Consider the following 272,167-nt stretch of genomic DNA (forward strand, 5'->3'; position numbering starts at 1 on the left):
GATTCAGAGTTACTGGGAGATAGGCCTTGGGTTGCACAGCCCCAGAGGGCAGAGCTCATGGCCAAGGCCTGGCATTTCCCAGCCAGAGTCGAGTCAGGATTCACCCTAAAGGGCAGTAGGGAGAAGTGATGGGAGACAGGCCACTTCGCTGGAGACTGTGCTTGACGTTGAATCCTTCCGTTGGGGGAGGGAGGATGGTCTATATGCACAGATCTCTCACTGGATACTTGTTCTTAAAGACAGCTTCTTAGCTGTGTGAGAACTGGGGGCAGAGTAGGTGGATGGGTAGCTATGCTGCTGCCTCGGTTGTCAAGTTTGACCTAGCTGGTTTATCAACCATCTCAAGGATTTGTCTTTTACGATGTCAAGTTCTGCCCACCTGGTTCCTGAAGGTGGGCTCCCATCCTCCAAATCACCACACCCATCCCAGAAGGTGCCAGGCCAGGCTCCGAGCACCACTCCCCTCCCCTGCATAGTAGCATCTTTAGTTCCCTGCTTGACTTCAGATTTAATGTTTGTCACTGTGAAGACCCACCACTCCCACATGACACACAATCTCCTTGGCTTCCAGCCAAGGGCCCTGAAGTCCTAGAAGAACCTTCTCTGCCATCCCTCAGTAGCCCAATAAGCAGTCTGAAGGAATGAATGCATCCATTTATTACACTTTCCCATGTGCAAGACCTTTGATGGAGTGTCACAGAGGCCCTTATGGGAGGGAGGACTGGGGCAAGGACCTGCCTAAGAGTTAGAAGCAGGTTTAAAGTCTAGGCTTTCAGGTTGCTGAAAGAGAGCCACTGAAGATTTCAGAAAAGATATTAACTGGCCTTAACCTTGCACCATCTTGGGGATGACATGGCAGATGGGGAATCAGCCTGGAGGTGATGCTAAGTGTTGAATATGGTGTGATGGTGGTGGTATTAAAGATTTAATGTTGAGTAGATGTAGGTTCTGAGCCAGGGAAGATGGTGGCACTTTATCAGTTAAGACTGAGTTGGAAGAAGAACAGAGCTCACACTTTGGGTATGGGGGGAGGGGAGGAGAAAATAAGTATGCGAGGGAGAAGGTGCTCAGCGGCTGCTTCTTTCTTGGGGCAGGTGACCAAAGAGAATGGCCATTATGCTCTATCCCTGATGCCTTGTTTGGGGAGGAGCCTCCACCACCCTACAGAGGTTTTAGCTTTGAGTCCAGGCTGAAGCCAAGAAAAACAAGGAGAAAGGAGGAGGAGCCAAAAAAACCCTTAAGTAAAATCCATGGGATGGGGAGCTAGAAGGCCCCCTTCAAGTAGCTCAGGCCTGGCAGCTTGTGCTGGGCTTGTGGAAGATTCCCTCTCACAGAGGCTAAATAACTCAGAAAGCAAGCCCGAGCACGCACAGGGCTCTTGTGGGTCTGCGGGGCTGGGTCATCAGGGTCAACCAACGGCCCCCACTCCAACCAGACGCAGGGGCGTGCTGTCTTCCTGAGTGGGTCTGCTCAGGTCAGGAGCACACACCCCAGCTGGTCCAGGTAATGAGTCTTCACCCTGAGCGCCACCTAGTGGGACCCGTGCAGGCACAGTCCCGCAGGCTGAGGCTGCCCCCTGGCGCCGCATCACTCTTCCCAAGGGCTCATGTCGGTGTCGATGGCCACGCAGTTGTATGCTGCATAGCGGAGCTTCTCCTCGCACAGCTTGGCACTGAGGGAGACAGGGACTGGGTCAGCGCCAGGCACGAAGGTCTTCCATCACTATGAGGCCAGGGCTCACTAGAGGCCAGGGCTCGCGGGGCGATGGGTGATGGGGCTCCAGTTTGTGCACTTCAGGACTGGAAATCTTCCTCCATTCTGGAAGGCCACTCCTTCCCCCACTCCTCACTCTCTAGGCTCGAGCCTAGGAAACCCACCTGGCATAATGCGGTAGGAAGAGTGTGCTGGAACAAGTGGAAGACTCAGGCAGCGCATCTGTGGTTTCGTAGCTGGGGGTGTGGGGGGGCCACAGATTAGGAAGAATTGTAGGGATGCAGGGTAGGGTCTGTAGGGTCTGACGAGTAAGCGTGTGGGTGAAGGCAAAGGCCAGTCACAGTCCTTTTGGCAACCAACCCGTACCCCGTTCCCTCCATACTCACCCCAGTTTGTCGGGATAGATGTAGATCCGTGCGGGCAGACGGCTGCGGCCAGTGACGAAGCGCAGGAAGCGGCTCCGATCCTCTGGATGAAGAAGGAAATCTGTGGCCACACTAATGGTGATGGGGGGGGGGGGGATTTCTACAGTTTCTACCCTGCCTCTGTACCCCACAAGTGGATATGAACCCAGGCATCACTCTCTCCTCTTCCACTGACCGTTGGTGAAGTTATTCAGTGCTTCCCAGAAGTACTGCACCCGAGTGTCAGATGGCTCGAAGTCCTCAAACCGGGCTGGGGACAAGGTCAGAATTTGTTCTCAGGTCCCAACCTACTAGTCCTCAAGCCCCCATCCCTGTGCTACTCTGCCCCACACTCACTGAGCTTGCGCAGAGCATCCACAGTGACCTCTGGGTCTCCGCACACTTTCTTCTCCAATTCCTGCCAGGTGAGCAAGTCCAGCACAGCCTGTGGCACCACCTTTAGCAGACCTGCCTGCATGGCTGCCACCTGGGGAGAGGGGAGAAGGCCTGGCTAGGGAAGACGGTACAACTCCCAAGTCAGTGTGTGGCGGGGGTACTTGGCCTCCGCTCGTAGAGATAATGTGGGACACAATCTGTGCTCAGCACTGGGGGCCAATCTCTGACCCTACAGATAAGCAGGAACGTAAGGCAGAGGTATGGTGGGACCAGAGTTCTTGGGGTTGGCTACTGGTGGCTTATCAGGCTGGGCTCTGCCTACTAGCAACTGTGCAAGGCTCTCTGTCCTCCTGGCCTTTGCGTAGTACCTGCTCCTTGCTCTCTTCTAGCCGTGTCTTCTGCACCAGTTGGATGAAACGAGAACGGTCCTCATATCCCACCACGATGCCTGCACCCCCAGGGATCAACTCTACTACTTGCTGGTCACTTAGTACGGTGGTGAATGTCAGCTCCTTCCCAAATTTGAACTCAAATGTCTCCTTGTCCATTCCTTCCATCACTTCCAAGAGCTTCACCTGGGGGTTGGAGAGAGGCAAGGAGGTCAGCCTTTCATTGTGGAGACAGTCCTTGTTATCTCTCAAGATGTTCACAGGGAAGGAGAGGCAGCTAAACAAGGCAGTTTCCATGCAGGCAAGGAAGGCAGAGAGGGTGTACAAGGGCTACAAAAGCATCAAGACAACACTTTGCCAGCCTAGGCTGCCAGGGAAGATGTCCTGAAAGAAACGGCATCTAAGCTGAGACCTAAATGACAGCTGGGAGTTTGCTGGGCCGCACCGAGAGATAGAACACCTTGAAAAAAGGTAAAAAGGGGGCAGCCCGGGTGGCTCAGCGGTTTAGCGTCACCTTCAGCCCAGGGTGTGATCCTGGAGACCTGGGATCGAGTCCCATGTCGGGCTCCCTGTATGGAGCCTGCTTCTCCTTCTGCCTGTGTCTCTGCCTCTCTCTCATTGTGTCTCTCATGAATAAATAAATTAAAAAATCTTAAAAAAAAAAGAGAGAAAAAAGGTAAAAAGCGCAAAAAGCCTGGAATCTGTTTGGCTGGAGCCTGAATGTGAACCCAGTGACCAGAGATACAGAGGTCATATAAGGCTTACCAGGTTCTGCATTTTACCCTAAGTCCAGGGCAGAGCCACTAAAGGGTTTAAACAAGGTGGGGAAGGGAATGAAGTGCTCTGGCTGCTGGCGATCAGATGGGTAAGAATGGTAAGAATGGAGATAGGAACACTAGCTTTGCAGTCAGTGGTTGTCTCAGAAAGGAAGGTGGCCTGCACCAGGAGGACAGTAGTCAGATGGAAGAAATGGACAGATTCCAGAGGGAGATGTGACAGGGAGTAGGAGGTGAGGACGGAGGAGGACTGGAGGATGACACTGAGGGCCTTGGCATGGGGCGGGTGGATAGTGGTGCCATTCTGAGACAGGAGCCCTGAGGGCAGTAGAATAGGTGGGTGATAAAGAGTGTGCTGAGCCTGAGGCTCATCTTGGGGCAGATGTCCAGCGGGCAAATGCATATATGGGTCCAGGCTTAGGAAAGAGGCTGGAGTTGGAGGTAAGGATTTGGGGAATAAAGATAGTAGTTGAAGCCGTGGGAATAGAAGGAATTGGCCAAGGAGCATGTGTGAGGTTAGAGAAGGTTCAGGATACCCTTGGGGAGCAGCAACCTTCAGGGGCTGTGCAGAGGAAACAGACCTACTTACCAGCACAGAGTCCACGGCCGGGAAGTCTTTGCTCCAGCTCACCTCCTCACCAGAGAGCTGCTTCCACACGAAACCAGGCAGAGCCAGCACCTATGGAACAAATACTATCATATTCTCATCTGGGGCTGCCCAGGTTTAGCTGGCCCTTTTTCTTTCCAGGGGCCAGGCTCGTGGGAGGGAGGTGCAGATTAGACTACTCACCAGGAATTCCTTACCCCGAAGGGCAGCCCCCATCAGCTGTCCGATCCACTCATATTTGGCAAAGTCTCGGCAGGAGGGGTTGGGCACATACATGTCCCGGGCCTCACCAGTGCCATTGCCCTGCCCCCAAGACAGAGCTGTCAGCATGGCGTGGAATGGACCCTACTTTTTGCCCCACACGCTCCAAAGGCTTTCCTGCACACCTTCCACTGGATGCCCTGAATGATCCCTCTGTCCAATCTGTACAATGGCTCCTCTTTCCTTGTCTGCCCAAAGGCTACCCCAGGCAACTTGGTCCCTCCTCTGCCTCCCCTCCCCCCGCCCAGTTCAGCACCTGAGAGGTTTGCAGAGACGAAAACAGAAACCACTTGAGAAGTAGGGATAGGAAGGTTACCTGGTTAGCTGTGCGCACAAAGAAGGGCAGAGGCACAGGGGTGTCCGCTGAGCTAGGACACAGCTCTTCTGACATGTCTGCCAGGCTATCCCGAAAACCACCCCCTGAAATGACAGATAGATGCTCTCAGCTGGGGTGTTCAAGAGCCCCAGCACCCTTAAAACGGTCCTCCACCTTGGTTAGCTGTGACCCAGGAAGCCTCTACCACTCTAAATAGGGCAGGACCCTCGTTATCCTTCCTCAGGGCTTTACCTTGGTCAATGATGCCTTCTGCAATGAATTTACACTCCCACCACTGGTCATAGCGCATTGGCCACCTGTAAGAAGTGTGGGTCTTTGTCACCAGGCTGGGTCAGGGGTTAGGACATTTCTCCAGCTCAGACACCAGCCAGGAGTAGGGGCTAGAGAAGGGTAATGGGGAGGGGTTACAGACGTGGTGTGCAGGCATATATATAGTTTATGCGGGCCCAGCTCAAGTCCCTCACCCGCATGTCATACCTATAGTCCAAGGGCTTTTCATACTTGTCAGAGGGCTTGAGGCCTTCATAAACCTGGGGGCAAGGCAAAGGGAAGGGAGTTGTAGGAAAGTTTGTGTCAAGATCTTGCTTCACTCTGGCCCAAAGACCTTACTTAGGTTCCTCATGGTCCAGCCCCTAGACCCTTTAGTGACCCTCCCTTAGTCTGACCCCAGGTGGTCCAGACCTGGGTGAAGACTGCATTCTTGCAGGCAGGGTCCCTTAAGGGGCATGCACGATGCTCCATAGCGAGGCGCCGGTTGATGTACAGGCGTGGCATGAAGCTGGGCTTGCTGCTTTCTGAGTCACGTAGGCACTGGGCCACCAGGCCTGGCCTTTGGCGTGACAGCAGCAGGAACTGCTTCACTTGCTGGTGAGGAAAGGTGGCCAGAGAAAGACTGGCAGGCAGTTAGTGTCTGTCCAGACTCTGGAAACTTCCTCTATGCCTGGACCCAATTCCATGATTCCAGTCCATCTTACTCCATCCCCCTACCACCCTCCCCCTTCCTTGTTTCCATCCCTCCCTTAGTCCAGCCACCAGGGGGAGCTTTCTAAAACAAAAAAATCACTGTCATTACCTACTTAAAAGCCTTCCAATGGCTCCTCTGACCTAGAACATAGTTCCTCCTTCACAGCCTGGCCCATAGTGCCCTCTGCTATCAGGGCCTATTATTTGCATACCACTCCCAGCCTCATCCCCAAGTCATACTCACATCTACCTGTGTGTTTCTCTCAAGGCACCTCTAGTGGCTCACAACTCCCAGTATGCAGCTTTCATGCAACCTCCCCTGTCTATGTTGTTACTTCTCACCCCCCAGGTCTTTGTATTTCACATACTGGCTGGGAGAATGGCATCCCAACACTAAGCTTTAGCTATTTGCGTCCAGCTTTCTTCCTACATTCCTAGAGCCCAGCAAAGGCCCAGGCCTAAGGTAGGTTTTAAGAACTTTGTAGAAGAGAGAACAGAGCAGAAAGGAGGAGCCTACTGCTGACACCAATACCAGGTGGGCCAGGCTTACCTTAATCGCACTGAAGGTGCCCAGTGTGTGGTCCCAGGCAGGTACCAGGTGGTACAGGACACTGTCTAGGATCTTTATGAATCTGGGATGAATGGGTAAAGATAACTAAAGAGGATGGTATGGATTTAAGATCCCTTTACTCCCCAACACACAAGGACAGGAGGAGGCAGGGCCCTGGGGATGCTCTGACCCTTAAAGTGGAACAGCTCACAGTATAGCGCCTTGGAGACCTCCTTCATAACAACAAATGAGATTCAGGATTGGGGGAAGAGAAGGGCCTGGCAGGCCCAGGACCACAGCCACCTCTGCAGGAGAACAGCTCTGCGGTACAGTACTTCAGGGTCAGTGCCTTCCAGACGGGGATATCGCACCAGACTGGTCGGCTGGAACAGGTCTGCATTTAACCCTAGTTCCCGCTGTCTGGATGACTTGATCTTGATCCCTCGAAGACGCACGTCAATCCCATCATCTGGGGATGTCAGGATGAGGTTACTTAGGACACCTGCTGCCTCCTTGACCCTCAGACCTGAGAATGGCTCCTTAATGCTCAGACCTTAGCCCCTAGAAACTCAGGACCTTTGAGATCCCCTGCTACTCATCTTACTCTGATTATCATATTCTTTGCTGGTTCCTCCATCCATCGCTATCATATTGGAAGGCTTGAGGATCCCAACTCAGTTCCTTTTCTAGATGAGCCCAACCACCTCTATGGCTTTAAGGAAGGCCTATACTTGGTGCCTCCCACTTGGCTCAGGCCCAAAGCTTCAACTCCCGGAGTTAGTTCAGCTGTCACCTTCATCCCAACTCCAAGCCCATTTCTTCTCCACACTCACTGCCAGCTAGCCAAAGTCTATACAGTGGGGCTCCACTCCCTCCTTATAGCCCGAAGCCCTACCTCGGCACTCGACAATGCGGATCTCGATGACTGGGAGGTGAACGGTCATGTCCTCCAGGACACAAACATCTCCGATCAGGGTCCTGAGGAGATGGATGTGAGGCACCTTGAATACCCTTTGCCTTCATGCATTGCTAGGCTCTCATCTGACCTTCCAAGTGGGGCTTCCAAGTGGGGCCAGGCCCCATTGCTAGGATCATGCCCCATCTCCCCTCCCAGACCAGCTTGCTCACTCACTCATCAATGCTCACGTCACTCAGCTTCTTCAGGTTGTCCCCTTCGCCCCCATAGATCACCACCCGCTTAGGCATAAAGTTGTCATCTGTGGTATCCACTGTGAGTAGCAGCTTCCTGGGTGGTCAGAGTATGCACATGGGCCTCAGTACACTTACAGGCATGAGGCCTGCCCACTCCGTCCTACCTCAGAGCCCACTCACTTGACAATGGTGCCCTTTTTCATGGTAAGCCGTACCCAGTGCTGGCACTGGGACCCATCACTTTCCCAGTAGGTGTCTGCGTTGCTGTCTGTCAGGCACGACACGTTGAACTCCTCCTAGGGAGGGTAAGAGAGGTGGAGTCAGTGTTTATCCCACTCCCTGCACTGCAGAGTGTGCTTTGGGCCAGGGAGCAAAAGAGAGAAAACACATGGAGCTGGGTTGAAAGTGCAGCTGGTACGAGTGGAAGTGTCTAGGGATTCCTATAGGACTTCCAGAATGGGGTGCTCGACTGAGTCTGGCGTGTGGGGTTTTGGCCCTGGCCTAAAGGTGAGGGTTCTGGATCTAGCAATAAGTGACATCTTGCTTGGGGTGGGAGGAGTCCCAGAACCCACCGTGTAGGAGGAAACGTCTATGCTCTCCACATACTGCTTCACGCTACCCAGGTTCTCATCCTCCTTGCCCAGGTGGTCGTACAAGAAGTGGATCAGGTCCTCGTCGCACTCGTAGGTCCACGTCGGGGGCACGTAGCTAAGCAACCCCAAGTCCCTAATTAGGTCAGGCCCGGACCCGGAGGTTCTTCCTCCCTATCCCACTCCGGCTCACTCACAGTAATCTTTGTACAGCTTCCGTGTAAGCCTCGGCTGGCCGGGGCCTTGATCCAAGGCGGTGAGAGTATGTCAGGTCCACCACCTGTTCCCATCTGCGGGCACAGAGTAGGGGATGGGACCGGGAGGCCTCGGCGGGCAACAGGACACCCCCGAGAGCGGTCCCCAGCGTTGACTCTCCCCGAACCGTGCCTCCAGAAGCTCCACCCCAGGCCCATTCAGGTCCCGCCCCTTCCTCTCCCAACCCTGCCCTCGCTCCTCATCCCAGCTCCCAGCCGGTGCCAGGCTAGTTTCCGACCCTTCCGGGCCGTGCTGCCGAGCAGCCAGCCTCGGCCTTTCCAGTGCAGGACCTGAGAACCGGTCGGTAGTCCACGCCGAAGAGCTGCTGCTGCCGCTGGAGGTGGTCTGGGGTGTCGATGGGTACGAGGCGGGCCCCGCCCTCCGCCGGGCGGCACACCAGCAGCCAGCCCTCGTTCAGCCCGCAGTCGCTCAGGTGTTCCGCCAGCTGCTCCTGCCGAGACGCGCACGCTGGGGACAGCCGTCGGGGCCCTGCCCAGCGGCCGGCCCGCCCTGCCCTGCCCAGCCCCAGGCAAAGGACGCGGAACCGCGCGAGCGCCGTGCGGGGGATGGGAGGGGAGCCGCGTGGGGCGCCCCGGGCGCGGGCAGTACCTTGGTCAGCTTCACCCACAGCCCGTGGCCGTTGCACAGCTCCTCGCCGGTAGTACGCACGCAGGCGCCGCGCCGGAGCTCAATGCTGTCGCGGGCGGCGCGGAGCGGCCCGGAGCCGGTTCCGGGGGCCGGGCCCGAGGCTCCCACACGCAGCCCCAGGCCCTCCGCCTCCCACACCGGCAGCAGCACGCGCGACGGCCCCGCCGGGTCCTTGTAGAGCTTGTAGAGCACCTCGCGTGGCACGAAGGCGAGCGCCGCCGGCAGCGGCCGTCCGGCGCGGAGGCTCTGCGCCGCCTCTGCCAGGAAGCGCACGCGGCCCAGCAGCTGCCGCGGGCACTCGAGAGCCGCGCCCGGGCCGGGACCAGCCATGGCGAAGCCGCAGACCAGAGCCCCGCGGCGGCCGTCCGGCTCCGGGAGCCGCTGCCGCCGAGACCGACCGAGCTTCCCACCGCCTGCCCCGCCTGCGCCGTAAGTCCTGGACTAAAGGCACCCCACTTGCTCGCCGTATTACCCTGTGTACTCGGATACGTCAATGTGTTACAAACCGATGTGCCTCGTACTCAGCCAACCAAACCCAAGTCCAGTAGTCTCTGGCTGATCGGTCTCTCCCTGTCTATCCTCATTGCTGCTGCCATTTTTTGCCCTCATCGAACCACCATCCTATCTAGCCTGGATCATTGCAACAGCCATTTTTCTGGCTCTCTGCCCTCTTGTTTTTTTTGCCTTCCCACCGCGAGTGCTAGACATCCTCTCAGGCTCCTCCTCATCCTAGGGATAGTGGTGCTAAAATGTTTGCGAGAATAATCCCCTCCTCGGGAGTCTTGAGTGGTTCGGGCTTCATCCCGGTGGCTACTCCTAATTCTAGGGCACTGGTGATCATGTTCCAATTTCTCTCAGTAATTCTGAACCAGATGAGAGGAAAGGTCTGATGTGGGAAGATAGGATGGAGGCAAAAACATGGACAGGAGCTGTTGATGAAGTATAATCATGGGGGAAAAGGAAACTTTGTCTCCCCTGCAAACAGTTTTAAAAATGTTTTATTGGGATATAATTCATACTCCGTATAAGTCACTCATTTGAAGTGTACAATTCAATGGTTTTTGATATATTAGTTTTTTTAAATTGTGATAAAATAAGTGTAACAAAATTTTTGCCATGTTAACCATTTTAAGAGTACAATTACCTATTTCCAAGACTTTTTCATCACTCCAAACAGAAAGGCTTTCTCTTTAAGCAATAAAGAAATGCAGTAAATAAAAAAATGGCTGCCATGGTAAACTCCAGTCTACTTTCTGCCTCTATGAATTAGCCTATTCTAGATATTTCATAAATGGACCCATATATTTGTCTTTTAGGGTCTGTCTTATTTCACTTACAATAGTATCACAACAATATGATAGCATGATTGAACTTAATTCCTTTTTATGGGTTGACTAATAATCCCTTTTACCTATACCCCATTCATCTGTTGATGGATACTTGGATGGAAACTTTGTTTTGATATAGTTTTCAAATAATCAAAGTTACCAAGAAAGAAGTAATATATGATTTCATATCATTTTGACAGTTTCCCCCTTTTTCTTTTCTTCCTAGTAAGTTGGGAACAGTGCCCCTCTTCTCTTCTGTCTGAGCTATTTGTATGCTACCATGCTACTACGGAATAAAGTGGACACATTACTCTAACGAGGGCCCCCAGGACCTGGACCCTGAAGACATCTAGAGCCTCTTTAATTCCACTAGGTTGATTTTTCTGGTTTCCATAATAGCCATTTGTTCTTTTGCATTTTCTCTTTGCACGTGCTATTCCCTCTGCTTGGAACACCTCCACCGCTTTCCCCAGTTAAGGGAGGAGCCCTTGCGGTCTCGCATTTTACTCTTAAAACGTTTACTATTATGATTGCTGATCCACCAGTCTGTAGCTCCTTAAAGGAAAGGGCTGTCTTGGTCATCATTGTAACTTCTGCACCAACTATAGTGCTAGCCTTAGTAGGTAATATAAATATACATTTTTAAAGATTTATTCTAAAGAGAGAGTTGCCTGGATTTCGGACACATGAGTGGGGGGAGGGCAGAGGGAGAGTCTCCCAATCAGACTTCAGGAGGAGTGTGGAGCCCCACTGAGGGGAAGGGGGGATTACACCACCCATTAGATCATGACCTAAGCAGAAATCACAAGTCCCACACTTAACTGACTGAGCCACCCAGGTACCCCAGTAATATAAGTATTTGATGATTTCATTTCCCTGTGCAGCTTGGTTCCTTAATCCACTGTGTGTCTGGTTGCTAGGCATAAGGTTATTAGAATCATGAGGCATGGGAGTAAAAGTTATTGTTAGGCCGAAATTTCGGGATTTCCAAGCCATCAAAGGAGAGGGAGGTACTGATGAGACCGAAAGGCGTAGCTATAGCGGAGTTCTTGGCCAGGGGTGGGGGTGTTGCTGCGACGCTACAGCGGTCTTTACGGTGCAGAGAGGTAGTGGGGGTCCTCCCGGCAGCAGCTCGGGCAGCCCAGGAGCGTTTGCCGGGATCTGATCATGTGACTTTCAATATGGCGGCGGCCTTGGCTCCTTGCAGGAAGGGGTGGAGCCTGATCTCAGACTCTGCTCCGGTTGAGGATACAGCGAGGACTGCGGTCGCAGTTACCGAAGGCTTATCATGGAGACGAACGGGTTGGGGTGAGTTCTCTGCACCACGCCGGATGGCCAGTCTTCCAACTCAGGAATATGTCCCTATACCCCTTTCCCAGCCTGGAGAGCTCCCAATCTGACTCCAGTCTCTGGAATCCTGAGTCCTCCACCCATGGATTCCCGAGACTTTTACTGAGGGTTTGTCGCTAGGCCTTTCTAATCCTCAGTTAGGATCCGTATTTTGAGACCGTCTATTCTGATTCCTCATTCACTGTCCCCAGCTTGGGGACTTAAACAGCTTCCGAGCTAGCCCATTGATACCCCCCGTTCCTGACATTTATGGCCCAAAGACCCCGATTAATTCTTACTGGACTTTCATTCTGCCCTTCCCCCAGTCTCTTTGAGCTTGGGGAAGTTGGGACTGTCTGGGAGATAGAGGCCCCAGCGCGGGCCCTTCTAGTCTTGTGCACTATCTGATAGGCAAGGAGGAGGCAGAATGGGTGGGGAGTCCCACTTAGGAGCTGGCCTGGATGAGGCAGATAGTGTGGTGCAATGAATCTGCCTTAAGAACCTGGGCCTTCCCCAACCCCTGGCCTAGCTTACTGACACCTACCACCTCCCCCCATTCTGATCTCCAGATCCCAGGGTTTTCCAGAGCTGAAGAATGACACGTTCCTGCGAGCAGCCTGGGGAGAAGACACAGACTACACTCCAGTTTGGTGCATGCGGCAGGCAGGCCGCTACTTACCAGGTCTGGAGGCTAAGTGAAACTCTGGAGGGTGAAAAGTTTTTGAGGGGAAGGGGAGGGATCCAGAGGTTACTCAGCCCTCGAGCCCTGCATTTCCTCTTCCATTTGCAGAGTTTAAGGAAACTCGGGCTGCCCAGGACTTTTTCAGCACCTGTCGCTCCCCAGAGGCCTGCTGTGAATTGACTTTGCAGGTGAGGCCTCCACAGAAAAGGGAGGGATATATGCCCTCAGCTTGCCTCCTAGTAACCTGTTTTCTATTCCCTACAGCCACTTCGTCGCTTCCCTCTGGATGCTGCCATCATCTTCTCCGACATCCTTGTTGTACCCCAGGTACCTGCTCAAACCTGATGGGTAAGAAAGGGTAAAGATAGTCAAGGCTCAAAATAAGCACTTAATCCTCACTGGACAGAGGGAAGACCTTGGGCTGAAAGATGGAGTGTGGCCAAGTTTCATTCTCCTTTTTTTCCTTCTTGGCATGGGCTGAACAGAGCCTTTCCTCCTAGAGTTACAGGTTGGGAATCCAGATATTTTCTTTCCCTCCAGGCACTAGGTATGGAGGTGACTATGGTGCCTGGCAAAGGGCCCAGCTTCCCAGAGCCATTAAGAGAAGAACGGGACTTAGAACGCCTCCGGGATCCAGCAGCAGTGGCCTCTGAACTAGGCTATGTGTTCCAGGCCATCACCCTCACCCGACAACGGCTGGCTGGGCGTGTGCCACTGATTGGCTTTGCTGGTGCCCCGGTAATGTGGAACAGGGCAGGGACTTGGGCATGGGGAAAACACTGGCAGGTCTGGTGTAGACAAGGGAAGGAAGTATCAGCCTGGCTTCTACACCTGTGATATTCTCTTTGTATTCTTTTGCAGTGGACTCTGATGACATACATGATTGAGGGTGGTAGCTCAAGCACCATGGCTCAGGCCAAGCGTTGGCTTTACCAGAAACCACAGGCTAGTCACCAGCTGCTTCGAATCCTCACTGATGCTCTGGTCCCATATCTGGTGGGACAAGTGGCTGCTGGTGCTCAGGTGGGTCCTGAGGGAGAGAAATAGGTTGGGCTCTAGAAGGATGAGAAGTAACAGAGTTCCCTACACTTGAGAGGGTAGGTGTGTTAATAATGCCAGGCAGGAAAGAAGCTTGGCTTGCAATGATCTGGCTGAAACAGCTAGGTCCACCTTGTCATTGACATTGGCAATGCTATCTGTGTTCAAAGACCAAAGCTAGCACTGGGATCTGGAGATGGCAAAACTTTTTGAATGGAATTGGATTTATAGGCTTAGGCAGTATGAGGATCCAAGATCACTAGGGGAAAATTGAGACACTTTGTGTGTGTGGGGCTTGAGATACTTCGTGTTTGTATGTTATGTATTTCTCTTTACTAACCCCCAACTGTAGGCGTTGCAGCTCTTTGAGTCCCATGCAGGGCACCTTGGCCCACAGCTCTTCAATAAGTTTGCCCTACCCTATGTCCGTGATGTGGCCAAGCGAGTGAAGGCCAGGCTGCAGGAGGCAGGCCTGGCACCAGTGCCTATGGTAAGGATGGAGGGTGAAGAAATGAAGGTGGGCCTGTGGAACTTTCAGGGTATGTCCTGCATGGGCTGAAGTGACCACTAGAGGGCAGCAGAGGTGCAGCCAAGATAAGTTAGTGGGCATAGCAAGGCCCTGTGTAGCTTCAGAAATCTGTCCTTTCCTTCAGATCATCTTTGCTAAAGATGGACATTTTGCCCTGGAGGAGCTGGCCCAAGCTGGCTACGAGGTGGTTGGGCTTGACTGGACAGTGGCCCCAGAGAAAGCCCGGTGAGTGATAGAGGGTGTGGTGGAGAGGGTACAGTTGCCCTATGTGCAGTCACCAGAACTTGGCACTGACTCTGCTTTCAGGGAGCGTGTGGGGAAGATGGTGACCTTACAGGGCAACCTGGACCCCTGTGCTCTGTATGCATCTGAGGTAACCAGAGTCCCTATGTGTGAGTTTGTGTACTCCCATGGTTTTGATGGTTGTGGATATGGTCATATTATTGTGTCTTTATTGTATGTTTGTTTCTCTACACATACACCATGTGAGCTCGAGGAAAGCAAAAGTTTCTTTTTATAGTTGTCTGGCCTGTACTAAGTATCAAGTAAACTGTTTTGAATTAATGACTGAATGAGTAACACTGAGTAGGAGCATGCCTATGAGTATGTGTCATGATTATGTATAGGGAGTACAGGGGCTTGCTGGCCCCCTGTAGTGAGTGCCTTGTTGGTCCTCCAGGAGGAGATCGGACGGCTGGTGCAGAAGATGCTGGACGACTTTGGGCCACAGCGTTATATTGCCAACCTGGGCCATGGACTCTACCCTGATATGGACCCAGAACACGTGGGGGCCTTTGTGGATGCCGTGCATAAATACTCCCGTCTGCTTCGACAGAACTGAGCGTACACATTCACCCTCAACTACCACTAACAAAGATGATGTTTCTAGAAGAATAAAAATTCTAGAGTTGGAGTTTAGCATATGGTTTCATGTGTGGAAGATCTTTGCCCTTACCCTCAGTTCCTTCTTAGCCTCTGCTGCTTCCATGGGGCCCCTTTCTGCATCTTCTCCAAGTTACAGGAGCTCAGGTATCAATGAGTATATATTGTAGGACTTACTGTCAGGACCTCAACACCATCCTGCTCTCAGCTCTCGGAGCCTGAGGGCTACGTGGGGTTAGGTAAAACTTCCTAGCAGCTAGAGCTATTACATTTGCAGAGAAATGGGGTCTCCATAGTATACAAGGCTGAACTGATAGGGATTTGTGTCTGGGGATGGTGGGGAGTATAGATCAGAGTGGCATAGAAATTGCCAGGATATTTTAGAGAGGCCTGTTCAGGAAAATAGTATCTAGGTGAGCTGGGAGAAGGTGAGAGGCCTTCAGCTTTGATACCAAAAGATGGGGGGAAGACATAAAGACTCCAAGCTAGGATGCTTAGGATTAAAGACTTATTTAGACTTGCATTTTTGAGGTGAGGAGGCCTCTGAGGCCAAAAAAGCCCTATGGCACACAGCGTTGCTCTGCATTCTTTTCTGAGCATACCATCTAATTTTCTTAGGACCTTGGTATTTCTGCCCAACATAGTGGTACCTACTTCCTGGGACAAGGTCTGAGGTGCCTGTGAGCTCTGGAGAGGGGTGTGGTGTGGCAGGAAATTCTTCATTTGTCATTTCACATCTCCTTAGACCATTAGGGACCCATTGCTCTATAGGCCCAATCAATTCCCTGTCCCAGCCTGGGGCAGAGCAAGAGAGAAAGAGAAGGACCCCATTTATTGAGAGAACACAATTCTAATTTTAGAAAAATGATATTTTCTGTGATCCATGATTTATTCATACAAAAGCACTGTGAGTTCACACACTTGCTATAAAACGGCAATTGTGATACAGAAATGGGAGTGGCTTTTTTTTTTTTTTTTAAAGCAGCCTGTTGGGCTGAGAGGTTGTGGAGGCCCACGGCTGGATAGTTAGACTTAAATAGCCACAAACAGCAAAAATGACTTACTGGTTAGTTTTGAGGAAAAGAAAAACTGACATAGTTTGTCAAAGAAAGGAACATAAAGCAGACAAAGAGGTCCTTAGTCCACACTCTAGCTATACCACCCCTTCCCTATTACACCCCACCCCTACTTGGGAACTAAAACATGAAACAGTAAACACCAAGACACTGGCATCCAAATGACTCTTCTGAAAGCCCCTGCTACCTCCTATAATAATTCCAGGCTGAGCACAGGAGCGAAGAAGGTAGAAGGAACATGATACACCAGAGGTCAGCTAGGGCTAAGACAGGCATTACCTGCTAGGGGTAGAAACTACTCAGAAAGGGAAAGGCCAAATGCATTCCAGCCCCAGCCTCCAGACCAGTGACTAGTGGGCAGGCAGAGGAAGCTTGAGGTAGAAAGGCAAGGGAAGAAAGCAAGTACCGGGCAAGAAGAACTGGAGCTGGAGGAGTCACTCTTAGGGTAAAGGGAGACTGGTACTTAGGAGCTTGCTGAGAAAAATGGTGAATAAGGGAGCCAAGGTGATGGGGAACGTGTTTAGCTGGTGAGAGATGAAGAATAGGAAAGAGATCTGGCAAAAAAGCGACACATTCATGCAGATTCTCAAATTTACAGACGTACATGTCAAAATATACACACACATATAAAGACAAACCAAAGAAGAACAAGCATACACACAAACATGTTTATGCACATGCATCCATGTGTGCCCCCCACTAAACATGCATTGACAAACATGAACACATAACACACGAGTATGTGTTCTTACGTGTTCACGAATGTGTATACCCTCACACAGAAACCCACAGTCCAGCACACAGACACGTACTCACACAGACACAGCCCTGACACAGACACACTTAAGTATATGTGCAAGACAGGTATGCACAGATACATCTATGCACACAGACACATATACTTAGTCATACAGATACACACACATACATAGAGATAAAACCAGATACTCTCAACAGAAGCTGACCACAGTAGATGAATATTATGAGCTCAGTGGCCTCCCAAACCATCACCCTCCCCCCGCACTTATTTCTCAGGAGCTCAACAGGCTCCTGTGTGTGGCAGGAGCAAGAGCTTCACTGTCCCTGTGGCTTTATGAGGCAAGAGTCTAAGTCCAGTCCTGGCTCTGCCCCTCTCCCACCACTGGGCTACAGATGCCCTATGTCTGCAGGCTGGGGTTTCTGCATAGACTAGACCTGGGATTTTTTCTAACTGGCCATTGTTCTCCCTGCCAATCCACTCTTCCACTGCAAACTGTATATATTCTGCAAGGGAAACCTGAGAAATGGTTGTGTCTCCTCAGAAAACAAGACTATCTTCCCACCCATAACTACTTCAAGTACCCATCAAATTAGAACCAGAATTATAAATAGTTACAATTTTACAATGTAATTGGCAACACATATACTATACTATTTACAGTACCATAAATGCTTCTGTTTCTCTGGTTAAGCAATCCCTGAGACGGAACAGTGTTCTGTGTTTGCCAAGGGAGAGGGGGCCAATGCCCAGGACACGCAGGATATAGGGGCGTGAGGTGGCCTGTTGTGGGATTTCTGATCGATCTGCAGGGCCCAGCTCCTTCAGGAACAGTGGGCTGTAGTGAGAACCTTGCCAAGGAAGGCATATTGGCTAGAGTTGGACTCTCCCATGCTTAGCCCTGTGGTGCTTTGGCTTTAGCCACAAGTGCTCAGAGTCCTCTCAGGGTGGACAAATGTTTCAGTGTCCTTGGCCTGACCTGGTACCTGGGAGCCCAGGCTGCCCTGGCAGTCAACTGTCTACTTTCTCAGCCAAAGCGCTCTCGCACCAGCAGCATCAGCTTCTTCTTGCCTTTGTAGATTTGTTTGAGGTTGTCGATGAATTGGGCAAACTGTAGGTGGCCATCCTGGGGCAGCAGGAAGGTCTCCCGAGCCTTGCTCAGAAACTCAATGAACTCTCCGTAGTGGCGAGGGCTTATGTGTGTCAGGCGTGAGTGTGTAGTGTTGATATAGGCATTGATGGTGGCATCCAGCAACTGGCGCAGTGGAGCTTTGTCGGTGGACATGAGCTTTCCTGAGCTGCGGCGGCCTGGGATGCCAGCCAGGCCAGGTGCAGTCACTGTACAGCGCCGCAAGATGTCTGAAAGCACTGTGGCACAGTGCACGCTCTTCACCACTAGGGGAATGAGGGCGGCCAGCTCATTTTTGCCCAGAGAGTGGCTGAGGGCACAGGCCCAGAGCACATCATTGATGGCTGGATGGGTATCCTGGTTGTAGGCCAGGTTGAGATGGCTCATGGCCAGTGAGGCCAACTTGAAGGCACGTAGCGGATAGCCACGGAGCTCCATGTAGCGGGCAATGGTGAACAGTTGTGAATGGGTCATGCCACCAGTGGCAGCATCAATGGCAATCTGGTAGGCTGCCTCAAAGGCGATGTGGTCTTTCTCACAGAGCGTGAGGGCTGACAGGGCACAGCTCTGGGGATCCTTCATGGCACACTGCAGGGCCAGTGTGCGAGCACAACTAGCCAGCTCCTCCCGCTGGGGATAGTCAAGACTGAGGCGCAGGATGGTGGTGTGGGATACAGCTGTGGCGGCCACAATGCTAGTAGCTTCAGTGGGGGTGAAGAGTGTGTACCAGCTCTGCAAAATGCTTACCAGGGCCCGCACACCTGTCAAGGAGAGCCGGAGCTCAGCCATGGCCATCTGGGTCCCAAACCAGGGCTGCCCAGATTACCACCTGGGGGCAGAACTTGGCCCACAGAGATGAGTTCTCCCTCCTCCTCAGCAGCCTTGAGATGATCTGAGGCAAACCAGAGAGCATCCCAGGTGGCCAGACCTTGTTTAGGGTCTCTTCCCATCCCTTCCTTCCCCAAGTCAGAGGGTTGAAGATTTCTGCAGGTGCTCTCAGCCCCTCCCATGGATGGAGCAGCAGAGCCTGTGGTCTACCTGCCCCCAGGCAGGGGTTGCAGATCTACCTGGGGGTTTAGCTGAAGTGGAGCCTTTCAGGGTAGAGTCTTATCTTGGGACTTTGGGTTCTAGGTGGTGCTGAGACTCCAAGTTGTTTGGGGTTTTTCAGAAGCATAGACAGACGGACCAAACCACTGGGCCAAGCACCTCCCAAGGGTGCACTTGTATACTGGTGATGAAAATTCAACCTCTCAAACATGTCTCTGATTGGAGGGCCAAAGTGCTGCTGACATCAGGGTATGGTCCAAGCAGTGAGGGCAGAGCCTGGGCTAGCTAAACAAAGGCTATCTTTCCTACCAGCAGCCCCATTTTTCCCCAGACCACCAGTAATAGGAATATGAGAACTCTGAGGATTCTGTCTTGTTCTATGAGTAGAGCCTAGGAACTCCTTTCCCCTGGGAGTTAGAGGGAGGTGGGAGACTCACCCACTTCTGTAGCACATGTCACCAACCACCGCACCATTTCCCGGCGCCTCCAGTTAAGAGTTGATAAGGTCATCCTCATCACCTGGGCAAAAAAGAGGCATTTCCACATAATTGTTAGGACTTCTTCATCCCCACTTCCCCCTGCCATTCATTTACACAAGTATTTACTGGTGCTTTAAGCAGCCATCTCTCTCCTGATAAGTACAGACAGGTTCGTTTAATTTCTGTCCACCCCTCCCACCAATCAGGTAGAACGCTTTTCTGATGACCTGTAACAAATAAAGTCCTTATTATCACACCTTGCTTGACTTGACTTGGAAGGATGGGGGGTGGGTGGGGAGAAAATGAGAGCCCTGTGGAGCCTAAAGCTACATTGCTTCTGTCCTTAACTTCAAAATGGAGCTGAAAAAAACAAACAAACAAACAAACAAACAAACAAAAAAAACAAAATGGAGCTGAATTTACAGAGTCCTTACCTAGAGGCCTAGCCGACAAGTTGTGTTCTGGGGACACAGAAAGAACCAGGCTTGGCTGGTTCAGGCCCAGGGCCTCTGGGATCTTATCTTCTACTAATGATAATTCCCTAGACCAGAAGCCTAAAGCAGGAATGACCCACTCCTCCTTCATACCTGTAACCCCAGCTCCAGGGCCACATTGAGCAGGGTGCTGTCAGTACTACTGTCAGTGGGAGTGGCAATCTTGAATGCATCTTGGGCCAGTTTGAAGATGAGAGAGGAAGAATGGATGTGCTTCTGTATTGCTTCCAGAATCGTTCGGAGCCTCAGAGTGTCCCCTATAGGTGCAGAGACAAAGGGCAGTGACAGGTCTTCTTTAAAGCCTCCCTGAACGGTCCACTGATCACATAGGTACTAGCTGAACTGGCTACTATCAATTCACTGAATGCTTCTGAATGCAACCATCCCTTCTGGGCAGACAAGCTCTGTCTCCACTAAACCCATTGGAGATTGCTTCCTTCACCAGGCACCCACATGAATTCACTTCTCTCCACCTTTTCATTTTCCTCTACCCTTCACCTTCTTCCCTCAGACTCCTTAAGTCCCAGAAATAATTTTTATGAACACTTGACTTTTGAGAGCTAATTACAGAGGACATAGGAAGCCACACTATTATCAAAAAAGTATGCTAATCCCATTGATTGCCTCCCACTGCAGCTTCCTAGAACAAAAAGGAGCTGGGCTACCACTTCCCATTCAGCAGGCAAGGATTCTATACAAAGTACTAGTGCACAGAGTTAAACATATCACTGGAAGGGCATGTATACTATATGAAGTGAAGGTCACTGTATGAAGGTAATATATGAAAGACTGGTGTATTTTATGAAGGGATAAAATGGAAAGATAGAACAAAAAGTAGGTCTTCTTTGACAAAGAGGTATAGTGATAAGAGTATATAGGCTTTGGAATGAAATGCATTGGGAATTGAACCTAGTTTAGCCATTTACTAATTCAGTTTCTTCATCTATAAAATAGAAACAAACTTTAGGGCTGTAAAAATTATAGATAACATATATAGTTAATATTCTATGATCCTACTTTTGTAAATAAAGATAAATAGCAACGTGTGTGTATGGTGTATGAGTGCATATACATGGTCAGAAAATCTCCAGGAATATTTATACCAATGTCTTAGCAGTAGTTATCTTTTGATGTCAGAATTATGGGAGAGATTACCTTTATTCTTCTATCATCTTTAAAAACAATTTTTAAAATTAATAGACTTCATGTTATTTATGTTTTTTTTTAAATTTTTTTTTATTTATTTATGATAGTCACAGAGAGAGAGAGAGAGAGGCAGAGACACAGGCAGAGGGAGAAGCAGGCTCCATGCACCAGGAGCCCGATGTGGGATTCGATCCCGGGTCTCCAGGATCGCGCCCTGGGCCAAAGGCAGGCGCCAAACCGCTGCGCCACTCAGGGATCCCTGTTATTTATGTTTTAAAAGATTTATTTGGGGGAGAGGGGCAAAGGCAGAGGGAGAGTCGCAAGCAGACTGCACTGAGTGCGGAGCCTGACATGGGGCCACATCCCACAACCCTGAGATCATGGTCTGAGCTGAAACCAAGAGCTGGACACTCAACTAACTGAACCACCCAGCTACCCCAGACTTCATATTTTTTAAGTAGTTGTAGGTTTACAGAAAGTTGAGCAGACAGTACAGAAAGTTCTTATATACCCTGTCCCCACTTCCAGTTTCCCCTATTATTATTATTATTATTTTTAATTTCACCATCTGCTGAGCAGCCCATGCAGAAGGAGGTATTTTTTAGGACTACAGAGAGAGGCTGAGACATAGCAGAGGGAGCCTGATGTGGGACTTGATCCCAGGACCCCGGATCATGACCTGAGCCAAAGGCAGATGCTCAACCACTGAGCCACTTGGACGCCCCATCCCCTATTATTAAGGTCTTACATTAACGTGGTACATTTGATTAACCAACACTGACATATTATTATTAACTGAAGACCACAGTTTACATTAGGGTCCACTGTGTTATGTAGTTCTATGGTTTTTTAAAAATTATTTATTTATTTATGATAGTCACACACACACACGCACACACACACACACAGAGAGGCAGAGACACAGGCAGAGGGAGAAGCAGGCTCCATGCACCGGGAGCCCGATGTGGGATTCGATCCCAGGTCTCCAGGATTGCGCCCTGGGCCAAAGGCAGGCGCTAAACCGCTGTGCCACTCAGGGATCCCAAGTTCTATGGGTTTTAATAAAGGCATGGCATGGTATTATGGACCCATCATTATTGTACAGCATAGATGGATTGCTTTCAATATCTCTTGTGCCTCCTTCTTCATGTCTCTCCTCATTCCCTCTAAGAATACTGATATTTTTATTGTCTCTATAATTTTGCCTTTTCCACAATGTCATACACTTGGAATCACAGTATGTAACCTTTCAGACTGGCTTCCTTCACCAAGCAATATACATTTAAGGTCGCTCCATGTTTTTTTAAAAATCTCGATAGCTAAAAAAAAAAAAAAAAAAAAAAAAAAAAAAAAATCTCGATAGCTCATTTCTTTTTATTGGGAAATAATATTGCATTGTATGAGATGTACCACAGTTTTTTAAAAATTAAATTTAATTAACATATACTGTATTACTAGTTTCAGAGGTAGAACTTAGCGATTCATCAGTTACGTACCACACCCAGTCCTCAAAAGTGCCCTCCACAGTTGTTTATCCAATAACCTTTGGAAGGACATCTTGGTTGCTTCTAGTTTTTGGCAGTTACAAATATAGCTGCTATAAACATTTGTGCGCGAGTTTTTGTGTGGACATGAGTTTTCAACTCATTTGGTAAAATACCTAGGAGCACGATGGTAAGCCTATGTTTAGCTTTGTAAAAAAACTGCCAAACTTTCTTCTTTGAAAGTGGCTGCACCTTTTGCATTCCTACAAGCAGTGAGAGTTCCTGTTGCTCCATATCCTTACCAGTATTTGATGTCAATATTTTGGATTTTAGCCATTCTAATAGGTATGTAATGGTATCTCCTTTCTGTTTTAATTTTCATTTTCCTAATGACATATTAAGTAACTTGTTGGGAATCTGGCTATGATTGTATTAAAGCTACAGAGCAAGCTAGGAAGAACTAATGTAATAATATTGAGTATTCCTATCTATGGACATGGAAATTCTGTTTATTTAGATCTTTGATTTCTTTCATCAAAGTTTTTTTTTAAAAGATTTATTTATTCACGAGAGACACAGACTGAGAGAGAGAGACGCAGAGACATAGGCAGAGGGAGAAGTACAGGGAGCCTCTTCACAGGGAGCCTAATGTGGGACTCAATCCTGGATCCCAGGATCATGACCTGAGCTGAAGGCAGGCGCCCAACTGCTGAGCCACCCAGGCGTCCCTCATCAAAGTTTTATAGTTTCCCTCATATAGATCTTATATATATTTTGTTAGATTTACTGAGTACTTTTTTAGAGGGTGCTAACGTAAATGTATTTTTTTTAAAGATTTTATTTATTCATGAGAGACACAGGGATAGGCAGAAGGAGAAGCAGGCTTCCTGCAGGGAGCCTAATATGGGACTTGATCCCAGGACCCTGGGATCACTACCTGAGCCAAAGGCAGATGCTCAACCACTGAGCTACCCAGGTGCCCCTAAATATATTGTTATTTTTATTTTATTTTTTAAAGATTTATTTATTCATGATAGACATACACACACACACACACACACACACACACACACACAGAGAGAGGCAGAGACGCAGGAGGAGGGAGAAGCAGGCTCCATGCCAGGAGCCAGACGCGGGACTCGATCCCGGGACTCCAGGAACGTGCCCTGGGCCAAAGGCAGGTGCTAAACTGCCGAGCCACCCAGGGATCCCCAATATATTGTTTTTAATTTCAAATTTCAATTGCTCATTGCTAGTATATAGGGAAGCAACTGACATACAATATCAATAAAAGTCAACTGCATTCCTATATTCATGTTTTTGCCTACATACATATCTATTTATTTAAAGATGTTTCTTTTCTAAAACTGCAGTATAGTTGACCCACAATGTTACATGTTACAGTTTCAGGTGTACAACATAGTGATACAACTCTGTAAATTATGCTATGCTCACAAGTGTAGTGACCATCTGTTACCAAACAATGCTATTAGAACATGAGCGACTATATTCCCTATGTTGTACCTTTCATCCCTGTGACATGTTCATTCCATAACTGGAAGCGTGTATCTCCCACTCCCCTTTACCCATCTCGCCCATTCCCTTGCTTCTCTCCCTGCTGGCAACCACCAGTTTCTTTTCTGTATTTAGGGGTCTGCTTCTGCTTTTTGTTTATTCATTTGTTTTTTAGATTCTACATATAAGTGAAATCATATGGTAGACTTTTGTTTATACAGATTTTAAATTTTGCATGAAATCTTTAATTCTTAAAGTCAATAATCTATAGGCTACAAACTAGGATGTTTTATGGGAACAGGTTCAAAGTATGCAATATGTGGAATACTTTTTAAAAAAAAGTTTTTAGAAAACAATAATTTTTTATGTATTGACCTTGTATCTTGCAACCTTGTTAGAGTCACTTATTCTAGTATTTTGTTGTTGTTGATTAAAACTTTCTTTATAGACAATCATCTCATTTGCATACAAAGGCAGTTTTATTTCTTCCTTCCTTATCTATACACCTCTTATTTCCTTTCTTGTCTTACTGCATTAGCCAGGACTTCCAATATGATACTGAATAGGAGTGAGTGGGAAGGAACATTCTTATCTTATTACTGATTTTCAGGGGAAAGTATCTAGTTTCTCTCCACTGAGTATGATGATAGCTATAGGTTCTTTGTAGATATTCTTTATAAAGTTGAGTTGGTTCTCTTCTATTCCTGGTTTGCTAAGTTGTTGTTGTTTTTTTTTTATTTTTTATTTATTTATTTATGATAGTCATACAGAGAGAGAGAGAGAGAGAGAGAGAGAGAGAGAGAGAGAGGCAGAGACACAGGCAGAGGGAGAAGCAGGCTCCACGCACCGGGAGCCCGACGTGGGATTCGATCCCGGGTCTCCAGGATCGTGCCCTGGGCCAAAGGCAGGCGCCAAACCGCTGCGCCACCCAGGGATCCCTAAGTTGTTGTTTTTAAATCATGAATAGATGTTGGATTTTGTCAAATATTTTTCTTGCATATATTGATATATAACCTTTCTTCTCTAATCTGTTGATGTGATGGGTTACATTAATTGATTTTCTTTTTTAAGATTTTATTTATTTATTCATGAGAGACACAGAGAAAGAGGCAGAGACATTGATAGAGGGAGAAGTGGGCTCCTCACAGGGAGCCCAAAGCAGGACTCGATCCCCGGACCGGGATCACCCCTGAGCTGAAGTCAGATGCTCAACCACTGAGCCACCCAGGTGTCCCCATTAATTGATTTTCAAGTGCTGAATCAGTCTGGCATATCCCATTTTGTCATGATATAGAATTCTTTTTTACTTTGTTGGATTCACTTTGCTAATATTTTGTTGAGGATTTTTGTACTTATATTCATGAGTGATACTGGTGTGCAGTTTTCCTTTCTTGTATTGTCTTTATCTGGTTTTGGTATTAGAGTAATGCTGGCCTCATAAGATGAGGTAGGTGTTCTCTCTGCTTCTATTTTCTAGAACAGATTTTAGACAGTTTGTATAGTTTATTCTTTAAATATTTGATGGAATTTGATTTATTTCTCCATATTTAAGTTTTGGTGGATTGTGTTTTTCAAGGAATTGGTTCATCATTGAAGATATCAAATTTGTGGAAATACAGCTGTTCATAATTTTCCATTTATGATATTAGTAATTTATGTCTTCTCTTTTCTTGGTTAGTCTGGCTAGGTGTTTATCAATTTTATTGATCTTTTCAAAGAAGTACCTTTTGCTTTCATTGAGTTTTCTGCATTTTTTTCCTATTTTCAATCTCATTGATTTTTTTCTTTAGTTTTTATTATTTCTTTTCTTCTGCTGGCTTTAAGCTTACATTGTTCTTCTTTAGTTTTCTAACATGGAAGCTTAGATTATTGATTTTATTTTATCCCCCTCCCAGCTTTACTGAGATATAAAACATTGTGTAAGTTTAAGGCATACAGTGTGATTTGATATACATATTACAAATGATTATCACAATAAGGTTAATTAACACATTCATCACCTCTCATCATTTTCTGTATGTGTGTGTGTGTCTATGGTGAGAACATTTATTTTCTTAAGGGAGACAAACCATAAGAGACTTAATAATAGGAAACAGAGTCGCTGGAGAGGAAGGGGGTAAGGGGATATGATAACTGGGTGATGGACATTAAAGAGGACACGTGATCTAATGAGCACTGGGTATTTTGTAAGACTGATGAGTCACTGACCTCTACCTCTGAAACCGACAGTAATTATATGTTAATTGAATTGCAATAAAATAAAAAAATAAAATTTATTCTCTTAGCAGATTTCAAGAATACAACACAGTACTGTTAACTACAATCATTGTGTCACACATTATATTCCAAGAACTATTTAATTGTAACAGAAAATCTGTACCTTTTAGCCAAAATCTTCCCATTTCTCCCAGCCCTCAGGCCCTGGCAACCACCAATCTACTCACTGTTTTTATGAGTTTGGCATTTTTAGATTCCACATATAATTGAGACCATCCCATATTTGTCTTTTTCTGATTTATATATATACAGTGAAAACTAAACACAATGCCCTCAGGAGCATGTGTCATAAATGGCTGTGTTTTCTTTCTTTTTATGGCTGAATAAACTCCTCTGTGTATGTGTGCACACTATACTTTATTTATCCATTGTTGGACACTTAGGTTGTTTCCAAATCTTGGCTATTGTGAATAATGCTGCAATGCAATCAATACAGGGGTGTAGATAACTCTTTTGAGATAGTGATTTCATTTCCTTTGGATATACATTTGGAAGGATTGCTGGACCATATATGATAGTTCTACTTTAAATTTTTGAGGATGCTCCATGCTGTCTTCAAAAGTAGCTATACCAATTTGCATTTCTACAAACACCGCATTAGGTTTCCTTTTTCTCCATATCCTTGCCAACACTAGCTCTCTCTCTCTTTTTTAATAATAACCATTCTAACAGGTGTGAGGTGATAGATTATTGATTTTAAATTTTCTTTCTTTTCTAACATATGCATTTAATGCTATAAATTTCTTTCCAAGCTGTTTTTGCTATATCCCATGTATTTTGATCACTTGTATTTTAACTTCCATTTAGTTCAAAATATTAAAAAATTTCTCGAGATTTCTTCGACCTACATGCAATTTATTTACTTATTTTTAAGATTTTATTTATTTATTCATGAGAGACACAGAAAGAGAGAGGCAGAGACTTAGGCAGAGGGAGAAGCAGGCTCCATGCAGGGAACCCAACGCGGGACTCAATCCCGGGTCTCCAAGGTCACGCCCCATGCTGAAGGCGGTGCTAAACCGCTGAGCCACCGGGGCTGCCCAACCTACATGCAATTTAGAAGTATGTTGTTTAACCTTCATGTTTTTGGGATTTTTCCAGTTATCCTTCTGTTATTGATTTCTAGTTTAATTCCACTGTGGTCTGAGAGCATACTTTGTATAATTTCTTTCAAATTACTTAGGTGTGTTTTATGGTCCAGAATGTGATCTGTCTTGGTGAATGTTCCACGCGAGCTTGAGAAGAATGTGCATGCTGTTGTTATTTGATGAAGTATTATATAAATGTAAATTGGATCCAGTTCATGGATATTGCTATTTAGTTCAAGTATATCCTTACTAATTTTCTGCCTCCTGGATTTGTCAATTACTGATAGAAGGATGTTGAATCCTCCAACTACAATAGATTTGTCTATTTCGCCTTGCTCAGTTTTTACCTCACACATTTTGGTGTTCTTTTGTTAAATACACATTAAGGATTATTATGTCTTCTGGAGAACTGACCCCTTTTATCACTAAGGAATAATCCTCTTTATCTCTGTAATTTTCCATGTTTTTTTTTTTTTTTTTATTTATGATAGTTACAGAGAGAGAGAGAGAGGCAGAAACACAGGCAGAGAGAGAAGCAGGCTCCATGCACCGGGAGCCCGACGTGGGATTCGATCCCGGGTCTCCAGGATCGCGCCCTGGGCCAAAGGCAGGCGCCAAACCGCTGCGCCACCCAGGGATCCCAATTTTCCATGTTTTGATGTTGTCTTGTCTTAAATTTATACAGGCACTCAAGCTTTCTTTTGATTTGTGTTAGCATGGTATACCTTTCTCCATGTTTTGTTGTTGTTGAACTCTGACTGTGTTTAAGAAATATTTTTAAAGATGAAAAAAACAGGGCAGCCCCGGTGGCACAGTGGTTTAGCGCCGCCTGCAACCTAGGGCGTGATCCTGGAGACCCTGGATCGAGTCCTACGTCAGGCTCTCTTGCATGGTGCCTCCTTCTCCCTCTGCCTGTGTCTCTGGTGATCTCTCTCTGTCTCTATGAATAAATAAATAAAAAACAATCTTAAAAAAAATAAAGATGAAAAAAACAGACTGGCTAAACTACCATGCATGCTTTCCTGGGACAGTATCTTTCCCAGACTCTTCCTGCTTTCAGTGCAGCTAGTCTGGCAGTAGGCTATAGGGTGTGGAAAGTGAGGGCCAGGGTGCTGACACTCTTTGTTTGTTTAAAGCCCTGGCCTCTGTTTTTTCTTTTAAGAGAGAGAGAGTGCACAAGTGAGGGGAGGATTAAAGAGAGAGAATCTCAAGCAGGCTCCGTGCCCAGCACAGAGCTTGATGCAGGGCTTGATCCCAAGACCCTGAGATCCTGACCTGAGCTGAAATCAAGAGTCAGATCCTTAACTGACTGAGCCACTCAGGTGCTCCGGGCCTCTGTTTGAAAGGCAAAGCATATAAGTTCAGTCACAGAGAAATTAAATATCTGCCTAAACGTACTGGGATAAAGATGAAGCCTAGTGATGTTCAGTGTTTGTCCATAGGGCCTATTTGCTTGTTCTAGCACTCTTTACCAGTTTATTAATTTATCTATCTATCTAATTTGAGGTAAATATATATAATAAAACTTGCTATTTTAACCATTTTAAGTGTACAACTGAATGGTTCTAGTCACATTCAAAATGTTGTGTAAATATTACCACTATTTGTAAAACTTTAATCACCCCGGACAGAAGCCCCAGGTAAAACTCTACTTTCTGTCTTTAGTAATTTATCTGTTGTAGCTATTTCATACAAATGTAATCATATAATATTTATCATTTTGTATCTGGATTATTTCACTTAGCATGTCTTCAAGGTTCCCTCAAGTTGTAGCATGTTATCATAATGCCATTTCTTTTTATGATTTAATATCCATTTGTGTGTGTGTGTGTGTATATATATATATATACACATATACATACATACATATATATATATATATATATATATATTTTTTTTTTACTTATCCATTCTTATGTTGAAAGATACTTCAGTTGTTTCCAACCTTTGGCTGTTATGAATAATGCGGCAATGAACGTTGATGTGTAAGTATCTTTTAAATCCCTCTTTTCAACTGTTTTGGATGTATACCTAGAAGTAGAATAATTGGGTGATATGGTAATTCTATTTAAAATTTTCAGGAGCGGGCCGCTTAGCTGGCTCAATCAGTGGAGCCTGTGACTCTTGCTCCTGGAGTCATGAATTCAGGCCCCACACTGGGTCTAGAGCTTACATTAAAAAAAAGAAAAAAGTAAAATTTTCAGGAACTGTTTTCCAACAGCAGCTGTTGGAATGTTTGACATCCCAATTTCTCCACATCTTTGCCAACACTTGTTTTATTATTTTTTATAATAGCCATCCTAGTGGATGTAAGTAGTATCCCATTGTGGTTTTGATTTGTATTTCCTTAATGACTAATGATGTTGAGTATGTTTTCATTTGCTTATTACTTATATATCATCTTTGAAAAAATGTTTAAGTCTTGCATATTTTTAAATTGGGTTGTCTATGAGAGACTCCTAACTCTGGGAAACGAACTAGGGGTGGTGGAAGGGGAGGTGGGCGGGGGGTGGGGGTGACTGGGTGACGGGCACTGAGGGGGGGCACTTGATGGGATGAGCACTGGGTGTTATTCTATATGTTGGCAAATTGAACACCAATAAAAAATAAATTTATAAAAAAATTGGGTTGTCTTTTTGTTGTTGGGTTGTAATTCTTTATATTATTTATTAAGCCTTTATCAGAAATAAAAAATTTACACATAGTTTCTTCCATCCTGCAGGTTGTCTTTTTTTACTTTCTTGACAACATTATTTAAGTTTTTAATTTCTTTATGGGCAGCCCCAGTGGCCCAGTGGTTCAGTGCCGCCTTCAGCCTAGGGCGTGATCCTGGAGACCCAGGATCGAGTCCCGTGTCGGGCTCCCTGCATGGAGCCTGCTTCTCCCTCTGCCTGTGTCTCTGCCTCTCTCTCTCTCTGTCTCTCATGAATAAATAAATAAAATCTTTTTTTTAAATAAAAGTTTTTAATTTTTTAAAACATTTTACTTTTAAGTCACCTCTACACACAATGTAGAGGCGCTTGAACTTACAACCCTGAGATCAAGAGTCACATGCTCCACCAATCAAGCCAGCCAGGCACCCCCAAAAGCTTTTAATTTTGATGAGGTCCAATTAATTTTTTTCCTTTGCTGTTCATAGTTTGATGTCATATCTCTTTTTTTAAAGATTTTATTTATTTATTCATGAGAGACACACAGAGAGAGGCAGAGACACAGGCAGAGGAAGAAGCAGGCTCCATGCAGGGAGCCCGATATGGGACTTGATCTCCAAGATCACGCTCTGGGCTGAAGGCGGCGCTAAACCGTTGAGCCACCTGGGCTGCCCTTGATGTCATATCTAAGATCCCACTGACAAGTCTGAGGTCATAAAGATTTATCCCTACATTTCCTTGTATGAAGTTTATGGCTTTAGCTCTTATATTTAGGTCATTGATCCCTCCCTTTACTTATTTATTTATTTATTTCCCCTCACAGTTACATTTATTCACACCACAGAGGACACAACACACCTATAAGTGTATGGCGGGGCTCCATGTTCCCGGGTAAGAGAGTGTGCTGAGATTTACAGCCAAACTGACGTTCCATCTGATATGTACTCTGAGCTGGCCATGAACAGGGGCAGGACTCGAAGCTTTCAAAGCTTTACTTCTTTTATCAGCACTCCTGATTTTATAAATGATGATGCTTATTAACCCCATTCCTAACTAAATCTCATGGTAAGCTTGGGTATAGTAGGGCTTCATGGGGATCCAAAGATTTTTAACAAGGTTTTGAAGCATCTCAGTGCAAGACCCCCAGCTCAGGCTGCTGTGACACCCACTACCAATGACTTGGAAGGGTCACCCTGTGTCTTTATATTTAAACTGGGTTTCTCGTAGACAGCGTATAATTAAGCCTTCAGTTTTTTGTTTTAAATTTGCTGTCAGTCTCTGTCTTTTAAAGATTTGTATTTTTATTAAAGATTTATGCATTTGAGAGAGAGAGAACATTCCAGTGTCAGGAGGGGCAGAGGGAGAGCAAAATAACTCTCAAGCAGGCTCCCCAACTGAGCACAGAGCCTGATGCAGGGCTTGATCCAAGACCCCAACATCATGACCCTAGCTGAAACCAAGAGTTGGATGCTCAACTGACTGAGTCACCCAGCACCCCAGTCTGTCTTTAATTGTCGTATTTAGACCATTATATAGTTGGATTAACATCTACCATATTTGTCATCTGTTTTCTATTCATTACACTTGTTCTTTTTTTAAATCTCTTCCCTTTTTGGCCATCTGGCTTACACTGAGCATTCTTTTTAATGATTTATTTTTTTCTTCTTATCAATTATACTTCTCTTAAAAATTATTTTAGTGTTTGCCCTAGTATACATTTACAATAAATCTAAGTTTATTTTCAAATAACTATACCATTTAATAAGGTACCTTATAATAGTATTCTCAATTTTTCCTTTCCTTCTGTAACATCATTGCTGTCATTCATTTCATTATCTTTTTTTTTTTTCATTTCATTATCTTAAGCTATAATCACCCAATATATTGTGTCTATACATTGCTATTATTAAATTTCTATTTTTATTTTTTTTAAGATTTTATTTATTTGAGGGAGAGAGAGAGAAAGAGAGCAAGCATGAATAGGGGTTGGAGTAGAGGGAGAAGGAGAAGCAAGCTCCCAGCTGCTTGAGCTGACTGAGCCTGATGCAGGGCTCAATCCTGGGATCCTGGGATCGTGACCTGAGCCGCAGGCAGATGCTTAACCAACTGAGCCACTCAAGCCCTAAATTTTTTAAACAGATTTTTAAGATATTTATTTATTTATTTATTTTTAGAGAGGGATGGAGGGAAGGAGGCAGAGAGAGTGAAAATAAGAATCTTAAGCAGGTTCATGTCCAGCTTGGAGCCAGATGTGTGGCTCCGATCTCACTACCCTGAGATCATGACCTGTGCCAAAATCAAGAGTTTGATGCTTAAGTGATTGAGTCACCTAGGCATCCCTAAGATTTTATTTTATTTTTAAAGATTTATTTATTTATTCATGAGACACACACACACACACACACACACACACACACAGAGACATAGGCAGAGGGAGAAGCAGGCTCCCCTCAGGGATCCTGATGTGGGACTTGATCCTGGATCCCAGGATCATGCCCTGAGCTGAAGGCAGATGCTCAACCGCTGAGGCTTCCAGGTGTCCCCTTAAGATTTTATTTTTAAGTAGTCTCTATACCCAACATGGGGCTCAAACTTACAGAACAGAGATCAAGAGTCACATGCTCTATCAGCTGAGCCAGCCAGGCACCCCTGCTATTATTATTTTAAACAAGCAGTTATCTATTAGCTCAACTAAGAATTTAAAATACCCAAAGGTTTTATTTTACCTTCATTTATTTCTTCTCTAATACTCTTCCCTTCTTTTGTAGATCTGAGTTTCACATCTGTATAATTTTCTTTTTTTTAAAAAAAGATTTTATTTATTTATTCATAGAGATGCAGAGAGAGAGAGAGAGAGGCAGAGACACAGGCAAAGGGAGAAGCAGGCTCCATGCAGGGAGCCCGATGTGGAACTTGATCCTGGGTCTCCAGGATCACGCCCTGGGCTGCAGGCGGCGCTAAACCGCTGCGCCACCAGGGCTGCCCAATTTTCCTTTTTTCTGAAGGACTTCTTGCAAAGCAAGTTACTCAGTTTTTGATTCCCTCAGTTTTTGTCTGAGAAAGTCTTTATTTCTCCTTTACTTTTGGAGGGTAATTTATTTGGATACTGAATTCTAGGTTGGTGGTTTTTTCTTTCCAATACCTTATATATATTTCACTTCACTCTCTCTTGCTTGCATGGTTTGTATAGTGGTGTAATTCTTATCCTTATTTCTCTATAGGTAAGGTGGTTTTGTTCTCTGGCTTCTTTCAGGATTTCTCTGTCTTTGGTTTCCTGCAGTTTGAATAGGATATGTTTAGAAGAAAATTTTTTGGTGTTCATACTTCTTGGTCTTCTTGGTCTTCCTGGATCTGTGTTCTGGTGTCTGTCACTAATTTTGGAAAATTCTCTGCCATTACTACTTCAAATATTTCTTCTGTTCCTTTCTTTCTTCTCCTTCTGGTAGTCCCATCATATATATGCTAGATATCTTTTTTAATTGTCCCGAAGTTCTCAGTATTCTATTCTAGGTACCCCCATCCCACCATTCTTTTTTTCTCTTTGCATTTCAATTTAAGGAGTTTCTATTGACAGTTATAATTTTAAAAATTGGAAATATTCATATGGTTCAATGTTGAAAAGATACAAAAGGTAAATAACCAAAAATTCTTTCTCCCCCCTCACCCCTGACCCTCATTCACCCACTTCTAACCCTATATGCAATCAATAGTATGGGTTTTTAAAAATTTCCTTCCAGGGGATCCCTGGGTGGCTGGGCGGTTTAGCGCCTGCCTTTGGCCCAGGGCGCGATCCTGGAGTCCCGGGATCAAGTCCCGCGTCGGGCTCCCGGCATGGAGCCTGCTTCTCCCTCCTCTTGTGTGTCTCTGCTTCTCTCTCTCTTTCTCTCTCTCATGAATAAATAAATAAATCTTTAAAAAAAAATAAAATTTCCTTCTAGGATATTTGATGGATATAAGAAAATAGATTATCTAGTTCCACTCCTTAAAAAAGCCCTCATAAACAGTAGCCTAGTATACAAAGATTCACATGTTATTTTTCCCCCCACATATCTTGGAGATTCTTCCACATTAGCACATAAAAAGCTCCTTTTCTTTTAAATGGCTGCACAGTATTCCATTTATGGATGTACAGATCCACAACTCCTTATTCAAAACCCTTGGTGTTTTGGAATTCAGCACTTTTTTAACAGAAAGATAATTTATGCACACATTATACATAATCCTTGCAGTAGGCTTGGGGCAAGACCCTATAATTAAATACACTGTGAATAAAAAAATATTCACACTAGTTGGGATGAAGAGCAAAATCAGTTTTGTTATTCATCACTACAGCTGTAAACTGAGAAATGAAATGGTGTGATACAGATCACAAATACTTCGTATTCTTTATTTTTAAGAAAATATTCAATAAAATATTTTGTAAAACCAAACTAAATATCTCTATATATACATGCAACAAATATTTGCTACATTTCATTTCTTGAGGATCTAGGTCAAAAGGTTTCATCAAGTTTATTATTATTGTTACCAAGGATCAGAATTAGATATTTAATGATGGGCCAGGAATGGAATTCTTTAATGATAAAGCAACACTACAATAGATGATCTTTAAAAATCTAGGGTAATGTATCTTATTAATATGGTTTTCTAGATAGTCAGTTTCTTTAATTAAGTAAGCAGCCACACCCTCAACACTGATAAATGCATATTATTCAAGCTCAATTAAATGCTCATGCATTTCCCCTGTACTACCTATGGAGATTTTTTCCCATCTGTTGTATCTCACCACTGTCATCACTACTAGTCTCATGCTTACTTAACATGAAACCAATGTTAACACTACTGTAGCAATTTTTCTATCTTGCAAGGAATGTACAATAAATACTTTTATTCAGAATTTTTTTGATATCAGATTGCTCTACCTCAGTGCTTCTACAACCGTAATGATCATAAAATCATCTTGAGAATTTGTTTAAATATATATTCTTGAGCTACACCCACGGAGATTCTTTCAGGGGGTCTGGAAATTTGCATTTCTAACAAGCCTCCAGGTGATGCTGATGCTGCTTGTCCACTGACCACACTTTGAGTAGCAAGATTCTGACTTATTTAGACTTCCAGTGAGTAAAGTTTTAGTGTAAGTAATAAAACTATATATATCGTCTCATTAATGTCACAAAATCCTTCCAAGTCTTTATCTATAGGTTTACTTTCAAACATTATTGTAAGCCAAAGTCTCTGCCAAATCAATCATTCTGAGCACCAGCAACTGTGTAAATGGCATCATTATGGCTTGATCAAGCTTCTGTAATAACTTTTTAAAGAAATCTTGGAAATTAACTGCTGCTAAGCATAGAGTATGAAAAACGTATTTATATTTGCTCCTCATTGGGAGTGAAATTTCTTGGTCATAAGTTCAGGAGGGGTATGTGTGGAATGGTGGCAGTCCAGGAATAGTATATGGTTTTCTTCCAGTCCAGGTTCTGTGCAACAAGTTCCTATCATTGGTACAAAGTATTGAGTCCGTTAGAAAAATCTCTTACTTATGCTTCTTTTTTTTTTGTTTACACCCTAACAAATAAATTGTGAACAACTTTTGAAACATCTTGGATATTGGCTGTTTCTCTAACTTTACCTGTCTGGTGCACTGACATATCCTGGGACTTTCAAGCTGTGCTTAAAACCTTTTGCTTATTAATCATTATTAGTTTTTTTTTAAAAAAAAGAATACAGGCTAGAACAGAACTGTTTCATCAGCATTGTATACATGTTTGGTACTAAGGTTTTTATTAAAAGTTATCTTAACAGGGGATCCCTGGGTGGCTCAGCAGTTTAGCGCTGCCTTCGGCCCAGGGCGTGATTCTGGAGACCCAGGGTTGAGTCCCATATCAGGCTCCCTTGCATGGAGCCTGCTTGTCCCTCTGCCTGTGTCTCTGCCTCTTTCTCCCTCTCTCTGTGTATCTCATAAATAAATAAAAATCTTTAATAAAAAATTATCTTAACAAATTTATCAAAATAATTTTTACTTCATGATAAATAGAAGCTTCTTCATCATAGATATTAAGATATTTTATACCATGATGCTTCCTAAATTTCTGCAGCCAGTCCTGATATTTTATACTCACCTTAAATATGTTCAGTCCTTCATGACATATTCTAGCTTTTTTCATGACCAAAAATCAGTCAGTGGCATAGTCACACTGCTTCATTGTTGAATCTATTCAAGCATGGTCATGTCAACATCTTCATTTTTTGCCCTCTGAAAAATATTCTGTTCTTCATTAGGCCTGGGTATTGTTGTCCTGGTAAAACTTCAACACTTTGTCTATTTTTTTCAAGTCACATGTGTTAATTCCCAAACCCTATTCTTTGGTAATATGCCTCACAGACATACCTAATCAAGCTTCTACACTAACTCTGTTTTCTGCGCTACTAAAATAGATGCTTTCATTTCATAGCTACTAAATAGATGCTTTCATTTCTTCTTATTCTTATCTTCAATTTTCTGGACATTTTACAGGACAATTGAACTCAAGTGGACAAAATGACAACACAAACAAAGAAGGCAATACAGTATCAGTGAACAGCAAAGATGTATGTGACTAAGAGTGTTGAACAACTAATGCCTAATGTCAGCAGAGGTCAGGTTTTGCTGTGTTGGTGTATTCATCATTTTCACATTGATTTATCTGTATCTTTTACCTTTTCCATAAAGAGCATATATTTTTGGGGCAATAAGATATAACATAAAATTAATTTTAATAAAAAATACCTTAAAATATCTAGTTTTCTGGTATCAGAAAAATGCTCATAACCCATGCTAGCTAGTATTTCATTATAGCTTCTTAGGGGCTTATTTTCATTCTTTTTGTGGTGAAAGCTATATAGCTAATAGGGAAGTATGTGAGTTTGAAAACCTGAGAGTCACTCTGGGTTGCCTCTTCTGGAAATATCACAAACTTTCATATCTGTAAAGAGATTTACAGCTCTAAGTCATGACTTCACTGGACTTCCAGTGGCCCTGGAGAGGCTGATAGGATCACTGACAATGAATCCCATTTTATAGATTTTAAACCTGAGGCTTGCAAAGATGAAGTGACTGTTTCATATGGAAGGTTAGATTTAGAAATTACCTTAAAGATGATTTCATTTTATGTACTAAGCATCCCACATTAGTGACAAAAGCAAAATTCTGCCTTGGGCCTGGGTGCTCATTTTAATGAGAGCAAAGTGAGGATCGCTATCACTCTAAGTAGTCAAGAATAGCTTTTCTTTTTCAGGAGACTGCAGACCAAGCCCCTAGCAGGCCATGACTGGGCCAGCATAGTGGGGGTACTGGAGCCTAAGGTCTATCTATGCTCACCTTTGGCAGCAGTCAGCATGGTGGAGGCCAGTTCACATTGCTGTGATTCCAAGTGTCCAAGCGTGAACCAGCGAGGGTAACGGCTGGGCACCATAGACACCATATGGTGAGGGTGAGAAGTGTCGCCTGTAGAAGTTGAGTTTTCTAGAACAGGTAACCTAGAAGACCCAGGGAGAGTCATCAGCCACCATCCAGACTCCTGACATTGAGCCACCTTAGAGAAGTTTGTTCTTTGCTGGGGAGGAACTGGGCAGGAAAGGATTAACTAAGAACTTTAAAGGCTGTTTTTTTATTTGTTTGTTTGTTTTAATGTAGGCTCCATACTCAGGATGGAGCCCAACACAGGGCTTGAATTGATGATCCTGAGATCAAGATCTGAGCTGAGATCAAGAGTTGGACACCTAACTGACTAAGCCACCCAGGCACTCTGAGCTTTAAGGGTTTTAAAACCTAGAGTACTATATTGTATGTAAGGTGAGTGCCTTGGCACTTGCAGAACTCAAGCTGAATACTCCTTACTGCAAATAGATTTGAAAGGCATTCAAAAGCCCTATGATTACTTTTTAAAGTATAAGAAATATATGCCAAGGAAGCCTCAGCAATCCCCTTCCGGTTGAAGTGAAGAACTCTCTTAGCCTTCTGATCTAACTAAAATTCTTCTGTATAGTCTGCTGCATCCTAGAGGTCTACCTGCCTGATCCAAAGACCCCATTCTAGTTTTTTGGAAACTGGATGCCTATAGCTCATTGTTCTCAAGTCCTGGTATAGAAATAATTATTTTTATTTCCTCCAGATGCATCTGGTGACCTATGCCTGGGAACCATGACTCATTTGAGCTACAGAAGGGCTCAAACCTATTCTCAAGCTGCCTATTGGGCCCCAGAACAAAGATACTCAGGTCTTGGGTGCTCCATATCTATTAAAAACTCAGGGGCTTCCTCAGATGACCCACCAAGAGTACAACCAGGGAGCCAAGTGAGTTACCAGCAAGGTATTCCAGATAGGAATCCTCGATCAATATGAATATGCCTGAGCATATTAGGGTAGGCTTGATCCAATATTGTCAGGTCTAATAGAACAGACAAAGACAGAAAGAGAAGAAAGTGAGATAAAGAAAAAGAGCAAGGGAGACTTTCTTTGATGGAGGCAACTGGCCTGGGAAAGGGCTACCTACCTCATGGCACGTAAGGCTAGCTTATAGGACAGGTCTGGATCATGAGGCAGCAGAGCTGAGAACAAATACTTGGCAAAGGTATGCATGGGAACACTCTCTCGGTGAATGACTTCTCCCAGACCACTGAAGGGGCCTCCTGCAGGAAGAACATAGGACAGCCAGTTATTTATCTACATGCTTCTATTTGTCAAGCTGGACTTAAACTGTAGAATCCTGCACATGTTTGCTAGCCAGGGGAACTTGAACTACACCTTAATGTAAAAAACAATTCTGTACAGTGCTCTGTTAGAGACGGGAACCCAGAGTTACAGGCCTAAGGTACTGTGACAAAAGCCCTTCTCTACTTACCTTCCAGTAGTAAGATGCACTGTTTCTGCAGTGTTTGTACTAGCTCATCATCCAGCTGCAGCTCCTGAAGTCGACTCAGGAGCTGCTCCTCATTACGGCACACCTTGTCCTGTGCGTAGAGGCCTTCAGGCATCACCCTCTGTTGACCCATCCCCATCAGAGCAACTTCCAGGGCCAATGACAGGAAGGACTCATGGCTGTTTGGGCAGCCTGTAGCCACAGGTACATGCTGGTACACAGGGGGTCTGCTTTCATTCATATCTGAGGGCAAGAGGGGACAAGATTCTTTAGGTCAGCTCTGTGGATTCTTGTACTCCTCTCTCCCTCCCACTTTGGAAATACAGTTAGGTCAGCAGATATCACAGGGAAGCTGAGTCAGAACCTCAGAGCAATAAGGAAAATATCCTGAAAAAGGATTATACAGAGCCACAAAGATTTCTAATTCTTTCCCAATATGTAAACTGGCTAGACCAGTTAGGGAAGAAGTAGATCTTATATTAATCTTTTGCTAACACATTATCTAATACCATACTTATCTGGTTTTATGTCTGCTTCCCTAAAGTATGAGCACCTTGCCGTATGCATCTCCAGGGCCTGGTATATGAAAGAAGCTAAGTGTACGTCATTGGTGAATAAATTCCAAGTGCAATCTCAGGTTTTCAAGATGTAAGTGTCATTGTGCAGATGAAACAGACCAAAGGTGATGACTTCCTTTCAGGGGATTAGAGGGACAATACGGGCAGCTCTAGCTTAGACTGGGGCCACCCCTTGTATCTCTACCCAGAGAAATCCAAATCCATCCAGTTAAGCTATTACTTCTGTAACATTTGCAACTTCTATGTTATTATTACGTTATACGTTCCACCTCTGGGCTCAGAGTTTCAGACAAAGAGCACAGGTTTTAAGTATTACAGGAATTTAAAGTCTTGGTTTCTTTTCTTTCCCCTCCACTCATCTGGTAATTATTTATGGAAGACTATTAAAGGAAAGGTATTGCACTTAAGTGCTGGGATCATAAAATAAGTAATAATTTCTACTTTCAAGGAGCTGAAGTCTAGTAAGATAATTACTTATAAATAAATTGTAATGCAGTGGGTTAAATACTCTAATAGATGTAGTTATATAATATAGTGATGGCAAAAGGAGAGAAGAGCCAATTCTGTCTCTAGTCCTTGCTACATTGAGACTACTAAGTCTCTTCCCTTCTAGTTCTCATTGGTAAAATTAGAATATAACCATCATGAGGAAGAAAGTTCAAAGGACACATGAGAGTCTTATGCAATTGCAAGGGTTACACACACTCTTCTTGTTGGAAGTTCTTTTCCACTTCAAGACTGCTCTGATACTTGGCCTCTGCCTCCTGAAATCCCTGTTGCTCCTCTTATTCCCTTTGGATCATACTCTTCAGGCATTCATAGTATGGAAGTAAGAGGAGCAAAGGAAGGCTGGCAAGGTAAAATGGGAGAACAGGACAGGGCCAGTTCACAGGGTGGCAAAGAGATGAAGCCTAAGGTAACCTCTAAGGTGAAGTTGGATAAGAGGAAAAAGGCTTCAGTAAATGTAGAACAGAGTCTGGCAGGGAAGGGAGGCCAGACTAGGCCAAGGCCAGTTCTAGTTCTCCTCAGGCTGACCCCTGTACCTGACACTTCCAGATAGCCATCATCATTTAGACGGCAGGCCTCAGTCAAAGTGAGAAACAGGCAGCCAATGGGATCCAGGGGGTGGCCCACCCAGCCTTCCAGGTTTGTGATGGTTGTGGTTCCTCTCTGTAACAGTTCTGGAAATAAACGGATCCAGATTTTAGAAAATGATAAAGTCACATTTCTCTCTGTCCCTGCCTGGGTCTCCTCACTAGTCTCTTTTAGGCATTGGCCTTGCAACTTAAAAATCTTCCCGGATTGTCTTGCCTTGGATTCATAGGACTGGTCACAAGCTTATTAGCCAGCTATAAGGTCTTGAGGTCTGCATTTAGGCTTCTTGCTGGCAACACATATATGTAAATATAGTTTTACAGTTTAAAGAGAGTTTTCTTATGTAAGAACTTAGTGGGCCTTCCAGCTGCCTGTGAGGGAGGCAGACCAGCATTATTATTCCCATTTTGCAGATTAAAAAAAACCCTTAGGCTCACTTTTCTATCACTCAGCAGGTAGAAAAGCCTGAAATTCCCTAGCCCCTGCCACTCCATGAAACTTAATGAAAATTAAATAGTATGCCATATAGCCCCTAAAGATTCCCATCAGATTCTCATCAGCCCCAGTCTAAAGAGTTAAGATGGCTCCTTATCACTAACCTTTCTTCTGATGCTTGTAGATTTCCAGCTGTCGTTGCTGCTGCAACCTCAGAGTATTGATAATGGCCACTGTGAGTCTGAGGGCCTCTTTTGGATAACCATGGGAACGCAGGGCATCAACCCGTGCACAGGCTGTAGGCACGTGTTCTAGCAGATGAGGAGAAAATATTTTGGTTGGGTTGGATTTTCCAATCAGGAAAATTCATGCTTGACAAAGGGAGTTTGTGTTTGGCTCAGTTCCTAAAATTCAACTGACATCTACTGTGAACCAAGACCTATGTTTTATCTTTAAAGAATATAGAGTTGAAGGACGCCTTGGTGGTTGAGCATCTGCCTTTGGCTCAGGTTGTGATCCTGGGGTCCTGGGATCAAGTCCTGCATCAGGTTCATTGCAGGGAACCTGCTTATCCTTCTGCCTCTCTCTTTGTGTCTCTCACAAATAAATAAATAAAATCTTAAAAAAAAAAGAATATAGAGTTGAATAAGTCACAGGCACTACCTTCAAAGAGCTACCATGTAGCCTTCATAGAATGGTATGATATAGAAAGAAAGACACAACTATGACAATAAAATGTAGTACCTCTTAAAAAAATAAAATAAAATAAAATAAAATAAAATAAAATAAAATAAAATAAAATAAAATAAAATGTAGTACCTCTTTGTGAACTTGTACTATGGGAACCCAGTAGAGGTAGCAACTAACTACCTAAAGAGAAAGGCCTCATTCATTTATTAATCCTATATTTCCTGAGAACCTATTATATGCCAGCTAGTTTGCCAGGCAAAGGAAGTACAAAGGTGAATAAGATGGTTACTTCCCTCAAAGACCTCAAAAATAATATATAAACAGATTATTATAAAACAGTTAAAAATGAATGACATGACAGTAATATATACAGAGAGAAAATAATATTTGAGCTACACTTTGTAGAACTAGCAAGATTTTATTTTATTTATTTTATTTTTTTTTAATTTTTATTTTTTTAATAATAAATTTATTTTTATTGTTCAATTTGCCCTAGCAAGATTTTAAATAGGTGGACAAACAGGGAAAGGCATTCCTAGAAAAAAGAACATAAGCAAAGATAACATATAAATAAAGGCATATAAATAAAAATATAAAAAATATTCTATACAGCATCTTCTGGGTATGGCAAATAGTTCTGTGTAGAGTAGGTTATGTGACTAGAGACAACCTGGAAATGTAGAGTCTGGGATGCCATTATAAGGAGATTGGATTTAACTTAGGATAATGGAGGACCTGGATGCCTGGGTGGCTCAGCAGTTGAGTGTCTGCCTTCAGCTCAGGGCGTGATCCTGTGGTCCGGGATCGAGTCCCGTGTTGGGCTCCTTGTGGGGAGCCTGCTTCTCCCTCTTTCTATGTCTCTGCCTCCCTCTGTCTCTCATGAATGAATAAATAAAAAAAAAATCTTAAAAAAAAGGATAATGGAGGAGCATCAAAGGCTTATAAATGGGCAAGTGATTATAATGAGATTATTGGTTCATTTTGTGATTTTTTTTTATTTTAAATTTAAATAGGCTCCATGCCTAGCACAGAGCCCAGTGCAGGGCTCAAACTTGTGACCCTGAGATCAAGAACTGAACTGAGATCAAGAGTTGAATGCTTAACTGACTGAGCCACGTAGGTGCCCCCATTGTGTGATTTATTTTAAAGATAACATTAATCATCATAGAAATAATTGCAGAAAATTTGAAAATACAGATAAGTAAAATATAAAATAAAAATCAGAGGTAACCATTATTTCCAGTTTTGTGTATATGTATGCATATGTATGTGTGTATATACATATATGTATAATATGTGTGTGTGTGTATATATATATGTTATATATATATGTATACACATGGGATGGTATGATTATTTTTTAAAGATTTATTTATTCGAGAGAGAGAGAGAGAAAACATGAACAAGGGTAGGGGTAGGCAGAAGGAGAGGGAGAGAGACAGAGAGAGAGGGAGAGAAATAGACTCCCCTCTGGGCATGAAGCCCAACTTGAGGCTTGATCTCACCACCCTGAGATCATGACCTGAGCCAAAAAATCAAGAGTCCAACTTAACCAACTGACCCACCCAGGAGCCCCCATGGGATGATATTATAATTATTGTTTTGTAACTGGATTTTTCCATTGAGTAACATATTGTAAAATTTTTCTGTATCATTAAATATACCTCTATAACATTAAAAATGACGATATATCATTCCTCTGAATATATGTATATTATCCATTGACTCAATTAATCCTCTATTGTTAGACATTTAGATTATGTCTAATTTTTCTCATCTGTACATTATTTACATCCATGCTCTAATAAACCCCCTAGCTTTACATATATTCTTAACTATAGCTCAGGATAAATTCCTAGATGTAGAATTCCTGGATCAAAGGGTATGAATATATTTTAATAGCTTTTGATAAGTATTATTGAAATATCCTTCAGATAGGCATTTACATTTCTACCAGTAGTAAATGAGGGTAAGTATCTCCATGTAACCTTTCCCACACCATGAACTAATTATTTTTACTTTAAAAATCTCTGACCAGGGATCCCTGGGTGGCGCAGCGGTTTGGCGCCTGCCTTTGGCCCAGGGCGCGATCCTGGAGACCCGGGATCGAATCCCACGTCGGGCTCCCGGTGCATGGAGCCTGCTTCTCCCTCTGCCTGTGTCTCTGCCTCTCTCTCTCTCTCTGTGACTATCATAAATAAATTTGAAAAAAAAAAAAAATCTCTGACCATCTGACAATCAAAAAAATCATAATTCAGTGTTGTTTTGATTTTCAGTTTTGTTTACTGATGAGATGTATATTTTCATACGCTTGTTAGATTTATGTTTTAGATGTGTTATATCAGAGAAGAAAAAAGGTGACCAAAGGAGACTTCAGCTAGTGGCTCACAGTGAGTGGGGCCAAGGCTATCAAGAGAGAGATAGGGCATATGCATATTCAGCAAGATCTTGAGAAAGACAGACAAATGGGGTGAAGGATGGAGGTAGGGAATTGGGAGAAGATATAAAAATGTATATGTCGCTGTTGTAAGACTCAGAAAATGAGTATTTTTTAAAAGTGTTTGTTTTGGAATGGGAATCCTGTGATAAAGTCAAGAAGAGACTAATAGCCAGCCAGGGGAAGGTTTAAACCTACAATGGTACAGCTCTGTTCCTTTATGATGAAGGAAGGAAGGAAAGGTGGAAGGGAAGAAAAGATGACAGCTTGGTGACAAATGCATTAATGCCCTAAGCTACTAGCACAGAGTAATTTAAGTTTCAAAACTAGTGCTTTTTAAGCAAAATATATTAATTTCAGAGTAGATTATACTGTTGCTCAGCAACTGCTGACTAAGGGACTATGAACTGATGTTTAATGGTTTTATTAGTACTCTTTGAGATTACTAACTCCTTACCCCTCCTAAAACTCAGGAAACAGAATACAAATTTCTCTGTTTGAGGCCATTATACCTCAGCTAAGTATACATGCAAATGGCTGAGGCCTCACATAAGTACTCTGAGTCCCTAGTTAAGGTCCTAAAAGATCTGTCCAAATTGTAGTTGTGTTGCCAGCATCTATGCAGTTCTGGCCTGGCATGAGGTAAGACTGGGCTCTGAGAGGTACACTTACCAAGCCACAGCGGCTGGCCTTGGGAATTAAACAGTAGTCTCTCGCTTTCCTGCTGACAGGCAGGAGCTGTATATATATCACTGCTTATTATTCGCTGTAAGTGGCTGTCCTGCCAATGTAATTCACGGCCCTCGATGGCTCTAGTGAACACTGTTCGTCTTGGTCGGGATAAGGAGTCTGGGAAAAGAAAGAAATGCAGCAGTTCAATGACAGGTAATCTGAAACTAACTCTTACGTCTTCTTCAGAGTAGGAGGATGGGAAGGATAGTATGTGGTCAGTGAGAGCAGACACTCTGTCATCTGTCTGGGTGTTTGTTGTGCTACCTCTTTATTGGATAGCCCTTAATGTGTCTGTGCCATCTGTGAGAAGAACCTTTCTACAGAGACCTATGGCTGCCTTTCTACTTCTACAGGAGACCAATTTCTCCTAGGGCTGAGAGCCACATAAAAGAGAAGAATGACAGTGGTGCTCAGCTCCTCAATTATGAGGATACAAACTGCTTCTACAGAAGTCAGAGGAAGAGAGAAGCAGCTAGGTAATTTCTCCGGCCAATCCATAACCTGTCTCATTTACAGCATGACCCTTATCAGACTAAGGACTTCCATGTAATTGATATTAAAAGCTGAAAAAAAGCAGAAGCCCTGTGTATTCTGGTCCCTTTATTACGCTGATAGCTATAGCTTACAGTCCTGTTCTCTAATATGCAAAATTGATGCTGACAAAAGACTAATTAACATGGACTCTTACCATGTCATTTCTCTTCAGGAAAAGGGCTGCAAGGAAACCAAAACAGTTTAGAGAAAGAATGCTCAATTCTTAAGGGTGGAATGCAGAAAGACCAAATGAAAGATACCTTATCATAAACTGTGGAGATAGAAGGACTCATAGAAATTACATTTAAGGAAAAATTTAAAAACCCATAAAGGATTATTTAACTGACTCTCTGCCAGATTAAGGGCAACTGGAACTATTTTGGGATCAAGGGATAAAGTACCCTTGATACCTTATCAGATGTTTTCAGAGATGCCCAAATGAGGTGTACATCCACTGAGCCTATGCAAAAAAACTGGGAGGGAAAGCTAGAGGATTCAGAATGAAGATGAAAGAAATGAACATATTCATTCATTAAGCAAAAGTCCTTAGAATATGGTCATCTCTTCAGAATGTGATACATTCCATAAAGTATGGGTTTAGATGATTAAATTAGAATAGCATGACAAGGCCTACTGAAATAGCTTGAAATAATATTGTTATTTCAGTAGATACTGTCATGCTATTCTCCTTCATACTGTCCCTCAGTAGCACAATGCGCCTTCTACTGGCTGCAGTCTAAACCCCTCTTTTGCTGAACTGAGACTCTACCTTGGGTCTGCTCAGCCCACAGTGGGGATTAGGTACTCTCTCTTCCTCTCTCTCAGTCTCTCTCTCTCTCTCTCTGTATGTACGTGTGTGTGTGTGTGTGTGTGTGTATTAAACATTTCATTCACCTATTCGTGAATAGAGAGAGGCAAAGACATAGGCAGAGGGAGAAGCAGGCTTCCCACTGGGAGCCCGATGTGGGACACAATCCCAAGACCCCAGAATCATGACCTGAGCCAAAGGCAAAGACTCAACCGCTAAGCCACCCAGGTGCCCCTAGGCTCCCAATATTCATCTAGTCTGCAAATAATGAGAGCCTACTACATGGCAGGTACTTGTATAGATGCTGAGGATATATAAAGTCTCTGCCTTCTTGGAACTTTAGATTTAAATGGGCAGAGATGGCTGAATAAGTATACAGTGTACCAGATATATTAGATGATCATGAGTTCTACAGAAAAGACTAACGCAGAATTAGGAAGAAATAAAGGCGGGCTGGTTTTGGGTTGGGGTTATTGTCTTATTCAGAATGGTCTCTAATAAGGCAACATTTGAACAGACTTAAAGTCTTAGAGATGTTAAGGGAAGAGCATTCCAGGCAAAAGGAACAGCAAATGCTAAAATCCTGACGTGGGTACATCTTTGGAGTGTTTGAGGGTAGTGAGGAGGCCAGTGTGCTTAGAATGGAATGAGCAAGCAGGAAAATCATAGGAGATGAGGTCAGAGGGATACTAGGAAGCTAGATCATCGAGGGCCTTCCAGGCCATGAGTGAAAGATAAGAAGCCACTGAGCTGTTGAAGGTGTATGATGCGACCTGCTTCTTAAGAGGATAACTGGCAACAGTACTGAGAAAAGACCATGAGGTGGAAAGGCAGAAGCAGGAAGAGCAATTAGGTCACTGCAATAATTTATGAAAGATGATGGCAACTTGGCTAGTTAATAAGCAGCAGAGGTAATAAGAATATATGGATTCCAGGGGATCCCTGGGTGGCTTAGTAGTTTAGTGCCTGCCTTCAGCCCAGGGTGTGATCCTGGAGTCCCGGGATTGAGTCCCGCCTTGGGGTCCCTGCATGGAACCTGCTTCTCCCTCTGCCTGTGTCTCTGCCTCTCTCTCTCTGTGTTTCCTATGAATAAATAAATAAAATCTTTTTTTTTAAAGAATATATGGATTCTGATGGACAGAAGACACGAATAGATGCCTTTCCAAAGAAGACATCCAGATGGCTAATAGATACATGAAAAAAATGTATCTCATCATCAGGGAAATACAAACCAAGACCACAGTGAGATACCATCTCGTACTTGTGAATGGCTAAAAGTAATAACACAAGAAATAATAGGTGTTGGTGAGGATGCAGAGAAAGGGGAACCCTCTTGTGCTGTTGGTGGGAATATAAACTGGTGCAGCCACTCTGTAGAACAGTTTGGAGGTTCCTCAAAAAGTTAAAAATAGAGATACAGCAACTATACTACTAGATATTTACCCAAAGGATATAAAAATACAGATAGGAAGGGGTACATGCACCCTGCCTGATGTTTATATACAGCAGTACTATCAACAATAGCCAAACTATGGAGAGAGCCCAAATGTCCATTAACTGTTGAACAAATAAAGATGTGGTATGTGTGTGTGTGTGTGTGTGTGTGTGTAATGGAATATTACTCAGCCATCAAAAAGAATGAGACCTTACCATTTGCAATGATGTAGATGGAGCTACAGTGTATTATACTAAGTGAAAAAAGTCAGAGAAAGATAAATTTCATTCATATGTGTAATTTAAGAAACAAAACATGAACATATGGGAGGGGGAAAAAAGTAAAAAGAGAGAGGGAAACAAACCATGAAGACTTAAAGACAGAGAACAAACCGAGGAGTAATTGAGGGGGGTGGGTGGGAGATGGGCTAGAAGGGTGATGAGTATTAAGGAAGGCTTTTGTTGAGATGAGCACTGGGTGCTGTATGTAAGTGATAAATCACTGATTTCTACTCCTGAAACCAGATATTGCACTGAATATTAACTAAACAGAATTTAAATAAAAATTAGGAAAAAATACGATGGATTCTGGCCATATTCTGAAGGTAAAGCCAATAGGATTTACTTACGGATTAGATCTCGAGGGAGAGAAAACAGAATCAAGAATGACTACTCCATGGTGTTTAAGGCAAAACTGTCATACATGGAGATAGGGAAGGCTATAGGAGGAGCAGGTTTGGGTAGGGCTTGGCAGGTAAGATATCCTACTGAAGTGCCTATTAATATCTAAGTGGAGATACTGAAAAGGTAGTTGAGCATACAAGTCTGGAGTTGGGAGGAAAAGGTCAAGGTGATATAAATTAGGGAGTAGTTAGTATACAGATGATTATCAAAACAATGCAATCACCAAAGTAGTGTATATATAGAGGGAAGTGGTTTGATGATGGAGCCTTAGGCACTCTAACATTTTAGATTAGGAAGTGGGGAGGAGACAGTAAAGGAGGCTGAGAAGGAGGAACCAATGAAGAGCAGAACTAAGAGAGTAGTGTCTTGGAAATAAGATTAAAAAAGGTTTCAAGGAGAAAGTAAACAATTGTAACAAATATTGCTAGTAGGTTAGGTAAGATTATTATTGAGAATTAGCCACCAGATTTGGCCATGTTTAGCATGAGTAACCCATACAAGAGCAGTTTCAGTAGTGGAAGATGAAAGCTGACTAGAGTGAGTTTAAGGGAGAATACGAGCAGAAGCAGAGATAATAAATATATACTATTTTTTAAATTACTTTTCTTGGGATCCCTGCGTGGCGCAGCGGTTTGGCGCCTGCCTTTGGCCCAGGGCGCGATCCTGGAGACACGGGATCGAATCCCACATCGGGCTCCCGGTGCATGGAGCCTGCTTCTCCCTCTGCCTGTGTCTTTGCCTCTCTCTCTCTCTCTCTCTCTGTGTGACTATCATAAATAAAGTAAAAAAAAATAAATAAATAAAGTTCATGGTTCTTTAAAAAAAAAAATTACTTTTCTTAATTCTACCACTTATTTCTACTACCTTAGAGAAACAGGGTGGTAGCTAAACAGGCATATGGGAACAACATGAGTGTGTTTTGTTTTGTGATGAGAGAGAAAGCAATGTACTTGTATACTCACAGGAATACTCCACAAAAATCTGTGAAGCAGGAGAGGGGGAAGATAATTTCTGGAGTGATAAAAGAGATAGAATCCTGGATAAAAGAGAAGGACTAGGATCTTGAGAATAGGTAGAGGGCTAGGGCTTAGAAGCACAAATAAAAACTGGGGAAAAGGAAGAGGCACAGACAGAGGCAGATATATTGAGAGAGTCATGGAAATTCTCTTGTGATTGCTTCTATATCTCAGTCAACAGAAAGCAAGGCCATCAGCGGAAAGTGAGGAAGGAGAAGAAATAAAGTTTTCAAGGAAAGACGTATGAAACAGTAATTTAAAAGAGTAAAAGGAGGCATAGATTAGGGAAATGGGGTGGATGTATGGATAATACTATGGACCCATTTGAAATCAGTGGTCATAAACTTGAAGTAAGACTAGTTACCACATGGTTTTGTTTCTCTTCACTATGTTCAGCTGTGTGGGTGTGAGTACTGAGGAGTTAGTGAGACTGAGCTACTAAGGTTAGTGGTTTTTGTTTTTTGTTTTTTAAGATTTTATTTATTTATTCATGAGAGGCAGAGAGAGAGAGAGAGGCAGAGACACAGGCAGGGACACAGGGAGAAGCAGTCTCCAGGCAAGGAGCCCGATGTGGGACTCGATCCTGAGACCCTGGGATCACCCCGTGAGCTGAAGGCAGATGCTCAACCGATGAGCCACCCAGGCATCCCCTAAGGTTACTATCTGCGTGAAATGAAGGGAAAGAGGAGGTTGAGTGTGTATGTGAGGGAATGATTATAATTATTCACCAAGGAATCTAACCAAGATAAGGAAGAAAATGAGGCTACCAGGAGAATGAAAAAGTGGTAGGATCAAAAGTCTCAATGGGTCAAAGAATTATTGGAATTGGGATATTAAAGAAAATAAGCTAGCAAAACTGATGATGGTATTTAGAGCTGCCTGAAATTGAGATTATGAAGAAGGCAGTTATTGGCAATGACAAGGTTTAGGGTGTGATCTTGGGATTATGTGGCTCAATTATGGTGGAAGGTAAGACATATTAAAAGAGAGGAGGTCAAAGAACTGAGGCTAGAATATTGGAAGGATCATCTGTGTGGCTATTGAAATTGCCAACAATTATAATAGAAGTAGTGACAGCAGTGTTACTGAGCCAATAGCCAAAAATCTTCAAGAAATGAAGGGGACTGCGATCCCTGGGTGGCTCAGTGGTTTGGCTCCTGCCTTTGGCCCAGGGTGTGATCCTAGAGTCCCAGGATCAAGTCCCATGTCAGGCTCCTTGCATGGAGCCTGCCTTCTGCCTGTGTCTCTCTCTGCCTCTCCCTCTCTCTCTCTGTATTTTTCATGAATAAATGAATAAAATCTTAAAAAAAAAAAAAAAAAGAAATGAGGGGGACTGACCCAGGTCTACAAATGACCAAAACCAGAAGGGTAGCAGACACTACATTTTGACAGCATAAACTTTAAAGCTGGGGGGGGGGGGTATTTTAAGAAGGAGATAAGGACAATGATATGAGAATGGCAATGAAGAATAAGTGAGATACCTATTGCTCCATTAGGTATAGAGACTCGAGAGCTAAATCAGCCACAATTTGAGAAGACTGCAGAAGAAGCAACATCCTCAAATGAGAACCAGTAACAGTAAGCAACCAGTATGATCAGGAAGAAATTGCCAGACTGGAGGCATATCTCTATATGCATTTGACTCTATGCCAATCCAAAACCAATACTAAAGGGATGGTGTGTTGTGGAGGTTACATGAGTGCCAGTAAAACGCAGCATAAAGAAGTGGCAAAACTGTAGCCTTTTCAAACTTGTTTACCTTAGTTGCCTTAAATATACTGACAATCAGTTATGGTACAGTAGATGCAGTCCTGGCCAGAACAATAATTTAAATTACTTTCTCCTTGAGATTAAAAATACTAGATTTATCTCTTAAAATAGAAGGGACATGTGAAATCAGTGTCTGAAAAAAAATCTCCTACCAATAAAGTTTCCCAATGGGCTAAGGAGCAATTAGTTGCCAATAGCAGACAGCATGCTGATGCTCAGAGATATCTGTAGGCCAGGGGCTCAAAAGGCAGAGGGTACAGTATCACTGTACTGGATTTGTCTTAAAATGGGACAAGAGTATTAGCAGTAATTTGGGAGGATAGTCCATCCTAGCTATTTGCTTTATTAAAAATGTGAGGGGATCCCTGGGTGGCTCAGCGGTTTAGTGCTTGCCTTTGGCCCAGGGTGTGATCCTGGAGTCCTGGGATCAAGTCCTACATCGGGCTCCCTGCATGCAGCCTGCTTCTCCCTCTGCCCATGTCTCTGCCTCTCTCTCTCTGTGTCTCTCATGAATAAATAAATAAAAATCTTTTAAAAAAATTTTAAAAATTCAAAAAAATAAAAATTTGAGGAAAATAGAGAAAGTAAGAAAAGCAATTGTCAGGGCATTTAAAAAAATGAATGAATGAATGAATGCACTCATGCATGCTGTTTTTCGCAGGCCTTCCATCCTTCCCTTGAGGTAGGCCTTCTAAGCTAAAACCAACCCCAACTGAGTCCCATTGGTCATGAGGAACTGAAAGGTAAAGAGGATTAATGCAGGAATTTATTGTGGGCACTGAAAGGTCACTCTAGATATGGGAAAAGACACAGCATCCCCAAACGTCAAAGGTAAAAAGCTTACCCTTATTTAAAGCGTGGAATTTCAAGAAAAACAAAAGGACAGGCTTTTCTTATTTAGGACGACAGTAGTGATAGCCAACTGTCTGGCCACCTTTGTTCTAGAGTTTTACCCTCCTACTTTTGGTGTTCCAGGCACAAAGAACCTAGAAGGATATATAGCTCACCTGGGCTGTGACTGGCGTTTTGGGGAAGCGCATTGGTGATGTTGGGTAGCTCATGCCCATAGTTCCCATCCTCCAGGGGACAGACATCCAGGTCACTCCACTTCTGCAGCTGCTGTAGCCAACAGGACTTCTCTTCCAGTTTGCAATGTGGATTTAAAATGATGCACACCCATAAGGCCCCTGGAAATAAAGGAACCAACATTCTGATATCTTTCCTTGGATGTATGTGTAAGTTTTAATTTTTCAGGCTACTCTTTCCTTCCATTTTTAGTTGGCAGGAAAAGTTCCCAAAACATCAGCTTTTCTTAATATAGAAAATCAAATCTACGGTGCCTGAGTGGCTCAGTCGGTTTAACATCTGCCTTCAGCTCAGGTCATGGGTCTTGGGATCCAGCCCCGCATCAGGATCCCTGCTCTGAAGGGACTCTACTTGTTCCTCTCCTTCTGCCTGTCACCCCCCCACACTTGTGCTCTCTCTCAAATAAATAAATAAATAAATAATCTTTAAAAAACAGAAAAAAACAAAACTTAAATCTGCTAAAGTTTTCAGAAATGGCTTATTTTTCCTCCCCAAAGCTTCCTTAAAGTATCGGTAATCTGGATATCTGGATGTGTGCCTGTAATAGATTTGGGCTTGAATTCTGAGCTCAGATTTATAGTCTAACATATTATTTATTGAGAGCTTTCTACATTTAAGGCCTATTCTCCTACTGGAGAATAAGACATTGTTCCAACCCTTGAGGAACTGTCTAATGGGAGAGATACATAAACATGACATTTGAATAAGATGAGTGTTAAGATAAATATATGTTCAGGGTGCAACAGCAGCATACAGGAAGAGCACTTAACGGGACAGAGGTCAGAGGGAGGTGCTCAGGAAAGATATCAATTTTTGATTAGTTTACCTTAGATTTTTTTGAACCTCAAATCCCTCAACTGTAAAACTGATAGCATAAAAGCAACTACTTTGTAGGGATATTATAAGAATTAAATGAAATAACATTTGTAAAAGGCCTAGCATATTACTTGGCAAATAGAATTTTAGTATTTCCATTTTTCCAAGAAAAATGGTTTATTTCAGCTTGGGTTTTGATACTGTTGATAACTATGATGCCTTAAAACTATTACATTCTTGGATCTTCTCTGTCACTGTAGCAGAATATTACATATTCCATATAACCAATGACTACTGTTTCTCTTACCACATCACCCTTTTTTCAAGCAAACCTGCTTCTTCTTTTCAGGGTTGGCTATGTGGCTGAGCCAGATGTAGGCTCAATCTCAAATCAGCAATAAACCTGGCTGTAGAGTATTTCAAATAAAAAATCCTTTGAGATAAAGCTACATCTTTGGACAGAGGTACTTTGAAATACTATTTCAAGGCTCCTTAAGCTCAAATAGGAATGTTTTAAAGGGGATTTTTAGCTTCAATTTCAGATACTACCTGAAGATGGTGAAAATTCATTTCTATTGACTCAGTTTTTTTAAATTTTTTTATTCTTTATTTATGATAGTCACAGACAGAGAGAGAGAGAGGCAGAGACATAGGCAGAGGGAGAAGCAGGCTCCATGCACCAGGAGCCCAACGTGGAATTCGATCTCGGGTCTCCAGGATCGCGCCCTGGGCCAAAGGCAGGCGCCAAACCGCTGTGCCACCCAGGGATCCCTATTGACTCAGTTTTAAAAAATCTACCAGGAGGGGTGCCTGGGTGGCTCAGTTGGTTAAATGTCTGCCTTCAGCTCAGGTCATGATCCCAGGGTCCTGGGATCAAGCTCCACGTTGTGCTCCCTGCTTAATGAGGAGTCTGCTTCTCCCTCTCCCTCTGCTTGCTAGTCCTCTTTGCTTGTGCTGTCAAATTAATAAATCTTTTTAAATAAGTATCTAATAAATTAAAATTTAACATGAAATATAAACTATACTATGTAATAAGGGCACCTGGGTGCCTCAGTGGTTGAGCATCTGCCTTTGGATCAGGTCGTGATCCCAGGGACCTGGGATCGAGCACCACATCAGGCTCCCTGTGGGGAGCCTGCCTCTCCCTCTGCCTATGTCTCTGCCTTTCTCTAGTCTCTCATGAATAAATAAAATATTAAAAAAAATAAACTATACTATGTAATAAAATATTATTATACTATGATAACTCTAAAGAGAATTACAGTTAGGATTCACTCAAATAAGAAAATGAAGTATGGCAAAGACATACATATCATAGACATACATAAAATCCCATGAGAATATACATGATGGAGCAATGAATTCTGCATGTGGACTCAAGAGAAGTTATAGAAAGGAAATGACATTTCAGTTGAAGAATAAACATGAATTAATTCTTGTTAAGGATAGCTAGCTAACCACTATTTCCTTCTTAAACCTCACTAAAATGAAAATAAACAGATAAAAACAGGCATAAACTCACATAGATACAGAGAATGGGAGAAATAAAGAGAACAGCCACAAAATTTTAGAATCTGGATAGCGTGTGGATGAGAAATAGCTAACAGCAGAACAAAGTTGAAACTTCCATCAACAGTTAGGAAACCCCAGAAGCAGAACTGATTCATGCTGCAGAACCCTGCTGAAAGTGAGGCTGAAATTCGTAAAATTGGTTAGAAGTTTGTCAAAGATCTCAGGCTCTCAGAGTTCTTCCTCTATTCAGGGTAGGTGAGTGCCTGCTCCTTCCCTCTCCTGGAAGAAGACCAGAGCTCTACTCCCTGGGAAGGTTGACTCAGAGAGGCTCTGGATTGGAAATATTATGTACAGCCATGAGTGAGGTGTCCATACTACAAACTGAGGGATCAGGGAAGATATACATATTGAACAAATGGATACTCCCCCAACCCCCCACCCGACCCAACCCTCTTCTCCCTACTTGGTTCTAAGAAGACTGTGACAGGTTTATAACTCAGAGACAAGAGACTACAGGATTCATCTTGAAACAAATAAACCCAAGGGGGAAAAACATGGCAGATACTGTAGTTGGGGCTCTCCACTGAAAAAGCCTTGCCGGATCATCCTTGATTAAACTAATTAAGAGACCACCCCACCCACCCTGAGCTTCCTTTTAGCTCTTAAGTGTTACTCTTCAATAGGAATGGACATCTAAGAAACTTTAGATATCTGAGGAAAGCATCTTACATAAAGGACAGAAAACAAAGCAAACAGAAAGAAGGAAAACTTAGAGGAAATACAAAAAAGACAGAGAGGAGAGAAAACTTAAAGAAAAAAACCTTTGTAAGAGATCCTCAAAGTGAGAAGATACCACATCTATGAAAAAAGTACAGGATGCAACAACAAAAAATGGGCTCTTGGAAATTAAAAATATGATGGAAAAAATTGATTACAAATTAATAAGATGGTTGATGGGGTGCTGGGTGGCTCAGTTGGTTAAGCATCTGCCTTCCGCTCAAGTTGTAATCCAGGGGTCCTGAGATCTAGCTCCATGTCAGGCTTCCTACTCAGGGGGAAGTCTGCTTCTCCTTTTCCCTCTGCCCTCCCCCCACAACTCATGCTCTATCCCTCTCACACTCTCAAATAAACAAATAAAGTCTTTAAGATGGCTGAAAGATAAAACTGAGGACACTTCCAGAAGATAAAAGACAAAAACAAAAATGCAACAAAACAATGAAAGAAAAAAAAATAAAATTCGAGAATCAATCTCTATTTAGTATGTTCAGTCACATGAAATAATCTAGCAATTTCACTACCTTCATTAGAAAAATCCCTCTGGAACCCTCTATTTTTTTTTTAATTAATTTTTATTGGTGTTCAATTTACCAACATACAGAAAAACACCCAGTGCTCATCCCGTCAAGTGTCCACCTCAGTGCCCGTCACCCGTTCCCCTCCAACACCCGCCCTCCTCCCCTTCCACCACCCCTAGTTCGTTTCCCTGAGTTAGGAGTCTTTATGTTCTGTCTCCCTTCCTGATATTTCCCAACATTTCTTTTCCCTTCCTTTATATTCCCTTTCACTATTATTCATATTCCCCAAATGAATGAGAACATACACTGTTTGTCCTTCTCCGATTGACTTATTTCACTCAGCATAATACCCTCCAGTTCCATCCACGTTGAAGCAAATGGTGGGTATTTGTCGTTTCTAATTGCTGAGTAATGTTCCATTGTATACATAAACCACATCTTCTTTATCCATTCATCTTTCGATGGACACCGAGGTTCCTTCCACAGTTTGGCTATTGTGGCCATTGCTGATAGAAACATCGGGGTGCAGGTGTCCCGACGTTTCATTGCATCTGAATCTTTGGGGTAAATCCCCAACAGTGCAATTGCTGGGTCGTAGGGCAGGTCTATTTTTAACTCTTTGAGGAACCTCCACACAGTTTTCCAGAGAGGCTGCACCAGTTCACATTCCCACCAACAGTGTAAGAGGTGGAACCCTCTATTTTCTTATTCTTGATCTAGACTGTTTGTACTCTAAGCCTGTTGCATAGTAACCTAAAGCTAATATTCAAATAACAGATATAGTTCCAGACAAAGAGAGAAAATAAGGGTGAGGAAATGAAAAAATTTTTCAAGAAAACATTTCAAATTAAAAGGTATAAGCTTCCCATTTGAGAAGACCTACTGAGTATTAAGCAAATTAGGTTTTTTAAAGCTTGTTTATTTATTTATTTTTAGTTATCTATATACCTAATGTGAGGTTGAAACACACAATCCTGGGACCAAGAGTCACATGCTCTACTGACTGAGCCAGCCAGGTGCTTAAGCAGATTAGCTGAGTAATATTCCATCATATATGTATATACCACATCTTCTTGATCTATTTATCAGCAGATGGATATCTGAGTTTTTTCCATAATTTGGCTATTGCTGACAGTGCTGCTATAAGTACTGGAGTGCATGTGCCCCTTCAAATAACTATTTTTGTATTCTTTGGATAAATACTTAGTAGTGCCAATTGCTAGGTCGTAGGGTACTATTTTTAACTTTTGGAGGAACCTCCATACTGTTTTCCAGAGTGGCTGCACCAGTTTGCATTCCCACCAACAGTGTAAAAAGGTTCCCCTTTCTCTGCATCCTCCCCAACACCTGTTGTTTCCTGTGTTAATTTTAGCCATTCTGACTGCTGTGAGGTGGTATCTCATTGTGCTTTTGATTTATATTTCCATGATGAGTGATGTTGAGCATTTCTTCATGTGGCCAAATGTATGTCTTCTTTGGAGAAATCTCTGTTCATGTCTTCTGCCCATTTCTTAACTGGATTATTTGTTTTTTGTTTTGTTTTGTTTTTAAAAGATTTTATTTATTTATTCATGAGAGACACAGGCAGAGGAAAAAGCAGGCTCCTCACAGGAAGCCTGATGTGGGACTTGATCCCCAGACCCCGGGATCACGATCCCAAGCCAAAGGCAGATACTCAACCACTGAGCCACCCAGGTGTCCCGGATTATTTGTTCTTTGGATGTTGAGTTTGATAATTTTTTAAAAATAAGTTCTTTATAGATTTTGGATACTAGCCCTTTATCTGATATGTCATTTGCAATTATCTTCTCCCATTCTGTCAGTTGTTGCCTTTTAGTTATGCTGATTGTTTCCTTTGCAAAAGCTTTTTATCTTGATGAAGTCCCATTATTCATTTTTGCTTTTGTTTCCCTTTGCCTCTGGAGACATGTCTAGTAAGAAGTTGCTGTGGCCAGGATCAAAGAGGCTGCTGCCTGTGTTCTCCTCTAGATTTTGATGGATTCCTGTCTCACGTTTAGGTCTTTCAACCATTTTGAGACTATTTTTCTGTATGGTGTGAGGAAACAGTCCAGTTTCATTCTTCTACATGTAGCTGTCCAGTGTTCCCAAAACCATTTGTTGAAGAGACCGTCTTTTTTCCATTGGATATTCTTTCCTGCTTTGTCAAAGATTAGTTGACTATAGAATTGAGGGCCCATTTCTGGGTTCTGTTCTACTGATCCATGTGTCTGTTTTTGTGCCAGTACCATACTGTCTTAATGATTACAGCTTTGTAATACAGCTTGAAGTCGAATTGTGATGCCTCCAGCTTTGGCTTTTTCAACCCTAGTTTGGTTATTTAGGATGTTTTGTGGTTCCATAAAAATTTTAGGATTGTTTGTTCTAGCTCTATGAAAAATGCTGGCAGTATTTTTTTTTATAGGGATTGCACTGAATGTGTAGATTGTTTTGGGTAGTATAGACATTTTAACAATATTTGTTCTTTCAAACCATGAGCACAGAATGTTTTTCCATTTCTTTGTGTCTTCTTCAACTGCCTTCCTAAGTGTTCCATATTTTTCAAAATACAGATCTTTTACAACTCTTTGGTTAGGTTTATTCCTAGGTATCTTATGGGTTTTCATGCAATTGTAAATGGGATTGATTCCTTGATTTCTCCTGCTGCTGCTTTGTTATGTGTATACAGGAATGCAACAGATTTCTGTATGTTGATTTTTATATCCTGCGACTTTGCTGAATTCATGTATTATTTCTAGCAATTTTTTTGTGGAGTCTTTCAGGTTTCCTACATGGAGTATCATGTCATTTGCAAATAGTGAAAGTTTAACTTCATCCTTGCTGATTTGGGCGCCTTTATTTCCTGTTGTTGTCTGACTGCTGAGGCTAGGATTTTCAGTACTATGTTGAACAACAGTGGTGAAAGTGAACATCCTTATCTTGTTCCCGATCTTAAGGGAAAAGCTCTCAGTTTTTCCCCATTGAGGATATTAGCTGTGGGTCTTTTGTATATAGCCTTTATGATGTTGAGGGTATGTTTCCTCTATCCCTAGTTTCTTGAGGGTTTGCATCAAGAAAGATGCTGGGCAGTCCGGGTCTCAGCGGTTTAGCGCCACCTTCAGCCTGCGGCGTGGTGTGATCCTGGAGACCCAGGCTTCCTGAATGGAGCCTGCTTCTCCCTCTACCTGTGCCTGTGCCTGTGCCTCTCTCTCTCTCTCTGTGTCTCTCACAAATAAATAAAATTTAAAAAAAAGATGCTGAATTTTGTCAAATGCTTTTTCTGCATTAAGAGGACCATATGGTTCTTACCCTTTCTTTTATTAATGTGGTGATCACATTGATTGATGTGTGTGTTTGTTGAGCCACCCACAGCCCAGGAATAAATCCCAGTTGATCATGGTGAATAATCCTTTTAATGTACTGTTGGATTTGATTAGCTAGTATCTTGATAATTTTTGCATCCATGTTCATCAAGGATATTGGTCTGTAATTCTCCCTTTTAGTGGGGTCTTTGTCTGCTTTTGGAATCAAGGTAATGCTGGCCTCATAGAATGAGTTTGGAAGTTTTCCTCCCATTTCTTTTTTCTTTTTAAGATTTTTATTTATTTATTCATGAGAGACACAGACAGGAAGGGACATAGGCAAAGGGAGAAGCAGGCTCCCTGTGGGGAGTCTGATTCAGTACTTGATCCCAGGACTTGATTACAACCTGAACCAAAGGCAGACACTCAACCACTGACCCACCCAGGTGCCCCCCTTTGATTTCTATTTTTGGGAACAGTTTCAGAAGAATAGGTATTCTTTAAATGTTTGGTAGAATTCCTCTGGGAAGCCATTCAGCCTTGGATCCTTTGTTGGGAGATTTTTGATTACTGATTCAATTTCTTTGCTGCTTATGAGTCTGTTCAGATTTTCTATTTCTTCCTGTTTCAGTTTTGGTAGTTTATACGTTTCTAGGAATTTATCCATTTCTTCCAGATTGCCTAATTTGTTGGCATACAATTGTTCATAATATTCTATAAATTGTTTGTATTTCTGCAGTGTTGGTTGTGATCTCTGCTCTTTCATTCATGATTTTATTTGGGTGCTTTTTCTTTTTGAAAAGTCTGGCTAGAGGTTTATCAATCTTGTTAATTCTTTCAAAGAACTAGCTCCTAGTTTTCTTGATCTGTTCTGTTTTTAAAAATATTCTGTATCATTTAATTATGCTCTAATCTTTTAAAAAAGATTTTATGTATTTGAGAGAGAGAGAGAGGGAGAGAGAGTGTGCACAAGCAGGGGAAGTATAGGCTCCCTGTCTGGTAGGGAGCCTGATGCGGGGGTCTATCCCAGGACCCTGGGATAATGACCTCAGCTGAAGACAGATGCTTAACCGACTGAACCACCCAGGCTCCCTGAATTCTGCTCTAATCTTAATTATTTCCCTTCTTCTGCTGGTTTTGGGCTTTATTTGGTTTTCTTTTTCCAGCTCCTTTAGGTGTAAGATTAGGTTGTATATTTGAGACTTTTCTTGCTTCTTGAGGAAGATTTGTACTGCTATATACACCCCCCCCCACCCCCCCCAGGATAGCCTTTGCTTCATCCCAAAGGTTTTGGACTGTTGTGTTTTCATTTTCAATTGTTTTCATGTATTTTTTTTTATGTCTTCTTCAATTTCCTGGTTAACCCATTCATTCCTAAGTAGGATGTTTTTTAGCCTCCACATATTTTGTGGTCTTTCCGATTTTTTTCTTTTTTCTTTTTTAAGATTTCATTTATTTATTCATCACAGACACACACACACACACACACATACACACACACACAGAGGCAGAGACACAGGCAGAGGGAGAAGCAGGCTCCATGCAGGGAGCCTGATGTGGGACTCGATCCTGGGATTCCAGGATTGCGCCCTGGGCCAAAGGCAGGTGCTAAACCACTGAGCCACCCAGGGATCCCCCGATTTTTTTCTTATGGTTGATTTCAAGTTTCACAGCATTGTGGTCTGAAAATATGCATAGTATTATCTCAATCTTTTAGTACCAGTTGAGGCCTGACTTGTGACCCAGTATGTGATCTATTCTGGAGAATGTTCTGTTGTGCACTTCAAAAGAATGTGCGTTCTGCTGTGAGTGGGGTATCAAGGTCCTACTAATTGAAAGTTCTTACTAATACATAATTGATAATTACGTATTATTATCAATGAGTTTCTTTAAGTTTGTTATTAACTGATGTATAATTTATCTGCTCCCAACTTGGGGGTGTAAATATTTAATTATTAGGTCTTCTTATTGTATAGATCCCTTTATTATGATATGGTGCCCTTTTCCATCTCTTATTACAGTCTTTGGTTTAAAATCTAATTTTTAATAAAAATAAAATCTAATTTGTCTGATATAAGGATGGCTACTCCAGATTTCTTTTGATCCAACAGCATGATAGATAGTTCTCCACCAGCTCACTTTCAATTTAGAGGTGTCTTTGGGTCTGAAATGAGACTCTTGTAAGTACCATATCAATGGGTGTTTTATTTTTTATCCATTCTGATACTGCATAATTGATTGAAGCATTTAGTCCATTTACATTCATAGTAATTACTGATAGATATGATTTAATGCCACTGTATTATCTGTAAAGTCACTGTTCCTGTAGGTTGTCCCTTTTTAGTCTTTGCTTTTAGTCTCTCTTTAGGATCCCCTTTAATATTTCTTGCAGAGCTGATTTAGTGTTCATGAACTCCTTTAGTTCTTGTTTGTCTTGGAAACTCTTTATCTCTCCTATTCTGAACGACAGCCTTGCTGGATAAAGTATTTTTGGCTGCATATTTTCCCCATTTAGCATGTTGAATATATCATGACACTCTCTTCTGACCTGCCACATTTCTGTGGCGAGGTCTGCTGCCAGTGTTATGCATTTACCCTTATAGGTTAAGGACCTTTTGTCCCTAGCTGCTTTCAGAATTCTCTTTATCTTTATAGTTTGTAAGTTTCACTCTGATATGTCTTGGTGTTACCCTATTTTGTTGATCTTGAGGGGAGTTCTCTGTGCCTCTTGGCCTTGAATGCCTGTTTCTTTTCCATATTGGGGAAATTCTCAGCTAAATTTGTTCAAATAAACTTTCTGACCCCTTTCCTGTTCTTCATCTTCTGGAATTCCTATGATATGGATGTTTTTGTGCTTGATGAACTGCTGAATTCCCTAAGTCTATATTTGTGATCTAATAGTTTTCTTTCCCTCTTCTTTTCAGCTTCATTATTTTCTATAATTTTGTCTTTTATCCAGGTTTTGCATCTTGATTATAACATTTTTTTATTTTGGCCTGACTAGTTTTTAAGTCTTTTATCTCTGCAGCAAAGGTTTCTCTGGTGTCTTCTATGCTTCTTTCAATCCCAGCCAGTGTTCTCATGACTGTTGTTTTAAGTTCTTTTTCAGATTTACTGCATATATTTGTTTTGAGCAAGTCTCTGGCTGTGATTTCTTGATCTTTCTTTTGGGGAGAATTCCTGTCTTGTCATTATGTCTAGGTGTCTGTCTTTTGCATGTTATGAAAGCTTGTTATGTTTCCTGCTCCTGAGAGAAATACTATATAAAAAGAGTAAGAGTATTGGGATCCCTGGGTGGCGCAGCGGTTTGGCGCCTGCCTTTGGCCCAGGGCGCGATCCTGGAGACCCAGGATCGAATCCCACGTCGGGCTCCCGGTGCATGGAGCCTGCTTCTCCCTCTGCCTCTCTCTCTCTCTCTCTCTCTCATTCTGTGACTATCATAAATAAATAAAAATTAAAAAAAAAAAGAGTAAGAGTATTAAGGAGTTATACACTGCCCAGGGCCTGGCACTTCACGAAGTATTTCTCGTGTATGCTATGTGCACTCTGCTATTGTGTTTTTGCTTGCGCTTTCCCGCAGGTCAGTCAGTCCTCTGCAGAGTTCCTCCTTGCTTGCAGTGGGGAGTGTCTGGACCTTTAACTAGGTATACTTGGATTTGTTTCCTTTTTTTTTTTTTAATTGGAGTTCAATTTGCCAACATATAGCATATCATCCAGTGCTCATCCCATCAAGTGCCCCCCTCAGTGCCTGTCACCCAGTCACCCCAACTCCCCGTCCACCTCCCTTTCCACTACCCCTTGTTCGTTCCCAGAATTAGTCTCTCATGTTCTGTCATTGGGTTCATTTCTTAAGATGAGCCTGAAAAAGAAATAGACTGATCCAAGAAAAAAGGGGAAAAAAATGAGAGAGACAAACTAAAAATTACAAGCCTGATACCAAAAAAAAGAAAGAAAGAAAGAAAGAAAGAAAGAAAGAAAGAAAGAAAGAAAGAAGGAAGGAAGGAAAGAAGGAAGGAAGGAAGGAAGGAAGGAAGGAAGGAAGGGGGGAGGGAGGGGCGCCCAGGTGGCTCAGTTGGTTAAATGTTGGATTCTTGATTTCAGCTCAAGTCATGATCCCAGGGTCATAAGATTAAGTCCAGCGTTGGGCTCTGTACTGTGCATGGAGCCTGCTTAGGATTACTCTCTCCTTTTCTCTCTGTCCTTCCTCCTCTGCATTTCTTTAAAAAAAGGCGGGGGGGGGGGAGAAAAGAAAAAAAAAGAAGCCTGATCCAAAAAATGAGAAAAAGAAAACCAACCAACTAACCAACAAATAGAAAACTATAAGCCTGATTCAAAAGGGGAAAAATAAATAAATAGCCTAGTCCTATTTCTACCAGAACTGAAGCTGATGCTTTGGGACACTCTATAATTAGTGGACTTGGTACATGCAGAGGGCTTGTGTTGGTCCCCACTACACTGGCTCACAGTCAGACCTGCCCTAGTAAAGATGCCCCTGGAGAGTGGTGGGGTTTGGTGTAAGTAATTCCAGCCCCCCCCTGGGGTTTCTGTGTTTCTGACATCTGACTGTGCTTGTGGGGGTGGGACCTGGAAGTGCGGGTGGAAGATAATGTCATCCCACCCTCTTGTCCTGAAGGGAGTGGAACTTGCGGCCACCACAGTTCAGAAGGCCCTCACAGAAAAGTGAACAATCTCCCCTTCTGTGTTCCAGGCTTTGGCAGATCCCTGCCCTAAACCTGTCAGTGCCTTGGGCCGCTGGCAGATCCAGCACCACAGTTCTCCTGTGTTTTATCTCTGGCTGGAGGCTGGGATTCAAAATTCCAAATCTTAAAGGACCTGGCAAGGTGTGGACCACTCGCTTCCTCTGGAGGAGATACAGCGCTGTGGCCATACTGTTCTGTCCCAGAAAAGCAGTCCCATGGCCATGCAGGTGTCTGGAATCTATGGTGAAGCACTGCCAAAAACTGCAACCAGGTTATCTGCCCTTTGCACCTGCCTCTGTACCCTGCTATTAAATGGATGCTCAGTGGTGCCCAGTGGGTCTTTTGTCCTTCGAGAGGCAATATACCCTCTTCCAAATGTATTCCTGGAAGGGGATCATTCTCTCCTAGTGCAACCCAGGGGATCCCCACATCACAGATTTTGGCATCTTGTGCAAACTTGACACACTAGTCTCTCTCCAGCTCCCTCCCGACCACAGCACTGTGGCTTTTCTCTCCTCCAATTCATATCTCCAAACCTTGCATCTGCCACATTCTCTCCCTCAAATTGTGCATATTATTTTCTTAATCCTCAGATCAATTTCCCATTGTTCAAAATGATTTGATGTTGATCTAGCTATGTCTGAAGGACAAGACAAGCCCAGGGTTTCCCTACCACTCCTCCGTCCTAACTCCTTCTCCAAGAAGGTTGATTTAAAAAAAGATTAGAAGACCAACAGTAAGTGATATCAGTGTGAAATTTCAGATTAATGATGACAAAGAGAAAACATATGGTTCCACAGAGAAAAGACATGATATTCTCCTGAACCAGAATGGCCTGGTACTTCACAACGGCAAGTGGAAGCTGGAGGGCAACGGAGAAATGTCTTCAAAGTTCTAAGAATGCTTGTAAGTCACCTAGTCTATGGTTCTTTTGTAGCAACCCAAACAGACTAAGACAAAAACTGTTACCAACAAGTGGAGTGCTATATAAGAAATACCTGAAAATCTGAAAGCAGTTTTGGAACTGGGTAAAGGGTAGAGGCTGGAAGAATTTTGAGTTGCCTGCTTGAAAAAGCCTTTGCTGCTGTGAAAAGACCTTTAAGGATGATTCTGGTGAGGTCCCAGAAGGGAAAGCAGAGGTTTGTAAAGTCTTAATCTCCTTAGTAAACCTGAATGGAGTGTTGGTAGCAATATGGATGGTAAAGGCCATCCTGATGAGGTCTTTGGATGGAAATGAGGAACATGTCAGTGGAAACTGTAGGAAAGGTTGGCTAAATTATGTCCATGCCCTGCTAAAAAGTCAAATAAGATAACAACAGAAAATTGACCACTGTGTCTAACAATACTGAAGTCACTGGTGATTTTGACAAGAGCAACTTGAATAAAGTGGCAGCAATGAAAACTCAATTATAGTGGGCTCAAGATAGAATGTATGTGGGACAAAGTGGAAAGGGTGACTGCAGACAAGTTTTTCAAGAAATATGCTTTGTAGAGAATCCAGAAGTGGACCCTCAACTTTATGGTCAACTAATATTCAACAAAGCAGGAAAGACTATCCACTGGAAAAAAGACAGTCTCTTCAATAAATGGTGCTGAGAGAATTGGACATCCACATGCAAAAGAATGAAATTAGACCATTCTCTTACATCATACATAAAGATAAACTCAAAATGGATGAAAGATCTAAATGTGAGACAAGATTCCATCAAAATCCTAGAGGAGAACACAGGCAACATCTTTTTTGAACTTGGCCACAGCCACTTCTTGCAAGATACATCCATGAAGGCAAGAGAAACAAAAGCAAAAATGAATTATTGGGACTTCATCAAGATAAGAAGCTTCTGCACAGCAAAAGAAACAGTCAAAAAAACTAAAAGACAACCTATAGAATGGGAGAAGATATTGGCAAATGACCTATCAGATAAAGGGCTAGTATCCAAGATCTATAAAGAACTTCTTAAACTCAACAGCAAAGAAGCAAACAATCCAATCATGAAATGGGCAAAAGACATGAACAGAAATTTCACAGAGGAAGATACAGACATGGCCAACACGCACATGAGAAAATGCTTCGCATCACTTGCCATCAGGGAAATACAAATCAAAACCACAATGAGATACCACCTCACACCAGTGAGAATGGGGAAAATTAACAAGACAGGAAACAACAAATGTTGGAGAGGATGTGGAGAAAGGGGAACCCTCTTGCACTGTTGGTGGGAATGTGAACTGGTGCAGCCACTCTGGAAAACTGTGTGGAGGTTCCTCAAAGAGTTAAAAATAGACCTGCCCTACGACCCAGCAATTGCATTGCTGGGGATTTACCCCAAAGATACAGATGCAGTGAAACGCCAGGACACCTGCACCCCGATGTTTCTAGCAGCAATGTCCACAATAGCCAAACTGTGGAAGGAGCCTCGGTGTCCATCAAAAGATGAATGGATAAAGAAGGTGTGGTATACGTATACAATGGAATATTACTCAGCCATTAGAAACAACAAATACCCACCATTTGCTTCCACGTGGATGGACCTGGAGGGTATTATGCTAAGTGAAATAAGTCAATCGGAAAAGGACAAACATTATATGGTCTCATTCATTTGGGGAATATAAAAGTTAGTGAAAGGGAATAAAGGGTAAGGAGAGAAAATGAGTGAAAATATCAGTGAGGGTGACAAAACATGAGAGACTCCTAACTCTGGGAAATGAACATGGGGTAGTGGAAGGGGATATGGGTGGGGGGTTGGGGTGATTGGGTGATGGGCACTGATGGGGGCACTTGGCGGAATGAGCAATGGGTATTATGCTATATGTTGGCAAATTGAACTCTAATAAAAAAAAAAAAAGAACTATGCTTTGACTTCTGCACAGGGAAGGAAACAATCAACAAAACTCAAAGGCAACCTAAAGAATGGGAAAAGATATTTGCAAATGAGGTATCTGATAAAGGATTATATCCAAAATATATAAAAGAACCAAATAATCCAGTTAAAAAATGGGTAGAAGAAATGAATAGACATTTTCTAAAGCAGACATCCAGAAGGCCAACAGACACCTGAAAAGATGCTCCACATCACTCATCATTAGAGAAATGCAAATCAAAACTATAATGAGGTATCACTTCACATGTCAGAATGACTTAAATCAAAAACACAAGACACAACAGATGTTGGTGAGGATGCAGAGAAAGGAGAACCCTCTTACAGTGTTGGTGGGAATGCAACCTGGAATAGCCACTGTGCAAAACAATATGGAGGTTCCTCAAAAAATTAAAAATAGGGATCCCTGGGTGGCGCAGCGGTTTAGCGCCTGCCTTTGGCCCGGAGTGTGATCCTGGAGACCCGGGATCGAATCCCACATCGGGCTCCCGGTGCATGGAGCCTGCTTCTCCCTCTGCCTATGTCTCTGCCTCTCTCTCTCTCTATGTGACTATCATAAATAAAAAAAAAAATTAAAAAAAAATTAAAAATAGAACTACCCTACAATCCAGCAATTGCACTACTAGATACTTAGCCAAAGAATACAAGAATACTAATTCAAGGGATACATGCACCTCTATGTTTACAGCAGCATCAACAATAGCCAAACTGGAGAGAGCCCAAATGTCCACTGACTGACAAATGGATAAAGAAGATGTGGCATATATACACAATGGAATATTACTCAGCCACAAAAAAGAGTGAAATCTTGCCATTTGCAATGACATGGATGGAGCTAGAGAGTATAATGCTTAGTGAAATAACTCAAGAAAGACAAATGCCATATAATTTCACTCAGATGTGGAATTTAAGAAACAAAACAAAGAAAGAAGCAAAGGGAAGAAAAAGGCAAATCAAGAAACAGACTCATAACTAGAGAGAACTGATAGTTATCAGAATGGAGGTGGGTAGAGGGATGGGTTAAATAGGTAATGGGGATTAAGGAATGCACTTGTGATGAGCACTGGGTGCTATAGAGAAGTGCTGAATCATTATATTGTACATCTGAAACTAATATTACACTGTATGTTAACCAACTGGAATTTAAATAAAATCCTAAAAAAATACTGCTTTGAGAGGAAGAAGGGAAATGGGGTAATAATTGGAGGGGGATGGGAACAACAGAGGCACTTTTTTTGAGATTGAAGATAGTAAAGTATTTTTGTATGCTGATGGGATTGGTCCAATAGAAAGGGAGAAACTAATAATGTCAGAGAAAGGAGATAATTGCAGAAGCAAAATTCTTGAGAAAAGGAGATGGCATAGGACCCAAAGAAAATATGTAAGAATTTCCCTTTTACAGGAGCAGAGGTACTTCATAGATTTTAACAGAATATAAAGCAAAGCATATAGGTACTGATATGGGGAGATGAGAAAACTTCATGTCTGACTGCTTCTATCTCCTCTGGTTCAGTATCTGAAAATAGTGAGTCCATTTATCTAAATTCCTACACACCCTGCCTAGGCCCTCCCAAGTGAGTAGGCCCTGTGAACAATAAGGAAACCTCGGAGTAATAAGAGGAAGCATGCATACAACATACTCTAGTGTATAACCCAATAAGGCTTCTCTTAGTGTAGTGGTTCCCAAATTGTGGTCTCTGGAACAGGAGTAACAGCATTCTTTAGGAATTTGTTAGAAATGCAAATTATCAGTCCCTACTCCAACCTACTAAATTAGAAACTCTGGGGATAGGACCCAGAAACCTGTTTAAATAAGTACTCTTGGGGGGATCCCTGGGTGGCTCAGGAGTTTGGCACCTGCCTTTGGCCTGGGACGCGATCCTGGAGTCCCGGGATCGAGTCCCGAGTCGGGCTCCTGGCATGGAGCCTGCTTCTCCCTCCTCCTTGTGTCTCTGCCTCTCTCTCTCTCTCTCTATGTCTATCATAAATAAATAAAAATAAATAAATCTTTAAAAAAATAAGTACTCTTGGTGATTTTAAGAAGTTTGAGAACCACTATCTTTGCAGAATGCTGAGGGTTTCTTGGAAGATCGATATAGCAATTTCTTAGTTACAAAAATGTCAGAAGGATGGGACGCCTGGGTGAGCAGTTGAGCGTCTGCCTTTGGCTCAGGGAGCGATCCCGGGGTCCTGGGATATGGTCCAGAATTCAGTTTCCTGCAGGGAGCTTGCTTTTCCTTCTGCTGCCTTTGTCTCTGCGTCTTGTGTCTCCCATGAATAAATAAATAAAATCTTTTTTTTTTTAAGATTTTATTTATTTATTCATGAGAGACACAAAGAGAGAGAGAGAGGCAGAGACACAGGCAGAGGGAGAAGCAGGCTCCATGCAGGGAGCCCAACGTGGGACTCAATCCCTGGTCTCCAGGATCAGGCCCGGGCTGAAGGCGCTAAACTGCAGAGCCACCTGGGCTGCCCAATAAATAAAATCTTAAAAAAAAAATGTCAGAAGGAAGAGCTTTTCATGATAAACCTAAATATATGACAAATGCTTTAAAAGTACCAGCTATGTTAACTTCTTCTCACCTATCTTTGGCCCAAAGGCCAAGCACAAGTCCACAACACAATCCCATGAATATGACAGAAATCACTCCATGAGATTCAGGCCTCAGATGAAACTGATTCACTGAAGAAGGCTGATTTTAAATTTACAAACATGCACTTTGGAGAAAAAAAAAGTACATAACAAGATAGAATTAAGGGAGATATCACAGAAGATGCTTGATTTGGATGGAGTCAAACAGACTGCAGTTCCATCAGTAGAATCACCACTCACTAGTGTGTGATCTTGAATAAAATACTTAACTTTCCTAAGCTCAATTTTCTCATTTAAAAATATGAAGATGCCAAAATCTTACAATGGAAGGGAGTCCATGACTATAATCCATTATGATTAAAGAGTCTAGAAGTAGTCCCCAAGTTGCCATGTGCTGTATCATGTGACTCTGGTCACAACAGGTTGGACCAGTAGCTTTAGATTAATAGTGCAACATTCCTATACTTCAGAAAGTGTGACTATGTCATGGTAGAGACAGTTTTCTATTTTATTCTGTACCCAAAAGTAACCAGAACCATCTCTGTTTCTTTGCAATAAATACATTATTACCTAATAGGGTGGTTACGAGAATTAAGTGAAAGAATGTGAGTGTAATCTTTAACACAAAGACTGGCACATAACGCTCAGAAATATAGCTATTTGTTAGTATTGAGAGCTCCAGAGCCATTAGTGCCATAGGTGAAATAAAAAAGCCTCAGCATTCAAAACGAAACCACACACTTACCAGCCCCAAAGTAAATGAATATAGTTGCAGAGTCATGAAGCCTCACTCTGCAGGGCTTTTAGCTTTGAGGCTATGAAACATATGTTCTAGAGGCTTCAGTCCAGAAGAACTCAATAAACTCCTAACCTGAGGTTTTCTCTTGTATTACTTTGTATGAGTAGAAAGTTTGTTGTTGCTTTCTGGCATGGAGATAGGAGGAGCTATATTAGAACTTTTAGAATATGTTGCACAGAAGTTTTCCAGCATAATGGAAAAGTGGGGCCATGACTGGATTTAGGGTATGGAAGATTCTGAAAACAGAGAGAGGCGCTGAATATTAGCAAAGAAAAACTGGCCTTGGAGCAGTAGAAGGATACAGAGAAACGATGACCAAAGAAGATGGCCTTGATGAGGAGAATCTAGAACAGAGAGTCCACATCTAACTTAATCTACAAGTTTCCAGGGCAGCGCGGGTGGCTCAGCGGTTTAGCGCCACCTTCAGCCCAGGGCTGGAGACCTGGGATGGAGTCCCACGTCAGGCTCCCTGCATGGAGCCTGCTTCTCCTGCCTGTGTCTCTGCCTCTCTCTCTCTCTCTCTCTTTCTGCATGTCTCTCATGAATAAATAAATAAAATCTTAAAAAAAAAGTTCCCAAAAGTGTAAATGGACACTGAATTGTATTTTGAAGGTCAAGGCATCACATCAAATGAGACTGGTGACTGAATGTTGGGAATGAAAAAAAAAATGAAGGCTTGCCAGTAAGTTCGGTAGAGTGAGGAATGGTGATGCCACTGCGAGAGTTAGTGGAACCTTTTTTGGTAGAAGGCCTGAATTCATTTTTTGATTTCTCAAGCTTGAGGTGATCAGGGGATTTTTTCAGTGGAAATGGTTATAGGGCAGCATCAATATGGGACTGGAACTCAGGTAAATGGAAAGAAGATGAAGCTGAGATCAACAGAGAGGTAAGCTCTGAAGCCATGACATCTTAAAATACAAGTTCTCAAGGGGGTATAGAGGAAGAAGAATAGAAGTCCAAGGCCCAAGTCTTGGAAACTGCCCTACATCTAAGGGGTGTGTCTAGTAGTGATAAAAAGAGCAGACCCAGGGAAAGCAAGAAAAGTAGTTGATAAGTATCTGGAGAGCCAGGCTAGTGCTAAGCAACAAATGCCAAGGGAAGACATTTTCCTTCAGCAATGGCTTCTACGTGGTAACATCTGGAACAGAAAGAATACTGATGTCAACAGCAAAGCACAATAATGTGGAAGCAACACAAGTGAGTTCAGAATACTCTGGGTGGCCTTTGTAGAGCCTTTATCTCCCACAGTTAGGCTAAAGTTCATTTGGCAAGACCCAGGTAATGACTGATGGCAAGTGTTCACTAACACTGATGCAGGGAGCAAACTGGTGGGACAGACGTAGCACTTCTCTGAGATCTGGGGACTTACCTAGCTCATCCCAGAGTTGCCTGCACTTATCTGTCATGCTTGTTCCTTGCTGCCTCCAGAGTGTGAGTCGTGGGTCAGCCATAAACTGCTCAGTTATCAGCGTCAGCATCCTGGCTCCATTGGAATCCCTCATCCGCAGCATCTCTCGAACCTGACACATAAGGAGGGGCCAGGGGTTGGTGACTGCACATCATAAAAAAGCAGGAGGAGAAGGAGGGGAGGAGAAGATGAAGTATCCAAGCATAACATACCCAAAGAGCCAAAAAGAAGGCTTCTTGTTCTATAAGCAAGTTCTCTGCATATATCAAGAAAGCCTGCTATGCACAATGAGATGCTACTTCATATCCACTAGGATGGTTAGAATCAAAAAGTCAGATAACCACAAGTGTTGATAAAGACATAGAGAAATTGACCCCTGAAACACTGTTGGTGGGACTGTAAAATGATGTAGCCACTTCAGAAATCAGTATAGTAGTGTCTCAAATGACTAAATGTAGAATTATATGACCTATCAATTCCAATTCTAGAGAGATATGAAAACACCATATAGAAACGTCCATATAGAAACTTGCATGAGAATGCTTAAAAAGGCATTACTTTTAATAGCCCAAAGGTGGAAATAATCCAAATATCCACTAACAGAGAATAGATAAACAAAAGTGGTATACTCCACAGTGGAATATTATTCAACCACAAAAAGGAATTAAGTACAGGTAATGTTACAACATGGATAATCCTTGAAAATATTATGTTAAGTTAAAGAAGCCAGTCACAAAAGACTATATTTCATTCCTAGGAAAGCCCAGAATAGGGAAATCTATAGAGACAGAAAGATTAGTGGTGGCTTAGGGCTGGGGGCAGGGGAGTGAGGGATAGAGAAGTGACAGGTAAGTGTGCAGGGTTTCTTTTTAGAGTGATAAAAATGTTCTAAAATTGGTTATGGTGACTGGTGCACATATCTTTGAATATATTAAAAAACACTGAATTGCACACTTGAAATGGGTGAATTATCTCACTAAAGGTGTTAGGAAAAAAAAAAAAAGAAAGTCTGCTGTGAGAGCCCACAGTTCCAAAATATCACATCTCTTCAAGGCCTCATCCAGCAGCTTTGGGTTCAAAGTACAGAGTTGGTGGCTTCCTTACTAAAACCCCCAGCAATGCTAACTTATTTAGAGTGGAGCAGAAGGAAGAGGACTACCAGGGTGAGGTAGTAGAGGCTGGGGGGTCCCTGGATGCCACCTGCTCTGGATTAGGTCTGCTCTGATTAGCCCTCCCATTAGTTTTCAAGCATTCAGTATAGATAGATCAAGTGAGCTAACTACAATGCAAGAAGCCAGGAGTGTGGTGAGCCCAGTTTACTTAAAGGAAAAAAAGTACCTTTCCTACCTTACCTTGGCAAACATTGAATTGAGCTGCTTTCCAGAGCCATAGTAACCACCCTGGGAGAGAAAGAGCTTCACTTGTTCTTTCACCTGTTCTTCATCCAAATGCCAACAGTTCTCATCATCAATGCTGGCCCCAGCTGTGGGGTCAGGGGCACCTGCAAGGAATGGGAATGGTGAAATGAATCCCCTGAATTCATATGCTACACACTTGGCAGGAGGGGTACTCTGTGAGTATATTAAAAAATGGATGGCTTATTCTGCCTTATTCTGGGCTTCGTCAACTGTGTGGTCCTAAATAAATATAAGAGGGCCAATGCTAGTTTCACATGCACTGATGTCTCCGTCATATCCCCTTCCAAGGTCTTCAAATACCATTCTAGGGGGAAAAATCCCAGAACGAAATGCCCAAACATGAAAATAGTGATGTATTTTTTTTTCCTAGGAGGGCGACACTTATTTTTTTCTTCCTTTTGCCCTTCTATGAAGTTCAAATAAACCTGAAAATACAGGTTAAAAAATTCTTTTTTTAAAGTTCATTACAAAATTGTAGCTTCTTGGCAGCCAACACTTCTAAATTTCTAGAAACTTGATACAAAGTGACAAAATTTTATAAATTTATACTCAAAAATATCTTTCATTTCTGGACTCACTGCAACACCTGAAAACAGTTTTAGTTATTTACCCATCCCTCTCCCTTAGTGCCCTGTTAACTGCTTGCTCACAGTTGAATCACCAATAGCACAGGGATGGTAATGTGACAGGCACCTAGGAAATATTTATGGAATGAAAACTCTATCTTCTCTTTTTCTTTTTTAAAGATTTTATTTATTTATTCATGAGAGACAGAGAGAGAGAGAGAGAGGCAGAGACACAGGCAGAGGGAGAAGCAGGCTCCATGCAGGAAACCTGACACAGGACTCGATCCCAGGTCTCCAGGATTACACCCTGGGCCGAAGGCGGCGCTAAACTGCCGAGCCACCCAGGGATCCCCTTCTCTCACTTTTTCAAAGACAGAATCCTGTGTTAAGTTTTTAGAAATCTGTCTTCAAGTGATACAAGGGTATAAAACACTCTACAGGTGTGGTCACATGCAATAGATTATAAATTCATGTCATGTTTCATCAGTCTACTTTTTCTTTTGTCTTCCTATATCAAAGTCCTGTTTAAATGAAATTCAAGTCTACACAGAAAATCTGCTCTTTTGCTGAGTTTTAGTGCATCTGATTCTCCACGAAATCAGGTGGGTTCACAGTTTAGTTATTTTACAAGTACTAATTAATACGTTTGACTGTCCAATTTATGGTTATCTACTTATATGCTACTTTTCTTCAAATGTATTTTTCTAGACACAGTTCTGATTATGTCACTTTCCCACTCAGAAATCTTCAATGAGATGCACCATTTTTATCATATTAAGTCCAAATGCCTTAAGCTTGGCATTCAAGGCTCTCCATGCTCTGGCCTTATCTTTCAATTCTAGCTTTGTCTACCCTATATTTATGCTGTTTCATCTAGAAACTTAGTGCTCCCAGAAGTCAATCACATTTCCTTATGACTTTACTTAGTCAATCACATTTCCTTAGGACTTTACTTCTGCTTTTTCCTTTATTTCTTTCCCCCTCCTACAACCTGTTCTTTGGCCAAACAAATAATACTTCTTACTGTCAGTATTCAGCTCTAGTCAGGGCTGCAATGAGCAATGGAAACCATAAAATAAGTATACAGAAAGGCCAACATGCTTTATGTGCTACTTAGTTCATTTAGCAGGAGAGGTTCTTTTTATCCTCTCATTGAATTAGCCATATAACCCGTTTCCACCTGTCAAAAGTATGTCCATTTTATGCTCAAATACATATAAAAGGAGCAATACTCTTAGCACTTTATTATTACTTTTCCTAAAGACCTGTTGCATTTTGTTCTATATCAGAATTGTGCATTTCTCATATATTCCCCAAATTGAAGTTTTTTAAGGGTAAGTGTTTAGTTTTGTACCTCACAGTGCCTGGCTCATTACAGCACTAAGTTAATATTCATAGAATGAACAAAAAGATGTCTCACTGGCCATCCAGATTTAAACTCCAGGTGGGCAAATAATATATCCTATACTTCATTTGTATCCCTAAACTGTCAAAGAAGAGCCATTTCTTTAGTGCTTCCTACATGCCAGAGTCTAAGCACTCTTTATACAGATCCTCACTAGAACATACTCTCCTTGAGAGCATAAATGATCTTGTTTGCTGGTATATTTGCAATGTGTAGAATAGTACCTGGCACACAGTAGGTGATCAGTGATTATTTGGTAAGTAAATTCCAATGAACTCATAACTCTATAAGGTAGTATTATTATCCTAACTTTAAAATGGAAAAACTAAAGCTTATACAGGTAAGTAATGTAACAAATGGAAAGTACATGAGCCATTATCTATATGTTGGTATCTCTTCAAAGTCTGTTTTTCACTACAACACTAGACTTGAACCTCTAGTCTCATAGGCCTGAGCATGAAGAGCCACCAGCTGGTTTCAGGGCCCTGAACTTAGTAAAGCTGGATGGTGTGTTTGAATAGTTAAATCCTTTTTTGGCCTATTCCACTACATAGAATATAAGATTAGTCAGAATAAGGCATTTTCTCCTTAGTGGGGATAATAGAGTTCTCACCAGTACAGTGATTCTTAAATGTTAATATACAGAATAATCACCTGGGGTTTGTGTTAAAAATGCAAATTATAGAGTTTCATCTCTAATGATTCTAGTTTTCAGTAGCTCTATAAAGACAGAACTGAGATAAAATGAGGTATACTAGGTATGAACCAAGCCTGGGCTTCTGAGTATCTTGTTACCAAGGATGGGGATGAGGGAGGATAGAAACGGTGTTCCAAAAACCAGAAATGGTCTGAATACCAATTCTGACCTTTGGGTGATTCAATTAGGATACAAAAAAGTAGGAACAGGACCCAGTCCTCTCCCAGGGGAGATGGCTTTAATTAACTGACTAGAAATGTGGAGTGATACCCCCTCTAAAATCTCAAAGGGGTATGGAGAAAACTGAAGAATCTTTTCGGCCCAGGTGATGCTAGTGGCAGCAGCTCTGGAAGAAATAAGGCACAGTTTATAAATATGCAGTGTACAGACTATAGAAAACTGCTGGGATAGGGCTAGGATAAGGCAAAGCCTTGAAGTTACTAACAGTAAAATTTCAACCAGAACTTCATAAGGATTTGTTTATTTGATAGGAAAGAAAGGAAGGTAAACTATGTAAATGTTTGCTGATCTACAATGAACCCAGGAGATGAGAAATGGAGCTGCCAAAATGGATGGTTGCAGAAAAAAAAGAAAAAGGAGTGAGTCAATATTTGAGGCATCCAGATAACATTATTATAAGGAGTTGGTATGACTGTTGAAAGAATTAAAGTCATCTGGGAGAGCATGAATTGGCAAGAGGCCTCAAGAGGGATTTTCTAAGACATATTCATTTACTCAACCAATATTAATTGAGAGCCTACTATGTGCAGGACCTGTGCCAAATACTGGATATATAGTGTCAACAAAGCAGATACAGTTCTTTTTTTTTTTTTTTTTAATTTTTTTTTTTTAATTTATTTATGATAGTCACAGAGAGAGAGAGAGAGAGAGAGGCAGAGACACAGGCGGAGGGAGAAGCAGGCTCCATGCACCGGGAGCCTGATGTGGGATTCGATCCCGGGTCTCCAGGATCGCGCCCTGGGCCAAAGGCACGCGCCAAACCGCTGCGCCACCCAGGGATCCCCGCAGATACAGTTCTTATCCTTGTGGAGCTGATAGATTAGTTGGGGAAAGGGGCATTAAACAAATAATTACACATAAACATATTTGTGTGAGAAGAAAGGTCAAAATTTTCCCTGAGAAAGTGGCATATAAGTGAACACCCTGAGGAATGAATTAGGAGTTGGCCTAGAAGAGTGGAGGAAATACTGTGTGTACTTTTTGCTCAAAAAAGCATAAAGTCACAAATTATTGTAGTAAGTACATTTATAATAAGGGGTAGAGAGGACAGGAAAAGTATTTCAGGAAGAGGGAAGAGTCATGTGAAAATGTAACAAAAGCCAGATCATGTAAGGTTTTGTAGGCCATGTGAAATTTGGACTTTATCCATGACAAAATCTGTAGATATAGAAAAGTTACTTTGGGGATCCCTGGGTGGCGCAGCGGTTTAGCGCCTGCCTTTGGCCCAGGGCGCGATCCTGGAGACCCGGGATCGAGTCCCACGTCGGGCTCCCGGTGCATGGAGCCTGCTTCTCCCTCTGCCTATGTCTCTGCCTCTCTCTCTCTCTCTGTGTGACTATCATAAGTAAATAAATAAGAAATAAAAAGTAAAAAAAAAAAAAAAAAAAAGAAAAGTTACTTTGGATCACTGTGTGGAGAATGGACTAGAAGGGAACAATAGTGGAAATGGAAAGATAAGTTAGAACTGTACAGTAGCAATCTAGGTGAGAGATTATAGTAGTTTGATTTAGGGTGATGGCTGTATCAAAAGTGAGAAGTGAAAAATGAAATATATTTTAGAGGTAAAATTAACAGGTCTTGTAATCAAATGCCTATGGGTTATAAATGAAAAAGTATTAGGGATGACTATAAGATTTCTATCATGATCCAGTGGGTAAATGGTGATGCTATTTATTGAACAAGTTTGGGGAGAAAGATAAATTCACATCTGGATATGCTGATCTGGGGATGTCTCTGTGATACGGAATAGTCAGCTGGATACAGGAGAAATAATCTGTGAGTCATAGTATATAGATGACATTTCAAGTCAAGGATGTAGCTGAGATTTCCTAAAGAGATCATGTAGAATATAAGAACAGGAGAAAAGATTAATCTGTAAGAAATGTCAAGATTAAAGGTCAGATTGTAGAGGAGGGTAGAGCATGTAGGAATGAATGAACAAGAACACAGATAATTTTAATTAGATAAACCAGGTCGGTAGTTCATAGTCTCTCCAGCTGTGGGCTGTCTCTCACTAACTCCCAGGCAAAATCCTTAAAAAAAGTCCTTTGGTTAAAAAAAGAGAGAAAAATGTTTCTATATATGTTCATGTTAGATTATTTTTATGAAAATAAAGAGATGAGTATGAAACTAATTATCTTCTGGTAAAGTGGACCCAGTCGGTGTAAATGACACATTAATGTTATAGTGTGAAATTTTCCACAGGATTGTATGAGAAATGGTAACAAGTGAAGATAAAAATAAAATATAAAGGATGTCTTTTATAAATAATTATGGAACAAATCATCATGTGGATTGAGGCTCTAAGTTAGTTAGCATTGAGGCTGTAAAAATGAGACCTGTCCTGAGGAAACTATTAAGCCTGTGGAACCAATTTTTCTTTCATTGTTAAACATCCTTTTTTAAATTATAAAAATAATACATGCTATTGTGTAAAATATAAAAGCACAAAGAAAATAAAATCCACCTATAATGCTACCAGTCATAGATCACTATTGTTCATATTATGGCTTATTTCCTTCCAGTCTTTGTGTACACATGTACATATACGCATTTACACACATTGCTTTTAAAATTACATTGAGGGATCACTGGGTGGCACAGCGGTTTAGCGCCTGCCTTTGGCCCAGGGCGCGATCCTGGAGACCCGGGATCGAATCCCACATCGGGCTCCCGGTGCATGGAGCCTGCTTCTCCCTCTGCCTGTGTCCCTGCCTCTCTCTCTCTCTCTCTCTCTCTGTGACTATCATAAATAAAATAAAATAAATAAATAAATAAAATTACATTGATATTTAAAACTGAAATATAAATTATAAAAAGTACACAAATCTTAAGTGTACAGGTTGATGAATTATCACATAGTGATTATAGCTGTGTAACTATCACCAAAGTTAAGAAATAAAATACTACCAGCATCCCATAAGCTCTTTCACAAACACTATCTCCTTTCCTCTTCCCCCAAATTAACCACTATCCTAACTTCTAACACCAAGGACTTGTTTTTGAACTTTACATAAATAGAATTATACAACAGTTATTCTTTTGTGTCTGGCTTCATTCACTCAACATCATGTTTGTAAGATTCACCCATATTTTGGGGCTTAGCAGTAGTACTTCATTTACTTTCACTGATGTATAAATTCCATTATATGAATGTATAAATTCCATTATATGAATGTATCAATTTATTTAGTCTCTCTACTGTTGATAGACATTGGATTGTTTCTATTTAAGCTGTTACAAATCATGCTGCTCATTTCCACTGAGTAGACATTTAGAAGAATTTCTGGGTCATACAGAGTATGCATACGCTCAACTTTAGTTAGATGATAGTAAACAATTTCCCAAAGTGACTGCCACAATTTATAGCTGCAATGTATTAATTCTCACATGCAATATATTATTAATTCCAGTTGCTCAATATCTTCACCAATCGTTGCTACTGAGTTTTAAAAATGTAGACATTCTGGTGGGTATGTATTGGTATCTCAGTGGTTTTAAGTCGCATTTCCCTAATTACTAATTAGTTAAAGCACTTTTTAGTATGCTTATTAACCATTTGGATATCCTTTTTGTCAAGTGCCTTTCTGTCTTTCTGCCTTGTCAATTTTACTATTTGTAGGGGTTCTTTATTGTATTTAGGATATAAACTCTTTAAAAAAAAAAAGGATATAAACTCTTTATTAGATATATATAGTGTAAATACCTTCTCCCACTACTTGCCTTTTTTAGTGTCTTAGGGGCCTTTTGATAAAAAGAAGTCTAAAATTTTAATGTAGTCCCATTTTCAAATCTTTTCCTACTTAAAATTTTTTCCTCACTCAAAGTCATGAAGTTATTTTCTGTTATTTTCTATATACTTAATTGTTTTATTTTTCACAGTTATATCTGCAATCCATCTATGATTGATTTTTCTGTAAGATATGAGAAAGGAATCGAGTTTTGTCCCCCCCCCCCCCTGAATATCTATTTGATCCAGCTCCATTTTTTGAAATGATTCTTCTTTTTCCACTGCTGAGCATTTAGTGGAGTCTTTTTACTTTGGGAACTAACATGCATTTATTCTAGAAAGTTTTCTTTTTCTTTTTTTTTTAAAGATTTTATTTATTTAGTCGTAAGAGACACACAAAGAGAGGCAGAGACACAGGCAGAGGGAGAAACAGGTTCCATGCAGGGAGCCCAATGCAGGACTCCATCCCAGAACTCCAGGATCACACCCCTGAGCCAAAGGCAGACGTTCAACTGCTGAGCCACCCAGGCGTCCCTAGAAAATTTTAATTATTTAATTGAAGGGTTTCATGGAATCCCAATTACTCAAACATTGGAATTCCTAGGACTTGTTCTCTTAATTTTTGATAAATTTCTTCTCTCTTGTTTGACATCTGTCTTTTTGCTTTGCTTTACTGGAACTTTCCTTACCCTTATTTTCCATCACTTAGTTTTATAAAATTTTGCCATTATATTTGTAATTTTCATTAGTTCTTTCTGTTGGGTGAATTTGTTTCTATAGCATCCAGTTCTCATTTCATGGTTGCAATATTTTCTTTTACTCTAATGATAATATTATTAATAGTTTCTCAAAGTTTTCTTCTCTCTGGATAGTTTCTATGTCCCTCAACTTCCCTTTCTACGTTCTTAACTCTGGTCTAAATCTTCTACAATATTCAATGTTCTTGACTATTCACTTCTTGAAACAACTCAGTTATTCACTCAGTTCTTTTTTTTTTTTTTTAATTTTTTTATTTATTTATGATAGTCATACAGAGAGAAAGAGAGAGAGGCAGAGACACAGGCAGAGGGAGAAGCAGGCTCCATGCACCGGGAGCCTGATGTGGGATTCGATCCCGGGTCTCCAGGATCGCGCCCTGGGCCAAAGGCAGGCGCCAAACCACTGCGCCACCCAGGGATCCCTATTCACTCAGTTCTATACTGACTTTGATAATTGCTAGCTATTTTTTTCTCATTTCTCATTTTACTTTGCTCATACCTATACTGACTCCTGTTTTCATCACCTGTATATGCATGGCTGTGTTCATTCAATAAGCCTTATTATTTTGCAGGTATCATGCTAGGTGACAGAGACTCAGAAGTTAGTAAAACATGGTTTCTGATGCTACTCTTCAAGTTACCTTACTTGTCTCAAGGTATCCAATCTCTCTTCATGGGTAAGCAACAACTGAATCCCTGAGTAGGATGCGGTATACCAGAGAATCTCAGGGTATGGAGTTACCAAATCAAATCACAGAGTATGGAGCAGTAGTAGATGTAGAAAGACAGTCTACCAAAGGGGACAAGGCAAAGTCTAGGTAAAACCACATGGGAAAAAAAGGGTTTCAAGGAAGTAAGGATCACAGCAATGCCTGGATCCATTCATGGGATTAAAAGCAGAGAGCTAGCAGTTTTAGAAATCTTATTCCTGCTCTTTAAGTCTATTTTGGTAAGGAAGAAGTTTGAGAAAGAGGAGAAGGAAGATGATCTAAGTGTTTAAAGATTTAGCAGGGAAAAGAAACATGACTTCAAGCATCTCTATGCTAATAACTCCAAAATTCTGACTTTTGACCTCAGTTGCAGATCCATATATCCAACTTTCCGAAAGAAACCTTTTCCTAAATGTTCTACAAGCATCTCCAATTTAAACTAAATTCATCTTCCTCCAAAGTTCATTCCTCCTCTTATGTTCCCTCAGTGAATGGCAACATTATCATCAAATTCATCAACGTTATCCTAGCTAGACATTCTAAGATTGTTTTCTCTCACCTTTCTCTTTTTTTTTATTCCCTACACATCCTATATACCTGGATGTTGAATCCAGTATCTCTAAGATATCTCCATTCTCTGTCCCTCTTTTCAGTAGCATTACTGATATCAACACTGGTTATTAGAAATAGATTAGGAAAGGCCTTGTGGGGATGGCTCCGTCGGTTGGGTGTCTACCTTTGGCTCAGGTCATGATCCCAGGGTCCTGGGACTGGGTCCCACATCAGGCCCTCTGCTTAGGAGAGCGTACTTCTCTCTCTCCCTCTGCTGCTATCCCTGCTTGTGCTTGTGCATGTGTGTGCCCACTCTCTCTGCCAAATAAAGAAATAAAATCTTAAAAAAAGAAAAAAGGAAAGGCCTTGTGGTGTAGAAAGCTAATATTAGTATGGAATAAACACAGGTATAGATGTTGTTCCTGGGGAAGGTTGAAAATCATATCAATGCGGCAATTTAAGCCTAGTTTCAGACAAATACATAATAGCATACTCAGATGGGAAGTTCAAGGAAAGACAAAAATTGCTTTAGCAAGTGGTAAGGAGAGAAGAGAGTTGTTTTGATGACAGCAGTGGTACAAACAAGACAGGTTTAACTCATCTCCTTAACTGAGGTGGTCACTACAAGAAAGGTAAGAGAGCTTGGAAATAGGCAAAACTTTTAAGAAAGAGCTAATGGGAATAAAGCATGAGAACAGATCAAAACCTAGTTACTAGGGTACAGAGCAGTATTTCTCTTTGATGCTACAGACGTTGGTATGAGGCAGAACTCAGGTCTCTAAGAGCTCTAGGCTGAAGGAGGCCAGAGTAGTAGCATAGCCTCCCTATGTGGGATAAGAGATACGTGAAGCTACTCTTTAAGAGTATCATTCAAATAGAGAGAGCTCAGTTATTATGTAAACACCACAACTTTCTGTATAAAGCAAGAGGAGATAATTTCTGCTAGTTAGCAAGAGTTCCTGGAAGCTCATCTGTCTGATCATGTTTGTTTCTGAGGAGTGGTGAGGTCGTGTGTAGGACTTGATTAGTTCTATTGGACAACTAGGAAAGGCAGACCCTTTGGAACACGGACCACGGTATTATACAGGCCATCCACCTGGTCTCTCTGCCTCTTGTACGCTGGAACCAAAATTATCTTCTAAAAATAAAGAGGCAGTATAGAGAAACACAAAAACATTGAGTTCTGAGGTCAGGTGAGCCTGGGTTATAAATAATTTCCTTATTTATAAAATGGGAATAGTTAAAACACTTACTTCACAGACTAGTTTTGAAAGCTAAATGAATTAACATATTCAGAGACCCTTCGGTGGTGCCTGGAACAGTATAGGATCTAACAAACAAAATGTCTTCTCAAAATTCTTTAGTTTCCTTTTTTTTTTTTTAAGATTTATTTATTTATTTATGATAGACTGAGAGAGAGAGAGAGAGAGAGAGAGAGAGAGGCAGAGACACAGGCAGAGGGAGAGGCAGGCTCCACACAGGGAGCCCGACGCGGGACTTGATCCCGGGACTCCAGGATTGCGCCCTAGGCCAAAGGCAGGCGCTAAACCGCTGAGCCACCCAGGAATCCCTTATTCTTTAGTTTCCTATGATAAATTTTCCTATGATTAGTTTCCTTTACAACCTGGCTTCATTAAAAAAAAAAAAAAGCATTTGTTTCAAACTTAGCTATCTTTTCTACTAGATTTTTAAGCCACTTGAAGGCAGGAAGCATGTCTGTTTTATGCATGCAACAATCAGCACTACTGCTTGCACAAAGCAGGTACTCAAATATATACTTGTTGAACAAATAAGTGAGCATAATATCTTTCTCCATCCATGTACTCTTCCATCACACATAGCACATAAGCACAATGTTAACAGATGCTATTTAAAATAACTCTCATGTTATGTGGGATTCTAAAATGTTAAGGGAATTGTCATATCCATCTAATTTCATCAAATGACATCAAATGAGAGAAAGCCTTATTTTAGGCTTTCTCTCACTCCTGAATATTCCAGGCTCCTGGGGACAGGATTATATGGACAAATAAAGTCCATAAACTAGATCAATATATAACTCTAACATTCTCTGTCCTTTTTTTTTGCCAAAACCTTTATAAGGCAGACAACTAGACTGCTTTAAGAAACTAAAAATTAGGGGATCCCTGGGTGGCTCAGCGGTTTGGCTCCTGCCTTTGGCCCAGGGCATGATCCTGGAGTCCCAGGATCAAATCCCGCATCAGGCTTCCTGCATGGAGCCTGCTTCTCCCTCTGCCTGTGTCTCTGCCTCTCTCTGTGTGTCTCTCATGAATAAATAAAATCTTAAAAAAGAAAGAAAGAAAGAAACTAAGAGTTAAATAGTTGTTTGGATAGAATTGATTCATTAAAAATAAATGATTGCAATTGCAAAATATCCCCCCTCCTGCAAATTTCAACCTCTAAATATGCAAAAAAGCAACAAAGTAGGTTTTTAGCAATAAAAATGTTGTATAATTACCATTCACTTGGTTGATTTCTGAGTTGGAGGAAAGAATCTCATCTGCCAGTTTCTGTGCAGTAGGAAGAACTTCAGTGTGGTGTGCCGTAATTAAATATTGAATAAACTTTTGTAACTGGTCCCTATTCATCTGGAAAAGGGTTTCTGAGATAGGAAGACGCAATTTGACTTGGTCTGGTTTACGGATCCTGTAGAGTGAGAGTGCTACCACATGAGCACAGTAGAATATGTCTTTGTTCCCACAGCCACATGTCACTGAAGTAATTTTGCATCTATCAAAACTGATTGCAACTTTGTAAGTCACTGCTGGTTCAGAAGTAGTAGCTGCCTCAGTTACTGTGCCACTGAGATGGAAGCCTAAGGAAACAAAAAAAAGTGTGATTAGAGATTCTGTAGTAGGAAACTTGAAGATTTTCATTTTGCATTTCAATTAATTCAGAAACATTTTTACTGAGTACCTTCTATCTATGTAGTAGGCTCTACCATAATAAAAGGTCAATGAAACGAAGATACAGCTCTTAAGGAATACAATATTGAGAAAAAGAGTCCTTACACTGGAGTCCAACCTCCTGAACTAATTATGAAAACTTTTTTTTTTTTTTTTAATTTATGATAGTCACACACAGAGAGAGAAAGGCAGAGACATAGGCAGAGGGAGAAGCAGGCTCCATGCACCGGAAGCCCGATGTGGGATTCGATCCCAGGTCTCCAGGATCGCGCCCCGGGCCAAAGGCAGGCGCCAAACCGCTGCGCCACCCAGGGATCCCGAAAACTCTTATATGTACATATGTACATACGTACATTTGCTCAGGGGAAGGGGTAATGGTTCAAAGCTTTCATTATAGTCTCAAAAGGTTAAAAACAAACCCCAAATAAGTTAGAACCTCTAAGGTAGATTTTAAGCTCTTTGGGGGCAAAGACAAGTCTACAAATAACATCAGTACAATCTAGATTAAGGTAAGTGCTATAAATGCAAGAGAAACCAAAAAAACGCCATGACAAAGACAAGAAAAGGCCATGGAGGATATGGACATTTCTTCCTCAAAACATACAATTTCAAAATGGTGGCCATGTGGAATACCTAAAAGGCAAGAAACCTCATAAAATACAGAAAGCACAGCTTAGTGCAATGACACTATGCAGTGTTACCCCTCTACTCACTAGCACATAGCACTGATAGTTTTGAAATGTAGGAATAATTCAGTCATTCAAATCAAAGTTTAATGAGACCTTAAGTATCAGAAGACCCTAGGCTTAGGGATATTAACAGAAAAAGGAAAAGAATATCAAATATTTGTAAAGCACCTATCATGTAGCAGAACTGTATTGAGTGGTTTTAATAATTTATCGTAATATGAAGTTGGTATTATGTTCCTTATTTTTAAAAATGTTTTTCTTTTCAAATGTTTATTTAAATTCTAGTTAATATACAGCGCAATATTGGTTTCAGGAATAGGATTTACAAAAAACACCCAGTGCTCATCATAACAAGTGCCCTCCTTAATTACCCATGACCCACCTAGCCCATTCCCTACCCACCTCCTTCCATCAATCCTCACTTTGTTCTCTATCATTAAGAGTGTCTTATCGTGTTTCTCTTTTTTTTAAATCTTCCCTTCTCATATCATCTGTTTTGTTTCTTAAATTCCACATATGAGTGAAATCATATGGTATTTGTCTTTCTCTGAGTGATGTATTTTAACTTAGCATAACACTCTCTAGTTCCATCCACATCATTGCAAATGGCAAGATTTCATTCTTTTTGAGGTTGAGTAAGTCCACTCTGTGTGTGTGTGTGTGTGTGTGTGTGTGTGTATCACATCTTCTTTATCCATTCATCTATTGATAGACATTTGGGCTCTTTCCATAGTTTGGCTATTGTGGACATTGTTGCTATTGGGGTGTATCCTTTGGATAAATACCTAGTAGTGCAATTGCTGGGTTGTAGGGCACTGCTATTTTTAACTCTTTAAGGAACCTCCATATTGTTTTTATTTATTTTTTTAAAAAAGATTTTATTTATTTATTAAGACACACAGAGAGAGAGAGAGAGAGAGAGAGAGAGAGAGAGAGAGAGAGAGAGAGGCGGAGACACAGGCAGAGGGAGAAGCAGACTCCCTGCAGGGAGCCCGATGTAGGACTCGATCCTGGGTCTCCAGGATCACACCCCAGGCTGCAGGCAGCACTAAACCGCTGCACCACCAGGGTTGCCCTCCATATTGTTTTTAGAATGGCTACACCAGTTTGCATTTCCACCAATAGTTCAAGAGGGTTCCTCTTTCTTTCTATCCTCACCAACACCTGTTGTTTCTTGTATTGTTTAGCCACTCTAATAGGTGTGAAGTGGTATCTCATTGTGGTTTTCATTTGTATTTTCCTGATGATGAGTAATGCTGAAAATTTTTTTATTTGTCGGGATCCCTGGGTGGCGCAGCGGTTTGGCGCCTGCCTTTGGCCCAGGGCGCGATCCTGGAGACCCAGGATCGAATCCCACATCAGGCTCCCGGTGCATGGAGCCTGCTTCTCCCTCTGCCTGTGTCTCTGCCTCTCTCTCTGTCTCTCTCTGTATGACTATCATAAATAAATAAAAATTTAAAAAAAATTTTTTTATTTGTCTGTTAGCCACGTGTATGATGTTTGGAAAAATGTCTATTCATATCTTCTGAAGATTTTTTAAACTGGATTCTTTTTTGGATGTTGAGCTTGGTAAGTTCCTTATAGATTTTAGATACTAATCCTTCTTCAGATACATCATTTGCAAATATCTTCTCCCATTCCATAGGCTGCCTTATAGTTTTGCTGATTGTTTCCTTTGCTGTGCAGCTTTTTATCTTGATGAAGTCCCAATAGTTCATTTTTGCTTTTGTTTCCCTTACCTCCAGAGACATGTCTAGTAAGAATTTGCTAAAAAAAAAAAAAAAAAAAAAAAAAAAAAAAAAAAAAAGAATTTGCTATGGCCATGGTCAAAGAGGTTGCTGCCTGTGTTCTCTAGGATGTTGACAGTTTCCTGATTCACATTTGGCCCTTTCATCCATTTTGAATTTATTTTTGTGTATAGTTAAAGAAAGTGGTCCAGTTTCATTCTTCTTCATATTGCTCTCCAGTTTTCCCAACACAATTTGTTGAGGAGACTGTATTTTTTTTTCCCCATTGGGTATTCTTTCCTGCTTTGTCAAAGATTAGTTACCATATAATTGAGGGCCCATTTCTGGGTTTTCTTTTTTGTTCCATTGATCTATGTGTCTGTTTTTGTGCCAGTACAATATTGTCTTGATGACTACAGTTTTGTAACATTGCTTGAAGTCCAGAATCATGATGCTTCCAGATTTTCTTTTCTTTTTCAGGACTGCTTAGCTATCAGGGTCTTATGTGGTTCTTTTTTTTTTTTTTTTTTAAGATTTATTTTTATTTATTTATGATAGTCACAGAGAGAGAGAGAGGCAGAGACACAGGCAGAGGAAGAAGCAGGCTCCATGCACCGGGAGCCCGACGTGGGATTCGATCCCGGGTCTCCAGGATCGCGCCCTGGGCCAAAGGCAGGCGCCAAACCGCTGCGCCACCCAGGGATTCCGTCTTATGTGGTTCTACACAAATTTTAGGATTGTCTGTTGTACCTCTGTGAAAAATACTGGTGGTATTTTGATAGGGTTTGCATTAAATGTGTAGATTCCTTTGGGGTAGTATAGACATCTTGACAATGTTTTTTTTTCCGATCCATGAGCATGGAATGTCTGTTCATTTTTGTGTGTGTCTTCAACTGCTTTCCTAAGTGTTTCATAGTTTTCAGAGTACAGATGTTTTACTTCTTTGGTTAAGGTTATTCCTAGATATCTTACGGTTTTTGATGCAGTTGTAAATGGGATCAATAACTTGATTTCTTTTCCTACTGCTTCATTATGTGTATATAGAAATGCAACAGATTTCTGCATATTGATTTTATATCCTGCAACTTTGCTGAATTCATGTATGAATTCTAGCAATTTTGTGGTGGAATCTTTTGGGTTTTCTATGGGGAATATCATGTTGTCTGCAAATAGTGAATATCTGACTTCTTCCTTGCTGATTTGGATGCCTTTTATTTCTTTTTGTTGTCTGACTGCTGAGGCTAAGACTTCCAGTACTATGTTAAATAGTAATGGTGAGAGTGAACATCCTTATCTTGTTCCTGATCTTAGGGGAAAGGCTCTCAGTTTTTCCCCACTGAGGATGATGTTAGCTATGGGTTATTCAAATGTTGAGGTATGTTCCCTCTAAACTTACTTTGTTGAGAGCTTTATCACAAATGGATGTTGTACTTTGTCAAATGTCTTTACTGCATCTGTTGAAATGGTCATATGCTTTTTATTCTTTCTCTTAATATAATGTATCACATTGATTGATTTGTGAATATTGAACCATCCTTGCAACCTAGGAGGAAATCCCACTGAATTGTGGTGAATGATTTCTTTAATGTATTGTTGGATGTAGTTTGCTAGTATTTTCTTGAGGATTTTTCCATCTATGTTCATCAGATACATTGCCCCGTAGTTCTCTTTTCTAGTGGTGTCTTAGTCAGGTTTTGGTATCAGGATAATGCTGGCCTCACAGAATAAATTTGGAAGTTTTCCTTCCTTATCTATTTTTTGGAATAGTTTGAGAATAGGCATTAGCTCTTCTTTAAATGCTTTTTACCTTTAAAAAAAGATTTTATTTATTTATTTTGAGAAAGAGATAACAAGGGGGAGGGGCAGAGGGAAAGGGAGAAGTAGACTCCCTGCTGATCGCGGCTACCAATGTGGGGCTAGATCCCAGGACCCTAGGATCATGACCTGAGCTGAAGCCAGATGCTTAACTGACTGAGCCACCCTGGTACTCCTTAAATGTTTCATAGAATTCACCTGTGAAGCCATCTAGTCCTGGACTTCGGTTTGCTGGCAGTATTCGGACTACCAATTCAATTTCTTTGCTTGTAATCAGCCTGCTCAAGTTTTTTATTTCTTCTGTTTCACTTTTGTTAGATTATATGGTTCTGGAATCTACCCATTTCTTATAGATTGTCCAATTTGTTGGCAGGTAGTTTTTCATAATATTCTCTTACAATTTTATTTCCATGGTGTTTGTTGTTATTTCTCTTCTCTCATTTGTGCTTTCATTTATTTGGGTTTTTCCCCTTTTTCTTGATAAGACTGACTAGAGGTTTGTCAATTTTATTGATTTTTTTTTCCCAAAGAAACAGCTCCTGGTTTCATTGCTGTGTTCTATGTTTTTTAGTTTCTAAATCATTTATTTCTGCTCTAATCTTTATTTTTTCTTTTCTTTGGCTGATTTTAGTTTCATTTGTTGTTGTTGTTGTTGTTATTTTAGTTCCTTTAGATGTAAGGTTAGGTTCTATATTAGAGGTTTTTCTTGCTTCCTGGGGTAGGCCTGTATTGCTATAAACTTCCCTCTTAGAACTGCTTTTGCTGTGTCCCAAAAGTTTTGAATTGTTGTTTTCATTTTCATTTGTTCCATGTACTTTGTAATTTCTTCTTTTATTTCCTGGTTGAACTATTCATTGTTCAGCAGCATGTTATTCAACCTCCATGTATTTGTTGCCTTTCCAAATTTTTTCTTGTGGTTGACTTCTAGTTTCATAGCATTGTGGTCAGAAAAGATACATGGTATGACTTGGATCCTTTTGAATTTACTGAAGCTTGTTTTGTGGCCTACTATGTGATCTATTCTGGAGAATGTTCCATATGCACTTGAAAAGAATGTGTATTCTGCTATTCTGGACTGAAATGTTCTGAATATATCTGTTAAATCCATCTGGTTCACTGTGTCATTCAAAGCCATTGTTTCCTTACTGAATTTCTGTTTAGATGATCCGTCCATTGCTGTTAAGTGTGGTGTTAAAGTCCTCTACTGCTATTGTATTATTATTGATTAGTTCCTTTATGTTTGTTCTTAACTATCTTGTGTATTTGGGGGCTCCTATGTTGTGTCCATAAATATTTAGAATTGTTGTATCTTCTTGTTGGATTGCCCTTTTTATTATGATATGGTATCCTTCTTTGACTCTTGTTACAGTCTTTGCTTTAAAGTCTTTTTCGTCTGATAGAAATACTGCCACTTTGGCTTCCTTTTGACATCCATTTGCATGATAGATATTTCTCTATCCCCTTTCAATCTGCAGGTGTCTTTAGGTCTAAAAGGAGTCTCTTGTAGGCAGTGTATAGATGGGTCTTGTTTTTTTAATCCATTCTATCACCCTCTATCTTTTGATTGGAGCATTTAGTTCATTTATAGTCAAAGTAATTACTGATTGGGATGCCTGGGGGTGGCTCAGTAGCTTAAGTCTGACTCTTAATATCAGCTCAGGTTTTGATCTTGGGGTCATGAATTAGGGTCCCCTGTTAGGCCCAGGATGGGAATGGAGCCTACTTAAAAAAATAATTATTGGTAGATATGTATTTATTGTTATTTTATTATTTGTTTTGCAGTTGTTCTAAAGATTTTCTCTGATGCTTTCTTGTCTTCCTCTGTTTCATGGTTTTCTGTTTTTCTTCAGTAACATATTTGAATTTCTTTCTCTTTATTCTTTGCATATTTATCGGTGGCTTTTGACACATGGTTACCAGTTTGCATATAACCTCTTCCATATATTGCAGTCTATACTAAATTGATGATCATTTAAGTTTGAACCCATTCTTTACTCTTCTCCTCCCCAGATTTTAGGTATACACATCGTTTTGTGAGTTCCTTGACTGATTTTTTACAGAATTATTAATTTTTACTGCTTTTGTGTTTCCTACCATCATACTGTCACTTGTAAATCTTTCCTTTCTACTCAGAGTTCCCTTTAATATTTCTTGCAGGGCTAGTTTAGAGGTCATGAACTCCTTTAGTTTTTGTCTGGGAAACTCTATCTCTCCTTCTAGTCTGAATGACAGCTTTGCTGGATAGAATATTCTTAGCTGTAAGTTCTTCCCATTCACCACTTTGATTACATCATGCTACCCTTTCTGGTTTGGAAAGTTTTTTTGTTGAAAAATCTGCTGAGATCTTTGTGGGGGTTTCCTTTGTATGTAACTGTCTTCTTTTATCTTGCTGTTTTTCATTATTATTATTTTTAAAATTTTATTGATTTGAGAGGAGAGAGAGAGAGAGAGAGAGAGAGAGAGAGGCAGAGAAGGGGGAGGAACAGAGGGAGAGAAACAAGTGGACTCCATGCTGAGCATGGACCCTGACACAGGGCTTGATTCCATGACCCTGAGATTATGACTTAGACGAAATCAAGAGTCAGACACTTAACTGATTGAGCTACCCAGGTGCCCTTATCTTACTGCTTTTTAGCATTTTCTTATCACTATATTTTGCTAATTTAATTATAATATGTCCTTCTCCTTCTTCTTCTCCTATAATACAAATGTGTTTATGTTTGATGGAGTCACCATCATATTCTCGTTTGTAAGTGTGGATAATTGTTCTCGTTTTGGATAATTGTTTTTTCTCTCCTTCATTCAGCTTGATTACTTTCCGTTACTCTGTCTTCTAGGTCATTAAGTCCTTCCCCTACTTCTTCCAGCCTGCTGTTCATTCCATCAAGCACATTTCTCTCTGCTATGTTATTCCTTATCTCTGTGTTAAGGTTTTACTGATGTCCTCCACTCTTTTCTCAAGTTTAGTGAGTATCTTTATGATTATTACCTTAAATTATTTATCAGGCATGTTACTTATGTTTTTTCCCCCTTAGATTCTTGTCCATGACCTTATCCTGTTCTTTCATTTGGGATAAATTTTTCTGTCTTTTCATTTTGTCTAAATCTCTGTGCCTTTTTCTGTGTGTTAGGAAAATCAGCTATGTCTCCTATTCTTTAGAGTAATGGCCTTATACAGAAGAGGTCCTGTACTGCCTTGCCAAGTAGTGTACCCTGTTCCCAGTGCCTGTTTTGAGAATATCTCCAAGACTGCTTTCATTTTAGAACTACAGAAAAGAACTGCAGAGTTGAAAAGCAGCTCTTTTTCCAGAACTATATTCATGGGACATGGTCAGTGGAGTTATATAGCAGAGAGCATATTATACTGGGATTAGGCAGTCAGCATTTGCTATTAACTATGTTGTCTTAGGAGACTTTACAACTCTGAGCTTTAGCTTCCTCCTGAGTAAAGTGGGGATAATAATACTTGCCATCTCTCAAAAGTGGTTTATAAAATTATAAAATGTCCTATAAGCTTATTATTCATGCTTTTATGTAATTTTTGTTAATGAGTCTCTGTGTGAAGAGCATCAGAGAGAACTTCCCCAATGGCCAAGTTTTCACAGTGATTGAAAACCAGCTGCTAAAAAAGTACACTCTTAATTTCACTTAGGCTACTCAGAAGAATTTAGTACATCTATGAGAAATGACAGGTCCAAATGAAAAAGTAACTTTAAAATTTCAAATATGATAGTGATGTCAATGTAGGAAGAACTTGGGTTCTAAGCTTCTGAATCTAAAAGGTGAGTATAAACATTTCTACTTCATCAGTTCAATGTTTTGGGGCACCTGGCCTACAGCACAGTCTCTGAACCCAAATCTCTAATTCCTTTCCTGCATAAAAATGAATAAGAATATTGATGAGATCTGGGACAGAAACAATGAGTATCTTATTAAGCTATAAGCCCCACTATGGCAGGGCTCTGTGTGTGTTCATCACTATCAAAATAAAAATCACTCTGGCTATATGAAAAAGAGGTTGGACCTCAGCATCCATGTTTTTAAAATGAAAGTCTGGCTTAAAAGACCTCCAAGATTCATTCTAATGAGAATACTAATTGATTTTATAGTGACTATCACCGAATTTATTATCTTTCCTAAACCAGGTTACTTTTGAGGTTTAAAGAGTATATAATAATAGCTAACTTTCATGAGTGGCTCCTATGTGTTAGTCCCTATTCTAAGTGCTTTAAATGCCATTAACTCATTAAATTTTCACAATTCTTATGAATCTGATAGTAGGTATGATCTAAGTTTTATGTGTCAATTTGATTAGGCTATAGGACTCCATCATTCAATCAAATACTAATCTAGGTGTTGCTGTAGAGGTATTTTGTAGATGTGGTTAACATATACAATCAGTTGACTTTAAATAAAGGAAATTATCCTCAATAATGTGGATAGACCTCATCCAATCAGTTAAAAGGCCTTATGAATAAAATTAAGGTTTTTCTGGGAAAGAAGAAATTCTGCCTCAAGACTGCAGAATCAGATCCTGCCCAAGAATTTTCAAACTTCTGGCCTGCCCTACAGATTTCAGACTTGCCAGCTCCCATAATTGTGTAGACACATTCCTTGAAATAAATCATACACACACACATATACATATATCCATGTGTGTGTGTATATACATCTATCCTGATTCTGTTATGGAAAACTCTGATTACTACGATTTTTTTAATTTTTATTTTATTTTATTTTTAAATTTTATTTATTATTTATTTTTAATTTAATTTTATTTATTTTTATTATATATTATATTTTTAGATTTTGTTTTATTTTTATTTATTTTTTATTTATTTATTTTATTTTTATTTTATTTATTTAGATTTTGTTTAGATACAGGGAGAGAGAGAGAGAGAGAGAGAGAGGCAGAGACACAGACAGAGGGAGTAGCAGGCTCCATGCAGGGAGCCTGATGTGGGACTCAATCCTGGTTCTCCAGTATCAGACCCTGGGCTGAAGGCGGCGCTAAACTGCTGAGCGATCCAGGCTGCCCTCAACATTCTCTTTAACTATTACACTGCACTGCCTCTGTATATAATATTGTGTTGCATGGCAATCAATACCACATTTACATAAATCACAGAACAACACAACTAGAAACATTATTAGAAAATAACTTTCAGGCTAATGAAATTCTAGAAATTCAGTTTTTATAGCATAGGTAATGGTTTGAACCCTCTTTGTTAATCTGGAATTAGAGACAAAATGTTAAGTATCAATTTAGATTCCAGTGGTCTCCACAGTAGGTCAAAGTTAAACAACTCAGAAACTTTCTACAAAATACTTTTTTTAAAAGATTTTATTTATTCATGAGAGACACAGAAAGAGAGAGAGAGAGGCAGAGACACAGGCAGAGGCAGAAGCAGGCTCCATGCAGGGAGCCTGACATGGGACTCAATCCCAGGACTCCAGGATCATGCCCTGGGCTGAAGGTGGCGCTAAACTGCCGAGCCACTAGGGCTGCCCTACAAAATATTTTTTAAAAGCAGTCAGACATGACTTCCTAGAGGCTTTGATTAAAGCCCATGATACTCTTGGGAACATGTTCATTTGAGTTTGGTAAATCTTTGGACTCCAGGCCCAAATCTTTGGTCATGCTCCAGGCCTAAGCCCATTTGAAAGGCAGAAGTTTGTGAGTGGCTCTGTGGAAGCTTCCTTGCTCTGAGTTCTTTTTTTCCTTCATATCTCTTAGAATGTAAACTGCTTAGAATGTAAACTGAAAGCCAGTTTCACATATTTGTACTTTGTGTCTTATTGTAACCTAGTAACTTTAAGTTTAATTACTCCTGAGATAGGTTCAGTGTAGTGTTTCTTTCCCCTTGCAAACCTAACTGCCATAAACGTGTCCATCAATAATCTGCTGATATAAGCAAACATGCAGAAGCCTCAAAATCTCTACTGAATCCAGCATGTATTTACTGAATAGCCACTGTATGCTCTGAGTTTTTACTTTTTAACTCTTTAATTTGAACATTTTCAAACAAATAAGTAGAGAGCGCTTAGTGTAATGAGACCCCATGTTTCTATTACTTAGCTTTAATAATTTTCAGAGACATACACTGGTTAATCTTTACCCTTTCCCAACTCCTTCTCTATCCTCTCCAATGGATTATATTAAAGTAAATCCCAGAAACATAATTTCATTGCTATATACCTCTGTATACATTTCTAAAAAATAAGAATTTAGAATGAATAGTAATTCCTTAAAATCAAATATCCAGTGTTCAGATTGCCACAAGTGACTTTTAAAAGCCTCTCAAACAACAAACAAAAACAGGAAGTTTGTTCAAGTCAGGATACAAAGTCTAGCCATTATATTTGGTTGATTTGTCTCTTAAGCTGTAAGTCCCTCTCCTCCTCTTCCTCCCTCCACCCAATTATTTACTGAAAAATAGGAAGTTAGCTCTAGAGTGACTTGACCAGATTCAGAGTTTTGGGTAAAATTACTTCATAGGTTGGGCTGCATACTTTCTAATATATCACATCAGGAGGTACATAATGCCTGATTATTTTTCTTTTTGTGCTCTTAGGATTGATCAGTGCATTCAGGTGTTGTGAGCCTGATCCATCCATTATAAAGTTCCTTGTCAACTTTCTACCTAATAGTTTTAGTAGTCATTGATGATCATTGTCTCAATCAATTATTTCATTAGAGTGGCTTTATTTTTTATTTCAATTTTGACTCTCTCACCTTCTCTCTTAACACTCCCATCTGTAAAATGAGGAAAGAAACATGTAAAGTGCCAAATTCAGCATCTAGAACATGGTGGGCTTTAAAAAAAATGACAGAAATGACAACCACAAAAATTGCTTAGAATTCATGGGAAAAATAACTACTTTAGAGAACATCATATTTGTGATGATCCTTCAATCACATTTTTCTAAAATACAAAAAGAATATGCATATATTATGAAATCATCCTGCTTATCAAATATTCAAATGTCCAAGAACTACTGGCTTTTAAAAACTCTTTTATCAATTGTGGTCTTAGAATGATTAAGATAATGGATGGACTGGTGGGAGAAGGCAGAGGCAAACACACACAGGGAAACAATCAATATACATTTGCTTCACTAGTGGCTCCAGAAGGCCATAATGGTCAAACTCCCAATATTTCCTTCCTTCATACAGCATATATTTTTGGTGCAAAGCAGTCAGGGATGGTAGGTCTGGGAGATGAGACCTGGCTTTTTGAAGAAAACAATCAGGCAGCTGTTCCCCTGGTGGCCTTATCACTTCATACAGAAGGAGAAACAAAAACAAAAACAAAAAAAACATCAAGTGCTTTAACACTGAGCAAGCCCTGAATAATGTACCAAATACTTTCAAGGAGTTTTTGTTTCATTTTGCAAGCATTACATACTCCCCCCAAGACTATCCCTAAATCACAAAGTAAGCTTTGCCTTGAGAAAAAGAGAGATTTCATTCCAACTTTTTGTTCTGTGGCTGAGATATCTTTCCCACTTGGTCTTCACACTGATTAGAAATTTAAGAATAAAACTGTATCACAGTCCCTTCTCCATTCATATCACAATGGCTCTGATATCTCAATTTCCCTTGCTTCAACATGTTCCAATTGCCAACTGTAGAATGGGGCAAGTCTCAAAAAGTTTGCAGAAATGGCCCCATAGGCTCCTAACAACCAAGTTATTCGCAGGTGGTCCTTGCTAGAGCTTGCCATGCTTAAATATGCAGCAAGAACTCTGAGAACCTGATGATTAACAAGAACGGTTAACAATACACGAATGGCTCATGGATTAAAAGAGTTCTTATTCTTCTGTCTTCTAAACCAAATAGTGACCCAGAGGAAATGGAAATGACTGAAATTGTTTACTTAATAATTTTATTTTCCAGAATCAAGGCTGAAGAATCTAGGGCATGGGCTGGACACCAGCTTGGACTAATCAGAAAGTACCAAAGACCAGTTTTCCACTTGTGGAAAATATAAATAAAGTTTCCCTTCCCCAAATAAGGAATCCTATGTTCTTCATGGCTTAGTTCAAATATCACCTTCATATGAAACTCTACCTGTTGCCCTAATGCTGAATTCAATCATATTAAATGAAGGTGCTTTAACATTTATGCCAATGGAGTTTATAATCTTGTTTACAAGAGAGAGATTTTACCCAGAATCAGATATTAAGAGATACTCATAGATATTAAGAGATACTCATTTCACAGATGAGGAACAGACTCAGAAAAGTTACACAATTTGACCCAACTTCATTGCATGATTACAGTCACAATAACAGAAATTAAAATGACCATAACTTTATATTCTGAAACATCTTGTGCTTTAAAAACTATAAAAAATAAACTAGTAAAGGATTCCTTCAAGTTAATATACTTCTTAAATACAGCCAAATTGCTTCTTTTGGTCAAAAAAGAAAATAATTTTTAATTACTAACAGTTTTTGAGTACTTACCACGTGCTAGACCCTAAGACATCCTACAAGCACTATTTCATTTAATTCTAACCATAATGTTGTGTGTTTAATACTATTATTATCTCTATTTTTTGGTAGGTAAAGAAACCTGAGGCTTAGAGAAATTAATTAACTTGCCTAAATTTACACAGCCAGTGAGAGGCAGAGTTACGAATTGAACCTAGGAGGTCTATATTTCTATTAGAATGTGCTCAAACATCAACCTAATTTTCCTAGTTTAGGAAAATCAGAGTAATGTTTGGTACTGCTTCTTAAAAATTTTTAAAGTTTTTTTTAACGCTGCAAAATCATTCTAATCCAATTTTCATCTTTTGTTTACATATACTCAGCTACTATGATAATTACCAAACTGATAGAAATATGGAATCCTAACAGAGACAAATGGTAGAGAATATGCAATATTTGGCCTCTCTGGTCAGATTTAATTTGGTAACCTATAGCATACATCTTTCCTTCAGAGATTATAAGAAATTCAAAGAGCCAAAACACATAAAGATGTTAATCTCTCTCTCTCTCTCTTTTTAAAAAGTAAATCTTAAATCAAGGTCAATTCATCCATTCAACTAGTAATTATTTAACATCTACTATGTGTTAGGTACCGAGAATAAACACATGAAAAGACCAAATAATATCTGACCTTATGGCATTTATATTCTAGCTGGAAAGACAGATATTAAATGATTAAGTCCAGAAGTAATTTAATTCTAATTGTGGTAAGTGGTATGAAAGAAAAGTTACAGGATGACAGGATAGCATATAATATGAAGACCAGACCTTATTTAGGGCAAGGGATTTCTTTGAGGAAATAACATTTTGAGCAAAATTTTATAGAATAAATAAGAATTAATTAGGTATAAAGATGGGGAATGACTAGAAGAGTGGTAAAGAGTATTCCAGGTAGCAAAAAAAAAAAACCAAAACAAACAAACAAACAAAAACATATATGCAGAAGTGCTGAGGTAGGAGGAAGAAAAAGGTTATACTAAGGCTAAAGGTACTAAGGATGGAGTAACATGGAATATTCAAAGAAAAGAAAGAAGGCTAGCAACTGGAGAGCCAACAGGAAGAGGTAAAGTGGCAGGTGTTGAGACTGGGAGAAGCAGGCAAGAGTCATGGCTCTGGGATTCATCCCAACTCCTCCCTCTGCTCTGTATTCAAGAGGTCACAAAATCCTGTGGATTCTGCTTCCTGAATATCTCTCCATTCTAGCTCCTCCCCCTAACTCTTCTAACACTGCCTCAGCTCAAGATCCTAACAATCTCCTGCCTAAATGAAGACTGGAGTGAACAGATTTGGCCATATTGGGCATCTGGACACCAGGGCTGCTTATAACTCTGGCAAAGTGGATAGTGTCACCATCAACGACCTCTTCATTGACCTCAACTACATGGTGTACATGTTCCAGTATGATTCCACCCACGGCAAATTCCACAGCACTGTCAAGGCTGAGAAAGAGAAACTTTATCAATCTCCATCTTCCAGGAGCAAGATTCCACCAACATCAAATGGGGTGATGCTGGTGCTGAGTATGTTGTGGAGTCCACTGGGGTCTTCGCCACCGTGGAGAAAGCTGGGGTTCATTTGAAGGGTGAGGACAAGAGGGTCATCATCTCCACTCCTTTTGCTGATGCTCCCATGTGTTTGTGATGGGTGTGAACTATGAGAAGTATGACAACTCCTTCAAGATTATCAGCAATGCCTCCTGCACCACCAACTGCTTGGCCCCTCTGGCCAAGGTCATCCATGACAACTTCAGCATCATGGAGAGACCCATGACTACCGTCCATGCCATTACTGCCACCCAGAAGACTACTGACGGCCCCTCTAGCTGAGGTGTGACGGCCGAGGGGCTGCCCAAAACATCGTCCCTCTTTCCAATGGTGGTGCCAAGGCTGTAGGTAAGGTCATCCCTGAGCTGAATGGGAAGCTCACTGGCATGGCCTTCCATGTCCCTACTCCCAACGTGTCAGTTGTGGATCTGACCTACCACCTGCAGAAAGCTGCCAAATACGACAACATCAAGAAGGTTGGTGAAGCAGGCATCAGACAGCCCCCTCAAGGGCATTCTGGTGTATACTGAGGACCAGGTTGTCTCCTGTAACTTTAACAGTGACACCCACTCTTCCATTTTTTTAAATAATAAATTTATTTTTTATTGGTGTTCAATTTGCCAACACACAGAATAACACCCAGTGCTCATCCCGTCAAGTGCCCCCCTCAGTGCCCGCCAACCAGTCACCCCCACCCCCCGCCCCCACTCTTCCATTTTGATGCCAAGTCTGGCATTCCTCTCAATGACCACTTTGTCAAGCTCATTTCCTGATATGACAATGAATTTAGCTACAGCAACTAGGTGGTGGACTTTATGGTCCACATAGCCTCCAAGGAGTAAGAGCCCCCCTGACTATAGCTCCAGAGAGTAAAAGGAAGAGAGAGTCCCTTAGCTGCTGGGGAGTCCCTGCCCCAACTTATCCTCCAACACACTGAGAATCTCCTTACCTCCAGTTTCCATCCTAGACCCCCCTGAAGAAGAGGAGAGGTTTGGGGAGCCCTACCTTGTTATGTACCATCAGTAAAGTATACTGTACCCAACCAAAAAAAAAAAAAAAAAAAAGAAAAAGAAACCAGACAATAATTAAACAATTTTACTGGGATGCTGAGCACAGTAACAATATTTACACCATGCTAAAAATAGTAAGGCACCAAGATAATTTCCATAATTCATATTTATATCTCAAATGGACAGCTGTTATGCTTCTGCCAATTTTCAACCCATTTTTAAAAATATAAAATTTGAGCAGTTTTATTAGCTAATAATTACTGGATACTTACTATGTACCAGTGTTCTAATTATTTTCCAGATATTAACTAAATCCTCAAAACAACCCTACAAGATACATTCATTTAGAGGATACTGAAGCTCAGAGAGGTAAAGAAATTGTCTAAGATCACACAGCCTATAAGAAGTAAAGTTGGAATTTGAACACAGGTAGTCTGGCTTTAGAACCTGTGGTCTTAACTACTATAATACATCAAATATGACTATGCAAGTACAATTCTACAAAGATGCACTAATGACAGGTCAGTAAATTCTGATGTTTGCCCTGTTTCCTGGGCAATTAATTGTTCAACGCAACTAAAACTGACAAGTGGTCTGTGATGCTTTCACAGTTGGAATGAAGATGGACTCATGAACTCATTTGTACAGACAATGTTTCTGCACAGTGAGTGAGTGAATTATCAGCTGAGAGTTCTAAAGGAAAGCACTTCTCAGTATAGCCCTCTGACACCACTCAAAGTCTTTGTGTTTCTGAGTGCAAGAAAGGCTCTAGTAAAGCTTGGGCAATTAAAACCACTTTGCTCATTGCTCTTTTGATTCACCAGACCCATGAGCAGGTGCTAATGCATGAAAATGAATGTAGTTTCAGCCAATGGCAGAGAAAAGGAGAGCTGAGGTTTACAGAAAGAATAATTTTTTCTTATAGTCATTTTAAGTGTGTGTGTGTGTGTGTATACACACACACACAGAGATATATAAACTAGGTAGCTCCTTTAAATGAGAACGCTTTCCTCCTGAATAAATTAGGTTTTGATGAAACTGCAGAGTATAAATTAGACCTTCTCACTTAATTCCTGTCTCCTGGAAGGCCATAGCAGTATCAGCAGGCACTCTTCCTCCTTTCTGTGAACTGACAAAATAGTAGCCACAAGAACACTTAAAACGATGAAAGTGACATTCTCAAAACAACTAATTTCTTTTCCAGAAAGCCCATTCAAAAGCTGGATAATAACTACCGCCTAACCAAGAGCACTGCAATGGCTTTGTGGACTCATATTATGATATATGAATCAGGGAATCAGGGTACTTGAGTTCTAATTCCAGTATTCCTCAATTCCACTTTGCCTCAGTTTCTTAATTATGCAAATAGACATAATAATAGTTATATGCCTATCAGACTCACGTGAAAGTAATTTGTAAAGAACACATTTCCCAGAGATACCATTCAATAGCAATCCCAACTGGCCAGGGCCAGGGCCTATATAAGTTCACAAGAAGCAGATGGCACCCACACACTGGGTGAGGGTGCGAGAGACTGCAAGTGAGGAGCAGTATTGTTATTCAAGAATACAAATGATGATGCCCCATTACTCTGAGAACTACTTGGTTTGTTTGTATTAGAGAGGTCAGTCTAAGCTTCTTGGAGCAGCTGAGTAAGCTGGGGGGCCCTCCTTGTGGCCATCTGCTCCCCTCCCAGACTCCTCTGGCAAATCAAGAGGTTTTCCTTGTATTAACCTCTGAAGAGCAGCCACAGGCCCTTCTCAGCACCAGTTTTAGCAGGCAATGGTCTCTGCTGTCCATCTGTGCCAGTAACTACAGTTAAAGAACAATGAGGCTTCCCAAACCCAAGCATTCATTCACTTAGTTTTCCAGTACTCTTACTTGGATCTCTATAAGGGGATTAAATATATTTTAGAAGATTGAGTTATTTCTCTTTTACTTTAGAAACACTTTATGGAGAAAAACTTAAATAGGAAGACTGTCTGGAAAATTCACTTAAAAATCTAACATGTATAAAATATAATCACTTTAAAAATAGTAATTTCATTTCTCCCCAACCACTCTCCGGAGCCTAAGACTTAGAGCATAAGTTGTCTTGTACGTTGATAGATAACCAGTCCATTCAGAACTGCAGATCTGATGCATGCTCCTCAGTTCACAGATTTGAACACAGACTAGGAAAAAATATACCAGTACTCCTTATGCAGTTGTCTGCCAGAAACAATGTGCATAATACGAGGTACACATGTTACCAAAATGAATGTTATAGGCTAATAATTAACACCTGGATTATTCATTTGGAGAGAGAAAAGGGCAACATGTAATTGTAAAATGATTTCAGAAATTACCCCATTACAGTCAGTAGGCTACATCAATGGGGGAAAATAAAAACTAAACCATAAGCTGCTTTTTGAAAGGAAAAGGATACATATAGCTATTTTTGATCAACTACAATATTGTGTGATCAAATGTTTATTTTCAAGAGTCTTCAAAATAGCATTCAGGTTTATTTTAAAGCATTAAAATATTACCCAGATACTTTTTTTCTAGAGGAAAATGATTTCCTGGCTACTTCTCCAAGACACTCAATCAAGTCATCAGAATATAATGAAATTATACTTCAATGAGTTAATATATATATCAGTATCTGGCATACCATGTTATTAGCATTCTGACTATAACTGTCACAAGCTCCCTTATTCTAATATCTAAAGACGTCTCATTTAAAGCCAAGTCTAACAACCTCAAATGAGCTAAAGAAAAATGCTATATTTTTGCTTCTGCATAAATATCCTATGAACTGTAATCAAATTCTTATAGCAATCAAAAGACTCATTTTCAGGAGATCTTAACTCCATGACATTTTATTTCCAACATGGCCTTTTTAATATGGAGATAAATGCATATTCCACATAACATTCTTTATTTAAAGATTTCATACTCTCGTAAGAACGCCATTCCTAACATTTACAGCATTTTGGACAAGGCCTCATATTACCCTCTAGCTTTTTTCTTTTGTTCCATCTTGCAACTTGACCTGTGTGGGGCGGCAAGAATGTCAAAACAAATTCAATTAGGACAATGCTTTTCATTTTGTTGAGAAACTGGAGCAAAACCATTTTTCCACATTCTAGAGTAACCTGATTCCATACAAACACCAATCAAATAAAAGACTTTCTCATTAAGCCTTCACTCAAGGTTCTAAATACATTCACATCATACACTGGATCTAAGGAGCACCTCTTCATAGGAAAAAAATCCCTAGGGTCAGCAACTTTTCTGAATCAAAATTACATTCTTACTGTAAGATCCCATTAATTGGCCAGCAATTCCTTGTGAGCGCTGCTCTTACATGGCTTTTAACTCCTTTGCTGCTCTAACCCCAAAGGCAGGGGATAAATTTGCTAAATGAAGTATTTTTCCACTTGTATGCTTTTTTTAAAGAAAGACTCCCTGAAAATCTTTAGAATATCTAAACTGTGAATTATGCATTTATGGATTCTCACTGTGTGATATAATTTATTTTTCTTTTTTAACTTGACTTAAATTTGTGTATAAAACAAAATTAGTCATCATCTGAACCAAAGGTCAATTTATTCTAGCCTGGTCACAGAATTACAGCAGACTAGAACTCAGAAGGTATATATACCAAGAAAAGAAAAGCTTCCTTCTATGAGTCAAACAAAGCGAATTTGCCTTTTGAGTAGCCTGTAGGAGAAAACAGCTACCTGAAGCTTTCTCCCATATAATCCAGGTCTAGATTCAAGAGTTCCTCTGTGGTCATGCAGGGATTTGCAAGACCAAGAATGCTGGTGAAGAAGAGGGCTGTTTTTTGTAGGTAAGGAAATGCAGTGTCATCCTAGAGGGAGAATAAAATACTCTTACTGGAGAGGTTGCTGAAAGATAAAAATCTACAAAGTTCACATAGATGAGAGCCAAAGAAGTTTCTTTCTTTATCTCAAAGATCTAGGACCACATCGTGGAATCCCAGTCTCTGTACCACAACATTATGCCACGTTAAATTTTTTTTTCTAATGCAAAATTGGGAGAGAAAAAGAAAAATAGGCTATAATCTAGGGAAATAGTGCTAAAATTTAATGATCAATTGAGAGAATGAACACTGAAAGGGACACACCTCAGATCAGCAGGGCTACCATATTTTGGGTAGTGGCCACAGTGAGTTCTTTTTCTCATTTTTTTTTGTACTGTGCTGGAGAAAAAAAGTGATTTTCAACCTCAGAATGAATATAATATTCCAGCAGCAATTCCAAGTGATTTATCATACATAATTTAAATCTTTACTGTTGCTAGATACTAAGCTGAATACCAAGGATACTAAGTTGAGACGGAACAGTGTCTACTGGGAGAGACAGACAAGTAAACATTTATAGTTGAGGGAATAAATGTTATGACAAAGATTAGCAAATGGTATTATAGAAGGACAGAGCAAAAATACCTAGTTCAGGCTGAAGGTTTGTGGTTTAGGAAAGACTTCCAGAAAGTAGGGATATTTGAGTTAAATCTTGAAAGGTGAGTAGAAGATGAACAACAACAACAAAAAAATCTACATTATTTTATAAGTAATATGAGAAGTAGTACAGAGTAAGATGGAACACACAGGTGAAACAACCAATCTAAGCTGAAGAGAGGGCCAGGTAAGGGTCTCCGAAAGGGTCTCCAAAGTAGGGAAAGGAACCAGAATGTCATATGCAAAAGCAAGGCCTGGCAGCATGAAGTATAGTACAATATGAGACGCGATATAATATGTAGTGATTGTAGTAGTTTCCTGCTATTGTAACAAATTACTACAAACTTAGTGGTTTAAAACAACACAAATTTATTACATGACAGTTCCAGAAGCTGGAAGTCCAAAATGGGTTTCACTGGGCTAAAATCAAAGTGTTGGCAAGGCTGCATTCCTTCAAGAGGCTCTAGGGGAAAATCCATTTCCTAGCTTTATCCAGCTATTATTTTATTTTTTTCAAACATTTTATTTATTTGAGAGAGAGAGTATGCAAGAGAGAAAGGATGAGCAGGCGGGGGGCGGGGCACCGGCAGAGGGAAAAGGAAAAACAGACTCCCCACTGAACAAAAAGCCCTAAGCACAGCTCGAAGCTGGGCTCAATCCCAGGACCCTGGATCATGACCTGAGCCAAAGGCAGACACCTAACTAAGCCACCAGGGTGCCCCATCCAGCTTTTAGAGTTCACCTGTTTTCCTTGGCTTGTGGCCCTTTCCTCCATCTCCATCATTAGTAATGGCTAAATCTCCATTGAATCAACCTGCCACTGAATCTCTTTTATCTCTCTTTCACTTACAAGGATCCTTGTGGTTGCATTGGGACCATCTGGATAATCCAGGATAATCATGCCATCTCAAGATAAACTGATTAGTAAATTCCTACTGCAACCTAAATTCCTTCTTGCCACTATTGACATAACATAGTCACAGGTTCCAGGGATTTGGATATGGACATCTGTGGAGAGCTATCATTCTGCCTAACATAGTGATTCAGAGTGTACATGCTGGAGTCACACTGCCTGGGTTCATGTTTACCATCTTGACTAATAGTTGTGTGACCTTGAGGAAGTTACATAACCTCTCTGTACCTCAGTTTCCTTGTCTGTAAATGGGATAATAATAGTAACTACCTTATTTTGTTGTAGGGAGGAATAGTTTACTATGTGAGTGGGTAAAGGGTTAGCAAAACTCTTTCCCTTTCTTCATGAGACTTTGGCCTTTGATTTAAACTTTTAACTATGTTTCCCTGAAAACCTGATAAAGGTAAAATGTCAACTATGGTCTTAAGCAATGTTATATTAAAAATGACACTTGATTGGTAATAATGGGAAGAAGTGTAAATACCTAGTTGTAAGCCAAATCTTTTGGTTCCCCTAAGTGTTGATGACTCATATAACTTGGCGCAATCCTTTAGGTGACCCTGGATACTATGCCTATATAACTGCCATAAGAGATATTTATTTGCTCTTGTAGAACATGAGTCTGTTAAGTCAGGGCAACTTTCAGATATGGCCAATGTGGATCTCATTTCTTTCACATGAGCATCACCTAGGGGAATGGGGGCAAAGAGTAGCTCCTGAGCAGCTGCAGAGACAACTCTACGAACTGCTACAAAACTCTCACTGAAGAATGCCTGATGTTGTCTTGCTAAGAAGCTTTGGTTCCTGTCCTATATGTTTTGTTTTCTTTTTTTTTTTTTTATTGTATTAAAATACACATAATATAAAATTTACTATCAGTCATTTTAAAGTGTGCAGTTCAGTGGTATTAAATACATTCATATTGTTGCACAGCCAACACCACCATCCATCCCCACAAACTTATTATCTATTAAATAATAATTCCCCATTCTTCCCTCTTCTAGCTCCTGGCAAACACATCCTACTTTCTGTTTCTATTATTTTAACTACTCTAAGTACCTCATGTAAGTGGAATCATATGGTATTTGTCTGTCATTGACTTATTTCACTTAGCATAATGTCCTCAAGGTTCATCCACGTTGTGGCATATTAGAGAAATTCCTTCCTTTTAAAGGCTAAATAATATTCTATTGTATATACATTATCAGAGGTCACTTAAGCCATTCATCTATCAAATAGACATTTGGGTTACTTCCATATTTTAGCTTTGTAAATAACTGCTGTTATGAACATGAGTGTACAATTTCTTTGAGAGTCTTTAAGTTCTTTTTCTTAAATATTTTATTTATTGGGATCCCTGGGTGGCACAGCGGTTTGGCGCCTGCCTTTGGCCCAGGGCGCGATCCTGGAGACCCGGGATCGAATCCCACATCAGGCTCCCGGTGCATGGAGCCTGCTTCTCCCTCTGCCTATGTCTCTGCCTCTCTCTCTCTCTCTCTGTATGACTATCATAAATAAATAATAATAATAAAATTTAAAAAAAAAATATTTTATTTATTTATTTGAGAAAGTGTGCATGAGTGGGGGAGGGGCAGAGAGCGAGACAGAGCGAGAGAAGCACACTCTGTGATGAGCATGGAGCCTGATGTGGGGCCTAATCCCAGGTCCCTGAGATCATGACCTGAGTGGAAATCAAGAGTCAGACACTTAACCAACTGAGCCACCTAAGTACCTTGAGTCTTTAAGACATACACCGACAAGTGCAATATCTAGGTCATATGGTAATTCTATTTTTAATTTTTTTCTTAAATATTTTATTTGTTTGTTTGACAGAGAGGTAGTGACAGCCAGAGAGCACAACTGTGGGGAACAGCAGTGGGACAGGAAGCAGGCTCCCTCCTCACCAATGCCGGACTTGATCCCAGGACTCTGATATTATGACCTGAGCCAAAGGTAGACACTTAACTGACTGAACCACCCAGGTGCTCTATTTTTAGTTTTTTGAGGAAACTCCACACTGTTTCCCACAGTGGCTGTACCATTTTACATTCCTACAAATAGCGTACAGGCTTCCAATTTTTCCACATGCTTCTTAATACTTCTTTTCTGGTTTTTTGATAACAGCCATTCTAATGAACATGAGCTAGTTTCTCATTATAATTTTGGTATGCATTTCCCTAATGATTAGTGAGGTGAGCATCTTTTCATGTACTTATTGGACATTTGTTTATCTTTTTGGGAGAAATGTCTATTCAAGTCCTTAGCCCATTTTTGAATCAAGCTCTTTGGTTTTGTAGTTGACATGTAGGAGTTCTTTATATATTTTACATATTAATCTCATACTAGATTTATGATTTGCAAATAATTTCAGCTATTCAATGGGTTAACTTCTTACTTTGTAGATAGTGTCTTTGATGTACAAAAATTTTTGTTTTTCATGACATCCAATTTCTTTGTTACCTCTGCCTTTGGCATCATATCCAAAAAAATCACTGTCAAATACAAATAAAAAGATTTGTCCTACGCTTTCTTCTAAGAGTTTTATTGTTTTAGGTCTTACATTTAGGTTTTTGATTCTTTTGAGATAATTTTTGTATATGGAGTTAGGTAAGGGCCTAATAACCTAATTCTTTTGCATGGGGACACCCAGTTTTCCCAGCACCAACTGTTAAAAAGACTACCCTTTCTCCATTGAATGGTCTTGGTACCCGTGTGTGTGTGTGTGTGTGTGTGTGTGTGTGTGTGTATGTAAACACATATATAAGGGCTTATTTATGGGCTTCCATTACATTCCACTGGTCTATATGTCTGTCTTTATGCCAATACCACACAGTTTTGATAACTGTAGTTTTATAGCACATTTTAAAATGTCCTATATAGTTTTGAGTAGACTAATGTCAAGTATGGCCTATTACAGTCTTGTGAGTCTGAATGTTTAATTGAACCTAAGAAGACACCTTTCTCTGCTGGGTGCAGCAAAGTGTTAAGTTCTTAGGTAGGTGCTGTTACATGGTACATACATGCTATACAAATTGTTAGCTATTACTATTACATATAAATTGCACAGAAGAAGGACTGGCACAATCCTAACATTTATAGGAAAAATACTGGTATTGGTAGTAGTATCACCACCACCACCTCCACCACCAATACTACTATAATGCTGGCCTATACATAGCATTGCAAGTAGTCTGTATGGCTGAAGGGTACAATATAAAGAAGAGAATGGTAGAGGTGTGCCCAAAGAAGTAGGGAGGGTTGAGATTATAAGGAAGTAGAGAGTTTTAATTCTTTTCTGAAAACAAGAAACAACCATTAAAAACATTTTAAATAAGGCAATATCATGATCAGATCTATATTTTAGGAAAATCATTCTGATAGGAATGTGGAAAATGGACTGAAAGAGGCTGGAACAGAAGCAGAGAGCTTAGTCAGGAGGCTATTAAAGTTATTTATAGAAGAGAAATGATGTTAGAACAGCATAGTTTCAAGTAATCTGAAAGACTGCTTTTTGCTTATAACACACACACACACACACACACACACACACACACACACCTCTAAAAATCTTCTAGGCTCCAGATCTACACTTCCAACTACTTGCTGGACATCTCCTAAGGAAGTCACTTAAATTCAACATGTTCCAAACTGAATTTATCATCCTTCCCCTAAAAATTATGCTTCTCCTGATTTCCTAAACCCTATTAAGGAAAACATCCTGGTCACTCAATGTTGAACCTTGCCTCCGAAAAACTAAGTTTACAAGTTCTCCAAAAATGGTTCTATAATCTATTCATTCACTCAGCTAAGCAAGCAAACAATCAAATACCATCTTTTGAACAATGTGCTAATATTGAGTAGTGAAGATATATAAATTAGACACAGCCCTTGAGTACTTTATAATCTGAAGAGAGAGATATGTAAATAGGTAGTTATGATACATGATAGGGAAAGACCTCCTATGATAGAACTGAGTAAAATTTATAAAAAAAAATAGCAAAGAGAATGGCAAAATACAATTTGCATGTTATATCCTATTTCATTCTTACCACTGCTCTTTAGTTTAGGATCTCATTCTTACTACTTCCAATGATCTATAAGCTAGTCTCTTTTCACCAAACTAACCAACATTCAGGCACAAGTATAAGTAGCAATGATACGATGAAGAACACATTACACTTTATTTTTAAAAAGATTTTATTTATTTATTATTAGAGAGAGAGAGAGAGCACGAGCAAGGGTGGGGGAGAGGCAGAGGGGGAGGGAGAAGCAGGATTCCCGCTGAGGAAGGAGCCCAACTTGGGGCTTGATCCCAGGCCCCCAGGATCATACCAGCCAAAGGTAGATGCTTAACCCACTGAGCCACCTCTATAGTATACTTTAAATAAAAATATGTTAAGTCTGGGTCCTGCCAGTCACTAGATAGATTATTTTAGGCAAGCCCTAATCAGAGAGCTAGTCTTTACATCACACCATTGTATTTAATGATACTAATCTGTTTACTCGTAATCTATCTCTTGTATCTATTTACTGGATTACAGTGAGGCTTAAAATAGAGTGAAAGTGTAACATGCAGTACATCTGGTTAAAAATAAGCTACATTGGGTACCTCAGTGGCTCAGTCAGTTAAGCATCAACTCTTGATCTCAGCTCAGCTCAGGTCTTGATCTCAGGGTCCTAAGTTCAAGCCCCATGCTGGGATCCATGCTGGGCATGGTGCCTACTTAAAACAAACAAACAAAACAAAACAAAACAAAAACAAGAATCAGAGGCTTCAGCTCATTCTAGGTGCCTATATATATATATATATCAATACTCAGAAGGATAATTTTCTATTTCTTCCTGTTTCAGTTTTGGTACTTTATATGCTTCTTGGAATTTATCTGTTTCCTCTAGATTGCCTAATTTGTTGGCATATAATTTCTCATAACATTCTCTTATAATTATATTTCTTTGGTGTTGGTTGTGAACTCTCATTCGTGATTTTATTTATTTTGGTCCTTTCTCTTTTCTTTTTGAAAAGTCTGGCTCAGGGTTTATCGATCTTGTTAATTCTTTCAAAGAACCAGTTCTTAGTTTTGTTGATCTGTTCTATTACTTTTAAAAATTTCTGTATCATTGATTTTTGCTCTAATCTTTGTTATTCCTCTTCTGTTGAAATTAGGCTTTATTTGCTGTTCTTTTTTTCAGCTCCTTCAGGTGTAAGGTTAGGTTGTATATTTGAGATCTTTCTTGCTTCTTGAGGAAGGCCTGTATTGCTGTATATGTCCCTCTTAGGACCACCTTTCTGCATCTCAAAGGTTTTGAACTGTCATGTTTTATTTTCATTTGCTTCCATATATTTTTAAAATTCTTCTTCAATTTCCTGGTTAATCCATTCATTCTTTTGGAGGATGATACCTCCATGTATTTGTGGTCTATCCAAATGTTTTCTTGTGGTTGACTTCAAGTTTCATAGTATTGTGGTCTCAAACTATGCATGGTTATGATCTCAATCTTTTTGTAGCAGTTGAGGTCTGATATGTGACCTAGTATGTGATCTATTCTGGAGAATGTTCCATGGGCACTCAAAAAGAACGTGTATTCTGCTGCTTTAGGATAAAATGCTCTGAATGTATCCATTAAGTCCATCTGATCCAGTGTATCATTCAAAGCCTTTGTTTCCTTGTTTATCTTCTGTTTAGGTGATCTGTCCATTGTTGTGAGTGGGGTATTAAAGTCCCCTATTAATATTGTCTTATCAATGAGTTTCATGTTTGTTACTAATCTATTTATATATTTGGCTGCTCCCAAGTTAGGGGCAAAAATATTTATAATTGTTAGACCTTCTTGTGGGATAGACCCCTTTATTATGATATAGTGTCCTTCTCTATCTCTTATTACCATCTTTGGTTTTAAAATCTAGTTTGTCTGATATAAGTATAGCTACTCTAGCTTTCTTGTGATGTACATTAGCATGATAAATGGTTCTCCAACCCCTCACTTTTTTTTTAAAGATTTATTTATTTATTCATGAGAGACACAGACTGAGAGAGAGAAGCAGAGACATAGGAGAGGGAGAAACAGGCTCTTCGCAGGGAGCCTGATGTGGGACTCGATCCGGGATCCTGGGATCAAGACCTGAGCTGAAGGCAGGTGCTCAACCGCTGAGCCACCCAGGCGTCCCTCCCACCCCTCATTTTCAATCTGGAAATGTCTTTGAGTCTAAAATGAGTCTCTTACAACCAACATATTAATGGGTCTTGTTTTTAATCCATTCTGATACCCTATGTCTTTTTATGGGAGTATTTAGTCCATTTACATTCAGAGTAATTACTGAAAGATATGAATTTAGTGCCATTTTATTACCTATAAAGTCTCTGTTCCTGTAGATTGTCTCTGTTCCTTTCTAGTCGTTGTTACTTTTGTTCTCTCTTTCCACTCAAAGGGTCCCCTTTAATATTTCTTGCAAGGCTGGTTTAGTGTTGACAAAATCCTTTAGTTTTATGTTTGTCTTGGAGACTCTATCTCTCCTTCTATCCTAAATGAAAGCACTGCTGAATGCAGTATTCTTGGCTGCATATTTTTTTTATTTGACACACTGAATATATTATGCCAGTCCTTTCTGATCTGCCAGGTCTCTGTGGACAGGTTTGCTGCCAGCCGTATGTGTCTACCCTTGTAGATTAAGGACTTTTTCTCATGGCTGCTTTCAGGATTCTATTTTTTTAAGATGTTATTTATTTATTCATGAGAGACACAGAGAGAGAAAGAGAGAGAGGCAGAGACACAGGCAGAGGGAGAAGCAGGCTCCATGCAGGGAGCCTGACGTGGGACTCAATCCCAGGTCTCCAGGATTAGACCCTGGCCTGAAGGCGGCGCTAAACCACTGGGCCACCTGGGCTACCAGATTCTATATTTTTTTTAAGATTTTATTTATTTATTTGAGATAGAGAGCAAGGGAGAGAGAGAGAGGAGGGGAAGGTGGGGAAGAGGGAGAAGCAGACTCCCTACTGAGCAGGGAGCCTGATATGGGGCTTGATCCTAGGACCCTGGCTGGGATTATGACCTGAGCTGAAGGCAGATGCCTACCCAACTGAGCCACCTAGGCACCCCCAGGATTCTCTATCTTTGCATTCTGCAAGTTTCACTATGATGCATTCTGGTGTTGACCTATTTTTTTTGTTGATTTTGAGGCGAGTTCTCTGCCTCTTGCTCTTGAATGCTTGTTTCCTTCCCCAGATTAGTGAAGTTCTCAGCTATAATTTGTTCAAATAAACTTTCTGCCCCCTTTTCCTACTTTTACTTTTCTGGGACTCCTATGATATGGATATTATTTTGCTTATGGACTTGCTTCATGATCTAATAGTTTTCTTTCCCTCTTTTTCAGCTTTGTTATTTTCCATAATTTTATCTTCTATATCACCTATCCTCTTCTCTGCTTTTTCAACCCTCATAGTGATTATATCCAGTCTGTTTTGCATCTCAGTTATAGCATTTTTTATTTCAGCTGTCCCTGACTAGTTTTTAGGTCTTTTATTTCTGCAGCAAGCGTTTCTCTGCTGTCTTCTATGTTCTTTTTTTTCCAAGTCCAGCTAGTAGTCTTATAATTGTTGATCTAAATTCTTGTTCATATATATTGCTTACATGTACTTTGAACAGGTTCCTGGTTGTGTGTGATATCTTCCTGACCTTTCTTTTGGGGAGAAAAACCTAACCAAAGAGGTAAAAGATCTGTATTTTGAAAACTATGGAACACTCAGGAAAGCAGTTGACAAAGACACAAAGAAATGGAAAAATATTCCATGCTCATGGTTTGGAAGAACAAATATTGTTTAAATGTTTATACTACCCAAAACAATCTACACATTCAGTGCTGGAAAAAATCCCCCAGCATTTTTCATAGAGCTAGAACAAACAATCCTAAAATTTGTATGGAACCACAAAAGACCCCAAATAGCCAAACCAGGGTTGAAAAAGAAAGCCAATGAACAGCTATACGCCAATAAATTAGGCACTCTAGAAGAAATGGATGCATTTCTGGAAAACCACAAACTACCAAAACTGGAACAGGAAGAAATAGAAAACCTGAACAGGCTGATAACCAGGGAGGAAATTGGAGCAGTCATCAAAAACCTCCAAGACACAAAAGTCCAGGGCCAGATGGCTTCCCAGGGAAATTCTATCAAACGTTTAAAGAAGAAACAATACCTAGTCTACTAAAGCTGTTCTGAAAGATAGAAAAAAATGGAATACTTCCAAACTCGTTCTATGAGGCCAGCATCACCTTAATTCCAAAACCAGACAAAGACCCCACCAAAAAGGAGAATTATAGACCAATATCCCTGATGAACACAGATGCAAAAATTCTCAACAAGATACTAGCCAATAGGATCCAACAGTACATTAAGAAGATTACTCACCATGACCAAGTGGGATTTATCCCCAGGATGCAAGGCTGGTTCAACACTAATAAAGCAATCAATGTGATAGATCATATCAACAAGAGAAAAAGCCAGAACCATATGATCCTCTCAATAGATTCAGAGAAAACATTTGACAAAATACAGCATCCATTCCTGATCAAAACTCTTCAGAGTGTAGGGATAGAGGGAACATTCCTCAGCATCTTAAAAGCCATCCACAAAAAGCCCACAGCAAATATCACTCTCAAAGGGGAAACACTGGGAGCCTTTCCCCTAAGATCAGGAACATGACAGGGATGTCCACTCTCACCACTGCTCTTCAACATAGTAGAAGTCCTAGCTTCAGCAATCAGGTAACGAAAAGAAATAAAAGGCATTCAAATTGGCAAAGAAGAAGTCAAACTCTTCCTCTTTGCAGATGACATGATACTGTACATAGAAAACCCAGAAGACTCCACCCCAAGATTGCTAGAACTCATACAGGAATTCGGCAGTGTGGCAGGATACAAAATCAATGCCCAGAAATCAGTGGCATTTCTATATACTAACAATGAGACTGAAGAAAGAGAAATTAAGGAGATAATCCCATTTACAATTGCACCCAAAAGTATAAGATACCTAGGAATATACCTAACCAAAGAGGTAAAGGATCTATACCCTAAAAACTATAGAACCCTTCTAAAAGAAATTGAGGAAGACACAAAGAGATGGAAAAATATTCCATACTCATGGATTGTAAGAATTAATATTGTGAAAATGTCAATGCTACCCAGGGCAATTTACACATTTAATGTAATCCCTATCAAAATACCATGGACTTTCTTCAGACAGTTGGAACAAATCATCTTGAGATTAGTGTGGAATCAGAAAGACCCTGAATAGCCAGGGGAATATTGAAAAAGAAAACCAGAGCGGGGGGCATCACAATGCTAGATTTCAGGTTGTACTACAAAGCTGTGATCATCAAGACAGTGTGGTACTGGCACAAAAACAGACACATAAATCAATGGAACAGAATCTCTATTCTGAAATGGGCCCTATCCATTTCTATCCAGAAATGGGCCCTCAACTCTATGGTCAACTAATATTCGACAAAGCAGGAAAGACTATCCACTGGAAAAAGAACAGTCTCTTCAATAAATGATGCTGGGAAAATCGGACAGCCACGTGCAAAAGAATGAAACTACACCATACACAAAGATAAACTAAAAATGGATGAAAGACCTAAATGTGAGACAAGAATCCATCCAAATCCTAGAGGAGAACACAGGCAACACCCTTTTTGAACTTGGCCACAGCAACTTCTTGCAAGATACATCTATGATGGCAAGGGAAACAAAAGCAAAAATGAATTATTGGGACTTAATCGAGATAAAAAGCTGCTGCACAGCAAAAGAAACAGTCAAAAAAACTAAAAGACAACCTATAGAATGGGAGAAGATATTTGCAAATGACATATCCGATAAAGAGCTAGTATCCAAGATCTATAAAGAACTTATTAAACTCAACAGCAAAGAAACAAAAAAATCCAATCATGAAATGGGCAAAAAACATGAACAGAAATTTCTCAGAGGAAGACAGACATGGCCAACAAACACATGAGAAAATGCTCTGCATCACTTGCCATCAGGGAAATACAAATCAAAACCACACACCAATCTCACACTAGTGAGAATGGTGAAAATTAACAAGACAGGAAACAACAAATGGAGGATGTGAAGAAAGGGGAACCCTCTTGCACTGTTGGTGGGAATGTGAACTGATACAGCCACTCTGGAAAACTGAACTGTGTAGAGGTTCCTCAAAGAGTTAAAAATAGAACTGCCCTATGACCCAGCAATTGCACTGCTGGGGATTTACCCGAAAGATACAGATGCAGTGAAACGCCAGGACACCTGCACCCGATGTTTATAGCAGCAATGACAACAAGAGCCAAACTGTGGAAGAAGCCTCAATGTCCATCAAAAGATGAATGGATAAAGAAGATGTATGTATACAATGGAATATTACTCAACCATTAGAAACGACAAATACCCACCATTTGCTTCAATGTGGTTAGAACTGGAGGGTAATATGCTGAGTGAAGTAAGTCAATTGGAGAAGGACAAACGTTGTATGGTCTCATTCATTTGGGGAATATAAAAAATAGTTAAAGGGAATAAAGGGGAAAGGAGAGAAAATGAGTGGGAAATATCAGTGAGGGTGACAGAACATGAGAGACTCCTAACTCTGGGAAATGAACAAGGGGTGGTGGAAAGGGAGGTGGGGAGGGGTTGCGGTGACTGGGTGACGGGCACTGAGGGGGGCACTTGGTGGGATGACCACTGGGTGATATGCTATATGTTGGCAAACTGAACTCCAATAAAAAAGAGAGAGAGAGAGAGAAAGAAAAAAGAAAAGGAAAGCCAAAGCTGGAGGCATCACAATTCCAGACTTCAAGCTGTATTACAAAGCTGTAATCATTAAGACAGTATGGTACTGGGGATCCCTGGGTGGCTCAGGGGTTCAGTGCCTGCCTTTGGCCCAGGGTGTGATCCTAGGGTCCGGGGTCCCTCTCTCTCTCTATCATGAATAAACAAATAAATCTTTTTTTTTTTTTTAAAAAAAGACAGTATGGTACTGGTACAAAATAGACACACAGATCAGTAGAACAGAACCCAGAAATGGATCCTCAATTCTATGGTCAACTAATCTTCGACATAGCAGGAAAGAATATCCAATGGAAAAGACTGTCTCTTCAACAAATGGTGTTGGGAACACTGGACAGCCACATGCAGAAGAATGAAACTGGACCATTTCCTCACACCATACAGAAAAAATAGACTAAAAAATGGATAAAAGACCTAAATGTGAGACAGGAAACTAACAAAATCTGAGAAGAAAATACAGGCAGCAGCCTCTTTGACCCTGGCCACAGCAACTTCTTACTAGTTTAGTCTCCAGAGGCAAGGGAAACAAAAGCAAAAATGAATAGTGGAACTTCATCAAGATAAAAAGCATTTGCACAGCAAAGGAAACAATCAGCATAACTAAAAGGCAACAACTAACAGAATGGGAGAAGATAGTTGCAAATGACATATCAGATAAAGGGCTAGTATCCAAAATCTATAAAGAGCTTATCAAACTCAATACCCACGAAATAAATAATCCCATTAAGAAATGGGCAGAAGCCATGAATAGACATTTCTCCAAAGAAGACATACAAATGGCTAATAGACGCATGAAAAAATGCTCAACATCACTCATCATCATGGAAATACAAATCAGAACCACAATGAGATACTACCTCACACCAGTCAGAATGGCTCAAATTAACACCTCAGGAAACAATAAATGTTTCTGAGGATGTGGAGAAAGGAGAACCCTCTTACACTGTTGGTGGGAATGCAAACTGGTTGCAGCCATTCTGGAAAACAGCATGGAGGTTCTTCCAAAGTTAAAAATAGAAAAATAGAACTACTCTACAACCCAGCAATCACCCTACGAGGTATTTATGCAAAGGATACAAAAATAGTGATTTGAAGGGGGTACATGCACCCCAATGTTTACAGCAGCAATGTCCGCAATAGCCAAACTATGGAAAGAGCCCAGATGTCCATCGAGGATGAATGGATAAAGAAGATGTGATATATATATATAGATAGATATCACATTCCATAATATATATTTATGGAATATTATTAATATTTACATAATATATAAACATATAACTTATACATTAATATATAAATATGTAATTTATATATATAAAATGGAATATTATTTGTATACATATAAAATGGAATATTACTCAATCATCAAAAGTAATGAAATCTTGCCATTTGTAATGATGTGGATGGAACTAGAGTATATTATGCCAAGCGAAATAAGTCAGTCAGAGAAAAACAAATACCATATAATTTCAATCACATGTGGAATTTAAGAAACGAAATTGATGAACACAGGGGAAGGGAAGGAAAAATAAGTTGGATAAAAATAGAGAGTAAGACAAACCATAAGAGATTCTTAATGAGAACCAACTGAGAGTTACTGGAGGGGAGGTGGGTAGGGAAATATGGTAATGAAGTAATGGGCAATAAGGAGGGCACCTGACATAATTAGTACTGGGTATTACATGCAACTGGTGAAAAACTAAATTTGACCCCCAAATTAATAATATAGTATTTGGGGGATCCCTGGGTGGCTCAGCGGTTTAGTGCCTGCCTTTGGCCAAGGGTGTGATCATGGAGTCCCGGGATTGAGTCCCATGTCAGGCTCCCTGCATGGAGCCTGCTTCTCCCTCTGCCTGTGTCTCTGCCTCTCTCTCTCTCTCTCTCTCTCTCTCTCATAAATAAATAAAATCTTAAAAAAATATATACTATTTATTAACTGACTTGAATTTAAATAAAATAAAAAAAATTAAAATAAAAAAATTTTCAAACCCACAAAACCAATTTTTTTAAATGGGAAAAAAACCCCAAATCGAACATACTTCATAAAGGAAGATGTATAACTTATTAATGAATACATGAAAAAATGCTCAACTCAACTCTTTCATCATTACAAAAATGTAAACTAAAACCATAATGAGATACCATTACACATGCACTAAAATGGTTAAAATGAAGAAGAATGACACCGTCATAAGTTGGCCAAGAAGTGGAGCAAACTGAACTTTCATATACTGCTAGGGAGAATTGCCATAAATAAGCTGATGAATTCCAAAATTATATAATCATTTACATAAAGGTACACTTTGACACAACCATTCAACCTCAGGTAGTTAGCTGAGAGAAATGAAAAAAAAAAAAAAAAAAAGCCCACACAACACAGTCTTATATAAGAATATTTATAGTAGCTACAATCACAATAGCAAAAAATTGACAAAATTCAAATATTATTCAAAGAAGAGTGGACAAATTGTGATATATTCATACAATCAAATACTACTTAAGTATTGAAAAGGAATGAACTACTGATACATAGTATAATACAATGAATCTCATAACCATAATGCCCAGCACAAACAGATAATAAATACATTATATATAATCTCATTTATATGATGCTCTAGAACAGGAAAACTAATCTATGGTGGAAAATATTAAGAGTGGTTATCTCTTAGTAGGTTGGGGATTGCTACAAGGAGCCACATGAAGTAAATTTTTGGAGACACGAAAATGTTCTATATCATGTAAGTGTGGATTATACTACAGTATTACAACAGTATTACAACATTTAACAACATAGATGGATGCCATAAATACAATGTTGAATAAGTCAGATAAAAGTATACTTAATGTATGATTACATTTATGTAAAGTTTAAAAATATCCAACTTTAAATCATAGTATTTAGAGATATATGCTTAAGTGGAACAATAAAGAAAAGCAAGAAACTGATTACCATCAAATCAGTGCAGTTCTTATATTTGTAAGGAAGGTGGACACAGTGATTGGGATGCAGCATGAATCAGTGTTAAAGGGTGGTGGCAATATTCTATTTCTTGGTCTAGAAGTGGTTAAATGAATGGTTTTGTTTGTAATAAAACACTGAGTTATATAAAATAAAACCATGATAAAAGAGCATGTTTTAACTAAAAGGATAGCAGCTAATTTTCCAGGTTTCCCTATTATAATTTCATTTTTAATTTGTAAAATTGCAAAGTATTATTTATTTACAGGAAAACTAGTGCATGTATATAAGTATACAATAATGTATAATAATAAATGATAATATAATAATAATTTATATTAGAAACCCAGGGAAAGTTAACTTTATTTTTTTGAGATTTTATTTATTTTAGAGAGGTGAGGAAGGGGCAGAGGGAACAGAGAGGGACAAGCAGACTCTGGGCTGAGCATAGAGCCTGATGTGGGGCTGGATCTCACAACCCTGATCATAGCTTGAGCTGAAACAAAGAGTTGGATGTTCAATCAACTGAGCCACCTAGGTACCCTGGGAAAGTTAACTTTAAAAATAGGAGATCTTGGGGATCCCTGGGTGGCTCAGCGGTCTGGCGCCTGCCTTTGGCCCAGGGCGGATCGAGTCCCGCGTCAGGCTCCTGGCATGGAGCCTGCTTCTCCCTCTGCCTGTATCTCTGCCTCTCTCTCTCTCTATGTCTATCGTGAATAAATAAATAAAATCTAAAAAAAAAAAATAGGGGATCCCTGGGTGGCTCAGTGGTTTAGAGCCTGCCTTTAGCCCAGGGCGTGATCCTGGATTCCTGGGATCGAGTCCCACATTGGGATCCCTGCATGGAGCCTGTTTCTCCCTCTGCCTGTGTCTCTGCCTCTCTCTCTCTCTCTCTTATGAATAAATAAATAAAATCTTAAAAAAAATATGAAGAGGGAGGTGGGCAGGGGGTTGGGGTTACTGGGTGATGGGCACTGAGGAGGGAACTTGAGGACTGGGTGTTATACTGTATGTTGGCAAATCAAACTTCAATAAAAACAAATTAAAAATAATAAAAATATGAAGACCATCTTGAAGACAGGAAGAAAAATTAGTTTAGGATTCTTCACTGAAAGTGGCATTTGACTTAAATTACTTAACAAAAAAGGGAATGTCACCTCATTTAATCAGGATATTCAAGTGGGTGACTCCAAATTTAGACATGGCTGGATGCAGTGATTCAAGTAATGTTACAGAAAATCTGCCTTAACTTTGCCTTACAATGGCAATGAGTCATTCCTACCAACATAAAAACATGATATAATTTTTCTCATCTTTGAAAACAAAAGCACTAAAACAATACAAAACAAAAGCCCCAAAATAAATAAAAACAAAAGCATCTCCTATTGACTTCACTTTTCTTGCCCCATCATCTTATTTCTTTGTTCCCTTTAGGGCAAGACTAGAATCGTTCATAGTTTGTAATTTGTTTCTTGCCATTCTTTCTGAACCCATTCTAACCAGGTGCCCCTGCCTTTCCAGTGAAAATGATTTCATCCAAGTGACCAATGACCTCCATATGGCTAAATTCAATCAGCATTTTGAGTCCTTATCTTCCATTTGACACAATTAATAACTCCCGCATCTTTGATACTTTCTTCATTGGCTTCCAGGACAACATACTGTCTTGCTTTTCATTTTATCTTATTGGACTCCCCTGCTTCTGAGTTTTCTTTGCTGGTTCCTCCTCCTCTCCCCAGTTCTCCATGTCGGAATGCCCCAAGGCTCAGTCCTTTTCTCAACTTCTACTTAACTCCCTTTGTTACTTCAATGAGTGCCTTTGCTTTTAAATAACATCTATGTGCCAATAACTCTCAAGTATAGATCTCAGATAAAGATTTCTCTCCCCAAAACCAGACTCATACATCCAACTCCCTACTTGGAGGTCTACATAAACACTCGGAGGTCTTGTTAAACATCACAAATTCAACAAGTCCAAAGCCTGTTTCACTTGTAGCTTCCCCACTTCAATTGATGGCAAACATCATCCTTTCAATTGCTCAGACCCAAAACTTTGCAGGCATCCTTGATTCTATATTCTATATTCAATCCATCAGGAAATTATACTTGCCCTACTTATATAATACTTCCAAAACAATTTCTCAACATTTCCACTATTTCAATCTGGTCCAAACATAGATTATTTCACTAGCCTCTTAACAGGTGTACCTGCTCTACTTTCCACTCCTTCAATCTATCCTCCACATAGCAGTCAGAGTGATCTTTTAAAAATCTCTCAGATCCTGAGACTCCTCTACTCGGATATTTCCAGTGGTTTCCCATTTCATTCAAAGCTGAGAGTCTTATTATTATTTTTGTTTCTTTTTTTATGATAGTCACAGAGAGAGAGGCAGAGACATAGAGGGAGAAGCAGGCTCCATGCACAGGGAGCCCGATGTGGGATTCGATCCCGGGTCTCCAGGATCGCGCCCTGGGCCAAAGGCAGGCGCCAAACCGCTGCGCCACCCAGGGATCCCCAAAGCTGAGAGTCTTACAATGGCCTACATAGGCTATGAACTGGTTCTCATTTACTTCTCTGACTTATTATTACCCTGCCTCTTACAGTTTTTGCTGCTCTTCAAACATACTAGGCACAGTCCTACCATAAAGCCTTTGGTCTAGGTGTTCCTTCCAAATATCTCCTGGGTACACTCTTCTCTCATTTAATTAAGTTTTCTCAGATGTTACCTTCTACCATGTGTCTCCCCAATTAGTCCCATTAAATACTGAAACTGTTCTTTCTGCTTCCATTCCTACGTTCTAAATTCCTTCAAACCATACTCTCCCATTCCCTTTTTCTATAGCACTTACCAACACGGTATGTAATGTATTTGCTTATTGTATTTATCATTGCTTTCTTTTGCTACAGTGTAAGCTACCACAAGGGCAGGGATCTTTGCTTTTTTTTTTTTTTAAGATTTTATTTGAGAGAGCATGAGAAAGAGAGAGCATGCACATGAGTGGGGGCAGGGGGCTGAGGCAAAGGGAGAAGCAGATTCCCCATGGAGCAGAAGCCAACATGGGACTCAATCCCAGAACCCTGGGATCATGACCTGAGCTGAAGGCAGACACCTAACCAACTGAACCACCCAGGTGACCAGGATCTTTGCTTTATTCATTAATGTGTCTTATGTGCCTAAAATGTTTGGCACTCAGTTAATACTTATTAAATGTGAAATGATTGCTATTGTTTACTTTAGGCTAATGGAACTCTTATGACTAATATCACCAGTGAAAAGCACATGCATTTGATTGAATCCTGAATCAATCATCCCAGTCAGCCAGGCCTCTCATGTACTTTCATATAGAGTTAAGAAGAGAAGTGGTCAACCCTATCTGGACCACATTAAATGATTTACTCACAAGAACAAAGGATAGCATTACTAAAAGAGGTAAGGGAAAGTATGCTGGATAGACAAAACAGCACAAATGGAGGGAAGTATAGAGTAGTAAAGGGTGTTTAAGGGACAGACTCTGGAATCAGGAAGCCTCAATTGTATTCGAGCCATGCTACTTGCAAATTATGAGAACCTAAGCAAATTATTTATGCTTCTCTTGCTTCAGTTTTTTCACTTGTAAAACAGGGATAAATAATAACTACCTCAAAGAGTTGTAATAAGTATTAAAATGGTTTTAATGCATATAAAACCACTTAGAGGAGGACCTGGCAATATAGTAAGCATTACAGAAATGTTAGCTATTGTTGTTGTTGTTATTATTTTTAATTGAGGCAAAGTATTCCTCATCACAGCAATTGTATCACAGTACTTGAGGCTTGGTGAGACACAATCAAGAATAAGAACTGCAGGGTGCCTTGCTTAATTCATCATCTTATCAAGGTGGTTTGCTTAATCATCTACACATCCATTACATGCTTATGCTGTGCCTGGCACTTGGCCAGTCCAGCCTTTAAGGAGGGCACAGTCCTACTGTGGGGAGGTATTTAGCAAATAAAAGCAATCAAGTTTTATAGGTGCTATTTTAGTTTCACTCTTCCTACAATCTCTCATCTTTCTATTCTAAGACCCAATTTAGATACTAAGGCCATAAAAGTGAGAGATGTCTTCTGCTTTATATCATTATTAGGCAATTTCTAAAATATTTAAGCCTTACACCCAATATGGGACTGAACTCATGACCCCAAGACCTCATGACTGAGTCAGCCAGGCACCCCAAGCATTCTCTAAATTTTTAAATAATCATCATAATTCTAGGTTTGGTGGCAGCTCTTGACTCTGAACCTTAATGCCACAGTATAATCAAGTATCTCATTTCTGTGGCAGGTGACTGTTGGCCTATTCAGTTTTTGGTTTATGATCAATTACTACACTTTTTATTTACTTTAGGTTGTCTTCTACATAACCTGTGGAACTTACCATGATCAACTCTGAGGTACAAGGACAGGATTGGGAGTCTTGAAATTATAAGAAGACAATGGATAAACCTCATAATATTTCATTCAGACACTCATGGATCACTATATCACCATTTGAAATGTCGACTAAATGAATGTAATGGTTGCCTTTTATTTGATTACCTTTAAAGATAAAAAGCTCCCTGTCATTGGAGATATTAAAGAAAATATGACCACCTATTATTTTATTCATTTTAATCATTCATTTGCATTCAAGATCCTATGGAAAGTATTAAAAATATAGTAATGAGTAAGGTATAATCCCTAACATTGATCTCAGTGTCTAATAGTTGAAGGGGATCCAAGTATAAAGATTTTTGAATCATATAAGGTTCATTTTTTCATTCATCCATTCATTCATTTAAATTACAATACTGACTGCCTAATCTGTGCCATGGACCGTGGGAATATAACTGTAAAGAAGACAGAAACAATTTCTACTCTTATGAAGCATAAAATACAGTAGTAGCAGAGATGCTGATGGAGTTGGTATAGACAACTTCCAAGATTTCTTCCAAACATTAAGTTCTTTTATTTCCCTACAAATCAAGGTGTGATATATGACATGTCAGGCTTAAACTGATGGCTATGACCCACAACTACAGGTTGGGAAGAGGTTAAGAGGTATATAGAAAAGGAAAGAGAGGGGGAAAGGCAAGGCAGAAATAACAGAAAGGGACTAACATAATAAACACTTGCATTGTTATTTTTCTTTTCATCTTACAAATAAAATACTTGAAATTTATAGAGATTAAAGAACTTTCCTGGGGTCACACAGTTAATAAAGAGCAGAGCCAGAACTTAGTCTAGCAGTCTAGCACTGTTTCTTCTTCATCTTATAGATACAGAAGAAAAAGATGTTAAAGGGGAAAGGTTTTTTTTTTTTTAAGATTTTTTATTTATTTGAGAAAGAGAGAACATAAACAAGATGAGGGGTAGAGGGAGAAGCAGACTCCCTGTCAAGCTGGGAGCCCAATGTGGGGCTCAATACTGGGACTTCAGGTTCATGACCTGAGCCGAAGGCAGATGCTAAACTGACTGAGCTACCCAGGAACCCCAAGAGTTTTTTTAAAAAGATGTTTTACTTATTTATTTGACAGAAAGAGAGAGAGCCAGAGAGCACAAGCAGGGGCCCAGTGTAGGGCCTGATCCCAGAACCCTGGGATCAAGAGCCAAGCCAGAGGCAGACACTTAACTGACTGAGCCACCCAGGTGCCCCTGGCATTCAGGCTGCTTATATTATATGCTCTCCTAATTGCTAAGCACCTAGAAATTCCTCACAGGTTATGACAGGCAGGAGTTACAGGCAAAGACAGATATCTGCTCATCCACGAAAAGGCTCTCTGGATGCTGAGCAGGTGGCACAGATGGAAAGCTGACAGCCCCAAGCTGACTGGGAACTCTGGACGGGAAAGAGTGCCTAGCTGATGTGCAGCTGAAGTCGTTAGGCACCTCTTAATGAAGTAATCCCTCACCAGGCTTAAAGAGGTGACCCTAGAAAGACTGTCTATGCCACCACAAATGTGGACCTAGCTCTAGAATCATCTGACATCCCCATTGTTAGCCAACACCAACTGGTGAAATGTTCTGACAGACTTGTAACCAAGAATAAAAGGAGATGGGTCAAGTAAAAAAAAATTTTCAAAAAAAAAAAAAAAAAGAGGCAAAGAAGCACATTAGCGAAAGCAAGGCTAGAGGGAGCACTGGATGATAGATGGCCACTCAGAAGCAGAATAAAACTCAAGCCTTTGCTAGAGGATTGGCATGCTGCCCATCAACCATATTCTACCCTGAGTCTCAAGGCAGCTCTATTCTTTTTCAGCCAGATTTATTCTACCTTAAGATCAGCCTCAATTTAGCTTCCTCATATCTATGACCAAATTTACTAAACTTTTCCCACCTTCAGCTAACAATTTCTTTGAATAGGATAAAAAAAAATCAGAATACTTAATTTTAGAAAATACAATGAGTTAAAAAAGAAAAAAAGAAAATACTATAGCCAAGTCCTCCAAATAGGCTGTTTTGTTGAAAACCACTACTCTGAGTTTCAAGAATGTGCTACTTGTCAAAATGCATATTTCTAAGCTCCATTCCACATATAGTCTCTTGGCCAAAGGACTATAATCCGGTTTTTAAATAAGCTTATTGGGTGGTTCTGATACAAAGTAAAATATACCAAATACTGGGACTCTAAAGGAATTATAAAACCATGTTATCTGATCTATCCAGCATTTTTTCAGAAGGCCATGCATCTTAATGGGATAGTACATCCTTACAAAAGGGATAAAATGGAGCACTTGATAAGGTAAAAAAAAAAAAAAAAAAAAAAAAAAAAAGTTAAGAGCTCCCTTATACTGAGTGCCCTTCAGCTGGATATCTTTTATATCTCATTCTTACAACAACCTCATGATAGTGTCATTTTTCACATTAATAACTTGAGGTTTAGAGAAGTTTACTTCTTAACTTCACTCAGAAGTGACTTTATTACATAACTCATAAGTAGGAGAGCCAGAGAGGCCTGATCATGCCAGGAGCCAGCGGCCTGAATGTTGATTTACTTCAGAAGAAAAAACTTTTATAGGGATCCAAGTCTGAAGTGATCAATCAACCAAAAGGAAGCCTGATGTGATACATAACAAATCTTGTATTCAGAACTGGAACAAGTCTGAGTTATAACAAGTTATAACTAACTGTAGCAATATGAGAGTGGGCCAGTTACCTCACCTCTGCTCTTTTTCTCAACTCCTCGTTTTATAAACTGCTTTATTTATTTATTTATTTATTTATTTATTTATTTATTGCTGAAAGAGTCCAATTTGTAGATTAGTCTTTTGGTGCTGTATACATTTATATGACTCTAATGTATTTTAAACAAACTATTTCTCTTCTCCTAATCTCAGAGTAACAGTGAATTATAATACCACTTACAGATAGAAAACATGCCTTGTCCTCTGCAAATGTTTCCATATTCAAGAACCTACTCCTGACTACTAATTAATCTTTAGAAACCTCTATTAAAACGATAGCTAGGCATCTTCTATTTTCACCCAAATTATACCATTCCTAAGGTGCATTGAGCAAATATTTAATCTAGTATTAAATTCCTCCCTTATATTTCTCACATAGACTAAAGTCACCATGAAAACTGATTACTTTCACAAACAGAACAAAACTAGTTTGACTTTAATGCTACAAGTTCACTTTGAAAAATGAACTTCATAAAAACATCTCTGGGGCAGCCTGGGTGGCTCAGTGGTTTAGCGCCGCCTTCAGCTCAGGGTGTGAACGTGGAGACCCGGGATCAAGTCCCACATCGGGGTCCCTGCATCGAGCCTGCTTCTCCCTCTGCCTGTGTCTCTGCCTCTCTCGCTCTGTGTCTCTCATGAATAAATAAATAAAATATTTTAAAAATATCTCTGGTATGACTTGAGTTTCAAAAATCATGGGCTATGGTTTCTTTTTCTATAAAATAATACTGTTAAATATTAATTGACAAAGAAAGGTTTTGCTCAATGCAACAAGACTTACATAGATAAGATTATCAATGTCAAATTATTCACGTAGAGAACTCTTTTTCTTTGTTGTGTGATTTTCATAATACTAAACATTTGTTTTGGTACACTCTTAAGCTACTGCAAAACAAAGGAACCAGACAGACCTTCTCACGTAAACAACAAGCTATGTGATAATTATCTAAAAATATGGTGGTGGCAAAGATAAACTCAAAATGGATGAGAGATATAAATGTGAGACAAGATACCATCAAAATCCTAGAGGAGAACACAGGCAACACCCTTTTTGAACTTGGCCACAGTAACTTCTTGCAAGATACATCCACAAAGGCAAAAGAAACAAAAGCAAAAATGAACTATTGGGACTTCATCAAGATAAGAAGCTTTTGCACAGCAAAGGATACAGTCAACAAAACTAAAAGACAACCTACAGAATGGGAGAAGATATTTGCAAATGACGTATCAGATAAAGGGCTAGTTTCCAAGATCTATAAAGAACTTATTCAACTCAACACCAAAGAAACAAACAATCCAATCATGAAATGGGCAAAAGACATGAAGAGAAATCTCACAGAGGAAGACATGGACATGGCCAACATGCACATGAGAAAATGCTCTGCATCACTTGCCATCAGGGAAATACAAATCCAAACCACAATGAGATAACACCTCATACCAGTGAGAATGGGGAACATTAACAAGGCAGGAAACAACAAATGTTGGAGAGGATGCGGAGAAAAGGGAACCCTCTTACACTGTTGGTGGGAATGTGAACTGGTGCAGCCACTCTGGAAAACTGTGTGGAGGTTCCTCAAAGAGTTAAAAATAGACCTGCCCTACGACCCAGCAATTGCACTGTTGGGGATTTACCCCAAAGATTCAGATGCAATGAAACGCCGGGACACCTGCACCCCGATGTTTCTAGCAGCAATGTCCACAATAGCCAAACTGTGGAAGGAGCCTCGGTGTCCATCGAAAGATGAATGGATAAAGAAGATGTGGTTTATGTATACAATGGAATATTACTCAGCCACCATTTGCTTCAATGTGGATGGAACTGGAGGGTATTATGCTGAGTGAAGTAAGTCAATTGGAGAAGGACAAACATTATATGTTCTCATTCATTTGGGGAATATAAATAATAGTGAAAGGGAATATAAGGGAAGGGAGAGGAAATGTGTGGGAAATATCAGAAAGGGAGACAGAACATAAAGACTCCTAACTCTGGGAAACGAACTAGGGGTGGTGGAAGGGGAGGATGGTGGGGGGTGAATGGGTGACGGGTACTGAGGGGGGCACTTGACGGGATGAGCACTGGGTGTTATTCTGTATGTTGGTAAATTGAACACCAATAAAAAATAAATTTATTAAAAAAATAAAAAATAAAAAATAAAATCTTACTGATTTTACACACTGTGGTTCTATATTAATGTGGTATCTTTTCAAAGAGTGTTTTAATACAACTAAAAAAATATTTGGCGTAATTTAAAAAAGCATATACTCTGAAATCAAAATAGCTGGGGTTTGGATGCTGACTCCTTCAATTCTGGTTTGGTGTATTTGGGTAATTTTTCTCTAAAACTTTAGGACTATTCTACTCTCCAGGACTGAACATTATAATTTAGCCTTATCTTCAGTGTTCTCATTTACAAAATGGAGATAAGAGCCCCTCCACCGGAGTGGTCCAGTTGGGTAAGCAGCCAACTCTTGATTTCAGTTCAGGTCATGATCTCAGGGTCCTAGGATCAAGCTCTGTGTTGGGCTCTGTGTTCAGTGGGGAGTCTCAACTTGGAGATTCTCTCTTTCCCAAGAAGAGAGGAAAAAATAAAACAAGACAAAATCAGAAGGGGAGACAAACCACAAGAGACTCCTAATTATAGGAAACAAACAGGGTCACTGGAGGAGGGGCAGTGGGGTAACAGGATAACTAGGTGATGGGCATTAAGGAGGGCAAGTGATATAATGAGCAGTGGGTGTTATATAAGACAGATGAATCACTGACCTCTACCGCTGAAACCAATAATATATGTTAACTGAATTTAAATTAAAAACAAAACAAAAAAAGATTCTCTCCCTCTCCCTCTCCCTCTACTCATGCTCTCATAAACACATATATACATACTGTTTAACCAGAGTCCAGATTTGTGGACCTAGAGTTTCACACATAGCACATGCTAGGTATAAATGTGCTGCGTTGATCTTCCAGCTACTTCAATCCTAGAAATCAGTGGAACTGAAACCACATTTATAAAATGGAGATAAGAATCACCTCACAGTGTTACTGTAAGGATTGAAATAAATACATAACGCATGTACACAGGGACTACAACATGTCAAAAAATGTGAGTTAATAACATTCCTAATCTGTAAAGTTTAATAGTTTTACTGAGACCATATAATAAAAGCTCACATTTAAAGGGTACAATTAGGTGAGTTTTGGCATATGTATGTACCTATGCAATCATCACAACATCAAGATATGAACATGGCCATTATCCCCAAAAGTATCTCATGCACCCTTGTAGTACCCAACTCATGTTCCATCTTGCCCGCCCCCTCCCTTGGACTCCAGGTAAACACTGATCTATTTTCTGTCACTATAAATTAGCTTGTTTTTTCCAGAATTTTATATAAATGGAATCATTCCTGTATGTGCTTTTTTTTTTTTTTTTGGTCTGGTTTATCACGTTCAGTATAATTATGTATCAACAACAAAGTTCATTTCTGTATACTGCGAATTTACTCCACTATAATGATATACCATAATTTGGAATTTTTTATTTTAATTTCAGTATAGTTAACATACAGTGTTATATTAGTTTCAAATGTACAATATAGTGATTCAACCAACACTTCTATACATTACTCAGTGCTCATGATGATAAGTGTATTCTTTAATCCCCATCACCAGGTACGCCTAGGTGGCTCAGTGGTTAAGCGTCTTCCTTTGGCTAAGGGCGTGATCCTGGAGCCCGGGGATCGAGTCCCACATCAGGCTCCCTGATGGAGCCTGCTTCTCCCTCTACCTCTGTCTCTGCCTCTCTCCCTCTGTGTCTCTCATGAATAAGTAAATAAAATCTTTTAAAAAATAATAATAATCCCCATCATCTATTTCACCCATCCTCCACCCCATTTCCCTTCTAGTAACTTAACCTATTCTCTCTAGTTAAGAGTCTATTTCTTAGTTTGTTCCTCTTTTTGTTTCTTAAATTCCACATGAGTGAAATCATATAGTATTTGTCTTTCTCTGACTTATTATCCTTAGCACTATACTCTCTAGCTCCATCAATGTTGCAAATGGTGAGATTTCATTCTTCTTTTATGGTGGAATAATACTGTAGTGTGTATTTGTGTGTGTGTGTATATACGCGCCACATATTCTTTATCCATTCATCTTACCGCTGGACACTTGCTGCTTCTATAATTTGCCTACTGTAAATAATGCTGCCATAAACATAGGGATGCATATACCCTTTTCAATTAGTGTTTTTGTATTCTTTGGGTAAATATCCAGTCATGTGATTACTGGATCATACAGTGGTTCTATTTTTAACTTTTTGGAGAACTTCCATACTGTTTTCCACTGTGACTGCACCAGTTTGTATTTCTACCAAATAGCACAAGGGTTCCTTTTTATGCACATCCTCACCAACACCTATTGTTGCTTATGTTTTTTATTTTAGTGATTCTGACACATATGAGGTGATATTTCATTATAGCTTCGATTTGAATTTCCCTGATGATGAGTAATGTGGAACATTTTTTCATGTGTGGCAGAATATTGGCTAATAGTAATTAGCCTTCTGTTATGTCTTCTTTGAAGAAATGTCTGTTCATGTCTTCTGCCCATTTTTTTAAATTGGATTACTTATTTTTTGGATGTTTTAGAAGTTCTTTATATATTTTGGATACTAACCCTTTATCAGATGTCACTTGCAAATATCTTCTCCTGTTCCAAAGACTGCTTTTTAGTTTTACTGATTGTTTTCTTTGCTGTACAGAAGCTCTTTATTTTGATGCAGTCCCAACAGTTTATTTTTGCTTTTGTTTCCTTTGCCTCAGGAGACATATCTAGAAAAATCTTGCTATGTGCTCTCTTCAAGGATTTTTATGGTGTCAGGTCTCACATTTAAGTCCTTAATCATGCCCACATTCTCTACCAAAAAAAAACCCAAACAAACCCCAAAAAACAAACAAACAAACAAACAAAAAGTCCTTAATCAATCCATTTTAGGTTTATTTTTTGTACATAGTTTCTTATGTGTGTTGCATGCACCCTGCTGTTGTGGCTGAGACACTTTTGCCTTCAGTCCAGTTGTCTACAATGGCTCTCTTTTCCTGTTGTGGGCAGCAGGGTTTAGTCCCTTTGTTGTTAAGGTGCCAGTCTGGTGTTTGCCAGAGATGCAGTAGCACTGAACTGCAGAAGATCGCAGAGGCAGGGTATGTGCTGCCAGCAAAGTCTGTGCCAGTGGGAAGGGCCCAGCAGCTCCCCAGACCAAGGCAGGCTGGGCTGAAGGGAGCAAATCTGCAGAAGGACAGGGATGGGACACATGATGTTAGTTAGCAAGATATGCACAGGTATGCTATAGGAGGGGACCTGGAGCTCAGAGCTGGCTAAAGCAAGATATGCACAGGTATGCTATAGGAGGGGACCTGGAGCTCAGGGCTGGCTAAAGGGGGGTGTGTCCACAGGAGAACTCAGGGATGGGGCATGCTATTAGTAAGTTGTGTCTCATCTGCGGGGATGGAGAGGGAAGTGGTGCTTGCCAGCTCCTCTGTTCCTAGAGAAGTTACCCAAAGATCCCTGCCCCTCCAGCACACACTCTGTGATTAGTAAACAAATCCCCCTCATGTTTACCCCAGGCTTTTTTCAAACTGCTTCTATGCTGTATCACCATGGGGTTACTGAGCTGACTCTTTAAGGGCAGGAACTCTGTTTCTTTTGGCTCTCCCTGCTCTCCCATGAGCCTGCCTATTTTTAAAGTTCTAGGTCTTAAGCCCCACTGATATATCCTTTTGAATTAGTGAAAATCGACTTGTGAAATCAACTCCTCTGTTTTTCAAAACCAAATGTTATAGGGATTCATCTTCCCAAGACTCTCTACTGTGAGAGTCTGTTTCTCTCCTCTCTCTGTGCCTGTGGTGGCCCTCTCTCCCACTACAGTCCCACAGGTCCATTTACTCCCCACCATAACTCCATCTTTCCTACCCTCTTTGATATGGCCTCTTCTCTACATTTAGCTGTGGGAGTTTGTTCTGTGAGTCTTCAGGTCATTTTTTGGATAATTTACACTGATGTGGCTGTTATTTAGTTATATCTGTAGGACAAGGTGAGGTTAGGGTCCTCCTACTCCATCATCTTCCCTGGAACTCAGTCTTATAGTAGTTCTATTTTTATTTTTATTTTAAAAATATTTTATGTATTTATGGCAGCGGAGGTGGGGGGGGGGGGAAGCACAGAGGAAGAGTGAGAGGAAAAGCAGTGGAAAAAGCAGACTCCCTGATGAGCAGAAAGCCCAAATGGGACTCAATCCTAGGACCCTGAGATCATGACCTAAGCCATAGGCAGATACTTAACCGAGCCATCTAGGTGCCCTATTTTGAATTTTTTCAGGAGTTTCCATAGTACCTGTACCAATTTACATCCCCACCAACAGTGTACAAGGGTACCTTTTTTTCTACATCCTTGCCAACACTTATTTCTTGTCTTTTGCTAATAACTATTCCTTTTTTTTGAGAGAGAGCGAGCATGTACAAGTGGGGGTGGGGTGGGTGGGCAGTTGGAGGGGGGCAGAGGGAAAGGGAGAGAAAGAGAATCTTAAATAGGTTCCATGCCCAGCATAGAGCTGGACAAAGGCCTCGATCTCATGACTCTGATAATCATGACCTGAATCAAAACCAAGAGTCAGACATTTAACTGACTGAGCCACCCAGACACCCCTTTTTCATGGTTTATCAAGAAAAGATGCTGGATTTTGTTAAATGCATTATTTGCATCCTTGAATTTTGTTAACATAATGAATTACACATATTAATTTTTTAATCTTAAACTTGCATTACTGAGTGAAAAAATCTCACTCAGTGAGATTCATTATCCTTCTCATATATTGTTGGGTTTGATTTATTAAAATATTGGTCATAATTTTTGTGTCTTTGGCTATGGGGGATATTGGTCTGAGTTCTCTCTTTAAAAAAAAAAGATTTTATTTATTTATTATTTATTCATGAGAGACAGAGAGAGAGAAAGAGAGAGGAGAGAGATGCAGAAACAGCAGAGGGAGAAGTAGGCTGCCTGCAAGGAGTCCAGTGTGGGACTCGATCCTGGATCCTGGGATCAAACCCTGAGCCAAAGGCAGACACTCAACACTGAGCTGCCCAAGTGCCCTTGATCTGTAGTTTTCTTATAATGTCTTTGGTTTTGATAGCAGTGTAACATTGGCCTCATAAAATGCATTGGAAAGTATGCCTTCCTTTTCAAATTTTTAGAAGTGTTTGTGTAGAGTTAGTATTCTTCCTTAAATGTTTTCTAGAATTCACCAGTGAAGCCATCTGGGCCTGGTGTTTTTTTAGTAGAATGACTTTTAACTACAAATTCAATTTCTTTATTACGGCTTCTTCTCCTTAGCACTTACCACCTCCTGTATTCTTATTTATTATCTATCTACCCCCAGTAGAATATGTGTTCCATGAGTATAAAGTTGTTTTGTCTTTTTTTTTTTAATCTGTTTTGTTCTCTGCAGTATTCTTAGCGCTTAGTGCATGGCAGTGTGGTACACACTAAGTGCTCAATGTACTGATGAATTAAATTCATAGCTTGTTTTCGGGAGGTGAGTCAAGGCAAAGGTGGCACTAGTTATGGAAAAGTTTCACATAACAGTGGAGAAATATTCAAAAGGCACTATACATCCTTGAAAGTAGATATGAATGGAGTGTTGGGACTCCAGGACTGGGATTTCCCTTGATTGGCATCATCTCTACTTTGTAGGTACACAGGAAAAGACTCAAGCAATCAAAAACCTGTTTCTCTATGCTACCTTGATGCAATGAGAAAGCTCAGAATCATGAAAGTTCATGAAAAAGAAGAGGGAAATTTTATAATGATAAAAAGAATCAGTACAACAGGAAGATATTAAAATCATAAAAGTAGATGTATCTAATAATAGTACTCCAACAAAATATATGAAGTCACAGCAGACAGAACTGAACAATAAGTTCCACGTTGGGCTCCTTGCATGGAGCCGGTTTCTCCCTCTGCCTGTGTCTCTGCACCTCTCTCTCTTCTGTGTCTCTCATGAATAAATAAATAAAATCTTTAAAAAATAATAATAATTGGGGGATCCCTGGGTGGCTCAGCGGTTTGGCACCTGCCTTTGGCCCAGGGCGCAGTCCTGAACTCCCGGGATCGAGTCCCGCATTGGGCTCCCAGCATGGAGCCTGCTTCTCCCTCTGCCTGTGTCTCTGCCTCTCTCTCTCTATGTCTATCATGAATAAATAAAATCTTTAAAAAATAATAATAATTGAAGCATTGTTGACATAGTTTTAGTATAATACCCTCTAGGTCCAACCATGTTCTTGTAAATGGCAAGATTCACTCTTTTTTTATGCCTGAGTTATGTTCCATTCTATAGATATAGATATATAATCAATGTAATATTGTAATATTATATATATACATAATATATAATATATATGTATTACATCTTATTTATAACCTCATCTATGTATAGATGCTTAGGTACTTAGGTTGCTTCCATAACTTGGCTATTATAAATAATGCTATAATAAACATAGGCTGCATATACTTTTTGAATTAGTGTTTTGTTTTCCTTGGGTAAATACCCAGCAGTAGAATTATTGAACTGTATGGTATTTCAATTTTTAATTTTTTGAAAAACCTTCATATTGTTTTCTATAGTGGCTATACCAATTTATACTCCCATCAACAGTGCACAAGGGTTCTCCTTTCTCCACATCCTTGCCAACAATTGTTATTACTTGTCCTTTTGATAATAGCCATTCTGGCAGGTATAAGATGATATCTCATTGTGGTTTTAATTTGCATTTCCCTGATGATGAGCGATGTTGAATATCTTTTCATGTGTCTGAATATCTGAATGTCTCCTTTGGAAAAATGTCTATTCAGATCCTTTGCCCGTTTTTAAATTAGACTGAGTTTTTGTTTGTTTCTGCTACTGAGTTATATGAGTTCTTTATATATACATATATATGTTTTAGAAATTAACCCATTATCTGATATATGATTTGCAAATATTTTCTCCTATTTAGTAGGCTACCTTTTCATTTTGTTGATGGTTTCTTTTGCCATCCAGAAACTTTTTAGTCTGATGGGAGTTCTACTTATATTTGCTTTTGTTACCTTTGCTATTGATGTCAAATCGAAAAAATTATCACCAACACTGATATTAAGGAGCTTACCACATATGTTTTCTTCAAGGAGTTTTATGAGTTCAGGCCTTATGTTCATGTCGTTAATATGTTTTGAGTTCATTTTTGTGTATGGTGTCAGACAGTGGTCAAGGTAGGAAAGTATGGTTATCTTATTAATATCCTTCTGCTCCCTTTAAACACAGACTAGCTCATTTCTATCTTTGTCTACTAAAATAATCATTGTTTTCCTCTCTCCAATTCTAGTCATCCCTCTTGACCAATTCAAATCCCATTAATGGTAGGGTCTCTTCTTTGATGATATCAAACTATATTGATTTCTCCCTTTGCTAACTTATCTGATATTTATTATCTGTTTCACAATTGATAAATTACATTGTCTTATTGATTACTCATATTCACACCTGGCAGTAATGAGGCAGCTCCCTTCCTACCACTGCCACAATAGAGTGAGAAGAAGCCAGCTAAATGAATAAAATGACTTAAATAAAATGCAAAGTCTTAATTAAAACAAAAACCCAAATGTCTAGGTTTCAACTGAAAATTACTCATCATACCAAGAACCAAGAAAATCTCAACCTGAATGAAAAAAAGTCAACCATTACAAACCAACAACACCAAAATAAGAGATATTAAAATTATTTGACTATCTTAGAGAAACCAACATAAAAATGCTTCAATGAGCAATCATACACACCACTAGAGCAAATTTATAAAATAAAAACTCTGAGGAAAGAAATAAAAGACATAAAGTAGAATTGAGTAGAAATCTTTGAACTAGAAAATACAAAACTGAAACTCAATGGATGGACTTAACAGCAAAATAAAGGGGACAGAGAAAGTAACCGGTAAACTTGAAGACTGAGTAATAGAAATTACCCAGGCTGACAGATGGAAAATAAAACCAAAAATCTCCAACATACTAAAACAGCCGCACAATACTGTTGGTACTGTAACAACAACAACAACTCTAACACCACTGGGGTCCCACCGAGAGAGAAAAAAGGATAATACTTGGAGAAATAATATTTGAAAATGTACTAAATTGGGCAGACGACATAAACTTAACATTCAAGAAGATGAGCAAACTCCAAACAACAATATACCCAGAGAAATCCACAAAATACATCAAAGTTCTGAAAAAAAAAATTCTTAAAAGCAGCAAGAGAAACAACACATCTATAAGGGGAAAACAATTCAAGTAACAGGAGCTTTCTCGTCAGAAACCAGAGAGGCCAGAAAAATGTGGCACATTTTTCTATTGTTGAAGGAAACTTGTTCTATTTTTTTTCTATTTGTTCTATTGTTAAACTTAGACATCTATATACAGTAAAAATATCCTTTAGGAATGAAGGTGATATCAGGGTATTGTCCAATGAAGAAATCTGTTGCCAGCATACTTACTTTTATAGAATACCTAAAGGACGTTCTCTAAATAGAAAGAAAATGATAACAAAAGGAATTTTGGAACACTAAGAAGGCATCAAGCAAAAATATGGGTCAGCGAAATTATGTTTGCTGGTTAAAGAAAAAACTATAACACTGCTGTGCTTCTACACGTATAGAGGGAATATTTAAGACAATTTATAATATAAATGAAGAAGTTAAGAAATGTAAAGAAAAGTAAGGTTTCCCCATTTCACTTGAAGTGATAAAATGTCAACATCAGTAAACTAGAAGTTATTTATATTATAAAACCTAGAGCAATTACTATTAAAAAACTATACAAATGATACACTAAAAAACACTATAAAGACTGAATTCCAAAAAATGTTTAAGTAACCCTCGGAAAAAAAGAAATAGGAAACAGTAAGAAAAAAACAAAACACAAAAGTAAAATAAAATAAATAAGTCATAACATACCAATAATTATACTAAATGTAAATAATCTAAGCATATTAATTAAAAGACAGCAACAGGGATCCCTGGGTGGCTCAGCGGTTTGGCGCCTGCCTTTGGCCCAGGGCACGATCCTGGAGACCCGGGATCGAATCCCATGTCGGGCTCCCTGCATGGAGCCTGCTTCTCCCTCTGCCTGTGTCTCTGCCTCTCTCTCTCTCTCTGTGTGACTATCATGAATAAATAAATAAAATCTTTAAAAAAAAAAAAGACAGCAACAAAAAATATATAATTAAAAAAAAAAAAAAAACATGACCCAAGTCTATTCTGTGTAGAAGGAACTCACTTATAACAATGTAAGAAGGTTGACTGGAAAAGGATGGAAAAAGATATATCGTGCAAACATGAATCAGAAGAAAGCAGGAGTAGCTATTATAATATCAGAGAGACTTCAGAACAAAGAAAATTATGGAAGCAAAGAGAGATTTTACTTAATGTTAAAGGGATAAAACCACCCAAAAGACATAGCAATCCCTAACTTGAATGAATCAAACAACTCGCTAACAAAATATGTAAAACAAAACAAAAAAAAATGTAAAACAAAACCTAACTGAACAGAAAGAACAAATAGACAAATCCACAATAATAGTCAACACACCTCTCTCAGGAGTTGATAGAACAGAACAACTAGCAAGAAAATAAACCAGAATCTAGAAAAACACAACACTATCAAGCAACAGAATGTAAAAACTACTCCACCAAAATAGCAGAATAAACATTTGTTTCAAGTGCTCATAAAACATACGTCAAAATAGACCATATCTAGGCCATAAAGCAAATTTGAAATAATTGAAAACTGTATGTTCTATGACTACAATGAAAGAAATAAAATAAATGGAAATCAAATAGAAATATAACAGGAAAATCACCACGCACTTGGAAACTGAACAACATATTTCTAAATAATCTGTAAGTCAAATAAGAAATCTCAAGGGAAATTTACAAATATACCAAGCTGAATAAAAATGAAAATACAACAAGGACACCCAGGTGGCTCCGTTGGTTGAGCCTCTGACTCTTGGTTTTGGCTCAGATCATGACCTCAGGATTGTGAGATCAAGCCCTATGTTGGGCTCTACCCTCAACATGGAGTCTGCTTGTCCCTCTCCCTCCCCCTCTGTTCTTTCCCTCTACTCTCTCACTCTTTCTAAAATAAATTAACAAAATCTTTTAAAAAATGAAAATACAGAACATATGGAAATTTGTGGTATGCAGTGAAAACAATGCTGAAAAAGAAATTTATAGCATGAAATATTTATATTTTTTAAGAGGGAGAATCTCAAATAACATAAGCTTCCATTTCAAGAATCTAGAAAACATAGAGCAAAATAAACCCAAAACAAGCAGAAGGAAGGAAATAACAAAAATAAAAACAGGAATCAATGAAATTGAAAACAGAAAAACAAAGAAAACTCAATGAAACAAAAAGGTGGTTCATGAAAAGATCAATAAAACTGACAAATCCCGGGAACCCTGGGTGGCGGAGCGGTTTGGCGCCTGCCTTTGGCCCAGGGCGCGATCCTGGAGACCCGGGATTGAATCCCACGTCGGGCTCCCGGTGCATGGAGCCTGCTTCTCCCTCTGCCTATGTCTCTGCCTCTCTCTCTCTCTGTGTGTGACTAGCATAAATAAATAAAAAAAAATTAAAAAAAAAACCTGACAAATCCCTAGCAAAACTGCCAACAACAACAAAAAAAAACAGAGAAGACACAATATCAATATGAAAATGAAACGGGATATTACACAAAACCTGCTAACAACAAAAGAATAAGGGAATACTATGAAAAACTCTACACATAATTTTGACAAGATGGATGACATAAACCATTTCCTCAAAAACCACAAATTAACCTAATGATGAGCAATAACTCATCCCATATGAAATAAATAACTGAAATATCCATAAACTGTTAATGAAAATGAACTCTAATTTTAAAGCTCAAAAAGAGCAATACTTATGACCAGATGGTTTTACTGGAGAATTCTACTGAATGTTTAAAAATGAATTAACATCAATTCTACAGAATCTCTTACAGAAAATGTGAAGGAAACACTTCCCAAATCATTTTATTAAGTTAATATTACTCTGACACCAAGTCAAAGACAGTAACAAAAAAGGAAACTAAAGACCAATATCCCCTATAAATATGACACAAGGGATCCCTGGGTGGCTCAGCGGTTTAGCGCCACCTTCAGCCCAGGGCATGATCCTGGAGACCCGGAATCGAGTCCCACATCAGGCTCCCTGCATGGAGCCTGCTTCTCGCTCTGCCTGTGTCTCTGCCTCTCTCTCTCTCTCTCTCTATGGGTGTGTCTTTCATGAATAAATAAATAATAAAATCTTTTAAAAAATAAATATGACACAAAAATCTTTAAAATATGAGCACACAGAATTTGGCAATATATAACAAGAATTATACACCATGAACAAGTAGAGTTCATTCCAGGAATACAAAGCTGATTCAATATTTGAAAACAATTCAATATTTGAAAACCAGTGAATGTAATCCACCATATTACAGACTAAAAAACGATGACAATCATCAATTGATGCAGAAAATGCATTTTAAAAAATACAACAAACATTCATGATAAAAACTCTTAGGAAAAATACAGAAATAAATGAGAAATTCCTCAATGTAATAAAAAGTGTCTACTAAAAACCTACAGATAGCATTATTACACTTAAAGGTGACAGACTGGGACGCTTGGGTGGCTCAGCGGTTAAGTGTCTGCCTTGGGCTCAGGGCGTGATCCTGGAGTCCCGGGATGGAGTTCCACATTGGGCTCCCTGCATGGAGCCTGCTTCTCCTTCTGCCTATGTCTCTGTCTCTCTGTCTCTCATGAATACATAAATAAAATCTTTTTTTTTTTTTTAAGAGAAGAGTCTCTACTTTTTAAAAAGTCTCTACTTTTTAAAAATCCCAGGCAGCCTGGGTGGCTCAGAGGTTTAGTGCCACCTTCGGCCCAGGGCCTGATCCTGGAGACCTGGGATCAAGTCCCCACATCAGGTTCCCTGCATGAAGCCTGCTTCTCCTTCTGCCTGTGTCTCTGCCTCTCTCTCTCTCTCTCTCTCTGTCTCTCTCTGTCTCATGAATCAATAAATAACATCTTTTTTTAAAAAAAGGAATTAAATAGCAATTAAATAGCTGTAGAAATCAAGACTTTGTGCTACTGGAGGAATAGATACAAAGATTAATGGAAGACAGTAGAGAACCCAAAAATAGACCTATACAAAAATGCCCAAATGGTATTTAAAATTCATAAAGATTCACTCTAAATTTGACATATAATGTCACACATCTACCACTATAGCATCATAGTCATTTCACTGCTGTATATGTATATCCCATTCTCCAGTAATTCACCCTTCCCAGCTCCACCACTCCTCAAAGCCTTATAAACCACTAATATTTTTTACTGTCCCTAACAGTTTTGTCTTTTCCAGAATGTCATATACTTGGAATCATACAGTTTAAGCCTTTCCAGACTGGCCTTTTACTTAATGGTAAGCATCTTAAGGTTCCTCCATGTCTTTCCATGGCTCAAATCTTCATTTTTAAAAAATATTTTTAAAATGTATTTATTCATGAGAGACACACAGAGAGAGAGTGAGGCAGAGACACAGGCAGAGGGAGAAGCAGGCTCCATGCAGGGAACCCAACATGGGACTCGATCCTGGGACTCCAGGATCATACCCTGGGCCAAAGGTGGGCGCTAAACCACTGAGCCACCCAGGTATCCCTCATTTCATTTTTCTGTCATATGGATGTACCACAGTTTATTTATCCACTTGCCTTCTGAAGTATGTTTTGTTTGCTTTCAAAATTTGGCAACTATGGGGAAAAAACCTGCTATAAACATTCCCATGCTACTTTTTATGTAGAAGTTTTCAATTCATTTGAGTAAATGCCTAGAAGCACAATTGCTGGATTATATGGTAAAATTATGTTTTGCTTTGTAAAAAAAAAAACAAAAACAAAATAAAACAAAAAAAACCCTTCCAGACTATCTTCCAAAGTGGTTAGACGTGCGTTCCTACCAAAAATGAATGAGAGTTCCTGTTGCTTTACAAACTTGTCAGCATTTGGTGTTATCAGTGTTCTGGATTTTAACCATTCTAATAGGTCTATAGTTGTATCTAATTGTTATTATAATTTGCAATTCCCTAATGGCATATGATGTTGAACATTCTTTCATTTGATTATTTGCCATCTGTATATCTTCTTTAACAGGGTGTCTAGATCTTTTGTTCATTTTTTAATTGGGTTGTTTTTGTAATTTTTACTTTTAAGACTTCTTTATATTTTGGGGGTAACAGTCCTTTGTCAGATATATCTTTTATAAATATTTTCTCCAAGTCTATGGCTTGTCTTTTCATTCTCTTAACAGTGTCTTTCACAGATTGATCCATTTTAACATAAAGAAGTCCATCATAACTTTTTTCCTTTCATAGATATGCTTTTGGCGTTATACCTAAAAACTCACTGCCACACCCAACCTCACATAGATTTTCTCCCATATAGCTTATAGAAGTTTTATAGTTTTGCCTTTTTCATTTATATCTTTAATTTTGAGTTAATTTTTTGTGAAAGATGTACCATCATGGTCTATATCCATTTCTTACCTAAATTAACTCATTTCATTTTCACAACACCCCTATGAAGTAGGTATTATTATTATTATTATTTTATGGATGAAAAAACTTAAGTACTGAGATGTTCAGTGACTTGAACAAGATCCCACAACATGTACCTAACTAGCACTATAAAAGTTATTATATACAATGTATGCAGAGAAGAGATTGGAGTGCCTGACTATATCCAAAGGGTCAAGGGTGAACACAAAGTTTTATGGAAGAACTGAATCTTAATAGATATTAAGTAATTTATCTGGAATTTTAAACAGGTAAATCAATACATACAAAGTTCAGTGAAGTGAAGTAAGAAAATACTACTAAGGAAAAGTCATTTAAGTTCCCTTGTTTTCAGTCTTCTTCCTCATAAAATAAGTAGTTTGGAAGTTATCTCTAAAGGGTCTCCTAACTCCTACAGTCTATGATTCTATGCTACTAATATAGAGAGTTAAACAAATTATTGGGAGGCTGTTTCTTGGCTCTATGCTATACTAACTTATAGGCAAGGTGTCAGTGTGTCCCAGAAATAAGGGTATAGCTATTGTCAATTATAAATGAAATACTGGCCAGCCCAGGTGGCTCAGCCATTTAGCGCTGCCTTCAGCCCAGGGCCTGATTCTGGAGACCCACGATCAAGTCCCACATCAGGCTCCCTTCATGGAGCCTGCTCTCCCTCTGCCTGTGTCTCTGCCTCTCTCTCTCTCTCTCTCTGTGTATCTCATGAATAAATAAATAAAATCTTAATAAATAAATAAATAAATAAATAAATAAATAAATAAATAAAATAAATGAAATAACACTTGACACAAGCTTTGGAGTTAGCTGGGGAAACCAAACCACCATTTATATTATTGTTTCTATGGGAAAATAACTTTCAAACTAAATATAGCATATAAACCAATTGTTTGAAAATCATGCACGGTCATCCAAATGGATTCTAATATGTCAGTTCTAAAGAAAAGAAAGAGTTCCTTTAAAAAATTAGAATCAGGCTTGGAAGAAGCTGTGAGTCTTAGAGAAAAGTTAATGAATAATCTTTTGTGTCTGATGCCAATTAGCTTTTATGACAGTTCCAGGCTCAAAGAACAGGAAGCGTCAGGGAAGAATTCAAGAAAGAATTTCCAACCAAACTGGAAAAAAGCAGCAGAGGATAATCTTAGAAAACAGTGCACATGTAAACAAAATCATTTCCTTTCTTTCTGGTTTAGATTGGGAAAAAAGCAGGATGCTGAAAGATACTATGAAGGAAGCAAATCTGAGCAGCAGTAGCAGAATACACACAGCTTCTAGCGGAACCCAGTAGTTTAAGAGGAACTAAGAGCAGTACTTTCTCTTAGCTCTTCATCCCTACCAGTGAGAAGAAAAGTCAGAATTCTTGTTCTACCAAAGTAAAGCCAAGATCAAATCACAACAGTGGAAGTTTTCTTATGATGAAATACATAATGTGTTGAGGTGTTTTATTCAATTGTGCTCTCAATTATGTGCTTTATACTGAAGTTGCAGGCAAAAACAGACACACAGATCAATGGAACAGAATAGAGAACCCAGAAATGGACCCTCAACTCTTTGGTCAACTAATCTTCAACAAAGCAGGAAAGAATATCCAATGGAAAAAAAGACAATCTCTTCAACAAATAGTGTTGGGAAAACTGGACAGTGACATGCAGAAAAATGAAATTGGACCACTTTCTTACACCATACACAAAAATAAATAGAAAATGAATGAAAGATTTAAATGTAAGATAGGAAATCATCAAAATCCTACAGGAGAAAACAGGCAGCAACCTCTCTGACCTCGGCTGCTGCAACTTCTCACTAGACACGTCTCTGGAGGCAAGGAAAACAAAAGCAAAAATGAACTACTGAGACTTCATCAAGATAAAAAAGCTTTGGCACAGCAAAGGAAACAATCAACAAAACTAAAAGGCAACTGACAGAATGGGAGAAGGTATTTGTAAATGACGTATCAGATAAAGTAAGTCCAAAAAGACCGTGAGGCTAATAAACATATTCAGTAAAGTTGAAGGATACAAAATTAAAATATAAAAATCAGTTGCATTTCTATACATGAAAAAAAGAACTATCAGAAAGAGAAATTAACAAAACAATCCCACGTCCAATTACACCAAAAAGAATAAAATACCTACAAATAAATTTAACAAAGATGAAAAACTTGTACAATGAACACCATAAGACACTAATGAAAGGAAGTGAAGACGACACATATAAAGCAAAAGATATTCCATGCTCATGAATTAGAAGAATTAATACAGCTAAAATGTCCATACTACCTATAGCAAACTACAGCTTCAATGCAATCCTTACCAAAATTCCAATGGCATTTTTCACAGAAATTGAATATACGATCCTAAAATATGTATGAAACTATGAAAGACTGCAAATAGCCAAAGCACTCTTGAAAAAGAAAAAAAAAAAAGCTGGAGGCTTCAAAAAAAAAGAAAATAAGCAATTAGATTTCGAATCAAACTATGGATTAAGTCAGCAAACTTAGAATTGGGGCAATTCCTCTTCTGTATTTCCTACATACTCAAACTCACCCTGGGAAACAGAAACCTCATTTACTGTTAGACAGAATGGAAACAGAATGTGGTGCTATGCTTAACATCAAGGTGGGCACAACTGATGGGCTGGCAAGTTTATGGAATGGCAAGAAATTTGAGGGGTTTGAGCAAGGATGAGAAAAGTGATTGCAAACAACACATAAGATTAGATTGGAAGCTATTCTTGTATTGACACCAACTACATGACTTTCCTCAGTAGCCTACGGGAATGCATAAAGTGGGCTAATCCAAGATGACCCAGGACTTAGAATGAGCAATGCTGTACTTTTATAGCCAATCATATTTCTCCCCCTAAGGTGGATTCACAAATGGACACAAACACCACGGATTAACCATTTAAAATTCTGACAAAGCCAACTTTTTTAAATCCTCTCACTTAAAAGGTTATCTGACGGCCACCAGTTTCTCAATTCTGGTATTGGTTACTAGCTTACAAATCTCAAGGTGAAGTCTTCTCCTTCCTCTTTACCTAATCATTGTTTTTCTTAAAAGATTTTATTTATTTATTCATGAGAGACACAGAGAGAAAGAGAGGCAGAGACACAGGCAGAGGGAGATGCAGGCCCTAAGTAGGGAGCCTGACGTGGGACCCGATCCCAGGTCCCCAGGATCAGGCCCGGGGCCAAAGGCGGCACTAAACTGTTGAGCCACCTGGGCTGCCCCTTAATCAGTTTAATATAGACCAGTGTAAGTATCATTACTACTCTTCTGTATGAAATTCAGTATTCTGCAGATCCCATGGAATCATGGGATAGAATCAGGAGCCTCCACCTTTTATGTGAACTTTAATGGTACTGTGGAGATCAAGGCAATTTTGCTTTGGTTAAGCAGGATTTATTTTCATTTGTAAGAGAACCCTCTTGCAACAGGTTTATTCAACTCTCCTAAAAATGGTGACATTCACTTAAAGTATTTTTTCAGAAGCAGCAGTTACATAAATGGAATGCTGGATTCAACCTAAAAATGTGGCTCCTAGTTAACATTATTCTTCATATGATCATGATAAAAAGATTAGGATATTCTTCACATTTCCAAGCAAAATCCAATTTTAAAAGCTTGTTCTTACCAAATTCCTAAAAACAGCCATTTGAGATTAAGTTTCATTACGGAACCAACAAATCTACATGGCTAGTTTTTGCATTCCACTTTTATAGAATTTATTTTACACCTATTATACAGCACTTTAAACACTGACATATTAACTAACTCCCTAGTAAGATAAAGCAAAAATAAAAGTGTTTATCTTATTAGAAACAAGATATACTATCACTTATAGTCTTCAAATATTACTGTACTTTAACTTTCATAATTTAACAATGCATTCATGGAACAATCCACAGACAACTAATTTTAGACAAATTAAAGAACACTTTTAAGCAGACATGACTGTCCTAAATTGTTTATTAGGTAAGGATTTTACAAACATTATTTATATTAGCAGTAATGGTGGAGCTGGAGAATATTTGCATCTTCTCTATGAGTCATGGCAGAACCACAAATAGTGTGGTGGAACTTGTGACCCTTTCCGAAGCCATGGCTCTTGAGGCCTGCAGATGTCAGGCCTCACATCTCTCTGTGCTTATGGACTGGTCTGGTGATCCACTGGGTGTCAGGATTTTTCTGGTAGCTTTATGGAAAGGATCAATGAGGATAACCTCAAAGAATTTGTACATGCAAACTCCACCAACCCAGTAAGAATTCAAGACTCTCAGAGCCCCACAGTAGCATCCAGCTCATTCCTCTGCAATGGACTGAAGGTTTGGGGCAAACTTTAGCTGGTTAACACCATGATGGACAGGCTTGCTGCAGCACCCTTAGGAATTGAGCATTTGTGGATACCATATTGCACATGAATCTGATATATGACATAACCTGGCTTGGCCTTGTAATCCAGTCTGCACACTTGATCAGGCTTGGCTGGGCAGGGGGCCTGTGGAGCAGTACTGCCAGCAGCACACCCTGAGAGAAAAGCACATTGTATCAGACCACTTCTTCCTCCATGGCTCCTAGATATACTTGTAAACGCGCATCTTGGCTTACCTCTGAACCAGTGGTTGCCACTGGACAGAAAGGAAAGAGAGAGTCTTTCTCCCTAAGACCCTTTAACTATAGAGAACAAACTGAGAGTTGCAGAAGGGGAGGTGGGTGGAGGATGGGTAATGGTATTACGGAGGGCACTTGTGATGAGCCCTGGGTACTATATGTAAGTGATGAATCATGGAGCTCTACTCCTGAAATCAATATTGCACTGTATATTACCTAACTAGAATTTAAATAAAAACCTGAAACATAAAAATATAAAAGTTAAGAAATTAAAAATAAAACTAATTTATATAATAGTTATATCTCAAATGAGTCTCTTATAGACAGCAATTACACTTCTCAAAGGGATATTTGTGTATTCATGTTCATAGCAGTATTATTCACAATAGCTCAAATACAGAAATGATCCAAGAGTCCATCAAGCAATAAATCACCAAGCAAAATACAGTGGAATATTACTCAGTCTTAAGAAGGAAATCTGCAATATGCTACAACATGGAAGAAGTTTGAAGACATTATGCTAAATAAAATAAGCCAGTGACCAAAGTAAAATACTGTATGATTTCATGTAGATGGGGTACTAAGAGTACTCAATAATCACAGAGACAGAAAATAAAACTGTGGAGGTGCCTGCGTAGCTCAGTCGGTTACGTGTCTGTCTTCGGCTCAGGTCATGATCTCAGTATCCTAGGATCGAGCCCCATGGCAGGCTCCCTGCTCAGTGGAGAGTCTGCTTCTCCCTCTCTCTCTCTGCCCTTTTCCACTGCTCATGCATATGCACACTCTTTCAAATAAATAAATAAATAAATAAATAAATAAATAAATAAAATATTTTTTAAAAAGATAAAAGGAGGGGATCCCTGGGTGGCGCAGCGGTTTAGCGCCTGCCTTTGGCCCAGGGCGCGATCCTGGAGACCCAGGATCAAATCCCACGTCGGGCTCCCGGTGCATGGAGCCTGCTTCTCCCTCTGCCTATGTCTCTGCCGCCCCCCCCCCCTCTCTCTCTCTGTGTGTGACTATCATAAATAAATAAAAATTTTTTAAAAAATTAAAAAAAAAAAAAAAGATAAAAGGAGGGCAGCCTGGTGGCTCAGGGGTTTAGCGCCACCTTCAGCCCAGGGCGTGATGCTGAGACCAGGGATTGAGTCTCACCTCAGGCTCCCTGCATGGAGCCTGCTTCTCCCTCTCTCTCTCTCTGTGTGTCTCTCATAAATAAACAAAATCTTTAAAAAGGAAAAAAGAAAAAAGGAAACTGGTTGCTATGGACTAGAAAGATGAGTAGAAAAGGGGGCTTTGTTGAATGTGTATAGGGTTTCAGTTTTACAAGTTGAAAAGATTTATGGACATGTATGGTAGTGGCAGTTATATAACATTATAAACGTACTTAAATACCACTGAACTCTATACTTAAAAACAGTTAGATGATAAATTTTATGTTATATTTTACCACAACAAAAATTTTTAAATTAAAAAAAGAGAAATTAAAAGAGTCACAAATAAACAAAAACAGAATTCACTGCTAACAAATCTGTTCTATAAGAGTAAATGGAGTCCTTCAGACTAAAATGAAGGGACACTAGATAATAATTCAAATGAACTAAAGAAAAAGAACACTGATAAACTATATAGGTAAATACAAAAGACAGTATAAATGGGACTTTTGCTTATATCCTGTATTGTTAAGATGGCAATACTACCCAAATTGATCTACATACTCACTGAAATACATGTCAAAATCCTGGCTATCTTTTTTGGAGAAACTCCAAACTGATCCTAAAATTCATATAGAAATGCAAAGCACCCCCAGTAGCTAAAACAATCTTTCAAAGGAACAAAATTGGAAAACTCACACTTCTCAGTTTCAAAATTTACTATATAGCTATAGTAATCAAGACAGTAGATACTGACATAAAGACAGTATATATAAATATACAAAGGCACATATTTAAATGGAATAGAATTGAGAACATAGAAATCAACTCTTACATTTATAGCAAACTGATTTTCCACAAGAGTGCCACGACCATTCAATGTGAGAAAAAAATAATCTTTTTTCTACAAGTGGTACTGGAAAAACTGGATATTCACATGCAAAAGAATAAAGTTAAACTATATCTTTATACCATACACCAAAATTAACTCAAAATGGACCACTGACTTAAATGCTAGAGCTAAAATTATACCACTCTTAAAGAGTGCTATAACAAAGAAGTCTCTATGACCTTGCATTAGGCAATAATCTCTTAGCTATGACACCAAGAGCAAAAGCAACCAAAAAAAGTAAGTAGACTTCATAAAAATTAAAACCTTTTTGGCTTCAAAGGATACCATTAAGTAAGTGAAAAGACAAGGCACAGAATGGGATAATTTTTTTGCAAATAATTTATGACAGGGAAATGTACCCAGAATATATGAAGACTTCTTACAGCTCAACAATAAAAAGACAAGCTAATGTTGGGGTGTCTGAGTGGCTCAGTTGGTTAATGTCCTACTCTTGATTTTTATCTTAGGTCATAATCTCAGGGTCGTGGAATTGAGCCCTACATCAGTCTCCATGCCAGGTGTGGAGTCTGCTTGAGAGTCTCTCCTCTCTCTTTGCCCCTCTCCCTGCCCTAAAATAAATAAATAAATAAATAAATAAATAAATAAATAAATAAATAAAAATCTTTTTTAAAAAAAGAGAAGTCAATGTTTAAAATGAGCAAAAGATTTGAATAAACATTATCAAGTATTTGTGTATCTTCTTTGGAGAAATAAGGACATGGAAAGATGCACAATATCATTAGTCATTGGGAAAATGCAAATCAAAATCACAGTAAGAGACTAATTCACATCCACTAGGATGACTACTTTTTTCCTAGGATGACTAATATTAAAAGACAGCCATAGGGCCACCTAGGTGGCTCAGCTGGTTGGGCATCTACCTTTAGCTCAGTTCATGATCCCGGCATCCTGGGATCGAGCCCCACATCTGGCTCCCTTTAGCTCCCTATTTAGCTCAGTGGGGAGCCTGCTTCTCCTTCTCCCTCTGCTGCTCCCCCTGCTGATGCTCACTGTCTCCTGCTCTGTCATATCAATAGACAAAATCTTAATTTAAAAAGCCAATAATGAGTGTTGACAAGGATACAGAGAAACTGAACTTCATATAATGCTGATGGAAATGTAAAATGCTGTATTCATTCCAAAAACAGGCAGCTTCTGAAAATGTTAATAAACACAGAGTTACTATATTGACTCTATAATTCTACTCCTAGGTATCTATTTGAGATAAATGAAGACCTATGTCCACATTAAAACTTATATTCAAGTGTTCATATCATTCATAAGAGCCAAGAAATGCCTACAAGCTAAATGTCCATCAATTGATAAGTGGATAAACAAATGTGATCTATTCATACAATGGAATATTATTTGAACTAAAAAGGAATAAAGTATTGCTATAACATGAAAGAACCCTGAAAACATTGTGCCAAGTCAAAGTCCATCACAAAAGACTACACATATTGTATCATTCCATAAACATGACATGTCTAGAAAAGACAAGTCCAGAGAGACAGAAATTAGATTAGTGGTTGCCAGTGGGGGAATACTGAGAGTAACTGCTAATAGGCACAGGGTTTCATTTTTAGGTGGCAAAATTATAAAATTAGTGATGATGGTGGTACATTTTTGTGAATACAATAAAGCCCACTAAAGGAAATACTTTTAAAAGGTGAATTTTATGATATTTGAATTACATCTCAATAAAGTTGTTTTTTACTGAGACAGAATCTTAACAAGAGCCAGGAAAATAGGGGCACCTGGGTGGCTCAGTCAGTTAGGCATTTGCCTTTGGCTCAAGTCATCATCTTAGGGATCCCATGATCCCAGAAAATATAACTGACTTTTCAAAGTAAAAACAATAACAATGTTAATTACACGTATTCTATAAAATTTATATCATATGTAAAATGTAAGAAAATAATACTGCAAAGGCTGGTAAGGAAGTAATGGAAGTGTATATTTTTTAAAAGATTTTATTTATTTATTTGAAAGAGAGAGCATGACAGAGGGAGGGACAGAGGAAGAGGAAGAAGTAGGCTCCCCACTGAGAAGGGAGCCCCAGGACACAGGGTTTGATCCCAGGATCAGGGATCATGACCTGAGCTGAAGGCAGACACTTAACAGACTGAGTCACTCAGGCATCTCAGAAATTGGAAGTATATTGTGGAAAGGTTATAATACGATAAGTGAAGTAGTATAATATCACTTGAAAGTAGATTGTGTTAAATTAAAGATATGACCAGATGTTGGCAAACTATTGGAGCCCAAATCTGACCTGCTACCTGTTTTCATAAACAAAGTTTTACTGGAACAATCACAGTCATCCATTAACATATTGTGTCTGGCTACTTTTGTACAATAATGGCAGATTTAAATAGTTATAATAACGATAGTATAGTGCATCAAATCCAAAATATTTACAACATGGATCTTTATAGAAAAAGTATGCTGGCAGCCTGGATGGCTCAGCAGTTTAGCACCGCCTTCAGCCCAGGGTGTGGATCCTGGGGTCCCAGGATTGCGTCCCACGTCGGGCTCCCTGCATGGAGCCTGCTTCTCCCTCTGCCTGTGTCTCTGCCTTGCTCTCTCTGTGTCTCTCATGAATAAATAAATAAAGTCTTTTTTAAAAAAAGTATGCTAATCTCTGGTGTATACTATAAACCCTCAAACAGGCACACAAAGAATTATAGCTAATAAACCAAAAAAAAGGAGATAAAATGGAAACATGTAAGATATTCAATCCAAGAAGACAGAGAAAAATAAAAAGAGAACAAAATACAGGTAGGACAAATAGAAAACAAATAGCCTCAGTAGATTTGATCATAATTGTATCAATAATCCTCAATAAACAGTCTAAATATCCTACTAAAAAGGCAAAGATTATCAGGTTGGAAAAAAAAGTAAGACCCAGCCATATGCTGCCTTCAAGAAACCCACTAAAAATATAGACATAAATAGGTTAAGACAAATGATAGGGATTCCGGAGCTGGATAAGATAAAATAAGCACACTTCACTCTATCTCTCCTATTGAATGCAACTACAAAACTTGGACAGAATACATGGAGTAGTATTTGAGGACTCTGAAAAGTTATCAGCAGGCAGACTGGGGAAAACCAGAATTCCAACATATACATAAGTTTTTTTCTCCTTTAGTATCCTAAAGCCTGAACTCAATACCTCAAAAAAAATCTAGCAGTGAAAACAGGTACACCTAGAGACAGCTCTAAGAGAAGCCCTTTTTCTGGTTCAGTATATGAAAATCCCCAATTTTTTCTCTTTCTTTTCTCTATTCTCTCATACTTGAACCCCCAGGCAATCCTGTAGTGGCAGTAATGAAGGCAGCAGCAGCAATAAGTGGTAATAAACAGTGGTAATAAGAATCATCAGAAGCCAGGGTGCCTCCATCAGCTAATAAGTGTCTGTCTTCAGCTTAGGTTAGGATCTCAGGGTCCTGGGACTGAGCCCTGCAGCGGTTTCTCTGCTCAGTGGGGAGTCTGCTCATCCCGTTGCTTCTCTTTCCACTCATGCTCTTTCTCTAATAAAATCTTAAAAAAAAATTTTTTTTTTTCAGAAGCCAAAACTAAAGAGAAAGACCTTCTTATTTGGTAGAAGCTGTGGTTCTAACAGGGTAGGACCAACACCCAGCTTTTTTCCTTTCTCTGATCTCACACTGCTTGGACCTGGATGTGGAAATACACAACCAGAAAGGGCTAACTAGTGCCAAATTTCTGGCTGCAGAGCAGGAAAGGGGAGCCCCAGAGAACCAGAAAGTATATTAGGAAGATCACTGAGATAGAGGAACTCAGGAGAGTAACCCCACAAAGGTTTATGAACCCATGGGCTCAGGCCAAGCTAAAAATATGTGGACCTGATTCCATTCAGCACACCAAAGACTCTGAGTACTGAACTAACAAACAGACAAAGCTCCAAGTTGGTCACTTAGTGGCACACATACTGGCTTTAAAAACTATTTAGGGGGACGCCTGGGTGACTCAGCAGTTAAGCATCTGCCTTCAGCTCAGGGTGTGATCCTGGAGTCCCGGGATCAAGTGGAGTCCCACATTGGGCTCCCTGCATAGAGCCTGCTTCTCCCTCTGTCTGTGTCCTGCCTCTCATTCTGTGTCTCTCATGAATAAGTAAATAAAATCTTTAAAAAGAAAAAAAAAAACTGTTTAGGAACTGACACTGGAATCACCAACAGGTGATTCCACAGAATCCCAGTAGGAACTTGGGGCCCAAACCTAACTTACTTAGGATATCAACATTCCCCTTAGATTTAAGCAAGATCCGACTGACTATAAGAAGCTCACCTCAAATATAACGATACAGGAAGATTAAAACTAAAAGAACGGGATGCCTCAGTGGCTCAGGGCGTGATCCCAGAGTCCTGGGATTGAGTCCCACATCAGGCTCCCTGCATGGAGCCTGCTTCTCCCTCTGCCTGTGTCTCTGTCTCTCTCTCTCTCTCTGTGTGTGTCTCTCATGAATAAATAAATAAAATCTTCAAAAATAATAATAATAAAAATAAAATCTTTAAAATAAATAAAAGAATGGAAAATATACTATGAAAACACTAATGAAAATAAAGTTGGAATGGCTATTAATATGAGACAAAGTAGACTGGGCAAAAAAAAAAACCTGCAGATAATGAAGAATATTTTGTAATGATGAAAGGGTCAATTCACCAAGAAAACAACAATCCTAAATGTATATTCACCTAACAGTGCTTCAAAACATAAAAAGTGAAAAATGAAGAGATATACACAAATTCACAATTTTAACTAGAGATTTCCACACTCTTCTATCGATAATAAATTGAAATAATAGAGAGAAAATGTACAAGGATATAGACAACTGAACAATGCCATCAACCAACTGAATGTAACTCAGATTTTTAGAATACCACTCAACAACTAAACTTTTACACATTCTTTCCTTTTTTTTTTTTTTTTTTAAGATTTTACTTATTTATTCATGAGAGGCACAGAGAGAGAGAAAGAGGCAGAGACACAGGCAGAGGGAGAAGCAGGCTCCATGCAGGGAGCCTGATGTGGGACTTGATCCTGGGTCTCCAGGATCACACTCCGGGCTGAAGGTGGTGCTAAACCGTTGAGCCACTGGGGCTGCCCTTACACATTCTTTCCAAAAGCATGAGGAGGGGATCCCTGGGTGGCGCAGTGGTTTAGCGCCTGCCTTTGGCCCAGGGCGTGATCCTGGAGACCCAGGATTGAATCCCACGTCGGGCTCCCAGTGCATGGAGCCTGCTTCTCCCTCTGCCTGTGTCTCTGCCTCTCTCTCTCTCTCTATCATAAATAAATAAAAAAAATTAAAAAAAAAAAAGACAACAAATCCAAAAAACTGGATTAAATGAATGAATCTCTCAAAAACTCAAACTGCCAAAACTCACCAGAAATTAAATATGTAATTGAATAGTTCTATATTTATTAAAGAAATTAAATGTGTAGTTAAAATTCTTCTGGTGGTGCCTGAGTGGCTCAATCAGTTAAGCATCTGATTCTTGATTTTGGCTCAGGTCACAATCTCAGAATTGCAAGATCAAGCTCCAATTTGGGCTCTGTACTGGGCATGGAGTCTGCTTAAGATTCACTCTCTCCCTCTCCCCTCCCCCCCTAGTGAGTGAGTGAGTAAATAAATAAATAAATACTTTTGAAAAATAAATCTACCAATAACAAAAATTCCCAAGAATTTCCCAGGCAAATTCTTCCAAACATTTATCTTTTTTTTATTTTTATTTTTTTTAAAGATTTATTTATTTATTTGTTGTGCGGGAGCACAACGCAGGACTCAATCCCGGGATTCCAGGATTGTGCCCTGAGCCAAAGGCAGGCGCCAAACTGCTGAGCCACCCAGGGATCCCCTCTTCCAAACATTTAGAGAAGAAATAGCACCAGTTTTACACAATTTCTTCCAGAAAACAGAAGTGAAAGAAACATTTCAAAATTCATGTTATGAGGCCAGCACCACCCTGGTACTAAAATCAGACAAAATCAGATAAAGGAAGGAAGGAAGGAGAAGGGAAATGAAAGAAGAAAACAATAGACCAATATCTCTCATGAACACAGACACAAGAATTCTCGTCAAAATGTCTGCATATTGAATCCAGAATAACACACCACAAGAGGTTGGCTTTATCCTGTAAAGTGCAAGGCTGGCTCAATATTTGAAAATCAGTCTACATAATCCACCGTATTAAAAGTCTACATTAAAAAAATATGACCCTACCAACAGACATAGAAGAAAGTATTTGACAAAACATAACATCCATTTGTGATTTTAAAAAATTAATAAAAAAAAAAACTCTTAACAAACTAGGAATAGAAGGAAATTTCCTCAACCTGGTAAAGGGTATTATCTACAAAAAACCCTCCAGCCACATCATACTAACTGATCAAAGATTCAATGTCTTCCTTCTAAGACCCAGAATAAAGATAGAATATATACTTTCACCACTCCTATTCAACATCATTCTGGAAATCTCAGCTGGTGTGTCTCATGGCAAGAAAAAGTGACATAAATCCTACAGATCGAAAAGGAAGAAATACAACCATCACTTTTCAACGATGACATGACTACATAAAAAGTCCCAAGGAATTTATCAAAAAACTCCTAGAATAAGTGCATTTATCAAGGAGGAAGTTACAGGTCAACATATAAAAATCAATATTTCCTAATACTAGCAATGTATAAATGGACTAGAATTCATTATAAAAACTTCAAAAAAGTAAAATATATAAAAATAAGTCTAACAAAACATGTACAGGACCTATATGCTGGAAACTACAAAAGAGTGATGGAAGAAATCCAGGAAGACCTACACAGAGATACCTACTGTGTTCACAGATTGAAGACTCATTTTAGTAAAGACTTCAATTTTCCTAAAATTGATATATAGGTTCAATATGATGCCAGTCAAATTCAGCAGAATTTTTAAAAATATAGATAACCTAATTCTAAAAAGAACTGGAACAGCTAAAATAATTCTGAAAGATAATAAAGTTAGAAGAATCACACTAACTGATTTTAAGACTTACTATAAATTCAGTAATCAAGACAGTGTAGTGATGATAATAGGATAAACACACAAATCAATGAAACCAAACAGAAAATCTAGAAATAGATCTACATAAATATAGCCAATTGATTTTTGGCAAAGATGCAAAAGCAATTCAATGAAATAGGAACAGTCTTTTCAACAAATAGGATTGGACACAGAACAAATATCTGAAAGAAAAAAAAGGAATGTTGGCCTAAACTTTACCTTTTGTACAAAAAATAACTCAAAATGGATTACAGACTAGATGTAAAATATAAAAGTATAAAAATTTTAGAATAAAACACTGAAATCGTTGTGACCTGGGATTATAGAAGGAGTTGTTAGACAAGTCACCAAAAGCACAATCCATAAAACAAAGAAACTGATTAAGTTGGACTTCATTAATATTAAAAAAAATCTTTGCTCTATCAAACATACCGCTAAAAAGATGTATAAACAAGCCATAGAGTAGGAGAAAATATTTGCAAAATACATATCCAATGAAGGACTTAGACCCAGAATACATAATGAACTCTCAAAACTCAAAATGAGAGAACTGAATTCAAAAACAAGCAAAAGATTTAGACACCTAAGAAAATGTGCAAACAGCAAGTAAGCAAATAAAAAGATGTTCAACATCATTAGTCCTTAGAGATATGCAAATTAAAATTATGATGAGATACTACTACATACTAATGAGAATGGATAAAATTTAAAAATATTGACAATACCAAGTGCTGATGAGGATACAGAACAACTAAGACTTCTGTTGATGGTGGAAATGCAAAACGGTACAGGCATTTTGGAAAAGCATTTGGCAGTTGCTTACAAAGTTAAATATATACTTACCATATTACCAAGCAATCCTACTCCTGGGATTCCTCCCTAGGGAAATGAAAACCTGATTATCAATGTTTATAACAGTTCTGTTCATAATTGCCAAAAACAACTCAAACTGGAAAAAACCCAAATGTCCTTTAACAGGCAAATGGATAAACAAATTGTGGTACATCCACACAAAGGCAAATGGATAAACAAATTGTGGTACATCCACACAAAGGATTTCTTCAGCAATAAGAAGAAACAAACAATAGATACATGCAACAATTCAGAGAAAATACCAAAGGCATTATGTTGAGTAAAAGAAGCCAGTCTAGAAAGGTTACACACTGTATGATATTCTCAAAAAGACAAAACTATGATGATGATGGAGAAAGGTGGTTCCAGGTTACTACCAAGTTGTAACTATACAAGGGATGACATGAGGGAGGTTTGGGGGATTATGGAATCATTCTGTATCTTGATTATGGCACCAGTTACACAAATCTGTATGTGTTAAAACTCATAGAACTGTACACCAAAAGAAAAACAGCCAACTTTTTTAATGTGGTATTTTTCTAATTTTTTTTTTTAAGTTGAGGGGAAAAAGAGAAGAGGAAGAACAAGTCAAAGAGACTGAGAAATAGGTGCCTGTCAATAAGGTAAGAGAAAAACTAAGAGAATGTCATATCCTGGAAACCTTGTGAGGAAAATAAATCAAGGATGAGGGAGTAATCAAATTCTACTACTGATAGCAGTTATCAATACTACTAATAGGCAAATGAGACAAGGACTAAGAAATGACAATTAGCAATGTAGCGGTTATTGGTGACTTTGATGAGGACAGATTGAGAATAGTATAAACACTGGCTGAAATGGTTTAAGAGAAAATAAGAGGAAAGAAATTGGGAGTTAGCAAGTATAGAGACCTCTTAAAGTTTTCCTGCAGATAGTAAAATAAAATAGCTGACAGAAGAAGTTAACAGAGTTACAAAAAAGATTTTTTTTAAGAGGCAAGAAATAAAAGTATGTTTATCCGATAATGGGAATACCCAATAAAGAATGAAACCAGTGATCCAATCCAAATTATTTTGCATACAGCTTGTCTAAGTACTTACACTTAAAAACTATTAACTTTGCTTATTACACACATACACACACCATATGGTAACCAAAAAGTCTGGAAACACAGGCAAATATACCTGTCATCAAGGACTTTTGATCTTAAGTATATATAAAAATATCTATGTTTCCAGACTTCATGGATATCATATACACACAACTGTAAATATATATACCCATACTGAAGAAGCTCCCTAAGAATAACTATTATATCTTACTCATCTCTGCAGTCCTAGTAGCTGGGGAAGTCAGTATTCAATTCAGTCAGCATTCAATTCAATACAGTCAGTATTCAATTCAATACAGTCAGTATTCAATTAAAAATATTTGCTAAATCGGGATCCCTGGGTGGCGCAGCGGTTTGGCGCCTGCCTTTGGCCCAGGGCGCGATCCTGGAGACCCAGGATCGAATCCCACATCGGGCTCCCGGTGCATGGAGCCTGCTTCTCCCTCTGCCTGTGTCTCTGCCTCTCTCTCTCTCTCTGTGACTATCATAAATAAATAAAAATTAAAAAAAAATTTTTAAAAAAATATTTGCTAAATGGATCAAGTTTGTAGTAAGTCAGTCAGACTTAAAAAAAAAAAAAAGATTCAACTCTACTGGCCAGCTCTACTATAAAGCAATTTACTTTATCTGATACACCATAAATTAATTCCCTGATTTCCCTGTCCACTCCTGACCTACAACATGATCATCCTTGGTCCTACACCACCTAATTTCTGGTATCAGCTATGAACTAGCTGAATTTTTCTGAGTTTTCACTGCTGTAAAATAGAGTCCTTGGGCATAAGAGAAAAGCTCTAGATAAGATGTCTTTTTGTTTGTTTGTTTTTACTAATAAAGGTTTTATCTTTAATAAAAAATGAAAATTATCAGCTTCAAAAAGAGTTAAATATTATACCTAAAAACCTAAATTCTGTGAGAAATCCTAATTCAAAACATGGCTAAACGTTCTATGTAGATACCAGTCTACATGAAATGCCATATTCAAGAAATAACTTTCCATATAAACCCTACTCCAATTATTAAAAAGATGAAAATATATACATATATAATATATATAATATATATACACACATATATATGTATATATATTGGCAACTTGCTAGCTTCACTAGTAAATGTACAATTACCATCATAGGAAAGGTTCCTGCTTTGCAGAACTCTGCTGTGCATTCAAAATAGTTCTAAGAAAGGCCTCTAATCTGTTCCATTGTTAGTCAAGTGGTTTATATATGCAGAAAAAAAGAAAAGAAAATCAGTTAGATGTATATAATATGGAAAAAAAAAACAGGGACAGAAGAAATCACCTCAACAACTCTTACTCTTCTCCTTTCCAAAAATTCCTTCTTATTAGTACCCTCTTTTCTCATTCCTCCCTCCCGAAAGGGGGGAGAAAAAAAGCAGGACCCTTGCCAAACCCCACAAAAACCCTTAGGCCTCTCTCAGGCATGCAAATGTAATTTTCTACCCAGACAACACACTCTCTTTTTAATGAACTCCAAAAACAATCTGTGAATGCCCACAGAAGAGAAAAGAGGAAAATTGCAATGAAAGAAAATACAAACAGAGAGATGTGGGGGAGGGTCAAGATGGATATGGCAAGTCCAGAGTTTAAATAGACATAAAAGATAATGAAGGTGAAGGGACTGTAATCAAACAAAATGGTCTGCAGGCTGTCATTTCATACAAATTAGAGTCAGAGAAATATATGAATATTCACTTGAATAAAAATCATTCATTACAGGAATAGTCCTTCAAGTAAAAAGATCTCTGTCAAGGCCCAATGTGGCTGTCACTCTTTGTTCCATTTCGTAATTTAAAAACAAAACAAAAAAATTGTATATAGACAAAAAAGAGAAAAAATAATTTTTCATATGCACCCACCTCTAAAACAGTCAAAAGCAGAAGCAAGTTTCCTCATGATATAACCAAATACTATGTCAAAAATTAGATATTCAAAGAACATTAATAAATGACAAGAGACACTTCAGTCAGTCACATGATTCAGGATCCCTCCAGATGCACATTATGATTCAGCTTTGAACAGTAAACAGAGTAGGCCACAGGGTAGGGTAGGAGGACTTGAAGAAAAACACAATGCAGGAAAGGTCGTCAAAATGAAAACTGTCTTCTTGCCTTGCAATTTGAAGAGAAGTTTTATTGAAAAAAAAAAAAACAGCTTTAAACCAATTTAGGCTGAAATAATTACAACATTTTACAACCCAACCTCTTAATGATGAATAGAATTCTTCTCCCTACTTAAGGATCAAATTGGTTGGGCTCTACACTTGTCTGGCACCATGCTGTGGGCTATTTCCTTTAATATATAACCAATCAAAGATGCATTCAGGCTTTTGTGAGATCCAAAGCTTTGCTAACTGCATATTCTAGAGCATATGAAGTTTCTCTAAAAGGAGCAGACAAAGCTATATATACAGTGATAGCCTCCCTTGGACAGCTAATGTTCAGCAGCTTCCTTTCTCAAAGGTAGGCACTGAACCCTTTTATGATACACCAAATAGACACTTTTCTTATAATACTTAGAGTACTTCCTATAATATTTATATTAACTTTTTCTCCTATCAATTCATATCAATATACCACAAGATCACAGCTGCTTAGGAGAGTGACAAAAGAAAACAAACTCTTCAAAATATCTAATTGTTAAAAAACAGTAATCTGCAAGTACTAAAGGAAAGATAATACTACTTTATCAGATTTAATGATAAATGCCATCAACTGAATATACAATTTAGCATAGATCTTTATGGGGTGACTATGCCAATATAAGGTATACATAAATCCTATACCACACTGCTAAATTTATGATTTATAGGTGAAAGTAATGTTACATATTGGTACACATTACACAGCATTATTTATATAAGTAGAATCCCGAACATATAAGCCTTTTAAGAGCTTCCTAACAAAATTCATTAAGGTAACCAAGTTAAATCAAAGATTTAACGTGAAAACATACATTAACAGTATTACATCAGTTAAATCTTGCTTTCATTTATTTACATATAGCAGGTGCGTTACCCAGAACACCCACATGGGAGTACAGAACACAAATATCTGTTCGTACTGGAAAATGACATGTATCTTTGTAATAAAACTATTTCAAGTTTATTACTTTTTTTTAAAAGATTTTATTTATTTATTCATGAGAGACACACAGAGAGAGAAGCAGAGACACAGGCAGAGGGAAAGCAGACTCCATGTAGGGAGCCTGATGTGGGACTCGATCCCGGGACTCAGGATCATGCCCTGGGTCAAAGGCAGGTGCTAAACCACTGAGCCACCCAGGGATCCCCAAGTTTATTACATTTTTTACAAAACAATATTTTGTTCATTTTCTCCTTAAAATCATGTGAAAACACAAATTAATGATACAATAACATTTAGATTACCATAGAAAAGATGCTGTAAAGAAACTCATTAAAAAATATTTGGGGGGATCCCTGGGTGGCGCAGCAGTTTGGCGCCTGCCTTTGGCCCAGGGCGCGATCCTGAAGACCCAGGATCAAATCCCACGTCGGGCTCCCGGTGCATGGAGCCTGCTTCTCCCTCTGCCTGTGTCTCTGCCTCTCTCTCTCTCTGTGACTATAATACATAAATAAATAAATAAATAAAATTTTTTTTAATATTTGGCTTTTTTTTAAGATTAATTTATTTATTCCAGAGAGAGCATGAACCAACATGAGTAAGCAGGGAGGGAAGGAGTGCAGAGGGAGAGGGAGAGAGAGTCCAAAGCAGACTCACGCTGAGGGCAGATCCCAATGTGGGGCTCAATCCCATGACCTGAGCTGAAGCCAGGAGTCACTTAACGGACTGCACCACCCAGGTGCCCCTGATTAAAAGATGTTTAACATCATTGATCATTAAGAAAATGTAAATCAAAACCACAGCAAGCAGGATGCCTGGGTGGCTCAGCAGTTGAGCATCTGCCTTTGGCTCAGGGTGTGATCCCGGAGGCCCAGGATCGAGTCCCACACTGGGCTTCCTGCATGGAGCCTGCTTCTCCCTCTGCCTATGTCTCTGCCTCTGTGTGTATGTACGTGTGTCTCATGAATAAATAAATAAAATCTTAAAAAAAAAACCCACAATGAGCTACCACTTCACACCCCTATAGTGGCCATAATCAAAACAACAGAAAATAACAAGTGTTGACAAGGATGTAGAGAAAGAGGAACCCTTTTACATTGCTGGTTGAAAGGTAAAATGGTGCAGGCACTGTAGGAAACAATTTGGCAGTTCCTTAAAAAGTTGAACACAGAATTACCATATGACCCAGTAACTCCTCTCCTAGGTATACACCCAAGAGAAATAAAAACATATGACCATCCAACATATGGCCAACTTGTACACAAATGTATTAAGCATTATTTATATAAGTAAAATAATAATATCCAATAGGTAGAAACAACCCAATATCCATCAACAGATGAATGGATAAACAAATTGTGGTAGGTCCATATAATGGAGTATTATTCAACCATAAAATAAAAAGGTATGATGCTACAACTTGAGTAAACTTGAAAACATTAAGAGAGAGAAGTCATCAGACACAAAAGGTTGTATGTAGGATGATTCGTTTACATGAAATACCCAGAATAGGGACACCTAGTGGGGGCTGAGCAGTTGAGTGTCTGCCTTCAGCTCAGGGTGGGATCCTAGAGTCCCGGGATCAAGTCCCACATCGGGCTCCCTGCGAGGAGCCTGGTCCTCCCTCTGCCTATGTCTCTGCCTCTCTCTGTGTCTCTCCTGAGTAAATGGATAAAATCTTTAAAAGAAAAAGAAAAAAAAAATACCCAGAATAAGCAAATTCACAGAGACAGAAAGCAGATTAGAGGTCTCCAGAAGTTAGGAATGACAATTTAATAAATAGAAGGTGTTCTCCTGGAGTGATGAAAAAGAAATCTCTCTCTCAAAATGTAAGATAGGTAGTGGTGAACAATTCTGTCAATGCATCAAATGTCAGTAACGTGGTATACTTTAAAATGACTGTGTTGTGTGAATTTCATCTCAATAAAAATAAGTAAAAGCTTTTATATTTTTAAAAGTTAGGACAAAATAGTATATAAAGTAATATGTTATATGCTCTGGGAAGAAAAAAAGAGAAAGCAGAAAGTAAAATAAGATTATGGTAAAGGTAATAGTGAGATTCAAAGCATATCACTTAAAACAGGGTACATGGCTGGCTCAGTTGGTAGAACATGTGACTCTTGATCTCAGGGTTGTAGGTTTGAGCCCCACATTGGGTGCAGAGATTACTTAAAAATAAAGTCTTTTTAAAAACTTTAAAATAGAATAAAACTGACAGGGTACCTGGATGGGTCAGTGGTTGAGCCTTTGGCTCAGGTTGTGATCCCAGCGTCCTGGGTCCGAGTTCCGCATCAAGCTCCCAACAGGGAGCCTGCTTCTCCCTCTGCCTGTGTCTCTGCCTCTCTCTCTCTCTCTCATGAATAAACAAATAAAATCTTTAAGTAAATAAATAAAGTCCTGGCCCTTTGAAAAAAGTCAATAAAATATGACAATAGAAAACTCCTTTACAACAGCAACAAAAAGGACAAATATGCAGAATAAATTTAAGAAAAGTGAGAGTCTGTTTAAGGAAACATATAAAACATTCCGGAAAGATCAAAAGTGCTTGTTCAAAGATGTACCTCACTCAGGATGTTTCAACCTCTTCAAGATTTCAGTATGTCCTAAGTTAACATGATGAATACCAACAAACTTTTTTTTCTGGAGCTAAACAAGTTGTATTAATATTCATATGGAAGGACATCTGGGTGTCTCAGTCGGTTAAGTGTCTGCCTATGGCTCAGGTCATGATCCCAGGGTGCTAAGATCGAGCCCCACATCAGCTCCTTGCTAAACAAGGAGCTCCCCCTGCTTGTGTTCTGTCAAATAAAATAAAATCTTTTTTTTTAAAATAAAGCTCATATGGAAAAATAGATACAAATCAAAAGCTAAGAAAACACTAAAAAGGGAAAGCTCTAAGTAGGTATTACTAAAAGATATAAAACATACAAAGCCTTTAAAAGTAAAACAACATAATAGTCCTGGCACAAAAGTACACAGAAAGACCAACGGAATAAAACAGCAAGTCCAGAAACTGACTCAGTTTGGAAGTATATGATAAAAGTGGCATTTCAAATCACAAGGGCAAAGATAGACTTTTAAATAAATGATGTTGTTAGGGACGCCTGGATGGCTCAGTGGTTGAGTGTCTGCCTTCAGCTAAGGGCGTGATCCTGGAGTCCCTGGACAGGATTGGGATTGAGCCCGGCATTGGGCTAGCGGCAGAGAGACTGCTTCTCCCTCTGCCTGTCTCTGCCTCTCTCTCTCTGTGCCTCTCACGAATAAATAAAATCTTTAAAAAAAATAATGTTGGAACTGGAAAAATAAAATTAGATCTACTTTTCATATCACATACAATAATAAACTTCAAATGGCTCAGAGATCTAAACGTAGAGGTATGAAACTATACAAGTACTAGAAGAAAGCATGAGTCAGTTTCTCTATAACCTGGATATAGGGAGAAGCTTTTAACTATACTCAAAATACAGATGCATAAAAGAAAAGACTGTTACACTTGATTACATAAAAATGAAAAAACTGTGTGGTCCCAAACATCATAAAGTCAAAAGACAAATGACAACTTGCTAAAGAACTTCTAAAAATCAAGAGAGAAGATAATAAAATCTGGGGGTCCTTTTAAAAACTGAGAGAAAAACAAAAACCCTTCTGAAATTTAAAACAAAAAGCCCTCACCAGTCCTTTGAAATATTGAGGAAAAAAATGGGGAAAAGACATGAACAGAAAATTTACAAAGGCAGATATAAAAATGCACTCAATTTTTAAACAATCTTTAAATATATGAAAAAGATGTTCAACTTTACTCATAATTATAAAAATGCAAATTAGGGACGTCTGGGTGCATCAACGGTTGGGCATCTGCCTTCAGCTCAGGGTGTGATCCTGGGATGACTGGATCAAGTCCCGCATTGGGTTCTCTGCCTGGATCCTGCTTCTTTCTCCTCCTTCTTCCTATGTCTCTGCCTCTTTCTGTGTGTCTCTCATGAATAAATAAATAAAATCTAAAAATAAATAATAAAAAATAAAAATGCAATTAATAATATATTACCATTTCTCACCCTTTAGACGGGCAAAAATTTTAAAGTATGACAACTAATTCTCTTGGTGAGTCCATGTGGAAATAGGCACTCATAAGCTGCCACTGAGAATGGAAACTGGTATAACCCTTTTGAAGGAGAATTTGGCAGTAACTACAAAGCTACATATGCAGTTTTATCCTTTGACCTAGCAATCCCACTAATAAGAATTTATTCTGCAATAATACCTACATAATCATGTGCAAGGTTATTTATTGCAGCAAAATAATACCTAAACATAGGAAACTGACTGAATAAACCATAGTACTATAATGCATACATACATTAAGGTACTGTAGAGTTGTTTAAAAAAATCTCTATTAACTGATATGGAGTGATTTCCAACATATATTGTTAAGTGGGAAAATCAAATTTCCAAACAGTATATAAACTATGCTATTTTTTACTTGTTACAATATGCATGGACCCAGAGGGTATCACGCTAAGTGAAATAAATCAGGCAAAGAAAGACAAATACCATATGATTTCACTTATATATGGAATCTAAAAACCAAAACAAACTAACAAACAGAAATGGATGCATAAACACAGATAACAATGGTGCTGCCAGACAGGAGGTGTATAGGGAAGGTGGGCAAAATAGTCAGGGGGATTAAGAGGTACAAACTTCCAGTTATAAAATAAATAAGTCACAGAGATGAAAAGCATAAGGAATATAGTCAATATTATTGTAATTACATTGCACAGTGACAGATGGTGACTACACTTATGATGAGCACTAAATAATGTACAGAACTGTCCAAACAGTATGCTATACACCTGAAACTAACATTGTATGTCCACTATATTTCAATAATAAAAAAAAAATTTTAATAAAAATAAAGCATGCTACTTTGTGTGATAAAGAATTAGGAAATAAAAATACATAACTGTATCTACTTATTTTTACAAAAAGAGGAAGAATAAACCAGAAACCAATGAAATTAACTGCAATGATAGAGGGATATGGTGGAGAGTAATACCCTTTCAGCATATTTGCACAGTTTTGACTACATAAACATGTTTATAATGTTCTACATACTCAAAAACTAAAATTAAATCAACAAAGATGGGGGGTAGGAACTGAATGCAAACAGGAACAAATGACCCCAACATTTCAAAGGAGTAATATAACCACATCCCAGAAAGTTCCCTCAAGCCACTTCCTAGTCAATCCCTATCTGTTTCAATGACAGCTACTATTCTAATTTCAGGGGGAGGGGGGCACAGGTTAGCCTTACCCATTCTAGAACTTCATATGAATGGAACCATATTGTATATATTCTTCTAAATAAAGCTTCTTTCACTAAGCATAATGCTTATGAGATTCATCCATCTTGCGATATAGACCAGACAAGACACTGTTAAATATCACATAATTAGGGTGAGTAGTAGTATTGAAAATTCAGGTTCACCAATTTTATTTGGGCCCACTACATTATCAGGCATTCATATCATATTTTCTTCACTGGCTTGCTCTCCCATTCTCAACATCAAACCTCTTCCTCTTTCTTTGAAACTCCACTTGTTATATACACTTGGATGTCTCATGGACATTTCAAATCCAACACGTTAAAGACTGAACTCAACAGCTTTCCCCACCTAATACTGCACTCAACCATCCTAACACATTCCTTCCCCCTTTCAGCAAGATGATACCACCATAAGGCCAGAAAACTGGCAGTCATTCTTGTCTCCAACTGTTGCCTTACCAGCAATCCTCCCAATGTCTAATCACAAACTCATGTTGACTACTTTCTATATATGTCTAGAATCCAATCACTTTTTTTCAGGGATTTCACTAACCCAGATCGACACTATTTTTTAACAGCTAGAGTTTTTCAAAACCCCTTCTCTCTGCCTGCACTTAAGGTAACCTAATGCTAAACTGGAGAGTTAGTTTTCTAATTGGCTTAAGATTTAGAAGACCTTCTTTGATCTGACCCTAGCCAAACTTTTCTAGCTTTAAATTTCTTTCCGTCTTGAATGTGTCACTCTCACCTCTAGGATTTTTTTGCATTCTCTCTACTTGAGATAGTTTCCTTTTTTTTTTTTTTTAAGGATTTTATTTATTTGTGAGAGACACAGAAAAAAGCAGAGAAGAGACCTAGGCACAGGGAGAAGCGGGCTCCTCGTAGGGAGCCTGATGCGGGACTTGATCACCAGACCCAGGATCACACCCTGAGCCAAAGGCAAACGCTCAACCGCTGAGCCACCCAGGTGTCCCAGAGATAGCTTTTAGTCCTTATAGCTTTTATTTGGTTAATTCTTACTCAAACTTCAGATCTCAATTAAACATCACTTGCTCTAGGCTCTATCTAATATTCCAGAATAGTTAACCTGCTATTGTTTCTCACCTATATTTGTCCCTGTCCTCAAGGAATTTACAATCTAATGTAAACAATTTAGAGTAGTACTTACAATACATAAGAAACAGTACCAAAAAAAGAGTCCTTTTTTTTTTCCTACCTGGAAGACTTATAGAAAAGGTGACATCTGAATACAGATCTTTTTAAGCTTTTATTTATTTAAGAGAGAGAGAGAGAGAAAGCATGAGAGCGTGTAGGGGAGAGGAGCAAGAGGGAGAGGGAGAAGCAGACTCCCCACTGAGCAGGGAGCCTTATTGTGGGGCTAGATCCAAAATTCCAGGATCATGACGTAAGCTGACAGCAGAAGCTCAACCAACTGAGCCACCCAGGCACCCCTGAATACAGTTTTAAAGGATAAAGAGAGATTTGGCAGAATAATGAAGATGCTACTTCCCCACTCCTCAAAACACACACACACAGAAGAAGGGAATATGGAAAGTGTATGAACATGTACATATGAAAGGCATGAGTAAGGCTTTAAGGAGGAGGGAAGAGAGAGGAGAAAGGGAGGGAGTTCAGGGACAAGTAATTATAATTATAATGGCATAAATTTCAAGAGCGTGAGACAAACTCCTCAGTATTTCCCAAAGATGGTTTGCAGGCCATCTGCTTCGGAATGAGCACACATTTGTTACAATATGCTGATTTCTAGGTCTTCTATCAGATCTAATCAATCAGAATCTCTGGAGTAGGGGGTCCAGTAATATGTAATCATAGCAACAGTCAAAGAGATCTTAAGTACATCAGAATTTCAGAACTGTAGCTGATAATTTTTTTTTAATTTTTATTTATTTATGATAGTCACAGAGAGAGAGAGAGAGAGAGGCAGAGACACAGGCAGAGGGAGAAGCAGGCTCCATGCACCGGGAGCCCGACGTGGGATTCAATCCTGGGTCTCCAGGATAGCGCCCTGGGCCAAAGGCAGGCACCAAACCGCTGCGCCACCCAGGGATCCCGATAATTATTTTTAAAACAAACTGGCCTTTATCCTAAAAAAGGTCACTTAAGTAGTTTACTTTTTTATGTAAATATAAAGAAATAAAAAAGGTTTAGTGATTAGAATGTAGCAAAATTTTCTGATACTCTCAAGAACAGATACCACATGGGCTGCCTTAAGGCTCAATCCGTTAAGCATCCAGCTTTGGCTCAGGTCATGATCCCAGAGTCTTGGGATCAAGCCCCACATCAGGCTCCCTGCTCCTCCCTCTTCCTCTGCCATCCCCCCACACTCATGTTCTCTCTCAGTTGCCCAGCTTGCTCTGCTTTCTCTCTCTCAAATAAATAAATAATCTTAAAAAAAAAAAAAAAAAAGATACCACACTCTTGGGGCACCTGGATGGCTCAGTCAGTTAAGCACCTGAATCTTGATTTCAGCTCAGGTCATGATCTCAGGGTCATGGAATGAAGCCTGATGCCACGGGCACCATGCTGGGCAGGAAGCTGCTTAGGATTCTCTCTCTCAAGGACAAACAGTGTATGTTCTCATTCATTTGGGGAATATAAATAGTGAAAGGGAATATAAAGGAAGGGAGAAGAAATGTGTGGGAAATATCAGGAAGGGATACAGAACATAAAGACTCCTAACTCTGGGAAACAAACTAGGGGTGGTGGAAGGGGAAGAAGGCGGGGGGTGGGGGGCAATGGGTGACGGGCACTGAGGGGGACACTTGACGGGATGAGCACTGGGTGTTATTCTGTATGTTGGTAAATTGAACACCAATAAAAATTAATTTATTAAAAAAAAAAAAGGATTCTCTCTCTCTTTCTGCTCCTCTCCTACCACCAGGGCACACATGTGCACTCATGTGCTCTTTCTCTCTCAAAAAAAAAAAGGAATAGATACCACACTCTGGATCCCTCCATTCCCAGTTACCAGGGAGAATTAATTGTCTTAAACAAATCAAGACTCTAGGAGTAACACCAGAGGACACATTCTACATTTTGGTAGTAGAAAAATAATTGCTTTATTCTTGGGGGATTCTCACAAAGAGATTTTGATTGTGGGCTCTACAATGAGATGATACCTGAACTTAGCTGAGTACAACTTCTCTGTGACAACAAGGCCTTATAAAAGAATAGACTGTGTTGCATGCCTGAACAGACTGGGAACTAAAAGTATACAAAAAGGAATACTCTGGGTCAACTGGACCACCGAGAGAGTGAACTTGTCCACGGAATCATGTTCATTTGGAAGGAATTTACCAGCCTTCACCAAAAGCTGTGCCAGTGAAATTTTATTGTATGAGGATAAGCAGCAAGAGTATGGAGGTATCTGACATCTGTACCATCTGGCAATAACAGTAATAGCCAACTGAGAGTCACCATGATTATTCCCTGTTCATAAGTAGAAACCAGATACACTTTCTGTTTACAATTAAAAAAAAAAAAACAACCCGTTGATGCTTTCAGACAATACAGCGTAAAGAGAAATGTCTTAGAAAAGAGTGATATTGATCTTTCTGTTAAACACATTATAGGGACTTGGGTTGGTCATAATTTTAGAGAAATAAGAGATGGACTGGATTTTCACCTTGAGTTTTGTAAAGCAGATCATACCAGCTGCATAATGTAAAACATTTAGTACAGAGTCTGCATCACTCCAATGAACCAATAAATGGTAGTAATTATGGTTTTTATTATTTTAGAGGGAAAGAGTGGTTATAAGGTTCACAGTTTGGGTATTGGAAAGAATGATCACAAACAAGGAAATTAGGAAAAAGTTTGTGGAAAATATCTGCTTTACGCATGCTAAGTTTGAGGTAAAAGAAAGACATTTTTATTCCTTTTTTCTTTAAAGATTTTATTTATTCATGAAAGACACAGAGAAAGAGAGAAGCAGAGACACAGGCAGAGGGAGAAACAGGCTCCATGCAGGGAGCCCGATGTGGGACTCGATCCCAGGACTCCAGGATCACGCCCTGGGCCAAAGGCAGGCAGGCGCTAAACCACTGAGCCACCCAGGGATCCCCAAGAAAGACCTTTAAACAGAAATGTTCATTTGCTTAAAATGTACTTCCTACCACTTCCACTGGTTGAAATCTTACCTTCCTCTACCCTATTTCACCTTCCAGCTTCCTTTCTGTCCCCATACTCTTTGCAATTATTCTTACCTTCTTTGATCCCTTAGCAATTCACATTTCTATTTCTTTTATTACATTGTTTTATATCATAATTATTTTTCCCATATGTCTCGCCAACTACATTGTGAGTTTCTGAGGAGAACTGAGAACAGTACTTAGCTCATGGCAGAGCTCAAATGGATATCTACAGAATAAATAAATGGATATATATTTTATTTGTTATATGTGCCTATAATATATCCCTAGAATATATTAGTGAACAAGAAAGGCATAGTTACTATCTTCATGAAGCCTATAGTGTAGAGGAAAAGATGATATTAAACAAGTATTATATAATTATACAAAATTATGAGAAATGCTCTGAAGGAAAGTATAGGATGTGTAATAGGGAGGCCTAATCTGGAGAAATGGGTAGAGGGGTTCCAAGTTAGATTCTGAAGAATTATATTTGAGCCAAGACTGAAAAAATAGGTAGGAACTGGGTAAACAAAGAAGAGCAGGAACATACAGTTGTTTGTTTAGCAGCTTTATTGAGAAAAAAACTGGCATGCAATAAATTGTACCCAGTTAAAGTGTACAACTGGTTATGGTTTAGCATATATTAAGTTTGACATAAGTTTTGACATACATACATGAAACCATCATCACAATCAAGATAATGAACACACACATCTCCACCTTGGTACATAATCTACCATGTCAGGCCCTAACTATACACTGGGGCATGATCCCTGTTTTTCTGGTACTTAAAGTTCAACAGTGTCTAGTTCAAGGAAGCAAAAGAAAGCCAGTGTGATACTCTCTGGGGAGGTAGGCAGAGGCCGTATCTTGCAGGGCCTTGCAGACCATATTTTAATCTTTATACAAAGAACAATGGGAAGCAAGAAGGCAGTGACTCAAGCCATTTTTTACTTGAACAGGAAGTCATTAGAAAGTTGTAAGTAGGTAGTGACATGATCACATCTGTCTTTTCAGAAAGATCAGACTGATAGAAAGGTAAAAAACAGATAACAGAAAATCAAGCTTCTGAGGAAACCAGTTAGGCAAGTGCAATAATCCTAGCAAGGGATGATGGTAATTTGGGCAAAGGTACTGGTAATAGAGAAGATAAGATTTAGAATGATTCAAGAAATATTTAGCAAGCAGAACCATCAGGACTTACAAGTGGATTAGATATGATAGGTAAGGAAAAATGGAGGAGTCAGGGATGATTTCTACCTGAACAATTAGTTGGATGTGATGTCATTACCAAGATAAGCTCTGGAGGAGGAGGATTTTTGCAGAAAAGTTCAGTCATAGATTCTGAGTTCAGACTTGGACATAGTGAGTTTGATGATCTAAAGAGATATGCAAATGAACATACCCAGGAGATGCTTATTCCAAGGCAGGGTAGAGTAGGAAGAGACTGCAAAGATGACCGAGAAAGGGCAATTAGCAAAGAAAAATAAAAAGCATCCAAATTGGAAGAGAAGAAATAAAACTGCTAACACTATTCATAGATGGCAAGATCTTATACATAGAAAATCCTACAGGATCTACACAGAAACTATTAGAGATAATAACTAAGGTCAGCAAGGTTACAAGATCAGCCTACCAAAATTAATTGTACTTACGTGCTCTTGCAATGAACAATCCAAAAATAATTTTTTTAAAAAATCAAGATATAGAACCTTATCATTACCCTAGAAAATTTTCTCATGCCCCTTAACCAGCCAATCTCTTCTATAGGCAAACACTGTCCTGATTTTATTAAACTATTGATTAGTCTTGCCTTTTGAAAAAACTTGCTATAATAAAATCAAACAACATATACCCTTTTTTTTTTTTTTTTTTTTTTTTTATTTATGATAGTCACAGAGAGCGAGAGAGAGGCAGAGACACAGGCAGAGGGAGAAGCAGGCTCCATGCACCGGGAGCCCGACGTGGGATTCGATCCCGGGTCTCCAGGATCGCGCCCTGGGCCAAAGGCAGGCGCCAAACCACTGCGCCACCCAGGGATCCCAACATATACCCTTTTAAGTGAGGCTTTTTTCACTCAGCTTAATATTTTTGAGATGTATTCATGTTCTTGTATGTATCAGTAGTTTACTCCTTTGTACTGCTGAGTAGTAGTCCATGTATAACAGTTTTTTTTTTAGCCATTCTTCTGTTCATGTACAATTAGGCTATTTCCAGGTTTGGGGTTATTATGACTAAAGTTACTATAAACATTCTTGTACAAGGTTTTTTCTTGATATTTTTGAAATGTGCTTTAATTTACCTTAAGTAAATATTTGAGTGGAATTTCTGGATTATAGTATAGATGAATGTATAGACCTTTTTCCAAAACAGTTGTAACAACAATGTGTAAGACTTCTGATTGCTCCACATCCTTGCTTTTTATTTTTCACCATGCTGGCAGGAATTTGGTAATATCTCACTGAGGTTTTAGTTTACATTTCACTGATGATTAATGATGTTGAGTGTTTCTTAATACGTTTATTAGCCATTTGGGTTTTTTAAAAGATTTTATTTTACTTGAAAGAGAATGAGTGAGTGAGCAGGGGAGAAACAGAGAGAGAGGGAGAGAATCTCAAGCAGACTTCCAATGAGCATGGAGCTCACAAGGCTGAGATCATGATCTGAGTGGAAACCACGAGTTGGACACCTAACTGAGCCACCCAGGGGCCCCTGTTTGTTAGCCATTTGTATATAAACTTTTGTGATGTTTTTATTTACATCTTTGCCCATATTATATTGGGCTGTTTGTCTTGCTATTATTGAACTGCAAAAGTTCTTTATATATCTTAAATACCAATCTTTTGTTGAACATGTTTGGCAAATATTATCTCCCAAGTGACAAGTATTTATCGACTAAACTGCTTACAGTTTTTAAGCAGTTTGACAGAACTTCTCCCTTTGAAATCATATACACTTGGGTTTAAATCCTGGCTCTACCTATACCTAGCTGTGGGAATTTGAATGAGGTATTTAATTTGGGGGAGCATTTTTTTCCCATCTGTAAAATAGAGATAATACCTTTATAGGATTGTTGTGATGATTTAGACAATGTATTTCAATGTATCTGACAAATGAAAGGTTTTCTATAAATGTTTGTTCTTTTTGGATTTTAGTTCTATGATAGCATAGCAGTTGCTGCTTTAGAAAGCTGAACTGCAATTTTTACACTGTAAAGCTCTATAAAAATTTGAATTTTCACAATGGCAAAAATCATTGCAATAGTGGAGGCCATAAACAAACAAGGGCTCCTGGGAAAAGAGTAATGTATCTTTCATTTATTCTAGTTCAGGAACATATTCAAAATAAATCTGAATCTAAAAGTAGTTGAATCAAATGAAATTCATCTGGATGTAAAACTGAAAAGAAAAAGGTGAAAAATTGGGATCCCTGGGTGGCGCAGCAGTTTAGCGCCTGCCTTTGGCCCAGGGCGCGATCCTGGAGATCCGGGATCGAATCCCACGTCGGGCTCCCGGTGCATGGAGCCTGCTTCTCCCTCTGCCTATCTCTCTCTGTGTGTGTGACTATCATAAATAAATAAATAAATAAATAAAATAAAAAGAAAAAGGTGAAAAATTCAAATCGTGTTGTGCTAATAACAGTCATCTGCCATAGCACATGGAATATTTAAATGACATGGCATTTCAAACTATAACTAACTGTACTGACTCCTATCTATACGAGCTAGTTGTATTTCACCTCATAAAATTCACATAAAAACAGGTTTAATCCGGGAGCTCCTGGTGGCTCAGTCTGTTAAGTGTTGGACTCTTGGTTCCAGCTCAGGTCACATGGGATCAAGCCACGCACAGGGTTCGTGCTCCATAGTCTGCTGGAAATTACCTCCCTCTCCCTCTCCTACTGATCCGCCCCACCCTCCCCCAGCATGCACACACTCTTTCCCCTTCTCTCAAATAAAATCTTTTTAAAAAGTAAGTTTAACTCAAAGTCATTTTTAAGGAATAACTTAAATATGTTAATATTACTTTAAGAGTTATACTAATAACTCACTATAAGCTAGTGCAAGTTACAGTAATTACTAAAAATAGGAGTTATTATACAGTGCAGGACTTGCTTTATTGTTTGCTGTTCCTACACTTATTTGTTACAAAAAATTTCAGGTTGTGGATCCAACTTCTGTCCCCTTAATTTAGTAGTCAAGTTAGCTGACTCCTGAAATCTTTTTTCTCTTTTGTAAAATGAGGATAATAATATTATGTAGCTTTTATAATTACTATGAGGCTTAAATGGTAAAAGCTTATAAAGCCCTTAGCACAGAACACTTTTATGTGTAGTAAGTCATGAATAAATATTAGTCATTACTATTGTCATTAAAGTATGTTAATCAAGCTTTTCTTAAGTTTCTGTGACTAGCCTGGGCTTCACATTTGCCAACTTGGAGAGGTACTGAGAAATGATTATGATTCATTTCTCAAACTGACTGGAAACACTGACATTTTATATTCTGCACTCTTCAGATCTCAGCTTAGATGTCTCTTTCTTAGAGAGATCTAATTCCAAAGCAGGTCCCTTATTTAAATTTTCATTTCTAATATGGTAAATATTGATAGATATGACCCACATGAGCAAATGTTCTTTGGGAGTCCTCGATAATTTTTAACAATGTAAAGGGGTCCTGAGACCAAAATGTTTGAGATTGATATAATGAATTGTTTAAAAGATGTGTATTCTCCTGACTCAAAATATAATATGGCCTATCAAACTTGTGAGTAATTTATTTTTCCTTTTTTAGATAGACATAATTAGAGTAGTAATTAAGAATTGTACACATTCACTTTTCCCTATTGTAGTTATACTTACAGTAAGGTTATAAAAGCTAATTACAATTTCAGGGTTTGGGTTTTTTATGTTTTTGTGTGTTTTTTTTTTTACTATGAACTAGAATCGCACAACTCAATACTGTATGCACTAGTCATCTTGTGCCTACAGGACCCTATAAGTGGCAATCTAATTTTTATGGCAATATGATTATTAATAAACATAGCTTTCTTGCAGGACATAAATCTTTGGAAACAGTAAATCCATAGTAGCCCATGAAAGAGAAAATATTCAAATGTACTGCGCTAAAATTCTGTCTTCAATTCATCTCCCATTCCTCTTCTAGTCCTAATGCCACTCCTCTTCTTAGGTTAGTCACTCCTCTTCTCTCACATTTTCTGTTACAATTGCCATTCTATGTTCATTCATTATTCTCACCAATACAATCTCCCTCCACACTGAGATGAGATCTATCTTAAAATCAAATCTGGCCATGTCAGTTACCCTTATTAAAAAGCAAGTAGGCTTCCACAGCTATCTTTAACAGAAGCCATAAACTGATGAGTTGAATAAAAAAGGCTTTTGCCCCCATACACAGGTGTTTTGAAAACAGGAAGACTTCACATTAAAAATACAGATATCTGGTTTCACTTTTAAAAATTAGAAAATTTTGGGATCCCTGGGTGGCACAGCGGTTTAGCACCTGCCTTTGGCCCAGGGCGCAATCCTGGAGACCCAGGATTGAATCCCACATCAGGCTTCCGGTGCATGGAGCCTGCTTCTCCCTCTGCCTATGTCTCTGCCTCTCTCTCTCTTTCACTGTGTGCCTATCATAAATAAAAAAATAAAAATAAATAAAAATTAAAAATTAAAAAAAATTAGAAAATTTAGCAACACTGGGCCCAAATTTCCACACAGCAAAATTCAGTTGGAGTAGAAGAGAGGATATTTAGGTAGGAAAGGGCATACATGATTTGAGACTTCTGGCTTACCACAGTCCTTACCCAATCCAATTCACTCATTTATCTTACCTGCTTGGTTCCCCATAAACAACTGAATTTATGCAACCTGCTTTACAGAAAAAGCCCAAACTCCTTAGAAAGACGGACCTTTGATCATCTGAGTACACGCTAAATTTCCACTCTCAACTCTCATCAATGTTCTGCCTTCACACACATGCACATCATTTCTCAAATACACCCTGTTCTTTCACACATTCTTTTACACTTGCAAGCTGTACATCTAGTTCCTTCTGCTTGAAATGTCCTTCTTACATTCATTTCCCCACCCCACCAGCATCTAAGAAATTCCTCTACTTCTTCAAAATCCAACCATACAATAGGTAGGGAAACATAAATGAGGTAATGCTTGTAAACCTTTAGCACAGAGCCTGGCATATAGTAACCTTAAATGTCCTAACAGTGATTCTAAGAGGTAGGTATTATGACCTCATATAAAAGGATGTTGTTGCTTAAAGAAAATAATTACTTAGCCAAGACCAAGGAGCTAGTAAGTGATACACATAGTTGGAAATATGAACCCCAATCTTATACCAGGCTATACTTTTTTTTTTAACTCAAATGACACAGAACTGTCAGATTCTTTCCTAATATATTTTGTGTAATTTTTCTAATCAGGTACCTCCAACAGTTCCCTATTATCAACAAATCCAAATCATTCTGTCTTTATATTCCTATTGCATATCACAGTTTGGCCCACAATACAAGCTTAATATATAGTCTCAACTAATTCAACTCATATTGCTGAATTAATGAATAAACAAATGAGAAAACTATTGTACTGATAATCTGTATTAGAGGGTAGAATCTGAATGCTTTAAGCATTTCCCACATCACCAATCTTTTTTGTTTTTAAGATTTTATTTATTCATGAGACAGAGAGAAGGGCAGAGACATAGGCAGAGGGAGAAGCAGGCTGCAGGGAGCCCGATGTGGGACTCTCCCAGGACCCTAGGATCACGACCTGAGCCAAAGGCAGATGTTCAACCACTGAGCTACCCAGGTGTCCCCCACATCACCAATTTTAATGCACAATATGCAGTGAATGAAAAAGACTTACTAAAACCTGTAATACACATATAAGCACTAGCAGTTTTTAATCTCCCCACAGATAACATTATTCCTCTAAACTGATGAAATACTAAAACTCAGCAATACTGATGTGTGTATACACACATATGTATGTGTATGTAAACTATTTTATTTCATTTTAAACAAATGATCTAAAACAACTCAAAGGTTGCACATACTACTATGAGCCTACTTATAAAATTATATGCATATATTTCTGTGCCTGTATACTGAGAAAACTATCTGGGAACATGTTCAGATGACTTTTACCTTTTTCCTCTGAATTTTTATATACTTTTGTAATTAATTAGTACATAATTTTTTTTTTTTTTTAGTACATAATTTTTTAAATAAAATCAGGCTGTCTAAACTATTTTTTAAAATAATTCTTTTTGAATCCTCAACAGTAATGGGATTAATCATAATCCCTCCAACTTCACTCAGAAACACAGTGAATCACATCTGGGAAATAAATATTGAAGTCCTAAAAGCAGGCAGGCTATATAAATTAAAAGGCAGTTTTAATTTTAGAAATGCATATTATACACTCAAATAAAGGCCATGAAATAACATTAAAAATGATCACAGAACTACCAATATTTAGCAGAGTATTAAATTTACATTATTTCACATAATTATAAAAAGTATTTATCTCACAACACAGCAATCTGGGTTTTTTTTAGAAATTATTCGTCATACCTACTCTAAATATAATTTTTAGGGAAAAAACATTTAACAGTATAGAACTAAGAAATTTCAACATAAGGATTTATTCAAACAACAATTAACTGTTATATCATTTACTGAAAAATCCTGTCAATGGAACAACTACTCCATGCTGGCTTCCAGGATGGCTCTGTTCCTGCATTTACATTTTCAATTTCCTAAAATCAAGCTTTGCTAAAAAAAAATTTAATAAAATGCCAATAACCTCCTCTGTTGCTTTTTCAATAACTTCTAGGATTATACCACAGCAACTAAGACTCAAAAATTAATTTTATATTGAAAAAAATAGTGTATGGTATTTCTTTGTTCTAAGGGTAGAAAGTCCATTGAATCTGAATTGACTATAGCATGTATCTCACAAAGATTAATTAATTTATTTTTAAAGACTTTATAGAGACACAGAGAGAGAGAGGCAGAGACACAGGCAGAGGGAGAAGCAGGCTCCATGTAGGGAGCCTGATGAAGACCACGCCCTGAGGCAGCCATTCAACTGCTGAGCCACCGAGGCGTCCCACAAAGATTAATTTAAAACAGGTATTGTTGGGCACCTGGGTGGCTCAGCGATTGAATGTCTGTCTTTGGCTCCAGGCATGATCCTGGACTCACGGGATCAAATCCCACATCCAGCTCCCTGCATGGAGCCTGCTTCTCTCTCTCTGCCTATGTCTCTGCCTTTCTCTCTGTGTCTCTCATGAATAAATAAATAAAATCTTAAAAAAAAAAAAAAAACAGGTATTGTCTCTCACACCAAAATCCACTGAACAGTTTCACAGCCTATAGCTTATAAGCAGCAGGAAAACCTCTCTTGCTGCAGCTCTGCTGACCCTTACACTTCCTATAGAAATAGTTCAGCCTATTTTCAGAAGATAGAAGAATATTTCGTATTTTATATTCTATAACCCCATAAGAATCACAAAAGTACAGAAGTATAATTATAAAGATATAGCATGATCTAAGAGGCTTTGTGAGAACGAACATTAACCAATTTAGAAATATGCTGAGGGAATACTGTATGGAACATTATATGACTATAACCAATTTTTGGTAATTATAAGTAATTCAACAAATATACTTTAAAAGAAATTTTACCAACTGGCCAACAAATTATTATAGTTACATTACATCACTGTAATAATTTTTTGTTAATTATGAACAATTCAACAAATATATTTTAAAAGATACTTAACCAACTGTCCAGCAATTATTTTAGCAAAATCTTTACACAATTATTTGGAATTCCAACTGTTTCTATATTCACCCTTTTTATAAAGGTAAAAAATATTTGAGATTTAGGGTGCCTGGGTGGCTCAGTGGTTGAGTGTCTGTCTTTGGCTCAGGGTGTGATCCCAGAGCCCTGGGATTGAGTCCCGCATCAGGCTCCCCAAAGGGGAGCCTCTGCCTTTGTCTCTGCCTCTCTGTGTCTCTCATGAGTAAATAAACAATATTTTTAAAAAAATATTTGAGATTTAAATGAGGCTATCCAAGTAACAGTTTACCTTTTTCACCCACTTCCTGCTTTAAAGAATCATAAACTTCACTATATGAATTTTTTAGCCTAAAAATTCTTCTAAAATCCTTCCAATCCATATCATCCAAAATTCAGAAAGAAATCAAAACATATTATAAGAATGTGTATTCAGGGGATCCCTGGGTGGCTTAGCGGTTTGGCGCCAGCCTTCCGCCCAGGGCGTGATCCTGGAGTCCTGGGATTGAGTCCCACATCGGGCTCCCTGCATGGAGCCTGCTTCTCCCTCTGCCTGTGTCTCTGCCTCTCTCTCTGTGTCTCTCATGAATAAATAAATTAAATATTTTTTAAAAAAGAATGTGTATTCATTTTTTTTAAGAATGTGTATTCAGATGTAATGTTCAAAATAAAAATAAAGAAAAGATTGTCCACTTAATGTTAGAGCCAAAATGTAACCCAAATGGTTATGAAGCTGAACCAACAGGATACTGTTCAGGTTCTACTCATATACTTTGTTTTGACCATATTTGTTGAACAAATATTAATAGTTTGTATTTTCCTCTCAAAAAAATTAATCTACTCAAAAAAAGAGATAAAATGTCAACTTCAGTTGTAAGTAAATAGCATATATGCTAGTTAAAGGCAACAGTATATAAGTGAAGAACTGAGAGCCAAATTAGCACTCAAAAATATACTTTTAGTGGAATGAATAAAAACAAAATATATTCTTTTTTTTTTTTTTTTTTTTTTACAAAATATATTCTTAAAAAAATATTTTACTGTTCATAAAACTGAAAAAAATGCTAGTGTACCGTTCTGCAGCAAATTTAATACACATGATGTTAGAAAAGTCACTACTAGTATCAATACAGAACTGTGTATTTTAACAAGTACTTCAGATATATTATCTCCTGCAGTGGAAATATGGGGAAAACTATCCTCCCATAAAAAGGAGCTACAGGGATGCCTGGGTGGCTCAGTGGTTGAGCATCTGCCCTTGGCCCAGGGCGTGATTCCGGGATCCAGGATCAAGTCCCACATCAGGCTTCTTGAAGGGAGCCTGCTTCTCCCTCTGCCTGTCTCTCTGCCTCTCTCTGTGTGTCTCTCGTGAATAAATAAATAAAAATCTTAAAAAAAAAAAGGAGCTACAAAAAGTGCTGCACACTTTTTTCTCCTACAATATAATAATCATAGAATCTTCCTAGGACCTCTAGGATCACGGGGTTTAGAGCAGTTAGTAAATGAGCCACATATTTAGATTACAACCATCATGCAAATCATTCTTTTCGTTATTATTATTATGAAAGTTAGATTCATAAACCACTCCTCAGTAAAGCTTCCAAATGTTCTGCCTCTTTTCTTCCTTTGTAAAAACCTACTGCTTTCTGACAAATTCCATAACATAAGGAAAACTGAAAATATCCAAATTGCTATGGGTAAATCATAAAGCCAAATAAAGATAAGCTGAATAAAATCAATAACACATTTCCCATTTATGAAGTCACCTGTTTGACTTTTTCTATCTATACTGCAAAGCGAATTATTTCCTTGTGTTAAAATTATAACCATCACCAATTTATATGAATACATAATAGGTCCATGATTATATGAATTTAATATATTGGGCTCAACAGTAAAATTATGGTTCTAGTATAGCACCAGCTAATTTTTTTTAAAGTCTGCACATTAAAGATGTGATATAATATAGAAGGCAAGATTGTGTGTTATTAAAGGCAATAAAGATTTGTCACACACTATACAAAATTTACGTCTGAATTTTCTTGTTTATGGACAGCAAAGGAAATGTAATTTTGGTATATTCTATCTTCATTTAACTATTTTCCCCCCTTCTCAATCACTCTGTTGGACCTAAATTGCTCATTTTATTTTTCACTATGTATAACTGAATACAGTTATAATGATTAAGATCTTAAACACAGGCACTAGACTGCCTGGGTTCTAACCTCAGCTCTACCACTTAACTGACTACGGGAACTTACATAAATTGCTTATGTGAGCACCATATCCTCATCTGTAAAACTGGGATAAAATCCCAGTATATACCTCAAAAGATTGGTTTAAGAATTAAATTAAGGGGCGCCTAGGTGGCTCATTCAGCTATGCTTCTAACTCTTGATTTCGGTTCAGGCCATGATCTCAGGGTTGTGAGATCAAGCCCCGTGCCTGCGCTGGTTGTGGAGCGTGCTTAGGATGCTCTTTCCCTCTTCCTTTGCCCGTCCCCTGCCCCCAGCTCACATACACTCTCTCTCTAGGGGGGGAATACATACATACATACATACATATATACATACATACATATATACATACATACATACATAAATTTAATAAATTGGAAGACTGCATAACCAGGAAAGACATAATCATTTTTTAAAACTTAAAATTCAGCTTACAATTTGAATAAGAAACCAACTATCATTTAAAATCAGTGATGGAGGGATCCCTGGGTGGCGCAGCGGTTTGGCGCCTGCCTTTGGCCCAGGGCGCGATCCTGGAGACCCGGGATCGAATCCCACGTCGGGCTCCCGGTGCATGGAGCCTGCTTCTCCCTCTGCCTGTGTCTCTGCCTCTCTCTCTCTCTCTCTGTGACTATCATAAATAAATAAAAATTAAAAAAAAAATAAAATAAATAAAATACCTTGAATTTATTAAATAAATAAATAAATAAATAAATAAATAAAATCAGTGATGGGGATCCCTGGGTGGCGCAGCGGTTTGGCGCCTGCCTTTGGCCCAGGGCACGATCCTGGAGACTCGGGATCGAATCCCACGTCAGGCTCCCAGTGCATGGAGCCTGCTTCTCCCTCTGCCTATGTCTCTGCCTCTCTCTCTCTCTCACTGTGTGCCTATCATAAATAAATAAAATAAAGTTTATTTTAAAAAATAATAAAATAAAATAAAATGAGTGATGGGTTTGAACTGTTGATAATTTAACCTTCAGAATGAACATGAAATAAATCTAAAATGTTAAAAAAATGATTCTTATTCAAGTAACTTTGCAGATTTGAAACATAAGAAACAAAAAAAATTCTTTTTTTAATTGAAGTATAGTTGACACACAATGTTATACTGGTTTCAGGTATACAACACTCATTTGACAGGTCTATACATTACACTATACTTAGTACAAGTGTAGCTGCCAACTGTCACCATGCAATGCTATTGCAATACCTCTAACTATATTTTCTATGCTGCACCTTTTATCTCCAGGACTACAAAAAATATTCCCTTAAACAGCTCAAAGTAAACAGATAATGAGGAAATACTATTAAATAAAGTTCACACAAGATTATCATATTTATTTCTTTTTATTTTGAAACAATCTCACACTTGCATAAAAGTTGCAAGTATATTTCAAATAATTTTTTGGAGGGAGGAATACATTTTTCCCAGCTTTATGAAGTATGATTGACAAATAAAAATTATATATATTTAGGTTGTATGATGTGATTTTTAAGATGTGTAATATGATTTAATATACATATATAGTGAAATGCTTCCCACTATCAAGTTAATTAACATATCCATTACTTCATATAATTACCATTTGTGTGCATGTATGTGTGCATGTGCACGTGTGAGTGATAAGAACACTTAAGATCTACTCTCTTAGCAAATTTCAAGTATACAATAGAGTATAGGAACTATAATCACCATATATTAGATCCTAACAATTTATTCATCTTGTAACTGATAATTTGTTACCCTTCACAACCAGTATCTTCCCTTTCCCCCATTCCCTGGCAACCACCATTCTATTCCATGGTTCTATGAGTCCAATTTTTTAGATTCTCAAATAATTTTTTATGGGTCACTTGAGAGTAAGTTGCTGGGCTCCAAGTGTTCCTTTTAGATTGCTACCACTTGGTGCTGCCTCTTTCCCTCCTTCCCTGTCTCACTTCCTTTTCTTTCTTGCTTCCTCCTGGTTTGGACTGAATTTTTCAGGAAGGGAAGATAGAAGAGAGAAGAGAACAGTTAAGAGTTCAAGGACTAAAGAAAAGAAAGAGGAAGAATAAATATCATTTTATAAGTTCTTACAATTAGCTATTTTGTTAAATTATGATCCTCATGTTCCCAAAATCTCCTCAGAAAATAAAGAATAAAGAGTGCAAAAAAAAAAAGAAAAAAGAAAAATAACAGGGAAGAGAATATGATACTAAAAAAGAAAAAATTTTCTTAAATGTACTGAATTTTTGTTCTTATTTTATGCTTTCAACCATTAAGAGTTGTCACAGATTATAACAAAAGTATGACCTATAGCCAATCCCCTTTTCTCATCTTGTAACTGAAAAAACAAACAAACAAACAAACAAAACACCACACACGGGAAACTTAAATTCACAGACTATGCAGAGTAGCAACAGCAGAACAATTCCTATAATCTTACAATCCCTATAACCCAAACTGTATAATCAATAATGGTTAAAATCAGAAAGGGATATGTTAAACAGACCTTTAAAATTTTTTTTTTTTATTTATGCATGAGAGACACAAAGAGAGAGGCAGAGACATAGGCAGAGAGAGAAGCAGGCTCCTTGCAGGGAGCCCGATGCAGGACTTGATCCCCAGACCCAGGAAGGCAAATCTCAACCACTGAGCCCCCAGGGCACCCCTAAAATATACTTCTAATAGGAAAACACTTCCCAGTACTGAATCTTGTTAAATGCGAAATAAGAGCCAGGAAGATAAGTCTTTGTCCTGTCTATAAGGCAATTCAGGGAGTCTGAGCAATCAGTTGCCACCTGATACCAAATGGTAACCACCTCTATAACATACCATTATATTATCTCTCCCTCATTCTCTGTCTCACTCCCTTTTCTCTCACTCTTGCTTCCCTAGGAATGCACTTCCTAATAACATAATAGCATATTAAAAAAGCACTTCCAAGTTCACCGAAAAGCAGGAAATCTTCCTTAGTCCAATGCATTCTACGGAACTAACAACACTGAGTTTTGTGAGTGTTGTGACCTACAAGAATAAGGTCCACATGTTCCAGACTGGAAAGGAAGAAAAAAAATTATCTCTATTGACAAAAATAATAAATGAGTTCAACAAGGTTAGAGGTACAAGATCAATACAAAAATATCAATTATATTTAAACACACTGGCAACGAACAATCTAGAAATGAAATCAAGAAAACAATTCCACTTAAAATAGCATAAAAAAGAATAAAACACATAGGAGTAAATTCAGCCCTGAAAGTATGGGGTCTGTATTCTTCTAAGCACAAAACATTATTGAAAGAAGTTAAAGAGGACCCAAATAAATGGGAAAAGATCCCATGTTCATGAATCAGAAGATTGGATACTGTTAAAATGGTATGGTGGACAAAACAATGCCCTCCACTCAAACATGTCCACATCTTAATCTCCAGAACTTGGCAAAAGGGACTTGCAGATGTGATTAAATTAAGGTTCCTAAAATGTGCAGATTATCTGATTAGGCCCAATGTAATCATAGGGTCCTTATAACAGGGAGGCAAGAGGCTTAAAGTCAGAGACAGAAATATGACAATGGAAGCAGAGGTTGCTGTGGTATGCTATGAAAATGGAGGAAAGAACCATGAGCCAAGGAATGTAGGTGGCTTCTAGAGGCTGGAAAAAAGCATGGAAAGAGATTTTCCCCTCGATCCTGCATATGGGACACAGCTCTGCCAACATCTTTTTTTTTTTTAATTAAAGTATAATTAACATACAATGTTATATTAGTTTCAGGTGTACAACATATTGATTCAGCAATTCTATATATTTCTCAATGGTCACCACTCTAAGTATAGTCACCAGCTGTTACTGACTGTATTCCCTATGCTATGCTTTCCATCTCCATGACTCATTTATTTTATAATTAGAAGTTTGTAATTTTTTTTTTTTAATTTATGATAGTCACAGAGAGAGAGAGAGAGAGGCAGAGACATAGGCAGAGGGAGAAGCAGGCTCCATGCACCGGGAGCCTGATGTGGGATTCGATCCCGGGTCTCCAGGATCGCGCCCTGGGCCAAAGGCAAGCGCCAAACCACTGCGCCACCCAGGGATCCCAGAAGTTTGTAATTCTTAATCCCCTTTATCTATTTCGCCCATTCCCCCACTCACCTCCCCTCTGGCAACCACCAGTTTGTTATCTGTATTTAAGAGTTTGCTTGGTCTGTTGTTTGTTTTGTTTTTTAGGTTCCACATATAAGTGAAATCATTTGGTATTTTTCTTTGTCTAACTTATTTCATTTAACATAATATCCTCTAGGTCCATCTATGTTGTTATGAAAGGCAAGATTACATCTTTTATGGCTGAATAATATTCCATTGTACATATTTACATCTTTTTTATCCATTTATCTATCAATTGACACTTGACCAACAACTTGATTTTTGCCCAGCAAGACCAATTTCAGATTTCTGACCTCTAGAATTATAAAATATTAAATTTGTGCTGTTTTAAGCCACGATGTTTGTGGTATTTGTTAAGTAGCAACAGAATTCAATGCAATTCCTATCAAAATCCCAGCTTGCTTTTTTTGCAAAAATTGACAGTTGATCCTAATATCTATATGAAAATTCAAGAGAACCAGGACAGGCAAAACAATCTTGAAAAAGAACAAAAGTAACCAAAACAGTATGGTACTGCATAAAAATAGACCAGTGGAACTGAATCAAAAAGCAGAAATAAACCTATGCATATATATATATATATATATATATATATGATCAACTAATATTTGACAAGGGAGCCAAGAATACTCAATGGGAGAATGAATGATAGTCTCTTTAATAATGGTGTTGGGAAAACTGGATACCCACATGCAAAAGAAAAACTGGACACCTCTCATACCACTCACAAAAATTAAATGAAAATGCGTTAAAGAAATTATACATAAGACCCAAAACCATAAAACTCCTAGACAAAAATATAAAGAAAGACAGGCACCTGGGTGACTCAGTCAATTAAGTGTCCAACTCTTGATCTTGGCTCACGTCTTGATCTCAGGGTCATGAGTTCAAACTCCACACTGGGCTCCACATGGGCATGGAATATAAATATATATTATATATTACATACATTACAGATTACATACATATATATATATATATATATATGGAAAAAGTTACATATATATATGGAAAAAGTTACATATATATATATATATATATATGGAAAAAGCTCCTTAACCTACTTCTTGACAATGATCTTTTGGATATCAAAAGCACAAACAACAAAAGCAAAAAATTTTTTTTCTTTTTTTTTTTTTTAAGATTTTATTTATTCATGAGAGTCACACAGAGAGAGAGAGGCAGACACAGGCAGAGAGAGAAGCAGGCTCCATGCAGGGAGCCTGATGTGGGACTCGATCCTGGGTCTCCAGGATCACATCCTGGGCTGAAGGCGGTGCTAAACAGGGCTACCCAACAAAAGCAACAATTAACAAGTGAAACTAAAATACTCTGCACAGCAAAGGAAAATCAACAAAATGAAAAGGCAACCTACAGAATAGGAGAGAATAGGGCAGCCCAGGTGGCTCAGCGATTTAGCACTGCCATTAGCTCAGACGTGATCCTGGAGACCTGGGATCAAGTCCCATGTCAGGCCCCCTGCATGGAGCCTGCTTCTCCCTCTGCCTATGTCTCTGCCCCCAACCCCCTCTGTGTGTGTGTGTGTGTCTCTCTCAGGAATAAATAAATAAAGTCTTAAAAAAAAAGAATGGGAGAGAATATTTGCAAACTATATATCAGATTGGACTTAATATCCAACATATACAAGGAACTCCTACAACTGAATAGCAGAAAAACAAACAATCCAGTTTTTAAAAATAGGGAGAGAAAAAAAAAATAGGGAGAGGACATGAATAGACATTTTTTTTTAATTTTATTTATTTTTATGATAGTCACAGAGAGAGAGAGAGAGAGAGAGAGAGAGAGAGGCAGAGACACAGGCAGAGGGAGAAGCAGGCTCCATGCACCGGGAGCCCGACGTGGGATTCGATCCCGGGTCTCCAGGATCGTGCCCTGGGCCAAAGGCAGGCGCTAAACGCTGCGCCACCCAGGGATCCCAACAGACATTTTTCTAATGAAGACATACAAACGACCAGCAAGTACATGCATGAAAAGGTGCTCAAAGTCATCAGGGAAATGTAAATCAAAAATTACAATAAGATACCATCTCATATCTTTTAGAATGGCTACTATAAAAAATGAGAGAGAGAACAAATGCTGTCAAGGATGTGGAAAAAAGGAAACTCTGGCACACTATTGGTAGGATTGTAAATTGGTACAGCCACTATGAAAATAGTATGAACGTTCCTCAAAAAATTAGAAATTGAACTACCATATGAGCCAGCAATCCCACTTCTGGGACTCAAAGAAGTGAAAGAAATATCTGCACTCCCACGTTCACGGCACCATTTACAATAGCCAAGACATGGACACAACCTAAGTGCCCATCGAGGTATGAATAGATAAAGAAAATGTGGTCTGTGTATTGTGTATATACATACAAAAGAATATTATTCAGCATAAATAAAGGAAATCCTACCATTTGTAACAACATGGAAGGGCTATACCGGCATTATGGTAGGTAAAATAAGTCAGACAGAAAAAGAGGGGATCTCTGGGTGCCTCAGTGGTTTAGCGCCTGCCTTCGGCCTAAGGCGTGATCCTGGAGTCCTGGGATCAAGTTCCGCATCAGGCTCCTTGCATGGAGCCTGCTTCTCCCTCCGCCTGTGTCTCTGCCCACCCCCTTTCTGAGTCTCTCATGAATAAATATATAAAATCTTAAAAAAAAAAAGAATACTATATGTTCTCACTTTTTTTTAATTTAATTTTTTAAAAATAACCTCTACACCCAACGTGGGGCTCGAACTTACAACTCTGAGAACAAGAGTGGCATGTTCTTCCAACTGAGCCAGCCAGGCAACTCTGCGTGATCTCATTTTTATGTGGAATCTAAAAATAGCAAATTCATTCATATAAAGGCACCTGGCTGACTCATCAGTAGAACATGCATGCAGCTTTTGATCTCAGAGTTTTGGGTTCGAGCCCCAACATGGGTATAGAGACTACTTAAAAATAGAATCTTTTAAAAAAATAAAACATAAAAAACATCAAACTCAGAAACAGAGAACAGAATGGTGGTTGCCAAGGGCTCAGAAGGGGGACATGGGGAAGTAAGTCAAAGGCTACAAACTTTCAGTTATAAGATGAATAAGTTCCAGGAATCTAATGTACATTATGATTATTATAATTAAAAATATTACACTGTGTATTTGAAAGTTGTTAATTATAATACAGCTTTAATGTTCTCACCATAACAATAACAAAACGTTACTGTGTGAGGTGAAGAATGTGTTAACTACTAATTCTGTGTTAACTACTAATTCTATTCTATGGCAGATGCTTTGCAATATACACATATATCAAATCATCACATTGTACACCTTAAACTTATACTAAATGTCAATTACCTCAGTAAAACTGTAGAAAGAAAAAGAATAAAGTAGGAAACTCAAACTTCTCAATTTCAAAACTTACTATGGACCAAGAGTAAGCAAAACAGTGTAGGGGCACCTGGTGGCTCAATCGGTTAGGTATCTGCCTTTGGCTCAGGTTATGATCCCGGGGTCCAGGAATGGAGCCTCATATTGTGCTCCCTGCTCAGCAGGGGGTCAGCTTCTTCCTCTCCCTCTCTCTCCTGTGTGCTCTCTCAAATCAATAATCTTTTTAAAAAAGACAGTGTAGTATTAGCATAAGGACAGACACATAGATCAATGAAATAAAATTGAGAGTCCAGAAATAAACCTGTCTATGATCAACTAATTTTCAACAGAAATGCCAAAACCATTCAATGGAGAAAGAACAGTCTTTTATAATACATATGATGCTGGGTCAACTGGCTAGCCACATTCGAAGAATGAAATTCAAGACCTTTCTGACACCATATATAAAAATCAACTCAAAATGGAGCTAAAACTATAAAACTCTTAGAAGAAAACATAGAAGTAAACCTTCGTGGGGATCCTTGGGTGGCTCAGCGGTTTAGCGCCTGCCTTTGGCCCAGGGCGCAATCCTGGAGTCCTGGGATCGAGTTCCACTTCGGGCTGCCGGCTTGGAGCCTGCTTCTCCCTGCTCCTGTGTCTGTGCTCTCTCTCTCTATGTCTATCATGAATAATTAAATAAATAAATCTTTAAAAAATAAAATAAAAAAATAAAATAAAATAAAAATGGGAACATCCCATCTTTAAAAAAAAAAGTAAACCTTCATGACTGTGTTAGGCAACGGTTTCTTAGACATGCCATCAAAAAAACAAGCATCAAAGGAAAAAACAGATGAGCTATCATCAAAATTAAAATACTTTGTGCTCCAAAAAGTATTATCAGTAAAGTAAAAAGATAATTCAGAAAACAGAATGGTGCCTGGGTAGTACAGTCGGTTAAGCATCAGACTCTGTTTCAGCTCAGGGTTGTGAGACTGAGCCCCACATGGGACTCTGCACTCAGCACAGAGCCTGCTTGAATATTCTCCCTCCCACTCCCTCTACCTTTGCCTGCACTCTCCCTACCCCTCAAACAAATAAATCTTAAAAAAAAAAAAACAAAAAACAGGGAGGTATGTTTGCATATCTGATAAGGGTCTAGTATCTAAAATAAGTAACAGGGATCCCTGGGTGGCGCAGCGGTTTGGCGCCTGCCTTTGGCCCGGGGCGCGATCCTGGAGACCCGGGATCGAATCCCACGTCAGGCTCCCGGTGCATGGAGCCTGCTTCTCCCTCTGCCTGTATCTCTGCCTCCCTCTCCCTCTCTCTCTCTCTCTGTGCCTATCATAAATAAAAAAAAAAAAAAAAAAAAAAAAAATTAAAAAAAAAAAAAAAAAGTAGTGACATGAAATCCAGAATACAGTGATTTAAAAAAAAAAATAAAAAATAAAATAAAATAAAATAAAATAAAATAAAATAAGTAACAAACTCTTAACATCTCAACAACAGAAAGACAAATGATCCAATTTAAAAATGAGCAGGGCGCCTGGGTGGCTCAGTGGGTTAAGCATCTGACTTTGGCTCAGGTCATGATCTCAGGATCCTAGGATTGAGCCCCATGGCAGGCTCCCTGCTTAGCAGAGAGGCTGCTTATCCCTTTCCCTCTCTCTTTGCCCCTCCCCCTGCTCATGCTCTCTCGCTCTTTCTCTCTCTCAAATAGTCTTTAAAAAATTAAAAAATAGGGGATCCCTGGGTGGCGCAGCGGTTTGGCGCCTGCCTTTGGCCCAGGGCGCGATCCTGGAGACCCGGGATCGAATCCCACGTCAGGCTCCCGGCGCATGGAGCCTGCTTCTCCCTCTGTCTGTGTCTCTGCCTCTCTCTCTCTCTCTCTCTGTGACTATCATAAATAAATAAAAACTTAAAAAAAAATTAAAAAATAAAATAAAAATGGGCAAAGAATCTAGTCATTTCCTCAAAGAAGATATACAAATGACCAATAACCACATAAACAGGTGTTCAACATCATTAGTCATCAGGGAAATGAAAAGCATATCAAAAACAACCACAATGGAATGAATACTGCTTCACCTCCACTTGGATAGCAGTAATAAAAAACACAGGATAATAGTAAGCGTTGGCAAAAGATGTAGAGAAGCTAGAGCCCTCATACATTGCTGGTAGGATTGTAAAATGGTATACCACTTGGGAAAATAGTTTGGCAGTTCCTCAAGAAGTTAAACATACAGTTATCATATAACCCAAAAATTCTATTCCCAAAAGATGTTTTAATATATGTCCACACAAAAGCTTATACTGAATGTTCATGGCACCATTATTCATAACAAAAAGGGAAACTCAAAAGTATAACAACTGGGATGCCTAGCTGACTCAGTGCAGCATTCGACTCTTGATCTCAGGGTTATAAGTTCAAGCCCCAAGTTGGATGTAGAGATTACTTAAAAATAAAATATATATTTTAAAAGTATAACAATGGGGACCCCTTTTGGTGCAGCAGTTTAGCGCCACCTGCAGCCCAGGGTGTGATCCTGGAGACCTGGGATAGAGTCCCACGTCCGGCTCCCTGCATGGAGCCTGCTTCTCCCTCTGCCTGTGTCTCTGCCTCTCTCTCTCTCTCTTTCTTTGTCTCTCATGAATAAATAAATAAAATCTTTTTAAAAAAGTATAACAACTAGTAAATGGAAACAATGTAGTGTATTCATGATAGAATATTATTCAGCCATAAAAAAAAATGAAATTCTGGGATCCCTGGGTGGCACAGCAGTTTAGCGCCTGCCTTTGGCCCAGGGCACGATCCTGGAGACCGGGATCGAATCCCACATCGGGCTCCCGGTGCATGGAGCCTACTTCTCCCTCTGCCTGTGTCTCTGCCTCTCTCTCTCTCTCTCTCTCTCTGTGACTATCATAAATAAATAAATAAATAAATAAATAAATAAATAAATAAAATATTAAAAAAAAGAAAAGAAATTCTGATCCATGCTATAATACAGATGAACCTTGAAAAGCTAATGCTGAGTGAAAAAAGCCAGTCACAAGACTATATACTATGTGATTCTATTTATATGATATGTCCAGAATAGGCATAGAGACAGAAAGCAGTATTTGCTTAGGGCTGGGGGATGGGGTTGGAGGGAGGCTGGAAAGTGATATTAAAGGGTACAGGGTTTCTTCTGAGATGATGAAAATATTCTAGGAATGCCTGGGTAGCTCAGTTGGTTAAGCATCTGCCTTCAGCTCATATTATAATCCCAGGGTCCTGGGACTGAGCCCCATGTGGGGCTCTCTGCTCAGCAAAGAGTCTGGTTCTCCCTCTCCCCCCTGTTCATGCTCTCTCTTGCTCTCTCAAAAAAATAAATAAAGTCTTTTAAAAATATATTCTAAAATTGACTGTGGTGATGGTAGCCCACATCTGTAAATATACTAAAAATCATTTAATTTTATACTTTAAATGGGTGAGTCATGAGTTATGTGAATTACATCTTACTAAAAGTGTAAAGAAAAAAAAAGAAACAGCTGTTGTGAGGGCCCCCAATTCCAAAATACTGAGTCTCTTCAGGGACACTGCTGACACTCTCCTCTTTAAGGCCTCATCAGGCAGCCATGGGCTCAAAGTTTCCTTACTGAGGTTAGCAATGCTACTTATTATTTACTTCTTGCTTTCCTTACCACAAGTTAGCAATGTGAATTTGTCTAGATGGTTTGCTAAGTGGCATATTTATCACAAGGCTTGATAACTGCAGTAAATTATACTCCAACTCCTTTACAATTTTTCAATTCTAACCTCTAAGTGAATAGGTAAAGGGGAGTAGGTGCTAGAAAACCACTCACTACTAAATAAAACTATGCTAAAATACTAGAAATAAAAATTTAAGTTGTGTGAGTTCTTTTGTTGATAATTATCCTGATAATATATTAATAATATGTGCAAGGGACAACACAAAAGGTGACATCTATAAACCTCTGCAGTTACCACCTTGATAATGTATCAAAGAAACAATAATAAAGCAAAATCAATGTAATACTTGATCTTTAAGGGATGCGTAGGTGGCTCAGTGGTTGAGCGTCTGCCTTCGGCTCAGGTAGTAACCCTGAGGTCCTGGGATTGAGTTCCACATCAGGCTCCCCAGGGGAGCCTACTTCTTCCTCTACCCATGTCTCTGCCTCTGTTTCTCATAAATAAATATATAAATAAATAAACAAATCTTTTAAAAAATTGATCTTTAAAACTAAAATAACAGACCTGATTTTAATGTTACATAATGTGCTATCTTAGCAACACACGGTGTTTATGAAATAACATAGAGTCACCAACACACAGAAAAGTAACATAAAGGAGTAGATGAATTTAGCATCTGGGTTATCCCTGGGGTATCTCTTGGTATTTCTCTGCCCAATTTTGACAGTAAATGTACAAGTACAATGGTCAACGCCTAAAAAGGGCATGGTAACTATGCTCGGGCTCCTCAGTCATAACAGTCACCCTACCTTGTAAGGCATCTAGACAAGTGGAGATATTGGCCAAGAATCTAGAATGGAGCTTAGAGGGAGACAGTAAGTATTAGTTGTGACCTAGGGACTACCTGTAGTGGTAGAGGTTGTAATTAATTCATCTACTAATCTTAACTATTGTCAGTCAGTCCGCAGAAAAAGAAACCAAAGAGAATGCTGAGGAGTTGTTCTCACATGGTATGAATTCATATGAAATGAATTCAAGAGGCAAAAGGAGTGCAGTGACCAGATATTCCCTTCAAGACCAAGGCATTCATTCCTCCAACTGCCTGGAGAGTTCCTCTAACTCCAGGAGTCTAGCAGCTAAACCCTCCTCAACAAACTGTATCAGGGGACCGAGTTCTCTGGAAGCAGTCCCTGAGATGGAGTTTAAGATGCAAGATACTTAACAGAAATTGATACCTATGAAGCAAAGGCAGCAGAAGCAAGACTAGAAGAAGTCAAACTACACGCATGTCTTTGACAATCAGGTACAACTCCCAGGAGCAAGTACTGCCTATCAGGGAGCTCCACGTTAGGCTAAATAGCTGGAATCTTTACCCAAACTTGTTCGGCCATTTGCAAGCTGACTGTAGAGGACTGTGATCTCAGGTAAAGCAGCTCTCTGTAGCTGAGGCAGATTTGAACCAGGTGAAAGTTGGAAACCATCCACTGAAAGCACTTCCTACAGCTGGAAAAGGAAACTTGTAGTTTGGAAACTATGTAGTTTCATTTCCATCTCTACCACAGAAACTACCCCACCCAAGGTTATACCTTCTCTCCTCAGGTCAGCCCACATCTAATTCCAAATAACTCTTTTTTTTTTTTAAGATTTTGTTTATTTATTCATAAGAGACACAGAGAGAAAGGCAGAGACATAGGCAGAGGAAGAAGCAGGTTCCTCGCAGGAAGCCCCACATGGGACTTGATCCAGGACCTGGGATCACGCCCTGAGCCGAAGGTAGACACTCAACCGCTGAGCTACCCAGGCGTCTCTAATTCCAAATAACTCTTAAATATGATACTAGCTCCAAAGCTCCCAAAAGGATTGACTGAAGTCTCCAAGGCAACTCCATCAGTTCAATCTCTCTGCCCTCCAAATCTTGCATCCCTTACTCTATTACAAGTCTTGTTCCTCAATAAACCTTCCACAAGCCAATCTCAGAGTCCACTTCCCAAAAATATAATCTAAAAAACCCAATTCCTTAGAAAGATTCCATAAAGAAATAGCTATGGCCTACTCTGTTCAGTAACCTCATAGGTTATTACTTTATTTCAGATAGTGCAAATCCTTAAACTTCAGCTGTCTGTGGCACAATAATGTCAAGACATCATTCTGAAATAAACAAAAAGTATACACCAGCATTTAGATTAGTAGAAAAAGATGAATATGTCAGAGATGCCAAAACTGAAATATTTAACTACTAGAGGAGCAAATAGTAGAGCTGTGTCAATCCTTAAGAAAATAAACCATTCAGGGCAGCCCGGGTGACTCAGCAGTTTAGCGCCACCTTCAGCCTAGGGCATGATCCTGGAGACACAGGAACGAGGCCCATGTCTGGCTCCCTGCATGGAGCCTGCTTCTTCCTCTGCCTGTGCCTCTTTTTCTCTCTCTCTCTGTCTCAAACCATTCATAACCTGAAAATGGGTAGAATAAAAAAAAATTTACTGAATCACATTCACCCATGTTATATACATCAAGGCTCAAAAGCAATAGAAGAATTAATTGCAGAATTGTTATCAAACAAAGTAGATTATTCTACATAAATTAGCGGTTCCTGAACTTATTTGAGTCATGGATCCCTTTGAGTATCCAATGAAAGTTATAAACTGTCTTCTTTGAAAAATGTCCATATCCAAGGGTACTTGGGTGGCTCAATGGGTTAAGCATCCAACTCTTGATTTCAGCACAGGTCATGATCTCAGGGTTGAGGATCAAGACCCATTTTGGGCTCCATGATCAGTGGGGAGTCAGCTTGATATTCTTTCTTTCCCTCTTCAGCTGCCCCTGCACCTCCATGATCTCTCTAAAATAAATCAATCTTAAAAAAAAAAAAAAAAGTAAAGAAAAATGTCCATATCCATTTGTAAAATCTGAAAATAATTTCAGGAATTCATGGATCCCTGAAAGCTATTTACAGATGCCAGGTTAAAAGCCCCTGATCTATATCAGGTTTATAAAAGTAAAATGACATTTCTCTAAATCATGTTAACTTAAAAGGCTAAAAAATGCTAAACAAAATAATGCAGCTGAATAAACTATATTATTATCTGTTACTTATTTTAATTGCTTTATTATATAAGAAATACATAAATAGGCTGTCATCATAAAATGATTCAAGCAATACAGACTAAACTAAACTTCCTTTTGGTCACCACTCATTCCACTTCCTCAGAGATTACTTATCAATTCTGTTCAAATCCTTTTAGATTTTTCAATACCTTTTCAAAAACTTACATAACTATTAAAATGTATAGAATTATTTTGGGGTAAATATTTTAAGAACTAGCATTTAAAAACAACAAAGGAAAAAAAAAATAAAAAATAAAAAATAAAATAAAAAAATAAAAACAACAAAGGTGGTGCCTGGGTGGCTTAATCTGATAAACATCCTGTTGATTTCGACTCAGGTCATGATTTTAAGAGTTGTGGAATTGTGGGATTAAGCCCTGCATTGGGCTCCATGCTCAGCAGGAAGTAGGCTTAAGATTGTCTCTCTCCTTCTCCCTCTGCCCCTTCCCCACTCTCTCAAATAAATAAATCTTTAAAAAAATAAAAATAAAAACAACAAAGGATAGATACTAGTGATTTTACTAACATCAGCGAATTGCAGTATTGCTGAGCTTAATGATGTTTTCATGTAACTCTTTCCTGAATCCAGTCTATCCATTTAATTTGATTTGACCCACAAGTTCCAAATCCAATTTGGAACAAGCTATTGTATAAATGAAGCAATAAATTAATTCAACCAACACTACCATGCACATTCTATGTAAACCAGTGTGAACACTATGGAGCAATGGTTCCCAAACGTTTAAATCTGGACAGCTTATCAAAAGTAAAGATTCCTAAGTCCCATTCCAATCTTAGTTAACTAGAATTTCCAAGGGTAGAAGCACAGAATCTGTATTTTACCAAAACTCCTCAAGTGACTTGAGTAAAGTGTAAAGTAGTCAGTGCTGGAAATCACGATTATGAAAGTCACAGAGGGGCACCCAGGTGGCTCAGTCAGTTAAGCAACCCACTCTTGACTTTGACTCAGGTCATGATCTCACAGTTGTGAGATCAAGCCCCGTGACCAACTCCATATTCACTACAGAGTCTGCTTAAGATTTTCCTTCACCTTCTCCCTCCACCTTTGCCCAGACTAATGTATGCTTGCTTTCTTGCTCGCTCCCTCGCTCTAAATCAATCAATCAATCTTTTTTAAAAAAGGCAAAGGAAGTCATGAACAAGTTCACAATTCATTTCCACAAAGACTTCTTAAGGGGTCATTTATGAAACCTACTAGGTGTGGTACTGGATATTGAACATATTGCAGGATACAGTTCTTGCCCTGGAAGCACTTGCAGACTGGAAGGGAAGATAATACCTGTAACAAATTAAAACACAAACTGAAAATGGAAAGTGCTGTCTCCTCACTAAAATTTATGCTCCATGAAAACAGGAAGTCTGTTTGAATAAAACACTGCCATGTCTCCAATGGTTAGACCAGAGTCTAGAACAAAATAGGTAATCAAACAACTGCTGATCAATGCATAGGACCAAAGTGGAAGGAAAATTTAATTTCAACTAAGCAGATAAGGAAATGGCACTTTTTAGAATGGAGGAACAGGCTTTTAAGAGGCAGGGAAGAAGAGAAATAGAACTAAGAATCACAACCCCCTATAATATAAGAAACTCCAAGCTGACTTTGCATACATTATCAAATTTAACTGTGATATAAATTTTCTGAGACAGTATTGTGTCACCATTTTATGGATGAAGAAATTGAAGCACAAAGAGGTTAAGTAACTTGTCATCCAGGATTATACATCTGGAAAGCAGCATAAGGCCTTCAAGGTTCAACCATGCTGTAGTATGTATCACGATTTTCTTCCTTTTTCAAGGCTGAATAATATTCCATTGTATATATCTACCACACTTTGTTTATCCATTAATCTGTCAATGGACGCTTAAGTTGCTTCTACCCTTGGCTATTAAAATTAATGCTGCTGTTAAACATAAGTGTATAAATACCTATTTGAGTTCCTGCACTCAATTTTTTGGTTATATCCAGAAGCAGAATTGCTAGATATGATAATTTTATGTTTAATATTTTTGAGAAACTGTCATACTATTTTCACAGCAGCTGCACTACTTTATACTCCTATGAGTGATGCACAAGGGCTCCAATTTCTCCATATTCTCACTAACATTTGTTATTTTCTGTGTTTTTAATATCTGACATCCTAATGGGTGTGAAGTGATGTCCCTTGTGGTTTTTATTTGCATTTCTTCTTCTCGTGCTTATGGGACATCTACATACCTTCTCTGGAGAAGTATTTATTCAACTCTTTGACCTATTTTTTAATCAGGCTGTTTTTTGTTGTTAAGTTGGAGTTCTTAATATATTCTGGACATTTATCCTTTACTAGACATGTTGATTTTCAGTGGCCAGGAGGTTATCCATTTAGAAATAACTAATAGGCAAATGTACATGGTGATCTTGAATTCCAGAGGGAAAAACAACATAGATTTAATAGTTATATTATTTGCACAATGATATTTATATAGTGCTTCCACTGTATAATATTAGTTTATTTAAAATCTCACAAAAAAAATCTCACAAAAATCCTGACACTTTTACAGATGAGAAAACTAAGGCAGACCTTCTGACTTCAAATCCCAACATTATTAGTTGGAAGTGTTGGATGGAAGCAAAAAGATGCTGGCCAAGCTGATAGAGTTGTGGGCGCCTTCCCAATCCTCCAAACAGCTCAATTTTTCTGCTGCAAAAACTAGAATACCATCTGAGATTTAATTTGAAAATGAACAGAGTTGCTTTAAACAAAATTTAAACCACTACATTATATCTCGTGTTCATAAAACAATTATTAAAGTTATAGAAATAAATAAGATTGCTAAATTAGAAAGCCTGGGACAAAAAGGTACATCCTACTTTTGTGGGATAAGAAAAAAAAGAAGGTAGGCAGAAAGAAAGCCAGAATGTTGAAGTAACTGAAACCTAATTAGTATTTCAAGAGGAAGATACAATAGACTATAGAAAATTCTATACAGAGTTCATGAAGGATAAAGACTGGAAAAAGGAGACTAAGCTTGGCAATCATGAGGTCACTGGTGACCTTTAAGAGATCAATTATAGTACAGTGAATAAAAGCAGAAGTCAAACTGAAAGGGCTTCAGATATGGGGAGAATGTTGAAGAAGTAAAGGTAACAAATAGAGAATACTTTCAGTAATTGTATATTAATAATAGAAAACACTTACATAGCACTAATAAGTGCTAGGCTCTGGTCTAAATATTTAACATATTAATTAATTTATCCTCAGGGGCACCTGGGTAATTCAGCCGTTAAGTGTCCAACTCTTGATTTCAGATCAGATCATGACCTCAAATCAGGGTCATGAGATGGAGCCCCACCTCAGGCTTGTCCCTGGGCATGAAGCCTGCTTAACATTCCCTCTCCCTCTCTACCCCTCCCCAGTCCATTCACCCTCTTCCCTACTCAAGGGTACGCACAGGGCGCTCGCTCATGCTCCCTCTCTCTCTCTAAAAAGAAAGAAAGAAAGAAAAAAAGACAGGTGCCTGGGTGGCTTATTTGGTTAAGTGTCATTCTCTGGCCCAGGTCATGATTCCAGCATCCTGGAACCAAACCTCTTGGAAGCCCTGCTTCTCCCTCTCCTCCCTGCTCATACTCTCTCCCTATGTCTGTCGCTATTCTCCCTCAAACAATAAAATCTTAAAAAAAAAGATAATTTATCCTCAAAACAATGGTTGGTATCATCATTCTGTCCATCTACAGGTAATGAAACAGACACAGTGAGAAGCCAGAATTCTGAGGCTACCAGCTGCATAGTCCCTGCACATATGAGATAATATTTAATATTATATAATATATATCCTACATATTAAGTAATATTAATTTAATATTATATAATATATATCCTACATCAGATTAAGTAGATACATGTAAATATATATGGTAGCAAAGAATAAAATAATATTGAGAGAAAAAATTAACAAGATTATTTTTCACAATAGAGAACCATAACATGAGTTTGAATTTTATATTGCTAACATCAACGTACGTACATGATACTTGCCAGTCATGTCAGTTTATCAGGTGTTGACAGGCTGGCTTTTCCTGAAAGTATTAATGCTGCAGGCTTCCATTCAATAAAACCTTGAATGAATAAGGGGAAAAATACAATGATCTCCAAGGCTTACAAAGCCTTAATACAGTTCCCTGTTGTTTACAGACCATTGATAATGAATGGATAGACCAAAATCCATTTTGTTGATTGGCTCTATCATATGTTTATACCTAAAGGAAGCAATATTTTTTTAAAAAAACAAAGAGAAAAAAGAGATTATATGAAGGTAACAAAACTGTTCTAAAGACAGAAATCTGTAAAATTTATTCTGAGAAAAAAGGATTAACACCTGGCAATATTTCTATCATCTTCCTGCCTGCCAATGTTACTCCTTTGAATCATTATGGACTAGAGTATTATGGGGCATAGCAATGTCAATACAGAAGAAATTTCATGAAGGGTTAATCTAACTTATAAGCAATAAATTGTGTTTTCAAACTTTATAATAATATTAGACATAATTTTAATGTTTTTTATAATTAGAACTATATCTTAGAATTATATCAAAATACAATACATCCAGCTGTCCCCATTTCTTCTGTTAATCACTTCCTACTTTTTGCCCCATAGTAACTACCTCTATTATTATGAAATATTATGTTAAATGCTATTTTACATGTGTATCCTAAATTATGTACTCAAGTATAGAAATTATGTTCTATTTGGTACAGAACATTAAAAATGTTAAATATAAATTTCAAAAATGAGTAAATGAACAAACATTTAGAAAATTATATGTTGGTATTACATTCAGACAAATGTCTTTTGATGGTGATAAGACAAAGAATTTAGATATTTTTGCATAAGACCTTTCCAAAACACAGGCACACTTTCTTTAAGTGGTAAGAGAATAATTTTCCTTGAAATCCATTAATAAAACTAAAGATAGGTAAGAAAGATGACATGGTCCATAGCATTTTTGTAATATGTATTACATAATGTTTTGACTGCCCACAGTAAGTTTAAAAACACTGGTAACACTAATAACGATAATTATTTTTCTATAGCAGTGTTTCAACTTGGCTGTACAAAACAATTTAGGACCTTTTTTTTTTTTTTTTTTTTTTTTTTACCTTTTTTAAAATTCTGAAGCTGAGTCTTCATTCTCAATTAATTTGGGGTGAGTTCTGGATGGACACTGTCTTTAAAAAAATCTCCCCAGGTGATTTTAATGTGAAACTCACTATTCTTTCCTTTAAAATCAAATTTTTGGAGCATAATTCACATTCAATAAAATTTACCAGTTTTAAGTATACAAAATTCAGTAAGTTTTGATAAGTAAGTGCAGTCATGCAACCACTACCATGATCATGACATAGAACATTTCCATCACCCAAAAAAGTTTCCTCATACCTTACCCTGGACCCTAGCAACTACTTTATGTCACAATAGCTTCTGCTTTCTAAAATTTCATATACATGGAACTATGTTGTAGGTACTCTTTTTGGTCTAGGTTCTTTTATTCAGCATAATGCTTTTTAGACTCATTCATGTTTCTAGGCTATCAATACTTTGTTCTTTCTTATTGCTGAATAGTAGTCCATTGTATGGATATACAATTTATCTATTTACACAACCTATAGACATTTGGAATATTTCCAGTTTAGGGCTATTCTGAAATAAACTGCTCTGAATATTCAAGTCTTTTTATGAACAGATATTTTCACTTCTCTAAGTAAATATCTAGGAATAGGGTTGCTGAATCTTATCATTAAGTATATTATTAACTTAATATGAAACTGTTTTTCAAAGTGACTGTATCATTTAGCATCCCTACCAACAAGGTAAGAGAGTTGCTCCACATCCTTGTTAGCACTAGTATAGCATTACTTTTAGCTATACTAGTGTGTATGTATGTAGTAATATCTCTCTGGTTGTAATTTGCATTTCCCTAAGGACTAAATGATAATAAGTATACAAATAACTGTTCTTAAAGCAAGAAAAGCACTAAGATTAAGGGTATTTTATCTTTTGATTCAATAGCCCATTATTAAATAAAGTAACAATGTTAATCTGCCTGTATACCACATTCATCAGTTTTAATGGGAAACAAGCAAATGACCAAAAAACATATACACATAAAACTTCCAAAACAGGTTTCGTAGAGAATCGTAGAGTCAAGTACCCACTCAGTTTATAACCACTTACCTACAAAAAATGTCAACATAATGTAGTCCTTAGACACTTAGGCTTTAGTGTCCACCTTGGGTTTCTATTCTAACGTAGGAAAATATTTTGGAATGAGGTCCACTAAAAGCAGGTAAACAGTTATTTATTGAGACTTACACAAAACAAGTGACTAAATATTCAATGAATGAGGGGCTCAGTCAGTTAAGCATCAGACTCTAATTTCAGCTCAGGTCATGATCTCAGAGTCATGGAATCAAGCCCCCACATCAAGCTCCAACCTCAGCACTGAGTCTGCTTGGGATTTTTCTCTCTCCCTTTCCCTCTGCCCGTGTCCCCACTCTCACATACACACTCTCTCTAAAATAAATAAAATCTTTTAAAAAATTCAATGAGTGAATCAAGAACTAGTTAATAATAAGTTTCAAGGGTATTTTTTTTAATTTTTTTTAAATTTTTTATTTATTTATGATAGTCACAGAGAGAGAGAGAGAGAGAGGCAGAGACACAGGCGGAGGGAGAAGCAGGCTCCATGCACCGGGAGCCTGATGTGGGATTCGATCCCGGGTCTCCAGGATCGCGCCCTGGGCCAAAGGCAGGCGCCAAACCGCTGCGCCACCCAGGGATCCCTCAAGGGTATTTTTTAATCTATCTAATGTTTTAAAAATCAGACACACCCAGAAATTACAAAATGCCAATATATCTCCTAGGCTCCCATTACATATAAATCAATGAAGAGATATGTCCATATTACATAAATATTAAAAAATCATTTGGGACGCTTGGGTGGCTCAGCAGTTGAGCATCTGCCTTTGGCTCAGGGCATGATCCCAGAGCCCCAGGTCAAGTCCCCCCACATCGGGCTTCCTACTTGGAACCTGCTTCTCCCTCTACCTATGTCTCTACCTCTCTTTCTGTATCTCTCATGAACAAATAAAATCTAAATAAATAAATATTTAACAATTTACTCGTTTATTTAAGGAACATTTACTGAACACCAACATAGGGCATGTCACATTATGCATTCTAAGGGGGTAAAAAAATGTTTTCAATGCTGAAAACCAAAAATTAATCAGTTGGCTACATATGATTATAAAAAGTAACAGTAAGTTAGCAGATGATAACATAATGCTAAAGCTAGTATTAAAATGAGTGTAATTTCCCTGGCATACTAGTTCAATAAGCTAAAAGAGGCCAAGAGGGATCCCTGGGTGGCGCAACGGTTTGGCGCCTGCCTTTGGCCCAGGGCGCGATCCTGGAGACCCCAGGATCAAATCCCACGTCGGGCTCCCGGTGCATGGAGCCTGCTTCTCCCTCTGCCTGTGTCTCTGCCTCTCTCTCTCTCTCTCTCTCTCTCTCTGTGACTATCATAAATAAATAAATGAAAATTTAAAAATAAATAAATAAATAAATACATAAATAAGGCCAAGAAACATACTGCCTGTATCAGGAAAGAAACAAGCCTATAAATAAGCTAGAAGGTAGAAAATATACAGAAAAGTGATCTGGAATGAGTTGTAGTCTAATATCAAACACTAATTCTAAGCCATATTAACTTGGATTTGGAAACAGAGTAAAACAAGGTTCATATGCTTTCAGGGTTACCTATTTCCAAAGACAAAAAAAACTCCTACAGTAATCTGTTCATCCATGTATATATACCGAGTGCTGTATTGCAGTCATCATTTATAAAAAAATGGCAGGTTTAACCTTTAAATAACCACCTACTTGTCAAAAAAGTTCCACATGTACTAAAAATACTAAATAATATCAATCATGCAAATCAAATCAATTAAATTGAAGTAATGTTTACCTAATAAAATGAATGTGATTTCTAATTTAAGCCATATCCAACGTAAAAAAGTTTAAAATTCACATGAAACTGTTATACAATAAGAAATAAGTATGAGAAGCTGTTATGAATTGAATTATGTCCCTCTAAAAATGGTATGTTGAAGTTCCTAACCCCCAGCACCTCAGAATGTGACCTTAGTTGGAAATAGGGTCACTGCACATGTAATTAGTTAAAATGAGGTCATACTGGAGTAGGGTGGGCCCCTAATCCAATATGACTGCTATCCTTATAAAATGGCCATGTGAAGATAGAGACACATAGCAAGAATGCCATGTGACAACAAAGGCAGAGATTAGAGTTACGTGCCAAGGAATGCCAGCAAACCCCCAGAAGCTAGGAAAAAGCAAGGAAGAACTCTCCTATAGGTTTCAGAGGGAGTATGGCTGTGCCACATCTTGATTTCAGACTTCTGGCCTCCAGAATTGTAAGCCAATAAATATGTGTTGTTTTAAGCCACACAGTTTGTGGCACTTTATTACAGCAGCCATAGGAAACTAATACAGCATTTCAGTATCACTTTTGTATTCATTCATTAATTTACTGACATATTAATGCTTTGATTTTTAGAAGTTATTCTCTAAGGTATAATACAGTAAACTTGACTGTTTGGGTACAGTTCTATATATTTTAACATATTTACATATATTTATATAACCATCACCATAATAGAATACTGATAGTTAAGTCTTGATTTTTAATAGCCATTGTTGAAACAACATAAATGAAATTGTTTCACATAGGCATAAGTAAATTTCCAGCCCTTTCACTTCAAAATTTTAGAGTTTGTACTCAACTTCAATAATGTATTTTTTTAATTCCTAAAATGGAGATAATCTCTAAAATAAAATCCACTATCTTTAGTTTATTCATTATCTTTCAAATCCAAAGCTCTAATCACTGAATTCTACTCCTGAAACCAATATTGCGCTGTATGTTAATTAACTAGAATTTAAATAAATTTTTTTAATCTAAAGCTCTATCTTTGAGAAAATCACCTTCAGTAAGAATTTATCTAAAGCTTTCATTTGAAGAAAATAAGTCACCATTCTTCACACAAAACAGATGGTCAACACAGAAGATACACACATGTAACATTTCACACTACTTAATGCTATCAATTTATTAATATGCACAAGTATGAAGTCTTCCCATAGTCTTCTAATACCACATGAATACTAAAATCCAGCTTCACTACTTTTTTTTTAAGTTTTATAACACTGAGAAGTCATTCTTAACCTTCACTATTCAACAAACATTCATTAAATATTAAGATGTATGTATGGTGCATTGGGAGGGAGGTAGAAAGATAGAAATTACTGCTTAAAAAGAACTAGTGTGGTTTTATTTTTTTTTTTAATTTTTATTTATTTATGATAGTCACAGAGAGATAGAGAGAGAGGCAGAGACACAGGTAGAGGGAGAAGCAGGCTCCATGCACCGGGAGCCTGACGTGGGATTCGATCCCGGGTCTCCAGGATCGCGCCCTGGGCCAAAGGCAGGCGCCAAACCGCTGCGCCACCCAGGGATCCCTAGTGTGGTTTTAAAACTTGGTAAGTTTCTACTCTAAAAAATGTTACCACTTACCCCCTAAAGGCATGCGGCTACCTTCTGTGCTGGAACAGCTTAAATATAAATTCATTGTTTCCCCACATGAAGTTTTATTATTATTTTAATAGCTATTCTAACTTAAAAACACAATGCTACAAAGCTTTTTAGGTGAGGGTATTTTTTGTTCCCCCCCAATACAGATCAAAACAAATTATACATAAAAATCAACAACAGTGGGCAGCCTGGGTAGCTCAGCGGTTTTAGCGCCGCCTTCAGTTCAGGGTGTGATCCTGGAGACCCAGGATCAAGTCCCATGTCGGGTTCCCTGCATGAAGCCTGCTTCTCCCTCTGCCTGTGTCTATGCCTCTCTCTCTCTGTCTCTCTCCTGAGTGAATAAATAAAATCTTAAAAAAAAAAAAAATCAACAGTAATACTTGTCACAATGTACTTCACAAAAGTTATGCTATAGAAAAATTTCATAGAAGTTCATTGATAATATACAAGTACTCATAATTATAAGCTTTTTACTTGTTATTTAAGCTATGAATAATTTTCTGATATGGATCTTTTAATTATTGTCTTTGTAATTATACTTTTTCCATATAAGGTAGTACATTAGCATTGGGGCTCTAATCTTGGAAGACTATCCAAGGACAAATTACACTTGCTAGAAACTGTATGGACTAAAAAAACATGGGGTTCTGTCAAAGTCAACAGTCATAATCTGTGAAAATTTCTGGGTAAATACATAAATTACAATATATAAATATATATAATATACATAAGATATATATACTAATATATAATTTATATAGCTAAGATATACCAGCACAGAAAGCCCATCTAATTTTTTAAAAATCTAAATATCCAAATAAACATTTCTGCACTTAAGAAAGAAAAACCGTTAATGTTTAAAAAAAAAAAAGCACAATTGCATTTATTTTTAACAGCATTTAGTTGAGATATAATAGACAAATGTCCTGGATCACCCACAAAATCTGATTTCATTTGGAATTTGACATTATAGTCACTTACAAAATATATACCCTTTTAAAAATTTTCCGGTACCTCATCTGTCTCCTTAAGTTAGAAAATTCTTTCAAATTATACATTCCAATTGAGCAAAAGGAACTGAACAGCAAAAGGAATTAGTATAAGGTGGATATCCAACAACTACAACCTAGGTTTAGACATAGAGCATTGTCAGACCACCTAAAGACCCCTGGGTACTTCTTCTTAGTCATGTTAATGCTTCTTTCCCCTAAATTAATCCAGATTTCCCTGAGAAGACACAAACCTACTTTAAGTTTTACCAAACACAGATAAATTAATTTAAAATATGAGTTGCAAAAAAGGGTCAACATCTTAAACTATTAGTAAATTATAATTATTCCATTCTTATACCATCTGCAGACTCCTAAATAAGTATTTTTTTCCGAAGTTTATACTACTGCTAATTTCCATGGGCTTCTTAAACAGGTTAGAAAGCAAATACCTAAAACATCTGAACTCTATTACCGTCATAATACTGAGAGATCAGACTATAAGTCTATTCACACAGCTTTAAATTTACAGATGTCCATGAAAAGACTAATTTACAATTTTCCCTTTTTTAAAAGGAACAATACTTCTGATTCTACTGTTATGTAGAAGAAATGTATCCTTTGAGGATAACAACCTATAGTTCTCCCATTTGTTTATATCAAGCTGGGGAAGTTTCAGTTCTGATTCAAAATTTGATGTTTTCTACACAGTACTTGCTTTTCAGTAAGTCCATTACTTCCCATTACCAGATTCCATGTGGAAAGTAATCAGAAGTTACAGAATGTAATATACCTACTCTTTCCACATGTCTTTTTGTTATTGTCTATTTTCCTTCAAAATTTTTGTTTTGTGTTGTGCTGTTCTCTTCATTTTTAAAAATTTGGTTTTTTAAAATTTTGAGGTATTTTATTTTCTCCATTTAAATACCCTTATGAATTCTTTCCTTAAAAGGATATTGCTATAAACATACCCTAATCTCCTTTCCTTTCTAAACCATCAGCCTTCAATAACTTCCCAATTCTGAGGTTATGACTCTGGTTTACAAACAGCAAGGAAATATGTGGCATTTTAAAATTAGCACCACTGAGCAATTAAATTGAGTTTAAGTTATAAACTGAAGAACATGATTACTATCTTCCTATATACAAATCACTTTCTCACTCATCTCTTGGCAATACTTTTATAAAGCCTATCATCTAGATTAAGTCACATACTCACATTTTTAAGAGATGAGAGATGAGTCTTAATGTCACGTATTAAAAGGTGATTCAAAAAAAAAGGTGATTCATGCCAACATACAGAACTCAAAATGCTACAGAATAGAATACCCTTCTCTTTCACACTCATTAGCATAAATGAAGATAAGAAAAATAAAGATTACACAGCTCACAGTTCTCAAATAGCATTATCTAAAAGTCATAATTCATTCTCCTACCTTCATCTATGAAATCCACAGTGAGAATCAGAAAATGTGCTTATGTGTCTTTTCTCCAGACCTCACAATTCCCATCCAAGAGCTCATTACCCCAATAAGCATGCCAACTGTCATATCATGAAAGAAAAATACCTGATTTAAACATGACCTGGATCATCCACAAAATCTGATTTCATTTGGAATTTGACATTATAGTCACTTAAAAGATATACACCCTTTTAAAACTCTTCCTGTAGCTCATTTGCCCTCTCAAGTTTGAAAATTCTTTCAAGTCCATCCCTTACTATAAAAAGACCGCTTAAATTGACATTTTTCTATTTAAAATATTTTAAACAAGAATTATAAAAGCTGATCAAAACTCATACAAAGTTTACAGACTAATAGACATTCACCTTCATATTTTTAATATTTAGTACTAAAGCTGAACACTTTAATTATCTGATTATTCAACTCATTCTTTCAAAAACACAAATGCACAAAGGACAAGCTAGCCTTTTCCAAAGAAAACTTTCTCAATCCACTGTCACTGTTTTCTGACACAGGATGAATTTAGATAAATTTACATTTCACATTTGCAAAACAAATTGTGATATACTGTTGTTTAAAAAGAAACAGAGGATTCAATGATTCTCAATAACCAGAAGTAGATTGCTTTATATGAAACACCACAATGCACCACTCTTCAAAAAAAATTTTTTTCAAATATATTAGTTTTACCTGGGGGAAAGAAAGCTAGATGTCTGGCGTGCCTGTGTATGTGTTCCAGTGCTTGTTTAATTCTAAAAACAACCCTTCTCCAACTCCTTTCAAAAATCAATATTTTTTCAATAAATATGAGCATATACAGGGCAATAAAATGCATAATATGCACTTCCAGAATGTTACAATAACCCAAATAGAAAAAAAAATTCAGTGTTTTAATTTTCTACACATCAATTCAATGTTAAACAATGTCATTTTTCCCCTTTCTCCCTATTCCACTATTCAAGTCTTCTACTGTATCTGTGTATTTAGTAGGATTAACAAATTGACTAGACGATCCGGAGGAGTAAAAGAAATCATTTTTCACTTTTCCACAACCAAAAAAGATAAAAACAAAAGCAAATCCGAAGACTCATTAAATGAGAAGCATTTGAAAAACCCAACGTAACCAGTTTTTGATTTACCCTAGTCTGACAAGGAAGACAGACCCCACCCCCACTCCAGATTGTGTGGCTTTTTTTTTTCCTTGGGTGGGGGTGTAGAGAAGAGAGCTGTCACATTTCCATCTTCGGTTATTGTTAAGTCCGCAGCCTAGATTCCCAAGTACCACTGGTCCAAGGGAAAAAAAAAAAATTAAGGCAGATAATTTTAATTGTCTGAAATGCACAGCATTTTTTTTTCCAATTTTAAAGTTAATTATACCCAGCTTCAATCTGCTAAATCTACAGATTGCCTTTGACAGCCTGTCCCTCAAACATTCCCTGTAAGGCTGCTTGCTCCAGATTCACTAAGAATTTTCTTCTCTCCAAACTTAAAATTTTAAAAACGCATTTCTGAAATTATTGCATCCAAAGAGGCATTCCTTTCCATCCTTTTGCCTTTGGTATGGAGTGTAGAATAAAGAGTAAAAAAAGAAAAGAGAGATCTATTTGCTCTTCGAACAAAAAGAAATGGGGTAGAGGGCCAGTGGGGGAAAGAGCAGCAGTGGACCTGAATGAAATGTTGAGAAAAGTTTTTTATGTGACTACTGTGTCCTTCGGCATGGGAACAAGAGTTGGACAGAAAGCCTGAATCTCGGCCCCGGGCTCCGGCAGAGAGAAGGCACCTGCGGAAAAGAAGGCCAGGCACCAGAGAGGAGCCGGGCGAGCACCTACCGACTTGCAGCACGTTCTCCACCGAGCCGCTGTCCAGCAGACGGATGCCCCGGCGGAACGGCAGCCCCTCGCCGCCGCCGCCCGCCGCTCCGGCCGCTGTGCCCAGCCCGGGGGATGACCCCGCCGCGGCGGCCCCGGGGGCGGAGCTGGTCGGAGCGGCGGCCCCGGGGGGCGGCGGCGGCCCCTCCTCGGCCGGCGAAGCCCCCGCGGCGCCGCCAAGCGCTCCAGCGCCGGGGCCGCCGCGGTACTGGAAACTGGAGTACATGCAGATCTCCCGCTCATTCCGCGGGAAGGACCAGTAGACGATGCGGCGCTGCACGGGCTCCGGGATCCGCTCGAAGCGCTCCTCCACCCTCTCGTACGCCCACTTTTCCGCCACCGTCTTGGCGGCGCAGTCCAGCAGGGACTCCGGCTGCAGGTGGGGGCGGGCCCCGGGGGCCAGGCAGCTGCCGCCGACGCCCCCCACCCCGCCGCTGGCCGCCCCGGGCGAACCGCGAGGGTGGTGAGCCTGCGGGCTGGGCCACGAGCACAGGCGCTTAGCCGGAGAGACCGGCGACGGCGAGAGCAGCTCCTCTCGCTCACCTCCTTCCGCCATTGCTGGGAACTGACTGACTGAGGCGGAGGCGGCGGCGGCGGCGGCGGCGGCGGCGGCACCGACTGCGGCGGAGACCCCGGCCACGGCCACGCGCCCCGCGCAAGCGCCCAACTGCGGCGCCGGGGGGCGGGGCGAGCAACCCCGCGAGCCGGCCGGCCCGAGTGGGGAGCCTGGGCCGGCCCGGTGCGCGCGCCGCAAGCGCCGACGAGGGCGGCCTCAGGACTAGCGTGAGGCGGCGCGCGCCGTCCGGGCCGCCACGGGCGCGAGAGGGGGCGGGAGCGAGCGCCGGCTGGTGGCGCGCGCCAGGCGCAGACAGCCCAGAACGCGCGCCGAGCGCTTGCGCGGGGCCGACGGCCACCTAGGGGCGAGGAGCGCCGCGCGCAGCGGCCGACCGGCGCGCCACGAGCCCACCTGCCGCCCGGCCAGGAGGAGGGCTGGACTGTGGGGCCAAGAGAAATGGCCGGGCCGGGAGCCCTCCGAGGAGCCGCCTCCGCGAACTTCTAGGCTTGCCGGGCACAGGCTGAGAGAAAGTTCGAAACCAGGCTGCTGTGGTAGAAGTAATGACAGGAGACCGCCGAGCAGAGGAGCCGGCAGAAAGATGCTGGGAAGACACCGGGGAAAAAAACCGGTAAGTTCGAGTGATGTAAACTTTCCTCACGCCGCAGTGACGTAGGATGAAGTCGGCGGTCCCCTCCAGAGCCGATCAAAGCTGCACCGGCCGGTGCCTGGACAGTGGGACGCCAAGGTCTCACCGCCCGGGCGGCTGCACCCTCCCAGGTTTTGGCGGGTTTAGCACCTTGCACCCTAGGAAAGAAAACAATTTCTGTGTGTGTTTTTGGTAGAATTCTCTGATCCTCTGCCTCCAGTCTAAATTAGGTCTTTGATGTTTTTCTCACTTGGCTCAGTTTTTTACACCTCTGTATTACGACAATTACAACAAATTGTACACATTTTTAAAATTTTTTATTTATTTATGATAGTCACAGAGAGAGAGAGAGAGAGAGAGGCCGAGACATAGGCAGAGGGAGAAGCAGGCTCCATGCACCGGAAGCCCAACGTGGGATTCAATCCTGGGGTCTCCAGGATCGCGCCCTGGGCCAAAGGCAGGCGCCAAACCGCTGCGCCACCCAGGGATCCCAATTGTACACATTTTTTTTTTTTTGTACACATTTTTTAAAAAAACATTTGTGTAATGTCTGTCCACCTGCGTGTAAACTCCATGAGATCCAGGATCACTCACAAGTATTTTCTTCACTATAATTTATCTTCTGCCTGGCATATAGTGGATGCTCAAGAACAGCAACTTCACTAATTCCTCCAGAAACAACACTGAATTGTAAGCGACCGACTGTTGCTGGGTCAAGAAAACTCATTATTGGGGATCCCTGGGTGGCTCAGCGGTTTAGCGCACCTGCCTTGGGCCCAGGGCGTGACCCTGGGGTCTAGGAATCGAGTCCCACGTTGGGCTCCCTGCGTGGAGCCTGCTTCTCTCTCTGCCTGTGTCTCTGCCTCTCTCTCTCTCTCTCTCTCTTTCTCATAAATAAATAATCTTAAATGGATTTACCAAAAAAAAAAAAAAGAAAGAAAAGAAAAGAAAACTCATTATTTCAGATTTGCTGACTAATCTCTATAACTTTAAAATATTCCAAGAACTGTATGTTCCTTTAATTGCAGTCAACCTTTAAAATGAACGAGTTCTAGGGTAAAGTAAGAAGAGAGTAAATGATTGAAGACAACCGAGCCAAAGTAGTAGTTTAGTTTTGCTATAACCTCAGAAATACAGAGCATAGGCTGTAGAGGCAGAATTGGTTGTCAATCACACTTATTACTTGTGGGATGCTAGTCATGACTCACTTAAATGATTTGTAAAAGGGAGCTAGTAATTATGCTCATATAATTGTAAGGATTACAAATATTTCAAATCAAGTGTTTATGTAGTACTCGATATCAATAAATGGATTTATATCTATAGACGTCTTAATTGTTTGTTGTGAAATAGCATAATCTCTACTCCTTCTTAAATCTGATACTACAATTAGACTTCCATGGCATTCATTCTTCTCCCTCCTAGAACTTACAGGTTTGGGGGGGGGGGCAGGATTTCTTTAATGCCTTTCTCCCTAACTAGACTACAGGTATGAGAATGTAAAGGCAGAAACCATTTCTGTGTAAGGAAGGGCCTATCTCTATCACTTGCCATAATGCTTTACACATGGAAGATCTCAAAAAATACTTGATTTTTGAGTCAATGAATATGTTACTCTGATTTAATCAGCAGCTGGTAAATATGATTAATAGACGTTGGGACATAGGAAGAAATGTCACTTAAACATATTTATTAAAAGTTAAGTTTGAGGGGTACCTTGGTGGTGCAGTTGGTTAAGTATCCAACTGGGTGGAGATCTTAGGGTGGTGAGATCGAGCCCTGCATGAGGCTCTACTGAGCATAGAGTCTGCTAAAGTTTTTCCCTCCCTCTCCTGCCCCTCCCCACCTTGAGCACTCTCTCTCTAAAATAAATAAATCTTTAAAAAAAACAAAGTTTGTTTCTTATGAGTTTGATTTAACTAGGTGCTCTTTCTTTATTTTGAGAACATTAAACAATATAGAAAAGTACAAAGAATAACATAACCTACACCCATATTCTCACCACTCAGAATTAATAATTATTACTTAATATATCAAAAGTCCACTTCAACCCTCTGCATTTAGCATTCCCAGAGCAAGTACAACCATAGTTTGCAGCCCATTTTTAAATTACGTGGAAGTGTAACATTGTTTCCTGTGTATCTTAATTAATTAAATGGTATCACACTGCCTAACATACTGGTACCCTTCTTTTTTCTATGCATATTGATACACAAACATCTCACTCATTCCTTCTAAGTGCTATAAAAATATACCTTCTTGACAATATATCACATTTTATTTCAAAGCCTCCCTCCATCATTTGTTAGCTATATATAAAGAAGTCACTTAAACCCTCCATGCCTCAGTTTTCAAATTTATAAAATGGGAATAATAAGAGTTCTTACATAGTTTGTTTTGTAATTAATATATGTGAATTGAATGGAATAGTACTTACCACGTGGTAAGTACTCAATAAATGTTAGCTATTATTTATGTATGTACTTCACTAATGATGGATGTTTACATGTTCCCTTTTTATTATTACTAAGTATTACAAATAGTACTTCAATGAACACTCAGTGCCTCAATGAACATCTTTGTTCTTTGAGCATATATTCCAGAATGTCTCCTTGGCATATAGCCAGAATGGAATTACTGATCATAGGATAGAAATAACTTCAGTTTTGCTAAATGTTGCCAATTTGTGTTCCAACGTAGCTATACCATATTAGTTATTAATGCTGAGAACAACTCTAAAACTTAAGAGGTTTCAAATAACACTAGGAATTATTATCTCTCACAATTTCTATGAGTAAGGAATTTGGGAGCAGCTTAACTGTGTGATTCTAGCTCAAAATAGCCCATAAACACTCCTAAAACAATCAATGTGATTCATCATATCAGCAAGAGAAAAACCAAGAACCATATGATCCTCTCATTAGATGCAGAGAAAGCATTTGACAAAATATAGCATCCATTCCTGATCAAAACTCTTCAGAGTGTAGGGATAGAGGGAACGTTCCTCAACATCTTAAAAGCCATCTGCGAAAAGCCCACAGCAAATATCATTCTCAATGGGGAAGCACTGGTAGCCTTTCCCCTAAGATCAGGAACAAGACAGGGATGTCCACTCTCACCACTGCTATTCAACATAGTACTGGAAGTCCTAGCCTCAGCAATCAGACAACAAAAAGACATTAAAGGCATTCAAATTGGCAAAGAAGAAGTCAAACTCTCCCTCTTCACCGATGACATGATAGTCTACATAGAAAACCCAAAAGCCTCCACCCCAAGATTGCTAGAACTCATACAGCAATTTGGTAGCGTGGCAGGATACAAATTCAATGCCCAGAAGTCTGTGGCATTTCTATACACTAACAATGAGACTGAAGAAAGAGAAACTAAGGAGTCAATCCCATTAACAATTGCACCCAAAAGCATAAGATACCTAGGAATAAACCTAACCAAAGAGGTAAAGGATCTATACCCTAAAAACTATAGAACACTTCTGAAAGAAATTGAGGAAGACACAAAGAGATGGAAAGATATTCCATGCTCATGGATTGGCAGAATTAATATTGTGAAAATGTCAATGTTACCCAGGGCAATTTACACGTTTAATGCAATCTCTATCAAAATACCATAGACTTTCTTTAGAGAGTTAGAACAAACCATTTTAAGATTTGTGTGGCATCAGAAAAGACCCCGAATAGCCAGGGGAATTTTAAAAAAGAAAACCATAGCTGGGGGCATCACAATGCCAGATTTCAGGTTGTACTACAAAGCTGTGGTCATCAAGGCAGTTGTGGTACTGGCACAAAAACAGACACATAGATCAATGGAACAGAATAGAGAACCCAGAAGTGGACCCTGAACTTTATGGTCAACTAATATTTGATAAAGGAGGAAAGACTATCCATTTGAAGAAAGACAGTCTCTTCAATAAATGGTGCTGGGAAAATTGGACATTCACATGCAGAAGAATGAAACTAGACCACTCTCTTTCACCATATACAAAGATAAACTCAAAATGGATGAAAGATCTAAATGTGAGACAAGATTCCATCAAAATCCTAGAGGAGAACACAGGCAACACCCTTTCGGAACTCGGCCACAGTAACTTCTTGCAAGATACATCCACGAAGGCAAAAGAGACAAAAGCAAAAATGAACTATTGGGACTTCATCAAGATAAGAAGCTTTTGCTAAACCGTTGCGCCACCCAGGGATCCCCATATTCTATTTTCTCAGAACAGTTCTGACTCAGTGTGGGAAAAGACTACAAAAGTGTGAACACCAAGGAAGAGGCAAGGATCAGTGAAAGCCATATTGGATATTGGCTACAACAACCAACTCCCACAAGCACTGAGTAAGAATACTATTTCCCTATATTCTTACCAATAAGCAATATGCAATATTGTCAGACTTAATTTTTAACAGCTGATTAACAAGAAGTATTTATGCTTTATTTTTATTTGGTTACTGGTGAGGTTGAACATCACTTTACATATTCTTGGCCACAATATACCTCTTCTATATTTTGCCTAATTACATTTTTTTTCTATTGGATTGTTTAAATTTTTTTGATTTGTAGTAATTTATATGTTCTGGATAGAATTTCTTTGTTATATACATTGCAAATATCTTCTTCCAGTATGTGTTCTGTCTTTTAATTTTATTATGTTTTTTATTATATTTTGCTATACTGAGATTTTACATTTTGGCGACACCAAATTACCTAACTATTCTTTTAAGTTTTGCACATATTTTAGCTTATTTAAGGAAGCTTTACCTGGTTTGTATTTTCTTCTAGTCGTTTTGAAATATTTTCACTTTTTGGCCTTTTTTCCTAGTAGAATTTTTTTTCTTTCTATGGATGTAATTTTAATTTTTTTTTCTATGAAGGCAGTTGGTAATTGCTCTAAAATCATTTGTCAAATAGTTCAGCCTTTCCTGAATTGATTTGTGATGTACCAAATTGTCTTACATCTGTAGGTTTGTTTCTGGTCCTTTTTTTTCTGTTTCACCTACCTACCTTTTTACCTCTTCCTATTACAAAAATACATTTTTATTAATAATTTGGTAATAAGTAACTAACTTTGGAAATGTTTAGATAACTGGTAGGATGAATCTCCCTTCTTTGTCCTTGTTTTTCAAATTTGTTTTTGCTATCCAGGCACCAATCTTAGTATGTTTCAAAAAAGTCCTGCAGGGATTTTTCTTTTCTTTTTTTCCTGGTATTGGTGTTTCGTATGGTAACTATTTATTTTTTTACATTTGTTTTTATTTAAGTTCGATTTACCAACATATAGTATTACACCAGTGCTCATCCCATCAAGTGTCCTTCTCAGTGCCCATCACCCGTTACCCCATCCCCCTGCCCACCTCCCCTTCCACAACCCTTTGTTTCTCAGAGTTAGGAATCTCTCATGGTTTGTCTCCCTAATTTTTCCTACTCAGTTCCCCTCCTTCCCCTATAATCCCTTTCACTATCTCTTATATTCCATGTGTGAGTGAAACTATATGATGATTGTCCTTCTCCGATTGACTTACTTCAGTCAGCATAATACCCTCCAGTTCCATCCACGTCAAAGCAGATGGTGGGTATTCGTCCTTTCTGATGACTAATAATATTCCATTGTGTATATATACCATATCTTCTTTATCCATTCATCTGTTGAAGACATTGTGGCTCCTTCCACAATTTGGCTATTGTGGACATTGCTGCTATGAACATTGGGGTGCAGGTGTCCTGGCATTTCACTACATCTGTTATCTTTGGGGTAAATACCCAGTAGTGCAATTGCTGGGTCGTAGGGTAGCTCTATTTTTAACTTCTTGAGGAAACTCCACACTGTATTCCAAAGTGGCTGTACCAGTTTGCATTACCACCAACAGTGCAAGAGGGTTCCCCCTTCTCTCCACATCCTCTCCAACATTTGTTGTTTCTTCTCTTGTTAATTTTCGCCATTCTGACTGGTGTAAGGGTGTCTCATTGTGATTTTGATTTGTATTTCCCTGCAGGGATTTTTCTTGGAATTACATTGAATTTCTTGGGGACAGCTAATATTTTTATAATTCAGTCTTCATTAAAAAAATAGTAATTCAGGCTTCATAAATGTAGTTATCTCTTCATTTATATGAGTCTTCTTTGCTAATATTTTTTAAAGAACTAAATATTTTATTATTACTCATATTTATTTTGTGGCCTTAGTGATGGCTAGATCTTTTCCAAGATACCATTAAACAGGAAATAATTTCACTTCTGGTAGCTTAACATCCAGTTAGTAAGATAAAATGAAACACAGGAAAAGTTAAATAACAGTAGAAGATTGAAAGAATACAAAAAAGCAATAGGTACAAGAAGCTTCAAAGGATTGTCAAGTGACTTGAAGAAGCAGTGATTATTTTGGGAATCAGAAGGATCACTTTAGTAGAAACTGTGAGATGAGCTCTACTATAGTCTTCTTTCATCTAGATCTTGGAGAATGAGTATAATTCAAAAGGCCCAAAGGCTTAGGGAAGGAATTTAAATTGAGTTGAGCTACTTCAACAGAAACCCAAAAGCTTTGAAAAGTACAAAACATTTTAATGGAACAGTTTTTAAAAATCCATGTAGCTAGGGATGCCTGGGTGGCTAAGCGGTTGAGCCTCTGCCTTTGGCCCAGGGTGTGTTCCCAGGATCCTGGGATTGAGTCCTGCATTGGGTCCCTGTGGAAGAGGCTGCTTCTCCCTCTGCCTGTGTCTCTATGTGTCTCTCATGAATAAATAAATAAAATCTTTTTAAAAATCCATTTGGCTATAATAATGGAAAATAAAGATTAGAAGGGTCTTTTAAAGCCAAATCGTGGGGAAAAAAAAAAGCCAAATTATGGATAATCTTAAATGCCAGGTAAGGAATTTGAAGTTGAGTATACAGAATGAACAATGGGAAACCAAGGTTATTAGACAGCTATATAACATTACAAAACTGAGTATAACCTATTTTCTGTTTGTTTTTTCACATCTTTCCTCCCATTCGTCTGTGCTTTGTAGTTAGTACATAATAGATTCTCAGTAAACATTTTATGAATAAATGGGTGAGTGATCTGGCTATAATGCAGAGAACCTATTTGAAGGGGAAAAAAATGGAAGACATAGGAACCTATTCCAATAATCTGGTCATGAGTTAGTTATTAGTGGCCTCAATTCAGATGACATAGGAAAAGAAAAATTTCCCTGAATAAAGTGTTTCTGAAAAAAAATAAAAATAAAGTGCTTCTGCCATATTGTTCCTGAAAACTGATACAATGAATATTTAGTAATATCAGCACTGTACCTTAGAGTAGCAGAGTGATTTTTTTTTATAGACTATGAAGCTACATTTTTTGTTTTCTGGTATCTGTGCCATTTTGAAACAAATAAAATGAATAAACCATTTTATGTGAGGCATTATAAGTTAAATATAGCAAAGGATACTATTTGTTTTTTAAGATTTATTTATTTATTTATTTATGATAGACATAGAGAGAAAGAGAGGCAGAGATACAGGAGGAGGGAGAAGCAGGCTCCATGCCAGGAGCCTGACGCAGGACTCGATCCCGGGACTCCAGGATCACGCCCTGGGCCAAAGGCAGGCGCCAAATCGCTGAGCCACCCAGGGATCCCCAAAGGATACTAAATTAATTAAAACAGTCTAGCCCTGATCTGGGACTGGGAATTGATAGAGCAAGTTGCCAAAAGATAAGGAAGCAAGGACATCTAATAATAATGATATTTAAAATTGATACAGTGTTTTACAGTTTCAGCTGGAAAATAAAGCAGTGTTGAAGAAAATTCACTGAGTTGCGTTGACCAAAAATACTAATTTAATTCTTATTTCAGATCAAAATAAAGCCCTAGGGCAGCCTGGGTGGCTCAGCAGTTTAGCGCCACTTCAGCCCAGGGCGTGATCCTGGAGACCTGGGATCAAGTCCCACGTCGGGCTCCCTGTTGGAGCCTGCTTCTCCCTCTGCCTGTGTCTCTGCCTCTCTCTCTCTCTCTCTCTCTCTCTGTGTCTCTCATGAGTAAATAAATAAAATCTTTTTAAAAATAAAATAAAATAAAGCCCTAAACGCTGCTTAGTAAACTCTCTTATTCATCCCTAACTGATTAGCACCTTTATCCCATTTTACCAATGAAGAAAGGTTCAAAAAGTTGTTTCTTAATCAAGGTCACTAGCAAGTGAGTGACAGAACTCAAATCCATGTTGTTGAATTCTGAGCCTAGTGAAATTTCATTTCTGTACCATAGTTGTCTCACCTAAGAGCCAAAGGCTTTTGTAAGGATAGCATGAAAGTGAATATATATTCTCTTTCCTGGACAAGAACTCAAATTTGGCTAGAAAGAAGTTCTCAGATTGATTCACTTAAAAGGGAATAAGCAATTAGACTTCTCAATGAAGCATGAGAACCATTCATTGGCTATAGTCAAATAGTGAAACTCAAGGAAAGAAAAAGGAAAAAGAGGGCAAAAACAAGATGAAGGAGAGGGGGAAGGTGAGAAGGAAAAGGAAAAGCAGCAGTGACTTATAAGAGAGAGACCAAAATACACTGGAAATATCAGCAGGTGGAATAATAATGATACCCAAAGTAAGGCCTTGTTGATATGTGGCTTGTGTGGAGTAAATACAGAGGTCAGTAGTGTTATTGAGGGCAATGTGAGCCCATTGTTGACATCTGCTAGCTCTTTTCAAGGACTAGTCTAAATACTGGTTCAGATTAAAACAATTGTTGATGTTAATGTTGGTTGTTCTATTGCTTTAAATACAAAAGTCAACATATAATGTAGAGCTTATAGTCTAGTTTGGGAAACAGACATTAAATAAATACATAAATATATAAATACAGAAGGTAATAATATGGTGTATAAGATATTTATGAATATGCAAAATGTGTTTGGGAACAGCAAGTGCTCCATGTTGATTGGAACACCAAGACTGTGGTAAGTATTGTAGCAGAAAAGTACTGCAAAGAAGACTTAAAAGACGTCACACAAAACTTTAAAATGCTAAAGAAACTGAACTCCCTTAGGTTGGCTGAAAGAAGTTGAAAAAGATGTTTTGGGCAGGAAAATAACATGATAAAAGGAAATATTTCAGGAAAATTAATCAGACAGAAGTGTGCAGGATGAATGAGGAGAAGCATTAAGTGTCTAGAGTCAGAAGATAAATTAGGAGGCTATGGCAATGTGTGACATGGAGATGGTAAAGTCCTGTAGAGGGCATAGAGCATCTAGATCTAGGGGTTGAAATCCAGCCTGCACTCCATTTGCTGAGCCCTGCACCTAAAGGGTTGCATCTGGGTGCCTTTTTCTATTTCTCACCAAGTGGCTATATAAGCAGTGGCTCTAGATCTATATTACTCTGTTTGATCTCTCTCCTCTAGTGAGAGAATTGACCCATCCTAAAGAGACTGTGGAAGTCTAAAATACTTCTTTTACAGCATTGCAATGTCCTGGGTGAAAACACACATATCAAAATCAATGACCAAGAAGAATATATGACATCTTACAACAGATCTTTTGATGTCAGGAAAATTTTGAGCCAACCTTAAAAACAAATCTTTTAAATTGCATTTGTGGGCAGCCTGGTGGCTCAGCAGTTTGGCACCGCCTTCAGCCCAGGGCATGATCCTGGAGACCCGGGATCGAGTCCCACATCAGGCTCCCTGCGTGGAGCCTGCTTCTCCCTCTGCCTGTCTCTCTCTCTCTCTCTCTCTCTCTCTCTCTCATGAATGAATAAATAAAATCTTAAAATAAAATTGCATTTGTGAAACATCCTCAATCCCTCAGGAATGGAACAAAAATCAGTGCTGAGATGAGAGTGAGGGGCAAAGTGTGACTCAGATGAAGATTTAGGCATTGTCCAGCAAGCAAACCATATGCAATCTAGAGTCATTTGTTTAGTAATGGCATTTATTCTAGTTTCCCTTTCAAGGAGTAAAAGCTAGACACCTGTGCTTGCTGATAATGCTAACTTTGAAAGGGAATATATTAAAAACTGGATGAAGTAGGGGTAGGGAAAGGTATTTGGGAAATGGAAAAGAAACCCATGATTAAAACAATATTGAACCAATTGGACTTATTACCCAACTCTGCCATATTTCTTATAGTAGACTTTGTGGTTGTTTTCCTTAAATCCATTACACCCCTCTTCAGTGTGGAATAGCCACACTAAATTAAAGGAATTTAGCTCCAAGGGTTAGCCCCAACCTAATTGATTGAAATAATCCCATACCCCATTCTAAAGGTATTCACTCAGAGATAAGCAAATATAAGTCAGTCAGTGAATGGCATTTCCCTGGTCATAGAGATTGGTTCAGGAATGAACATAACTCATTGGGGCCAATAAGACATGTGGTTTGCTAGCAACTTCCAGGAAAAAAAAAATGTTCTCACTGTTTTAGGAGAGCCTTTGGAAGCAATTCTCTTAGTGTCCTGACATAGAAGAGGAGATTGTTTAGCATGTCACGTATACAAAGGGAAAGCTAGACTTAGGTTGAAGCTGATGAAAAAGATAGAAAATAATTAGATTTCTGATGGCATTGTTGAACAGCTGAATCAAACCTACTTGAAGCCCCCTATGCCTGTTAATATCCAGTTACATGAGCCAATAAATCAACTTTATTATTTTTTCAGTATTTTATTGAGGTATAATTTACATGCACTAAAATGAACCAATCTTAAGCATACAGCTTGATGACTTTTTACATATATACACACACATGGGGCCAACACACAGATCAAGATATAGAACATTTCTATCGGGGGCACCTGGGTGGCTCAGTTGGTTAAGCGTCTACCTTGGGCTCAGATCATGATACCAGGGTCCTGGGATGGAGCCCCATATTGGGCTCCCTGCTCAGTGGGGAGTCTGGTTCTCCCCTCTCCCTCTGCCCCTCCCCCTGCTCATGCTCCCACTCTCTTGCTCCCTCTCATAAATAACATCTTTAAAAAAACATTTCTATCATTCCATTCCAATTCCATTCTGGGATTATTTCCAGAACTTTCTGGAATTTGGGGATGTCTGGAATTTGGGGACAAAGGAGTCCCCTTGTACTCCTTTCTAGTCAATATCCATTCCCCCAGAAAGAACCATAATTCATTTAAATGGAATCATACAGTATGAATTCTTTTATGTATGCTTTTTCACTAAGCATGTCTTTAAGAATCATCTGTGTTATTCAGGTGTATCTGTTCTAATTCTCAGTAGTATTCCCATTATATAAATGTAGCACACATTGCTTACCCCTTCTCTCTGATGGACACTTGGTATGTATGTTAGTCCAGACAGGATTAGATGTGTAAGAGATTTATTAGAGGTTATGCTTGATGGGGAACATGCAGAGGAGCTAGGAACTAGGGAATACTGTGAGAGCCATCAGACCTCAATGCAGAAAGAGGACAAAGGAAAGGCAGGTTAGTTAAGTAGAAGAGTCTTAGGCTGCAATGTAGTTCTAAGAAATTTAGGCAAGACCAAAATCACCCATCAGAAGAGTCTTCCATCTCCCAGAAACAGGCCTGCCTTAGTACTCCTTCTATACTTAATGAGTGGAGCAACATGTGGAAACCATGGCCTCTGAGTGGATGCAGGAATGGATTTTAGAGCACAGCAGCTAAGATGATCAATAAATATGATCCCTGAAGCCAGAGATCAAAGAAGAACACTTTCATGGCTGCCACAGTCCATTCTTTTACCTCACAGATATAATTTTCCATGCAGGATCAAGAAGCAGATCCTCCATGGTTCTGTAACTAAGAGGAAACTCAGAAGAGGAAGATTGGTGGAGTGAACTACGACCCTCATTGCTGAAGTGTTGGTCTTAGAGCCAAAACTTCATCCTCATCTTCATCCTCAATTTATCTATTCTAAATACCTCTCACACTCAGCTGTCAGCTAAGCAGGTCTTAGAGCTTGCTTAGTAGTATGACCCAAACCCTCAGTCCTTAGGATTCTGAGCCCTTAGTAATAATCCCAGGATTGTTTTCTCTGTTCATAGTTACGGGGCAAAGGAATACCAGTGTGTATGTGTATGTGTGTGTGTGTGTGTGTGTGTGTGTGTGTGTGTATCTCCTAATGTGTGCATATGTATAATCCTAATGGTTCTCTTTCTCTGAATAATCCTAATACAATAACTATGTTCCATGTGAACATAATTCTTTCTGATCCTTTTTCTCGAGTAAGATAGAAAAGAATGCATTTGCCAACTTAATGGCTACATACTATGAACCTCAGGCCATATTAATCTAATTTAACAATGATGCCATGTCTGGTATAGCAGTTACATTTAGGGCTGCTACTTGGTTGAGTAATCTAACAACCAATCTAGGTTTGTGGAAATCTACAGGCATCCTGTAGAATCCCCTTTGTGAAGGGGTCAGACTGGCAAATTAAATGTAGTTACAGTAGGATGGATTCTTTGCATCCTTTTGATCTTTAAATATAACATTAATCTCCTCTATCCCCCCACTCCCACTCCAAGGATGCATGGAAGTGGGGCATTTTCAGAGGCTTACATTTGGCCTTTCACACTAAGATAATTTATCCCATAGGCTACGAACTCAATGTGGGAGTTACCCCAAATGCCAAGTATATGAACTCCAATTATACATATTAACGGCCAGGGAAATAACTAGAAAGGACTGGATAGTCTGTGGGCCCACTGTAGTTGAGAACTTGTCCCCAATTCCATTTATTACCTGGCCTCCATGTGCCCCCACTCTCTAATGTGAGGATCATGATGACATCTCAGGTCTCTGGGTATCAGTATCAATTCAAATCCTGTCTTCAAAAGTCCTCAAAATATCTGGATATTCCCCTTTCCTAAATATGTAGCTATTCAAAGAAATGGCCATTGCTTTGGCAAATCATTATTACATATATTTGCTGTGGTGTGTGAGGGTCCTTCTCCCTGAGAACTCAGTCACCTTTCAGTCATTAGGTTCCAGGTCTGTAAATTGGCTCAGATCTAGAAACTAGACAAAAGATCATTACTTTTTTTTAAAGATTATTACTTTTAATTGAAGTGACTTGGGATCCCTGGGTGGCGCAGCGGTCTGGCGCCTGCCTTTGGCCCAGGGCGCGATCCTGGGGACCCGGGATCGAATCCCACATCAGGCTCCCGGTGCATGGAGCCTGCTTCTCCCTCCGCCTGTGTCTCTGCCTCTCTCTCTCTCTCTGTGACTATCATAAATAAATAAAAAAAGTAAAAAAAAAAAAAAAAAAAAAAAAAAAAAAAATGAAGTGACTTCAATTTGGTTTTATACTTAATTTTATTATTCATAATTTTGTGTTCCTTTTTTTAAGATATACTCATTTATTTATTTGAGAGGGAGAAAGGAAGCATGTACACAGGGGGTGGGCAAAAGGAGGGGGAAAGAGTTTCAAGCAGACTGTGCTGAGAAGAGAGCCCAACATAGGGCCCAATCTCATGATCCCTGGATTAGGACCTGAGCCAAAACCAAGAGTCAGACGCTTAGCTGACTGTGCCACCCAGGCACCCCGTGTTCTTTTTCATAAAGAGAGTCCCCAAGTTTGCACAGACTCTTGCCACACAAAACTTAGGTCTGTCCCATTTCTGAAAAGTAATGAGGAATAATCACAAGAACCATATACAAAAAGAGATCAAGAACAAGATTGGCTAGACCTGAGTCACTGAGCTCGTAGCCCTGGGGCTCCTGATATGACTATGTCTAGGAACTGGATGGGTCTTAAGATGTGGAACATAAGTGAACATAAGGTAGATTAAAGGAACCCCCAGCCATGTAGATTTATAAGAAGTGAACCAAGCAGAAAGTCCCCTTGTTAAAGTCAGGTTAGCCAGTATTCAACAACATTTCAGCTATTAGAGATGAGGAAACAGGTTTGAAGAGCCTGACCTGCCCAAGATCACACATGGTTAAGGTGCACTGAACTTCAAAACCACATCCCACTTCAAGCCTTTGCTCTTAATCACTGTATAATGCCTCTGAAACATGCTGTGAAAAAACTGATGTGATAACTCAAAGAGCACCTCAAAGACTTTTATTCAATTCCCTCTGCTTTACAGCAGCACTTACATCACCTCAACCACACTGTGATTTTAAATTCTACCGAAGTTTGCATAGTGATGGATCGATCAGTGACTTGTTTAGAAGCCAATGAGAATAATGAGAATCAACATCATTAAAGAAGTACTATTGTGGGGTAGAATGGAGAATGGGAGTAGGAGATATAGGCTTTCAGTTATGGACTGAGTAAGTTGTGGGAATAAAAGGTACAGCCTAGGGAATATAGTCGATATTGTACTAGTGTTGAATGGTGAAAGACAGTAGCTACACTTGTGGTGAGCATAGCATAATATATGGAGATATTGAATAACTATGTTGTACACCTGAAACTAATGTAACATTTTTATCAACTATATTCAAATAAGTAAATTAAAATAATTTAAAAAGTACTATGCAAGTTTTCACCTATTCAAGTTCAGTTTTCACAGACTTGTAATAGCATTGCTTCCTTAGAAATCACATTCTGTGTTATAGTGAGGACTCTGCTAAGAGGGCAGCCTGAGAATGCTGCCCAGCAGATAAGGACAGAATGCAGGTTAAGCATGAATCTTAGAGATGGATGAAAGAGAAAGGTAGGAGAGATCATATCAAAGGCAAAGAACCTAGAATTAGTCCTTCATCCAGGAAAAAACAAGGATGCTGGCTTCTTGCTGTTTCTTGCCTCTTCCCTTCTACAGGGTATAATTAGGAACCAAAGAATTTAGATCTCAAATTTCTTTATTCTTTCTTCCAATCATTTAGCCAAAAGCTCCTGTGGAATATATATCTGTGTTCCTGCTTTGGACTACCAGTATTACTGCTGCTAAACTAACCATTTTGCCTTTAAATTGGTTACTTCTCGGGATCCCTGGGTGGCGCAGCGGTTTAGCGCCTGCCTTTGGCCCAGGGCGCGATCCTGGAGACCTGGGATCGAATCCCATGTCGGGCTCCCGGTGCATGGAGCCTGCTTCTCCCTCTGCCTGTGTCTCTGCCTCTCTCTCTCTCTCTGTGTGACTATCATGAATAAATACAATAAAATAAAGTAAAAATAAAAAAAATAAATTGGTTACTTCTCAAATAGGATCTTGCTTGCAATGAGAGGACAGGATGAACTGTCAGTATAGTTACCACAATCAGTCTTTCTTCTTGAAAGATGGCAATCATGGTGGAATCTTTGAAATTTGTGGCATTTCTTTTATACTCCATATGTTAATAAAGTTTGCACAGATATGTTAAGCAAAACCTCTTAACCTTAATTTCTGCTTTAAAATATTTTTTAATTTGGTTAATCCTCTGACCTACTTCCCACAGTATCTATTCCAAATCTTCAAGACTCTACTTAAAGCTCTCAGCCTGTCCTTCTCATTAGATAAGCTATCTGCCTATTCTACCAAAACAATAAGCTGTTGACTAGTCTTCATCTGTCCTCGTTTCCATCTCTAAAAATCACAACCTTCCTTTCTGCCTTCTTTTCATCTTGCTTCCTACCAAAATTAACCTCTCTGCCTGTATTCTCAATCCTACCCTCTCTATGTCCTTTAGGATCTTTCTGCCACAATTATCCCTAGTTTTTCAAGTGTTCTCAATTTCTCTCTCTCCACTGGGTCTTTGCACTCTCCTTTCTAGTATGTACAAAACCTCTCATTTTGAGGGGGAAAGGAACCTCTAGTTGACTCCTCAGTTATCCCTAACTTCTGTTATTTGTCACACTCTCTTCATTATCACACTTTTAGAAAAAATGTGATACACATAAAGGTCTCTATTTCCTCACCACGATCTCCTTAATGCTCTGGCATCCATCCATTAAGGAAAACTCACAGGCACCAAGTACACCAAGCACCAAGGAACTAGGGATAAAGGACAGTGGCTGAGGGGATACCTGGGTGACTCAGCAGTTTAGTGCCTGCCTTCGGCTCAGAGTGTGATCCTGGAGTCCCAGGATCGAGTCCCACGTCGGACTCCCTAGATAGAGCCTGCTTCTCCCTCTGCCTGTGTCTCTGCCTCTCTCTCTCTCTCTCTCTCTCTCTCTCTGTGTGTGTGTGTCTCTATGAATAAATAAATAAAATCTTTTAAAAAATAAATAAATAAATAAAAATAAAATCTTAAAAAAAAAAAAAAAGAGAGTGGCTGAAGTGAGGATTGGGTAAAAAGCTGTTTGAGAAGTGACTACTGGGATGCCTGGGTGGCTCAGGAGTTGAGCATCTTCTGCTTGGGGCATGATCCCGGGGACCGGGGATCAAGTCCCATATCGGGGCCCCTGCGGGAGCCTGCTTCTCCCTCTGCCTGTGTCTCTGCCTCTCTCTGTGTGTCTCTTATGAATAAATAAATGAATAAATAAATAAATAAATAAGATCTTTTAAAAAAAGGAAAGGAAAGGCAAGACAAAAAACATTGAAGAGGTGAAATAAGATAAAGATAGAAAAAAAATTGGGTTTGACAATTAAGAGATTCAGTTTTATTATTGTGGTGGGTCATACACCAGATTTTAGTTTCTTAAGGATTGAATAGGAAAGGAAGAAATGAGGACATGTAAACACAAATAACTGTAATACAAGGCAGTATGTGTATTGTGTTAGAAGGTAAACATATAGGGGTATCTGGGTGGCTCAGTCAGTTAAGCGTCCAACTCTTGATTTCGGCTCAGGTCATGATCTCATGGTCGTGGGATCAAGTCCCACATTGGGCTTTGCACTCAGCATGAAGTGTGCTGGTCCCTCTTCCTTCACTCCCTCCATTTCTAAAATAAATAATATTTTTTTTAAAAAAAAAGAACTTAAACATATATTCTTCTACTCTCTTAGTAGTCGTCTGCTGCCCATGGTCTGTTGTCTACATGGTAGATGCCTTCCTTCAGACTGCTGGACTCCAAATTACCCAGACGACACTGCCCTTATGCCAACCTCTAATATTCCTCCCCTTGCCTATTCAACAGGAGAACACATTCTGTTTCCATAGAACCAGCAGCTCAGTAGAGCTGATGGGCCTCTACTACTCAAGATTTCTTCCATTCAGCTCTCTTCTTTCTAGAACACATAGGCACTCCAGAAGGTGTTGGAGAGAGCTAGATTATATTATGGTCAACACAATTTCCCCACACCTGCAACTTCTATAGCCACCACTCCTAGGACTTGCCATATACTCTAGTTCCCTATATCAGACTTTTTCATTCATGATGTTTTTCTCTCATATGATCTACGAAGTCTTCCTCAAATCTTGTCCTGCAAACAAATATGTATATCCCAATTTCAAGTTCTTTCTCAGATTTCTGGACTTAAAGCAAACCACAGAATTTCACTGGAAATAGTTTTCAATGTCCTCAAAAGTCCCATGGCAAATAAAAGGCTGGAGATAGGTAGGAAATAATGAAGAAAAATATTAATAACTAACATAAATTGAGCATTTACTATGCATCAGGCACTGAGCTAATTCTTTATTTTTTACAGGAAAGGAAACTGATTCAGAAAGTAACAAACTAATGTGGCTGCTAAATAGCAGAGATATTATTTGAACCTATCCAGTGTTAGTCCAGAGTTCTTGCTAGGTTAAGGGCAAAGAATTAAGCTCTGAATAAAAAACAACACAAATACATTGTCTCTGCCCCCAATTATCCATTTTTAATTGGAGGTTCAGTTTAATAAAAGGACTAAAAAGTAAATAAAGAAAATGCCAAGGAATCATAAGAGCCAAATACATAAAACAAGTTCTGAAAAACAGAATCAAACATCAGTTACGATGATAGAGGCAAGCAATTTAAAATCTTACATTAAAAAATGAACTTACATTAAAAAAAAAACTTACATTAAAGGACTAAGACTGAGGAATTCCATGTCAAGCTGATAACTCCCTTTGTATCAGTCAGAATCCAACTTGCTGGGTAGAAGAGAAATATGCTGAGGAATGCAGGTCACAGCTAGTCCATGAGGATTGCTGGATGAGCACTTCTAGGCTTCCATCATGTTGTAAAAAAAACGGTTCACTGGAACCAGCATTTCTCCTATGAACTGCGGTGTCCCTTCAGAACTTTCTATTGACAAAGGCTAATATCAAGCCAACTGACAAAGTTTACAGGGCCCATTATCAAAAATGAAACAAAGAAGAGTACATATGGATCTAAGAAACAGTAAATTAACAACTGGCCCAGTTCATCCCTTTAACTTCCATATACACCCTTCTTCATACATTCAAACTTAGATAAAACAGTAAAAGAACTGTTTCCACCTAACAAGTTAGCCAATAGCAATTGTATAGAAAATAATGAAGAGTAAAGAGAAGAATAAAATAGTTAAATGTACAAATAAATATAATACACGTAAACAGTGAAGAGAAAATAGGCGAGGCTACTATAGTCCTTATTTTGGCAATTGGTCCTGAGGCCATGGTTAGTATTTGTGACTTCCTTCTTCCACTAACCACAGTAACTATTTTGGTCTCTTATACATTAGGGTGATCTGAACCGTCATTTGGGAAGGGCCCTCCAATAGTTGTGCCCTTCTTTGATTGCTATAGTTTTCCATAACCTTTACTTTGTGTGTGGGAGTGTTAAAAGTAGTCCAGGGGGCAGTCCGGGTGGCTCAGTGGTTTACTGCTGCCTTCAGCCCAGGGCCTGATCCTAGAGACCCGGGATCGAGTCCCATGTCAGGCTCCCTGTATGGAGCCTGCTTCTCTCTCTGCCTGTGACTCTCCCTCTCTCTCTCTCTCTCGAATAAATAAATAGAATCTTTAAAAGTAGCCCAGGGAATTCCCTGGTTCCAGAATCACTCTTTTTGTTCCACATAGCAACAACTTGATTTACCATGGTAATCAGGAAGTAATCATCCAGTAGAGTATTCTTTTATCTGCCTGCTGGTTCAGTGACGTAAAAAGCCCAAATAGCCAAATGGAGTTTCATCTTCTAATTCAGTGGAACCATTGTATGTATTCCCTGTTAGAAGCAAAGATCTCCAAACCAGCAGAACTCAAAGTAGCTGAAAGAGGAAGCAAAAATCCTGTGAGTGGGTTACTAAGTATTAATGGTGAGAGGAGCCATCTCTTCTTCCTTTGATTTTTAGATTCCGAATATGGAGGAGACAGCACCATATAATGGTAATATGGTAAGACATACCATAAGACAGAATCCTATCCTTTCATGGTGTCATCTCCTAACCTGATAATCTAGTCATTCTTTAAGATTCATCCAACTTCTCCAGAGGCCAAACAGGTGTGTTAAATGCAGATGTGTTGGTATCAGCATCCTAGTATGTGTCAAGTCTTTGATGGTGGTACTAATATCCGCAGTTCCTTCAGGGACACAGTATTGCTTCTGGTTTGCTATCTTCATAGAAAGCATTAGCCTCTCTACCACAGTGGCTCTCATAAGCATGTTTATTCTAATTATACATAAAGAACTGGGGAAATAGCCATAGGATATGTCTATGGACCAACCAGTCCCACCTTAACTTAGGCTAAAACTCCCATCTATCACCTCCCAATCATAGCCCCCACTGGGAGCCACAGTGTCATTTTGGATCCCCTGTGATTAACATTAATACCTGAAATATCTAGATATTCCCTTTTTTCCAGTGCATAGCCACTCTAGCAAAAGGGCCTGGAGGAAGATTTATGATGTATTCATGCAGCAATGCTGTAAGATCATTCTTCATGGGAAGGAAGCCATTCAATCAAAAGATTCTACGTTTATGAACTGGCTTAAGTTTGGAAACTGGGCAAGAAGCCATGACTCTCCATTGTGGTAACTCAAGTCAGATTTTTGGCTATCCAACAAATACCAGGCTGTTCATCTCTTTTATTCCAAGGAATATCATGATCAGTTAGCCACAACCAAAGGTCTCTATGGGCCAGAGCATTCTTATTACTAATAATATACCTCCTTCTCTTTAGACTAAACATGCCCACCTTGTCTTTTATGGTTAAGTGCTGCCACTTGACCTCTGCTACTTGGGATCCCATCATTTCTAGTGAAATCAGGGAGTTCATCACAATGGCAGCATCTTGCATGGTCATACCTTTTCCTACAAAGGAGAGCAACCACAAACCTCTCTACTGTATTTCTCAATGTTTAGTATTTCTCTTCTCACTAATGTATGTTTCAGTGCTTCAGTGGCAGGAGTGCTGTCCAGGCCACCCCAGGAGTTTGCCATTTGTACAAGATAAATCCACTCTAACCTGCCTGTCTCCTTAAGTCTTTGGATACCCTTTTTTACTTCAGGCCTGTGAAGCTCTGGTATCTTATCCTCATTCAACAAGCCACCAGTGAAACAAAATTTTAGTCAACCAACCCATTAAGTTGTTAGAGCCACCTCCATTTACATAAATTAACACGTTAAATCTAGAATCTCTAGTAAGCAGCCCCAAATCAATGAATTCTTCCTGATATAGTTATGTTTTGCCTTCTTTGATCTGATACCCTTAGAATCTACTCCTACACATTTCCAGGTTTGTGCTAACACTGTATATATTAGCTAAACCTTGTGATAATTCATTTGATGTACTAGCTACTCTTTTCCGGGCCATATTGTATACCTGACTCCCTAGAGTAGACTGAGATTTGACCCTACTTATGATTCTACTAGCAACCATGTATGATTGTGGTATTTCTTATAGAGGATGCACACCCCCTTGCAAGGCATCTGTCCTCAGTCAGGTTTGCTTGTCAAGTTTTCAAGCAAAACAAGGCTAGTTCCCTCAGAGTCCTGCCTTTGGAGATGATGGATATGTTTATGGCATAAATTGTGGTGATGGTTTCATGGATGTATATACTTCTCTCCAAACTCATCAAGTTGTATACATTAAATATGTACTACTTTTTATATGTCGTCACTTTTTGAACTCAATAATGTGGCTTAAAAAAAGAAATTGTAGGGGCACCTGGGTGGCTCAGTTGGTCAAGCATCCGCCTTTAGGTCAGGAGGTCATGATCCTGGGTTCCTGGGATCAAGCCCCGTGTCAGACTCCCTGCTCAGGTGGGGAGTCTGCTTCTCTTCCCTCTGCTCTTCCCCACTTGTGCTCTCTCTTTCTCTTTCTCAAGTAAATAAATAAATAAAATCTTCTAAAATTTTTAATGAAAAAAATAATTGTATTGTCTTAAGTTTTGCCCATTCCTCTACTAGAGGAAGAAGGGGATAGCAAGAGGTTTACCACTGCTCAGGAAGTTCTCCCCTCTACTCCACCATCTAAACCAGGCAGGCAGCATAAAGCAGTCTTTCACTGTCACTAACACATGCTACCCACTCTTACCAGTTTTCTCCACCAGTGTCAGGTCACACTTTCCCAAGTCAATATGACCTTTTTTAAATGCTGAAAATATAAGGGGACATGGAGTTTGAGAAGAGGGAACCTAATAGGTTTTAATTTCTCAGTTACCCCATGTAGGAAGAATATTGATTTTGGACTAACAGCTAAAATTTTGAGGAAGGAATATAAAATAATTTTAAGGAATATAAAATTAAAAAATGAGTGAAGATTCTCCCTCCACAGAAACTTTAAATGTTTTAAAAACTATAATTAAAACAGTGGTAAAACTCTCAGAAGAATTCCAAATAATAGGGATGCCTGGGTGGCTCAGTGGTTGAGCATCTGCCATGGGCTCAGGGTATGATCCCTGGTAGGGGGATCAAGTCCCACATCAGGTTCCCTGGAGGAGCCTGCTTCTCCCTTTGCCTATGTCTCTGCCTCTCTCTGTGTGTCTCTCATGAATAAATAAATAAATCTTTTAAAAAACAAAATAATAAAATCTTGGGGAGAGGGTTTACAGAACAAGCAACTATTTTTTAAAGAGCTAACAACTATTAAAATTCACTGGCAGTCATTCTTAGTGATAACAGGAGCTTTTAAGTTCAAAGAAAATAGAGAAATAGTGCTATGAAAAAAAACAGAAACATAATGAAGTCCTATAAATCATGGGGAACTTCTAGGAATGATCATGTATTTACAGTAAGCTTATTCTTCTTGGTCTAAAGTCAATGATCTGAAGAAGGAGATATAGACAAGTAATATACTCATCAAAGAATATATCAAAAACTTTTGGAATAAAAACTACATCTAGAATCAATGAATTTAGTAAGTTCATAGCTTTATTTTGGCTAATGTTACACTTCATGATTTACACATTAGAGGATGTATCTTTTGGGGCCCCCCAAGCTATGTTATTCAACTTCCCACATCTATTTATAACTAAATTATTTATTGGTTATCTTCTTAGGTTCAAACCATAACTCTCCCATTGTTGCCCATGTAGATGCCCTTCCAACATGTTACCCATATGGTGAGTAGAGTGCTGTCCATGATGATATCAGGATTCCCTATGGAAAATATCTAGCCAGCTAATTACTTTGTAGTTATATCAAATGCAGTTGCCTTTTAGGCTACAAGTTCTTATGAGAGTAAACATTTTTTTGAGAGTAAACATTTTAAAATATAGGTTGAAGACATATTCAGATCTGGAAAAAATCACCATCTTTTTCCTCCCAGGAACAAAAACTAAGAGCAGATAAGAATCTAGACAGTTACTTGTCAGTGTATAAAAACAGGCTTAGAGTCTTTCCTTTGCTGCCAGAGTGGTGCTGATTTCAGCACAAAGGCATCCTTCAGTTGAGAGGCCCTGTCACTCATCAATGATGTTCACTTTGGTTAATTAGAAATACTAAAATAACATGGGAATTATTTTGCTAGCCTAAAAGAGCATGAATAAATTATATAAAAGCCATGAGTAAACAGAACATTCATATTAGCTTTTCATAATGGTTCCCATCTCAACTTCCCAGACTTAAAATGTCTCCAAAGTTCAATGTGACACAGTCAGAATAAAGCTCAACTAGGCTCAACCACACTTTAGATATATAATGAGTTCCTGTGCCAGAGACAGCAGGCTGCAGGGGTAAGGAATCAGCTTTCTTTTTTTTTTTTTTTTAATTTTTTTTTTTTTTATTTATCTATGATAGTCACACAGAGAGAGAGAGAGAGAGAGAGGCAGAGACACAGGCAGAGGGAGAAGCAGGCTCCATGCACCGGGAGCCTGACGTGGGATTCGATCCCGGGTTTCCAGGATCGCGCCCTGGGCCAAAGGCAGGCGCCAAACCGCTGCGCCACCCAGGGATCCCCATAGAATCAGCTTTCTTGAAATGTATATTGGCCATATAATTATGTGTACTTAAATAGAAATAAGGGATAAATTTTTGACCAAGGATGCAATGTAACATTGGGATAAATTATTTTACTATGATGACTAATTTCAGAGGCTTCACTGGAAATAGTGGTGAAGAACGAAAGGTAGTAACTACCCTTCTCTTGGGTCTCAGAAAGATACAGAGTAGTGGTTCTTGCCAGAATGAATGATATCACATAGGAGAGAAGATAAGTCCCCTGACATGTTGTTTATCTCCTCCTTCAAGAAGGACAACCACAGTCCTAGTCAGGGCTACCCCTAGGGAATTTAGGGCTTAGAAAAAGTTTTGTATAGGACCCCTATAGGTATAAACAATTTACTTCATCAAAAACCAGCATGTCAGTGCCATTTTGGTGACCCAATTTCACGCAATCCCATAAAAGAATACCTTGATGGGGGCACCTGGGTGGCCCAGTCAGTTAAGTGTCTGACTGTGGCTCAGGTCACGATCTCAGGATCCTAGGACCAAGACCCTGAGAGCATTGGGTTCCACGCTCAGCAAGAAATCTCCTTGTCCCTCCGCCCCTTCTCACTCATGCTCTCTCTCAAATAAATAAATAAAATCTTAAAAAAAAAATACCTTGATTCCTAGAGAGTATTCAATCTCTAGACCACCTTCCTGAAACTGGGACTTAACCATGGGACCCTATAACACCCCCATAGTATGAATCCCATAGTTACTCAGAATATCTGACCAACTTCATGAATGATGTAGAAATAATTAGAAAATGAGATTTAGAATAATTTTATTTCAATAGCATCAAAAAACATCAAATATTTAAGTATGAAAAGCTACAAAACCAAGAAAAAATTAAAGAAAACCTAAACGAACAGAGAGATACATCATGTTTGTGGATCAAAAGACTCAATATTATTAAGATGCCAATTCTCTCCAAATTGGTTCAATCAGTTTATACGAGTATATCTTTTACTGTTATTGTTGTTTTAAGAAATTTACAACTAGTTTCATAAATGTATGTGGAAATGCAAAGGACTTAGAAGGAACCAAACAATCCTGGAAAAGGAAACAAGCTGGAGGAGTTATACTACCTGACTTCAATATCTACTATAAAACTTTAATATTAAGACAGTGTGATGCTGACATATAGACATATATGGATATATGTGGATAGACATATAAATCAATGGTATTGAATAGTGAACCCATACATAGACTCGCATGTATATGGTGAGTCAAAGGCACCAAATCAATCCATTAGGAAAAGGAAATCCCTTCAATAAATAGTGCTCAAACAGATGATTATCCATTTAAAGAAAATGAATCTCAACTCCTACCTCATAAAACATACAAATATTAATTCACATCAGACCTAAATGTAAAACCTAAAACTATAAAACTTTTAGAAAAAATAGGAGACATGGGAGCAGGCAAATTTTCTTAGACATGACACAGAAAGCAGTAATCAGAAAAGAAAACAAGTAATAAGTTAGACTTCATCAAAACATAAAACTTTTGTTCATCAAAAAATATTAAGAAAATCATAGGCAAGCCACATATGAAAGAATATATATTTAAAACATATATCTGACAAAGGATTTATATTCAAAATATATAAAGGATTCCTAAAGTTAATAAATAGACAAAATCTTTGACACAGATGATTCAGAAAGGAAGATATATGAAAGGCCAATATGCACATGAAAAAGTATTCAACATCATTACTCACCAAGAAAATGCTAATTTAAACCACCATGAAATACCACTAACACCCACTACAATGGCTCAAAAAATTTTAAAACTAGCATCACCAAATATTGAAAAGGATGTGCAGCAAACAACTCTCAGACATTGTTGGTGGGAATTAAAAATGGAAAACTTTGGGAAAAGGCTAAGCAATTTTAAACACAAATGTATTCTTTATTTAGAAGTTTCACTCCTAAGTATTTAGCCAGAAGAACTAAAAATACATAGCCACAAAAAGACTGTAGGGGAATGTTCATAGCAGCTTTATTTATAATAGCATCAAACAGCAAATAACCCAAACGTCCTTCAGCTATTGAATGGATAAACAAATTACAGCATATTCCTATAATTACTCAGAAATATGAAGAAATGGGCAGTCAGTTAAGCATCTGACTCTCAATTTTGACTAAGGGCGTGATCTCAAGGTCATAGGATCAAGCCCCATACTGGGGTCTGTACTCAGCACAGAGTTGGCTTGTCCCTCTCCCTCTGCTCCTCCCCCGGCTCACTCTCTCTCTCTTCCTCTCCTTCTCTCTTGAATGAATGAATGAATGAATGAATGAATAAATAAATAAATATTTTTTTAAAAGAAAGAAGTATGAAGAAACAAACTCCTGATACGTATACCAACATGGGTAAACTTTATGAACATAATGCTAAGTACAAGAAACTATACACAAAAGAGTATGATTCCATTTGTAAGAAGTTCTAAAGTAGGTGGGGCACCTAGGTGGCTCAGTTGGTTAAAAGTTCAACTCTTGATCTAGACTCAGGTCATGACCTCAGGGTTGTGAGATCATGCCCCACATCGGGCTCCATGCTGGGCATAGAGCCTGCTTAAGATTTTCTTTCCCTTTCCCTCTGCCCCTCCCCCCAGTTGCTCTCTCAACATGCATGCTCTCCCTCTCCCTCTCCCTCTCTCAAGAATAAATAAATAAATATTTTAAAAAATTTTTTAAAGTTTAAAACTTATCTGAGCCCACCACATTTTCTAGTAAGACCCTGGTGGTCAAAGAGCTCATTTTCCCCATTACCTAAAGACTATTTTAAACCTCCTCTTCTACTCTTCTCCAACCTTCCACCTTCCCTATCTCCTATTACAAAAAATTCTTCCTATCACTAAACTTACAGGTCTGCTAGTATCCACATCCACACTTTTATCCTCCCTCCTATTCCAAAGAAAGTAGTGGCATTTCTTCTCTCCAATGTCAGTTCTTCTACCTGAGCCCTAAAGTCCTGCCCCCAATCCCCACCATCCCACTTTCTCAAAAATCATGCCTTTGATTATCACTTTCTTCTCTATCTTCACTGCTGGCTCCTTTCCATCAACTTTCAACCACACTCAAGTCTCTTCTATCCTAAAAACAAAAAACACAAAACCTTAATTACATATTTTCCCTAATTACTGCCTTATTGCCCTCCCTCTTCAGAAACAAATTTCTTGAAAGAATTATGACACTAATTGTGTCAACTTCTTCCATTTCCCTCATTCTTTGGCCACTCTAGTCTGGGTTCCACCTCCACCACTTCATCTGAAATGGCTTTTACCAGGCAGCCCGGGTGGCTCAGTGGTTTAGTGCTACCTTTGGCCCAGGGCATGATCCTGGAGACCCGGGATCGAGTCCCACATCAGGCTCCCTGCATGGAGCCTACTTCTCTCTCTGCCTATGTCTCTGCCTCTGTGTGTGTGTGTGTGTCTCTTGAATAAATAAAATATTTTTAAAAAATGAAATGGCTCTTACTAAGATCACCAATGACCTCCATATTATTAAAACAAAAGAATAGTTTTCAGTCCTTATCTTCCTTGGGCACTAGGTAGCATTTGATATCCCCTCCCTATCAAAAACCCTCTCAAAATTTGTGATTCCATATCCCTGGCCTCAGTTTCATTTGCTAACCTCTTCTCTTCTACCAGAACCTTATATGCTGGAGTTTCTTCCTAGGTCAGTGTCATAGGCCTCTCTCAACACATTATTCCTCTCCTGGGTGATCTCATTTGCTCCCATCTATATGCTAAGGGCTCCCAAATGGATTTTTCCAGCCTAAATTTTGCTTCATACTCCAGAACAATATATTTAACTCTCTATAGTGCTTTCAGGTGTTGTAGGGGCATCTCAAGCTCTGCATGTCCAAAGTTGAACTCCCACACCTGCTTCCCACAGGACTTCCTGTATCAGTGTCTGGCACGACTTTCCGCACAATAGCTCAAGCTAAAAATCTAGACATTCTTGACTTTTACATTTCCCTTACCACCTATATCCAATAAATCACCAAATTTTGGAAATTCTACTTTTAAATATCTTTCAAATCTTCATTGTCTCTGGTTCATCCTAATCTAAGACACTATTCCCTCTTCTTAGACTCCAGTTATAGCATGCCTACTGATCTTCTTGTCTTCAATCTCATAGGTCTCCAGCCTTTTTAACATACAACAGCCAGAGTGGTCTTTCTAAATTTTACATTTGATCACTTTCCCCACCTCTCCCCAATATGCTTAAAAATGTGCAGTGACTTCCAACTGCCCTAATGATAAAGTAAAAAATACTTAGTGTGGCCTATTAAGTCCTGTGTGTTGTGGTTTTGCTTACCTCTACAGCCTGGTTTTATGCCTTTCCCTTCAGTTTCTTTCTTCCAACAATACCAAGACAAGTATAGCAGTTGAATCCTCTGGGAAGGAATGCTGACACAGAGTTAGAAAGGCAAAAGGCTTATTGGGAGTAAGACCTATGAAAGGAAAAGGGAAGAGAAGCAAGCAGGATTGGACAAGAGAGGCAATGAGAATTGCAATACAAATCTGTCAAAGTCTTTGCCAGTCCAATGGGAGGCTCTGAAGAAAAGACTGCACCTTACAGGACTTCTACATGGGCAAAAAAGCCAGTCTCTTAAACCACAATCTTAGTCACTGGCTGAAGCCATGGGAAAAGAGTGTAACCTCCTCTCAAAAGCTGAGGTGGAACTGAAGGAGTTAACAGCTGGCTTCAGTGGGCCTTACTCTTAATAGTCCTTTTTTTGAGAAGGAGCAGTCATTTCATTGCTGCCCCCATATTCACAAGATGGCATATAACAAAAGCCCTTTCTGCAGCCTAGAGTTTGGGGGAACACTTCCTAAAAAAGTAACATTTGAATATGTATTTGATAAATATTTGACGAGTGAATAAATGACAAATAAAATATGGAAGCAGGGCCATGTAATAAGGATACCTAAAACTACCTTGTCAACTATAAATAAAATGTTCTATATTATAAACAGCGACTTTCAATTTTTTTTCCATATCCCATTCTAAGAAATACATTTTACATTGTGACCTGGCACATGCACACACCACACGTACACACTATACACTATAAACACGACTATAAAACAACAGATTGACATACCGATACTTAGCCTTACTGCGTGTGAAGCATTCTGGTATTTTCTTTCTTTTTTTTTTTAAGATTGATTTATTTATGATAGAGATAGAGAGAGACAGGAGGAGGGAGAAGCAGGCTCCATGCCAGGAGCCCGACGTGGGACTCGATCCCGGGACTCCAGGATCACACCCTGGGCCAAAGGCAGGCGCCAAACCGCTGAGCCACCCAGGGATCCCTGCATTCTGGTATTTTCTATTCTATTTTATCCATTTTCAGAAAATACATTGTTTTAGTGACTCAGTAAAGAGTCTTGTACAGTTTAAAAAACAATGAGTAAAGTGATTTTTTTTCACTACTCCTTGATCCACTGTCTCTAGCTATGATTTGGCCTTGCTAAATAAGCAACAAGCACCTAGTTCCCTGAATTTAAATCTCAAGTCTGTACAGCTGTTTCCTCAGAAGGCCCTTCTCCCTTTCTTTACTTGAGTAACTCGCATTTATTCTGTCCTATCCTGTGGCCTGGGAACCTTTCCCTCTCCTGAGCTAAAACAGCATTGTGTTCTTATCACTGTTACTTTGTATAGAAATTGTCTGTTTGCCTATCCATACCCTTCAGCAGACTTAGTAATTACAAGTCAAGATTGGATAAAATGAGCACTCAAAAAATGCTTTTCAAATACCTGAATAAAATCAAAGTGCTGTTATATGTTATTTTGAGAAGGGAAATTGGGTGCAGGTGGGGCCACGGGGAAGCTTGAGATAAATGATAAAATTTATGTTGTTAAAAATATGAGGGCAGCCCGGGTGGCTCAGCGATTTAGAGCTGCCTTCAGCCCAGGGCCTGATGCTGGAGACCTGGGATCCAGTCCCACGTCGGGCTCTCTGCATGGAGCCTGCTTCTCCCTCTGCCTCTCTTTCTCTGTGTGTGGGTGTCTCGTGAATAAATAAAGTCAGAAAGAAAGAAAGAAGGAAGGAAGGAAGGAAGGAAGGAAGGAAGGAAGGAAGGAAGGAAGGAAGGAAGGAAGGAAGGAAGGAAGGAACTTCTTTAAACAAACCAAGAGAAACCTCACATTTTCAGATACCTACAAATTCTATGACTCACTAAAACTATTCACTATATTCGTCAGGTTTTAGTTCAAGTAGATGCAGGTTTTTGCTCTGTGGTTTTTATACAGAAGCTAAATATTTAAGTATTTTAAGCATAAATATTTATAGAGATGTTGATTCAGTGAGAAATGATAAAGGCTTTGGTGCTGGAATCAAACTGAATCAAAGACATAACCTCAAAGTGCCCAGTATGATGGCCATAAATAAGATGAACACATAGCCCTTAGAGAGGGTAGAGTGGCTCTGCTCCTCAGTACACCCAAAAGGCACCTTGGCTAATGTCCACATACAAAGTGAGGAATTGAAATTACTACAAAGTCTTGTCTTTTCTTCACTCATAGTTACTCTGTTAGTTAAATATATTTATACTGTATTTTGGGGACAGTATTAACAAAATCCAATAAAATTTTTAGGCTTTTATTTAAATTCTAGTTAGTTAATATACTCCAATAATGTTTTAAAGATGTTTGTGTTGCCTTTATAAACTGTTTAGTCTTTGTGAAGACTTTAAGTATTTTTGTCATTTCTTAGTTCCCTTCACTTTAAGCATTCCCACTTAAAGAAGCTCTTGACACTTTCATTCCTCTCTGTCTCTAGAGTCTTTCTTCTGTCTTCTATTCCCCTTCTTCTCTTGAGTAATCAGAAACCAAAAGGATCTTTGAAATGCAGCTCTTCAACAGTTGAAGGAGGTAAGGATTACCTTTCATCATACTTTATAAAGGAGGATGCCACAGAGTGAGGCTCAGCCCTTGACTCCTGAGAGGTAGAGTTGGTGTTCAGCAGAGTTGGCAGCAATGCAGGGATCTGAGAGGAAAATGAAGAAATATGGTTCCTTATGAAATGTCTATTGTGCCGTCTCATTCTATTCTTCTAGTGTACCAACACTAGGTAAAATCAATCAACCCAGATTTAATTTTTATAGTCTCCAGTTTTTTCTATTAAGATTTGAAAAGTGCCACATACTAGATGACCGGTAAGCTGTATATTTACCATATGCACTTGTGAATGGCCTTGCTTCCATTCTGAAAGCATGTGGTCTAACACTGAGCCCTCTACTTGTTCATGCCTAATGTAGAAGAGAATTAAGAGAATTGTCATAATATTTACAATGAATGCTATCTTGTAAATATACATTTACAACACTATGCCTGAGACCTTTTATATTTTGAGGTTTTTTTTAACCAACATCCAGAAAACCTTATCAGTTATGAGTTATATGAAAAATATTAGTAGAAATTTTAAAAAAAGAAAAATTACTCTCAATCCTACCATGGCAACAAATCAAAACTCTTTTTTTTTTTTAAAGATTTTATTTATTTAGGGATCCCTGGGTGGCGCAGCGGTTTGGCGCCTGCCTTTGGCCCAGGGCGCGATCCTGGAGACCCGGGATCGAATCCCACATCAGGCTCCCGGTGCATGGAGCCTGCTTCTCCCTCTGCCTGTGTCTCTGCCTCTCTCTTTCTCTCTGTATGACTATCATAAATAAATAAAATTGAAAAAAAAAAAAAGATTTTATTTATTTATTCATGAGAGACACAGAGAGAGAGAGAGGCAGAGACACAGGCAGGGGGAGAAGCAGGCTCCATGCAGGGAGCCCGGCATGGGACTCAATCCTGGGTCTCCAGGATCATGCCCTGGGCTAACGGTGGCGCTAAACTAGTGAGCTACCAGGGCTGCCCCCAAAACTCTATTTCCATGTTTCCTATCTGAAATACCTATTAGATATTTCTCTTGCAAATGACTAAATGATAAAGGAATTGCTGAAAAGTGTTACTTCAGATGAGTCTTGACCCAGTAGCTCAAACTAAATCACCAAGGAAGTACCAGGTTTCCTTCATCTACACTATTCTACCTACTGCTATGTTGCTTTATCCTCAGGTGCAACATGGTAACTTTAGGGAGTTCCAGTCCCTCCCAGAATGATAGCAAAACAGCTGCAGAAGTTCTAGATCCCACATCCTGATACCTCATCAAGCCCTAGCAAATAGGCTTTCTTTCGGTTACCTGCCCATCCATAAACCAACCACTATGGCCAGGGAGATGAAGTTCAGATTGACCTGAATTATCAGGACCCACCTACATGGCTGAGAACTGGTGAGAAGTGGTTTCCTTAAAAACAAAATGTAGGGGACGCCTGGGTAGCTCAGCATTTGGGCATCTGCCTTGGGCTTCGGGAGTGATCCCAGGGTCCAGGATCAAGTCTCACATGGGGCTTCCTGTGGGGAGCCTGCTTCTCCCCCTGCCTGTGTCTCTGCCTCTCTCTGTGTGTCTCTCATGAGTAAATAAATAAATCTTTTTTTAAAAAAAAATGTAGGAGGGGTGCCTGGGTGGTGCAGTTGGTTAAGTGTTCAACTCTTTGTTTTGCTCGGGTCCTGATTTCAGGATTCTGAGATAGAGCCCCATGTGAGGCTCTGCACTCAGTGTGGAGTTGACTTGAGACTCTCCCCACCCCCCCCCCCCGCATGCAATCCTGCACAGTCTCTCAAGTAAATATATAAATCTTAAAAAAATAAAAAACAAAACAAAGATGCTCTAGAACAACTGGGTGGCTCAGTTAGTTGATCCTCTGCCTTTAGCTCAGGTCATGATCTCATGGTCCTGGGATTGAACCCACTGTTGGGCTCCCTGCTCAGCAAGGAGCCTGCTTCTCCCTCTGCCCCTTCGCTTACCCTGCTAGTGCTCGCTCTCTCTCTCAAATAAAGAAAATCTAAAAAAAATTTATTTTTAAATATGTGCTCTTAGGAAAAATAAAGAAAGGATGCTAAACAATATATGCCTGTTACTATGTGTAAGCTTGATTTGTTTTATCATTATAATCATGGCCTGGATGTGATTTTATATTCTGCTTTTTAAGTGTAATCTTCTATAGAATTATATTTCAATGTGTTGGCCAATAGTAAGCATACTTTCAATGCTGTTAGATTGATGCCATTTCTAGTGACTCTGTCATCATTTAAACTTGAATGTAAAAAGCTAGTGACAAGTCATTCAAATCATATAAGCCTATAAAATTAATCATCCATGGGAGCTGGTTTTTTTAACATTTTTTTTAAGTTTTTATTTATTTATGATAGTCACACAGTGAGAGAGAAAGAGAGAGCCAGAGACATAGGCAGAGGGAGAAGCAGGCTCCATGCACCGGGAGCCCGACGTGGGATTCGATCGCGGGTCTCCAGGATCGTGCCCTGGGCCAAAGGCAGGCGCTAAACCGCTGCGCCACCCAGGGATCCCCTTATTTTTTTTTTAACATTTTTTAAGTTTTTATTTATTTATGATAGTCACACAGTGAGAGAGAAAGAGAGAGCCAGAGACATAGGCAGAGGGAGAAGCAGGCTCCATGCACCGGGAGCCCGACGCATGGGAGCTGTTGTATCAATGATCAATGATCATGATACACACAATGATCAAAACACATCTTTGGTATACAACTCAACATCAAAAATGGGCGGAAGGGGGTGCCTGGGTGGCTCAGTGGTTGAGCACCTGCCTTTGGCTCAAGTCATGATCCCAGTGTCCTGTCGAGTCCTGAGTCCCTCATCAGGCTCCCTCCAGGGAGTCTGATTTTCCCTCTGCCTATGTCTCTGCCTCTCTCTCTCTCTCTCTGTCTCTTATGAATAAATAAAATCTTTTTAAAAAATGGGCAGAAGACATGAATAGACTTTTCTCCAAAGACATACAGATGACCAACAGACACATGAAAAGATGCTCAATATCATTCACCATCAGGGAAATGCAAATCCAGACCACTATGAGGGGGTGCCTGGCTGGCTCAGTCAGAAGAACATCTGACACTTGATCTTGGAGTTGAGTTCAACCCCCAGGTTGGGTGTAGACATTGTTTAAAAGTAAAATCTTAAAAAACAAACAAACAAAAAAACCCCACCATGAGCTATTATTTTAAACCTGTCAGAATAGCTAAAAATCAAAAACATAAGAAACGGATGCCTGGCTGGCTTAGTCAGTAAAGCATACAACTCTTGATCTCAGGCTCATGAGTTCAAGCTGCATTTTGGGGATAGAGTTTACTGTTAAACAATTTTTTAAAGATTTATTTATTTATTTATTTATTTATTTATTTATTTATTTATGATAGACATAGAGAGAGAGAGGCAGAGACACAGGAGGAGGGAGAAGCAGGCTCCATGCCAGGAGCCCGACGTGGGACTCAATCCTGGGACTCCAGGATCGCGCCCTGGGCCAAAGGCAGGCGCTAAACCGCTGAGCCACCCAGGGATCCCCCAATTTTTTAAAACAAAAACACAAGAAACAAGTGTTCATGAGGATGTGGAGAGAAAGGAACCCTCTTGCACAATTGGTGAGAATGCAAACTAGTGCAGCCACTCTGGAGAAGAGTATGGAGGTTCCTCAAAAAATTAAAAATAGAATTACCCAATATCCAATAATTACACTACTGAGTATTTACCCAAAGAATGAAAACACTAATTTGAAAAGATATATGCACCTCTGTGCTTATTGCAGCATTATTTACAATAGCCAAATTATGGAAGCAGCCCAAGTGTTCATGGATAGATGAATGGATAAGGAAGAATATTATTCTGGCTTAGCCATAAAAAAGAATGAAATCTTGCAACAACGTGGATGGATCTAGAAGGTATGATGCTTAGCAAAATAAGTCAGAGAAAGACAAACACCATATGATTTCACTCATATATGGAATTTAAGAAACAAAACAAATGAACAAAGGAAAAAAAGAGATTACCAGGGACACCTGGGTCGCTCAATGTCTGAGCGTCTGCCTTTGGCTTGGGGCGTGATCCCGGAGTCTGGGGATCGAGTCCTGCATCAGGTTCCCTGCAGGGAGCCTGCCTTTCCCTCTGCCTATGTCTCTGCCTCTCTCTCTCTCTCTCTCTCTGTCTCTCATGAATAAATAAAATCTTTAAAAAAGAGAGAGAGAGATAAACCAGAAAACAGACTCTTAATTTATTTTTTTAAAAGATTTTATTTATTTATTCATAGAGACAGAGAGAAAGGCAGAGATACAGAGAGCCCAACATGGGACTCGATCCAGGGTCTCCAGGATTAGGCCCTGGGCTGTAGGCAGCACTAAACTGCTGCACCACAGGGCTGCCCCAGACTCTTAGTTTAGAGAACAAACTGATGGTTACCAGAAGAGAGGTAGGTGGGGAAGATGGGTGAAATAGGTGAAGGGAATTAAGAGTACACTTATCATGATGAGCACTGAGTAATGTATAGAAATGTTGAATCACTATATTGTACACCTGAAACTAATATAACACTATGTGTTAAATATACTGGAATAAGAAAAAAAAAAACAGGGATCCCTGGGTGGCACAGCAGTTTGGCGCTTGCCTTTGACCCAGGGCGCGATCCTGGAGACCCGGGATCGGGTCCCACGTCGGGCTCCCAGTGCATGGAGCCTGCTTCTCTCTCTCTGTGTGTGTGTGACTATCATAAAAAAAAAAAAAAAAGAAAGAAAGAAAAAAAACAGTATCGCTAAGGCTGAATAAAAGAAAAACCACACCTTATGTGGTCAAGAGTTTAAGGCCAAGACTTTAAGTGAATATTTATTCATTGATTTATTTGCTTATTCAACAGATATTCAACAAGTGTTCATGTGTGCCAATGTGTCGTAGCAGTGGAGAATAAAAACATTAATCAAACTTGGTCCCTGACCTCAAGGAATGTATGGTTTTTATCAGCCTTTTCCCCAAATCTCATTTGGGTTTTTTTTTTAATTTATTTATGATAGTCGCACACACAGAGAGAGAGAGAGAGAGAGAGGCAGAGACACAGGCAGAGGGAGAAGCAGGCTCCATGCACTGGGAGCCCGACGTGGGATTCAATCCCGGGTCTCCAGGATAGCGCCCTGGGCCAAAGGGAGGCGCCAAACCGCTGCGCCACCCAGGGATCCCTCATTTGGGGTTTTGTAATCATGTTTTCTATATAATTGACTTTGATGTAGCAAAATTCGGTAACAACCTCAACTTTATATCTCTGATAAGTTTCTTCCCTGGGACAATCTGGACATTATTTCAGTCTTCAGACTGTCAAGTCACAGGACTATAGTGTCTGACTATAAAATAGATCCTTGCATATCTGTTTATGTGCTTTCAGAACTTATTATCAGCATATAATAATTCCTAGAGATATAAAGGAAAATTTGACTAAATAGAGACACTTACCATATTCCTGGATGTCAATCCTTGAATTAATGTATTTTTAAGTGCAATTCTAATTGTCATCAAATTAATTTTTTAATTATAACATAATATCATAATAAAAGATGAGTGAAGATTCTCCCTCCACAGAAACTTAAAATGTTTTAAAAACTATAATTAAAACAGTGGTAAAACTCTCAGAAGAATTCCAAATAACAGGGATGCCTGGGTGGCTCAGCGGTTTAGCGCCTGCCTTCAGCCCAGGGCATGATCCCGGGGTCCCAGGATGGAGTCCCACATTGGGCTCCCTGCATGGAGTCTGCTTCTCCCTCTGCCTATCTCTCTCTCTCTCTCTCTCTCTCTGACTCTTATGAAGAAATAAATATCTTAAAAATAATAATTCCAAATAACATGTAGAGATTGCATAAGTAGGATGTGTAGCTTAATTTCTGCCCTCTTCCCTCCAAGGCTCAGCTATACTTACTCTCTATGAAAGGATGGGGGGGGGGGGAGAGGTAGGGCAGGGAAAAGAAAAAATAGTAACTTTACAGTGAAAAGACTTGGCAGATTTGACCTTAACCAAGTGATGAAAGTTAACATCATCAGTGATGTCATTGATTATTATTTACCCCCCATGGGATATGCAGAGAAAGGCATTTGACCTCTGTGATATTCTTTCCAATAGCTCATAAGCCCAGTATAATCATGAGAAAAATAGACAAACTCAGATTCGGGGATATTTTACCTAATACTTAGCCAGTATATCAAGACTATCAAAGTCATGAGAAACAAGGAAAGACTAAGAAACTACCATAGACCAGAGAAACTAATAGAAGTAATAGCAACTAAATGTCCTGGATTAAAACAGAAAGAGGACATTAATGGGAAAATGAGTGAAACACAAAGTCTTGCATTTGGCTAATTATAATGTACCAATGTTAGTTTCTTAGTCTTGACAAATGTCCCATGGGTTGTTTTTGTTTTTGTTTTAAGATTTTATTTATTTATTCATGAGAGACAGAGAGGGGGGTGAGGGGCAGAGACACAAGCAGAGGGAGAAGCAGGCTCTATCCAGGGAGCCCAATGTGGGACTCCATTCCAGGTCTCCAGGATCAGGCCCTGGACTGAAGGCGGCGCTAAACTGCTGAGCCACCCGGGCTGCCCTGTACCACAGTTGTTAATGTAAAATGTTAACAGTGGGGGAAACTGAGTGAGGAGTATACCAGAGCTCTCTGTATTCTCTTTGTAACTTTTCTGTAAATCTAAAATTACTCTAAAATAAAAATTAATTTTTAAAAATAGCATAATGTTGCCATATTCACACATAGATAGAGCAATAAGATTGAAAATATTACCTAGAAATAGACAGTATATAAGAAAAAGATAGTGTTATAAATTATGGGTAATATATATATTATTCAACAAATAAGGTTAGACTACAGATGTTTAGGAATCTGAAATGAAATCCAACCTGATCCTTACTTCTATGTATTCATCTATGAATAATCTATAAATATTTATTGAGCACCACCTACATGCCAGGCTTTTTTTTTTTTTTTAAAGATTTATTTATTTATTCATGATAGATCTAGAGAGAGGCAGAGACACAGGAGGGAGAAGCAGGCTCCATGCCGGGAGCCCGACACGGGACTTGATCCCGGGACTCCAGGACCGCACCCTGGGCCAAAGGCCGGTGCCAAACCGCTGAGCCACTCAGGGATCCCCCATGCCAGGCTTTATGTTAGGTATTAACACTGCCCCTGCTCTCAAGGTGCTTACAACTTAGCAGGAAATGAGACATGAATAAGTAGTTAGAAATGTAACTTTTGTAAAGAGAAAGTTCTGAGTGCTCAAAAACGGTTCCTAACCTAGTTAACAAGGCATCAAGGAAGTCTTAGACTCAGGAAGTGACATTTAGGCTAACATCTAAAGACCTGCAGAAATTAGTCAGGCAGCAAGGGGATGAAGAGTATTCTAGGAAAAGAGTACAACCCAAGTTAAGACCTGAGATGTATGAGATGACCTAAGGAGAATGATTTGTGTGACAAGAAAAGACAAGAGCTGAGGGAATAGTCCTAAGGTACCTTAACATTAAACAATGAATGGTGGAGGAAGAGCCAGGCTTAAGACAGAGAAGAAGCAGAGATGTACAGGGAACTCCAAAAGAGAATAGCAATATTAAAGCTAAGAACAGAAATTGTTAAATGCTGCTAAAGGTTATAATGTCCCTTGGATTTAGCAACATGAGATTACTGGTAATCTTAATAAGAGCATTGGAATAATAGGAATAAAAGCCAAATTAAGTGGTTTGAAAAGGGCAAGGTATAGGACTTCTGGTTTGAAGATGGCAAAATGATCAGTTACAGCAGTCTTTTAAAAATACAGTCCTTTCACCAGACTGAAAAAATGCATTGGGAAGGGAGCACTAGCAGCCTTTAAAAGGTTCTGTATTGCCATTCTCTGCAAGACAGTGGGAAATGCTGTCATTAAAATGGGCTCCCTGAATTCAATGTGTGATAAGAGTGATGGAGGCCAAGTGGAGCACTTAACTGTTAGAGATAAGGAAGGCATTGCTCTCTCTTGTTCTACTGTGCAAGGGGGGTGGGGGGCGATCCGCACACATGTGCAAAGATAACCAGAGCAGGGCCCTTTTACTTAGCAGAAACAATATACCTTCATTATCTTGTCTCAAGTCTGTGTCAATTCTCCAATTCTCTGTCATACTCTAGACTGTATAGAAACTTTGATTATATCATCTTTCCATATTATGTAACCAACTTCCATAGATATTTGATTCACTACCTTGATAACATCTTGCTGACTATACTTAATGAACAGGAAATTGCTTAGCAAATACCTTGGAAGCCTTTGTAAGACACGTGGGCAGAAAATAAACATTAAAAAAATTAAGGAGACTGTTACATGATGAATTTTCCAGGGGTCTAGTAGTCTGAGGCATGTAAAGATATATTCTCCAAGATGAAATGGAGAGTAGCAGAGGAGATACTATTATTCTCTGAAGTCAATTATAGTCAGATACGTGGGAAGGCATTAAAGCCATTGTAGTTTCCCAGAAAGCTCTTGAACACCACCTGCTTCTGCTTCACTACTGCGGACTAAGACAATTGGCTCTCAGGTTCTTGATAATTATGGCACCTTCTCAGCAAGCTCTAGAGAATTTCTTGGTAGCATCTAATCTGTGATTGTGATTTCTCCAACCTTTACTCTCCTGCTCTTCCAATAGTTGTATAAGCCCCTAATTCATATATTAAACCTTTTATACCTAGAAAACATAAGATGGTTCATTTTCTGTTCAGCCCCTATTTACACAGGAATCTAAATTTCTAAGTGGTTATATAAATTTACTATGCTATTGACTATTTTAGTTTCTTCTTTTATGAATTAGCTATTCTTATTATTTGTCCATTATTCTATGGTTGGTGTGATGGTAAGTTTTATATGTCAACTTGACTAGGCTATAGTACCCAGTTTTTTAATCAAACACTAATCTAGGTATTGCTCTGAAGATTTGTAAATGTGGTTGACATCAACAATCAGTTGATGTTAAGTAGATTACTCCCATTAATGTAAGTGGGTGTCATCTAATCAGTTGAAAGCCTTTAAAAGCAAAATCTGAGGCTTCCTTGAGAAGAAATTCTGTCTCAAGAGTGCAAAACTGCAGCATCAACTCCTGCCTAAATTCCCAACCTGCCTCTCTCTCTCTCTCTCCCCTCTCTCATATCTCCCATATTTGTTCTATATTTCTGGAGAACCCTAAGATTGAGGCAGATTAATACAAATTTTAGTATTAGGAAGTAGAGTGCTGCTGTAACAAATACCTAAAATTATAGAAGTAGCTTTGGAATTGGGTAATGGGTAGAGGCTAGAAAAAGTTTGAGGCACATGATAGAAAAAGCCTAGATTTCCTTGAAGAGATCGTTTTGGAAATATGGAGACTAAGGTGCTCCTGATGAGATCTCAGAGGAAATGAGAAACCTATTACTGGACACTGGAAGAAAAGCAATCCTTGTTATACAATGGCAAAGAACTTGACTGAATTGTGTTTTACTGTTGGGTGCAAAGTAGAAATTGTAAGCAATGAACTTAGATATTTAGTTCAAACAATTTCCAAGAAAAGTATGGAAGGTGTGGCTTCATTTCTCCTTATTGCTTATAGTATAATGTGAGAGGAAATAGATAAATTGAGGAAGGAAATATTAAACAAAAAGGAACCAGCACTTGATGATTTGGAGATTTCTCAGCCTATCCAGATAGTGTGCTCTGGAAACAGAACCAAGAGTGTAGCTAGATAAACTTTTGCTGAGGAGGTTAAATTTGTGACTTATGGTTCTAATCAACCATCTCAGCAGAATCCAGGAATAGAAATGGGTTCTTCCATGGGTGCCTGGGTGGCTCAGCAGTTGAGCACCTATCTTCAGCCCAGGTCGTGATCCCAGGGTCCTGGGATCAAGTCTCACATCGGGTTCCCTGCGTGGAGTCTGCTTCTCCCTCTGCCTCTCTCTCTCTCTGTGTCTCTCATGAATGAATAAATAAAATCTTTAAAAAAAAAAAAAAAGAAATGGGTCCAAGGATCTTTGGAGAACTCTCTTATGTAATGGTGTGGATCCCCTTGATGTATATGGAAGATCAACATATTTTTTTGAGAATAGTATATCAGTAGAAACACTACCAGTTTGGATGAAGGGGCCAGAGATACAACTAAATGAGGAAGGCTGTCAGACTTCAAAGATTCCACTTTGAAGGAAATGGCAGGAAATGAGCTGTACTTAACTACAAATATGTGCTATGCTTCAAGTAAAAGGAAGAATGATTCCGGCAGTACTGTAGACACAGAGGCAGAGAACAAAGAGATGGATCCAGATGCACCCGCTAAAGAGGCCTCCTCCAGCCCAGAGGAAGGATCAAGCCACAAAGAATGATTCTCAGGTCTTGAAACTAAATGGAATTTTCCTGTTAGGTTTTGAACTTGCTTGAGACAAGTTTCTCTTATTCCTTCCATTTTCTCCCTTCAGACTGGAAGTATCTATCTTATGTCTGTCTCACCATTGTATTTTAGAATCAGACAACTTGTTTTCTAGGTTCAGAGGTCATAGATGGAGAGGAATTTTGGTTCAGGGTAGACCATACCCAGAGTCTCACTAATACCTGATTTAGATTATTTATATTATGAGATTTGAGGTTTAGTGTTGATACCAGAGTAAATCAAGACTTTGGGGGATGCAGAGTCCCAGGATTGAGTCCCACGTCAGGCTCCCTGCATGGAGCCTGCTTCTCCCTCTGCCTGTGTCTCTGCCTCTCTCTGTGTGTGTCTCTCATGAAGACATTAATTAATTAATTAATTAATTAATTAAATTAGACTTTGGGGGATGTTAGGATGGGATAAGTGTTTTTTGCATATGGCACAGATGTGAATTTGGAGGATCAGATGGCAGACTGTAGGGGGTTGAATAGTGTTTCACCAGAACGTCAAAATAGACCTTACTTAGAAGTACAGTCTTTGGGCAGCCCGGGTCACTCAGCGGTTTAGCTACACCTTCAGCCCTGGGCCTGATCCTGGAGACCTGGGATTGAGTCCCATGTCAGGCTCCCTACGTGGATCCTGCTTCTCCCTCTTCCTGTGTCTATGCTGCTCTCTCTCTCTCTCTCTCTCTCTCTATCTCTCATGAATAAATAAATAAAATCTTATATAAAAAAAAAGTACAGTCTTTGCAGATGTAATCAAGTTAAGATGAGGTCATACTAGATTAGAGTGGGCCTCAAATACAATGACTGGTGGCCTAAGAAGCCCATGTGAAGATACAGATGGAGACACAGGGAATTTAGGCCAGGTAAAGACAGAGGCAGATATTGGAGTGATGCAGCTACAAGCCAAGAAATGTCAAGGATTGATGGCCACCACCAGAGGCTAGGTGAGAGACATTGAATGATTCTTCCTTAGAGCCAATCAGCCTTGTGAAACCTTGACTTTGAACTTCTAGTCTCCAGGACTGTGAGAAAATAAATTTCTGGTTTTTAAGTTATTCTGTTTGTGGTAATCTGTTATAGCAGGCCCAGGAAACTAACACAGTCAGCATTTTGATGCTGATTAGTACTTCTTCATTATATTCTAAATGTGTATCTTTTGTTGGACATTTGGGTCATAAGCAATTTCTTCCAATCTGCTACTTAGCTTTTCGCTTTGTCTATAAAGCCCCTGATGTACATCATTTTTAACACAAAAAGAATAAACACTTTCCTTCATGTTTTGTGCTTTTCATGTCCTGTTTAAGAAATCCTTCATACGGGATCCCTGGGGCGCAGCAGTTTGGCGCCTGCCTTTGGCCCAGGGCGCGATCCTGGAGACCCGGGATCGAGTCCCACATCGGGCTCCCGGTGCATGGAGCCTGCTTCTCCCTCTGTCTGTGTCTCTGACTCTCTCTCTCTCTCTCTCTCTCTATCATAAATAAATAAAATTAAAAAAAAAAAAAGAAATCCTTCATACTTGGGGCACCTGGGTGGCTCAGTCAATTAAACACCCAACTCAGTCAGTTAAATGTCCAACGTTTCAGCTCAGGTCATGATCTCAGGGTAATGAGATCCCTCTGTCCCTCCCCCTACTCTATCTCTCTCTCAAATAAATAAATCTCTTTAAAAATATATAAAAACTAAGAAATCCTTCATACCTGAGATGATGAAGATATTTTCCCATATTTTCTTCTAAAAGTTTTTATGAATGGTATAAGATGGTAATTTTTTTCAATCAAATGCTCCAGCACCACTTAATAACCTATTCCTTGGCAAGCAAGTTCATCTTCATCATTTATCACATTCCATATTCGCAAGAGTCTATTTTTGGTCTCTTTCTTCTGTTCCACAGATCTATTTGTCTATCTTTGCACTTATAACACATTAATTAAGTATAGTTAATATACAGTATTATATTAGTTTCAGGTGTACAATATGATTCAACAACTATATACTCAGTGCTCCTCACAATCAATGTACTGTTTTGTGTTATCCAGCTATATATATGTATACTATATAGTATATGGTATATAGATGGATAAAATATATATGTGTGTGTGTATATATATATATATCTTCTTTATCCATTCACCTATAGATAGACACTAGACACTTGGGTTGCTTGCATGTCTGAGCTATTGTATTTACAATAGAAATACAATAGAAAACCCTGCATAGAAATAGAAAACCCTGCATAGCATAGAAAACCCTGCTTTATAGATGACTTGAAATCTAATAGGACAGTACATTAGCTCACTGAATCCTCACAATAACTCTGGGTCATAGGTACTATTACTATCCTTACTTTACAAATGAGAAAACTGAGACTCCAAGGTTGAGTGGTTTGTCCTAGATTACACATTTCTCAGTAACCAGGGGAACCTGGATAAAAACCTACGTAAAACTTCCTAATATAAGATAGTTCCCACCATGTCCTAAGACAGGGCTTCAAAATCCCACCAAGTTTTCCATTGATTGATTTTATCAGAAAACTCACTGTGCATCCTTTATGTGCCAGCCTGAGCTAAATGGCAGGAACACCCAGTAAACAAACCAAAAAGCCCCTGCCTCATGGGCTTCAATTCATAGTCTAGTGGGGAGATAAATATGAGAACAGACACTCTTTCCTAAAAATATTTTCGCAGAGGGTGATCATCACTTTAGTTTCCTGTCATAAGACACTGCTTTAAAGTATTCAAGGAAATTTGTCATTCTAAATCCAGATTTTGTTTAAAATATAAATTTTAATCTACGATGGAATGGGTTTGCTAGGCAAAGTTCAATTTTAACCCAGCCCCTGTTCAAGTTATTATAAATTACAAATAAACTTATCTAGTAGAACTTTACCATGTTTGGGGATATATAAATGTAGGGAGATAACTGTATGAAAAGGTATATAAAGTTTGGACAGCAATGTTAATGAAAAGACGGACAACTAAATCTTTTCTTTTGTTCAGAGAAAATGCTCATCAACTGTATCTGAATTAATGGCAGGGAATCTGTGATAAAACCACAGAATGAAAGTTAGCACCATTTAACCTCCCTCCCTCCACCCACCTCAGCTTTTTAGAAGTTTGGAAGGAAGGCCTGCAGGGTCATTAAATTCTCTTTGTGGTAGCAGGATGGATGTGTTAGTCTCAAACCATCCATAATAGATGGGTGTCTAGTCTAGCCTTAGAAATCTATTCATACGGTGATTGCTACACAGCCTCCCTCAGCAGTTAAGTGTTTTTAGAATTTTAATATTTATTAAATCCAAGCCTCATCAACTTATTTCCAAAGCCCAGATAATGGCAGGCAAGATCTGTTGTCATTGATTCGTCACCTGTCCATCCCTTGCCAGGTTCTCATCTTACATGCCAGGCACTTTCCAATGTCAAACGACTTCCTTTCTCTTAATTGCCAGACTTTCTTCTACTTAGTCTTACATCACCTCAACTTCCTCCCCCTTCCCATTTGTGCCTCACCTCTTCTTTTCCTGGGTGCTTGATTCTGTCTCAGAACAGGAGCACTCCCGATTCTAGCTGCTGGATTTTGCAACTTTTCAGTTACCTGCCTTACTTTTTCTGAACGGTAATGCTTTAGGCATAGAATTAAAATATCTAATTGTGTGTCACTGCTGCTGGCTAAGGGAAATTGATACCTATTTTGTAATGTTACATTCATGAGAATTAATCTAGCTTTAAAATTTTTTACTCAGTGATGCTCACATTACAGATTTAACCATTTTTACACCATTTTTGCCTGTGTATTTCTCTCTTCCTCATGCACTTATGTCCTGGTCAGCCCACTTCTCACATTCTCTCCACTTTATCTTTTTCCTCCAGCTGAAGATATACATGTATAGGAGAGGTATATTTGAAGATCTCAGAATTGAAGTTCAAGATGGTACAATGGAATGATTGAGGAGCAAGGCAAGGAGTGAGGGCAGGGTCCATTGAGGAGACCTATAGAATAGGTGGAAGGGACACTCAAAAAGGTAAGGTGATCCCAGTGAATAAAATTCATCCTGAGAGTCCCATGGAGGAAGTAGCATTAACCCTGATCCCTCTTCTCCTCAGGGAAGTGCTTTTTTTTTTTTTTTTTTTAATCCTACCCTAGAACCTCAGGTAAATTTCTCACTTCAACTATCTGGAAGGAGTGATTGAACCAGAGTCATCTGTCTTTCTCACAGATAAAAGTGGCAGGTGTGTCACTTCTGAAGGGAAGGTCTTAGGAGAAGAGCTCAGCTCCTCTAGTTTTTAGCCTGCGGCATCATCTTGGCTGTATCTGGGAAGTGGGAGATAAGAATACTGTTTCTTATCTATAAAACACTGTTCTCTGGCTATAGATCTAATTTAGATTATAATCTCCTAGAATCATGTTTAGCAATACTACATAGAAAAAGGCATAAACCATGGTATCCGATAGACATAGGTTCAATTTTCAGCTCTGCCACTCACCAGCCGTATGACTTAGAGAAAGTTAATCAGTCTCCCAAAGTTTTCTCATGAGGATTAGAGTACCTACATCAGAGATTAGAGAAGGAATTAAATTAGATGATGTGTGAAAGCTTCACAAAACTATGAGGGCTGAGACTATGCCAATTTGCTCCCCATTTGTAGTTCAATGGCTGGCACAGAGTATGCCCTCAATAAATATTTGTCACAACTGAATGAGTGAGTAGACACTTAACAAACTGTAGCTGGATATCCCATTGTCCAGGCTGATTTAGCCAGAACCAGGCCTGACACAATCTTAAAAAAAAAAAATTACTACATCAAATCCAGGGATAGTGGCACACTAGTCTAATGTACCTGGGGGATTGCATCATGTCCCATGAGCTAAAAAGAGACTTATGTGAAACGAAACTTTCAATAGTGTTGGTTGTGCCCACTGAGTTTAATATAGTGCTTCTCAAAGTTTAATGTATCTCCAAATCACCTGGGGATCTTGTTAAAAAGCAGACTTTGTGCCATCTTTCCATGCTGTCATAATGATGCACAACAGTGTCCTGACTGATGCTCTCCAGAACGTCAACAATACTGAAAAGAGACAAATAGTAGCTTATTAGGCCATGCTCCAAAGTCATTGTCCAGTTTCTAGCTATCATGCTGAAGCATGGTTACATTGGTAAATTTGAAATCACTGATGATCACAGAACTGGAAAGCTGTTGTGAACCTCATGAGGTTAAACAAGTGTGGAATGATCTAGGATATGATACACAAGAGTCGCCCCCGCCGCGCCCGGAGCTGCCAACCGGCGAGCGCCCCTTCCCCGCGCGGCCACCCGGCTGCCGCCCGCCACCGCCATGCCCTTCTACCAACAGCCACAACACGTTGAAGCTCCGCTTCCCGGCCGAGGACGAGTTCCCCGACCTCAGCGGCCACAACAACCCCACGGCCGAGGTGCTAACCCCCGAGCTATACGCGGAGCTGTGCTCCAAGAGCACCCCGAGCGGCTTCCCTGTGGACGATGTCATCCAGACCGGGGTGGACAACCCGGGCCACCCCTACATCATGACCGTGGGCTGCACGGCAGGCGTTGAGGAGTCATATGACGTGTTCAAGGAGCTCTTTGACCCCATCATCGAGGACTGGCTCGGCGGCTACAAGCCCAGTGATCAGCACAAGACCGACCTCAACCCCGCCAACCTGCAGGGCGGAGACAACCTGGGCCCCAACTATGTGCTGAGCTCGCGGGTGCGCACCATCGCAGCATCCACGGCTTCTGCCTCCCGCTCCCCACCCCCCCCACACCCCACTCCCCACCCCACCCCCCACACCCCCACACTGCAGCCACAGTGCATCTGAGAAGCTCGCTGTGGAAGCTCTGTCGAGCCTGGTCGGCGACCTGGCCAGTCCAAGTTGATGAGCAGCAGCTCATCGACAACCGCTTCCTCGTTGATAATCCCGTGTAGCCCCTGCTCCCGGTCTCCGGCATGGCCTGCGACTGGCAGGACGCCCGTGGCATCTGGCACAATGACAATAAGACCTTCTTGGTGTGGATCAACGAGGAAGACCACCTGCGGGTCATCTCCATGCAGAAAGGGGGCAACATGAAGGAGGTGTTCACTCATTTCTGTAACAGCCTCACCCAGGTTGAAACCTCTTCAAGTCAAAGAATTACGAATTCACGTGGAACCCTCACGCTGGCTACATCCTCACCTACCCATCCAACCTGGGCACAGGCCTGTGGGCAGGTGTGAACATCAAGCTGCCCCACCTGGGCAAGCATGAGAAGTTCCTGGAGGTGCTCAAGCATCTGTGGCTTCAGAAACGAGGCACAGGTGTTGTGGACACAGCTACTGTGGATGGCATCTTTGATGTCTCCAGCACAGACCACCTGGGCTTCTCAGAGGTGGAGCTGGTACAGATGGTGGTGGATGGTGTGAAGCTGCTCATCGAGATGGACCAGCTGCTGGAGCAAGGCCAGGCCATCGATGACCTTGTGCCTGCCCAGAAATGAGGCCCCAGCCCGCATCTGCCACCACCACCAGCCCCACTGCTTCCTAACTTATTGCCCCAGCAGTGCCCGCCATGCACCCCTCTGATGTTCACCACTTGGCGGCTGAGCCCTTAGCCTCACTGGAGAGACTTCTGTCGCCCTTCGTAGAGTTTATTTTTGTGATGGCTAAGATGCTGCTGATGCTGAAATAAACTAGGGTTTCGGCCTGCAAAAAAAAGAAAAAAGAAAGAAAAAGAAAAAGATATACAACAAGAAAAACGGCAGAATAACCTGTTCCTATGCCCTTGGTTTGGTTTCATTATACTGATACTGGTATCATGGACTATGAAGAGACAAGATTAAAACACACAGGAGGGAAAATCCTGGAATTATTTATCTAGGGATGTAATACATACATGCAAATAAATGTCTCAATTGGGAAAAAAAAAAAAAAAGGCAGATTTTGATTCAATAGTTCCAAGTAGAGGCCAAACAAGCTCCTTGGTGATACCAGGACTCCTGGGTTAGGGGCCTCATTTTGAGCAGCAGGTCAACAAACTTTTTCTGTTAAGAGCAAGATAGTAAATATGGTAGCTTTGTGAAATGAAATATATGTTCTCTGCTGCTACTACCCAACTCTCCCAGTGTAGAACAGGAGCAGCCATAGACAACATGAAGCAAATGAGTGTGCTTATGTTCCAATAAAAGCATATTTACAAAAACCAGGGGCAGACTGGATTTGGCCTTTGGGCTATAGTTTGCCTATGGCTGATCGAATATGGTTAAAATCAGTATGTCATTCTTATAATGAACATCAGTGAGCTTGTCTCCTGAATTCCCAATAATTCCTTCATACATGATAACTTGCCCTCCCTATAGATCCACACACCCTCACCCACAATCTATATGATTTTAGGAGCAGAGCACCTACTGCCAGGTTCCCACAACAGGACTCTGACTCTAGACTCCAGCTGACTGGTTCAGAGTAGGTAGTGACACAACTCTAAGGGGCATGATTCATATCCTATTCTAGAAAATGTGCTCCATGGATGACTTCTGCATAGAAAACAAGGTGAATGGCAACTTCTAGAGTTGTGCAACTTAGCTGAACTTCTCACCTGATGAAGTAGGCTGCTTATAGTCTTTCCTCAAGATTCCGGTACTGAGTCTAGGAGATTATGTCCTCTGAAGAAAGAATATGTAAGTGGAAATGGAGCCCCTTTTTTAACCCTGTTGATTGGGATACAGAGAAATTTAGTAGTGAAAAGGAATGAAGAAGATATTCAGAGGGAAACAATGGTGAGAGCTGGTGAGAGGGCTTCCCAGGTTCTCGATAGCACTGTAGTCCTTGGCTTCAGGCATTTCTGAGGTCCAGATGCATCTTTGCCCTTGGATTCTATGAAATGACCTGTATCCTTATATAAATTCATTTTTCTTTTGCTTAAAATCCAGTAGAATTCTGTTAAATGCAAGCAGCAGTCCTAATGGCATTAGGAAACAAGAGTACTTCGATCAAATTCAAATTTGGTAGGATTTTTTTTAATGTACAGATTATTTTAAGAGGACATATTTTTGTTTGAAATTGGATCTCCCTGACCATAGAGTATGTGAAATTTCATAAATATTAAAGTACATTTGTATTCTAGTGAGCTATATAGTACTAAATAATTTTGGGGGGTGCCTAGGTGACTCAGTTGGTTAAGCATCTGACTCTTGATTTCCACTCAGCTCGTGATCTCAGGGTTGTGAAATGGAGCCCTGTGTTGGGCTCCATGCTAAGTGAGGAGCCTGCTTGAGGTTCTCTCTCTCCCTATGCCCCACCTCCAAACTCCCACTCTGCTCACATGTGCTCTCTCTCTTTCTTTCTAAGAAGAAAAATAAAGAAAATAATTTTGTCAGTTGTGTAGTAATTCTCAGCCACTTGCCCTTCAGTTAAAGTTCAGTGGCAGAGAGAAAAAAACAAACTACTTCTTGGGGCAGAAAGGGTTTATTGCAAGGTATCTACCTGCTGAATCAGGGAGTCATCACTAGTAGCCACAAGCTTTGGAATCATGCCAACTTTTCCACATCAGGAAGCTACCTGCCAAATGAAGGAGTCATAATCTCTGCTTCCAGGTCTAGACCAAACTGCTTCCCTCTAAACCATCGGGACCAGCAAGAAAGATGTCTCAAACTCTCCCTTTCTTTCCCCTCTTAACTCAGTTCATTTTCAGGTCCTAGGTGAATGCATTTGATTGAAGGAACCCAAATCTCATTCAAAACCCTAGCAGCAAAGGAGTCTGGAAAATGTAGTTTTAAGCTTTTCAGTTTTCAACATTCCAGGGAGATACACTATAATGAGACTAGAACAGATGTTTAGTAGGCCAGTCCACAGAATCAGCCACACCCCTAATTGACCACACAGTTGTAAAACAAAAATTATATTTTTGTGAAGGAAATTTAAACATGAGTAAACAAACAATAACACAGTAGTTCATTGCATTTGTCAGACTGATGCTAGCATAATTCAGACTTTCCCTATTTTTGCCAGATAGTATTAGTTATGCATTTATTCCTACTTAGGCATCTGGAAAAGCTCTTAACATCTGAATGATTATGATGAGTAAAGAGATTTATTCATTCATTCATTTATGCAACAAATATGTTTTGAATGCCTGCTAAGTGCCAGGCATTGCTTCTGTGCTGCAGCTACAACAGGGAACAAAGGATGTTACATCTTACTAGGTCAAGATTCCCTGTGAAAATTCCCTCCATCCTCTGTGAGGCTGAAAGGATTCAGGAGGTTCTGTTGACAGAGGCAAAAACAAAGCAATTACATTGGTGGATGACCCTCCAATATTTGGCCTTTAAACCCCAAAGGTACAAACATTTGCTCAAAGGATGCCAAGACATGTTAGCCAAATTTATTGACTTAAAAATCGAGTAAAAATCTATATTTAATATTTATTTTTTAAAAAAGCTTCTCTTGGCTGCCCGGGTGGCTCAGCAGTTTAGCACTGCCTTCAGCCCAGGGTGTGATCCTAGAGACCGGGGTTCGAGTCCCATGTCAGGCTCCCTGCATGGAATGGAGCCTGCTTTTCCCTATGCCTGTGTCTCTGCCTCTGTGTGTGTGTCTCATGAATAAATAAATAAAATCTTTTTAAAAATTAAAAAATTAAAAGCTTCTCTTGACCAAATATCATCACTATTTGATGATCCTTAATAATTTTATCTTGTCTGTTATACTTTTATGCCACCTAATCTTTGGTAGTTTATAGTAGAAGAGCAAGTATAATTAATCTTTCCTTGTATTAACTCAGTTAAACACCATCTTTCATGGGTCAAATATTTATGCTAGTCTGTTTGTATTTTTTACTCCAATTTATATTGATGAAAAACTCTATAAAGTAAAATGCAGAGAAAAGTCAAAACAAAGTTCAGACACTTCTTAGAATCATGACTAATAAAATTACTGATTTGTGCCAAATTAAAAAGAAAAGGAAAAAAAAGAAACAAAGAAGGGTTCATAAATTTGCTGATTCATTCACTAAAGTATTTATTGAAAACCTATTCTATTAGTTATCTATTGCTTCATAGCAAATTACCCCAGAGCTTAGAGGCTTAAAACAACAATAATCATTTCTTATCTCTCAGAAAACAACTTAATGGGGTGGTTCTGGCTTAGATTATCTCATGAGGTTATAGTCAAATATCGGCCAAAATTGCAGGTATCTGAAGGCCTGACCAGCTAGAGGATCCACAATCAAGGTGCCTTCCTCCTCTGGGTGGCAAGCTGATGCTGGCAGTTAGTGGGAGGCCTCTGTTTCTCTCCCTGTGGGCCTTACCATAGAGTTTCTTGAGTGACCTCCCAGCAGGGCTTGGCTTCCTCTCAACAAGTGATCCAAGAGTAAGAAAGCACCAGGAAAAAGCTATATTCCTTCTATAACCTCAGAAGTCATATACCATCACTTCCACCACATTCTGTTAGAAGCAAGTTATAAGGTCTGGCCTATATCCAAAAGAAGAATTAGACTTCCACCTTGGAAAGGGAGAGTGTCAAAGCACTTGTAGACATTATTTTAAAACTACTATACCAGTTTTGTGCAAGTACTGGGATAAATGCAGGGAGACCATGTGTAAGTCTTCATGGCACTTAGACAAGAGGAGGAGAGAAGCTTTAATTAAATGAGCACACAAATGTGATAAACTCTGTGAAGGAAAGGTACACACAGTGATGAAAGAGAATAACGGGAACCTGGGGTATACTTGAAGTGTGATGTTTTAGTCAAAATCTGAAGGATAAATAAGAGCATTCCAGGCAGAGAGAAGGGCATGTGCCTCTTCCTGGCAAGGAAGAACATGGCAGGATGGAGGTTTTAAAAGGTGACTGTTCAGTCTGTAACAAAGAGGGCAATGAAGTGAAAGGAAGTTGGAGAGAGAGGCAGGGACCTACCACAAGTTGAGCTCTGGGTCCAAGTGACTGTTCCATGTGAATCTGAGGGCAGATGCCTTGGGCCATCTATTCCCCCCCCCTGCATACTACTTCTAGGCCAGATGCATGTGAAGCTGCAGAGCCATACTACCATATTGTTGCCAAATCACCACAAGAAAGCTCCCCACTATGCTTGGCCAGTGTGTACTTCTTTTAACCAAGGAACTCTCAGGCTGTATCCCATCCAAAAGGACCACCTTAACTTTCTAATTCTCCTTCCCACCTGTTCTCTACATCCTCTCAACTGACTCAGCCCTCCTTCCTTGCCTGGCTCCCCAATCATTCCTTTGTATCTTCCTGCACTTCCATTCTGAAACCTACAAACCTCCTTAAATACCTATATCCCCAAGATTTTCTTAGACTGGAACCTTCACCTTCTGCCTAAATTGAAGCCTAGTGGCTCCTTGGGAACACCACATCCTCCAAAACTTTTTCTCCAACCTACTGTCTACTGAAGTTTGGAAGATGAGATCAGTATTCTCACCACCACACAGCTTCCAGTCCTTTACTATCTTTCCCTCTTGTAAAATAAAAATTATTGTGCCTTTGAAGTTTCACCCCATCCAACTATACCACTTTCCTTTCCTCCCAAAAAAACTATCATTTTTCAGCCTCTTGATCATGACCTGTCATTTTCGAAGGCTTTGGCGTGTGACTCAAAGCTTCCTTTCCTTTACAATTTCTATTGCCCTTATGGGCAGTACCAGTACCCATTTAGCAAAGCCATTCACTATCCCTGGCTCCCAGTTTCCTTGACTTCCTCATTGCCAGTGACAATTTTCTTCATTCCGTCTCAGCCTCCCATGTTCATGGTCACACAAAGACCTTGTCATCATTGGAATCTAACCACCTCCTAAATAATGTGTTCTAACATCTCATTCTTGAGAGGGCAAATATCACAGTGCCCTCTCATTCCAGCTCATTTGTTTAAGAATCTCCATGGAAGGGATGCCCAGGGGCTCAGTGGTTGAGCATCTGCCTTTGGCTCAGGGCGTGATCCCAGGATCCAGGATCGAGTTCCGCATTGGGCTCCCTGCATGGAGCCTGCTACTCCCTCTGCCTATGTCTCTGCCTCTTTCTTTCTGTGTCTCTCATGAATAAATAAATAAAATCTTAAAAAAAAAAAAAAAGAATCTCCATGGAAGCCATTCTTGGCTTTATTGGGACTTCCAACTAAATAGTTTTCCCCCATTCTGTCCATTCTTGTGTTTCTTTCTTGGCCTTAAACACGATCCATCTTTGTGATCATTCTCTTGCAAATACCCTCGACCTCTCTGCCACTTTTTCCTGGCAATAAAATAATATATCTTCATGGGTTCTGGGACCTGGTATCTTCCTCTTTTGCCGTCTCAGAAAGCTTACTCTTGCCATTACCCCTGCTCTCACTCCCACTTTACCTTTCCTCACCCCAACTCCATCTCTTTAACTTCTCCCTCCATAGCAGAGACTGCTAACTGTTCACCAAACCTGTTTCCTCTTCTTCCTGAGCACATAACTAGACTAAATTTCCCAGCCTCCCTGGCACTTAGGTATGGTGTACTGAAGTGATATGTGCTACTTCTGGGCTAGATGCATAAAAACATCCAACAAATATCATCCATGTTCTTTCCCTTTTGTTGCTTGATGCAGACAAGCTTGGAACCAGAGAAGCCTTGTTGACAATGGGTGAGCCACAAGATGAAGGAAAATCTAGGTCCTAAAGTGCCGTTTGAAGGAGACCTAACTGCTTTAGATTTTAAGCTATCAAGACATAAACTTCTATCATGTTTGAGTCATTATGAATAATTGGGATAGTTTATATAGCAGCTGCTTTATCTTAACTAATACATATTTTACTGGATTGTTACCACTCAAACACGGGCTCAGCACTCCAACATGGGTTAGGACCTTCCACATAGAATAGGAAACCTCTCCCTTTTTTTTTTTTTTTTTTTTAGGAAATCCCTCCCTTGATATAAAATCCTCTTAACAGCTACTACCCTCACTACTTCATCAAAATTTTCTCACCACGGTCATCAATTCCCTCCATATTGCCAAGTCCAATGGACACTTTTCAGTGGCCAACTTATTAGATTTTTCAGCAGTATCTGACTCAGCCAATCATTCTCTCCTTCTTGAAACACTTTTTCATACTTTCTGTGGCAACACACTCTTGGTTGCTCTCCTACCAACCATCTACTCTTTCTTCTTCGCTGGCTCATTTTCCTTGACCTGGGCTCTAAATGTTTTTATTGCACTTCTCATCTCACTCAAATGTTTTTCCCTACACAATCCCATCCACATCCACACCTTTAATAACTAGCTATACATCAACTCAAATTTTTATCTCCAACCTAGACCTCTTTTCTAAGCTCTGAACCTCTGTCTAACTCATTTCATGACATTGAGCATAGAACCAAGCATCCAGGCCCAGAGACATGAGAGTCCAAATCAAACAGAATAGATTGGACTAGTTGTGGATAAGATGAAGAACCTGGAGAATACACTTTAATAGCCCCTAGAGTACACAGCCTGGATGGATCACTGTAAAGGACTAATGAAACAGAGACACAGTAACAGCTATTTTATTTCATCCTTTGTCGATAATGCCCTTCCTCTAAATCAAAGAACTGATTCAGCCTACAAATCAGACTTGTAAATTTCCAAGAAATATTTAAATAATAGAGAATTTGTTTTTTTAACTAGACATTTGGGGAGATTTTAAACATTTGAAATTCTTTTTTGTTCAGTTAGAAACATAAACTTGTATTATGTATAATTTTATTTGTTCAAGATTACTATATTTTGTATATTATGTTTTAAAACATCTTAAATTCAAAATGTAAATTACAAAATGACCAACTTAAACTTTTTAAATTATTTAAAATATTTTAAAAATGGAGCCAATAAGCTGCAGAACCTTAAGAACAAAGTATTGTTTGCAGTAAAAGCAGTCAAAACTCACAAATAAAAGATGATGTCAATTTAGCAAAGTAGATGTAATTCAACTATCATATTGAGTCCCCCAGTCTACTAGAGTTACTCTTTAATATCCAAATACAAATTACTCAATAAATTGTCCACAGAATGTAGAAGTTTGTGACTTCCCAATGTTTTGTATATCCTTTGGGAAGGACTCATGTTTTCCTTCTCACTGATTCTTCTGTTCTCCAACTCATAATGACTTCCTTTGCTCATGGTTCTTCCTTAGACCTAGCCTTCCCATCTTTTCATTTCTTTTCCTCACCGCTCTACTCTGAGGTGCCCAGGCCTATTCCCCTAGTTGTCCCAAAACTCCAAATTCCTCTCATTTCTTGCTTTCTTTGGCAGACCAGTTCTGTTATCCCCAGTCCTCCTCTCCTCCAGGCATTTCTGGGCCCTCCCAAAACTCATACATTGTTTTCCTCAACAATAAGAACTATCTATCTGTGCCATGAATGCTATTCCTGTCCTAAAAGTGAAAATGAGCCATGATTTTTTTTTGAAGAGCAATTTTTCCCAGTACACAGAGAATATCATTTCCTTAACATCAACATATGCCTTTCCTCTGTACCTCAGTATATACTGTTCCCTCTGCCCAGAACTGCCCATACACTCCTCCCAATTCCCCTCATGGCATATACAACTTCAAATCTCACTCAGGCATCACTATGTTCTACACCTGATATGTGATTGCTGACTGCATAAATACATTAATTATGTCTTTTCAACTCTCAAAAATAAATGACATTCATTTCCAGAAAAGATCTTCGGGAAAAATAGACCAAAATGTACTTGGATTTAATCTAAAGGGACTTATATTCTTTTTTTTTTTTTAATTGGAGTTCAATTTGCCAACATATAGCATAACACCCAGTAACAGTACTTAATGGGTCTTATATTCTAAGCTACCATTGCCACCAGTTTCTGCTTTTTCTGCTTTGTCTCTAAAATTTTTATTGGTTGCTCCAAGTTGAAGATTAGCCAAGATTGGAACATGCTTTTCTTTCCTTCCTCATATTCATTAAGTTCTTTAATTGATGTATTTCCAGAATGGAGCATGCTGTTTGTCAGAAACCCAGCTGCTTCCCTGTGGTCTGCGCAACATTTTTTTAAAGACCTTTCTGGCACATTGTCATTTGGGCAACATTTTTAAGTTTGCATTTCTGCTTCTGCAAGTGGAATAGCTGCAAGAGGAGCTATTGGTTAACACAGTGCTTTCGGTTTCTTTCTTTTTTTTTTTTTTTTAAGATTTAATTTTTTGAGAGATTGAGAGAGAGAGAACACACAAGCAAGGAGAGGGGCAGAGGGAGAGGGAGAAGCTAATTCTCCACTGAGTAGGGAGCCCAGAATGGGGTTCGATCTCAGGACCCTGGAATCATAACCCGAGCCAAAGGCAGACACTTAACGAGCTGAGCCCCCTGCTTTCAGTTTCTTAAACACTCTTCTCTAGATTATTTAGAAAAGGGCTGCTTTCACATTGGAAGTAAGAAGCAAATTGGAGAAAGGAATGCACACATTCATTTAGATTCAGTCTTAAGGGGGGAACAGATAATGCAATATGGCAGTGATACTATGATAGTTATTTATTATGCTATTAGTTCTATTCACCCAGAACATTCCTATGACCGTTACAGGTTACCAAAGCAAATGTTTCACCAGCCTCAGTCTTCTCCAAAATGTCATATCAATAACCTGTAATGTATTGGGTGTTTTGTTGTTCCCTTTTCAATACATTATAAATGTGAAAGATATCTATTCTCAATATGTTTATCATTTCTTGTTCCTGAAAACGTTTTATCTATTTATACCACAATACAGAGATTCTTGCCTTTTTGCTTACACAGATTTTATTATCTAGTCAAAATCTGACTCTAAAAGAGGCTTATTCAAACTTGACTGTTGAGAAAACAGGAGAATATACAAGGTAGTGATTACTACATGGACTTTGGAATCAACAAATGCCTCTACATACTGGACAAGTCATTTTAATTCTATGAACTCTACAAAGCTATATTATAAAATGGAGGGACAGGGATTTCTGGGTGGCGCAGTGGTTTGGCGCCTGCCTTTGGCCCAGGGTGTGATCCTGGAGACCCGGGATCGAATCCCACGTCGGGCTCCCGGTGTGTGGAGCCTGCTTCTCCCTCTGCCTGTGTCTCTGCCTCTCTCTCTCTCTCTGTGTGACTATCATAAATAAATAAAGAAAAAAATATAAAAAAAAATGGAGGGACAGCATATTAACTACTTCAATTAATGACTGTAAGAACCAAATAAGATAAGATTTGTGACATAGCAAGCATAGAGCCTGAAACACAGCAGGGGCTTAAACAAAAGTTACTACCATTACTACTACTACTACTATTGTTACTATTGTCGTTGAGCCCTGTCATGCAATTTTATTAACTATACATTTTTTCCAGTTTCACTGAAAAATAATTGATATACATCACCGTGTATGTTTAGGGCATACAGCATGATGGTTTGATTTATGTATATTGTGAAATGATTACCACAGAAAGAGAGGCAGAGACACAGGCAGAGGAAGAAGCAGGCTTCCTGCAAGGAGCTCGATGCAGGACTTGATCCCAGACCCCTGGGATCACACCCTGAGCCAAAGGCAGATGCTCAACCACTGAGCCACCCAGGCGTCCTTATTGTGGTCCTTTTAGAATCTGAAAAAATTCTGCTGTTCCAAATACCTCAAGGTTCTTTTTTTAAAAAAGTTTTATTTATGATAGTCACAGAGAGAGAGAGGCAGAGATATAGGCAGATGGAGAAGCAGGCTCCATGCACCTGGAGCCCGACATGGGATTCGATCCTGGGTCCCCAGGATCGCGCCCTGGGCCAAAGGCAGGCGCCAAACTGCTGTGCCACCCAGGGATCCCTACCTTAAGGTTCTTTGTCAGTTTTGATCATTGGCATCCCAGAAAAATGTATAAGCAGTAAATACCCTTTTTTCATAGATGATTTGTTCATAAAATCTTGTATAAAAGCTAAATGTATGAAAATTTAACTTTATCAAGGAAGGGAAAGAGATCAGATCTATCTTTAATAAGCAAATATATATGTAAATATATATTTATGTGTATGTATAAATATATATAAATGCATATCATCTCTATATCTCTGATTATATATTTCCAGCATTTTTAAACTATTCTTTAATTTTTTTCCCTTTGAAATCAACACAAAATGAACTGAGTTAACACTAATGGGCATTCAAGTGAGAATAAAGAGCACTTTCAGGTTAAACAGATGGTAGCCATTTTATCTCAACTGCAATATGTTTATAAGACATACACATTTGATCACCACTACCAGCAATTTCACCTTTTCATTTTCCATTTACTTATGTAAAATATCAGCAAAATGCACAAAAAAATTCAGTTAGGCTAACAGTGCTGTACCCACAAAGATGGCAAAAATCAAACTGTTGCTTGATACACGCAATAGATCCAAAATGTTCACTTATCAGCAGATATGCAAACATTCAAAATGTTTTATTTAGAGATATCAGTGTAATCTACAAAAGTATGGCTTGCAGTTAATTCAGGAACTACCCCTCTGCTCTTTTGACAATGTTTCTAAAGTTAATGCCACTAATACTTTTTGCAACAATTATTCTCCTGAGGATTTTAATGGGCAACTCTTTTTAATAAGGGAGCAGAGAACTTCTGGGCAGAAAATGCTAGGAAATGCAAGAATATCATGTCCATAGCCATGAAGGATTCTTTTTTTTTTTTTTTTTTTTTTTTTTTTTTTTTTTTTTTTTTTTTTATTTATGATAGTCACAGAGAGAGAGAGAGAGAGGCAGAGACACAGGCAGAGGGAGAAGCAGGCTCCATGCACCGGGAGCCCGATGTGGGATTCGATCCCGGGTCTCCAGGATCGCGCCCTGGGCCAAAGGCAAGCGCCAAACCACTGCGCCACCCAGGGATCCCCGCCATGAAGGATTCTTGATGTGTGCAGTCAGCACTAATACATAAGGCGTATAACCATTCAGATATAAATTGGAAATATATATTTCATGTGCCAATATTGGCAAATGTCTTGTTTTGATTGTTTTTGTTTTTATTTTTGTTTTGCCTCTCAGAAAAACTTTCAGTTTGGAAATATTTTTATACCAGAATTTCCCTAGACCTCACCAATCTATAGGTATAAATGACATCACATTAACAGATATAACCCACATTGTACTGGCTCAGGCCCACATACAAGTCCATGGGCAACTAGATTGACAGATGACCTAGGAGACTGGGTTACCTATGCTGGTTTATTAAACGGTTACAATGTGAACAAAAGGAGCAGCAGAAAATCTGAGTACTTGGCAGAAGCATGAGTATTGCTACTTGAGGGGGTAGGGGAAGTTCAAGCTTAAGGGTATGATGGAACAATGCAGAAAGACAATTTCCGGGGATCCCTGGGTGGCTCAGCGGTTAGGTGCCTGCCTTTGGTCCAGGGTGTGATCCTGGAATCCCGGGATCAGGTCCCACATCAGGCTCCATGCATGGAGCCTGCTTCTCCCTCTGCCTGTGTCTCTGCCTCTCTCTCTCTCTCAGTCTGTGTCTCTCATGAATAAATAAATAAAATATTTTTTAAAAAGTCAATTTCCTGACCCAATTTTCCCCAATAATACAAAGTTACATATTAAGGAACATAATAAGGAAAACACCAAGTCATAAACCCAAACCATAAGCAGCATCAACTTTAAACCCAACCGAGAAACAACCTACAACACTTTGGTACCCATTGCTGTCTGGGAGACTTTCCACACACAAGCTTCTGGCACAGAAGATGATGTCCCAACAATAAGCACTTATAGCCTTGAGGGAGTCTCAAGTCATCACCACTATTCCATGAGGCACCATGGCCAGTGCTAGCACACAGAGGAACTAGAACCCTCCTGTGCAGAAGCATTTTCACTTGAGAACAATACCTCCAAACTATTAAAGCTAGAAGTCAATAACATGGAAAGTAAAAATGCTGTGCGTAGGTTATTGGGTATAAGAATGAAATGAGGGGCTCCTGCATGGCCTAGTTGGTTAAGCGTCTGCCTTCCACTCAGGTCATGATCCCATGGTCCTAGGATCAAGTCCCACATTGGGCTCCCTGCTCGGTGGGGAGTCTGCTTCTCCTTCTCCCTCTCAAATGCTCTCTCTCAAATAACTAACTAACTAACTAAATAAATAAATAAATAAACAAACAAAATCTTTTTTTAAAAAAATAGTGAAATGAGCATTTCACTTGTGAAATATGCATTTTACTTGCAGCCATTGATTCCTAGACCCATGTATTCTGGTTATGGGGGGAAAGTACTATATAATTATCTCTGATTCAAAACATATACTGCAGAACCACATTGTTTCAGAGTGTTTTCTCCCAGATAATATCAAAACTGAATCTTTAGTAATCCATTCTACCTTTTCATTGAGCTAGCTACTTCTAGGTAATGGCATATGTAGTAAGACCAGCTGATTTTGGGGGCATGAGCGTACTACTTATGGACAGAATACTATAACAGTGGATAAGGCATTCTCAAGAAAGTTTACAGACAGTGGAGCTGATAAAACATTACCAGCAGGGTTGGAAAATCCATATCATAATATATTCTTTCCCTTGAGGATGAATTTATGACCTTTCCAAGATGGATGAGATATGATGTATTCAGCCTGCCATCAGGTAGTTGGCTTTTCCCCCTATGGAATGCTGCCATACTGGGGACTTAGTGTTGACATCATGTTAGCAGATTAGGTACTCAAAAGTCACAATAGTTAAGTCAGCTTCCTTAAGGGGAAGTCCATGTTTTTGAGCCCACAAAGGTATTTCATCTCTACCATCATAACCACATTATCCATGAGTTCATTAAACAAGCACTGGGGTAAATGATGAAAGGTCATAGATTTGCTCTAAAATCCTAGAGGTCTATATTATATTTCTCCTACTAGTGCTTACCTAATGTTTTATTCACCATCCTTATTTGCCGGAGACCCTCGAGTATCATTGGATAAGAATGATAGAACCAAATAGAAGAGACCAAATAGAAGAACATCTTACTCTACAGCCTGGACATGTTGCAGAGTCTTTTCTTGCCCTGTTCCCCATTTTAAAATGGCAGCCTTATGGGTTATTCCTTAGATGATTCCAATTCAAAATATGGTGTATATTACCTCCAAAATCTAAAAAGGCCTACCAATCATTGTGATTCTTCTGTCATAGTAGGCTATGCATCAACCTTTCTGTCACCTTGGAAAGGATATCTCAACATGCTCCATCCAGTCTACTGGATTCCCAGAAACTTCATTGAGATACAGACCCTATGGTTTTTCTTACACTTCATGTTTCTATATATCTTATAAGGCTTCCAAATTAAACACTAGTTTCCAATTATCAGATACAAGCAGCATAATATCTTCAGCGTAATGGACAAGTGTGATATTTTGTGGACTATCAAAACAATCAAGATATCTGCTAACTAAAATATGGCAGAAATTGAAAACTGATGTAGCACTGAGACAGACAATAAATGTGTACTGTTGGGGATCCCTGGGTGGCTCAGCGGTTTAGCGCCTGCCTTTGGCCCAGGGCACGATCCTGGAGTCCCGGGATCGAGTCCCACGACGGGCTCCCGGCATGAAGCCTGCTTCTCCCTCTCCCTCTGCCTGTGTCTCTGCCTCTCTCTATGTCTATCATAAATAAATAAAATCTTTTAAAATAAATAAATAAATGTGTACTGTTGACATTGCCAGGTGAAAGTAAGCCACTTAGGAACACCTGGCTGGCTCAGTGGAGCATGTGACTCTTGATCTCAAGGTCATGACTTCAAGCCCCATGCTGAATTGAGAGATTACTTAAAAATAAAATCTTAAAGAAAAAAGTAAACCACTTATGGTTGTTCTTACAACCTGGTGTAGAGAAGAAAGAATTAGTCATGTAACAAGTACTAGGGGCTTGTGATTTGTTCCAGTAAAGAAATTCTTTTACAATAGGAGCTGCAGGGGCACCTGGGTGGTTTAGTCAGTTAAACATCTGCCTTTGGCTCAGGGCATGATCCCAGGGTCCTGGGATTGAGCCCCATGTCGGGCTCCCTGCTCACTGGGGAGCCTGCTTCTCACTCTCCCACT

General features: G+C 39.3%; 3 protein-coding genes and 2 pseudogenes across 4 annotated transcripts; 2 read left to right on the top strand and 3 right to left on the bottom strand.

Annotated features, from left to right (window-relative positions):
* Nucleotides 1–642: 642 nt before the first annotated feature.
* On the bottom strand, nucleotides 643–10,838 carry HECTD3 (HECT domain E3 ubiquitin protein ligase 3). 2 transcript variants are annotated; one of them, XM_041738514.1, is made up of 21 exons: nucleotides 9,003–10,838; nucleotides 8,684–8,844; nucleotides 8,336–8,428; nucleotides 8,121–8,256; nucleotides 7,729–7,844; nucleotides 7,529–7,642; nucleotides 7,292–7,374; nucleotides 6,700–6,865; nucleotides 6,397–6,478; nucleotides 5,565–5,747; nucleotides 5,361–5,413; nucleotides 5,115–5,179; nucleotides 4,863–4,966; nucleotides 4,469–4,588; nucleotides 4,268–4,357; nucleotides 2,882–3,088; nucleotides 2,475–2,604; nucleotides 2,314–2,388; nucleotides 2,100–2,210; nucleotides 1,878–1,949; nucleotides 643–1,672 (listed from the first exon to the last, which is right to left on the bottom strand). In XM_041738514.1, exons 1-21 carry the CDS (start codon nucleotides 9,369–9,371, stop codon nucleotides 1,605–1,607), a joined length of 2,598 nt encoding a protein of 865 aa, XP_041594448.1. In that variant the 5' UTR covers nucleotides 9,372–10,838; the 3' UTR covers nucleotides 643–1,604. The 2 variants fall into 2 exon arrangements, with proteins under 2 accessions (XP_041594448.1, XP_041594449.1); XM_041738515.1 differs by having other exon boundaries at nucleotides 2,100–2,181; nucleotides 9,003–10,834.
* A 719-nt stretch (nucleotides 10,839–11,557) lies between these two features.
* UROD (uroporphyrinogen decarboxylase) lies at nucleotides 11,558–14,865 on the top strand. The gene is made up of 10 exons (XM_041738516.1): nucleotides 11,558–11,677; nucleotides 12,268–12,380; nucleotides 12,489–12,568; nucleotides 12,645–12,707; nucleotides 12,921–13,118; nucleotides 13,242–13,403; nucleotides 13,771–13,908; nucleotides 14,072–14,172; nucleotides 14,254–14,320; nucleotides 14,627–14,865. Exons 1-10 carry the CDS (start codon nucleotides 11,658–11,660, stop codon nucleotides 14,786–14,788), a joined length of 1,104 nt encoding a protein of 367 aa, XP_041594450.1. The 5' UTR covers nucleotides 11,558–11,657; the 3' UTR covers nucleotides 14,789–14,865.
* Nucleotides 14,866–15,680: 815 nt separating this feature from the next.
* Nucleotides 15,681–210,223, bottom strand: ZSWIM5 (zinc finger SWIM-type containing 5). Its single transcript, XM_041738512.1, has 14 exons — nucleotides 209,429–210,223; nucleotides 84,031–84,387; nucleotides 72,828–72,976; nucleotides 71,437–71,587; nucleotides 52,096–52,275; nucleotides 44,783–44,959; nucleotides 41,148–41,294; nucleotides 40,497–40,634; nucleotides 38,858–39,118; nucleotides 38,510–38,645; nucleotides 37,336–37,493; nucleotides 19,905–20,068; nucleotides 19,276–19,357; nucleotides 15,681–18,552 (listed from the first exon to the last, which is right to left on the bottom strand). Exons 1-14 carry the CDS (start codon nucleotides 210,021–210,023, stop codon nucleotides 17,690–17,692), a joined length of 3,558 nt encoding a protein of 1,185 aa, XP_041594446.1. The 5' UTR covers nucleotides 210,024–210,223; the 3' UTR covers nucleotides 15,681–17,689.
* Nucleotides 30,831–31,100, bottom strand: LOC121481361 (annotated as a pseudogene).
* A 46,064-nt stretch (nucleotides 210,224–256,287) lies between the features above and the next one.
* On the top strand, nucleotides 256,288–257,635 carry LOC121481039 (annotated as a pseudogene).
* The last annotated feature ends 14,532 nt before the right edge of the window (nucleotides 257,636–272,167 follow it).

This window comes from Vulpes lagopus, chromosome 23 (genome assembly GCF_018345385.1).
Source record: "Vulpes lagopus strain Blue_001 chromosome 23, ASM1834538v1, whole genome shotgun sequence".
Taxonomy (NCBI): domain Eukaryota; kingdom Metazoa; phylum Chordata; class Mammalia; order Carnivora; family Canidae; genus Vulpes; species Vulpes lagopus.

Bases quoted from the DNA above. Each gene is read 5' to 3' on its own strand.
- HECTD3 (XM_041738514.1), bottom strand. From the start codon at position 9,371: ATGGCTGGTCCCGGCCCGGGCGCGGCTCTCGAGTGCCCGCGGCAGCTG. The intron at 8,257-8,335 runs GTGAGTGAGCCG...GGGGTTGCTTAG, and splicing joins GAAGCTGTACAAAGATTACT to CTACGTGCCCCCGACGTGGA. The intron at 1,673-1,877 runs GTGGGTTTCCTA...TGTCTCCCTCAG, and splicing joins TTCCTACCGCATTATGCCAG to TGCCAAGCTGTGCGAGGAGA.
- UROD (XM_041738516.1), top strand. From the start codon at position 11,658: ATGGAGACGAACGGGTTGGG. The intron at 14,173-14,253 runs GTGAGTGATAGA...CTCTGCTTTCAG, and splicing joins GTGGCCCCAGAGAAAGCCCG to GGAGCGTGTGGGGAAGATGG. The intron at 14,321-14,626 runs GTAACCAGAGTC...TTGGTCCTCCAG, and splicing joins GTGCTCTGTATGCATCTGAG to GAGGAGATCGGACGGCTGGT.
- ZSWIM5 (XM_041738512.1), bottom strand. From the start codon at position 210,023: ATGGCGGAAGGAGGTGAGCGAGAGGAGCTGCTCTCGCCGTCGCCGGTC. The intron at 72,977-84,030 runs GTAATTATACAA...CATTCCTTGCAG, and splicing joins AGAAATCAACCAAGTGAATG to GTGCCCCTGACCCCACAGCT. The intron at 40,635-41,147 runs GTTAGTGATAAG...GTTTATTTCCAG, and splicing joins CTACAAGCATCAGAAGAAAG to AACTGTTACAGAGAGGAACC.